General features: G+C 39.9%; 5 protein-coding genes and 1 long non-coding RNA gene across 6 annotated transcripts; 2 read left to right on the plus strand and 4 right to left on the minus strand.

Annotated features, from left to right (window-relative positions):
* Positions 1 to 2,901: 2,901 nt before the first annotated feature.
* On the plus strand, positions 2,902 to 18,898 carry LOC124253980 (protein arginine N-methyltransferase 2-like). The gene is given in 10 exon segments (XM_046687833.1): positions 2,902 to 3,026; positions 3,791 to 3,964; positions 4,318 to 4,407; positions 9,332 to 9,403; positions 10,303 to 10,467; positions 12,094 to 12,171; positions 12,173 to 12,270; positions 13,921 to 14,187; positions 15,017 to 15,179; positions 15,575 to 18,898. Coding segments are annotated over 10 exon segments (1,257 nt in total). The 5' UTR covers positions 2,902 to 2,915; the 3' UTR covers positions 15,614 to 18,898.
* Positions 18,899 to 19,631: 733 nt separating this feature from the next.
* LOC124253981 lies at positions 19,632 to 54,334 on the minus strand. Its single transcript, XM_046687835.1, has 6 exons — positions 54,161 to 54,334; positions 53,356 to 53,479; positions 50,250 to 50,491; positions 49,738 to 49,851; positions 21,572 to 21,644; positions 19,632 to 19,864 (listed from the first exon to the last, which is right to left on the minus strand). The coding sequence occupies exons 1-6, from the start codon at positions 54,326 to 54,328 to the stop codon at positions 19,632 to 19,634; spliced, it is 954 nt and encodes a 317-aa protein (XP_046543791.1). The 5' UTR covers positions 54,329 to 54,334.
* A 52,549-nt stretch (positions 54,335 to 106,883) lies between these two features.
* Positions 106,884 to 211,144, plus strand: LOC124253958 (probable G-protein coupled receptor 158). The gene is made up of 10 exons (XM_046687806.1): positions 106,884 to 108,598; positions 167,317 to 167,425; positions 171,381 to 171,668; positions 178,849 to 178,917; positions 183,534 to 183,643; positions 189,116 to 189,351; positions 190,425 to 190,563; positions 191,216 to 191,321; positions 205,556 to 205,735; positions 206,063 to 211,144. Exons 1-10 carry the CDS (start codon positions 107,700 to 107,702, stop codon positions 206,375 to 206,377), a joined length of 2,451 nt encoding a protein of 816 aa, XP_046543762.1. The 5' UTR covers positions 106,884 to 107,699; the 3' UTR covers positions 206,378 to 211,144.
* Positions 211,145 to 215,386: 4,242 nt separating this feature from the next.
* Positions 215,387 to 230,386, minus strand: LOC124253960 (sodium- and chloride-dependent glycine transporter 1-like). Its single transcript, XM_046687807.1, has 15 exons — positions 230,246 to 230,386; positions 229,011 to 229,131; positions 227,804 to 227,935; positions 226,561 to 226,761; positions 226,296 to 226,353; positions 225,881 to 226,013; positions 224,948 to 225,082; positions 222,597 to 222,700; positions 221,464 to 221,588; positions 220,541 to 220,653; positions 219,508 to 219,642; positions 218,908 to 219,007; positions 217,798 to 217,919; positions 216,927 to 217,082; positions 215,387 to 215,810 (listed from the first exon to the last, which is right to left on the minus strand). The coding sequence occupies exons 1-15, from the start codon at positions 230,258 to 230,260 to the stop codon at positions 215,625 to 215,627; spliced, it is 1,836 nt and encodes a 611-aa protein (XP_046543763.1). The 5' UTR covers positions 230,261 to 230,386; the 3' UTR covers positions 215,387 to 215,624.
* An 8,104-nt stretch (positions 230,387 to 238,490) lies between these two features.
* Positions 238,491 to 253,448, minus strand: LOC124253982. Its single transcript, XM_046687836.1, has 6 exons — positions 253,406 to 253,448; positions 251,864 to 251,979; positions 251,565 to 251,766; positions 250,795 to 251,204; positions 239,588 to 239,597; positions 238,491 to 239,026 (listed from the first exon to the last, which is right to left on the minus strand). Exons 1-6 carry the CDS (start codon positions 253,446 to 253,448, stop codon positions 238,491 to 238,493), a joined length of 1,317 nt encoding a protein of 438 aa, XP_046543792.1.
* Positions 253,449 to 267,427: 13,979 nt separating this feature from the next.
* On the minus strand, positions 267,428 to 273,502 carry LOC124253953. Its single transcript, XR_006892356.1, has 2 exons — positions 273,347 to 273,502; positions 267,428 to 267,701 (listed from the first exon to the last, which is right to left on the minus strand). It is a non-coding gene; the product is annotated as an uncharacterized LOC124253953 (long non-coding RNA).
* Between the last annotated feature and the right edge of the window lie 2,430 nt (positions 273,503 to 275,932).

Consider the following 275,932-nt stretch of genomic DNA (forward strand, 5'->3'; position numbering starts at 1 on the left):
CTCATTCACTATACATTGATACGGCTATAAACCATTTCAAAACAAGTTTATGCCAATGAAAGGTTTATTGCATTTCAAGAACAACAAATACAACGCGTTTGACAAAATGGTCTCCACTCTCAAAACGTATACTTTAATTAGATAAATTACATCTGATTTTGTATACTGTTAGCTTACATCCATAGAGCTACTAACTCCCTTTGCAAACATTGTGCCATTCTTGAACTTTGTTGTTCAAACCAGCTTGTGCAACTGTTCATGCCCATGTGACTGTACCTACTCTCTTCTTTGCTGGAATAAAAAAAAAAACATTATAAAAAAATAGCAACAAACAAACAAACAAAACCCTGCCTATTCATTCTGTTGTGATGACCACCCAGACATGTAATCGATGGTAATTATTGGTGTGTTCCTTTGAAGACCGGTTGGTTCAACAGGCATCAATAGCATATTTACGTTGAAGTGTCTCACCCGACCCTTAATTTCGTTTATCGTTTTTCTTACAAACACTCAACTGGTAAAACCCACTGTAGCCTGTGATATATCAGTGGTCGCGTTTTATTGTTCTCGTCTTATAACACTGAGGTAAATGTTAGTGCAGAGCTACTAAGCTTCGATAGGAACAGAGACAACTGAAGTTCTGCTCTATCCTATGAATTAATAAACTCAGACATCGCTTTGACAAAAAGGAACCCTGCTTGAATAAACGTTGTGCAGTGACCTCCACATTGGTTCCCAACAAGTCGTGCGGATGGTACATAGTTGACCAGTATTTACCAGAACAACGAATGTACTTGTTGACTGTATTTCATTGTGGACATATACACATTGTTCTGTAAATGTCTACTTTAACATTACAGAAAGGCTTCAAGACTCCTGGTACACACCAATCTCATCGCTTCGTCTGTTTTAACACTCACACGATAGTATACTTTGCAGCACAAGTTCGCTAATGTTATTTGATCATCAACACATACATATTTTCTTCAAGTGAGACTTGATTCGGCATATATAAAGTCCCCGTCAAGTGCCGCTCTATTTCTCGTCTTGGGTAAGTTTTATGACGTACTCCTTGTATGCTTATACCCTGACCACACAGAGACAATGTCTTCCAACATAAGACCACGACATCAAGACAAAGAAGGTAAGGACAGCGATGGAGTGTATACTTTATATACTCATGCCAATAATGGTTGTCATCCCCTCCCCACCCCAACCCCCACACACCCACCCCACAGCCCCAATCAAATAAAAGAAATTGAAGGGGGTGACAACCATTATTGGCATGAGTATATTTTCCGGTGATAAATCGATAAAGAAACCCATGCTGCAAAGTTCCGACCTTTCTTCCTGCCTGAAAAGTGAATGGGGGTGTCCATATGTAGTATATATGTATCGTGACATTGCGTATGTAGTTTTTAGGAATAGGGTTTTCGATTTGTTATTTCAAATTGTTTTTATGTTTTTGTGATTGCATTAGTTTATGTGCATTGGTTAGTCCAATTAGTTGCTCCAAGATATGGACAAGATGTCGGCACATTACTCACGTTAAATATTTACGTTATCTTTACCAACATATATAGAATTGTAACTTATCTATTAAATATGTTATAAATGATGTAAAGCATTGTAAACATTAATATTTTGTATAAAATAGCCATTATACCTTCTAATTATTCAGTATGACATCTCTAAATTTATGTATACGCGAGAGCATGATTTGGTTGGTAGTTTTGAATGTAAAGTGAGATAAGAAGTTTGCTTTTAACAATGTTATGGCCGCCATCATTCATAAGATATTATATTTACTATTTTTTGGTTAATATTTAATATTTTGTTTTATATGTTAAATTTCAAGAACTATGTTCTTTTCCTAGTAGTAAAAGTAAGTGAGTTTTAGTGAACTAGTGATGTGTAACTGTATACGTGCTGCATGTATAAATAAATGCATGTATATTGTATGTTTTATTACAGGGTGAGAGGCCGATGGGTTGACGGATTGACCGATTAATTGATTGACTTATCGATCGATTGAGTGAATACATATGGTACACACACACACACACACACACACACACACACACACACACACACACACACCGCACATTAACATACACTACTTAAATTAGAACAACATATAAGTTAATTAAAAATTGATAATCGATGTTTATTCATCTCACTTAAACTAAAGTGAAAAAGGCCTATATTCATGTGTACACACGTCAAACACTTGTCTCTGCTCACCTACGAGGCAATATGTATTCGTAAGGGTCTGCTCTTACTTATTAATGATACTTTACTATAACAATTATAAGACAAGACCACAATTATATAACTTAATTATTTGGAATCTGTAGTATTCTCCCGGATATTATTCAATCGGACCACCAGGCCTGCCTGAACTGTTCTGTCAGAAGACTGCAATCTGCATCAGTTCTTTACTTCCACATTGAGGCTGTAGGGTAGTCTTGTGGTTCAAGCGTCCGCTCGTCACGCCGAAGATCCGGGTTTCGATCCCCCACACGGGTGCAATGTGTTAAGCCCATTTCTGGTGTCCCCCGCCGTGATATTGTCGGGATATTGCTCAAAGAGGCGTAAAAACATACTCACTCACTCACTCACTTCCTCAGCACTGGACGAGGCCCGAGGCGGCGCTTAAAAAAAGAAAATCACATATATTCGGAAATATAAGTTAATGCTTCATGACTTTGTTTCGTTACATATATAGACTGATCCATTCCTTGTCGTTAAATGTCTTGTTGAGGAAATTTAGAATAATATGCTTCAGAAAATATAATTTCGGCAGTAATATGGACCCGCGAGGCGGAACTGATCTCAAACTGCTTGCGGCAAGCCGATGAACGTTCAACGTTAGAGTTACCCCCCTTAGAATCCGTTGCAACCCCTCAAGCCACATGGAAGGTGGTTCGCTGGCACACCAACAAGATGTAGAAAACGACACACAATGCCAGATTGCAGATCTTGTATATGCTTTGTCCAGTTTCAAAGGACTTGGCCGTGACCAGGTAACTAATTATTCTTTTGATCAAAGGGGTCAATAGACTAATATGATACTTGCCAACAAGGGGGTAACTGATTTTCAATGTTCAAGGCACTTGTTTGTATTTCGGTACATCTTGTAGTAGATATTCTGTTGTAATTTTTTTCCAATTTGTGTTAATATTCAGGTTGAAGCAGTGTCACTCACACAGAAACAAATTATTGAAACCCAAGCACCCAAACTCTAAACAGTTAAAAAAGGTGAACTTACGTACACTAGGCCATCGTTTAACCTTCGCTGTGATCAGTGGTTTGACAAGTGCTGTTGGTAGTTTCCCTGTTAGTACCTCATTCATGGTGTACCCCATCGGACTTCATCAGGGCTCTCAAGTATCACAAATCTCCAAAGTGTCTAATGTGATAAATTGTGTCTTTTTTAGACTTTGATTTAGAATATTTAGAATAGAGACATTGCCTGAAAGGGAAACACCTTTATGTGGAACTTTAAAAGAAATGGATCATGTTGTTAGTCATAATTCAGTAGTTGCAGGTGTTTTTGTCTTTTCTTCAATTCATATTTATAATAAAATATAAAATCCAAACAAATATTCTGGTCATTGTTTCACTGATGCATGTTTCATGTAGTTGGGGAGGGGAGTGGTTTAACATTAAAACCTGATTGTAGGTAATAGTGCATGAGATGTGTCAAAACTGTGTTACCGATATGTGTTTTCTAATTAGCTTGTGTTAATACCATTGGAACAAACCAACTATATCCTTTTATTTTCAGCTCTCTTTCACAACTGGCGATAAGATCTGTATTCTCACAAAAACTAATGATGACTGGTGGTGGGGGGAGAAAGATGGTTGCCAAGGTTATGTACCTGTCAATCATTTGACCTACACATCAACACAAGAAATATTCTGGCAAGATCAGGAATATTTTGGTAACTATGGTAACCTGGTAAGATTTCTCATTTTGTGGCATTGGTCTTCAGAGAGATCAGAGCATTTAAAGAGTATTATTAAATGTTTAAGATTGTCAATGTTAGAACATTCTTCAAATATATGATGACATCCATGGTAGTGGTGATGCAGAAATTTGCAAGAACAAAATGATTATTATTAAAAGTTGATTTAGTGATTGAAGTGAAAATATTTAATATTATTATTATTGCATCTGGTAATGCTTACAAAGATTTTCTTTGAAAAACAAAATGATATATCGACCATAATATATTAATCAGTGTTAAATGGACTTCAACAGAATCATTGACAGGTATTTGGAAGAACTATTTTCCCCATCTGTTGTTTCAGAAACTCCATCATGAAATGCTCAGTGACCGTCCTAGGAACTTGTGTTACCAAAAAGCCATCCAAAGGAATGCAGAGTACCTCAAAAATAAGGTCAGCAGAACATTTTCAAACTACTTGTATATCTAATGAATGACATATTTTATAAATGGAGCACATTTTGCAAATATGTATCTTAACAACTCTGTACCATGGGAATAGGTATAAAGAGGGTGGGGTGATCAGATAGTTTGTTGAGTATGTGTCACCATAGCACTTTCATACCCAGGTGGCAAGGAGCAGAGAGTTGGCTTAACCCAACAACCAGTCAGAAATGTAGAGGGAATCGCAATGCGTCAATGGGGTTATTTTTAGCCTGGGGTTTTGCAAAACTGCTATTTTTTATTTGACAACACCTCGGTGTCATTGTGAAAACGTAATCTCTTTTGAGGAGAAATAAAGTTGACAGAGATAATTAGGAAATTGATTTTAAAATTTGAGATTTAGAATCTCCCCATTTTGATATTAAAACAAGGGTGGGGAAGAAGTAGCCAAGCTGGGCCAGAAACTCCCCCTTTTGATATAAGAGCAAGAGCAATAGTTTCCTCTTTCATCTTCCTGGGCCAGAAACTCCCCCTTTTGATATACGAGCAAGAGCAATAGTTTCCTCTTTCATCTTCCTGGGCCAGAAACTCCCCCTTTTGATATATGAGCAAGAGCAATAGTTTCCTCTTTCATCTTCCTGGGCCAGAAACTCCCCCTTTTGATATACGAGCAAGAGCAATAGTTTCCTCTTTCATCTTCCTGGGCCAGATACTCCCCCTTTTGATATAGCAAGAGCAATAGCTCTTTCAGCCAGATACTCCCCCAATGATATAATGAGCAAGAGCAATAGTTTCCTCTTTCATCTTCCTGGGCCAGATACTCCCCCTTTTGATATACGAGCAAGAGCAATAGTTTCCTCTTTCATCTTCCTGGGCCAGATACTCCCCCTTTTGATATACGAGCAAGAGCAATAGTTTCCTCTTTCATCTTCCTGGGCCAGAAACTCCCCCTTTTGATGTAAGAGCAAGCAAAGAGCAATAGTTTCCTCTTTCATCTTTCTGGGCCAGAAACTCCCCCTTTGATATAATGAAAGCAAGAGCAATAGTTTCCTCTTTCATCTTCCTGGGCCAGAAACTCCCCCTTTTGATATACGAGCAAGAGCAATAGTTTCCTCTTTCATCTTCCTGGGCCAGAAACTCCCCCTTTTGATATACGAGCAAGAGCAATAGTTTCCTCTTTCATCTTCCTGGGCCAGAAACTCCCCCTTTTGATATACGAGCAAGAGCAATAGTTTCCTCTTTCATCTTCCTGGGCCAGATACTCCCCCTTTTGATATACGAGCAAGAGCAATAGTTTCCTCTTTCATCTTCCTGGGCCAGAAACTCCCCTTTGATATGCATGTGCAAAGAGCAATAGTTTTCATCTTCCTGGGCCAGAAACCCCCCTTTTGATATCTGAGCAAGAGCAATAGTTTCCTCTTTCATCTTCCTGGGCCAGATCATCTTCCTCTCCCCTTTTTGATATCTGAGCAAGAGCAATAGTTTCCTCTTTCATCTTCCTGGGCCAGGCCAGATAGCAATAGTTTCCTCTTTGATATACAAGCAAGAGCAATAGTTTCCTCTTTCATCTTCCTAGGCCAGATACTCCCCTTTGATATACTCTGAGCAAGAGCAATAGTTTCCTCTTTCATCTTCCTGGAAATTCCCAAAAAGTCAAACATATTCTCTTTGAATTCTCAATTTGAATTTGAAACTTATCTAACGCCCCTACCCTTTAACAAAGTTATCCCCTTACTCCATTTTCGTACTTCATGCCACCATTTACCAGTTGAAAAGGGAAGATGGAATAAGAAACCAATAGATGAAAGAAAATGTAAATTATGTTGTATGAATAATGTTGGTGATGACTTTCATTATATTCTTAAATGCACATATTTAGGAAAGAAAGATCAATGTATATACCAGCTTCCTTTATAAAAAGACCAAATGTGTTAAAATTTAAATTACCTTGACATGTAATAGGATATCCGCTATGAAAAATCTCAGTAAATTCTGTAAATATATCATGCAAATTGTAAAATCTTCCCGCTAACTACTATTACTACTTCTACTATAATATGATCATTTATTGTCATTTGTACCTCATATGCCGCATGATATCAGCCTGTGAGTAATTAAGTTCTGTTCTGTTATTCATTTTATGGGCCATTCCCATTTTAAGAGGTAACAGGCAGGGGATTAGCTGTGCACTCAGTGTTCATGAATAGTGTCTGACCCTCTGACAAACCGCAGATTCACCAATGGTCCAATGTAAGGTCATTGCCATTGTCCTTCCGTAGTCATGGGATAACAAAGTTTTACAATTATTGATCTCTTTGGATTTACCTCTTGTTGACATGCTGTGTATTTCACCAATGGATTTCATTTTCATAAAAAGAGAAGTTGTTTGATATTGATTATTCTAACTGGTATTCACAACTATGGATGGTACTGGCCGCTGTAACGGCAACAAACTATGAACGCTCCGCTGTTTAAGACCTCTTTATCAGTATCAACATATGCCCGCATCTATTTTCAATAGATCTCAGTGAAGTATCCTGGCCAAACTACACGATGTGGAAATTTACCTCTGAGATTGAACTTGGTCGTTTCTCATGGCCTAAAACCCTCTTGAACAATGACTATGTAAATATTGTAAGAATAGAGCAGTTGAAGACGAGGTCCATTTTTATCGAAATGTAATATATATTCCGGATATAAGGTCAGTTTTATGGCAAAAGGCACGCTTGTCTTAATCCTCTGTTTAGCTTGATAACTCCTGTCTAACCAGACTATTTTTATTATGGAATGTGATAACCTAGTATATTCCTTAGCTGCTTCAGTGTTACTTATGTTTAAAAGAAGAAAATTATTATAACATATGATATTTACACCATCCATTTTATCTCTAAGTTTAACTATGTGTGTATAGGGATATATTTTATCTATGCATTGTTTTATGGATTTTATGTGTCTCTTAGGCCTGTAAAGGCCGGGCAGATGTTTCATATGTGTTACAGAAGATTTTATATATTGTAAACATCTGCGTGACACAATAATAAAATAATTTCTCTCTCTCTCTCTGTAAGTCTACAACCCGCCAGCCCCAGTGTCTGACTATATTTCCCAGTGACTTTGACTGAAGTTGTTACATGTGACATGTGACACTTGTTTGCTGTTTATAAATCTTATGTTTGTTAATAATTTCAATGCCAGTTACAGGAAATATTAAATCTGAAATGTGTGTTAATTTTATTCTATGGGTACTGTGAATTTTCAATGGGTCAGACAGAGATCCGGAGACTTACTGTGGTTTTCCATCTTCGTGGGTTCTAGGTTAGGCATGCTCTGCTCTTGTGTCTTGTGAAGGTACTGCTTGCATTCTTCTGCCCACAGGTAGTTCTGGATGTTGGTTCCAGGTCAGACATTCTGTGCTATTTGTGTATCAAGTTGTAGGTACTAGGGCTTCCACGGGTACTCGAGGACGAGTCGGGTTTAGCTGGACTCGAGTCCATTTTGAAGGACTCGAGGACTCGAAAAGGGGAGATAACTCAAATTATTTGACGTTGACAGACTGTCTGCCATGTGCTAAGCATGAGCGGCCGTTAACGTCTAATATTAAGATAAGATATAACTTTATTATCCCGGAGGAAATTCTTCAACATCCAAACTGTCTCAAAATGAATATATACACAGTTCACAAAAATATACACAATAATTACATGCTCAAAACAAATGCTATTTACAAATAAAACTGACATGATATAATTTAATTAACCACATAGGTAAAGAGGCTGAATAATTCTAGTTCTAATCACATGATGGTGATTCAAAATATTTGTTGCATTCACGAATACTTGATGGTATGAAAGACTGTCAGTGCTCTGTTTTGAGGGAAGGTAATCGACAGCAGTGTCCAGAAGGAAGTAGTTCAAAATGGTGAGATCAAATATATCAACTATCAAATCTAATTTTAGCTGCCTTTTTGACAATCTGGCGCTCATAGATAAAGGGAATATACTCGAAAGACACTCCAGAAATTTGGCAAGCAGTATTAACAATTTTGAAAAGTTTGTTTTTGTTGCGATGAGACAGATCCCCATACCAACATAGAAAATTGTAGGTCAACACACTTTGAATAAAGGTTTGATAAAAACTGTCATTACGGTTTTGTCAATGCCTTGACGATAATACTGTTCAGAATCAGAAATTAGGCCAGTAACAGTGGCGTCATCTGCAAATTTCACTGTAAACAAGTCATATATTGACAAGTAACAGTCATTGGTATACAAAACTAAGAGTACGGATGAAAGAACACAGTCCTTTGGAGCTCCAGTAGAGGTTGAGAGGAAAGAAGATTGATAGCCACTGACACTGACATACTGAGTTCTATGTACCCTGAATTCTTTAACCCATCTGATAATGTTTTTATTAACACCTAGATTAAATAGTTTACTCCTCACATGGTGTGGCTGTATGGTATTAGTTGTCTGCAGATGAGAGTAAATATTATACATCGTTTGAGATTTCACTTCTTAAAATGATTAGGTAACTATCTTGACAATTGATAGACATGGAGAAAGATAAATCAAATGTATGGGCATATCTTGATCTGGATAGTGAAAAGAGCAAAATAACCAAATGCCGCCTGTGCGGTATATCAGTGCGTTTTGCAGGCAGTACAAGAAGTACGAAGAACATTTGTCAAGTAAGCATCCAAATACTGATTCTGACCAATAGGAAATGTTAGTCACATGACGATATGAAGTCGGAAAGAAGTAAGTGTTCACTTGTGTGATCGGAACACATGTCATGCCAGTTACGCTATGTTTTGCTTGAAAGGTATGAATTTCGAGGACTCGGGTCCGAGTGAGTCTCACCCCTCGAGTACTCGAGTCCAAAAAAATGGACTCGTTGAAGCCCAAATAGGTACCACTTACATTGTCTGCCCACAGGTAGTTCTGGATGTTGGCTGCGGGTCCGGTATTCTCAGCCTTATGTGTGCCAAGTACGGGAATCCAAAGAAGGTACAGATACTATTTACAATCGAGTAACTGTAAGATCAGAACCATCATTCCAGTAATGGTTTGAGGTCAATACCAGTAGGGTTTGAAGTCATAAATATATAGCCGTCATATTATCTGTTCTTTCTGCCTAAATATTCAGGAATTAAACATGCATACTAGCACATTGTTGAATGTAATGGAAATGTGACGCTTATCTTACCTGTATTGGTCCAGGCATTCTCTCCTCATGCCAGCGTGTGACATCCATGTAATATCTTCCTGACAGTGATATTATGGGAATATTGCTAACATCAGCTTAGTACCAAACTCACTCATTACACAGGGGCTGTGGGGTAGTCCAGTGTTCACGAATAGCATCGGACCCTCGGACAAATCCGGCAGATCCGATGGAACTCTACAACCCGTCAGTTGAAGTTGTTATATGTGTCACACTTGTTTGCTGTCTATAAATTTTCCATTTGTTAATAATTTCAATGCCAATTATGTATAAGAAATGTTAAATTTGAAATGTGTGTTTAATTTTTATTTTATGGTGAATTTTCAGTGGGTCAGACAGACATCTGAAACTTACAGGACCCAATGTCCTGTTACTTTCAAACACCATTCGTGAACACTGGTAGTCTAGTGGTTAAAGCATTCGCTCATCACGCTAAATACCCGGGTTTGATTCCCCATATGGTTACAATGTCTGAAGCCCATATCTGGTGTATGTTGTGGTGCATGTATGAAACAAAACACAAGATTACTGATACGCCATTATATTCAATTCAGTACTCTAAATGTACTCTTAAGTTTTTCCAAGTACTCCTATATTGAAAAAATAAGGACTACGTACTCCTGATGTTGAAAAATTATCTTGAGACCTGAGTTGGCATGGTGCAGTCCTCTGTGTTTAACAGGTGTATGCTGTAGAGGCCAGTGATATGGCGGAGAAAACTGAAGGTGTTGTGCGTGACAATGGATTTGAGGACATCATCTGTGTCAAGCACAGCTACATCGAGGATACTCAGCTGGATGATGAAGTGGATCTGATCATTTCAGAGTGGATGGGCACAATCCTTTTGGTACGTTGTTATTAACTCCCATCTGCTGTTCTGAACTTGTACACAAACTAAAGAACTAGGTGTTTAAACATGACCCATTCTCTTACACTGTGTCTTGTTGTACCATATGTGTGACAAGATGTTGATTTGTTCGAATAGTTTGGTATTTAGCACTGTGGTTTGTGAAACATATCAACTAGTTGTGACATAGCAGCAGACATGTTGTCTGCCATGTGCGATGTGGTTGACCCAGTTGAAGTACTGAAGAGGCCACAGGCCTACAGTACAAAGTCTGATAACAGTAATGGCATCACCATGTTTGCAGGCATTGTGTTCTATGTGCAAATGCATGATAGATATACATACCAAGTTTGCTAATATAAGCTGTATTATTGGAGTTCTTTAACAAACTAAATCTAACGGTGGTAGGATATGAATGGTAATATTGTGGTAGATATTTTGTCTTTAAATCAGTGTAGTAAGGACATACCAGCAAAAAGTGGAACTCATCTTCAATTACATTAAATGTACAAGATTTGCATGATCTTTTGTCTCTTGGAATATTATAATATCTGCCCTTCTCGATCATAAGATCATGTGAAGAGCAACTATCTCTGGAGAATGAAACGTGGAAGTTTCTGAGATTAATATCATGGAGGTATTGCTCGGTATTTAAAACAGATTTAAAAGTACTGTAAAAAGTGGATTTGTTTGATGAGCCACAAGTTGTATTGCAGAGTTACTTCCCTTGGACGAGCAAGCGACCGATGATCATGACGTGCTCTATTTACATGTTTCTGGCTTTGTTAGCGCCGTACATGTGTGATTAAGGTCCGGGATCTCCATCACTTCAAGCCTTCCTTCCACGTCAAGCCACCTCGCTGATATAACTGTACATGTCTTACAGGTCAAAGCAGCATTAAGCCCAAATGGCCATTTTGGGACGTGATCATACTAGTTACTTCTTGTTGATGTAACAGCTGCTTCATGTCTTGAATCAATAATGATTTTACCTGTTGGGGGGGTCTTGTCATTTAGTGTGAGGAAGTTCGCACTCATCTACTATTTAAAATGACAGGCTGTGATAGCATGAAATGTATTTACAACAGACATCTTGGCAAGCAGTTTAAAGGCCATATAAATCTGCCTGTCATTGTGTAAAAATGGAATCACAGATTATGAGATGTCATATCACTTACAGGAAGAGTGTACAGTGTGAACACTAGACGCTAGCACCAATCCCTCGGGGATGCTCAAGACGAGGTACATTTGTGCAGGTGTTTATTTGATGTTTATCATTAAAGAACAATCTGATCCAGTTGGGTGCCATTCTGGGTCCTGTTTCACTAAGCTCTGGTAGCGCTACGACTATCGTAAGTCAGCGTTATGGTATAGGAGGTAGGAATGCTACAAGGAAAGTTACGAGATCTTAGGCTTACGAGAGTTTTGTGAAACGGGGCCCTGGTTGTTCCAGTGGCTTCCTCCAAGACAGTAAGAATACTATGGTCACCAGCTTTGACAGCAGAAGAGAGTCAAGGAATATCAACATTGCTCCACCATCAGTGTCGACAGGTCTGGGCTGCACTCAGAGTTTGGGGGAGATTTGTCATGTAATGATGATTTATCATGCCACATTTGCTGTTTCAGTTTGAGATGATGATTGAGTCTGTGATCATTGCCCGAGACAAGTTCCTGAAGTCGGAGGGTGTGATGTGGCCGTCCCCGTGCCAGTCTGTACCTGGTGCCCTGCATGGCTCATGACAAACATAAAGAACTGGTACATTTCTGGGACAACCAGTACGGCTTTGACTTCTCATCACTCAAGTAAGACAAACTATTCATAAGCCAGGTTAAGCAGAAATGAAAATAATATACAGTCGAACCCTGTTTACACATACTCTGTATTTACAGAAATCCTGCCTTCCGCACGGGTTTTTAGTGAAACGAAACTTTTCTTCTTTAAATGTACTCACATACTCGGACTCCTTGCTTCCGGACCCGGACAATGATTTTTCAATTCATTTCCTATTACTCCATTGATAGTTGACCCCATTACCCAGAAGACTTACATACCGCCAGGAAGGTGCATGCATGTTAACATCTCTCGGCAGTTGTTTGATGTGTGTCTTTGTAATTTACTTGTCAACACATACCCAACACAGAGGGGGCAGTGAGAAAATGCAATTAAGAGTCTTGTTAGCAATGAATACATCTAACAGATATATAATGCATTGTCACGATTCTGTGGTCATGACTTGAGCATGGCTAGTCAACCTGCAACACCCAAACGTCACTGTGTGACTGCAGACTTCTTTACTTCATAAAGGCACATGTGCGTACATTGTAAATTTATCTACAGTATGGATTCTAGTGCTAAGTGCAGTTTCCATGTTTATGTGTACCAATCCTATTACTGATGGTTGTTGTTTATTATTATGCTAAATAATGTGTAATGTGTAAATCTGAAAGAATAAATTTTCATTGTGCATCTCCTGAACGTGTTTCTTGGTAAATTCAAATAGCTGGACAACTCACTATACATGCAATTTTCAAACGTAACCAAAACGTCCATGTAAACGGGGCTTGACTGTATGTATAAATTAAAGAGTTCTTGATTCTCCTTTGTGGCTAGATTTATCATTGATGGTGTGAAGTTACGCTGACAAAATAGTCCTGTTCCTTTCTTTACCCAGGATGCCATGGAAACATATATCACTCATTTTCAACCCTTTCTATTAAGTCAAATAAAACTTAATAAAGTTGGAGAACTGAATTTCAAAAATAGTAAGTCTGCAATGGTTATCTTGAGTAACTGCCAATAACCTTGGAATCATGGAGAATGTTTTGGAAGGTGTGCGAATAAGAACACTGAAGTAACTTTCGACCATATTGGAAAGTGTTAACAAAATAACCTATTTTTAAAACCTTATCTTGTACTCTCTCTCTCTCATGATCGAGAGCTGAGTGGAATAAAACTGTAGACAAAGTTTCCGGCCTCTCTTGTACTGTTCACCTAAACACTACCCACTTCTCCCATTCCTGCTTGTTACAACAGCTTGTTTATTCCAGACTAAAGCTGCTGTTTCTACACATTCCATTACATCCTCACAATCTGACCAGATATCCAAGCAACATGAATACCAAACGTTATATCACCTACCATTCCTTTACATTTATGTAGAAATATTAGAATTTACCCATACAGACAGCGTTTACATTCGTTATCACTTCTGGTGTCTGGAGTTACCTCCCTTTGACCATAAACGCTTGCCACTAGCACAGTAAATGACAAACACAAACAGTCGAGATAAGACACTGTGTGTCTAATGTTCCTTTTTACTGTAAGTTTTACCATCTACTCACAATGACCAATACAAGTAGTTTGGGGTTTGGGCAAATGTATTGCTACATTACCATCCTCCTCATGTTTCTGTCAGGTGCTGTAGATCATGGAGTTATTGCTTGTGTTTCCAGAGGTCCAGCCAGCAGTGAGTTCTTCGACAAGCCATACCACAACTATGTGTTACAGAGGGACCAGTGTCTGGCCACGGAGACCAAGCTCTTCTCTCTTGATCTCCACACTGTCGTCATTGGCGACCTGGAGAAGATCACGCAGCAGTTTGAATTCCACATCACCAAGGATGGCCAACTTCATGGCTTCTCCACATGGTTCCAGACAGACTTCAGGGGACTTGGGTCAGGGGTGAAAATGACCATCTTGAACACTGGACCCGATTATGAGTGAGTATAACATTGTAGCTGATTGTGTAGTATTGTATCTAACTGAACATGACACATAAACAGATGTGAGAATTAGTTAAGAACTTTATGGATGACAACTTTTTAAATTATATTATGATGCCATGTTTCGGTATAGATTGTCTTATACCATTGTCAAGCAATTCTACAAGTGGTGTTTTGAGAGCAGTTCCTTGTGTGAGTTATCTCCCTTATATGAGTCAACAATTGTTCACTATTAATGCCAAACTTTTATGCTGGTATGACTATACACACATCGGCTTACATTGGTATTGGTTAGAATTGGTCTTCAGCAACCCATGCTTGTCGTAAGAGGCAACTAACAGAATTGGGTGGTCAGGCTCGCTGACTTGGTTGAAGCATCATCATATCCCAGTTGCGTAGATCGATACACATGCTGTGATCACTGTATTGTCTGGTCCACACTCGATATTTATAGAATGCTGCCATATTGCTGGAATATTGCTGGAATATTGCTGAGTGCAGTGTTAAACAACTACCAAACCAAACATCAGTATTAAAATGGCTCGGCAGCCTAGAGGAACATCACATCATCATACATTCATTGTCTTACATTTATGATATGTTGAGTCTTAAGCCTGTCGATTACAACATGCATGGGACACACATTTCATCAAAGCAAAAAGGAAGAAAATAACTTCCTTGGAGTCCTCCTTCAGTGCAAGCAGTAGTATTTGTCCAGTGTCCAGCTCTATGTTACAACCAGTTTAGTTGTGGAACAGGCTGACACATACAAAGACAGATAGCTTGAAGCAATCTCTGTGACTTCCTTGTGTATTTGCCTTTCCAGCTTGACACACTGGAAGCAGAATTTGTTTTTGTTGGACAATCCTTTGGATGTTAAATCCAAAGACCGGCTGGAGGGAGTGGCGACGCTTACACGGCACCCAGAGTGGAGACGACATCTTAGGCTTCGGCTAAAGTTTGATCACATCACCAGTGAAACAAATCAGGTAAAGTACAAGTAGAGATTTGAAGGTCTGTTTCCTCTGTTAGTCTTCCAATCTTTAGTCTGGGAAATAAAGACCATCATGTATGTACCATCATGTCTGTTAGGCAGAGACCCGGGTTAGAATTGATCTTCAGTAACCCATGCTTGTCGTAAGTGGCGACTAATGGGATCAGGTGGTCAAGCTCGCTGACTTGGTTGACACATGTCATCGTATCCCAATTGCGTAGATCAATGCTCATGCTGTTGATCACTGGATTGTCTGGTCGAGACTTGATTATTTACAGACCCCTGCCATATAGCTAGAATATTGCTGAGAGCAGCCTTAAACTAAACTCACTCACTCACTCACTGTTAGGCACATATTTCATCCACTGAATAACTTGTTTCACATTTCAGACTGAATCCCATGAGAAGGAGTTCCTGGTATGGAGGTGACCAAGCAGCCATGAAGACATCCCTCCTGACATTGCTCAACATTTATCATGTTTAGTTACTTGTTGCACATGATGTTTTACTGGTATATTATTTGGGCTGACAATTGGCATTACTGATAGTCAGTGGGTGTTGTTTCTCCATCAGGTATTGTTGGTTACCACAAGTATTGTAGTGAGTGTACAACACTGCTTCATCTTCAGGTTTGCAGCGTTTTCTTTTTTTGTAGCAAACATAATTTAGCACCTTTTTACTTGCATGCCCCGATGTTACACTGTTCTACATGACTGACTGGTGCTACACTGTTTCATGTGGACCTGATATTAACACTGTTCTTCGTACAGCACCACGTATTGACACTTTTCTAATCTCAGGACCAGTGTTTACTCTGCACTTCAAGCATGGCCTGGTATTACTTTGTGTGTGACCTGATATTAACACTGTTCTACAAACATAACCTGACATTACACTGTTCTTAACACATGGCCTGATTTAATAATATCTGCAGAGGTACAGATCAGCTGCGTACCTGTGTAAATTACGCAAATATTTATGTGAAAACTGAGTTCCTATTAAGTCTATTGAAGTTTTGTAAATACTCAATAAAGTTGATATTACATGCTTACAAACATAAATAGATAAAATAACCGAGGTATATTGAGAGGTTCTTTTTCAGCACATGGAACTTGGCAACTTGCAGTCTTTCTTATCGTTTCTCATATAACAGATCTATGGTGTCCTATAATTGCCAGCGCATGGCGCGTAACAAAACAAACGATGTCACATAAAAAAAAGACGTCTTGCGCGACGTCACTTTGTAAAATATTTTTGTTATTTATGACTGCTTAACATAATGGGCGACGTCTCACTATAATTCATGGGGTCAGTGCCAGAACACCTGAAGTGAAAACTTGTAAGAAATTGTTAAATTGGAAAATCAGGGAATAACTTTTGTGATGCAGTTGTACTGCTAGTGATCTCTAATCATTGATTTCATGTTCAACATATATTACTACTTATTTAAGTAAACTAGTCGAGGGGTTAGTGCCAGAAAAAAAAAGAAGAAATTTCAAATTTAGTTAACAGTATTAATGCGCTCACATACTGATATGTTATTCATACAAAAAAGCACCTTGCAATCAGGAGCTTAATTAGGTGGTTATGCATAACAACTTATCAATTATCTCTCCTTTCAGTTTAGACCAGTTTATGTTTTGTTAATTTCCACTTTTCAGTATTGCTCAACTGCTCTAGCCACGCTTGATATTCTCATGCCATAAACCCGTAAGCGTGACAGACTTTCCATACTTAAGGTGTTCTGGCACTAACCCCTCGACCAGTTTACTGAAATAAGTAGTAATGTTGAACATGAAATCAGTGATTAGAGATCAATAGCAGTACAACTGCATCACAAAAGGTTATTCCCTCATTTTCCAATATAACAATTTCTAAACACGATGTCGCCCTCGACATCGCTTTTGTATTTTTGTCGTAGATCATTCCTGTGTATTTCTGCAGGACGTCGTCGTCGACTTCGTCTTTTTTAGCCGATGTCGTAGGCAACTTCATACACAACGTCGTTCATTTTTTATGCACCACGCGATGGCAATAATAGTACACCATACAGATCAGATATAAATAACAAACACGTAAACCAACATTTAAACTCTATTATATTTTTACAATTTATGGAAAATGGCAAAATACCCAGTTGAGTTTGAGTGAGCTGGGTACAATTTATTTAGTTACTCAAAGGAAAATTAGGATACCCAATTGAGATGAACACAAGCGAGTACATAATTCACTGTTTTACAGGCATGACCAGATATTAACACAGTTTTATAAGCATGACCTGATATTAACACTGTTTTACAAGAATGACCTAATATTAACACTGTTTTTCAACATGACCTGATATTGACACTGTTTTACAGGATTGATATGATATAAACACTGTGTTTTAACACTCCTTTTCCATGCATGACATGTTAACTGTTGGACATACATGAAGAGATTTTAACACTGTTATGTATACATACATAGCATTATGTTAACACTTTCTTACATCTAGGACACAATCTGACCTGATTTACATGCCTGACCTGACCGGATGTGCGTGACACAATATTGCACAATATAATTGTTGGACACCATGCATTACACACTTGCAACACTGAATGACACAGGGATAACACTGTTCCACATGCATGTTACAACAGATGCAACTGATGCAATGCATGCCCTTTCAACAACCTCCCATACTTTATGGATTGGGAAATGTTCTTCACAATCACTCTGTCTGTGTTAAATCAGTAACAGTTTAGTTGTATGGAGTGTGGATCAAGGCAGGTTCCACAGCTACTCAGGAAACACACCAACTGGATACAGCTTGACACCAGTGTATGAAATAAGGCCCGTCTGACCTCCCGAGATGGGTTAGATTTCTGACGGACAGTCTACATTTACAGCTTGCCAGCCCGATGGTCTGGTAAAATTTTAGATATCATGTTCCATACATCTGATTTAATTCACCATATCATTAATTTTTCATTGTAACTAAAAATTGAGTTATTCTCTTTGGATTGTCTGGTCTGGTTAAATCCATTTTGGGCTGGTAACATTTTGAAGTTACCCGCCCTGATGTCTGGCTGGGTTTTTGGCTTATTTCATACACTGTTGATACAGCTTGGTACAACCAGATACAACCAGGTACGAGCAGACACTTGATTGTGTTAGTTATCGATTGATATGTTTGATCTCACGGTTGGAGTTATGTCCATGAATTGCGTATGGATTGTTTGGGTCTAAAAATATTAGAGTTTTCTCCTTTCTTTAAGAAATGTATAATCTGGGGAGATTCTATTATAGAGTAATGAAATGTCCAAGCCCATGTTGCACATATCCTTCCACAGATATGATTCGCTGGATGCATGAATGCCAAGTTGGACTGTGGGCTATTGGTGTATTTCAGCAAGTTAAATGAGCAGGGAACGCAGTGTGCTTTTTTCTTCTGTAGGTTCTTGAAGACAATATAATGAGTCAGGATCTTTGATAGTTAGGTGGGAGTTAAAGCAATCTAATGATTAATTCATTCCTGCCATGTTTGTTTTAGTTGAAGTTTGCCTGCTTTCCTGTGGGTCATGAATCCTACTCCAGTGATTCAGCAGGCATTCAAAGGCTATCGGCAAGAAAACCAATGAGTGCTTCATTGTATTGTTCATGCAATAGTATTGTGAGGTCTGTACCTTATTCAGATTGGCTCATGTGCAATAAACTATTTTATCATAGTGTGTGAATTATCATTAGCTGATACAAAGGCAGGTGTCCGTTTCTGGGGCAACCAAGCTCAATACAGTGAGTGAGTGAGTTTAGTTTTATGCTGCACTCAGCAATATTCCAGCTGTATGGCGGCGGTCTGTAAATAATCAAGCCTGGACCAGACAATCCAGTGATCAACAACATGAGCATCGATCTGCGCAGTTGGGAACCAATGACATGTGTCAACCAAGTCAGCAAGCCTGACCCCGTTAGTCGTCTCTTACGACAAGCATGGGTTACTGAAGGCCAATATTCTAACCCGGGCCTTCACGGGTAAGGATGCATAGTTTTGGATATAAAGGAAGCGTTCTCGGTACATTTCAACATATAGAAGTGTAAGGTTGGTGGTTAAAGAACTCTCCTGTCTCCAGTCTGATCCTAGCAAGTGATTTTCTTCACATTATACATGGAATGTTTTCACATTTTTGGACATTGCAGCAGTGCTTCTAATGTTGTAAATAGCAACATTAATGTATGGTCACTTGTTTGTGTGTAGCCCCAACAACATAGTTTCGAAGTGGAAATGGCCCCGTCTTTTTAACATTGCCTATTCACGAGCAGTCACCGCTAACAACATCATTAGCGGCTTCAGAAAGTGTGGCATCTTTCCCATCGACATGAATTCCGTGCCATCAGAGGCATTCACCCCTTCACAGCCATTTGATTTGCCTCTAGTTTCGACACTGAAATCATGTGAAACCACTCATGTGTCCTCTGGTATGTCCCAAGGTGTTGAGGCTTTTCCACGGATAGAGCAGGCACCTTCTGTCAGTGCTGTTGGTGTTGTTGGAGCTCCTGCGGTTGTAGAATCATCTGACGACATCACTGCCACTCCAGTAATTGCTACAAGTGGTTCTACAACTGTTGGAACCCCTTCCACACCAGACGTGTCCTCACTGGTGGCTAAGTTGCCTGAAGGGGCAACTGTTCTATCGGCTGAAGATTTCATAATGTCAGTACTAACAGGAGATGTCCCATCCACATTTGATGACTCGGGCAATATGAACATATCACTAGAAACCCCACTACAACTGGTACCAGTCAGCGAACTAGAAGCTGTCAATGCCGAGATCAGTTTGCCCGAGCCTCATCAGCGCCCTGAAACGAAAAACAATTCTCGGAAATTCACATCGCACAGGATTTTGACCAGTGAGTCCATAATTCAAATGAAACGAGAAAGGGCGGAAGAAAAGGCGAAGGCCGAAGCAGAAAAGAAATGCCGCAAAGAAAAGCGGCAAAGAGTGAAATGTAAAAAAAATGAAACATAAATTTGATAAAGTATTCAGTGGCCATCATAATTAACGTTAAGGTAGTTTTGTGAATAAGGACCCAGGGCCTAGATTTTCGAAGCTCTCTTAGCGCTAAGATAGTCGTAAGTTAATGTTAATGTATGGCTCTTACGACTGTCTTAGCGCTAAGAGTGCTTCGAAAATCTAGTCCCAGATCTGTTATACACCCACCGTTGTCCAATGAATTGAGGTCTGCCTCCCTGTTACGAAATAAACCTTGATTATTTCTTCAGCAACTGACTCGTTCTTATATATCTTAAATACACCACGGAATAAGAAGTTTAAAAGAGTTTAATTTGAATTTTTTTTTTAGAAAAAAACCCGTCATTTATCATACATACCTATTGCCGCTTAAAGGGTTTGAAAATAAATTGTAATTGCAAAACTCAGACATGTGGACCCTTGGAAAGTCCCGTAAGCACCAGCACAGGAATGCCACGTGTTGAATGAATGCAACATGGTTCCCTGTTTATAAAGCCCTATACTCGTGCGTGCAAACAGTTACAGCACACATTAACAAATATGTATTTATGTGATAATATCTAGATAGTGAACAATTAATGTGAGTAGTAAAAATATTATATGCTGGAATTTACAATGATACCTGGTCATGAGGTGTACGGTGATAGAATGCCTGTACGGAATTACAAGGTTTGGTGTACGGTAATTACAAGTATACCGTGTGCATCACTAAGAGGAATGAAATGCGAAAACACGTGGTATTCAGACACTAGTTTATTAAACCGGTTAGAGGGATCGTGAAGATCATTGGATAAGCTTCATTTTGGTGTCTAACAACCTTAAACTGGTTTCAAAACTCCGTTGTGTGCGCAATGAAACCCCGGAAGCGTACCCACTTCGCCTACCGGACTCTACAGTGTACAGGTTTTTAAAGGTACATGGATACCAGCTCACCTCTGTATATGTCCACGATCCTTACAGGACTGTATGGTATGAGGGACTGCTGGACCTGGCACACCTAGGTCCACACACCTTGGTTTATGTATAAGGAGGATATTGGTGGATTCGTCCCAGCGTAATGAAGATGCCGTCAACACACACCCTGTAGCCTTGTGGTTTTCATTTCAGAAGAACCCCAAATTCCATGCTACTACAATTGTTCTGTTTAAAGTCTGTATTTGTATTATAGTATGACCCGCTACTTTCGGCACTAAGCTGGTTCCCGGCTTATTTTGCCCGACAACTTGCGATATGCGAGACGGGGCCCAGCTTACTTCCGGTACCAGATTTCCAGTGACAAGCTGACAACCATGAGACCACTCGAAAGGTATGAAACGTTGTTTGTCACTGGAAGTACTAATTAAGGTCTCGCGAAGTGCCGTGACCTACTTACGGAGCCAATAGCGTCTGTTGTGGAGTGAACCATCTGCGGTAAGAGCACGTGCACTGCTGCCGAGGTTCCACAACTGCACACAAATCACAAGTTAGTAAAGTACATGCATTGTTTGGGGGCACACTTTGTGAAACACGTTCATGAGCTTGGCATTCCGCAACTGTGCAAATATTGTGGTCGCTCTTTGTTACAATCTGGATTAAGGAAACCAGGAACACCACCCTGTATTTCTTTAACACAGTTACATATATATATATATATATCTTTGTTTTTCATATTTCACTGGCACTGAACTTCAATTTCTTAAACACCATCAATTTAACCTTAAACATGCAACTCATCACTCACTTACAACACAGGCATATGGCGTTGAATGCATCAGACTATGATCATGTACATTGACATATTAGACAGACACAATACCAACGCACGCACACACATACCAGATTTTTTTTCGAGGATGAGACCGCCTCCGTGGTGTAGTGGTTAGAGCGTCCGCTCGGAGAGCGGAAGGTCGCGGGTTCGATCCCCGGCCGCGTCATACCAAAAGATGTTAAAATATATGGTATACTTGTTGGGCCCTGCCTGGCGCTCGGCATTAATGGGTGGAACAAGGACTGGTCGGCTCGGAGTTAGTATAATGTGTCTAAGTAGGGTATTCATGCTTAACTGCGGCATGGTATCTCAGTGAGCTGGCACTCTAGAACCAGTCTGGGCTAGTACAAGCACCCACACATGCACACGCATGCACGTCGTCATATGAGCGAAATATTCTTAGGTGCGGCGTTAAACCCCACTTCACCTCACCTTCGAGGATGTTGATTTTCACGATATTTAGCAACAGTCTTACCGTACGCGGTGAGTGTACACATGTGATCAGTTGCACGTGTGTTTCTCAAGAACTGACGTCAATGCAGCTTGCGTTTATTAAGATATAAACACACAAACCGATGTGCCCACAATGTAAATCGATGCACGCAAAACGTGCGCTTTGCTTTCTTCGTTTTTACCTCCATGTACTAGATCATTATTGAAACCATCTCTTGACAATAACTTTCCCGACAGCTTAAACACTGATCTATTAACTACAGACAACAACCTAAATCAGCGGCCTCCGTCAGCTCAATACATCATAGAAAATAGCCAGCTTGTTGGCTTGGTCTAATGTTTATTTTTTTAAATTATGTTTTTTCATTTCTTGTTTATTCTTTTTCTATACAAAAACGCAAAAAGAATTCTTACATTACTCCAAAACGCTATGTAAACACTTACAAACTGTATATTTAATATAATTCTTTTTATGTTGATCCCGAGACCTACTACAAAGGGGATTGGGTGGTCAGGTTCGGTGGATTGTGTCACGTGGTGGACGAGGCGTAGATGATTGCTCATGCTTTTGAGATTGAAATCTGTCCGGGGACATAAATATAAACTTGCTGACTGAGGCATTAGGTAGCACACACACACACACACACTGATGTTAAAACAGCTCGATAGCTGTCCAGATCATCCCCATGGTGTTGCCTTACATGTGCCAATGATTCAAATCTATCTTCGTTAATATCAGTGAGTGAGTACGGTTTTACGCCGCCTTAGCAATATTCCTGCTACATCACGGCGGGGGACACTAGTAATGGGCTTCACACATTGAATCGAACCCTTGTCTTCAGCGTGATGAGCAGAACCATAAGGCTACTAACCTGCCCCAAAACCCAACAGAGTTGACAGGCGCTCCAGTAGCTCGGCACAACAACTTAGACGTAGGTCGATAGCCCGTACTAGTTGTGTTCCCATAACTGATAATTATATTTGGGCATGACTATTTCCTGCCACATCAAGATCGATGAGTGAGTGTTGTCAAACGCCGCAGTCAGCAATATTCCAGTATGTGAATAAATTTTTGAGCCGACACACCCGTGATAGAAAGGATGAACAATTACCTATGGCATCTGGTTACGGTGACACGCAGGTGAACAGAGCGCGAGGACCCAGTTCAATCTGTGGGTTCAAATCCCCTTCCCTCCTTCCATCTAGTATGTCTCACAGTCCCTGAACCATATTACTTTCCCAACAGCCTAGCCTATATTCAGGGACTAAGCGTTAGTCTACCTTCCAACCGTCCCCAAGTATATGTGTATAGTCGAGTCCTTGTGTCCCCGCCTTTACAAATGGGGCACATGGTCAACAGAGGTGTGAATCCAACCTCACAAAACACCTTGGAAATAGAGTGAACAACATCGAAACATCTGAAGGCGTTGGGCTACGAGAAAGGTGTCAAGGGATCCACTTCAGGCGAGGCATACTTGTGTCCACCGCCATTATAAACGTGTTATCATCTTCATCCAGACAAAATGCATTATTTATCAGTTTGACGTCGAGTCTCACGCCTGTCCAGACTGTGAGCACACTTGTATCCAACGTAGCTGTATGAAGCATGTGTCCAACAGTAATGTCGTGAAATGTCTTTCTTGCAGGTCCATCTGTTGACAATACACAGGCATGAGTGGATATTCCACAGTTCTGTCTAACAGTTCCTGACTTCCACATTACAGTTTCCGTACCTGACACCAGAGACATGAAAAAACGTAAATCTCGAGATGGTTAATTCGCAAATACCACCACAGAAGTACCGAGGGGGTTTCATGCTGCACAGAAATAACACTACATTTCGACTCCGTCTGTTGACCAATTTCATTCTAAGTTTGGACGTCCCAATCGTGTTTGATTGGACGGTCATAGGTCGCTCAAAGATTAGCTGACGCGACCTTCTACTAGGGTTGGTTATCTGTTATCTGCTATCTGTTGTTACCTGTTGTTACTGTTCAGAAATATATTAAATTATCTCTCTTGCCTATGTTTACAAAATACTATTTTTCAATTACTTATACACGTCTACGAAATCACCGTATACGAACCACTCTAGGCTACGAATCCACCACGTCTACGAACTGGTTCAGCCTACGAAAACAATATGGCTGTATAACGAATTATACTGAGCCTAAGTTTACTTAGACTGATCTTATAACCCTCTTCACTTGCAAGAAAAACGTGTGAACATTTACTGTTTCAGCGTTTGAAATACGAGAATGTAATGTTCATCAGCGGTTCATTACCAATTATGCAACGTGAGGTGAGTAGGATGCTTTTACTACTAACATGTATCTTGGTGGGTAGCTTATCAAATCTGACAAATACAACCCAGGGGTTGATAGCGTGATGATCGATTCACATATTCGGGAAACACTAAAACACTCCCATTCATCAGTTTAGTTAGTTCATACAACGCGCTGGTGCTGCTTTCACCCCCTCACATTCACGTGGGGACTCATTTTAGTTTTGTTCTCCCAGGCAGTCAGAGAAGCTTGAGGACCTCTTTTAACTCCACCCTTACCAGTTCCCGTAGGGAAATATTTCCTGGCGCCGAGTCCCCACGGGGCGCCATTGTCAGTTGATCAGTACTCAATAAACGATAATGTATAGTAAACACACGTAGGATCAAGTCTTACTCTTCAATAAAGAATACAGATCGTGCGAGTCAGTCTGTGCGTTACGCGTGTTATCAGGCGACATTATATATCACACAACCGCCGCTCCACGTCAACCAAAGAAACTATACACATGCGAGCCTTTGTGAGTGAGTGTGTTTAGTTTTACGCCGGTTTTAGCAAAACTCAAGCAATATCACGGCGTGGGACCCCAGAAATGGGCTTCACACACTGTACCCATGTGGGAATCGAAGCCGGATCTTTGGGTGTGACGCGCGAATGCTTTAACCACAAGGCTACACCACCGCCCCCGGGCCATTCTGAACAACAGTAGCAGCGAGGGGAATGTCACAGAAGACTTATTATAAAGCCGGGCTTCCAAACGGGGTTGCGGCGTCATATCCATGTTGGTCGCGAGTAATTGTGCTCAGGTAGTGATATCCCCGCTAGGGTGGGAGGTCCATCACGTCACACATCGATCACTAGACTCAACACCTGCATTCAGGTTAAGGTAGAGTACAACCAGAAATTATTGAGAATTTAAGATTGTAATTTTTTATATTTTTTTCACTCATTCAGATTCAAAGACAGGTGAACAGTTGGTATTTTGTCAAGTCACCATGGGCAGCAATGCAGGCTTCAATGCGGCGGGGCATACTACTGATCAAAGAAGTTAGAAATTCGTGGTCAATGCTGTTCCTATATCGGACCACACCTCTTCTTTCATTTCAGCAATAATTGTCAGATTTTTCTTATTGACACTTTCCTTCATAAGTCCTCAAACATTTTCTATCGGATTTAGGTCAGGGCTATAGCTTGGCCAATCTTTGTGAATGCTTTGAACGATGTTTTGGGTCGTTGTCCTGCTGGAAAATCCAAATATTTCCATAGTACACGTGAGCAGATGCAAGTAAATGTCCCTCGAGAATATCTGTGTACCACTCACTGTTCATATTCCCTTCAAATACACAGAGGGGCGTTGCCCCTAACACAGATATGCCACCCCACACGTTAAATTCGGACTGTACTTTGGGCGCTGATACAAGGGTTTTTCAGTTTGTTTGGTCCAGAATTTCAGTGTATTAGGAAACAGCCACACAGAACTTTCATCTGAGAAAATAACATTGTTCCAGTTAAATTTTTTATGCTGTAAGCACCAGTTCAACCTTCGCTCCTTTTGTTCAGGTTTCATGATCGGTGATGGAATTCCTCGACGTTTCTGCCAACCCATTGCATGCAGCTCAGTTCTAATTGTCTCCTTACAGCCACAGTTCCTCTATCAATCATATCCAGCCTTAAGTTTTTCTAAACTCCTTCGTTTGTTTTTAGAAACAAGAATACCAAGCCACCTCCTGTCACCGACAGTCAGTTTTCTGGGCCTACCTGCGCCTCCCTGGTGCTCAATGCCATATCCATTTGCAATATGTTTCAAAACACGATAAACAGTGGACAAAGGGATGCCAGTTCTACTTGAAATCACTTTAGCTGATCTGATGTCCTTGTTTTAATACTCTAATATCAACTTCCTCTTCCCTCGCGAGACTTACAGGCTTTATATCCGGTGTGTGATAAATGATGGGCGGCGCCTTTGATTTTCCATCTTAACATGATATAATATACAACAATGAGTGAAGGCAAACTATATGTGAGTTTTGTATGATTTTCAGAAGTCCATGTACTATGATGGAGAAACAAGAAACTAAATACAGTTACCATAATTTATCCCTTTATTGATTAAGCATGTATACCAGTAAATCATATATTCAGTTAGTTCATATCAATAACCTCGTATTCCAGCCAAGGCCTAAATCGACTTGGCGAGCACACCTCGGTATAGTGCAAAGTCGTCTAGTTATATTCAGTATGCATGCACTTATTGTTTTCAGTAACACGCCATCTTCAGGCCTGACATAGTAATGTCTTCGCGCATGACCGGGGGCGGTTGTGGGTCAGCTTTAATTTATATCACAATAGCAATTGGTCCATTGGGAGGTCTGGCGTGGTGGTAATAGTGGAGTAATAAGTGGAGTAGTTGCTGATGGTGACCTGTCAGTGATGGGGCCTGGGGTGTATTTACATGCGAAAGGAACTGTCTAATATTTGTCCACACACTAGAATCTGCTGTGAGAATCATTACATAGAGGTCCGGGGCGGTGCCGGGTAGCCGAATGGTTAAAGCGTTAAATCGTCACGCCGAAGACACGTGTTCGATTCCCCATATGAGTACAATGTGTGAAGCCCATTTCTGGTGTCCGCCGCCTAGAGTCATAGTTCATATTTATCATTTTTCGTAGCTTTGCACAAACAAGTTCTGTTCTCTCCGTAGAGCGGAGAGTAGTGCTGATATGGACTCCAGCATAAACTACAGACCATTTAATAGGGAAAATAGTTTCTCCAAGATACAGGTTAGCAGGTAGGGATGCATTGCTACGTCCAAAGGTTACAGCAGCGCTTTTACCAACATTGTATTTTAGCTGCCACTTATTTGCATATAGTTCAGTCACCTTCAACAGTCTTTGGGGATCTGTTGGATTATTGGTGAGCAACGTTGTGTCATCGGCTAGTAGTATTCCTGGGCATTTCCCCCAAGGGAGACACAGACCGCAGCCAGTATCATTTAGTTCATGTAGTAGATCATTTATATATAGAGAGAAAATAGCCAGGCAGACAAAACACGACCTTGGCCCACGCCTTGTCTAATGCGAAATAGATCGGACTTAAAACCAGCAAAACTTACACATGAATGCATTAACTTTAGGATAGGCGTAGTATCCGCTAGAGTTTTCCAGTAATTCCAAGATTGTAGAGTTTGTAGAATAGACCGTCAAGCCAAACACGGTCAAATGCTTTCTCGTTATCAAGTAAAGCACAGTAGACAGGTGAATCCGTTTCATTATGGTATGCAATACTTTCTACAAGTGTGAGAACTGCTGTCTCAGCACTGAAGTCTTTTCTAAAGCCAAATTGGAAGTTGTGGGGAAACATTATATTTTCAGCTGTCCACTTTTCAATTCTGTTAAGGAGCAATCTTTCAAACAGTTTACTGAGAATCGACGTTAATGTTATTCCTCTGTAGTTGGACAATATCATGAACGGATCTACCTGCATACTTGACATGTTCATTAGCGAGTCCATCGGGCCCTGGGGCTTTGTTATGTTTAACCTTTGGACGACGGCTATAATCTCGCTGAGAGTGAATAGCTCATTCAGCGGTGAATACATGTCTCCTTCACATATACTTTTACTTTTCTCAAGACATTCAATATTTGATATTGAGCGCTCAATTTCTCCAGCAAAGTGATTATCAAAGCTACTTTCCATGTTTGGTACAGATAGATCCTTGAAGTATTGACCAAAAGTGTTATAGATATTTTCTGCTTTATTGCCTGCATGATTTTTGTATACGATACCGGTTACTAGACCTGTAGCTCATTTATACCTTTTTGTAAGCTTAAAATATTCATGTACGGCTATTTCCGCTGCCTGATGGATTACTTTCAGTCTATCATCTATGAGACTTTGCTTACACTGACGGTGTCTTTTTCTAAAGATACGTTTAGCTTCTTTGTATTTAGCATATTACACATTATTTCTGTCATGTACTTTCCCATTCTCAACCCAGAGTTTTCGTCTACTGCGCATATCATCATGCAGTTTATTTAGATCTTCTTCTTTCCGATATGGTTTCAGAAATGGTTGAAACCTTGATGACGGGATACTTATAGACGCACATGCATGTAGAATATCCGTTATGTGCTGATTGTACATTTCAATATACTCGGCATGGGACGAGAAGTGAGGAATGTCGTGTCAAACCGAAACCTAAGTCTCATTAACCTAATCAGACAATGACCTACTTTCAGCCGATCCGAATTTTCTCGTGTGAAAGTGAAAATAGACATCACAAACAACTATGGTTACACTGAATTCCAATTCCTTGTTTCATAAGAAAATGTTTTTTTACAAATGTGTTTGATTTTTAATTTTAATAACATCGTATTTCTATATTTTATGGCGAGATGTAGGCAGCATGACCTTAACTAAGCCGTCACAGATTGCCCCTGTTTGATGAGGTTGTAAAATGATTCACAATGCATCTGGCTCACTGGTTACACCTGTTATGTATTTTTTGCGCTTATTCAGAGTAGTTCTGTAACGCACAATGTGATTGATATAATATCAAGTTCGTACCAGACCGCCAAACGTTTCTAGTTAATTTCCAGATTTCCGTTTGTCAGAGCACGCTGTACGACAGAGCACGCTGCACGACGTGTTTGCAACGACTAGAAGGAGCGTAGTGTTGAAATATACAAGTGATTAGATGTATCAAATAATACTGATTAGTATCTATATATCCAATTAAACGAGTTGGTCTAAAAATTCTGCTGGACTGGTTATTGTACTAAGTTGCGCAATAGGACGGAAACCATTCAGCAGGAAACGAGACTGATGTGTAATCAATGTTTTGACTTGTATCGTAACGAAAGTAGTTTTCAGTTTCGTAACGATGAATCACACGGTCGACATCAGATGCCTTTCTCCAACTGAGCCTAGACCCACCATAAGACACGTATGGATAATCAATTTTAACACATACATGAATGGGTAGGTGATCAGACACATTGTATGATATGTTAGTATCGATGGTGTAGCCTATAACATAGTCATTGTTTCTAAATACATAGTCTATCATTGTTCTCGTACTAGCACTTTTGGCTGAGAACGTATATATGGATGGTGCTGTCATCACCACAGTCCAGTTGGCAGTCCAACTTTCCCGAGCAGTCACCAACTACATTTGATACACCGAAGGTCCAACCGATCATTTATGTCAGCATGTGACTCTTGAGCTGGCATTTCTGTTTCAGTTTCCACACCAAGGGTTTATGATAACGATATTTGACGTCTTGCAGGTTTCCATTGTCAAGAAGAAAGAGTACATCAACAGAAACCCAAGAACTTTACTTGAACCCCAGTCCGCCAGCAATAGCATCACATCCCTGTGCCAATATCAGTGCAGCAGAAAACCCACCGGTCGTTACGAGTAAACTGGAAGTTTTTGTGAGCTCCACACGAACGCGGTGTTATGTGGCCACATCTCAAGCAGCCGGAATACGGGTGGATGAAATATTGTGATGCTTTTGAGCCTGCGTGTTGCGGGGGACGTTAGCCCGAGAGAGTTGTCTGTAAGACGTATGAACTGTCTGTGGGTTTCATAACCCGTGAAGGGAATATTTCATCATTTAAAGCTCAAAATAAAAAAACTTGTTAAATTAAATCTCACAGTGAAAGTAGTGTGTGGATTGGTATGGAAATAGGTGATGACGATGAGAGGTGGATTGCGGCATTATGTTAGCGAGAAAATAGCGCAAGACGTCCCATGGCCTGCACGCGTAGTTCGCACGGGTAAAACTGTTGGAACAAATATGACTTCCACGGGCTTCCGTGACGACAACATCTCCTCATTAACAGAAAAGCCTGTTGTGGCATGGCACATAGTGACAGTTACCATATATGGACGTCCACACAAAGGTACCAGACTTGCACCTTTAAATTAGCATGCACTGTAGTCGTCTACACTGTCGACCCGTGAAGGTCCGGGTTACAATATTGATCTTCAGTAACCCATGCTTGTCGTAAGAGGCGACTAACGGGATAGGGTGGTAAAGCTCGCTGACTTGGTTGACACATGTCATCGATCCCCATTTGCGCAGATCGACGCTCATGCTGTTGATCACTGAATTGTCTGGTCCATACTCGATTATTTACAGACCGCCGCTATATAGCTGGAATATTTTTTGCTGAGTGCGGCGTAGGATCAGGTCACTCTAGAAGGTATCAGTTCTAAGATCAAGTCACTCCAGCAGGTATCAGTTCAAGGATCAGGTCGCCCTAGAGGGTATCAGTTCTAGGATCGGGTCACCCTAGAGGGTATCAGTTCTAGGCAAGGATCAGATAACTCTAGAGGGTATGAGTTCTAGGATCAGGTCACCCTAGAGGGTATCAGTTCTAGGATGAGGTCACCCTAGAGGGTATCAGTTCTAGGGTCCGGTCACCCTAGAGGGTATCAGGTCTAGGATCAGACCACTCTAGAGGGTATGAGTTCCAGGATCAGGTCACCAAAGGGGGTATCAGTTCTAGGATCAGATCACCCTAGAGGGTATCAGTTCTAGGATCAGGTCACCCTAGGGGGTATCAGTTCTAGGATCAGATCACCCTAGAGGGTATCAGTTCTGGGAGCTGGTCACTCTAGAGGGTATGAGTTCTAGGATCAGATCACCCTAAGGGGTATGAGATCTAGGATCAGGTCACCCTAGAGGGTATCCGTTCTAGGATCAGGTCACCCTAGAGGGTATGAGTTCTAGGATCAGGTCACCCTAGGGGGTATTAGTTCTAGGATCAGGTCACCCTAGGGGGTATGAGTTCTAGGATCAGATCACTCTAGAGGGTATGAGTTCTAGGATCAGGTCACCCTAGGGGGTATCAGTTCTAGGATCAGGTCACCCTAGAGGGTATCAGTTCTAGGATCAGATCACTCTAGAGGGTATCCGTTCTAGGATCAAATCACCCTAGGGGGTATCAGTTCTAGGATCAGATCACTCTAGATGGTATGAGGTCTAGGATCAGATCACTCTAGAGGGTATGAGTTCTAGGATCAGGTCACTCTAGAGAGTATGAGTTCTAGGATCAGGTCACCCTAGGGGGTATGAGTTCTAGGATCAGGTCACTCTAGAGGTATGAGTTCTAGGATCAGGTCACCCTAGGGGGTATGAGTTCTAGGATCAGGTCACCCTAGAGGGTATCAGTTCTAGGATCAGGTCACCCAAGGGGGTATCAGTTCTAGGATCAGGTCACCCTAGAGGGTATCAGTTCTAGGATCAGGTCGTCATAGAGGGTATCAGTTCTAGGATCAGGTCATTCATGAGTGATACTATACCTGGACAGGATCACTCCAGAGTGATATTTACGCGGAGTGATTCTATCCTGCCATCCCAGCAACTGCGAGAGGTAATAGCTCATTAGCGCCTTGAATACAAAATTTGTGTACGTTTTTGTTTTCTTTTAGTTGTTGCTGGTATTGTATACACGTTGCTAAATATAGCCTCTTGTAGTCACCTGACTGCCAACCTTCACTCGGAGTGAAACTACGTGATCAAAACCCGATGACGTTTATTGCTAGCAACATGGGTATTTCAAGAAACTCGCATTTTGCGTTCCTTTTCATTATCGTAATTAATATCTAATAGCCTAAAAGTCGCTAATATATTAGCATATGATACATGCACTTATCTCCGTCAATAACTAATCGTGGTATTTAGTGATTCTATTACTAGTGGCGAGGACTACAGTATCAGCTGTTATTAGAATTCTTACTTACAATACTGACATTTTATGAGTCAAAGTGAATATTCATGACGTTACGTTTAGATTTGCCCTATATCCCTCTGTACATTCAGCGTTGTTTGTTCGATTGACTGTACCGGAGTCATAATTTGCTTTTGTGGTCAAGTCACACGTTCTGGCATTACCGAGTGACGCGGGAAAATATTCCCAGCACACCAGAGTGTGTTCTTCCTCCACCACCACACCGTCTCAAAACAAACCTAACACTCAGCGTTTTCGATCGATGGGAGGAAGATCATTACACTGCTGCAGAAGGATACACGCTCCATACGTTAGATTCTGTGTCGTCTGCCGCGCAGGCGCAGACGTAGCCACCAGTTCCACGCCCAAGGCAAGCGTGAGTAACAGTTGGTTGTAACACAGTGAAAAAGGCGAGTGTGAGAATTTGCTACACCAGCAAGTTGAAGGAAGGTTGGCCAGCAAGCGACGAGCAGCAACATGTCGAGTCAATGGCAGCACGGACTATGCGGATGTTTTGACAACTGTGGATTATGCATTATTTCCTATTTTGCACCATGTTACAGGTTTGGGAAGAACGCTGAAGCGGTTGGAGATAGCTGTGTCTTGTGTGGCCTTCTGTTCTTAGTTCCCGGAGTTGATCTGGTTTTAGGAGCTGTGATTAGAGGAAAAATTCGAGAGTCTAAAGGAATCGAAGGAAGTTTTGTGTCAGATTTGTTGATGTGGTGCTGCTGTCCATTCTGTGCTCTTGTCCAAGAGGCTCAAGAAGTGGATGGAATGGTCCCTCAAGCTATAGCGAGGGAGTAACTCACCATCGTCTGCATGCCTTAAGAACTCCCGCCAAAATGCAAGTAGTATTCAGTCCTTGCATGCACCTTCCATGAAGCTTGGATAGTGTTAACGTGAGGTTCTTCTGCAAGACGAGATGAGTACCGTTTCGGTGTAAGCTGTCAGCCCTGTTTTAAGCTGGTGCTAGGCTGTCGTAGCAAGCTACCATACCCTATCATATATCCAGTCAGACATTATGTTCGCTGTATGCTAAATGATACACTGATGGCACTGATGCCACCTCGGAACAAGAACAGACTATATGTTAAACGGATCATTTGTATGTCTCTGCTGATATTTTTGTAAACTCGTTTACAGGCCTGTCTTCGATTCAGAATGCAGACAATGACGTATGGTACTGGCCATACAAAGTGACATTTATGCTTCCATTTCTTTTTCTAATGTTCCAACATTTATGAAATCATGCACATTTCATCTATTTTGCCATGTTTTTAACAGCAGAAACTATGTTAACACAGTCAAAACAAGCCATCCTCAGTACTTTATGTGTGTATATAAATGCCAAATGACCCCGGTTCAAGTCAGGATATTTTACTTCCAGTGGATTTATTTTCTGAAGCAATTTTTCAAACCGATGTCGTAACCTAGCATTGAGTGATCATTCTGTAACAGCAAGCATCATTTACGGCACATACTGATATTCAGTCGACAGTCTAATCTATGTATTGATGTTACGTTCGCCTTAGTATATCCGAAGCTGCTGTGTACTATAAAGTACTGTTTTGAGCATTCTGTGTCGATCACAGAATATATTGTTATCGTACACGATCATGTCAACCTTTTGTATTAAAGGGAGATAACTGCTGTTTCTATTTTCGTATATTTCGGTAGCAGCCATATATATATACATATGATATACCCATTTTTATCCTCATATTTCGTTCTTGAAAGATGTATGTTATTTCAACGTCATTCTTATCAATGATGATTTCTTTATGCTATATAAATAAATGCTAAAACTATAATCGTTGTGTCGTGGTTTTATCCACATCAGATGAGATTCACGTGGCTGTTTATTGTGTGGATACATGCTGTTAGTGTTGGTGTGGTTTCACGGGTGCATGTATAATGTATTCACAGTAGAACAGTAGAACTGATATTATAGGGACAGTTACTGATAAGCATTTATGAACCTTGCATGTTATGCAGCTTAGTTGTGAAAGTATCCAATCTGTCTGGCTCATAAGCGCATATTTCAAGGTTTAGTCAGCAATGTTGTAGCTCACCTGTGCGGAATGAGACACTCTTACACAGCTAGCCGGGGTAGAATTGGTCTTCGGCAATCCGTGCTTGTAAGAGGCGAGTAACGGGATCGGATGGTCAGGCACGCTGATTTGGTTGACACATGTCATCTTATCTCAGTTGTGTAGATCTATGCTCATACTGTTGACCACTGGATTGCAGACCGCCGCTTTATAGCTGGAACATAGCTGAGTGTGGCGTTACTCAACAAACGAACAAACAAGAGGATTAGCACAGCTTAGGATGATTGTGAATCCGTTAAATGGCACGCTCGTTATGCTGAAGAACTGTGTTTGGTTCTCGCCATGAGCACAATGTGTATCAGCGTGGCATTTCATCATATAGTTGGTGAGTGAGTGAGTGAACTGGATAGAACAAACACTGATGTCTCTCGCACATGGTGCCTGGTATTGACAGGTAGTTATGACAGTGCGCGAAAAGTGTTTGTGCATAAGTGATTTGTATTAGTTTGTCTTGGTCCAGAAGCATTGGACTTGTGTCGGTTGTTGAGACAGTGGCGACATGATGTCCCTTGTATACAGTTTACAATCCCTATATACGGGTGGTTTGACGGTGCTGGTGTGACGTGCATAGTTCGCTTTCTTCATCGTACACCCCAAGACCCTGAAAATGTCAGGGGATAAGTGATACCAAATATTCAATGTTTGTGATAAATGCCGACATTCTTTAGATGTCTCTTTGTCACCTAGATGGCATGGTTCCATGCTCGTGTATTCAGTGACAGTTGGGCGAAGTCAGCTGTTCAGGTTCACCGTGATACCACCGGAATAATGCTGACTCCGGCGTTAATCAACTTTCATTAATTCAGCGTTCGTGACGGAGACCTGCTTGTCGACTTTGTTATCTACTTGTACTAGGAATAAGTAGCATGATGTCAATCATTGGATTGTTTGGTTCAGACTCGATTATTTACAAGCTGCCGTCAAATAGCAGTAATATTGCTGAGTGGGGCGTTAAACGGCAAACAAACACATGAGCAGGAAGGGCAATTATGTGTTCGGCAGTTCCGGCGTCACTATAGCTAGTGGTCGCCCTAAAGTAAACGGATGCAGGAATGTTATGATCACTCATGATATACGTCATTATGTGTGAAGTACAAGCTGTGTGCTTTTCTTGTCTGCCACATTAATCGTGTCTGTGGTGAGGGACATTTAAGTCGCATCCTTGGAATGTTAAATAGGCGACCAGTTAACCTGTGAACGGTATTGCAATGGATAATTGATAGAGCAATCAAATATAACATTTGAATGGTACTGCACCATAATGGTTCAGTGAGGCTGAAAGTTAACCTTCTGCAAGACGATTTCTATTAATACGTCATGCCTACCGTATATATTATAATAAGTATCGACTAACTGTACGTCGCTTCTTAATCATCGTCCGTCATCTTCAGTACAAAAGTATAATAAATTAATTACTTAAAAACGATCACAGAGAAGTAATTCTTCTCTAACCAGTGATATCATATCGTGTTTATTAAACGGATAATTAATGCATATTTTCGAACCAGTTATACATTTTGTTTCCTTAATGGAACGTTTATGGCTCAGAAAATGTTATGTGGGTTCAAATGAGGTGAGATCATTACGCTTCAAGCTGATTTCCGTTTGCTGACCGCGTTTCGTTAACCCTGTGACTTCTGTATTGTCACTACAAAAACAAATGGCGATAGTGAGCCCCGATCGTGTTGTTTAGCACGTGTTTGTTGATGAGCTTTTGGAGGGAATGTAAACTATTTTGACGGCTTTGGTACTATATACAGAGCATTCTCGAGCCAACGCCGGAACATAACAGTTTGGTGAGAAATAAATAAGTTGTGGTCTTGCGCCAATCAAAGTCACGTGACTTGCCACCCTCATCACGGGTTCAATATTATATTTAGCTCACCTGACGTGTGCTGGAGGCTAACTGCCTTAGTGTTCACAATCTTCAGACAACAGAAAACGTCTACTTGGAGAAGCCTGGGTTATATCGAAATGTGTCACTGTTTTAGTGCATGCTGTAGTTTAACCTGTGATTAATATAGAAACGAAAGTTTTGTCTTGTGAGTGAGCTTAGTTTTACGCCGCTTTTAGCAATATTCCAGTAATATCACGGTGTGTAACACCAGAAATAGGCTTCACACATTGTACCCATGTTTGTCTTGTGTAGTTCGTTAAAATGCTTTTTCTCCAGTTCACGGTCCCAAATAGAGATGTATGATTGTCGCAACGAGTGTGCAACCTAGTGCTGAACGTTTAACCAACGTGCAGTATATTTGAACATACGAGATATGTGACGCAATGGCAAACCTATGGACATACGAGATATGTGACGTAATGGTAAACCTATGGACATACGAGATATGTGACGTAATGGCAAACCTATGGTCATACGAGATATGTGACGTAATGGCAAACCTATGGACATACGGGATATGTGACGTAATGGCAAACCTTTGGACATATGAGATATGTGACGTTATAGCAAACCTATGGACATACGAGATATGTGACGTAATAGCAAACCTATGGACATACGAGATATGTGATGTAATGGCAAACCTATGGACATATGAGATATGTGACGTAATGGCAAACCTATGGTCATACAAGATATGTGACGTAATGGCAAACCTATGGACATATGAGATATGTGACGTAATGGCAAACCTATGGACATACGAGATATGTGACGTAATGGCAAACCTATGGTCATATGAGATATGTAACGTAATAGCAAACCTATGAACATACGACATATGTGACGTCATGGCAAACCTATGGACATACGAGATATGTGATGTAATGGCAAACCTATGGACATACGAGATATGTGACGTAATGGCAAACCTATGGACATACGAGATATGTGACGTAATGGTAAACCTATGGACATATGAGATATGTGACGTAATGGCAAACCTATGGTCATACAAGATATGTGACGTAATAGCAAACCTATGGACATACGAGATATGTGACGCAATGGTAAACCTATGGTCATACGAGATATGTGACGTAATGGCAAACCTATGGACATACGAGATATGTGATGTAATGGCAAACCTATGGACATATGAGATATGTGATGTAATGGCAAACCTATGGACATACGAGATATGTGATGTAATAGCAAACATATGGACATACGAGATATGTGACGTAATGGTAAACCTATGGTCATACGAGATATGTGACGTAATGGCAAACCTATGGACATACGAGATATGTGATGAATTGGCAAACCTATGGACATACGAGATATGTGATGTAATAGCAAACCTATGGACATACGAGATATGTGATGTAATGGCAAACCTATGGTCATACAAGATATGTGACGTAATGGCAAACCTATGGTCATACAAGATATGTGACGTAATGGCAAACCTATGGTCATACGAGATATGTGATGTAATGGCAAACCTATGGACATACGAGATATGTGATGTAATAGCAAACCTATGGACATACGAGATATGTGACGTAATGGCAAACCTATGGTCATACGAGATATGTGATGTAATGGCAAACCTATGGACATACGAGATATGTGATGTAATAGCAAACCTATGGACATACGAGATATGTGACGTAATGGCAAACCTATGGTCATACAAGATATGTGATGTAATGGCAAACCTATGGACATACGAGATATGTGACGTAATGGCAAACCTATGGACATACGAGATATGTGACGTAATGGTAAACCTATGGTCATACGAGATATGTAACGTAATGGCAAACCTATGGATATACGAGATATGTGACGTTATGGCAAACCTATGGTCATACGAGATATGTGACGTAATGGCAAACCTATGACATACGAGATATGTGACGTAATGGCAAACCTATGACATACGAGATATGTGACGTAATGTAGAACACGTGAACATATGTGACATAACGTAGACGATATGGGTATGTGTGACATGTGCTGTGATGTTTAACCTATTGACATAAAGTGACACGTGACGTGATGATAAATGCATTGTGTATATAGTGGTGTACTTTGACTCCGATTAACTATTGCATTCTAAATGTTCAGTACAATGTGAGAAACCTACGATCTCCCCAGTCTTGATATTGCTGGAATAGTACTAAAACCAAACTCACTCAATGTTGAGGCATGCTTCAAATATTAAACAGTTCCATAAGCAAACTTCTACTGAAATTAGATTCCGCCGGAAGATTTACACTTTCTCATAAGCATTGTTTATGAATCATATTATGTTTGTCAAGTCAAGTCACACATGCCACAAGGAGGGTCAACAGAGATTTTCACTGATCTATTTATATAGGTCTTCAGCACAGGTCACAATTTTTTCCCTTAAATCTTTAATCCTCGCAAAGACACGAGGGCCTGTGGTTTTCAGTGGTCTTTTCATATAGGTTTTCATTGATCTTTTTATATAGGCCTTTCACTCCCAGTGGAATATATTTCGTTAGCCATTCAAGACTGAATATTCTATGAAGTTGACGTTTTGTATTTAATTACTAAGTGAGGTGGGTGTATCAAGGTGGAAATCATGTTTTACCAAGTGATGTAGTTATCTAAATTAGTATGTTTTACTGTCTGGCGAAGGCTTACCTAGTCTCATATGTATCCTTCCACACATATATTATGTAGATATCCTCACACAATTATTTACAGACTTACATCATATAGCTGGAACACAGCACAGTAAGTGTGTGAGTGAGTGAGTGATCTGGGGTTGAGCAACTTCTCTTTACTCTTTGATATTTAAGAACACAATCTGCCCCAGTGTATAGTCTAACCATTACGTCACCGGACATATCAGCCATATATTACCTATTACCGTCACGGAGGACAGGAACCATGCAAGGGAAGATAGGAATAAAGCACTTTAAACGGTGAACATTTCCTTATTAAGTCACACGCTGGCTTCACCCACAGTGTTATTGACTGGTGTGACGTTATGCTAACGTTTTAGAAATTACACTCAGTGAGTGAGTTTAGTTTCACGCCGCTTTTAGCAATATTCTAGCAATATCACGGCGGCGGACACCAGAAATGGCCTTCACACATTGTACCCATGTGGGGAATCGAACTCGGGTCTTCGGCGTGACGAGCGAACGCTTTACGACTAGGCTACCCCACCGCCTCTAAATTACCCTCAGACCAGATTGGTAATTAAACGCCATATACCACCGTAAGTATCACCGCCGGGCCTGGGATATAATCGTCCCGCGTCATGTAAATGTAATGTTAATCATACGACGTAACCGCCGTCCGGGCAGCAGCGGATACTGACCGAGGATGTTTGATGATCGATAGCTCCAGCCAGTCTCCATATCTTTCTCCTTTCATTTGGCATCCCTCCATGTACGAGATAAAACAACAGAGATACTGACGTGTATAAACCGACTACTGACATACCTTGCATCGACAATTGGGACTGACCCGATTACCAGGAAGCACACGAGCCCTCAAGTGTCAGTAACCTCTCTATAATTCTTTCGAATACAGCATTCGGGGCACCCAGTTCACAATGATATGAAGCACCCACCAGCCATCAATGTTGGCAGATTTTCCCCAACAGCTGTAAAACCCCATTTATTCCGGTATTGATAAACCAGAAGCCATAATTTCCAACATCGCTACTTCATCGTGATAAAGACATACATGCCGTCGGAATCGTAAATTGACTTGGAATGTAGATGATTTTGGTACTTTGGTAAAGGAACAAACGATTTTAACGTATTAGGAAGTCCATTGGAATTCTTTGGCTGGTTGAAGTGATTGTTAATGCATCAAATGTGGTTCAGTGCCTGATTTAGTACCAGTAGTCTTTAACTAGGGGCATTCATGGAAATGGCGGACCCAAGACAACGCTGGACTTGTGGCGATTACAATGCTGACCCCTGTCACAACTGAGGAGTCCGGTCTATGATAACCTGGAAAAGCATATTTTGGTGTCCCGGTGTGAGGGGTCGATAAACTGCTAGTATTGACCACTACTATCTGGCTACAGACAATGAGTATGGTTTATCGGCCGTGGTCATATGGCCGTAACTTTGATAATTATATGTCGTAAAATGCCCATTCAATCACGGTATGAACGATGTTTCTAACACTGCATGTAATGAAATCTTCACCTGCTCGATGTTGCTTCCATCTTTATCCACAATTTATTGATAGCAACTTGATCTCGGCTTCACCTAATGTTATCTAATAAGTTCCTTACGGGGGCACTTTAAAGTGATTATGTTGTGGGAGAAGTCGATAAAAAGAAATACAAGCATTATTTAGAAGATAAACATCCTGTGTTAAAAAATAAGAGGTATATAACAAAATTATAATAGCCCTAAATTTGATTTAATACCGAACGCGTAGCGTGAGGTTTTAAATAAAAATAATTAGAGCTATTATAATTTCGTTATATACCTCTGATTTTCCAACACAGTACGTTTATCTCCATTCTACCATAACCGCGTTATTAAGATTTTGCAAAAATACATACTGTGTTGGAAAATCAGATGTATATAACGTGATTATATACCTCTGAATGACTTTGATTAACCAATCACAATCCAGTATTTACTGAAGTCATGGTAGAATTGAAAATATTATCACAGATGTCTGCTTGAAATATAAATGTATTTTGGTATGGTGAAGAATTTGAAAATCCAAAATCTGTAAATGTTTTGTCACTGTGAAGTACATTTGGCGACATTATTCACTCGATGATGGAACGTTTCAATTAGATTCAATGAGAGAGGGGGAAAGAGAAAGAGAGGGAAAGAGAGGGGGAGAGAAGAGGTGATCAAGGGGGAGGAGGGAGAGAGACGGGGGTAGAAAGAAAGACAGTGTGTGAGTGATTTAGTTTAGTTTTACGCCGTTTAGTTTTAGTTTAGTTTAGTTTTAAATTATTTTTTTAGCAATATTCCAGCAATATCACGGCGGGGGACACCAGTGATGGACTTCACACACTGTACCCATGTGGGGAATCGAACCCTGGTCTTCAGCGCGACGAGTGAACGCTTTAACCACTAGGCTACCCCACCGCCCCGTAGAGAGAGAGAGAGGGGGGGGAGAGAGAGAGAGAGAGAGGGGGTGATATGTAGTGGGAGGGTTAGAGAGAGCGAGAAAGAGAGAGGGGGAGGGTAGGGTGAAATATAGAGGAAGACGTGGAGAGACAGAGGGAGAGAGAGAAAGAGATAGAAATAGAGAGAGAAGAAAGAAAGAGAGGGAGAGAGTAGGGTGATATGTAGAGCGAAAGGTAGTGAGAATGAGATAGAGAACGTTTAATGGAACAATAGACAGGGCATGAGACAAACAGATACAATGATTAAACAGTGAAGACACTCTGTATAATAAGTTACTAGTATGTAGACAGAATAGAATTATAGGTAACTAGGACGGCGACGTCACGCTGGCCTGCAGCTTCCGGGCTCATATCACAGCTACACAGCCTTGGTCCTCCAGCTCATCCACGGCTGGACAGGATAGTCAGCAAAGTAAATATGCTGGTTAATGTCAGAGCGCCGATTTCGAGACAAAAGCGTCGATATCGAGATATTGATGTCATTATTTGTACATCCTGCTGATGCAATCACGGCATTTGGAAATCCATATGATGTATCTTTGTTGTAAATCACCCATTGCCATGACAATATGTCATATGGGACGGGGGTCCTGTCAGTGGCCGCATGTGCCCGTGTGCAATCATCTCCAAACACAAAGTGCATCTCCAGTCGTATTCTCCATATTACGCATATTTTCATGTAATTTGCGTTCTCCAGCGTTAGGTCCTCGCTGAGGGAGACCCTCTTAGGTTTTACAAGCGCTCATCGTGGTTGCTATAGGAACCGATTTTCACCCATTTACAGCGAGGAATACAGGCTAGTCGTTCCACGACCACCACTTCGCAGAACGTGAAGTCGTTGCTGTGCTGATGATGACAGCTGGAAGCTGGTAATTCGAACCTGCCATCTGAAGTCATCATACATGTTGATACCCCATCCGCTGTGCTTAACACCTGTGAGTGTCTTAATTAGGAGAGAGCGTGGATGTCATTGGCCCAGGGTCTTGAATATAGACTCGCTGATATCCACCTGCATAATATTCAACCGTCGAAGCAGCTTTGCTATACGAATACCTAGATATGCTTTGGAGCACCTTGTACCCACTGCTATATATGAACTTGGGGAGATACTAGTGCAAAATAGAAAGTATCACTGCCACCATCCATCATGTCGTGTACTGTGACCAGCTGATCCTCTGTAATCGGTTGTTAACTGAAATCAGTAGTGGTCAGCAGCAGCAGCAGTAGCAGTAGTAGTAGCTATTGTAGTAGTAGTAGTAGTAGTAGTAGTAAATCACCTAATAGTAGTAGTAGCAACAGTAGTAACAATAGTAGTAGTAGTATCAGTAATAGTAGTAGTAGCAATTGTAGTAGTAGTAGTAGCAGCAGCAGTAGTAGCAATAGTAGTAGTAGTTATAGTAGTAGTAGCAATTGTAGTAGTAGTAGCAGCAGCAGTAGTAGCAATAGTAGTAGCAGTTATAGTAGTAGTAGCAGCAGCAGTAGCAGCAATAGTAGGAGCAGTAATGGTAGTAGTAGCAATTGTAGTAGTAATAGCAGCAGCAGTAGTAGCAATAGTAGTAGTAGCAGTTATAGTAGTAGTAGCAATTGTAGTAGTAGTAGCAGCAGTAGTAGCAGCAATAGTAGGAGCAGTAATGGTAGTAGTAGCAATTGTAGTAGTAATAGCAGCAGCAGTAGTAGCAGTAATGGTAGTAGTAGCAATTGTAGTAGTAATAACAGCATAAGTAGTAGCAGTAATGGTAGTAGTAGCAATTGTAGTAGTAATAACAGCAGCAGTAGTAGCAATAATGGTAGTAGTAGCAATTGTAGTAGTAATAGCAGCAGCAGTAGTAGCAGTAATGGTAGTAGTAGCAATTGTAGTAGTAATAGCAGCAGCAGTAGTAACAGTAATGGTAGTAGTAGCAATTGTAGAAGTAATAGCTTGGCAGCAGCAGCAGTAGTAGCAGTAATGGTAGTAGTAGCTATTGTAGTAGCAGCAGCAGTAGTAGCAGTAATAGTAGTAGTAGCTATTGTAGTAGTAGTAGCAGCAGCAGTAGTAGCAATAGTAGTAGTAGTATCAGTAATAGTAGTAGTAGCAATTGTAGTAGTAGAAGCTGCAGCAGTAGTAGCAATAGTAGTAGTAGTTATAGTAGTAGTAGCAATTGTAGTAGTAGTAGCAGCAGCAGTGAAGTAGCAATAGTAGTAGCAGTTATAGTAGTAGTAGCAGCAGCAGTAGCAGCAATAGTAGGAGCAGTAATGGTAGTAGTAGCAATTGTAGTAGTAATAGCAGCAGCAGTAGTAGCAGTAATGGTAGTAGTAGCAATTGTAGTAGTAATAGCAGCAGCAGTAGTAGCAATAGTAGTAGTAGTAGCAGCAGCAGTAGTAGCAGTTATAGTAGTAGTAGCAAGTTGTAGTAGTGTAGCAGTAGTAGCAGCAGTAGTAGTAGGTAGCAGTAGTGTAAGTAATTGGCAGTGTAGTCAGTGCAATAGTAGTAGCAGTGTGGCAGTAATGGTAGTAGTAGCAATGTGTAGTAGTAGCAGTTAAGTAGTAGCAGCAATGGTGAGTAGTAGTAATTATTAAGTAGTAAGCAACAGTAAGTAGTAATAATGGTAGTAGTAGTGAGCAGTGGTGCTTGCAAGTAGTAGTAGCAGTAGTGTAGTAGTAGCAGTATGAGTAATGGTGGCAGCAGTAGCATGGTGGTAGTAGTAGTAGTAGTAATAGCAGCAGCAGTAGTAGCAGTAATGGTAGTAGCAGTGTAGTAGTAAGCAGTAGTAGTAGCAGTAATAGTAGTAGTAGCAGTTGTAGTAGTAATAGCAGTGCAGTATGTAGCAGTATGGTAGTAGTAGTCAGTAATTGTAGTGTAGAGTAGTAGTAGAAGCAGCAGTAGTAGCAATGGTAGTGAGTAGTATAGTAGTAGTAGCAAGTGTAGTAATAGCAGCAGCAGTAGTAGCAATGGTAGCAGTGGTGGCAGTAGTAGCAGCAGTAGTAGCAGCAAGCAGTAGAGACAGTAATGGTAGTGTAGCAGTATAGTGGCAGCAGTAGTGCAGTGTAAGTAGTGGCAGCAGTGGTAGGCAGTAGTAGCAGTAATGGTGGTAGTAGCAGTTGTAGTAGTGGCAGCAGCAGTGAGTGGCAGTAATGGTAGTAGTAGCAACAGTAGTGGCAGTAATAGTGCAGCATTGTAGTGAGCAAGAACAGCAGTAAGTGGTGAGTAGTAGTGTGTAGTAGTAGTAGCAGCAGTAGTGTGGCAGTAATGGTAGTAGTAGCACAGTGATGGTAGCAGTGTAGTAGTGGCAAGTAGTGGTGCAGCAGTTGTGAGTGCAGTAATGGTAGTAGTAGCAGTAGTAGCAGTAATGCAGTAGTAGCAGTAATGGTGGTAAGTAGCAATTGTAGTAGTAAGCAGTTAGCAGTGTAGTAGTAGCAGTAATGGTAGCAGTAAGCAGTTGTAGTAGCAGTAATAGTATAGTAGCAATGGTAGTAGTAGCAGTAGTAGCAGCAGTAGTAGTAATAGTAGTAGTAGTAGCAATTGTAGTAGTAATAGCAGCAGCAGTAGTAGCAATTGTAGTAGTAATAGTAGTAACAGCAGTAGCAGCAGCAGTAGTAGCAGTAATGGTAGTGAGTAGTAGCAAGTGTAGAAGTAGCAGTGGAAGTAGCAACTGTAGTAAAATAGTAATGGTAAAAGTAGCAGCAGTAGTAGCAATAGTAGCACTAGTAGTAGTGGTGGTGGTTAAACCACCCCCACCCTGGCATCACGGTCCCCATACCGGTGATGGAGAAGAAGTGTTGTTGTAAGTCGCCAAACAACGTCTTCTGCCTTCGCGAATCGGAGGTAAAACGTTGAATAGTCAGTAAACATAGTGTAACGGGCACACAGACTGTCTAGTGTCTTACCTTGTTCATCCCAGTTTAAAGCCTTATTAGTATTAAGCAGTTAAGGTAACACCCTTCACAGGACGCCTTGCTCTCAGGCGGGCTGCATATAGCTGTTTTTTAAACGGATATATATCGCCTGATGTTGTACAGGTTTTTCTATTGACAACGGGAACAGGTTTGATGCAAAAAAGGCCGTGCACTTTTATAACGGAACGAGAACATCATGTACTCATTTTTAGACCTCACTCGTCCAGGTCTCACTGAAACCCATTCGGTAATTGTCCCACAATCGAGGAATTACACTTTTTGACATGCCAAATATTTAGGCAACTTGGAATATTGGCGTCTCCCATCCGCCCACCCCGTCCATCGTATCCACCATTCTTCGCTCGAAGGAGTTCTCCAGTGTATTACGAGCCGATCTGCATCAGTGTATGTAACCTTGCCAGCACACCCCATTTGCATCTGTGTGTACCAACATCACGTGCTCTTCATGCATGAAGTGACTAAATTATGTTCAGATGAAATGCCACTGTATTGTAAAGGTACACCAAAATGAATGCTACGTTCTAAATATACTCATGCCAATAATGGTTGTCACCCACTTCAATTTTTTAATTGGCGAGGGGGTGTGGGGTGGGGGTGTGAGGTGTGTGAGGTGTGTGTGGGGTTGGGGTGGGGAGGAGGGTGACAACCATTATTGGCATGAGTATATTAGTTTCCATATTTCGTGTCGTCAGTATACTATACTCCTTCTTGTCGAGTTGTATTGTATATAATAAGTGATATATTTAAACTGTGAGGCACAGCTAAACTAAAGCATACTGGTACTGTAAATACTCACACAACCCCCATAATGTAACCCCGAGGATCTCACAAGTGTCACTAGGTTTAATCACATCCAATATCTTCCTAATCCGAGCTTGCTACAAATATCAATATTCTACTGACAGTTCACGGAAACGGTTTACTGCAAGGTCCAATAGCCTCGGATTTGCTTTACAGGAGGCTAACAATTGCACGCGAAACACCTGTAGTTTGAATGTTGCTTAATACTCAGCTAGTGCAAGTGTTTATTCTGTCTTTGATTTTGACCACCAGCTTGCACTCGGTAAATATGATGTGCACGAAATAAACTCTTCAATCAATAGGTTCGTATGAAAACACAAGGCCTGTGTGGGGTAAATGACGAGGATGTATCTGTAGAGATATGTCAATGTGGTGTCTTGGTCTGACAGTCTACTGAGTGAGTGAGTTTAGTTTTACGCCGCACTCAGCAATAGTCCAGCTATATGGCGGCGGTCTGTAAATAACCGAATCTGGACCACACAATCCAGTGATCAACAGCATGAGCATCGATCTGCGCAATTGTGAACCGATGACATGTGTCAACAAGGTCAGCGAGCCTGACCACCCGATCCCGTTAGTCGCCTCTTACGACAAGCATGGGTTACTGAAGATCAATATTGTAACCCGGACCTTCACGGGTCGACAGTGTAGACGACTACAGTGCATTCTAATTTAAAGGTGCAAGTCTGGCACCTTTGTGTGGACGTCCCTATATGGTAACTGTCACTATGTGGTATTTAGTTGAGATAACTGTATCGACGTCTCGACTGCCTTCCTAACTTTGAAATTCTCCTACATTCAAACTGCCGCGTAGACGTCTACAGTTTCTTCCTCACATGTTCTCGTGACTCCTTCATGAGGTGTTAGGTTGGCATCGATGAACCTGGAATGAAATATCTTCATTCCATGAAGCCGTGCCTGTTTAGCACTGTTTTAGGGACGTATAGCGTTAGTGTTCTATCTCTGACGAGGTCTGGTAAATTGCCTATTGACTGAAGCATTTGATTTCCCACCTGGGCAAATTGTGGAGTCGTCATCCTCCGCGCTGCAAAGAACTTCAAGGAAATGTTTAAGACTCACTTATGAATTTTGTTCAATTACTTTTGCTACATGATGATGGTTGGAGCACATACTAGGTTTCTCAGCTTCATTACACCAAGCCATAAAGATATACTAAGTACATAAGGGCTATATATAGCTGGTGATTTGGGTTCTCCTTAGTTCGTTCTAAGTATAGCTGCTGCACTCATCTTGGTTTCACTAGCTTCATACATGGTGAGTAGAAACGTATACGACTGTTGAAACTACATTGTATCTCTAACCAAGCTCATACAAAGTCGACCAGTTTGGTTTCACTAGCTACATATATTGTAAGTAGAAACGGTCACGACTGTTGAAACTATCTCTAACCAAGCTCATACAAAGTCGACCAGTTTGGTTTCATTAGCTGCATATATTGTAAGTAGAAACGGTCACGACTGTTGAAACTATCTCTAACCAAGCTTATACAAAGTCGACCAGTTTGGTTTCATTAGCTACATATATTGTAAGTAGAAACGGTCACGACTGTTGAAACTATCTCTAACCAAGCTCATACAAAGTCGTCCAGTTTGGTTTCACTAGCTACATATATTGTAAGTAGAAACGTATACGACTGTTGAAACTATCTCTAACCAAGCTCATACAAAGTCGTCCAGTTTGGTTTCACTAGCTACATATATTGTAAGTAGAAACGTATACGACTGTTGAAACTATCTCTAACCAAGCTCATACAAAGTCGACCAGTTTGGTTTCATTAGCTGCATATATTGTAAGTAGAAACGGTCACGACTGTTGAAACTATCTCTAACCAAGCTCATACAAAGTCGACCAGTAAGTCAACTCACTTAATAACTTCTCAAAAACAGATTTAGAAGTAAGCATTGGTGTTCACTCCACACATTTGACAGGACGTTTAACTGATTACTTTGAGAGGTCAAGGTCACAAATAAATCACAGTGAGGGAGACCTACCAGTGAAACCATAGTGTATGACCTGTGATATAGTGTATGACCTGGAATATAGTGTATGACCTGGGATATAGTGTATGACCTGGGATATAGTGAATGACTCACGCAGGTACCAACTGAACATATCTGTGTACCTTATTAGGAATGTTAAAACACGAAGACGTCATTCCTGGGCCATCGTAACTTGCTGCTGAGTTTACAAGAGACAATCTGGATTACCAGACACAGTGATGTTTGACCGACCGTGTTCCATTTGTTTTGATTCTCTCAGGGGGCTGGTGCCTCTTGACGAAAGATCATTCTGAAGCTCTCGAAGCTCAAGGCACACGAAGTAAAATATAAATTTCACACTTAGCTTCAAAATGAAACTAATATACATTTTAATTGGTGGAGCAAAACGCAAAAAGACTGATTAATCTCAACAAAATAAAACATGTCACTCACTACGTGCCCAATGTTTAAGGGAACGGCTAGTGTGGTGATTAGCACATTAGGATCTATGTCTGAATAGCTTGAGATAGATGCCATATTGTGTTTAATGTTATAATAACGGCTGGTGTCATGTATCTAGCCGTACACAACAAGTTTTCCTGATTAAGTGGAAATGGAATATTTCAGGAATTACGCATATATATGGGAGGGAATTGGACAAGCTACCAAACTTAATTCCCCGATCGTTCCCATGAACATATCTCAGCTGGGACGTACTTGCTGTAAACAGAACGGCATCCAAGTTCCTGCTCCCTATCTCAATAATACCTGCCCCCGTATCTGTGCCAAACACCTCCCTCAGTCTCTCCATACACACTCCCAAATATCTCTGCCTAACACCACCCTCCATCTTTCCTTAAACATCCCTCCATATCCCCCTTATTGAGGGAGAGAGGTGTAATAACACCTCTCTCCACCCCCCACCCCCCAATAATATCTCTCATATGAGACATATTTTTTTATAGTTGAGTGTGACCATAATACACTGGCCCAAAAAAAAGAAACGCAAAACCAAAATATCAGTTTACCTTTACGTGTTTTATAAAATCGGATTACACAATAAATAAAGAATGTACAACAACCAAATATTACACAGGGTTAGGCACATGTTTCCTCCACTACATGCAGTCATTACTGCTGTTGGGGACATCTGTGTCTGTGACGGCACCGTGACAAAGTCAGTACCTGGTGTGACCACCACGAGCATCGATCACTGCTCTACACCGACTGGGCATGGACTGAATGAGTCGTCGAATCTGGCGTTGTAGATCCTTCTCCACTCATGGAGCCTGCAATGCATGGCTCAGCTGTTGTAGCGTCTGTGGTTGAGGCTGTCGGCATCGTATGATATGGTCGCATTGGTCGTATCCCATGCTGTCGTAGGCGATTTCTGATGGTTTGTGCTGATACTCTACGAAGTCCAGGAACATTGTTGGCTGTGTATGCTGCACTTACTGGCCGGTTGCGAAGATGCAACACCCGGATGATGCGGTCCTGCGCTGGAGTTGTGACCCTTGGTCTATCAGTTCTCGGTCGATCTCTTGAAGAGTTGTGGAGTCTGTAGCGCTGCTACAGACGGGGAATGGTACTCTGCCTCACGTTGAAGTGCATGGCTACTGGTGACTGACTTTCTCCAGCTTCCAGACGTCCAAAGGCTCTGTTTCTACAGTCTTCAGTCTTGGCATCTTGAGGGTCGCATATGCGGAACAGCTTAGAGGGATTTGCAACGGGACTGCCAGATTTTTATTATACCCGCCGGTATGAAGCTTGAGTACCCGTATTTGCACGTGCAACATACAGCTTTTTCTCCATGCGATTTTTCTCCCAGTTTTAATTCAAGGTGCTGTATTTTGGCGACAATTCACCAAATGTTGTGTTCGTGTGCAATACACTTTGGAAAGTACTATATTCACAGTTAGCGATGACATTTAAGTTGACTTCAAGCCTTCATCTTTAAAACATTCTACTTTGGAAAAAGCTTTTAGCTTGCATCCCTTACACGGTCCATCAAATGTCCAACCACCAGGCCATGCGTCGCCATGACCTGATACAGCCTTCAGGGCGTCCACCCCGTAACAACACTGGTAAGTGACATTGGGACGAGTGCTGCTGTTGCACAGTATGAACGTCTTTCTCCACGTGCCGTGGCAGGAGGGAATATTCTCGTACTCGTCAAAGTTTATATCTGGGAGGTTGCTGCCTCTGTATCCTGATGGAATAAAACAACTGTTGGTCATATCCCCTTTCTATTCGAAATGGTTCATGCAACTATATTGCGATGCCAGTATGACGTACATGGAATGTTGATTATCAAGACAAATACAGTCAAACACCGTCAAATTTACGGCCGTCTCGAACCAAATATGATCCATGCGTATTCCGTTTTTATCCATCAATTTGCGATTTTATCGACACAACAGTGTTTGACTGTACGTTCTTATTTATCCATTGTCACAAATATTTAAAAAAAAAGCTGTGACGTGTTTCGAGCAAGCATAAGTGACTCGCTGTGCCATGACGTAATTTACACCAGTTATCAGTACACACCGCTCTTTTAAAACTGTAGTTACTATCGGATACACTCTGTTCTATTTGAATAATCCCCATATGTACACTGTTCTGAACAGTGTTACTTATCACCAGATACACTCTGTTCTATTTGAATAATCCCCATATGTACACTGTTCTGAACAGCGTACTTATCACCAGATACACTCTGTTCTATTTGAATAATCCCCATATGTACACTGTTCTGAACAGCGTACTTATCACCAGATACACTCTGTTCTATTTGAATAATCCCATATGTACACTGTTCTGAACAGCGTACTTATCACCAGATACACTCTGTTCTATTTGAATAATCCCCATATGTACACTGTTCTGAACAGCGTACTTATCACCAGATACACTCTGTTCTATTTGAATAGTCCCCATGTGTACACTGTTCTGAACAGTGTTACTTATCACCAGATACACACTGTTCTATTTGAATAATCCCCATATGTACAGTGTTCTGAACAGTGTTACTTATCACCAGATACACACTGTTCTATTTGAATAATCCCCATATGTTCATATGTACAGTGTTCTGAACAGTGTTACTTATCACCAGATACACACTGTTCCATAGTCTGTCTCACAGTCCCTGAACCTCATGATTTCCCATCTGCCTGGCCATCTGAATTTCCCTCCTTTTCAATTTAAATGGGTTAATCAATTTGTTACTATCAAAATTATACATATTCAGAGACTAAGCGTTAGTCTAACTGTTCCACACAGTGATGCTTAACGGCAGATACACACGGGAAGTTGATACACACCTTCTGAGGCAGGTATTGGTTCCATTAGTAAAATGAAGTTGATGTGATGGCGATGTCTTGTCATTCTAAAATTGGTCCCGGTCTAGGCTTACGGTCTCGTATGCGGGATCGAGGTTAAACTTTACCCATAAATCATTCTTCATTATGTTGAAGTGCTACAAAAGCAACAACGAAAAGTGATCTCCTGAAACAATTTCTATTAGGGTGACTTTAATAACGAGCGAGTTTAGATGCACGCCGTTTTCAGCAATATTCCAGCAATATCACGGCGGGGGACACCATATATGGGCTTCACACATTGCACCCATGTGGGTATGACCTTGACACAAAGTACTGCGACCTGTACAACCTGACAGAAACATTGGGCACCCAAGCAGTGCTGGGTACCATATCTTGCTCTAACATACAGGATCTTTTAGGGTCAATACGGCTCCATCCGCCTTGATTTCCAGGACCATCTACCAAATAAAAGAAAAAGACTAATGTTTGACCTCTTTGCGCTATCCTAAATGCATCTTCTGTTCTATCTCCAGCTCAGATATATCCCTCTGTTTGGTGGCTGGGACAACATGCAGAAAGGTCTATCTTGTCTATCTTGTTCACAAGACTGTCAACACCGCTTTCAGTACCCGAGAATTGATGAGCAACTTTCCTGTTGTCCCCACTGCTTCACGGATCGAATCTGGTTGCACATCGTGATCAATCACATTCGACACATTCGTGTGAATGAATTTGCAGTGTAGCTACGATTGAATAATTGCTCAAATCGAAGCCCTCAGTGACTCAAGCAAGGTCACCAGGAGACCTGTTTTTGTCACTTTATGTATTAGTGCATCATGTTATCTCTGAAGGAAGTTGGCCATTTTGTGCTGTGGTTAAGTTTAAGTAAGGCACTGAAAATATATCTTGACCCCAAGGCAGCTGATATTCTGGCAGGGCATCAGTACCAATTTCTAGATATGATTCTTCAGAAGGTGCAAGAGACTATCTCTACAACACACATTTATCTCTGGGTTGCAAGCACACAGTCATATCATCCAGATAGATGATGATTCGAATCCCTACAAGGTTTTAACAATTTGGTAATCACACGTTGTGTGGATGAAATGCAGAATAGAAGCTAGAGAAACTGAAATAGTTTTTCCTTTCCATGGAGAAGATCGATTTTCTTTGTTGACTCGCCATCGGGTCACGGAAGTATGCATCCTCCAGGTCTTGCTTGCTCATGTTCTCATGTATGATGATGTGTTTCAGGAGCAGAGATTCTCATGTTGAAGCGATCGTTAGGAATAAACCTATTCAGTCTCTGTAGATTGATTATTGATCTTTCTCCTTCGTCTTTTTGGGTAACTACAAACATAAGCTTCAAAACCTACGATGGGAAACCAAATGGATTTGGATACTGAGATACCTCCTCTTTCGCCTCTGTCTGGAACAGTTTCTTTATATCGTTCGAAAACCTTATCATCTGAAGAATATGATGAAGCATTTGTAAGGTTGTACAGGGGATCGCAATTAATCAGGTTACAAATTTGAGCGAAGTCGTGTTGCTAACACGAATCCATGTTAAAGAGGGTTTATGGGTAATTCAACTTCGTTCTCTTTTACGATACCGTAACCTGTGAAAGTGACTTTTTAGGCATGAACAGATAAATAAACTTTACTACTTTCACGTGTGCGTGCTTTATATTGTGAAATTCACACACGACATTGAAGCTAGATAAGTACAGAACTGAACGGTTATACGTACTGGTCCAGAACACCATGAAGAGAACGAGAGTCAGGATGATGAGAAGCAGCGCCGTCAACCACCATAACACACAACAGCAACATCGCCTACGGTGAAGCCGTTTCTCTTCGGGGGAGTCTTTGTCCTTTAGGCAAAAATATAATCGGTTTGTAAAATCTTCGTAATACCATTATACGCATAGCCTATCTTTTAACACGCCACTGTAACATCTAGCAATGTGTCCCAATACATCACCTGTACTGTCATGTTTACGCTGTGGTGATTGCAAAGCTAATCGGGCATTTAAAAGGAGGCTCGGCGCGAGCCCCTACAACACAACATAGGATACTGCATTCCCATATGTGCCCTCATCTTTGGAATAAGGTTTGGAATTGTTTGATTTTGCGCACCATCACAGTTGTAAATTTATATATTGACATGTACAGTTATGCCAAATGTTTGGAATATATTCTTATAAAGTGAACGGCTCTTCCAGTCAGATGTATATGAGTCATAGAATTGGTTTTAAGTATATACTGCCCTTAGGTGCATTTTTAATATTTTGTCGGTCTTTTTTGTTTCATAAGAAAGCCTTCAAAGCATACTGAAACAGTTTACAAACTCATACATAAATTACATATGTGTATACATGTAATATTTGATAAATGGTCCCAAAGTTCATTTTTATTTGCGTGTACATTTAGACATGGGATAATCAAACACAACTTTGTCTTGCTGGTACTGTTTACAAAAGTCTAAATATATGTGTTACAAACATAATGTTGTAGATCAGATACATAAATACATGGGATAGCCAAACCTATACCTTCTTCTTCTTCCGATTGTTTCGCATCTTCTTCCATGTCCAGTTACGGTAGGCATGATGACGTGACCAGGGGTCAAGGTTGTCGTATCCGGTGACGACGTTTTCCACGGCTGTCGGTTTGGAATAATAACTAACCGGCCAGTCGAGCGCGCCGCTGGATATGGGCATTTTCGGTCCCCGCTGAAACAGATAAATAATAGCAATAGCAATATCAGGGCAATGCATTGTTTTCAGAGTAATTGATTTGCAAAGGCGATGCAACATTGAATCAATAATTACTCGCGTCTGGCAATCTGTTAAGGGATATGGAAATAGCGAGATGTGAGAGTGTGATTATTGATTCAAACTACAATCAATAAAGCGACTGGACAGTCTTTAAATTATCGAGATTATTACACGGAAACCAGTGACTGATAACATGAACAACAATGTACACGGTCGAGAAACGATGGCGTCGAAAACCGAACCCCGTCTACATCGCTTCCCACGACGAGACATTTACAATGCAGCCCCGTTCAGATCTGAAACGTCTGTGTGGGTCGAGAAGAACGAATAAACCTTTCTCCAATAAGCTAATAATCATGAAAAGCATTTTTCTAATAGAAATCCATTAAGCCTGCTCAGCCTTAGATGTTTACGTGATGTGATTTAGTTTCACTTCATTTGTTCAATTGCGAAAACTCCTTTGACAAACAAGAAACCCTACCTGGCAATGTTCAATATTCAGTAGTCCTTTTGATGTGTTCAGCCTACAGAATGGATACTTGAAAGACTAAGGATAAGTAGATATGTACCACAGTCCCAGGGACCGCCAGACCCTTTACTCATACACATACATGTACCTTAATCTATACACGCCGATACAGGCCTTATCTGATGTACTTATCCAATTTAACTCTATTTCTGACGACAGAAATGGAAATGAATTGATCTATTAATCTTTTGAAAGATAAGAAATGAATTGTGTTCTGTTTATACCTTTCCCTCCAGATGACGGTGTAATTAATCAGTTTAATTCTTTTCAGTCCAGTGGCCATGATTACATTGTTGGCACAGGGTGGAAAGTCCGGGTTGCGTTCAACCTCTGTTGTGGAGTACCAGCAGGACTTCTTAGGCACACCTGTATTCGTGGTGTATTGTAGAAAAAAGAGGCAATTTTAAACATGCTATTTATTCTCTTTATTTATAGGAGATTAAAGGCTATTGCCAAGCATCTGTCTGCACATTCATATGTGTCGACCATGTAACATGGTGTCAATACGTGCCGTCGCTATATACTTTGGTCACATGACAAAGTGTCAATTCGCAATGTTACTAAATACGTAGGTCATGTGACATGGTGTCACTACATGTGTCGATCATGTGACATGATGTCGCTACATGTGTCGATCATGTGACATGATGTCGCTACATGTGTCGATCATGTGACATGATGTCACTTCATGTGTCGATCATGTGACATGGTGTCGATACATGCATCGATCATGTGACATGGTCTCACTACATGCATCGTTCATGTGACATGATGTCGCTATATGCATAGATCATGTGACATGTTGTCACTACGTACATTCGACGATCTTGTGACATCGGGTTGGTACATGGGTCATGTGACTATATGTGTGTTACTATATGCGCTGATCATGTGACATGATCTTGTGACATGGGGTTGGTACATGGGTCATGTGACTATATGTGTGTTACTATATGCGCTGATCATGTGACATGATCTTGTGACATGGGGTTGGTACATGGGTCATGTGACTATATGTGTGTTACTATATGCGCTGATCATGTGACATGATCTTGTGACATGGGGTTGGTACATGGGTCATGTGACTATATGTGTGTTACTATATGCGCTGATCATGTGACATGATCTTGTGACATGGGGTTGGTACATGGGTCATGTGACTATATGTGTGTTACCATATGCGCTGATCATGTGACATGATCTTGTGACATGGGGTTGGTACATGGGTCATGTGACTATATGTGTGTTACCATATGTGCTGATCATGTGACATGATCTTGTGACATGGGGTTGGTACATGGGTCATGTGACTATATGTGTGTTACTATATGCGCTGATCATGTGACATGATCTTGTGACATGGGGTTGGTACATGGGTCATGTGACTATATGTGTGTTACTATATGCGCTGATCATGTGACATGATCTTGTGACATGGGGTTGGTACATGGGTCATGTGACTATATGTGTGTTACTATATGCGCTGATCATGTGACATGATCTTGTGACATGGGGTTGGTACATGGGTCATGTGACTATATGTGTGTTACTATATGCGCTGATCATGTGACATGATCTTGTGACATGGGGTTGGTACATGGGTCATGTGACTATATGTGTGTTACTATATGCGCTGATCATGTGACATGATCTTGTGACATGGGGTTGGTACATGGGTCATGACTATATGTGACTATATGCTGTGTTATCTTGTGATATGCGCTGATCATATGCGCTGATCATGTGACATGATCTTGTGACATGGGGTTGGTACATGGGTCATGTGACTATATGTGTGTTACCATATGCGCTGATCATGTGACATGATCTTGTGACATGGGGTTGGTACATGGGTCATGTGACTATATGTGTGTTACCATATGCGCTGATCATGTGACATGATCTTGTGACATGGGGTTGGTACATGGGTCATGTGACTATATGTGTGTTACCATATGCGCTGATCATGTGACATGATCTTGTGACATGGGGTTGGTACATGGGTCATGTGACTATATGTGTGTTACCATATGCGCTGATCATGTGACATGATCTTGTGACATGGGGTTGGTACATGGGTCATGTGACTATATGTGTGTTACCATATGCGCTGATCATGTGACATGATCTTGTGACATGGGGTTGGTACATGGGTCATGTGACTATATGTGTGTTACCATATGCGCTGATCATGTGACATGATCTTGTGACATGGGGTTGGTACATGGGTCATGTGACTATATGTGTGTTACTATATGCGCTGATCATGTGACATGATCTTGTGACATGGGGTTGGTACATGGGTCATGTGACTATATGTGTGTTACCACATGCGCTGATCATGTGACATGATCTTGTGACATGGGGTTGGTACATGGGTCATGTGACTATATGTGTGTTACCACATGCGCTGATCATGTGACATGATCTTGTGACATGGGGTTGGTACATGGGTCATGTGACTATATGTGTGTTACCACATGCGCTGATCATGTGACATGATCTTGTGACATGGGGTTGGTACATGGGTCATGTGACTATATGTGTGTTACCATATGCGCTGATCATGTGACATGATCTTGTGACATGGGGTTGGTACATGGGTCATGTGACTATATGTGTGTTACTATATGCGCTGATCATGTGACATGATCTTGTGACATGGGGTTGGTACATGGGTCATGTGACTATATGTGTGTTACCATATGCGCTGATCATGTGACATGATCTTGTGACATATACATGGGTCATGTGACTATATGTGTGTTACCATATGCGCTGATCATGTGACATGATCTTGTGACATGGGGTTGGTACATGGGTCATGTGACTATATGTGTGTTACTATATGCGCTGATCATGTGACATGATCTTGTGACATGGGGTTGGTACATGGGTCATGTGACTATATGTGTGTTACTATATGCGCTGATCATGTGACATGATCTTGTGACATGGGGTTGGTACATGGGTCATGTGACTATATGTGTGTTACTATATGCGCTGATCATGTGACATGATCTTGTGACATGGGGTTGGTACATGGGTCATGTGACTATATGTGTGTTACTATATGCGCTGATCATGTGACATGATCTTGTGACATGGGGTTGGTACATGGGTCATGTGACTATATGTGTGTTACTATATGCGCTGATCATGTGACATGATCTTGTGACATGGGGTTGGTACATGGGTCATGTGACTATATGTGTGTTACCATATGCGCTGATCATGTGACATGATCTTGTGACATGGGGTTGGTACATGGGTCATGTGACTATATGTGTGTTACTATATGCGCTGATCATGTGACATGATCTTGTGACATGGGGTTGGTACATGGGTCATGTGACTATATGTGTGTTACTATATGCGCTGATCATGTGACATGATCTTGTGACATGGGGTTGGTACATGGGTCATGTGACTATATGTGTGTTACCACATGCGCTGATCATGTGACATGATCTTGTGACATGGGGTTGGTACATGGGTCATGTGACTATATGTGTGTTACTATATGCGCTGATCATGTGACATGATCTTGTGACATGGGGTTGGTACATGGGTCATGTGACTATATGTGTGTTACTATATGCGCTGATCATGTGACATGATCTTGTGACATGGGGTTGGTACATGGGTCATGTGACTATATGTGTGTTACTATATGCGCTGATCATGTGACATGATCTTGTGACATGGGGTTGGTACATGGGTCATGTGACTATATGTGTGTTACTATATGCGCTGATCATGTGACATGATCTTGTGACATGGGGTTGGTACATGGGTCATGTGACTATATGTGTGTTACCATATGCGCTGATCATGTGACATGATCTTGTGACATGGGGTTGGTACATGGGTCATGTGACTATATGTGTGTTACTATATGCGCTGATCATGTGACATGATCTTGTGACATGGGGTTGGTACATGGGTCATGTGACTATATGTGTGTTACTATATGCGCTGATCATGTGACATGATCTTGTGACATGGGGTTGGTACATGGGTCATGTGACTATATGTGTGTTACTATATGCGCTGATCATGTGACATGATCTTGTGACATGGGGTTGGTACATGGGTCATGTGACTATATGTGTGTTACCATATGCGCTGATCATGTGACATGATCTTGTGACATGGGGTTGGTACATGGGTCATGTGACTATATGTGTGTTACTATATGCGCTGATCATGTGACATGATCTTGTGACATGGGGTTGGTACATGGGTCATGTGACTATATGTGTGTTACTATATGCGCTGATCATGTGACATGATCTTGTGACATGGGGTTGGTACATGGGTCATGTGACTATATGTGTGTTACTATATGCGCTGATCATGTGACATGATCTTGTGACATGGGGTTGGTACATGGGTCATGTGACTATATGTGTGTTACTATATGCGCTGATCATGTGACATGATCTTGTGACATGGGGTTGGTACATGGGTCATGTGACTATATGTGTGTTACTATATGCGCTGATCATGTGACATGATCTTGTGACATGGGGTTGGTACATGGGTCATGTGACTATATGTGTGTTACTATATGCGCTGATCATGTGACATGATCTTGTGACATGGGGTTGGTACATGGGTCATGTGACTATATGTGTGTTACTATATGCGCTGATCATGTGACATGATCTTGTGACATGGGGTTGGTACATGGGTCATGTGACTATATGTCATGTGTTACTATATGCGCTGATCATGTGACATGATCTTGTGACATGGGGTTGGTACATGGGTCATGTGACTATATGTGTGTTACTATATGCGCTGATCATGTGACATGATCTTGTGACATGGGGTTGGTACATGGGTCATGTGACTATATGTGTGTTACTATATGCGCTGATCATGTGACATGATCTTGTGACATGGGGTTGGTACATGGGTCATGTGACTATATGTGTGTTACTATATGCGCTGATCATGTGACATGATCTTGTGACATGGGGTTGGTACATGGGTCATGTGACTATATGTGTGTTACCACATGCGCTGATCATGTGACATGATCTTGTGACATGGGGTTGGTACATGGGTCATGTGACTATATGTGTGTTACCACATGCGCTGATCATGTGACATGATCTTGTGACATGGGGTTGGTACATGGGTCATGTGACTATATGTGTGTTACTATATGCGCTGATCATGTGACATGATCTTGTGACATGGGGTTGGTACATGGGTCATGTGACTATATGTGTGTTACTATATGCGCTGATCATGTGACATGATCTTGTGACATGGGGTTGGTACATGGGTCATGTGACTATATGTGTGTTACTATATGCGCTGATCATGTGACATGATCTTGTGACATGGGGTTGGTACATGGGTCATGTGACTATATGTGTGTTACTATATGCGCTGATCATGTGACATGATCTTGTGACATGGGGTTGGTACATGGGTCATGTGACTATATGTGTGTTACTATATGCGCTGATCATGTGACATGATCTTGTGACATGGGGTTGGTACATGGGTCATGTGACTATATGTGTGTTACTATATGCGCTGATCATGTGACATGATCTTGTGACATGGGGTTGGTACATGGGTCATGTGACTATATGTGTGTTACTATATGCGCTGATCATGTGACATGATCTTGTGACATGGGGTTGGTACATGGGTCATGTGACTATATGTGTGTTACTATATGCGCTGATCATGTGACATGATCTTGTGACATGGGGTTGGTACATGGGTCATGTGACTATATGTGTGTTACTATATGCGCTGATCATGTGACATGATCTTGTGACATGGGGTTGGTACATGGGTCATGTGACTATATGTGTGTTACCATATGCGCTGATCATGTGACATGATCTTGTGACATGGGGTTGGTACATGGGTCATGTGACTATATGTGTGTTACTATATGCGCTGATCATGTGACATGATCTTGTGACATGGGGTTGGTACATGGGTCATGTGACTATATGTGTGTTACCATATGCGCTGATCATGTGACATGATCTTGTGACATGGGGTTGGTACATGGGTCATGTGACTATATGTGTGTTACTATATGCGCTGATCATGTGACATGATCTTGTGACATGGGGTTGGTACATGGGTCATGTGACTATATGTGTGTTACTATATGCGCTGATCATGTGACATGATCTTGTGACATGGGGTTGGTACATGGGTCATGTGACTATATGTGTGTTACTATATGCGCTGATCATGTGACATGATCTTGTGACATGGGGTTGGTACATGGGTCATGTGACTATATGTGTGTTACTATATGCGCTGATCATGTGACATGATCTTGTGACATGGGGTTGGTACATGGGTCATGTGACTATATGTGTGTTACTATATGCGCTGATCATGTGACATGATCTTGTGACATGGGGTTGGTACATGGGTCATGTGACTATATGTGTGTTACTATATGCGCTGATCATGTGACATGATCTTGTGACATGGGGTTGGTACATGGGTCATGTGACTATATGTGTGTTACTATATGCGCTGATCATGTGACATGATCTTGTGACATGGGGTTGGTACATGGGTCATGTGACTATATGTGTGTTACTATATGCGCTGATCATGTGACATGATCTTGTGACATGGGGTTGGTACATGGGTCATGTGACTATATGTGTGTTACTATATGCGCTGATCATGTGACATGATCTTGTGACATGGGGTTGGTACATGGGTCATGTGACTATATGTGTGTTACTATATGCGCTGATCATGTGACATGATCTTGTGACATGGGGTTGGTACATGGGTCATGTGACTATATGTGTGTTACTATATGCGCTGATCATGTGACATGATCTTGTGACATGGGGTTGGTACATGGGTCATGTGACTATATGTGTGTTACCATATGCGCTGATCATGTGACATGATCTTGTGACATGGGGTTGGTACATGGGTCATGTGACTATATGTGTGTTACTATATGCGCTGATCATGTGACATGATCTTGTGACATGGGGTTGGTACATGGGTCATGTGACTATATGTGTGTTACTATATGCGCTGATCATGTGACATGATCTTGTGACATGGGGTTGGTACATGGGTCATGTGACTATATGTGTGTTACTATATGCGCTGATCATGTGACATGATCTTGTGACATGGGGTTGGTACATGGGTCATGTGACTATATGTGTGTTACTATATGCGCTGATCATGTGACATGATCTTGTGACATGGGGTTGGTACATGGGTCATGTGACTATATGTGTGTTACTATATGCGCTGATCATGTGACATGATCTTGTGACATGGGGTTGGTACATGGGTCATGTGACTATATGTGTGTTACTATACGCGCTGATCATGTGACATGATCTTGTGACATGGGGTTGGTACATGGGTCATGTGACTATATGTGTGTTACTATATGCGCTGATCATGTGACATGATCTTGTGACATGGGGTTGGTACATGGGTCATGTGACTATATGTGTGTTACTATATGCGCTGATCATGTGACATGATCTTGTGACATGGGGTTGGTACATGGGTCATGTGACTACTATATATGCGCTGATCATGTTACTGATATGCGCTGATCATGTGACATGATCTTGTGACATGGGGTTGGTACATGGGTCATGTGACTATATGTGTGTTACTATATGCGCTGATCATGTGACATGATCTTGTGACATGGGGTTGGTACATGGGTCATGTGACTATATGTGTGTTACTATATGCGCTGATCATGTGACATGATCTTGTGACATGGGGTTGGTACATGGGTCATGTGACTATATGTGTTACTATATGCGCTGATCATGTGACATGATCTTGTGACATGGGGTTGGTACATGGGTCATGTGACTATATGTGTGTTACTATATGCGCTGATCATGTGACATGATCTTGTGACATGGGGTTGGTACATGGGTCATGTGACTATATGTGTGTTACTATATGCGCTGATCATGTGACATGATCTTGTGACATGGGGTTGGTACATGGGTCATGTGACTATATGTGTGTTACTATATGCGCTGATCATGTGACATGATCTTGTGACATGGGGTTGGTACATGGGTCATGTGACTATATGTGTGTTACTATATGCGCTGATCATGTGACATGATCTTGTGACATGGGGTTGGTACATGGGTCATGTGACTATATGTGTGTTACCATATGCGCTGATCATGTGACATGATCTTGTGACATGGGGTTGGTACATGGGTCATGTGACTATATGTGTGTTACTATATGCGCTGATCATGTGACATGATCTTGTGACATGGGGTTGGTACATGGGTCATGTGACTATATGTGTGTTACTATATGCGCTGATCATGTGACATGATCTTGTGACATGGGGTTGGTACATGGGTCATGTGACTATATGTGTGTTACTATATGCGCTGATCATGTGACATGATCTTGTGACATGGGGTTGGTACATGGGTCATGTGACTATATGTGTGTTACTATATGCGCTGATCATGTGACATGATCTTGTGACATGGGGTTGGTACATGGGTCATGTGACTATATGTGTGTTACTATATGCGCTGATCATGTGACATGATCTTGTGACATGGGGTTGGTACATGGGTCATGTGACTATATGTGTGTTACTATATGCGCTGATCATGTGACATGATCTTGTGACATGGGGTTGGTACATGGGTCATGTGACTATATGTGTGTTACTATATGCGCTGATCATGTGACATGATCTTGTGACATGGGGTTGGTACATGGGTCATGTGACTATATGTGTGTTACTATATGCGCTGATCATGTGACATGATCTTGTGACATGGGGTTGGTACATGGGTCATGTGACTATATGTGTGTTACTATATGCGCTGATCATGTGACATGATCTTGTGACATGGGGTTGGTACATGGGTCATGTGACTATATGTGTGTTACTATATGCGCTGATCATGTGACATGATCTTGTGACATGGGGTTGGTACATGGGTCATGTGACTATATGTGTGTTACTATATGCGCTGATCATGTGACATGATCTTGTGACATGGGGTTGGTACATGGGTCATGTGACTATATGTGTGTTACTATATGCGCTGATCATGTGACATGATCTTGTGACATGGGGTTGGTACATGGGTCATGTGACTATATGTGTGTGTTACTATATGCGCTGATCATGTGACATGATCTTGTGACATGGGGTTGGTACATGGGTCATGTGACTATATGTGTGTTACTATATGCGCTGATCATGTGACATGATCTTGTGACATGGGGTTGGTACATGGGTCATGTGACTATATGTGTGTTACTATATGCGCTGATCATGTGACATGATCTTGTGACATGGGGTTGGTACATGGGTCATGTGACTATATGTGTGTTACCATATGCGCTGATCATGTGACATGATCTTGTGACATGGGGTTGGTACATGGGTCATGTGACTATATGTGTGTTACCATATGCGCTGATCATGTGACATGATCTTGTGACATGGGGTTGGTACATGGGTCATGTGACTATATGTGTGTTACTATATGCGCTGATCATGTGACATGATCTTGTGACATGGGGTTGGTACATGGGTCATGTGACTATATGTGTGTTACTATATGCGCTGATCATGTGACATGATCTTGTGACATGGGGTTGGTACATGGGTCATGTGACTATATGTGTGTTACTATATGCGCTGATCATGTGACATGATCTTGTGACATGGGGTTGGTACATGGGTCATGTGACTATATGTGTGTTACTATATGCGCTGATCATGTGACATGATCTTGTGACATGGGGTTGGTACATGGGTCATGTGACTATATGTGTGTTACTATATGCGCTGATCATGTGACATGATCTTGTGACATGGGGTTGGTACATGGGTCATGTGACTATATGTGTGTTACTATATGCGCTGATCATGTGACATGATCTTGTGACATATGTGGGTTTATATGCGCTGACATGGGTCATGTGACTATGGGTTGGTGTGTCATTGACTATATGCGCTGATCATGCTGACATGACATGATCTTGTGACATGGGGTTGGTACATGGGTCATGTGACTATATGTGTGTTACTATATGCGCTGATCATGTGACATGATCTTGTGACATGGGGTTGGTACATGGGTCATGTGACTATATGTGTGTTACTATATGCGCTGATCATGTGACATGATCTTGTGACATGGGGTTGGTACATGGGTCATGTGACATGACTATACATGGGTTGGTACATACGGGTTGACTATATGCGCTGATCATGCGCTGATCATGTGACATGATCTTGTGACATGGGGGTTGGTACATGGGTCATGTGACTATATGTGTGTTACCACATGCGCTGATCATGTGACATGATCTTGTGACATGGGGTTGGTACATGGGTCATGTGACTATATGTGTGTTACCATATGCGCTGATCATGTGACATGATCTTGTGACATAGGGTTGGTACATGGGTCATGTGACTATATGTGTGTTACTATATGCGCTGATCATGTGACATGATCTTGTGACATGGGGTTGGTACATGGGTCATGTGACTATATGTGTGTTATCTTGTGACATATGCGCTGATCATGTGACATGATCTTGTGACATGGGGTTGGTACATGGGTCATGTGACTATATGTGTGTTACTATATGCGCTGATCATGTGACATGATCTTGTGACATGGGGTTGGTACATGGGTCATGTGACTATATGTGTGTTACTATATGCGCTGATCATGTGACATGATCTTGTGACATAGGGGTTGGTACATGGGTCATGTGACTATATGTGTGTTACTATATGCGCTGATCATGTGACATGATCTTGTGACATGGGGTTGGTACATGGGTCATGTGACTATATGTGTGTTACTATATGCGCTGATCATGTGACATGATCTTGTGACATGGGGTTGGTACATGGGTCATGTGACTATATGTGTGTTACTATATGCGCTGATCATGTGACATGATCTTGTGACATGGGGTTGGTACATGGGTCATGTGACTATATGTGTGTTACTATATGCGCTGATCATGTGACATGATCTTGTGACATGGGGTTGGTACATGGGTCATGTGACTATATGTGTGTTACTATATGCGCTGATCATGTGACATGATCTTGTGACATGGGGTTGGTACATGGGTCATGTGACTATATGTGTGTTACTATATGCGCTGATCATGTGACATGATCTTGTGACATGGGGTTGGTACATGGGTCATGTGACTATATGTGTGTTACTATATGCGCTGTTCATGTGACGTGATCTTGTGACATGGGGTTGGTACATGGGTCATGTGACTATATGTGTGTTACTATATGCGCTGTTCATGTGACGTGGTGTCACTGCATTCGTCGATTACGTGACGGTGTCGATACATAACGTACATGCATTCGTCGATCATGTGTCGGTGTCGATACATAATGTGCATAATGTGATATTCTTCGATCATGTGTATCACTCTGCGATCGATGCGCGATGTGAGTGCATTATATCTCTATCTCTATGGATAAAACCGAAAACAAGAAATACTACGATGGTGTAAAGCACGACTTGCAACTGCTTTGAAATGCCTCGATCTGACTAGTACTGTTGTTGGGTGGAAGCGGTTTGGCGAAACGGTTGCTCCGAGTCAGTCAGTTCCCCCAAACTAAATAAATACATGCAGTGTTTTAATAGTTCAGGAAGACTGAAATAGCGTTGTTTCCGACAGTATACATTAAGTGTGTGCGATAATTACTCAGTGACGCGTAAGGCGCAAATTGACGAGATGTGGCAGGTTAGGGAACATTCCTCATCAGCTGCCGACGCTGATTGTCCATGAGTGAGTGGGTAACGCCAGAATTCCAGTTACATCACGGTGTGTGACTGTTAAGAAGGACGTCAAGTCCTATAAATGCAAGTCTTACATGTTGACCCTTACAACTTTTTTGTGACCCGTGAAGATCCGGGTTAGAATTGATCTTTAGTAAACCATGCTTGTCGTAAGAGGCGACTAACCGGATTGGGTGGTCAGGCTTGCTGACTGGGTTGACACATGTCATGCGTAGATCGATGGTCATGATGTTGATCACTGGATTGTCTGGTCCAGACTCAATTATTTACAGACTGCCGCCATATAGCTGGGATATTGCTGAGTGCTGCGTAAAACTAAACTCGCTCACTCACTACAACTTTTGTTAAGCCAGGAACAGGGGTAGTGTGCTTTCACACAATGCATGAGAAGAATAGGACACACGCAGAACGCGGACGCGGTGAAATGTCCACAACTTTACTTCATATGACATTTCTTTCTATAAATGTACATGCGTTACTTTATGAATATTACTGTTTGTGTGTGTGTGTGTGTGTGTGTGTGTGTGTGTGTGTGTGTGTGTGTGTGTGTGTGTGTGTGTGTGTGTGTGTGTGTGTGTGTGTGTGTGTGTGTCTGTGTGTGTGTGTGTCTATATATAGATAGATTAGATAGATAGATTGAGACAGGCAGACAGACAGATCTATGTAGATATATGTCTGGCTATGATAGACAGCTAGCGGCAACGATGAGTGTGTGTGTGTGTGTGTGTGTGTGTGTGTGTGTGTGTGTGTGTGTGTGTGTGTCTGTCTGTCTGTCTGTCTGTCTGTCTGTCTGTGTGTGTCTGTCTGTCTTTGTGTGTGAAGTGTGACCGGGTCACCCTCTCTCTTATTCTCTGTGATTGTCTCGTTTGTTAATTTAATGCATATAGGCACTACGCTGGCTATGAATGATCTTTATTAGCTGTGTCATGTCGATATAAAACGAGCACATAAAGGGGTAGGGATTATTGGGCCGCTTCAAACCATTGTATATGTTAAGAAACGTACATGTTTCTCACATCAATATCAGATCTTACAAATTTGACGCGAATGGTAGTGCTTTCAGGCATACTTTCGTGCATACAGAATGAACAGCGCTGTCATTCAAAATGTATGATCATTAACTTAAAGACTATAAAAATGCAAGAGATTCAGGTACGTTTCGTTAATTTGACAGCATTGATTTCTGCATATCCAAGGGAGATAACTCCTGAAGCTTTACAATCATATACATGGGCGCAAATAGGCCTCTTATTGGCCCACGTCGCCCTAAAACTATAAAACCAACCAATCATATACACTACATGGACAATAGCTTTCCATCCTATTGTCGAGATATAACGTCAATATATATACAGATATATAAATATATATATATATATATATATATATTACATAGATAAATAAAAACAGAATGCCTTTTTCTCCAACATGTTTCGTCTTTACTCTTCAGGGAGATTAAACTGTTGTGACAGTTTGTGAATTGTTGTTATTTATCTATGTAATATTTATGACTGAACACCTGTACTATTTTGGACATTTTGTGCGTATATATATATATATATATATATATATATATATATATATATATATACATATGCAAATCTGAAAATAACATGTTGATGCATTTATCTCCATGGAAACAGATGTCAATAGCGTATATATATTCACATCCTAAAACGATTCGATTTTTCGTTTTACTGTGCTGCAACTGGTGGAGTTTGGACAGCAAAGGTCAAGGTTCAAACTCGGAAGTTAATACAAATTGTTTGATCGGCATTTCAGAATGTGGTGCGTCAATAATAATACATACGACTTTATAAATAACAACTTCTTGTTCATTGCATATAGCGACGTTTTGGTGTAGATTCTTTCACCGTTTTCAAGCTAAAAAGTTTTGTAGTGGCTAGAGCGTCCGCCCGGAGAACGGAAGGCCGCGGGTTCGATTCCCGGCCGCGTCAAACCAACAGACGTTAAAATATGGTACTTGTTGGTCCCTGCCTGGCGCTCGGCATTAATGGGTACAACAAGGACTGGGCTCGGAGTCAGTATAATCTGTCAGAGCGGGGTATTCATGCTTAACTGCGGCATTGTATCTCAGTATTCCAGATGACACTGAATATTGCCCTGTTGCCAGCAATCCAAGGTACTGATAATCAAAGTATTGTTGTAACTGTTCCAGCAGATCGAGGGTACTGGAGAGTTACAACATACTTTTCATCTCTATAACTGAACAGCCGATCGGGGAATACTGTAATTGCCACAGCAGATCAAGTTTCCAGGATAGCAGATGGAGAGTTACAACATACCAATCATGACAGTGTCTGTTACCACAGGACTAATATAAAGGTTTCACTGTATGACGTAGCAGATGGAGAGTTACAACATACCAATCATGACAGTATCTGTTACCACAGGACTAATATAAAGGTTTCACTGTATGACGTAGCAGATGGAGAGTTACAACATACCAATCATGACAGTGTCTGTTACCACAGGACTAATATAAAGGTTTCACTGTATGACGTAGCAGATGGAGAGTTACAACATACCAATCATGACAGTATCTGTTACCACAGGACAAATATCGAGGTTCCACGGTAGAGTTACAACATACCGATCATGAGATTATCTGTTACCACAGAACTAATATCAAGGTTCCACCGTATGACGTAGCAGATGGAGAGTTACAACATACCGATCATGAGAGTATCTGTTACCACAGGACTAATGTCAAGGTTCCATGTTAGCAGATGGAGAGTTACAACATACCAATCATGAGAGTATCTGTTACCACAGGTCTAATATCAAGGTTTCACGGTAGCAGATGGATAGTTACAACATACCGATCATGAGAGTATCTGTTACCACAGGTCTAATATCAAGGTTTCACGGTATGACGTAGCAGATTGAGAGTTACAACATATCGATCATGACAGTATGTGTTACCATAGGTCTAACAGGTAGGTTCCACGGTATGACGTAGTAGATGGAGAGTTACAACATACCGATCATGAGAGTATCTGTTACCACAGGTCTAATATCAAGGTTAAAAGGTATGACGTAGCAGATTGAGAGTTACAACAAACCGATCATGACAGTGTCTAACAGCAGAGGTTCGACGGTAGCAGATGGATAGTTACAACATACCAATCATGAGAGTATGTGTTACCACAGGACTAATATCAAGGTTCGACAGTAGCAGATGGATAGTTACAACATACCGATCATGAGAGTATCTGTTACCACAGGACTAATGTCAAGGTTCCATGTTAGCAGATGGAGAGTTACAACATACCAATCATGACAGTACCTGTTACCACAGGTCTAATATCAAGGTTTCACGGTAGCAGATGGATAGTTACAACATACCGATCATGAGAGTATCTGTTACCACAGGTCTAATATCAAGGTTCCACGGTATGACGTAGCAGATGGAGAGTTACAAAATACCGACCTTGAGAGTATCTGTTCCCACAGGTCTAATATCAAGGTTCCACAGTAGAAGATGGATAGTTACAGCATACCGATCATGACACTGTCTAATAGCAGAGGTTCCACGTTAGCAGATGGATAGTTACAACATACCAATCATGAGAGTATCTGTTACCACAAGTCTAATATCAAGGTTCCACGGTATGACGTAGCAGATTGAGAGTTACAACATATCAGTGACGACAGTACCTGTTACGACAGGACTAATAACAAGGTTCCACGTTGGCAGATGGATAGTTACAACATACCAATCATGAGAGCATCTGTTACCACAGAACTAATATCAAGGTTCCACGGTAGCAGATGGAGAGCTACAACATACCATTCATGAGAGTATCTGTTACCACAGGTCTAACAGGTGGGTTTCACGGTATGACGTAGCAGATTGAGAGTTACAACATATCGATCATGAGAGTATCTGTTACCACAGGACTAATATCAAGGTTCCATGGTAGCAGATGGATAGTTACAACATACCAATCATGAGAGTATCTGTTACCACAGGTCTAATATCAAGGTTTCACGGTATGACGTAGCAGATGGAGAGTTACAACATACCGATCATGAGAGTATCTGTTACCACAAGTCTAATATCAAGGTTCCACGGTAGCAGATGGATAGTTACAACATACCGATCATGACTGTATCTGTTACCACAAGACTAATATCAAGGTTCCACGGTATGACGTAGCAGATGGAGAGTTACAACATACCGATCATGAGAGTATCTGTTACCACAGGACTAATATCAATGTTCCACGGTAGCAGATGGAGAGTTACAACATACCAATCATGACAGTATGTGTTACCACAGGTCTAACAGGTAGGTTCCACGGTATGACGTAGGAGATGGAGAGTTACAACATACCGATCATGAGAGTATCTGTTACCACAGGACAAATATCAAGGTTAAAAGGTATGACGTAGGAGATGGAGAGTTACAACATACCAATCATGACAGTATCTGTTACCGTAGGACTAATATGAATGTTCCACGGTAGCAGATGGAGAGTTACAACATACCGATCATGAGAGTATCTGTTACCACAGGTCTAATATCAAGGTTCCACCGTATGACGAAGTAGATGGAGTGTTACAACATACCGATCATGAGAGTATGTTACCACAGGTTTAATATCAAGGTTCAACGGTATGACGTAGCAGATGGAGAGTTACAACATACCGATCATGACACAGCTCTAATATATGTTACCTCAGCTCTAATATCAATGTTCCACGGTAGCAGATGGAGACTTACAACATACCGATCATGAGAGTATGTGTTACCATAGGTCTAACAGGTAGGTTCCACGGTATGACGTAGTAGATGGAGAGTTACAACATACCGATCATGAGAGTATCTGTTACCACAGGTCTAATATCAAGGTTAAAAGGTATGACGTAGCAGATTGAGAGTTACAACAAACCGATCATGACAGTGTCTAACAGCAGAGGTTCGACGGTAGCAGATGGATAGTTACAACATACCAATCATGAGAGTATGTGTTACCACAGGACTAATATCAAGGTTCGACAGTAGCAGATGGATAGTTACAACATACCGATCATGAGAGTATCTGTTACCACAGGACTAATGTCAAGGTTCCATGTTAGCAGATGGAGAGTTACAACATACCAATCATGACAGTACCTGTTACCACAGGTCTAATATCAAGGTTTCACGGTAGCAGATGGATAGTTACAACATACCGATCATGAGAGTATCTGTTACCACAGGTCTAATATCAAGGTTCCACGGTATGACGTAGCAGATGGAGAGTTACAACATACCGACCTTGAGAGTATCTGTTCCCACAGGTCTAATATCAAGGTTCCACAGTAGAAGATGGATAGTTACAGCATACCGATCATGACAGTGTCTAACAGCAGAGGTTCCACGTTAGCAGATGGATAGTTACAACATACCGATCATGACTGTATCTGTTACCACAAGACTAATATCAAGGTTCCACGGTATGACGTAGCAGATGGAGAGTTACAACATACCGATCATGAGAGTATCTGTTACCACAGGACTAATATCAATGTTCCACCGTAGCAGATGGAGTTACAACATACCAATCATGACAGTATGTGTTACCACAGGTCTAACAGGTAGGTTCCACGGTATGACGTAGGAGATGGAGAGTTACAACATACCGATCATGAGAGTATCTGTTACCACAGGACAAATATCAAGGTTAAAAGGTATGACGTAGGAGATGGAGAGTTACAACATACCAATCATGACAGTATCTGTTACCGTAGGACTAATATGAATGTTCCACGGTAGCAGATGGAGAGTTACAACATACCGATCATGAGAGTATCTGTTACCACAGGTCTAATATCAAGGTTCCACCGTATGACGAAGTAGATGGAGTGTTACAACATACCGATCATGAGAGTATGTTACCACAGGTTTAATATCAAGGTTCAACGGTATGACGTAGCAGATGGAGAGTTACAACATACCGATCATGACAGTATATGTTACCTCAGCTCTAATATCAATGTTCCACGGTAGCAGATGGAGACTTACAACATACCGATCATGACAGTATGTGTTACCATAGGTCTAACAGGTAGGTTCCACGGTATGACGTAGTAGATGGAGAGTTACAACATACCGATCATGAGAGTATCTGTTACCACAGGTCTAATATCAAGGTTAAAAGGTATGACGTAGCAGATTGAGAGTTACAACAAACCGATCATGACAGTGTCTAACAGCAGAGGTTCGACGGTAGCAGATGGATAGTTACAACATACCAATCATGAGAGTATGTGTTACCACAGGACTAATATCAAGGTTCGACAGTAGCAGATGGATAGTTACAACATACCGATCATGAGAGTATCTGTTACCACAGGACTAATGTCAAGGTTCCATGTTAGCAGATGGAGAGTTACAACATACCAATCATGACAGTACCTGTTACCACAGGTCTAATATCAAGGTTTCACGGTAGCAGATGGATAGTTACAACATACCGATCATGAGAGTATCTGTTACCACAGGTCTAATATCAAGGTTCCACGGTATGACGTAGCAGATGGAGAGTTACAACATACCGACCTTGAGAGTATCTGTTCCCACAGGTCTAATATCAAGGTTCCACAGTAGAAGATGGATAGTTACAGCATACCGATCATGACAGTGTCTAACAGCAGAGGTTCCACGTTAGCAGATGGATAGTTACAACATACCGATCATGACTGTATCTGTTACCACAAGACTAATATCAAGGTTCCACGGTATGACGTAGCAGATGGAGAGTTACAACATACCGATCATGAGAGTATCTGTTACCACAGGACTAATATCAATGTTCCACCGTAGCAGATGGAGAGTTACAACATACCAATCATGACAGTATGTGTTACCACAGGTCTAACAGGTAGGTTCCACGGTATGACGTAGGAGATGGAGAGTTACAACATACCGATCATGAGAGTATCTGTTACCACAGGACAAATATCAAGGTTAAAAGGTATGACGTAGGAGATGGAGAGTTACAACATACCAATCATGACAGTATCTGTTACCGTAGGACTAATATGAATGTTCCACGGTAGCAGATGGAGAGTTACAACATACCGATCATGAGAGTATCTGTTACCACAGGTCTAATATCAAGGTTCCACCGTATGACGAAGTAGATGGAGTGTTACAACATACCGATCATGAGAGTATGTTACCACAGGTTTAATATCAAGGTTCAACGGTATGACGTAGCAGATGGAGAGTTACAACATACCGATCATGACAGTATATGTTACCTCAGCTCTAATATCAATGTTCCACGGTAGCAGATGGAGACTTACAACATACCGATCATGAGAGTATGTGTTACCACAGGTCTAACATCAAGGTTCCACGGTATGACGTAGCAGATGGAGAGTTACAACATACCGATCATGAGAGTATCTGTTACCACAGGTCTAATATCAAGTTAAAAAGGTATGACGTAGCAGATTGAGAGTTACAACAAACCGATCATGAGCGCAGTATCTACAGCAGAGGTTCACGGTAGCAGATGGATAGTTACAACATACCAATCATGACGGTATCTGTTACCACAGGTCTATAGCAGATGGAGAGTTACAACATACCGATCATGACAGTATCTGTTACCACAGGTCTAATATCAAGGTTCCACGGTAGCAGATGGAGACTTACAACATACCGATCATGAGAGTATGTGTTACCATAGGTCTAACAGGTAGGTTCCACGGTATGACGTAGTAGATGGAGAGTTACAACATACCGATCATGAGAGTATCTGTTACCACAGGTCTAATATCAAGGTTAAAAGGTATGACGTAGCAGATTGAGAGTTACAACAAACCGATCATGACAGTGTCTAACAGCAGAGGTTCGACGGTAGCAGATGGATAGTTACAACATACCAATCATGAGAGTATGTGTTACCACAGGACTAATATCAAGGTTCGACAGTAGCAGATGGATAGTTACAACATACCGATCATGAGAGTATCTGTTACCACAGGACTAATGTCAAGGTTCCATGTTAGCAGATGGAGAGTTACAACATACCAATCATGACAGTACCTGTTACCACAGGTCTAATATCAAGGTTTCACGGTAGCAGATGGATAGTTACAACATACCGATCATGAGAGTATCTGTTACCACAGGTCTAATATCAAGGTTCCACGGTATGACGTAGCAGATGGAGAGTTACAACATACCGACCTTGAGAGTATCTGTTCCCACAGGTCTAATATCAAAGGTTCCACAGTAGAAGATGGATAGTTACAGCATACCGATCATGACAGTGTCTAACAGCAGAGGTTCCACGTTAGCAGATGGATAGTTACAACATACCGATCATGACTGTATCTGTTACCACAAGACTAATATCAAGGTTCCACGGTATGACGTAGCAGATGGAGAGTTACAACATACCGATCATGAGAGTATCTGTTACCACAGGACTAATATCAATGTTCCACCGTAGCAGATGGAGAGTTACAACATACCAATCATGACAGTATGTGTTACCACAGGTCTAACAGGTAGGTTCCACGGTATGACGTAGGAGATGGAGAGTTACAACATACCGATCATGAGAGTATCTGTTACCACAGGACAAATATCAAGGTTAAAAGGTATGACGTAGGAGATGGAGAGTTACAACATACCAATCATGACAGTATCTGTTACCGTAGGACTAATATGAATGTTCCACGGTAGCAGATGGAGAGTTACAACATACCGATCATGAGAGTATCTGTTACCACAGGTCTAATATCAAGGTTCCACCGTATGACGAAGTAGATGGAGTGTTACAACATACCGATCATGAGAGTATGTTACCACAGGTTTAATATCAAGGTTCAACGGTATGACGTAGCAGATGGAGAGTTACAACATACCGATCATGACAGTATATGTTACCTCAGCTCTAATATCAATGTTCCACGGTAGCAGATGGAGACTTACAACATACCGATCATGAGAGTATGTGTTACCATAGGTCTAACAGGTAGGTTCCACGGTATGACGTAGTAGATGGAGAGTTACAACATACCGATCATGAGAGTATCTGTTACCACAGGTCTAATATCAAGGTTAAAAGGTATGACGTAGCAGATTGAGAGTTACAACAAACCGATCATGACAGTGTCTAACAGCAGAGGTTCGACGGTAGCAGATGGAGAGTTACAACATACCAATCATCATGAGAGTATGTGTTACCACAGGACTAATATCAAGGTTCGACAGTAGCAGATGGATAGTTACAACATACCGATCATGAGAGTATCTGTTACCAGAGGACTAATGTCAAGGTTCCATGTTAGCAGATGGAGAGTTACAACATACCAATCATGACAGTACCTGTTACCACAGGTCTAATATCAAGGTTTCACGGTAGCAGATGGATAGTTACAACATACCGATCATGAGAGTATCTGTTACCACAGGTCTAATATCAAGGTTCCACGGTATGACGTAGCAGATGGAGAGTTACAACATACCGACCTTGAGAGTATCTGTTCCCACAGGTCTAATATCAAGGTTCCACAGTAGAAGATGGATAGTTACAGCATACCAATCATGACAGTGTCTAACAGCAGAGGTTCCACGTTAGCAGATGGATAGTTACAACATACCGATCATGACTGTATCTGTTACCACAAGACTAATATCAAGGTTCCACGGTATGACGTAGCAGATGGAGAGTTACAACATACCGATCATGAGAGTATATGTTACCACAGGACTAATATCAATGTTCCACCGTAGCAGATGGAGAGTTACAACATACCAATCATGACAGTATGTGTTACCACAGGTCTAACAGGTAGGTTCCACGGTATGACGTAGGAGATGGAGAGTTACAACATACCGATCATGAGAGTATCTGTTACCACAGGACAAATATCAAGGTTAAAAGGTATGACGTAGGAGATGGAGAGTTACAACATACCAATGATGACAGTATCTGTTACCGTAGGGCTAATATGAATGTTCCACGGTAGCAGATGGAGAGTTACAACATACCGATCATGAGAGTATGTTACCACAGGTTTAATATCAAGGTTCAACGGTATGACGTAGCAGATGGAGAGTTACAACATACCGATCATGACAGTATATGTTACCTCAGCTCTAATATCAATGTTCCACGGTAGCAGATGGAGACTTACAACATACCGATCATGAGAGTATGTGTTACCATAGGTCTAACAGGTAGGTTCCACGGTATGACGTAGTAGATGGAGAGTTACAACATACCGATCATGAGAGTATCTGTTACCACAGGTCTAATATCAAGGTTAAAAGGTATGACGTAGCAGATTGAGAGTTACAACAAACCGATCATGACAGTGTCTAACAGCAGAGGTTCGACGGTAGCAGATGGAGAGTTACAACATACCAATCATGACGGTACCTGTTACCACAGGTCTAATATCAAGGTTTCACGGTAGCAGATGGATAGTTACAACATACCGATCATGAGAGTATCTGTTACCACAGGTCTAATATCAAGGTTCCACGGTATGACGTAGCAGATGGAGAGTTACAACATACCGACCTTGAGAGTATCTGTTCCCACAGGTCTAATATCAAGGTTCCACAGTAGAAGATGGATAGTTACAGCATACCGATCATGACAGTGTCTAACAGCAGAGGTTCCACGTTAGCAGATGGATAGTTACAACATACCAATCATGAGAGCATCTGTTACCACAGGTCTAATATCAAGGTTCCACGGTATGACGTAGCAGATTGAGAGTTACAACATACCGATCATGAGAGTATCTGTTACCACAAGTCTAATATCAAGGTTCCACGGTATGACGTAGCAGATTGAGAGTTACAACATATCAGTGACGACAGTACCTGTTACGACAGGACTAATAACAAGGTTCCACGTTGGCAGATGGATAGTTACAACATACCAATCATGAGAGCATCTGTTACAACAGAACTAATATCAAGGTTCCACGGTAGCAGATGGAGAGCTACAACATACCATTCATGAGAGTATCTGTTACCACAGGTCTAACAGGTGGGTTTCACGGTATGACGTAGCAGATTGAGAGTTACAACATATCGATCATCAGAGTATCTGTTACCACAGGACTAATATCAAGGTTTCATGGTAGCAGATGGATAGTTACAACATACCAATCATGAGAGTATCTGTTACCACAGGTCTAATATCAAGGTTTCACGGTATGACGTAGCAGATGGAGAGTTACAACATACCGATCATGAGAGTATCTGTTACCACAAGTCTAATATCAAGGTTCCACGGTATGACGTAGCAGATGGAGAGTTACAACACACCGATCATGAGAGTATCTGTTACCACAGGTCTAATATCAAGGTTCCACCGTATGACGAAGTAGATGGAGTGTTACAACATACCGATCATGAGAGTATGTTACCACAGGTTTAATATCAAGGTTCCACGGTATGACGTAGCAGATGGAGAGTTACAACATACCGATCATGACAGTATATGTTACCTCAGCTCTAATATCAATGTTACACGGTAGCAGATGGAGACTTACAACATACCGATCATGACAGTATGTGTTACCATAGGTCTAACAGGTAGGTTCCACGGTATGACGTAGTAGATGGAGAGTTACAACATACCGATCATGAGAGTATCTGTTACCACAGGTCTAATATCAAGGTTAAAAGGTATGACGTAGCAGATTGAGAGTTACAACAAACCGATCATGACAGTGTCTAACAGCAGAGGTTCGACGGTAGCAGATGGATAGTTACAACATACCAATCATGAGAGTATGTGTTACCACAGGACTAATATCAGCGTTCCACGCTATGACGTAGCAGATGGAGAGTTACAAGATACCAACCATGACAGTATGTGTTACCACAGGTCTAACAGGTAGGTTCCACGGTATGACGTAGGTGATGGAGAGTTACAACATACCGATCATGAGAGTATCTGTTACCACAAGTCTAATATCAAAGTTCCACTGTATGACGTAGCAGACGGAGAGTTACAACATACCGATCATGAGAGTATCTATTACAACAGGTCTAATATCAAGGTTCCACGGTAGCTGATGGATAGTTACAACATACCAATCATGACTGTATCTGTTACCACAGGACTAATATCAAGGTTAAAAGGTATGACGTAGCAGATTGAGAGTTACAAAATACCAATCATGAGAGTATCTGTTACCACTGGACTAATATCAAGGTTTCACGGTAGCAGATGGATAGTTACAACATACCGATCATGAGAGTATCTGTTACTACAAGTCTAAAATCAAGGTTCCACGGTATGACGTAGCAGATTGAGAGTTACAACATACCAATCATGAGAGTATCTGTTACAAAAGGTCTAATATGAAGGTTCCACGGTATGACGTAGCAGATGGAGAGTTACAACATACCGATCATGAGAGTATCTGTTACAACAGGTCTAATATCAATGTTCCACGGTAGCAGATGGATAGTTACAACATACCATTCATGACTGTATCTGTTACCACAGGACTAATTTCAAGGTTCCACGGTATGACCTAGCAGATGGAGAGTTACAACATACCGATCATGAGAGTATCTGTTACCACAGGACTAATATCAATGTTACACGGTAGCAGATGGAGAGTTACAACATACCAATTATGACAGTATGTGTTACCACAGGTCTTACAGGTAGGTTCCACGGTATGACGTAGCAGATGGAGAGTTATAACATACCGATCATGAGATTATCTGTTACCACAGGTCTAATATCAAGGTTAAAAGGTATGACGTAGCGGATTGAGAGTTACAAGATGCCGATCATGAGAGTATCTGTTACCACAGGACTAATATCAAGGTTCCATGGCAGTAGAAGGATAGTTACAACATACCAATCATGAGCGTATCTGTTACCACAGGTCTAATATCAAGGTTCCACGGTATGACGTAGCAGATTGAGAGTTACAAAATATCGATCATGAGAGTATCTGTTACCACAGGATTAATATCAATGTTTCACGGTAGCAGATGGATAGTTACAACATACCAATCATGAGAGTATCTGTTACCACAGGTCTAAAATCAAGGTTTCACGGTGTGACGTAGTGGATGGAGAGTTACAACATACCGATCATGAGAGTATCTGTTACTACAAGTCTAATATCAAGGTTCCACGGTATGACGTAGCAGACGGAGAGTTACAACATACCGATCATGAGAGTATCTGTTACCACAGGTCTAATATCAATGTTCCACGGTAGCAGATGGATAGTTACAACATACCGATCATGACTTTATCTGTTACCACAGGACTAATATCAAGGTTCCACAGTATGACGTAGCAGATGGAGAGTTACAACATACCGATCATCAGAGTAACTGTTTCCACAGGACAAATATCAAGGTTAAAAGGTATGACGTAGGAGATGGAGAGTTACAACATACCAATCATGACAGTATGTGTTGCATCAGGTCTGACAGGTAGGTTCCACGGTATGACGTAGCAGATGGAGAGTTACAACATACCGATCATGAGAGTAACTGTTACCACAGGACAAATATCAAGGTTAAAAGGTATGACGTAGGAGATGGAGAGTTACAACATACCAATCATGACAGTGTCTGTTACCGTAGGACTAATATGAGTGTTCCAAGGTAGCAGATGGAGAGTAACAACATACCGATCATGAGAGTATCTGTTACCACAGGTCTAAAATCAAGGTTCCACGGTATGACGTAGCAGATGGAGTGTTACAACATACCGATCATGAGAGCATATGTTACCACAGGTCTAATATCAAGGTTCCACGGTATGACGTAGCAGATTGAGAGTTACAACATACCGATCATGACAGTATGTGTTACCATAGGTCTAACAGGTAGGTTCCACGGTATGACGTAGCAGATCGAGAGTTACAACATACCGATCATGAGAGTATCTGTTACCACAGGTCAAATATCAAGGTTCCACGGTATGACGTAGCAGATTGAGAGTTACAACAAACCGATCATGACAGTGTCTAACAGCAGAGGTTCGACGGTAGCAGATGGATAGTTACAACATACCAATCATGAGAGTATGTGTTACCACAGGACTAATATCAAGGTTCGACAGTAGCAGATGGATAGTTACAACATACCGATCATGAGAGTATCTGTTACCACAGGACTAATATCAAAGTTCCACGGTATGACGTAGCAGAAGGAGAGTTACAACATGCCGATCATGAGATTATCTGTTACCACTGGACTAATATCAAGGTTTTACGGTAGCAGATGGATAGTTACAACATACCAATCATGAGAGTATCTGTTACCACAGGTCTAAAATCAAGGTTCCACGGTATGACGTAGCAGATTGAGAGTTACAACATACTGATCATGAGAGTATCTGTTACCAGAAGTCTAATATCAAGGTTCCACGGTAGCAGATGGATAGTTACAACATACCGATCATGACTGTATCTGTTACCACAAGACTAATATCAAGGTTCCACGGTATGACGTAGCAGATTGAGAGTTACAACATGCCGATCATGAGCGTATCTGTTACCACAGGTCTAATATCAAGGTTCCACGGTATGACGTAGCAGATTGAGAGTTACAACATACCGATCATGACAGTATGTGTTACCATAGGTCTAACAGGTAGGTTCCACGGTATGACGTAGCAGATCGAGAGTTACAACATACCAATCATGAGAGTATCTGTTACCACAGGTCAAATATCAAGGTTCCACGGTATGACGTAGCAGATTGAGAGTTACAACAAACCGATGATGACAGTGTCTAACAGCAGAGGTTCGACGGTAGCAGATGGATAGTTACAACATACCAATCATGAGAGTATGTGTTACCACAGGACTAATATCAAGGTTCGACAGTAGCAGATGGATAGTTACAACATACCGATCATGAGAGTATCTGTTACCACAGGACTAATATCAAAGTTCCACGGTATGACGTAGCAGAAGGAGAGTTACAACATGCCGATCATGAGATTATCTGTTACCACTGGACTAATATCAAGGTTTTACGGTAGCAGATGGATAGTTACAACATACCAATCATGAGAGTATCTGTTACCACAGGTCTAAAATCAAGGTTCCACGGTATGACGTAGCAGATTGAGAGTTACAACATACTGATCATGAGAGTATCTGTTACCAGAAGTCTAATATCAAGGTTCCACGGTGTGACGTAGCAGATGGAGAGTTACAACATATCAGTGACGACAGTACCTGTTACGACAGGACTAATAACATGGTTCCACGGTAGCAGATGGAGAGTTACAACATACCAATCATGAGAGTATCTGTTACCACAGGACTAATATCAAGGTTCCACGGTATGACGTAGTAGATTGAGAGTTACAACATACCAATCATGAGAGTATCTGTTCCCTCAGGTCTAATATCCAAGTTCCACGGTATGACGTAGCAGATGGAGAGTTACAACATACCGATCATGAGCGTATCTGTTACCACAAGTCTAATATCAAGATTCCACCGTATGACGTAGCAGACGGAGAGTTACAACATACCGATCATGAGAGTATCTGTTACAACAGGTCTAATATCAAGGTTCCACGGTAGCAGATGGATAGTTACAACATACCAATCATGACTGTATCTGTTACCACTGGACTAATATCAAGGTTTTACGGTAGCAGATGGATAGTTACAACATACCAATCATGAGAGTATCTGTTACCACAGGTCTAAATATCAAGGTTCCACGGTATGACGTAGCAGATGGAGAGTTACAACATACCGATCATGAGAGTATCTGTTACCACAGGTCTAATATCAAGGTTCCACGGTAGCAGATGGAGAGTTACAACATACCGATCATGACAGTATCTGTTACCACAGGTCTAATATCAAGGTTCCACGGTATGACGTAGCAGATGGAGAGTTACAACATACCGATCATGAGAGTATCTGTTACCACAGGTCTAATATCAAGGTTCCACGGTATGACGTAGCAGATGGAGAGTTACAACATACCGATCATGAGAGTATCTGTTACCACAGGTCTAATATCAAGGTTCCACGGTATGACGTAGCAGATGGAGAGTTACAACATACCGATCATGAGAGTATCTGTTACCACAGGTCTAATATCAAGGTTCCACGGTATGACGTAGCAGATGGAGAGTTACAACATACCGATCATGAGAGTATCTGTTACCACAGGTCTAAGGTTCAAGGTTCCACGGTATGACGTAGCAGATGGAGAGTTACAACATACCAATCATGAGAGTATCTGTTACTGTTACCACAGGACTAATATCAAGGTTCCACGGTATGACGTAGCAGATGGAGAGTTACAACATACCGATCATGAGAGTATCTGTTACCACAGGACTAATATCAAGGTTCCACGGTATAGCAGATGGAGAGTTACAACATACCGATCATGAGAGTATCTGTTACCACAGGACTAATATCAAGGTTCCACGGTATGACGTAGCAGATGGAGAGTTACAACATACCGATCATGAGAGTATCTGTTACCACAGGTCTAATATCAAGGTTCCACGGTATGACGTAGCAGATTGAGAGTTACAACATACCGATCATGAGAGTATCTGTTACCACAAGTCTAATATCAAGGTTCCACAAGGTATGACGTAGCAGATGGAGAGTTACAACATACCGTAGCAGATGTTACCACAGAGTTACAACATACCGATCATGAGTATATGTTACCACAGGACTAATATCAAGGTTCCACGGTAGCAGATGGAGAGTTACAACATACCGATCATGAGAGTATCTGTTACCACAGGACTAATATCAAGGTTCCACGGTATGACGTAGCAGATGGAGAGTTACAACATACCGATCATGAGAGTATCTGTTACCACAGGTCTAATATCAAGGTTCCACGGTATGACGTAGCAGATGGAGAGTTACAACATACCGATCATGAGAGTATCTGTTACCACAGGACTAATATCAAGGTTCCACGGTATGACGTAGCAGATGGAGAGTTACAACATACCGATCATGAGAGTATCTGTTACCACAGGACTAAATCAATCAAGGTTCCACGGTATGACGTAGCAGATGGAGAGTTACAACATACCAATCATGACAGTATCTGTTACCACAGGTCTAATATCAAGGTTCCACGGTATGACGTAGCAGATGGAGAGTTACAACATACCGATCATGAGAGTATCTGTTACCACAGGACTAATATCAAGGTTCCACGGTATGACGTAGCAGATGGAGAGTTACAACATACCGATCATGAGAGTATCTGTTACCACAGGACTAATATCAATGTTCCACGGTATGACGTAGCAGATGGAGAGTTACAACATACCGATCATACCGATCATGAGAGTATGTGTTACCACAGGTCTAACATCAAGGTTCCACGGTATGACGTAGCAGATGGAGAGTTACAACATACCGATCATGAGAGTATCTGTTACCACAGGTCTAATATCAAGGTTCCACGGTATGACGTAGCAGATCGAGAGTTACAACATACCGATCATGAGAGTATCTGTTACCACAGGACTAATATCACGGTTCGACAGTAGCAGATGGATAGTTACAACATACCGATAATGAGAGTATCTGTTACCACAGGACTAATATCAGTGTTCCACGGTAGCAGATGGAGAGTTACAACATACCGATCATGAGAGTATCTGTTACCACAGGACTAATATCAAGGTTCCACGGTATGACGTAGCAGATGGAGAGTTACAACATACCGATCATAAGAGTATCTGTTACCACAGGACTAATATCAAGGATCCACCGTATGACGTAGCAGATGGAGAGTTACAACATACCGATCATGAGATTATCTGATACCACTGAACCAATATCAAAGTTTCACGGTAGCAGATGGATAGTTACAACATATCAATCATGAGAGAATCTGTTACCAGAGGTCTAAAATCAAGGTTCCACCGTACGACGTAGCAGATGGAGAGTTACAACATACCAATCACGAGAGTATCTGTTAACACAGGTCTAATATCAAGGTTCCACGGTATGACGTAGCAGATGGAGAGTTACAACATACCGATCATGAGAGTATCTGTTACCACAGGTCTAATATCAAGGTTCCAAGGTAGAAGATGCATAGTTACAACATACCGATGATAACAGTGTCTAACAGCAGAGGTTCCACGTTAGCAGATGCATAGTTACAGCATACCAATCATGTGAGTATCTGTTACCACAAGACTAATATCAAGGTTCCCCTGTAGCATATGGATAGTTACAACATACCGATCATGAGAGTATCTGTTACCACAGATCTAATATCAAGGTTCCACGGTGTGACGTAGCAGATGGAGAGTTACAACATACCGATCATGAGATTATCTGTTACCACAGATCTAATATCAAGGTTCCACGGTATGACGTAGCAGATGGAGAGTTACAACATACCGATCATGGGAATATCTGTTTCTTCAGATCTAATATCAAGGTTCCACGGTATGACGTTGCAGATGGAGAGTTACTGCATATCAGTCACGACAGTACCTGTTACGACAGGTCTAATATCTAGGTTCCATGGTAGCAGATGGAGAGTTACAACATACCAATCATGAGAGTATCTGTTACCACAAGACTAATATCAAGGTTCCACGGTAGCAGATGGATAGTTACAACATACCTATTATGACAGTATCTGTTACCACAGGACTAATATCAAGGATCCACGGTATGACGTAGCAGATGGAGAGTTACAACATACCGATCATGAGAGTATCTGTTACCACAGGACTAATATCAATGTTCCACGGTATGACGTAGCAGATGGAGAGTTACAACATACCGATCATGAGAGTATCTGTTACCACAGGACTAATATCAATGTTCCACTGTAGCAGATGGAGAGTTACAACATACCGATCATGAGAGTATCTGTTACCACAGGACTAACATCAAGTTCTACAGTATGACGTAGCAGATGGAGAGTTACAACATACCGATCATGAGAGTATCTGTTACTTCAGATCTAATATCAAGGTTTCACTGTATGACGTAGCAGATGAAGAGTTACAACATACCAATCATGTGAGTATCTGTTACAACAGGTCTAATATCAAGGTTCCACGGTAGCAGATGGAGAGTTACAAGATACCAATCATGACAGTATCTGTTACCACAGGAATAATATCAAGGTTCCACGGTAGCAGATGGAGAGTTACAACATACCGATCATGACAGTATCTGTTACCACGGACTAATATCAAGGATCCACGATATGACGTAGCAGATGGAGAGTTACAACATACCGATCATGAGAGTATCTGTTACCACAGGACTAATATCAAGGTTCCACGTTTTGACGAAGCAGATGGAGAGTTACAACATATCGATCATGACAGAATCTGTTACCACAGGACTAATATCAAGGATCCACGGTATGACGTAGCAGATGCAGAGTTACAACATACCGATCATGACAGTATATGTTACCACAGGACTATTATCAAGGTTCCACGGTAGCAGATGGATAGTTACAACATACCAATCATGACAGTGTCTGTTACCACAAGACTAATATCAAGGTTCCACCGTAGCAGATGGATAGTTACAACATACCAATCATGACAGTGTCTGTTACGACAGGACTAATATCAAGGTTCCACATGAAGGTGATACGCCCTGATGAAACTAATGCACCCTTAAATCGACCCGCTCTTTCACTGTTATGGCTACTTATTTGCGCCTGTATATTTAGTTATTGTTTTCCGACAGTGGGTTACAACATACCAGATACACTGTCCTTGCACATAGATATATAATGATATTTCCGAGACCTTGGGGCACGTATGGTAGAGCTGTTGGTACAACATTGATGTGTAAATTGGAATTCAGTTGATAAGCTTTCAGTATTCCCTTGTTGGATTGGTATGTCTGAGTAAGGATACTATGAACAATGATTCACAAGTCTTTGTAATGATAGAAACATGGTTACTACTATATACTCATGGAAACGAATATAGGAACACATGAAACTACAAGTGTTCCTTTATTAATTTCCAGAAGTTCACTCACATTGTAATACATGCCTTGTGAAGAAACCTGGAAAAGAATATAGGAACACTTGCACTTGTTCCCTTATTAGTTTCCATGAGTGTATTATGAGAATTTCGAAGCTTGTACCATATGCTGATTTTGGACGGTTAATCAAATGCTTTTATACCCCCAGATAATAGTTCCCTGACTCTCTTGTCATATAGCTATAGGTGCCTCGACATCAGTTACCAACAGTAAACACATGCCGAGAAAATGGAACGTCTGCATGTCGGCCATGACAGCTGCGCCATTAATCGGGTACATGTGAATTCAGAAATAATTCTTCTTTGGGAAGCATCCTTAGCTATCAAGAAGAAGGAAACTATCACTCGTGAAACTTAACATGTGTCAAGAAGATACCCTGTTGTGCCAGTTATAAGGTTGCGATATGGTCGCGATATGGGTTGGTCCAGGAATATTATTGTTCGGTGATCTGTAAAGAAAATAATGCGCATTTCCGAATTGGATTTGAATCTGTTTGCCCACATCTGATTTCGCTGGCTAAGACAGTAAAATATATGTTTGTTGATTGTTGACGTTCCCAGCAATATTACATTTATACTACGGCGAACCAGACAATCCTGTGACACACACCATGAGCACTGATCTACGCAGTTGGGATGCGATGACTTGATCAACTCTGACCACACTCTACTGGAAGTAGCCTAAGAGGACAAAACAGGATTTGAAGAAGACCAATTCTAATCCGGATGTTTTACGACGATGATTCAAGGTATATAGTATAATAATTATGCAAAGGGTAATATCGGAAAAGAAGCAATGATTTACCATAACCAACACTGGAAAAAAAGTCCATGTTTACAAGACATTTCCAATTTTGGAAAGATGATGTTTCCAAAGATTTACAATTTTGGAAATGTCCACAAGGGGAGATAACTGGTGGGTGATGGTAAATCATTGTTATTTGCACGCCCCGGGACCTAATCCCTTGTTGATTGATGAGTGAGTCACGGCAGTTAATAGTCACCAATTAACAATGCCTACTGCCTTGTTAATTAACAAGTTGTTATGCCTCTTAAAGAAGCCTCTGGAAGTAAGTTAAATCTTTGATGGGCATTAAGAAGTGGAATGCATTACTGTGACCTGATTTTCACCTGATGAAGGAGCAAGCATATGCTCCGAAACTTCGTGTTATTCACAATAAAGAAGTTGACATCCATAAATCTTGCTTTTCTTATTAAAAAGGTAAGTTATTAAAATCTGCTGAGCTGTAGGCTTGTTAATCATGTCACGGTGTGATTATCGCTCTAACACACCTGAGAGATTCGTCAACAGTGGTATGCACAGGCGGTGAAACTTGTATTGTATTACATTGGGTTGGTTGCATATTGTGTCAGTTTGTATGTATGTGTGAATGAGGAACCTCACATATTATGACATTGAAAACAGACTAAACTTAACATTTATTCCATGGTCAATATCGCAATGTTAGTGATATGGTAGTATACGCAAGTTTGTTTCACAGTTTTGATAATACCTTCTTTTATGCAGGTAAAATTATCAAAAAATGAACGAATAATGCCATGCTTCTCTCAGAGTAAGGGAAGATAATTCATATACTGATTCTGATCAAATAAGATATTTCTTTATCGTCCGAACAGAATTCACAAATTACGGATGTTTTGTGTGGGTGTGGGTGTGTGTGCATGCACGCGTGTATAACATCTAACTTGATAGGTATTAAAATCAGGTCGTTTGTAACCATAATGACTATATTGGTTGGAAGACTTGAGGAACAAAAATACTTTCACTCTTCAAAGGAACTGGAACAGTAACATTTTTCATGTTTTCATATGAGCTTCAAAACATTGAATGAAATAAATGCTGTATGATGAAATGGATCAGAGAACATTATCATGGCATAAATGGCGTGTGAATGACACATGTAATGGTCAAAAATATATAATCACTATGTTAGTTAACTCATGACCAGACACGTCAAACTGGTACCGATAGATTTATATCTAATACGTAAAAATTCAGTATTTCTTAGTACTTGAAATAGAAAACACGAATTTAGAATGAGATGTTTTAATCTGAGATCAATCTGTTAGGTAGCAGTTTACTAAAGTAGAGCTTAAATCAACTTCAAAAGATTGGTCATTCGCAAAGTGAAGCAGATCTCACTTATACTGCAGTAAACAGTATGGGGATACACAACGAAACATACCACTTACGTGATAACAACTCCCTGTTTATTGCATAGAGCGGCATTTCGATGTACAACGTTCAGGATAAACAAGCTGATTGAATGTTGATTGATTCCATCACTTGGAGAATGGAGTGGATTTCGACTTGTTGATCTTACTCTCCTGTTGGCCCCAACGACGTGCTACTTGCTGAATTACCTGTTGTTAATTTGCTGCTTGTCACTATGCATATATACCTCTATTCACCTGGTTGTAGTAACTTTTATCTTGATAACGGCGTGAGAATATACATGGAAACTCCCCTCTATCGACCTTTGATCCAAACGGATGAGTTAACAGAAATGTTGATGCCAACTTACTTCCAGTGGCTTCTTTAAAGGTCACATGCAACGTAAAACACAACTTTGCAGATTCTGATACCTTTCGGTATGGACTTACCGAAACAAATCATCAAAAATGCAAATTCAAGTTATAAAGTTGAAAAATAACGCGATGAAAAAAAACGCGCGAAATCGGAGTTCAAACGATTCACTAATTTTCCCCCCGAAAATTTCGGGGGAAAACGGGTTTTTTAACAGCTGGGCTGCGCTCATAGCATGTGCGCAGTGAAATAGGTTCGCGCAACTTAGAAGCGGGCTGTCTGGTGGATACTCGGTGAAGGCTTTGGTGTGAGCTATTTTCATAATGTTTTGTTGATATCTCACAGGCGCGAGCTTTTTATATGTTATGACAGTAAATAAACTGTTTATATAATTTCATTTGTCTATTTCCCCACACGTTCTTCTTACCGAGTCACTTTCTTAGTTCGATACTTAAAAGCAATGTCATTATTTAGCGTTGACAGAATTTCTAACTGTGATGTACTATGTAGATATGTCGTTGTCACAGACAAAACTCAATGTCTTGTTTTATTGACACCTATGTGTCTGTCTGCCTGTCTGCTAATGACAATATTCAATACACAACTGCGATCACTGACCACATGCAATTTGAACTTAACACCAATCAGGCTATACACCATAAACAAAACGCATTGATTTATGGCCCGCGTTCGGTCTCTGTCACATTATGTAATTACACAGACAGGCAGGTGTGATACTTGAACACATGACATGTTATGATGTCTGTTGATTGCAAAATGTTATACACAAAAAATGAGCATGTATTTACAAAACCCAACATCTCTATATATACACACACAATGAGCCGTGAGAGCATCTGCAAATGAATCAGCCGTTACACCAGCCCTGACTGGGTTCGGTATCCCGGCTGCTTCGTTTCGAGGGAGGTAAACCCAAGTACAAAATATTGCACTTTTGATTTGCGATTATACGCTTATTATTTTGTTTATTTGTTTTTTCATAATCAGCAATGCATATTAAATGTCATAAAGAAGTGATAATTGTTTTTTTAATTATGTTTTCGATTTTGTGGTTGCATGTGACCTTTAAGAGGCATAAGAACTTGTTAATTAACATGGCAGTAGGCATTGTTAATTGGTGACTATTAACTGCCGTGACTCACTCATCAATCAACAAGGGATTAGGTCCCGGGGCGTGCAAATAACAATGATTTACCATCACCCACCAGTTATCTCCCCTTGTGGACATTTCCAAAATTGTAAATCTTTGGAAACATCATTTTTCCAAAATTGGAAATGTCTTGTAAATATGGACTTTTTTTCCAGTGCAATGGTATTCATTATCATATACAAATATTCACAAGGAAAACAAACATTTGCCGTTCGTCATTGACTTATTGCCAAAACATATTTATCAATGTAGATCATATTCTCATACTTATAACTAAACAAACACTTGTTTTGTCATTCTCTTTATATGTGAATCATTAATTTCTTTTATCAGTGTAGGTTGTGTCTCGTAGAAAGGTGGGTACACACAGCTTGGTCACTTTAAAGGATGTTTTCCCTGCTTAACATGCGATTATTTTGATGAATGTTCTTTTTCCCTTAAAGGGCCATAACTCCGATAACACTAGTCACCCAAGACAAACGTTAACCGTTACGATCGCAATGGTGATTATGGTTACATACACATGCACAAACACGCTGACTCATAAACCCACACACGCGCACAGACACACACACAAACAATACACATCCAACCGCACACCACATCCTATCATTTATTACACACCCACTCACACACACAATTACAATCAAACACACAGACATACTCACACTTTCATAACACACACACTCTAGAGAGACAAAAACACACACACAGATAGACAGACAAACACACGCATTTCATTACACAGTCCACATTTTCAACCGGGTGGCATAAAGAACACATCCATGTCTAAACTGGAAACAAACAGGAAAGTGTTTTGGAGGATGACATTTTGATCCTAGCTATCACAGGCTATATCACATGCGTCATGTCATAAGTATCTCACAACAAGTCGATAGTCTAAAATAGTATCAGAACATTTGTAATTTGAGGGTCAACTGCACCTTTCAAGAGCATTCTTTCTTAAGCCCATCAGTTTTGTTTTTGCAAGTACATTACAAGCATTAAATCACCCGGGATACATTTGTGATTGTGGTAAATGCAAACTGCCTCGCAGATATGTTTAAGTTCACTGGAATGCTTTTGCATGAACAGAATCACATTATCATTTTTGCAATTGTAGTTTTGAGTTAAACAGATTACATTGCACACATGCGTAAGTGTTACTTCTTCCATCAACATTGTGACTTTGAGTCTTTGAGTTAAGTTGCTCGTTGAGAGTGAACCTGTATACCCAGCTAAGGATTTGATTTCAGACAAAGTTTGACATACAATTATTTTTCATTGATTACATGAACAGTGTCATAGTTTCATGTTTTCAGTTAGTTAATGCGTTAACTTCTAAATAACTGACCATTGCGACTGCAAATAAATAATAAAAAGAACAACCTCAGATACATTTTCGTACTTCGTTTCATTCGGTAGACCAATATGAAGTAGTGTATCTTCCCGTGGCGTGTGGATAGCAATACATTATTCAAATACACACATACCACAATCCCCATTCGGTATGTTCCCATTAAACAGCAAAGCTACAAACAAATCCATTGATATTCTTTCGCACAAAGATTCGGCATTTCATGGAATCGAACATGCACCACTCGAGCGAGACGATGGAGACTGCTACTCCGACTCCTGCCAGGTCAACTAATGAGCCAGCATGCTCGCAGGAGGGGGAGCTTCAACTATAATCCGGGTGAAGTGTAACGTCCAACAGTGCCACAGACAATCAATAGAGAGCTTTGGCTTCTTGTATTGGGGGAACGCCAGTTGGGCCTGTCGTGTCAATAGCCTGCTGCGAGCGGCGCGGCGTTAAAGCTGGCGGAATTTCTTAGTAATGAATTAAGTCCGTACGTTGTAATACGATCAGTTTTCATATGACCATAGCAAGAATACTAACATAGCCAAGCCATGGCAAAAATGCTTGCATTATTAGAAGGTCACGTGATCAGATTGAGGCCAGTCGATTGGTCGAAGATATTGAGGAAAAGAGAAAGCCAAAGCAATGTGCGGTGCCTACACCAGTAAGAAATGCCTCTCGCATGGAATGAAATCGATAATGTACGGTGCTCTGTTGGGGACATTTCGCCCCTATGCACTCATCGGTTTTCTCCTATGAAATTCCGATCGATTATGGAACGCGATGACTCTCATGTTAATTAAACTGTGTCTTATGCTGCCGCGTACATGTGTATATGTTAATCACTGTCGCTGTTGTGTGGATAATATTCCGATGGCAACGTCATGGTTTTAATCATATCCATTGTTACACAGTAATTGATTATTGGTGTGCAATGGTCTGGTGAAAACGTCACATGTTTTTCTTTATCTGTGAATCCAAATGAGGTCGCCGATTTCATACTCATTGACAGCAGCGACTTTGATTTGTTAATGATCTCACATGTAATTGGAAGCTGGCTGTATCCCGAAAACAGGTCTGTTGTATAAATGTGGCGGACTAAAATATGCCATGCATTACGTCAAGCATATTGTCGTGTTTTTAGGGCATTTTAGATCAATGAAAAAGTATCGACCTCTTTTTAGCGAAATACTTGCATGAGTCAGAGAAAAAGCATATCCATACATATACACTTCAGTGTTACGTACTAACATAGAAAGGCGTAATAATATATGCGTGATCATTAAACAGACCTTGTAATCAGTTGTTTTGCTTTACATTGTAATGTGGACGGTGGGGTAGCCTTGCGTTCGCGCGTCATGCCAAAGACCCGGGTTCGATTCCCCACATGGGTACAATGTGTGAAGCCCATTTCTGGTGTCCCCCGCCGTGATGTTGCTGAAATATTGCTAAAAGCGGTGTAAAACTAAACTCACTGACTCACATTATAATGTTACCATATCATTTCTACACATTCTACAACTATATGATAGTGAATGAGAGAGTTTAGTTTTATGCCGCACTCAGCAATATTCCATCTATATGGCGGCGGTCTGTAAATAATCGAGTCTGGACCAGACAATCCAGTGATCAACAGCATGAACATCGATCTGCGCAACTGGGAACCTATGACATGCGTCATCAAAGCCAGCGAGCCTGACCACCCGATCCCGTTAGTCGCCTCTTTCGACAAGCATGGGTTACTCAAGGTTCATTCTAACCCGGACCTTGACGGGTCCACCTATATGATAAGAGCGATTTCAAAATACAATGTATTGTCATCCCGTTTGTTCTTGAAATTTGGACATATGTTTCCTTCTCTAGATATTCTTGGAATACAGTATAACCCTGAAAACCACCACATTCAAAGCATTGAGCTGTCCATCACTCTCAGTACGTATTTAGCTGTTATATCTCCATAACCACGGATTTCATGACACTGTTTCATCAGCTGAATGACGGTCAAGTACAGGGATGACCAATTGGGAGCCCTGATCCTAGGAAGGACAGGTAAACTGGTTCGGTGATTTACTATTACGATATTGGCCAAAAATAAATCTTAGACGGTTCTTTGCTGGATTGAGAAAAGATCCTTTTCTTTTTGTCAATTTAAACGAAGAAGTGACTTAAAATTTATAGTCACATCGGCAGTATTTCAGTCACACCGCAACTAGAAAGGTTTTGCATGTATAATAAATACCTGTTGTTATAAAATCCAGTCATCAAAGGGCTGTAAAATAACTAGACTATCACAGATGGTGTTCAAAACTAGCATGTATAAACCTGAAGCCATTTCATTGTTGTAGACAATACAAATATATAAACAGGCTATAGGTCGTCACACTGGAGGCCATGTGGAATTTTGCTACCCGTATGGAAATTAAATGGATTCACATCTTCCCTTCAGATGTTGGCGATTATGACAAATTTAGCCAAAGAAAACACGAACACATATCCTACGAATATAAATGTAGTGGAAAGAGATTCACGTGGCCTTATATATCCTCTTAGGAATGAAATAATTTTACCCTACTTTAACCCCCTCGAAGATACAGACACTAAACATCTTATTTGCTATATTATACTACAACTTATTTAATACCATTTATCTATTTATAAAACATTTTACTTAAAATTTTGAAAACGATTTTTATAAAATAAAGTATATGATAATTAACAAGTTTAAAAAGACCCTTTGGTGTTTTTACACTGAAATATTGATCCCTTGTGATGGAAAATTCACATCATTTTAAGGGTTATGCTCAACTTGGTATTGTACTTGTTAAAATAGGTACCGACGACAATGTATATTGGGTGGTCACATCTGTTTGGTAGGTTTATTTACTTCTCACAAGGAACGAGTACAATTTGTACATTGCGCCAAGATTACATAACGGGGATACATATAATCACTCGCATGCACAAGTAAAGGTAAATGTTCAGCTGAAAGTACATATACATATACTATGGAATTATATATGATTCACGATTGGTGGTTTTCCTGGTATTTAAAGTATTAATTAATTATGGCATGTTGTGTCCGGAAAAGAGGTATTTCATGGCTAATGTTAAATATGTACATTGTATTATTTTACATTATTTATGTACGCTATTTGTTTTCATCTATTCACTAGATTCTACGCTTATATTGCACCACGTCACCTCATGGTGATCACACTGATGGAGCAGCACGACCATCTCGGTCATAGTTATTTTATACTGCATTATCTAAAACAGTTCCCATACTATATACTACACTGGTTCCTTCCAAACTGCATTATCTACACTGGTTCCTTCCACACTGCATTATCAACACTGGTTCCTTCCACACTGCATTATCTACACTGGTTCCTTCCACACTGCATTATCTACACTAGTTCCTTCCACACTGCATTATCTACACTAGTTCCTTCCAAACTGCATTATCTACACTAGTTCCTTCCATACACCGCATTATCTACACTAGTTCCTTCCACACTGCATTATCTACACTAGTTCCTTCCACACTGCATTATCTACACTGGTTCCTTCCAAACTGCATTATCTACACTGGTTCCTTCCAAACTGCATTATCTACACTAGTTCCTTCCACACTGCATTATCTACACCAGTTCCTTCCACACTGCATTATCTACACTAGTTCCTTCCACACTGCATTATCTACACTATTTCATTCCACACTGCATTATCTACACTAGTTCCTTCCACACTGCATTATCTACACTAGTTCCTTCCACACTGCATTATCTACCCTTGTTCCTTCCAAACTGCATTATCTGCACTAGTTCCTTCCACACTGCATTATCTACACTAGTTCCTTCCACACTGCATTATCTACACTAGTTCCTTCCACACTGCATTATCTACACTAGTTCCTCCCACACTGCATTATCTACCCTTGTTCCTTCCACACTGCATTATCTACACTAGTTTCTTCCACACTGCATTATCTACACTAGTTCCTTCCACACTGCATTATCTATACTAGTTCCTTCCACACTGCATTATCAACACTAGTTCCTTCCACACTGCATTATCTATACTAGTTCCTTCCAAACTGCATTATCTACACTGGTTCCTTCCACACTGCATTATCTACACTAGTTCCTTCCACACTGCATTATCTACACTAGTTCCTTCCACACTGCATTATCTACACTAGTTCCTTCCACACTGTATTATCTACACTAGTTCCTTCCACACTGCATTATCTACACTAGTTCCTTCCAAACTGCATTATCTACACTAGTTCCTTCCACACTGCATTATCTACACTAGTTTCTTCCACACTGCATTATCTACACTAGTTCCTTCCACACTGCATTATCTATACTAGTTCCTTCCACACTGCATTATCAACACTAGTTCCTTCCACACTGCATTATCTATACTAGTTCCTTCCAAACTGCATTATCTACACTGGTTCCTTCCACACTGCATTATCTACACTAGTTCCTTCCACACTGCATTATCTACACTAGTTCCTTCACACTGCATTGTATTATCTACACTAGTTCCTTCCACACTGTATTATCTACACTAGTTCCTTCCACACTGCATTATCTACACTAGTTCCTTCCAAACTGCATTATCTACACTAGTTCCTTCCACACTGCATTATCTACACTAGTTCCTTCCACACTGCATTATCTACACTAGTTCCTTCCACACTGCATTATCTACACTAGTTCCTTCCACACTGCATTATCTACACTAGTTCCTTCCAAACTGCATTATCTACACTAGTTCCTTCCACACTGCATTATCTACCCTTGTTCCTTCCACACTGCATTATCTACACTAGTTCCTTCCAAGCTGCATTATCTACACTAGTTCCTTCCACACTGCATTATCTACACTAGTTCCTTCCAAACTGCATTATCTACACTAGTTCCTTCCACACTGCATTATCTATACTAGTTCCTTCCACACTGCATTATCTACACTAGTTCCTTCCACACTGCATTATCTACACTGGTTCCTTCCACACTGCATAATCTACACTAGTTCCTTCCACACTGCATTATCTACACTAGTTCCTTCCACACTGCATTATCTACACTAGTTCCTTCCACACTGCATTATCTACACTAGTTCCTTCCACACTGCATTATCTACACTAGTTCCTTCCACACTGCATAATCTACACTAGTTCCATCCACACTGCATTATCTACACTGGTTCCTTTCAGACTGCATTATCAACACCTTTTCTTTTCATACTGCATCATACAGACTTATTTTCTCTCTCCATTGCATCAACAGCATAACGCTGATTCATCTATCCTAATTCTTTATACTCTATTATGAGAACTAACTACACATTTTCCATAATGCATTATCTACACATTTTCATTTCATAATGCATTATCTATACTTTTTTGTCATACTGAGTTCTGCCACACTGCAACCTCTACACTGGATCTTTCCATAATGCATTATCTACACTTTTTCGTTCCATAATGCATTATCGACACTTTTTCCTTCATGATGCATTATCTACACGTTTTCTTTTCATACTGGATCTTTCCATACTCCAACATCTACACTTTGTCTTTCCATACTGCATTATCTACACTGGATCTATCCATACTGCATCATCAACATAGTTTCTCTTCATACTGCATCATCTACATAGTGTCTCTTCATACTGCATCATCTACATACTTAGTTTCTCTTCTCAATAATGCTTCATCTACATAGTTTCTCTTCATACTGCATCATCTACATAGTTTCTCTTCATACTGCATCATCTACATACTTAGTTTCTCTTCTCAATTCAATTCAATTCTTTATTGTATGAAAGGCCATAGAACCATATACAAAAGAGATACATCTTGACAATGGCATATATAATCAATTTTCTAACTAATTAATTCTTTTCTTAACGAAAATGCATGGAAGATAAATAGAGCAACTTTGTGTTGTTTTGGAGGTTCTTTGCAGCAAAGTAAGGAAGGCAATAGATTAAAGTTGATTTGAGATAAAGACAGTTGCGGTAGATACTTATTTCTTAGATTTTCATATACAGAACAAATAAACATAAAATGGAATTCGTCTTCAATAATGAAACAGAATGGACATAATCTTTGTTTTTTTCCCATAGAAACATATCTCTCAAGGTTAATTAATGAATCAATAATGCGTCATCTACACTGTTTCTCTTCATACTGCATCATCTACATAGTTTCTCTTCATGCTGAATCATCTACATAGTTTCTCTTCATACATGCAGGCGTCATCTACATAGTTTCTCTTCATACTGCGTCATCTACATAGTTTCTCTTCATGCTGCATGATCTTTCTCTTCATACTGCATCATCTACATAGTTTCTCTTCAGCTGCATCATCTGCACATAGATTCTCTTCATGCTGCGTCATACTGCGTGATCTACACAGTTTCTCTTCATATTGCATCATCTATATAGAATCATACTCTTCATACTGTGTCATCTACATAGTTTCTCTTCATACTGCGTGATCTACACAGTTTCTCTTCATACTGCATCATCTACATACAGTTTCTCTTCATACTGCATCATCTACATAGTTACTCTTCATACTGCATCATCTACATAGTTTCTCTTCATGCTGCGTCTACATCTAGTTTCTCTTCATAGTGCATCTTCATACTGCATCATCTACATACTTAGTTTCTCTTCTCAATAATGCGTCTACATAGTTTCTCTTCATACAGCATCATCTACATAGTTTCTCTTCATACTGCATCATCTACATAGTTACTCTTCATGCTGCGTCATCTACATAGCTTCTCTTCATGCTGCATTATCTACATAGTTTCACTCCATACTGCATCATCTACATAGTTTCTCTTCAGGCTGCATCATCTGCATAGTTTCAATTCATACTGCATCATCTTTATAGTTTCTCTTCCTACTGAATCATCTACATAGTTACTCTTCATGCCACATCATCTACATAGTTTCTCTTCATACTGCATCATCCACATAGTTACTCTTTATACTGCATAATCTACATAGTTTCACTCCATACTGCATCATCTACATAGTTACTCTTCATACTGCGTCATCTACATAGTTTCACTCCATACTGCATCATCCATATAGTTTCTCTTCATACTGCATCATCAGTTTCTCTTCATACTCATCTACACAGTTGCTCTTCATCATCTGCACATAGTTACTCTTTAAACTGCATGATCTACATAGTTTCACTCCATACTGCATTATCTACATAGTTTCTCTTCATACTGCATCATCTACATAGTTACTCTTCATGCTGCATCATCTGCATAGTTACTCTTCATACTGTATCATCTCCATAGTTTCTCTTCATACTGCGTGATCTACGCAGTTTCTCTTCATACTGCATCATCTACATAGTTACTCTTCATGCCACATCATCTACATAGTTTCTCTTCATACTGCATCATCCACATAGTTACTCTTTATACTGCATAATCTACATAGTTTCACTCCATACTGCATCATCTACATGGTTACTCTTTATACTGCGTCATCTACATAGTTTCACTCCATACTGCATCATCCATATAGTTTCTCTTCATACTGCATCATCTACATAGTTACTCTTTAAACTGCATGATCTACATAGTTTCACTCCATACTGCATTATCTACATAGTTTCTCTTCATACTGCATTATCTACATAGTTACTCTTCATGCTGCATCATCTGCATAGTTACTCTTCATACTGTATCATCTCCATGGTTTCTCTTCATACTGCGTGATCTACACAGTTTCTCTTCATACTGCATCATCTACATAGTTACTCTTCATACTGCATCATCTACATATTTAGTTTCTCTTGTCAATAATGCTTCATCTACATAGTTTCTCTTCATGCTGCATCATCTACATAGTTTCTCTTCATACTGCATCATTTACATAGTTACTTTTCATACTGCATCATCTACATACTTAGTTTCTCTTCTCAATTCAATTCAATTCTTTATTGTATGAAAGGCCATAGGACCATATACAAAAGAGATACATCTTGACAATGGCATATATAATCAATTTTCTAACTAATTAATTCTTTTCTTAACGAAAATGCATGGAAGATAAATAGAGCAACTTTGTTTTGTTTTGGAGGTTCTTTGCAGCAAAGTAAGGAAGGCAATAGATTAAAGTTGATTTGAGATAAAGACAGTTGCGGTAGATACTTATTTCTTAGATTTTCATATACAGAACAAATAAACATAAAATGGAATTCGTCTTCAATAATGAAACAGAATGGACATAATCTTTGGTTTTTTTCCATAGAAACATATCTCCCAAGGTTAATTAATGAATCAATAATGCGTCATCTACACTGTTTCTCTTCATACTGCATCATGTACATAGTTTCTCTTCATGCTGCATTATCTACATAGTTTCACTTCATACTGCGTCATCTACATAGCTTCTCTTCATGCTGCATCATCTACATAGTTTCTCTTCATGCTGCATCATCTACATAGTGTCTCTTCATACTGCATCATCTACATAGTTACTCTTCATGCTGCAATATCTATATAGTTACTCTTCATACTGCGTCATCTACATAGTTTCTATTCATGCTGCATTATCTACATAGTTACTCTTCGTACTGCGTCATCTACATAGTTTCTCTTCATGCTGCATCATCTACATAGTTTCTCTTCATGCGGCATTATCTACATAGTGTCCCTTCATACTGCATCATCTACATAGTTACTCTTCATGCTGCATTATCTATATAGTTACTCTTCATACTGCGTCATCTACATAGTTTCTATTCATGCTGCATTATCTACATAGTTACTCTTCGTACTGCGTCATCTACATAGTTTCTCTTCATGCTGCATTATCTACATAGCTTCTCTTCATACGGCATTATCTACATAGATTCTCTTATACTGTGTCGTTTACAGGGCTGCGCAATATAACCGCTTTACCGGTATTTACCGTTTTTAACACGAAATCGATACGCATTGCGATACGCCGATCGAAAACCGGTATTTCGACATGCATTCGGGAAACTTCGTAACACTCGCAATCTTCGGATATTTACGTTTTTCACACCGGAAGCCAAGTTAAATTCGGTTTGAAGTTGTGTTCTCAATTTGTTTTCGCAATGTTTTGGATGTGAATGTTTTACATATTTACACATTAATGACCATGGTTTCTCTTCATACTGCATCATCTACATAGTTTCTCTTCATACTGCATCATCTACATAATTTCTTTTCATACTGCATCATCCACATAGTTTCTCTTCATACTGCATCATCTACATAGTTACTCTTCATGCTGCGTCATCTACATAGCTTCTCTTCATGCTGCATTATCTACATAGTTTCACTCCATACTGCATCATCTACATAGTTTCTCTTCATACTGCATCATCCACATAGTTACACTTTATACTGCATAATCTACATAGTTTCACTCCATACTGCATCATCTACATAGTTACTCTTTAAACTGCGTCATCTACATAGTTTCACTCCATACTGCATCATCCATATAGTTTCTCTTCATACTGCATCATCTACATAGTTACTCTTTAAACTGCATGATCTACATAGTTTCACTCCATACTGCATTATCTACATAGTTTCTCTTCATACTGCATCATCTACATAGTTACTCTTCATGCTGCATCATCTGCATAGTTACTCTTCATACTGTATCATCTCCATAGTTTCTCTTCATACTGCGTGATCTACACAGTTTCTCTTCATACTGCATCATCTACATAGTTTCTCTTCATACTGCATCATCTACATAGTTACTTTTCATACTGCATCATCTACATACTTAGTTTCTCTTCTCAATTCAATTCAATTCTTTATTGTATGAAAGGCCATAGGACCATATACAAAAGAGATACATCTTGACAATGGCATATATAATCAATTTTCTAACTAATTAATTCTTTTCTTAACGAAAATGCATGGAAGATAAATAGAGCAACTTTGTGTTGTTTTGGAGGTTCTTTGCAGCAAAGTAAGGAAGGCAATAGATTAAAGTTGATTTGAGATAAAGACAGTTGCGGTAGATACTTATTTCTTAGATTTTCATATACAGAACAAATAAACATAAAATGGAATTCGTCTTCAATAATGAAACAGAATGGACATAATCTTTGGTTTTTTTCCATAGAAACATATCTCCCAAGGTTAATTAATGAATCAATAATGCGTCATCTACACTGTTTCTCTTCATACTGCATCATCTACATAGTTTCTCTTCATGCTGAATCATCTACATAGTTTCTCTTCATACTTCGTCATCTACACTGTTTCTCTTCATACTGCGTCATCTACACTGTTTCTCTTCATACTGCATCATCTACATAGTTTCTCTTCAAGCTGCATCATCTACATAGTTTCTCTTCATACTGCGTGATCTACACAGTTTCTCTTCATATTGCATCATCTACATAGTTTCTCTTCAAGCTGCATCATCTACATAGTTTCTCTTCATACTGAATGATCTACACAGTTTCTTTTCATATTGCATCATCTACATAGTTTCTCTTCATACTGCATCATCTACATAGTTTCTCTTCATGCTGCATCATCTACATAGTTTCTCTTCATGCTGCGTCATCTACATAGTTTCTCTTCATGCTGTCATCTACATAGTTTCTCTTCATACTGCATCATCTACATAGTTTCTCTTCATGCTGCATCATCTACATAGTTTCACTCCATACTGCATCATCCACATAGTTTCTCTTCATACTGCATCATTTACATAGTTTCACTCCATACTGCATCATCTTTATAGTTTCTCTTCCTACTGCATCATCTACATAGTTACTCTTCATGCTGCATCATGTGCATAGATTCTCTTCATACTGCGTCATCTACATGGATTCTCTTCATACTTCATCATCTACATAGTTACTCTTTAAACTGCATGATCTACATAGTTTCACTCCTTACTGCATTATCTACATAGTTTCTCTTCATACTGCATCATCTACATAGTTACACTTCATGCTGCATCATCTACATAGTTACTTTTCATACTGCATCATCTACATAGTTTCACTTCATACTGCGTCATCTACATAGATTCTCTTCATGCTGCATGATCTACATAGTTTCTCTTCATACTGCATCATCTACACAGTTTCTCTTCATGCTGCATCATCTACACAGTTTCTCTTCATGCTGCATCATCTACATAGTTACTCTTCATGCTGCATTATCTACATAGTTTCACTTCATACTGCGTCATCTACATAGTTTCTCTTCATACTGCATCATCTACATAGTTTCACTTCATACTGCGTCATCTACATAGATTCTCTTCATGCTGCATCATCTACATAGTTTCTCTTCATGCTGCATCATCTACATAGTGTCTCTTCATACTGCGTGATCTACATAGTTTCTATTCATGCTGCATTATCTACATAGTTACTCTTCGTACTGCGTCATCTACATAGTTTCTCTTCATGCTGCATCATCTACATAGTTTCTCTTCATGCGGCATTATCTACATAGTGTCTCTTCATACTGCATCATCTACATAGTTACTCTTCATGCTGCAATATCTATATAGTTACTCTTCATACTGCGTCATCTACATAGTTTCTATTCATGCTGCATTATCTATATAGTTACTCTTCGTACTGCGTCATCTACATAGTTTCTCTTCATGCTGCATTATCTACATAGCTTCTCTTCATACGGCGTTATCTACATAGATTCTCTTATACTGTGTCGTTTACAGGGCTGCGCAATATAACCGCTTTACCGGTATTTACCGTTTTTAACACGAAATCGATACGTATTGCGATACGCCGATCGAAAACCGGTATTTCGACATGCATTCGGGAAACTTCGTAACACTCGCAATCTTCGGATATTTCCGTTTTTCACACCGGAAGCCAAGTTAAATTCGGTTTGAAGTTGTGTTCTCAATTTGTTTTCGCAATGTTTTGGATGTGAATGTTTTACATATTTACCCATTAATGACCATGGTTTCTCTTCATGCTGCATCATCTACATAGTTTCTCTTCATACTGCATCATCTACATAATTTCTTTTCATACTGCATCATCTACATAGTTTCTCTTCATACTGCATCATCTACATAGTTTCAATCCATACTGCATCATCTACATAGTTTCTCTTCATACTGCATCATCTACACTGTTTCTCTTCATACTGCATCATCTACATAGTTTCTCTTCATACTGCGTCATCTACATAGTTTCTCTTCATGCTGCATCATCTACATAATTTCTCTTCATACTGCATCATCTACACTGTTTCTCTTCATACTGCATCATTTACATAGTTTTTCTTCATACTGCATCATCCCCATCGTTTCTCTTCCTACTGCGTCATCTACATAGTTTCTCTTTATACTGAAATTCTACCCCGTTTCTTTTCATACTGAAATTCTACCATGTTTCTCTTCATGCTGAAATTCTACACAGTTTTTCTTACTGGACAGTCTACACTGTTTCTCTCCATACTGCACAATTAACACTGTTTCCCTTCATGCTGCAGTCTTCACTGTTTCTCTGCATACTGAAATTCTACACTGTTTTTCTTCTTACTGCACAATCAACACTGTTTCTCTTCGTGCCGCAGTCTACACTGTTTCTCTTCATACTGAAATTCTACCCCGTTTCTCTTCATGCTGAAATTCTACACTGTTTTTCTTCTTACTGGACAGTCTACACTGTTTCTCTCCATACTGAAATTCTACACTGTTTTTCTTCTTACTGCACAATCAACACTGTTTCTCTTCATACTGAAATTCTACCCCGTTTCTCTTCAAACTGAAATTCTACACTGTTTTTCTTCTTACTGCACAATCAACACTGTTTCTCTTCATGCTGAAATTCTACACTGTTTTTCTTCTTACTGAAATTCTACCCCGTTTCTCTTCCAACTGAAATTCTACACTGTTTTTCTTCTTACTGCACAATCAACACTGTTTCTCTTCATGCTGCAGTCTACACTGTTTCTCTTTATACTGAAATTCTACCCCGTTTCTCTTCCAACTGAAATTCTACACTGTTTTTCTTCTTACTGGACAGTCTACACTGTTTCTCTTCCAACTGAAATTCTACACTATTTTTCTTCTTACTGGACAGTCTACACTGTTTCTCTTCATGCTGAAATTCTACACTGTTTTTCTTCTTACTGGACAATCAACACTGTTTCTCTTCATGCTGAAATTCTACACTGTTTTTCTTCTTACTGGACAGTCTACACTGTTTCTCTTCCAACTGAAATTCTACACTGTTTTTCTTCTTACTGCACAATCAACACTGTTTCTCTTCATACTGAAATTCTACACTGTTTTTCTTCTTACTGGACAGTCTACACTGTTTCTCTCCATACTGAAATTCTACACTGTTTTTCTTCTTACTGGACAGTCTACACTGTTTCTCTTCATACTGAAATTCTACACTGTTTTTCTTCTTACTGGACAGTCAACACTGTTTCTCTCCATACTGAAATTCTACACTGTTTTTCTTCTTACTGGACAGTCTACACTGTTTCTCTTCATACTGAAATTCTACACTGTTTTTCTTCTTACTGGACAGTCAACACTGTTTCTCTTCATACTGAAATTCTCCCCCGTTTCTCTTCCAACTGAAATTCTACACTGTTTTTCTTCTTACTGCACAATTAACACTGTTTCTCTTCATGCTGCAGTCTACACGGTTTCTCTGCATACTGAAATTCTACATTGTTTTTCTTCTTCATATTGAATAATCTACACTGGCTATGGTCTTACTGCACGCACACTAGTTATCTATTAATCAACCATCTACACCGATCACCACCTTACTTCATCATCAACGCTGGTTGTCCCCACACTGCTTTAACTACTCTGTTCGTTCACCGTACTCTATCATCCACAGTGATGATCTCCATACAACATCATCTACATTTCCCCTTCTACAAATACTTCAGCTATTCGTTTGATGTTTTGGTATTTTAGTCTTTTATAAGAAAGAACTTTTATAAGAAAGACCAATGAAAATGGGAAAGGGGAAAAGGAAGTGAAAATTAAGTTTGAGTCATTTAATATCATGATATAATTAAAGATAGGTCGTTGTGCTTCATGTAATACACCTCTATGTAATACTTGTAAGTGTCACAGACACATCCCCCTTGTGTAAGTCGCCTGCAGTGGGGATAAATTACATGGTACTATCCTAGATGCTAGTATGTCGTTGCACTTTGCTTATTTACTGGGGACGCTTTATGACTTGAATATTGCTGACTTCGGTATATAATTACTTGCGCATATTCGCCTGATTTACTTGTGTGTCTGTCCATGAACAAACAACAAGATTGTACAATCATGATGAGCATAAAACTACATATTTAACACATCACATACACATATCAACCCCAACACCACCTATATTATACATACCGAAACAAAAATACTTCAAATAATCCTTGTGGATCATGTTTATATACAAAGACCTCTGACTTGTCCGGACACCCTCTTATCCGGGAATGTCGCATTATGGACGAAATTCACATGGACGCTGGATAAAAGTGATATTTCTATGCAACCTTTTAATCTAGAAAATTTTGTTAATCCGTTCAATTCAGTTAACGCTAACGTTAGTTCAGATGGTTTCACTCTACACAAGACAAAGGGTTCTTAGTTTAACTTACTTGCGCTTTTCTTTTGCGGACATCCTGATGAATGTCGGCTGTGTTTAGCACAGCAAAATAAGTACATAGCATTTATACTGACGTAACACCGACAAACGCTGTGATCAACACCAGGTGGTTGCATTCGAAGGACACACCTTTTCGATCATGAACGTGAAACTGTAAAAAACATTGAAATATCCTAACCCACATAACGGAGGCTGCATTAAACAGAAACATGCAAAATGGAATCCTGATTCCGGAATTGACCTACGACTAGGGTAGGAAATTAGTATTTTACTGATAAAATTATGAATATTAAAGCTGTGATTGGAAGTCAGGAGTGAGAACAGCATCAAACGACAGTGCCGCGGGAACCCATTCCAACTGTATAGGAGCGGAGGGATATGTTCAGTCGAATGTTGCCGGAGCCGACGCTGAACTAGCCGATCGATATGCCTCACAGACGATAACTCAATAGCGGTGGATAGGTGGGAGAGTCTATGTGTAGCTGATACATCGGACATCCCCTTGTACAGCCACTGACCGATCGTCAATTCCATGAATATCTACATAGCCAAAGCGCTGGCATCATCCCCGCGCTGATCCGACGGTATTGGAGAAAATACAGAGCGAGCGGCGTTCAGCATTATCACGCTACCTGCCACCCCTCTAGCCTCAGTAAGAGTGATCGATGCCTGTGCCACTTGCATTCTCTCCGTGTGTCTGCCGGGTTTCTAAGAACGGTTAACATTTCATTGTACAGTAAAGCTGTTTCTGCTATTTCTAACAACAGCGATGGCGTGATGGTATAATGGACAGCAAGCCATCTGGTAACGACCTTGCTGGGATGGCAGAGGGATTTTAGAAGTGATCGTCTGCTGTGAAGAAATGGCGGCAAGCTTGTACAGGAGGAAAGACGAAGGTGAGGCTGGACGAACCATTCCATGTCGCTTCCTCCGAGTCGCTACATCAGCGCTGCCGGTACTGAGTTCACATTCTATGCCGCGAATGTGATGAAGTTGCCACTGATGTATCTATCAAGATAATAAGCTCAATCCTACTGTAACGGCCATTTTCTCGGAGGCGCGTGGGAAAAGAAGCGAGTGGAATGATATGTCCCAATTTCCATGGCGTGAGGCTGTGTTGGGAGGGATATAGATTCCACCACGATGGTTGTCGACGTTGTTCACATTGCTGTCTGGGCTGTATACGCGTGTGTGCAATTTCTTCTTCTTACTTCCGCCCGTGTAGCGCCTGATCTACCAAAAATTGGATCCTCGTCCTATCGGCAGGTGCCCCACTATGAAAACTACCGATTCCCGGAAGATTTTAAGCGTTCCCTACGCTCTCAAGGGGAGATAACCTACTCCACCCTCCCTAGTGCTACCCCAGGGGATCACCATTCTGTCCCCACAGCTACTGAAGTCCTTGAGTACATTGACGATGTTCAACGAGTTAACGAATGGTGTGCAAATAAAAAGGAAAAGTACAATCCAGTGGAGAAGTATGTATTCCCTGCCAAGTCTTTCTCCAAACCCTTCCGGGAACAGATGAAAAAGGCCGTCGCCTTATCCAACACGCTCAATGCTTATTTCATGTACCCTGATGTTAAAAACAGCCAACTGAATGAAGATATATATTTTGCCTTAACGCAATCAGTAGTTGAGAACGACAACAAACTAATCGGCTGTGGCATAGCCTTCGACAAGGGACAGAATCCATCTAACTCCACACAGTTCTTTCCTTATACCTACAAACCTGGGAAACAAACAAACAAAGTGGTAGCATCAGATCTAGGTAAAAATTACCTATACTCGACAACGTCTTGGTTCGGAACGCTTAAACGCAAGAAAACTCAGTCAAAACGTACGACGGATTTTATTTTTGCGGAAAAAAGTGATGTTGGGAAGTACAAGATTTACGACTACCGCCGGAACTTCACTGTCAAAGTGTCGGAGAATGACGGGTTTCTGGGCAAACCGTACTTCGACTGTAAACTTCAAAGATGGGTCATACAGTATTCTGTACCATTCTATCAAACGTTTGATAACGATTCACCAACATTCAAGTAAGTACTGTGATTGTGTTTTGTACCCATGTATTGTACCATGACGGCAAAGCATTTTGAATCAGTCTGTATTTCCGTGGCAACATGGCGGAATCATTTCGTAAACAGTTCCAATTGATAAGCAAGTTTTTATGTACACTATAAATTATGCCGAGAATGCAGTAGAGCGTAGTGAACAGCTGGCCACATGTAGTCGGATATTGTTCAATGCAGATATATGATTATTCACCAACAATAGAGCTGAGCCAGATATTTAGACACAAGTCGCTACGTAATGTATGAATATATAACGTATCTAATTACGTTCCGTTGTATCATTCTAATCATGCAGTTTGCGATGATATATGAAGCGACATCTGAAACCCTTTTGGCGGCTGTCACGTCTACTTTGCCCTCACATGACCTTGAACTACATTTGCCTTGGAGCTTTGTTTCCTCCTGAGTTACTTGCTGCCATCTTAAGTCTGCAGGATTATCAAACCGTACAGGGCATGAACGATAATTTATGTCACCTGTTTCAGAACAAAGTGTTTACATCGCATGATACCTGTGTACAGATAGGCATTTGGCGTGTAAAACAGAATACACTTATTGAACAAGCAAATGAACATCGTTTTACCGACAATCTGATGCCTTCAGGCCTAAAACAATCAAGCCACGATACATAAGACAACTGACGAATTGCATGACATCTCATTGCATTATTGACGAGAATGCATTAGATTACGCCTCACTGTAACCTATGCAATTCACGATAACGTTGCTTGTAATGGTATGAAAATAACTAGGCCTGATTGCCATTATCAAATATATAACAAATTCCCTATTAAGAAAGCCATATGCCATAGCGACCCCCTCGAGTACACTACATAACATCGGTCCACAATGCCAGAGCAGCCTTTGCCCTCGATGCATTAATTATATATTGTCCCTACAGTTACTGTCACCTGTGTAGTTGTCATGTTTATGTGTCACTTTGCACCATCCGCCTTTCAAGAAGAGTGAATACTAGCGATGAACACGTCCACAGAACACGCTGATATCATAGCCAACAGTCGTAATACAATCTTGTTCACAGACTTTAGTAATAGCGACTTAAAAACCTTACAGTACAGCAGATACAAGCATACTATGCAATGGTTAAAATATTTCTACATGTTGACGTTACTACCATCAGTGTGGACTCATTGAAGTGTAGGTATCGATACACTAATCCTCTGTTGCTCTTGACACATTTTCATTTTAAACAAATATGGCGACCCCCATGATGCTTTGGGAGCGCGTGAATAGATAAAGAGGAAGCTATGTCAATACGAGTACTCAACAAAATTATGTCACAGAATAATATTTGACAAGTTTAGCAGATATTATCAAGTATTGTAACTGCTATCTGAAGACCATTTGACCAGTGGTTAACAGAAGAAGATGTTTGAAGTTGTCTCAATATAAAATCCAATATGGCGGAAGAATAGATCGTCTTAGATTCTCCATGTGTGTTAATGGGGAGCATCGCGGCGGTGATGTAGAATGGTTTGACAGAAGTGGGAATGCCAGCTGATGAATTATACATTTTCGTGACACTTTGTAATAATGTGACCATAGCAATACCAAGCGGTTAAGCTAGTTTGTGGTATTCAGTGTAGGAATGATTGAGCCTTATTGAGTTTGTGACGGGAGAAAATATGCTTAATACGACTGCTTGTTATTAGTAAGGACATGTATAAATCATCAAATAATAGCTTTGGCATAAAGGTTTCAACCATTTCAACCATGCAAAATAAAAGGTGGAATATTAAGTAAAATAGTTTCTTTCTCATACGACGTTTTAATGCTTCGACCTTGAAGAATATTCATGACTATGTTCCAAATACCAAATACATCCACTGAATCGACCCCCTTGGCTTCATATTCAGAACGAGAAATGTTTATTGGTCTCAAACGAATATGGTATGCACAGATACAAGACGTTTAACATTAAATAAGAAAACCCCCAGACCAAACTAAACCAAAACAAACCTCATTCTGGTGCACACCATATAAAAACGGATACATACTTAGACACACATATATACACAATAGGTATGTATATAGTTACATACCTTCATACCAAGCAGGCATACACATCAGTGACACACTTTCCTTCTTGGAAGATGGCCACATGGCATACATACCATTTACAGGTCTTCATGCTCAGTAGATACAAGTAGCATTCCATGCCAATTACATGTCTTTACACTTGGTTGGTACAAGGAGACATACATACTAGTTATAGGTTGTCATACTCTGTATGCATATATATCAGTTACATGTCCTCACAGTAGGTAAGTACAACTAAGCTTGCGTCTAGTTCAAGCTCGTTTTATTCGATGTGATACAAGTAGGCATACCCTTTTTGGGTAGATAACAGGCGGCATGGATACTAGTTTCACAACGTCATATCCGGTAGATACGCCAAGATGTGTTCACATTCGGTAAACATAAGCATGTTCTATATAGTTACACGCGTTCACAGGTACATTACAAGAATGTATCCATTGTAGGCACAAGAATATATACGTTGCAGGTACAGGAACAACTATGTATCCATTGCAGGTACAAGCATCGATACACTGCAGCGACAAACATCCATACATTGCAAATACAGGTATATGTACATGACATGCACAAGTATGTATGCACTTACACATTGCAGGTTTAAGTATATATGCATTGCATGTACAATTATAATACATTGCCGACACAAGAATATATACATTGAAGAAGACACAAGTGTATAGAAATTGTAGATACATGTATCCGTACATTGCAGTCACAAGTATCCACTCATTGGAGATATAAGTGTTTATACATTGCAGGTGCAAGTATATAAACATTGACGTATTTATACATTGAGGTTCTTGAGAGGCAAATAGAAGTTGGTATTCAAGTATAAGACAAAATATTATGGCTGTCAACTTCTTCTCTATTGTATACACAACGTTTCTGGGCTTTTCCTTGGCCCTTTTCACCTGTCGTTGACATGCGTATTAATTTGTCGTATACTATATATATATAATGCAGGTACAAGTATGTATACATTAAAAGTACAGGTACAAGTACAAATACATTGCAGACAGAAGTTTCCACCCATTGCAGGTACAAGTGTTTATACATTGCAGGTAAAATTATCCACGTTGTAGGAACAAGTATATATACATTGCAGATACACATATCCATACATTGCTTATACACGTGTATATACATTGCATGTACAGGTACAAATATATATGCAACGTAGGCACCAGTATATATACATTGCAGACACAAGTAGAAGTGTATATACATTGCCGGTACAAACATTCACACATTGCAGGTACAGGTACAAGTATATACACATTGCAGGTACAGGTATCCACACATTTCAGGTACAGGTATCCATACATTGCAAGTACAAGCATATACTCATTGCAGGTACAGGTACACGTATATACTCATTGCAGGTACAGGTATCCACACATTGCAGGTACAAGCATATACTCATTGCAGATACAGGTACACGTATATACACATTGAAGGTACAAGTATCCCACACATTGCAGGTACAAGTATCCACACATTGCAGGTACAAGCATATACTCATTGCAGATACAGGTACACGTATATACACATTGAAGGTACACGTATCCACACATTGCAGGTACAGGTACAAGCATATACTCATTGCAGATACAGGTACACGTATATACACATTGAAGGTACACGTATCCACACATTGTAGGTACAGGTACACGTATATACTCATTGCAGGTACAGGTATCCATACATTGCAGGTACAAGTATCCCACACATTGCAGGTACAAGTATCCACACATTGCAGGTACAAGCATATACTCATTGCAGGTACAGGTACACGTATATACACATTACAGGTACAAGTATCCACACATTGCAGGTAAGGATACAAGAATATACAAAAATATACACATTCGAGGTACAGGTACACGTATATACTCATTGCAGGTACAGGTATCCACACATTGCAGGTACAAGTATCCATACATGGCAGGTACAGGTATCCATACATTGCAGGTACAGATATCCATACATGGCAGGTACAAGTATCCATACATGGCAGGTACAAGTATCCATACATGGCAGGTACAAGTATCCACACATTGCAGGTACAGGTACACGCATATGCACATTGGAGGTACAGGTATCCATACATTGCAGGTACAATTATCCACACATTGCAGGTACAGGTACACGTATATACTCATTGCATGTACAGGTATCCATACATTGCAGGTACAAGTATCCACACATTGCAGGTACAAGTATCCACACATTGCAGGTACAAGTATCCATACATGGCAGGTACAAGTATCCATACATTGCAGGTACAAGCATATACTCATTGCAGCTACAGGTACACGTTTATACTGATTGCAGGTACAAGTATCCATACATTGCAGGTACAGGTATCCATACATTGCAGGTACAAGTATGCACACATTGCAGGTACAAGCATCCAGATATTGCAACTACAGGTACAAGTATCCACACATTGCAGGTACATGTATCCTCACATTGCAGATACAGGTACAAATATATGTACCTTGCAGGTACAAGTGTAAACACATTGCAGGTACAAGTATATATAACTTGCAGGTACAGTTATCCACACAGTACTGGTACAAGTATATAAACCTTGCACGGACAGGTATCCACACATTTCAGGTACAAGTATATGTACCTTGCAGGTACAAGTATATGTACCTTGCAGGTACATGTATCCACACGTTGTAGGTACAGGTATATATACCTTTCAGGTACAGGTATCCACACATTGTAGGTACAAGGATATATATCTTGCTGGTACAGGTATCCACACAGTACTGGTACAAGTATATGTACCTTGTCGGTATAAGTACAAGTATCCACACATTGTAGGTACAGGTATATATACCTTGCAGGTACAGGTATCCACACATTGCAGGTACAAGTATATATATCTTGCAGATACAGGTATCCACACATTGCAGGCTCAAGTATATATACCTTGCAGGTACAAGTATATATACCTTGCAGGTACAGGTATCCACACGTTGTAGGTACAAGTCTATATACCTTTCAGGTACAGGTATCAACACGTTGCAGGTACAAGTATATATACCTTGCAGGTACAGGTATCCACACATTGCAGGCTCAAGTATATATACCTTGCAGGTACAAGTATATATACCTTGCAGGTACAGGTATCCACACATTGCAGGTACAAGTGTATATACCTTGCAGGTACAAGTATCGACACATTGCAGGTACAAGTATATAAACCTTGCAGATACAAGTATCCACACATGCCAAGTATAAGTATCCACATATTGCAGGTACAAGTATATATACCTTGCAGTTACACGTATATATATACCTTGCAGGGACAAGTATTCACACATTGCAGGTACAAGTATATACTTATTGCAAGCACAATTATCCACACATTGCAGGTACAAGTATGTATACCTTGCAGGTACAAGTATCCACACATTGCAGGTGCAGTTATCCACACATTGCAGGTACAAGTACATATACCTTGCAGGTGCAGGTACAAGTATATATATATATATATATACACCTTGCAGGTACAGGTAGAAGCATATATACATTGCAGGTACAAGGATATTTACACACACACACGCATATATATATATATATATATATATACCTTGCAGGTACAAGTGTGTATATATATATATATATATATATACATATATGCACACACAGACACCAAGTTTTGTATTCACACACAAACACGCACACAAGTGCCAAATAGTGCTCTGTCGATGCCGAGTGTCAGTTGAGTTTAACGTTGTTTCAAATCCTAGTTCATGTCATATAGATGTGTCATTATCGAGAAAAGAAAAAGCGATGCAAATACGATGGAGAAGTTGAATATGGGATTCGAACACAGAATAGATCTGGCACACAGCTCTGTGCAGTGATTTTGTTCATACTTAGACACGGTTACACGCGGGCTTCTGGAAATTCTAAAACATTAAGTACGTGCATACAGATATGCACACAAGACACTCGTTGAAACATATACTATATATGTTTGAATAATTGGCGTACGTAATTTGATTTATAGGCACATTGCAAGTATTATATATTAGAAGACCCATATACACGTCCACGTACGTACAAGTGGATATGAATTCTGTAAGCACTCACACAGAGATAGACAGACAGACAAACTGACAGAGTGACAGACTGACAGACACTGTATATATGTAACTAAGATGTAACAGATTCCTAACGGAGACACTAATACAGTTACAACCTGACACAAACATATTTTGCTTACGACGATAATGCTGTTAATTTTTGTTACCCTGGAAATGATATTCCTACCGGTTGTAGTTTGCCCCAACGTTATCTACTAACTGCATCGTGGAACTAGCTACATGATTGCTGTATCGGAAGGTCCATTGATGTTTTCAAGCTGTTCCACATGCAAGCCAGTACAGGGATACGATGAAGCATTGCATCCCTGAATCATGTACAGGCAAATATGTCAGTCAGCATCGAGGATTTTCAGTTATCATCCAAAACTGTGTTCCACAGGAGATATCGCTTGTGTGAGATCAAACGATATCTCCTAGGAGATATCGTTTTGACAGTAGATTTTGTACAATGCCCTGACAATGCTATGACGTCATGTACTTGATGACGTCACAATGCTATGACATCGCTGCACTGCAAGTCTAATGGCAGTAAAAAAGTTCAGAGATGTACATTTTTCATTGAAAATTAATGAAGAGTGATTTTGGATGATAAATAGAATCTCACCATCGTGTCTTCTGATATCAAATATATCAACACTCGTTGATAAAGTAAAAATATCCTCGGCAAGCCTCGGATATTTGTAACTTTATCAACTCGTGATGATACAATTGATATCAGAAGACACTTGGGTGAGGATTCTCTATGTAGTTCCTTGGCACAGTTATCCTTACCATCCTTACCTTAAAACGTCACTGGGTAGTTATACACGCAGCATGTGAAAACGTACCGTATTCTTTGCATTGACAATGCACTGCGTTTGACGTGGTAGTTGTATCGGGCATGAAGGATCTGTTGAAGTGCATTTCATGATTTTACAGAATTCAGTATTTCCCAGGATCAGATTTGGAGGCTTGCAACATGAATGCATATGCTGACCCAAAATGATGGAAGGTTTTAATACATTTGACAACCATTAAGTCTGCAAAACATGATGTGTATTGCCTGTAAACTGCAATGAGATAAAAGAAGGTTGTGAGTAATGACTGTACACCTGATTGTACACCAGGATTGTACACCTTGCATACCATTTGATAGTAAATCCGTCTTTGACAGATGCCATTTTGGTATTTGACAAACACACGGTGAAGATCACCTGCAGTTGGATTAAAAAAGCCAATGTGATCACGCGACAACAACAAAATTGTCTGGATTGACTCAATAGCAATATAGCTTGATATAGATGTACCATATGATCCGATGTTGATATATTTTAAAATCAACTGATTAGATTGAGGGTGCCATATATATTTAGTACAGATGCTTGGTAGTCCTCCTCCGTGTACACTAGCCAACACAGGTGTAAATATCGACATAAACGAAAATTCACACATTTGACTCTGCCATATCAAGAGGCACAACAAATCAATGTACTGTCAACCCACACTGGGGCTTGTAAGGCCATCAGGCGTTCGGTGAGGGCGTTTGTCCTACAGTATGATCTCGCTACTACTACGGGAAGGTAATTCTCACACCAATAGTATCTATAGGTACTGTCAAGTAGTTTCTGCAATCTCTATCATTCATAAAAAATCCATTGATCGCCCATAATGGATTTCACGTGGCAATTATCACTGTCGAAAAACCTGTTCCATTCAATCAGTTTCCATATGGAATATCACATCCACACCTTTGTTCCAGACATCGATTTATATGGTGATAAAGGCATAATTCCTTCATTCGGTCTACACGGACTTGAACTCACTGTACTCCCTGACTTGGACATCTTGCAGTTCACAATGTTCTATTTTTTCGCTGTTTCCATGGGTCTTTTCCATCTTGTATATCCTATTAGTATGAAACACTCTTCAACATTTCATTTGTTCAAAGTATTTGTTCCCTAGAGGAGAATCCGAGTCGAGGTGCGTATAATGCATTTGGTAGTTGGGCTCTGTTACTCTGTCACGTGGTTTATTGGGTGGCATACCATGTGGACCACTTCTCTGGAGAGTAATCATTGGCTTTGTTGGTTCAGACCTGACGGTATGCAGGCCTTTGTCACATCACAGGACTTAACACTTCACCAAGACACACTACTGGACACTGTGTTATGAATTCACACCATACACTGGTAATACATATTCTGTAAAAATGATTATCTCATTTAATTACATTCTGTTTTGGGGGTGTTAATATAGCGTCGTTCCTGAATCCTTTCACGACATTGTGGTCATCAGTTTTGATCAAATATTTCAAATTGGAATTAAGGTTCACAAAATATCTCAAGTTTATTAAATCATGTTTTGGTTCGACTTTTACGTTCATTGTAATATTTTACATGTCAGTACCAGAAAGCATGGACTATTATTATTTGACATTGGGTAACACGAACAGTGCTGTCCTAACGAAACCAGGCCCCAGCTGTTCTGGGTGTGTCAATGTCCCTCGAAAGTCGGCGTTTACATCTGGACTTTTTCCTGCTTTCATTGTATATCCAAGCAGTTGTATGCGCCGATGTATAGCATTCACCTTATACGCGTTTCCCAAATGTATTCCAATTATGCACATATCAAATATAGGACTAGCCACCACGCATGGCATACTTACCCAAGGATGCTTCTAGCTGTAAACTTGCCTTCCTTCAAATATATATGTAATGCTTAGTCAGGTAGTTCATTTCTGTCCGGATGCATACAACAGCTGAAAGGATATATCCTGCTTATGCAAGAGATCTGTATAATATGGTCTCTGTACGTGCCTGTTTAGTTTAACTGACACCTTTGAAAACCTCGACTTACATCAAAAACACTGTAAGTGTTCTCTCCTGGTTTAAGTTAATTATGTCAACTAAAAATAAATATTTCACAGCGGTTCAACCTGGCAGTCGTGCACCGTTTGGCTGTCCGTGATGACAGCAATAACATCTAACTGTCGTGTAACCTGCTGGTTTTTGCACTTACAAGTAAAGCCATTTGCAATCATTATCTGATCTGAGGTAATTCCACGTGTGATTAATTAATATTGATTAGGCATTCCCGAAGACGCTCTGAACACTACAGATAACACTGCCGATGCCATTACACCACAGAGCCCGAGACTCGATGCCATCATTGGTTTAGGTACTCCGTCAACCTGAAAAAAAGTATTCGAAATATACAAGCATAACGTTCACGATAAAGTCTTAATGTGAAAATAAAAAATAAACGCGAAAATATCAGGTGATGTATTGCAGTTACTGAATTAAACATTCAAAGAAAATCGTTTTTAATTTCTATTCCCTTGTTTCTCTGACTTTACCAAGAACATTATCATTTTAATTTTTGTTTTCTAGTGGCTGAATGGCTGTTGTCGAAGTATCATTTGGCGATTGATTTGAATTATTATGAACAAAATGCATCATTTTAAAACGAGGACCATGTTTGTTCACATTTAGAGTTATGTGTGCTTTTGTAAGAATAAGTTTTAAACACTGGAAACAGTAATCTACACATTTTTGGTTACGTACGCTTGAGATATGTCTGGGCATATTATGTCATATTTCACATGGCTACGTCACAATACGCTTTATAACTGTGAAAATACGTTTATGATGAATTTGCATTGTCCGCATTTTGCAAGACATGTTCCTCATCTTTGTAGGACCTTTAGCAAATTCGAAGTAGCCCACATATTTAACCCCGTTTTGTCAACTAGCTGCATCATGATGTTTCATCCGTAACTGTAATGACAATTCTACGTAGGTAGAACAGTTTAATAAGGAACGGATCATGATCAGTGCAAATATGTCATCAGCCCATAGAGTTTCTAGACACATGATTCCTGCCAAATAATACTTGGAGCATAACATTAAAAAGAACACGCAATAGAAATTTCTCACAAACGTTCACTCCTCCAAGGAAACTAAACACAATCGTAAAGATCAATAAACATCAACAATCACAAGCAGGCATGTCTTGACCAGAATACTCTCCACCTGATACTGGAGGAGCGCTCCCGAGGGCAAAGAAGTGCCCTTGACCCTTCTTGACCTTTCAACTACCTACTGTGCGCATGCGCCACCCCTCAACATTCCCTAGGACGAATCTTACAGCAATGCCCCAATTTATGTAACCGGTATGTTTCATTGAGCACTACACCAGTGTAGAGACGCGGCCAGATCAATAGATTTCTGTAGACACAGTCTTGTAGAAGCTGAAGCTAGCTCATTGGTGTGTTTCGATTATAGGTTGGGTTTATCGATTAGTAAGTCCTTCTGTGTTGTGGTGATCAGACGTCCCGTTGGACAAATTTACTTGATAGACTGAAGGGTTGCATTTCCTCTGTAAGGGTCATAGCACGGTTGATGTATTATTACAATACATCGGATAGTTATTGCAGAGATCGTTACTCCCAAGGGATCCCATATTGTAGTTCACATTGTCTCGTTCTTGTACTTGTAACTCTAATTGCATTGAGCATGTACAGTTTTTAATGAGAGAAAGTAAATGTCACCCTGACACAATGCTCATGTGCTAATATTGTTAGAAGCAATGACAAGTGGTATGTCATGTTGATAGTAATAGTAATTATATTGTAGAATTTACCCCAAGCTTTACCACAATTATGTAAATGAATGTGACAGGTGTATTGATGTTTTATATTCAGTCAACTTAACAAATGTGACATCCACCAGTTCATAACGTTGTCATCAAGTAGTTACCGTGACGGAACTATAATGAAATCCTTAAGCAGAAAGTTCGTGTAGTCCTTGATGCACCCAGTAACCCATGTGCTGTGTTGAAAGACTTAGCTTGGTGATCGTGTCACGAAAACAAACATGTTTATATTGCCAAGGAATGCAGCATACAGTCAACGTAATACAACGCTTATTTCCCTGCGTAGTCGATCTTACTTCCTTGTTCTATCGACCTTCTGTTTACGGATATAGTTCATGGCAAATTGATTAGGGATTATAGACGCGACAAATCGTATTGTCTGTCACCATATCACTTGCGTCTGCGTCCCGTGACATATGCACTTTCTAAACTTTGTGGAAACTGTAAATAATTGCGAGAAAATAAAAGCAGGTGTGGTTAAGATCGGTATCGAAGAACGATGCATGCGATCTCGCCATCTTCTAACCAACCTGCTTCAATATTGATATTGTGATAAAAGCAGACTGCGTTATGTAATGTGGTGTAGCTATGTATTATTCATAGCTAGGATATTGTTGTGTCTGCTAGGCATCGGCATGTTCAGTCACTTGCAACACATTATATCTACTTGCATGGCCAAATGGATATATAGATCATTTAATTATGACTCTAAATAAATTCGTATTTATTGATATATTTCGAAGCTGGAAATTACGATATTGTTGCGTTAGTGTGTTTTGGTAATGCAGTTCCCATATCAGATCCTGTTCCCAAAATGTGTTGGAACATCGGTACGCGAGATTCATTAATCATGAAGCACCCATCTGCTGAATGTGTCAATGATGCACCAATGTATCACTCACTGAAGAGAAGCTGAGATCAACAACTATACAGCTGGTTGCTCTTCATTGAATTGCCAACCCACACACCATCACACCCCATCTTGGCAGTCGGGTTCATGGAGGCTCTCTCTGTCTTATGCTTGAAAGTGTGCGGCTAGATTGTCACCCACTGAAGGTTACTCTTTTACCCGCAAATGACCAAAGATAATGCTGGCCACTGCATTAAACCCGGTGCCAAAAGTAACCCCTGTTCTGGAAGTAACGTTCTTGCCCATTTTGTTCTTCAGTGGCAAAACGAGCAACAAGCAGAGGCTGGCGAAGTACACTTGCCTGGCTGCGGTGAAAGTATTATGGGGTTGCTCCTTTATGCCCCCTCTGGAAATGCGTTCAAAGGTGTTTATTATGCCTAACCAAAGACCACATCAGACCCAGTGTGTTCCTACTGCATATGACAGGGTGAGTTCAGTGTTGGTACACAGCACGGCGCCTTCATTGTAGACCAACTTGTCACAACACATTTCGAAATGTTTACGCACTGACGTTGTTGCAGGCTGCTGCTTCTCGGGAAACATGATAAAACAGATTTGTAACATACATGACTATGTCTGTTGGCAAATATGGGTCGTCCAGATCAATATCTTACATTTCCAAGGATTACATAAAACAGAGACCTCATATTACACACATCGCTGTGTGACAAAACTTCCTGGTTCCTGCTCAGCCTCTAACCAGGTCGCTTTACTATTGTTGCCTCCAATCCAATTGTTCTTCCAGGTAGAATGTCTCATACGTGGGCAGGTATAGAATCTTTGATCGTCTATCATGGACAGCCTCTGTTGCTGAAACAATTGGGAGGTTAGCAATAAACTACTATCAGGGTAGATTTGTACGTTGACGTCAGTGACTGTTCATTAAGGATACCTTCATCCGTGCACAATTTGCACAATTTGATCAAGACACAATCTGTTTCCGATTCTGAGCATAATGGCATACACGGAAGTGTATATATTTTCAAGAGTATTTCAAGCAGAATGCATCATTTTAGCTAATATAATACAGGAACACCTCTGATAATTATGTTTTGATTCACAATCCATATATGTATATATGCGTATAACATTAAAGAAATCTTGTTTTCAAATGGAACGTGTGTAAAATTATATTTTACAAAATAAATCTGTCATTGTTTTTCTTGTTATTTATGGTAACATTTGCCAAATAGTGCGTAAATATACATGGCCAGCTTATATGGTGAAAGTAGCTCCAAATTATAACAACGCATGCAGCGTTTGCGCTTTGCTCGTTGACATTACAAAGGCAGCGGTCAATTAACCCTTACTTCTGTTACATCTTTGTGGCATTGACTTGGGATGATTACAATCATGTTTGTTAATCCTAATGAAATGAAATCCGTTGGGTGTAATTTATTAACGAGCTGACATCTTGTTACGTTTATCGACTAGTTTCTTAAATATGCGTTGCTTTGTGTCCTCTGTTCTGGTGAATCTTACTCGAGAACTTGAGAAAATTGACGATGAACTATATATTTTACATACAAACTATCCTAAAGGGCATTTGCTTTTATTTGAGCTTCTTAAAATGTGCCTTTTCGAAATGTGTAATAGACTTCAGCAGGTTGCCTCTGTACTGAACTACTTTCCACGTGTCAGTTATAGCCTTCAGCAAGTTGACCTTAAACTGAACTACTTTTCGTGTGTACGGCGTCTCCTTGAGTGTGCACTAGCTTCCGGGCTTCCCTGGGTTTACTGAACTAGTTTTCCGCTGCCAGTAACCCCCTTTAGGTATGTGGTATCTAGAAAATGCTTGGTTCAATTTCCATCACAGACTTCTAACCACTGCCTGCACACACGCTCCACTATAATGTGGCCCCACCTCACATGGCTTTCCAGGTAAATGTCTCAACCTGCATTGTTTTCTCAGATGTTGAAAACTCATCATATCAGCAATATCCAAACGTTCCTTCAGTTAATAAATCTGTCACGTGCAAAATGTCACGAGCTGTATATCCCTGTGTGACTGAGGTGTCAGTATATGTCACAATCCGTAACGAGATATGTATTTCTGTGCCTGATATGTCAATATATGTCACAATCTGTCACTTGCTGTATATCCCCTGGTGACTGAGATGTCAGTGCATGCGACAATCAGTGACGAGATAGATGTATGTGTGATTGATGAGTCAGTGTGTGTCTCAATCCGTAGGAGTTATATATGTCTGTATGACAATCTGTATGATTGATGTGTCAGTGTGTGTCTCAATCCATGTCTATGACAATCTGTCCAGCTGTATATCCTGTATGACTGAAGTGTCAGTGTATGTCACAATCTGTCACCAGCTGTATATCCCTGTATGACTGAAGTGTCAGTGTATGTCACAATCACCAGCTGTATATCCCTGTCAACCAGCTGTTTATCCCAGTATGACTGAAGTGTGGTGTGTATGTCAGTGCATGCCACAATCAGTGACACCAGCTGTATATCCCTGTATGACTGAAGTGTCAGTGTCATGTCACAATCTGTCACCAGCTGTATATCCCTGTAACATCTGAGCTGTCAGTGTATGTCACAATCTGTCACCAGCTGTATATCCCTGTATGACTGAAGTGTCAGTGCATGTCAATCTGTCACCAGCTGTATATCCCTGTAACACTGAAGTGTCAGTGTATGTCAATCTGTCAATCTGTATACCAGCTGTATCACAATCTGTCACCAGCCCTGTATGACTGAAGTGTCAGTGTATGTCATCTGTCACCAGCAATCTGTCACCAGCTGTATATCCCTGTGTGACTGAAGTGTCAGTGTATGTCACAATCTGTCACCAGCTGTATATCCCTGTGTGACTGAAGTGTCAGTGTATGTCACAATCTGTCACCAGCTGTATATCCCTGTGTGACTGAGGTGTCAGTGTATGTCACAATCTGTCACCAGCTGTATATCCCTGTGTGACTGAAGTGTCAGTGTATATCACAATCTGTCACCAGCTGTATATCCCTGTATGACTGAAGTGTCAGTGTATGTCACAATCTATCACCAGCTGTATATCCCTGTATGACTGAAGTGTCAGTGTATGTCACAATCTGTCACCAGCTGTATATCCCTGTGTGACTGAAGTGTCAGTGTATGTCACAATCCGTAACGAGATATGTATTTCTGTGCCTGATATGTCAATATATGTCACAATCTGTCACTTGCTGTATATCCCCTGGTGACTGAGATGTCAGTGCATGCCACAATCAGTGACGAGATAGATGTATGTGTGATTGATGAGTCAGTGTGTGTCTCAATCCGTAGGAGTTATATATGTCTGTATGACAATCTGTCACGAGCTGTATATCCCTGTATGACTGAGGTGTCAGTGTATATCACAATCTGTCACCAGCTGTATATCCCTGTATGACTGAGGTGTCAGTGTATGTCACTATCTGTCACCAGCTGTATATCCTGTATCAGTGAAGTGTCAGTGTATGTCACAATCTGTCACCAGCTGTATATCCCTGTATGACTGAGGTGTCAGTGTATATCACTATCTGTCACCAGTTGTATATCCCTGTATGACTGAAGTGTCAGTGTATGTCACAATCTGTCACCAGCTGTATATCCCTGTGTGACTGAAATGTCAGTGTATGTCACAATCCGTAACGAGATATGTATTTCTGTGCCTGATATGTCAATATATGTCACAATCTGTCACTTGCTGTATATCCCCTGGTGACTGAGATGTCAGTGCATGCCACAATCAGTGACGAGATAGATGTATGTGTGATTGATGAGTAAGTGTGTGTCTCAATCCGTAGGAGTTATATATGTCTGTATGACAATCTGTCACCAGCTGTATATCCCTGTATGACTGAAGTGTCAGTGTATATCACAATCTGTCACCAGCTGTATATCCCTGTGTGACTGAGGTGTCATGTGTATCTGTGTCAGCTGTATATCCCTGTGACTGAAGTCAGTGTATGTCACAATCTGTCACCAGCTGAGGGTGTCACAATCTGTCACCAGCTGTATATCCCTGTGTGACTGAAGTGTCAGTGTATGTCACAATCTGTCACCAGCTGTATATCCCTCCGTGACTAAAGTGTCAGTGTATATCAAAATCTGTCACCAGAATTATATCCCTGTATGACTGAGGTGTCAGTGTATGTCACTATCTGTCACGAGCTGTATATCCTGTATCAGTGAAGTGTCAGTGTATGTCACAATCTGTCACCAGCTGTATATCCCTGTATGACTGAGGTGTCAGTGTATATCACTATCTGTCACCAGTTGTATATCCTGTATCAGTGAAGTGTCAGTGTATATCACAATCTGTCACCAGCTGTATATCCCTGTGTGACTGAGGTGTCAGTGTATGTCACAATCTGTCACCAGCTGTATATCCCTGTGTGACTGATGTGTCAGTGTATATCACTATCTGTCACCAGCTGTATATCCTGTATCAGTGAAGTGTCAGTGTACGTCACAATCTGTCACCAGCTGTATATCCCTGTGTGACTGAGGTGTCAGTGTATGTCACAATCTGTCACCAGCTGTATATCCTGTATCAGTGAAGTTTCAGTGTATGTCACAATCTGTCACCAGCTGTATATCCCTGTGTGACTGAGGTGTCAGTGTATGTCACAATCTATCACCAGCTGTATATCCCTGTATGACTGAGGTGTCAGTGTATGTCACAATCTGTCACCAGCTGTATATCCCTGTGTGACTGAGGTGTCAGTGTATATCACTGCCTGTCACCAGCTGTATATCCTGTATCAGTGAAGTGTCAGTGTACGTCACAATCTATCCCCAGCTGTATATCCCTGTGTGACTGAGGTGTCAGTGTATGTCACAATCTGTCACCAGCTGTATATCCTGTATCTGTGAAGTGTCAGTGTATATCACAATCTGTCACCAGCTGTATATCCCTGTGTGACTGAGGTGTCAGTGTATGTCACAATCTGTCACCAGCTGTATATCCTGTATCAGTGAAGTGTCAGTGTACGTCACAATCTATCACCAGCTGTATATCCCTGTGTGACTGAGGTGTCAGTGTGTGTCACAATCTGTCACCAGCTGTATATCCCTGTGTGACTGAAGTGTCAGTGTATGTCACAATCTATCACCAACTGTATATCCCTGTGTGACTGAGGTGTCAGTGTATGTCACAATCGGTCACCAGCTGTATATCCCTGTGTGACTGAAGTGTCAGTGTATGTCACAATCTATCACCAGCTGTATATCCCTGTGTGACTGAGGTGTCAGTGTATGTCACAATCTGTCACCAGCTGTATATCCTGTATCAGTGAAGTGTCAGTGTATGTCACAATCTGTCACCAGCTGTATATCCCTGTGTGACTGAAGTGTCAGTGTATATCACAATCTGTCACCAGCGTTATATCCCTGTATGACTGAGGTGTCAGTGTATGTCACAATCTGTCACCAACTGTATGTCCTGTATCAGTGAGGTGTCAGTGTACGTCACAATCTATCACCAGCTGTATATCCCTGTGTGACTGAGGTGTCAGTGTATATCACTATTTGTCACCAGCTGTATATCCCTGTGTGACTGAGGTGTCAGTGTATGTCACAATCTGTCACCAGCTGTATATCCCTGTATGACTGAGGTGTCAGTGTATGTCACAATCTGTCACCAGCTGTATATCCCTGTGTGACTGAAGTGTCAGTGTATGTCACAATCCGTAACGACACAGATTTGTATGTGTGATTGATGAGTCAGTACACGTAACAAGTCACTATTACCACTTCCATTATCAATCATCACATCCATCAGAAACCTGCAATCACGAAGGTATCAAATGCCATGGTATATTTGCTATCTCCATATGATGGAGAACAAATATAAACACTTAAGCTAAACGTTTGATATGAAGGTACAAGTAAACGTTTGACGTTTGACATGAAGGTTCAAGTGAACGTTTGACGTTTGACATGAATGTTCAAATAAACGTTTGACGTTTGAAATGAAGGTTCAAGTAAACGTTTGACTTTTGACATGAAGGTTCAGGTGAACGTTTGATATGAAGGTTCAAGTGAACGTTTGACGTTTGACATGAAGGTTCAAGTGAACGTTTGACGTTCAAATAGACGTTTGACGTTTGACATGAAGGTTCAAGTAAACTTTTGACGTTTGACATGAAGGTTCAAGTGAACGTTTGACATGAAGGTTCAAGTGAACGTTTGACGTTTGACATGAAGGTTCAGGTGAACGTTTGATATGAAGGTTCAAGTGAACGTTTGACGTTTGACATGAAGGTTCAAGTGAACGTTTGACGTTTGACATGAAGGTTCAGGTGAACGTTTGATATGAAGGTTCAAGTGAACGTTTGACATGAGGTTCAAGTGAACGTTTGACATGAAGGTTCAAATAAACGTTTGACGTTTGACATGAAGGTTCAAGTAAACTTTTGACGTTTGACATGAAGGTTCAAGTGAACGTTTGACGTTTCACATAAAGGTTCAAGTGAACGTTTGACGTTTATGAAGAAGTTCAAGTGAACGTTTGATGAATGTTGAAGTTCAACGAACGTTTGACATGAAGGTTGAAGTGAACGTTTGACATGAAGGTTCAAGCGAACGTTTGACATGAAGGTTCAAGTGAACGTTTGACGTTTCACATAAAGGTTCAGGTGAACGTTTGATATGAAGGTTCAAGTGAACGTTTGACGTTTGACATGAAGTTCAAGTAGAACGTTTGATATGAATGTTCAAGTGAACGTTTGACATGAATGTTCAAGTGAATGTTTGACATGAAGGTTCAAATAAACTTTTGACGTTTGACATGAAGGTTCAAGTGAACGTTTGACGTTTGACATGAAGGTTCAAGTAAACGTTTGACGTTTGACATGAAGGTTCAAGTGAACGTTTGACATGAAGGTTCAAGTGAACGTTTGACGTTTGACATGAAGGTTCAGGTGAACGTTTGATATGAAGGTTCAAGTGAACGTTTGACGTTTGACATGAAGTTCAAGTAGAACGTTTGACATGAAGGTTCAAGTGAACGTTTGACATGAATGTTCAAGTGAATGTTTGACATGAAGGTTCAAATAAACTTTTGACGTTTGACATGAAGGTTCAAGTGAACGTTTGACGTTTGACATGAAGGCTCAAGTGAACGTTTGATATGAAGGTTCAAGTGAACGTTTGACGTTTGACATGAAGGTTCAAGTGAATGTTTGATATGAAGGTTCAAGTGAACGTTTAACATGAATGTTCAAGTGAACGTTTGATATGAAGGTTCAAGTGAACATTTGATATGAAGGTTCAAGTGAACGTTTGACGTTTGACATGAAGGTTCAAGTGAACGTTTGACATGAAGGTTCAAGTGAACGTTTGATATGAAGATTCAAGTGTACGTTTGACGTTTCACATAAAGGTTCAAGTGAACGTTTGACATGAAGGTTCAAGTGTACGTTTGACGTTTGACATGAAGGTTCAAGTGTACGTTTGACCTTTGACATGAAGGTTCAAGTGGACGTTTGACGTTTGACATGAAGGTTCAAGTGAACGTTTGATATGAAGGTTCAAGTGAACGTTTAACATGAATGTTCAAGTGAACGTCTGATATGAAGGTTCAAGTGAACGTTTGACGTTTGACATGAAGGTTCAAATGAACGTTTGAGATGAAGGTTCAAGTGAACGTTTTATATGAAAGTTCAAGTGTACGTTTGACGTTTGACGTGAAGGTTCAAGTGAAGCTTTGACATGAAGGTTCAAGTGAACGTTTGACGTTTGACAAAACTGAGAAAACATTTGGCATACAAGTTACAGTAACCATATGGTAGGCAAGTATTATATAACATGTTACAGTTACTTTTAACTAAAGTACGCTTGACTTCTGACATATATCTTAGTACACGGAAACATTAAGCACACGTAAAAGTTAAGTGCATGTAAAAGTAAACTGCTGAATCTATCAAATGTATGCAACTGAGCCACTGTACCTCAAATTAGCGTTTCTGCAATGATGAATAAATCACTGTTCAGCTCCATGAACAAAACGGTGTAAGTGTAAACAGTTGCACGGGTCTACAGCACTGAACAAGTATTGAAATCTCGGTCACGGAAGGAGTGCCTGATCCATTGAGACCGGTCTCTGGTTAAGAACATCAGCTGGGTCAGAAATCAATATTTCCTCATCTAACCGAGCAACACTTCTCGACAACCAACCTTTGAAGCATCCATTGTCAAAATCGGCACGGCATATATATTACATTTCATTGCACTGTTTCGTGTCTACATTTGACAAATAACATTTGCAAACATTTCAGTCTCATAGTCTAACAGTGTTTACCGTTTAGTTGAAGATATACGACTTCTACTTACGCTGATATCAAGCCACTAAAACTGTTTATTGTTTATCACGTATCATAAGCATACTGATATTACTCAGTATGTGGGTGATTCTTTTATACGCTTAGTCTCAAGACTCAAATGGGCTGTGAGTTGCACGTATTAATGTATACGTACTTGCTCCGTTCAGTTTATGTGTCTTGTAAGTCAATTTTTTTCTAAACCATTTATATTTCTATTCAGCTTAACATAAATGTTATAGACGTGATGAGAGCATTTACCACAAACATCTACCTTTGATTGGTTTTATCTTCATAACATATTCATTTGCAAGCCATCTGAAATGATTGAATGTTGATCAACGAATCATTGACTGTCTATGTAATTACAGTTAGCATTATTGAGTCGCTAGAGACATATTATTTGTCCAAACCTTCTCAAAATTGTACATACGTGACGAGGGGCGATGGGGTAGTCCAGTGGTTAAAGCGTTCGCTCGTCACGCCGAAGACCCAGGTTCGATTCCCCACATGGGTACAATGTGTGAAGCTAATTTCTGGTGTCCCCCGCCGTGATATTGCTAGAGTATTGCTAAAAGCGGCCTGAAACCACACTCACTCACTCACCATACTGACTCGATATTAAACAAATAAGTATTATGTAACCATAAACATGATGAACATGATAGTAATAATCCTAGTCTGTCTCTTGAACATGTACGGCCAAACTTGTTTTAAAATGAAACTTATATTTTTGCAACTTCCAAATCAATGGTTGTATACTATCATTTCCCTTGAGACCGAATGCGCAAGGCTGATACCTGTAGAAAGTGACGAGAAATTCTGATTAATAGCCTGAAAAAGTATAAAAATTGACGCTTGGAAGCAGAGCTCTTAACAAGTAGTAATAAAGTGATCATGAGGCGTTATCGTGTGACAAACGAACTGTGTTACCCCATTGCACGCGTGCGATGTACCTCAACTTGAGCTTATCTCTTGTACAGCAACTTGAAGCCAGGAGATCACACGCCTGGTGCATGAATCTTACATCGGGTTATCCGGGAACTACATATGAGAGTAGGGGTAGGTGTCGAAAGACCCCAGTCACAGATAAGATATGACTTTTTCAAAATGGTAAATACATCGTGTTTTTAGGGATACTCCCACGTTTGTCTTTATTACAGAAAAACAAGTTGGTTCTCGTACAGAACGGTAGGGCCGACAGGATCTCTTCCTCTAACATGTGCAGGCATAATTTGAAAGAAATTACATTGTGGTAACTCACTGTAATATCTTAATATGACATCTGCATCCAAGTATAGCGTTGTTGCGTCTCCATACTTGAAACGCGAATATATTTGTGACTTTGTGTCATTGGTTTAAGACAGTTATGATTGTCAATCATGACATTTCCTATGGATGCTGGAGCATCCCCAAGTAACCTACAGTAATTCCTTATATCTGCTGAATTATCAAATTACAAAACTCACCAACCGGACATGATTCAATTCCAGTATCAAATTGTCACTGTAAACGACAGTTACTTTCATTATGTGAATAACTAACAGATACTTAAAGGTCAGGGCGTACCAGAGAAGTCATCTTGTTCACAGATAGATACGCTACCTGGGAATCGCGGGGGAAGTCGACTGTCGACTGTCGAAGTCGAGCTATAAGTCGCTGAACAAATTATACTAGCGTTGATGAATTACTATACTTTGACCAAAGTTATGTCCTCTTTCAGGTTCATAATAGGTAAATGTGGTACTATATGATATGCACGTATGCATGTGTTACCTACTGATGCATGATCAGCATTGACCAAACGTCTCAGAAACAAGGAACAATGACGCATTACTCATATAAGTATTTTTGACATTTTTGTTCTCAAGAAACTTTCATCTTGCACTTAGAGTGTTCCGAACCAATTTGCCATTTTTTCATTGAGTTCTTGAAAGTACTATCAATTCATCGTATTATCTTTATTCCTAACAAAATTACCCTCGCCTCAGCCTGTTCCCCTGGGGCGAGGTGCCTCATTAATTATTCGGAAGGGCCAATTGTTTGATGGCTGCAATTAGCTCTTCTCGACAAAACATCGGTAATCCAATAAATTCTATTGCAAGTAATGGCATGGAGATAACATCAGATGCTAGATTGGATGATGGACAACCTACATGTCGAGCTACGTGCGTTCGGATTAGATATAAATAAACAAGGAAAAACAAACAAGTCTGTTTCAGATGAGGCGAGTATGATGCAGCGTTAGTAGCTCAACACAGCAAAAAAAACAAAATAGTTCTAAGAAACACATATTGACCTCAGTAATGCGTTTGTGGAAAGAACAATTGTAAGTTTATGATATGCACGTCGTGTGCAGAACACACTCCATACAGTGCACATCAAGTGTACGATACGCTTTAAGTATAGAGTACAATGACAGGGTGTATCAGTTATAACCTGCATATCAAGTATACGATACACTTTAAGTATAGAGTACAATGACAGGGTGTATCAGTTATGACCTGCACATCAAGTATACGATACACTTTAAGTATAGAGTACAATGACAGGGTATATCAGTTATAACCTGCACATCAAGTATACGATACACTTTAAGTATAGAGTACAATGACAGGGTATATCAGTTATAACCTGCACATCAAGTATACGATACACTTTAAGTATAGAGTACAATGACTGGGTATACCTGTTATAACCTGCACATCAAGTATACGATACACTTTAAGTATAGAGTACAATGACTGGGTATACCTGTTATAACCTGCACATCAAGTATACGATACACTTTAAGTATAGAGTACAATGACTGGGTATACCAGTTATAACCTGCACATCAAGTATACGATACACTTTTTCCTTTTTTCCTTTTCTACGAACAACTATTCAGTGTGTATCAGTTATAACCTGCACATCAAGTATTCCGTGTGTATCAGTTATAACCTGCACATCAAGTATTCAGTGTGTATCAGTTATAACCCGCACATCAAGTATTCAGTGTGTATCAGTTATACCCTACATATTATGTATAAAGTACTCAGCAAGTATGCAAAGCATATTAATATACACATCACGTGTACAGCGCACATCAAGTGTATAGTAGGTAGCAAGTATACAGTGGACAGCAGGTACGCAGTACACGTCAAGTAGACAGTACACATCAAGTAGACAGTACACATCAAGTAGACAGTAAGTATACAGTACACATCAAGTAGACAGTAAGTATACAGTACACATCAAGTAGACAGCAAGTAGACAGTACACATCAAGTAGACAGCAAGTAGATAGTACACATCAAGTACCCATCACGTAGACAGTATACATCAAGTAGACAGCAGGTATACAGTACACAGCAAGTAGACAGTACACAGCAAGTAGACGGCAAGAAGACAGTACACATCAAGTACACATCACGTAGACAGCACGTATACAGTGACCATCAGGTACACAGTCCATCTTAAGTAGACAGAAGAATGATGACAATTTTTTTTGTCAAGCAATTTTTAAGTGTCAACGACATAAGATTCTATGTAGAAACGTCGCCCCTCACAGAAGAAAGAAGTTGTATATATATGTATAATTTTTAAGTGACAACGACATAAGATTATATGTAGAAACGTCGCCACTCACAGAAGAAAGAAGTTGTATATATATAAAATTGTTATCATTCTTCGTCAACTCAACTTCTAAAATGCCCAACAAGGAAGTTAAGTAAACAGTGAGTACACATCAAGCATACATCAAGCATACAGTACACATGAAGTATACATCAAGTATACATCAAGTATACAGTACACAACAAGTGTACAGTACACACAAGTATACAGTACAAACCAAGTATACAGTACACATCAAGTATACAGTACACATCAAGTATACAGTACACATCAAGTATACAGTACACATCAAGTATACAGTACACATCAAGTATACAGTACACACCATGTACACATCAAGTATACAGTACACACCAAGTATACAGTACACACCAAGTATACAGTACACACCAAGTATACAGTACACATCAAGTATACAGTACACATCAAGTATACAGTACACACCAAGTATACAGTACACATCAAGTATACAGTACACATCAAGTATACAGTACACATCAAGTATACAGTACACATCAAGTATACAGTACACATCAAGTATACAGTACACATCAAGTATACAGTACACATCAAGTATACAGTACACACCATCAAGTATACAGTACACACATCAAGTATACAGTACACACCAAGTATACAGTACACACCAAGTACACATCAAGTATACAGTACACATCAAGTATACAGTACACATCAAGTATACAGTACACATCAAGTATACAGTACACATCAAGTATACAGTACACATCATGTATACAGCACACACATCAAGTATACAGTACACATCAAGTATACAGTACACACCAAGTATACAGTACACATCAAGCATACAGTACACATCAAGTCCATGTGTCTCTCTCATGGTCCATCCGTGTCCATCTCTGTGTCCATCTGTGTTACAAGTGTCGTTATGGTGTCTCATGTGTCTGGTCCTGGTCTCTGGTCCTGGGGTCATGGTCCTGGTCTGTCAGGTCATCTGATTATAGGTGTGGTCCATCAGATTATGGTGTACATCAGGTCTTGGTGCATCAGGTGTCTGATTGCCTGGGTGTGGGTGCATCAGATTATCTGGATTGCATCAAATTATACAGTCCATCAAATTATGGGTCATCAAATTATACAGGTACAGTCAATTATACAGTGCACAAGGTGTGGTGCACATGGAATTAATACAATTTACACCATGGCACATCAGGTATACAGTGAAACCAAATTATACAGTTATAGGTGTGATTAGCACATCAAGGTGTCTGGTGATTACACATCAGGTACAAAGGGTGCATATACGGTACACATCAGAATTATACGAGTGAACACATCGTAGTATTCAAAGGTCATACACCTGGGGTCATACAGTGCACACCAATGCACCAAATTATGCAGTGCATCAAGTTGTACGAGTGCACACACATCAAGGTATACAGTACACATGTATTACAGTGCGCATCAATTATACAGTGCACATCAAATTATGCAGTACACATGCAGTATACAGTGTGACATCAAAGGTATACAGTACACATCAAATTATACGGGTACACATCAAATGTATGCACATCAGGTACAGTGCACCAAATTATGCAGGTACACATCAGAGTTTACAGGGGTTACTGCACCAGGTATGCAGTGCACATCAAAGTGTGGTACACATCATGTATACAGTACATCATACGTGTGCATCAGGGGTGTACAGTTACACACCAGGAGTATGCAGTACACATCAGGTGTGGGTGCATACGTGTACAGTACGCATCAAATTGTACCGGTACACACCAGAGTATGCAGTTACACATCAAATTATACGAGTGCACATCAAGTATGCAGTTGCACATCAGAGTATACAGTTGCACCATGTACGCATCAAAATTACACGTTACACTTCATATAGCAGTACACTCCATGTGTACTCCATCCATTCCCCTTCCATTATCCATTATCCATCCATGCCACCATTATTCCATTACCAGGTCAAGTACACTCCATTCCATATCCATTATACACCATGCCTCCAGTATCCATTATTTATGTCCCTCCATTATGTTCCATCGGTCCACTCCATTCATCCATCCATTATTATTCCTCTCCATGCCTTCTCCATCCATTTATTCCATTTCCATCCATCCATGTATCGGTCCATCCATTATATTACAATACCTATTATATTCCATTATAGTATCCAGTACATTCCATATTATATAGTACATTATCCAGTATACAGTCCACATCCATTCTCTATCCATTTTCCATCCATATATTATTTTCGTAATACAGTACACATCAAGTATACAGTACACATCAAGTATACAGTACACATCAAGTATACAGTACACATCAAGTATACAGTACACATCCAAGTATACAGTACACACATCAAGTGTATATAGGTTCAGTACACATCCAAGTATACAGGTACACACCAATTATACAGTACACATCCAAGCATACAGTGTACACATCAGGTATACAGTGCACATCACATGTGGTACACATCAAGTATACAGTACACATCAAGCATACAGTACACATCAAGTATACAGTCAGCACATCAAGCATACAGTACACATCAAGTATACAGTACACATCAAGTATACAGTACACACCAAGTATACAGTACACATCAAGTATACAGTACACATCAAGTATACAGTACACACCATGTACACACCAAGTATACAGTACACATCAAGTATACAGTACACATCAAGTATACAGTACACATCAAGTATACAGTACACATCAAGTATACAGTACACATCAAGTATACAGTACACATCAAGTATACAGTACACACCAAGTATACAGTGCACATCAAGTATACAGTACACATCAAGTATACAGTACACATCAAGTATACAGTACACATCAAGTATACAGTACACATCAAGTATACAGTACACATCAAGTATACAGTACACATCAAGTATACAGTACACACCATGTACACATCAAGTATACAGTACACATCAAGTATACAGTACACATCAAGTATACAGTACACATCAAGTATACAGTACACATCAAGTATACAGTACACACCAAGTATACAGTACACATCAAGTATACAGTACACATCAAGTATACAGTACACATCAAATACAGTATACAGTACACATCAAGTATACAGTACACATCAAGTATACAGTACACATCAAGTATACAGTACACATCAAGTATACAGTACACATACCAAGTATACAGTACACATCAAGTATACAGTACACATCAAGTATACAGTACACACATACAAGTATACAGTACACACCAGTATACATACAGTATACACATCAAGTATACAGTACACATCAAGTATACAGTACACACTGGCATACAGTACAGTACACCAAGCATACAGTACACACAAGTATAAGCATATGCAGTACATCCAAGTATACAGTACACATCATCAGTATGCAGTACAGTACACATCAAGTATACAGTACACATCAAGTATACAGTACACATCAAGTATACAGTACACATCAAGTATACAGTACACAACACATCAAGTATACAGTACACATCAAGTATACAGTACACATCAAGTATACAGTACACATCAAGTATACAGTATACATCAAGTATACAGTACACATCAAGTATACAGTACACATCAAGTATACAGTACACATCAAGTATACAGTACACATCAAGTATACAGTACACACCATGTACACATCAAGTATACAGTACACACCAAGTATACAGTACACACCAAGTATACAGTACACACCAAGTATACAGTACACATCAAGTATACAGTACACATCAAGTATACAGTACACACCATGTACACATCAAGTATACAGTACACACCAAGTATACAGTACACATCAAGTATACAGTACACATCAAGTATACAGTACACATCAAGTATACAGTACACATCAAGTATACAGTACACACCAAGTATACAGTACACATCAAGTATACAGTACACACCATGTACACACCAAGTATACAGTACACATCAAGTATACATCACATCAAGTATACAGTACACAAGCATACAGTACACACAAGCATACAGTGCACACATACAGTACACACATCAAGTATACAGCAGTACATCAAGTATACAGTACACAGTATACAGTACACACCATGCATACAGTATACTGGCAATACTGTATAATCAAGCATACAGTACACATCAAGTGCACACATACAGTACACACAAGTATCAAGCATACAGCAACACACAAGCATACAGTATACAGTACACAGCAATATATACAGTACACACATCAGTATACAGCACACAGCAAGTACACATCAAGTATACTACATACAGTACACACACCAAGTATACAGTACACACCAAGCATACAGTACACACCATGTATACAGTACACACACACCAAGCATACAGTACACACCATGTACACAGTACACACCAAGTCTACAGTACACACCATGTACACAGTACACACCAAGTACATCGTATCAAATATACTCAGGATATCAAATGTACAATGGATAAAGTATACGGAACACATCAGTTATACATTGCACATCAACAATGTTCTTCTGGAAAACTCTGTATTTACATATTCTAACCCTTTTTACTGATACACATTACTTTAATACACATGCATTCATATATGTTGTTACCCGTGAAGATCCGGGTCAGAATTGATCTTCAGTAACACATGCTTGTCGTAGGTGACTATCGGGATAGGATTGTCAGACTTGGTTGACACACGTCATCGTATCCCAATTGCGTAGATGGATGCTGATGCTGTTGATCACTGGATTATATGGCCCAGACTTGATTATTTACAGAGCGCTGCCATACGGCTGGAATATTGTTTAATGCGAGGTACAACTAAACTCAGTCACTCATATCTGCTGTAGTTATACACTTAACGACAAACACACTTATATTCAAAGGTTTTATTGTAAAACGTTATAATAATACACCAGTATTCGCAACTTACGTAGAGATAAAAGTGATATCTTTTGTTTCGATCAACATTATAATTAAACATATGCATCCATATATTTTGTTGTGAAACACATTATAACATGCTGCAAATTCCTTACTTTCCTTATTAATCTGATCAAGTTAGAGGCTGCCACCACCACTTCTCCCCCACAACATTAAACATCTATCCCTTACCCCTTACCTCCCTCAGCCACCTCTCCCTCACCCCTTCAAACATCTCTCCTCCCCCAACGACCACCTGTCTCTTACCTTGATACCTTTCAGCCACCTCTCCATCACCCCTTCAAACATCTCTCTCCCCCAACGACCACCTGTCCCTTACCGTGATCCCCATTCAGACTTCTCCCTCACCCACTTCAAACATCTCTCCCTCCCCAACGACCACCTGTCCCTTACATTGATCCCCCTTCAGCCACCTCTCCTGCACCCCTTCAAACATCTCTCCTCCCCCAACGACCACCTGTCCCTTACCTTTGATACCCCTTCAGCCAACTCTCCCTCACCCCTTCAAACATCTCTCCCTCCCCAACGACTACCTGTCCCTTACCGTGATCCCCTTCAGCCACCTCTCCATCACCCCTTCAAACATCTCTCCCTCCCCCAACGACCACCTGTCCCTACCGTGATCCCCATTCAGACTTCTCTCCTCACCCCTTCAAACATCTCTCCCCTCCCCAACGACCACCTGTCCCTTTACCTTGATACCCCCCTTCAGCCACCTGTCCTCACCCCTTCAAACATCTCTCTTCCCCAACGACCACCTGTCCCTTACCTTGATACCCCTTCAGCCACCTCTCCCTCACCCCTTCAAACATCTCTCTCTCCCCAACGACCACCTGTCCCTTACCTTGATACCCCCAGCCACCTCTCCCTCACCCCTTCAAACATCCCTTCAACGACCATCTGTCCACCTTCAACTCCCTCACCCCTGTACTCCCTCCCCCAATGACCACCCTGTCAGCCACCTTCTACCCCTTCAGCCCCTCTCCCTCACCCCTTCAAACATCTCTCTCCCTCCCCCAACGACCACCTGTCCCTTTACCGTGATCCCCATTCAGCCACCTCTCCCTCACCCCCCTTCAAACATCTCCCTCCCCCAACGACCACCTGTCCCTTACCGTGATCCCCATTCAGACTTCTCCCTCACCCCTTCAAACATCTCTCCCTCCCCCAACGACCACCTGTCCCCCACCTTGATACCCCTTCAGCCACCTCTCCCTCACCCCTTCAAACATCTCTCCCTCCCCAACGACCACCTGTCCCTTTACCTTTGATACCCATTCAGCCACCTCTCCCTCACCCCTTCAAACATCTCTCCCTCCCCAAATGACCACCTGTCCCTTACCTTGATCCCTCTTCAGCCACCTCTCCCCTCCCCTTCAAACATCTCTCTCTCCCCAACGACCACCTGTTCCTTACCTTGATCCCTCTTCAGCCACCTCTCCCTCACCCCCTTCAAACATCTCTATCTCTCCCCAACGACCACCCGTCCCTTACCTTGATCCCCTTCAGCTACCTCTCCCTCACCCCTTTCCGACATCTCCTCTCTCCCAACGTCCACCTGTCCGTTACCTTGATACCCTTTGAGCCACCTCTCATTCACCCCTTCAAACATCTCTCCCCTCCCCCAACGTCCACCTGTCCCTTACCTTGATACCCCTTCAGCCACCTCTCCCTCACCCCCTTCAAACATCTCTCCCTCCCCCAACGACCACCTGTCCCTTACCTTGATACCCCTTCAGCCACCTCTCCCTCACCCCTTCAAACATCTCTCCCTCCCCAACGACCACCTGTCCCTTACCTTGATACCCCTTCAGCCACCTCTCCCTCACCCCTTCAAACATCTCTCTCTCCCCCAACGACCACCTGTCCCTTACCGTGATCCCCATTCAGCCACCTCTCCCTCACCCCCTTCAAACATCTCTCTCTCCCCAAACGACCACCTGTCCCTTACCTTGATCCCCCTTCAGCCACCTCTCCCTCACCCCTTCAAACATCTCTCCCTCCCCAACGACCACCTGTCCCTTACCTTGATACCCCTTCAGCCACCTCTCCCTCACCCCCTTCAAACATCTCTCCCTCCCCAAATGACCACCTGTCCCTTACCTTGATCCCCCTTCAGCCACCTCTCCCTCACCCCCTTCAAACATCTCTCTCTCCCCCAACGACCACCTGTCCCTTACCTTGATCCCTCTTCAGCCATCTCTCCCTCACCCCCTTCAAACATCTCTATCTCTCCCCAACGACCACCCGTCCCTTACCTTGATCCCCTTCAGCTACCTCTCCCTCACCCCTTCCGACATCTCTCTCTCTCCCCAACGTCCACCTGTCCGTTACCTTGATACCCCTTCAGCCACCTCTCCCTCACCCCTTCAAACATCTCTCTCTCCCCAACGTCCACCTGTCCCTTACCTTGATACCCTTTGAGCCACCTCTCCTTCACCCCCTTCAAACATCTCTCCCTCCCCCGACGACCACCTGTCCCTTACCTTGATACCCCTTCAGCCATCTCTCCCTCACCCCCTTCCAGCATCTCTCTCTCCCCCGACGACCACCTGGCCCCCGTTCCACGAAACTGTCGTAGCGCTAAGATGATCGTAACTCCCATGCTTTAACATAGACTGTCGTAGTGCAACGGCCGCTTTGTGGAACGAGGCCCTGTCCCTTACCTTAATACCCATTCAGCCACCCAGCTACATTTTACCCATACCTGCCAGCCTCTGTCTCAATGACTATATTTTGTTTCGTCCTCTACCTTCTTGTCATAAACAAGAACGCACCCTCTCCCAGTGGTGGAGTCGTGATAAGGCTAACACGCCGAGAGTAATTACTCCGCGTATCGATCTAGTCCTTCGTCTCCCAGTGCCAGCGTTCCTAGCATTAGTTGAGGCACTCTGTTTTCATTTGAGGATGTGCACACAGTGAGTAGGCGAGAGATACGCAGACATGGACATTTTATCACTGGAGAAATCTCGATGTTTTCACCAGCAGCGCATGAATACTAAGTCGTGCTTGGGCTAAGGTCACGTTTTCAGGTCAGATTCATGCTACTTCCGCTGTGCGTCTCAGCGGCTCGCGTTGCGCTTTGGTAAAACCAACCGTATGTAAAGGTTGTTATGTGTTGTGTTTGAAATATACACCAGCTCTATCGAATGGATATCAACGCTATCAATATGACTGGAATGGAGAATAAGAGCAATATACATAGTCCTTACACCTACTGACATTGAACGTTTATTTCAAACCGCAAGAAACTGACATCGATTGATTTTGACAGATATGTTGATATGAACACTGGAAATCAACCCATTGCTTATGTTCTAAATAATGCGACGCATCCTTGACTTTTATGTTTAAAAACATAGACCTGATACCAGTCATGCCGCAGTGAATACATAGTCGTTCATATTGTTTGATAGTATCTGACGCAACATTTAGCTGATAGGAACTTCAAGTGTTACACGGTTGAGCAACGGCTGTTATGTATTGTTGAATGACATGATGTAAGGACTGTCTGCATTCCTTGTAAGGTGGGTAATCGGTCGAAAGAGCAGTAATTTTGTAGTGGATAAACAAAGCCATCCGAAAAAGAATAACTTGATTGGTCGTTTAGTGAATAGTGGTGAATGACGGTGGTTTTCAATAGAAACAGATGAAGACTTACTATGGAAATATGACACTGCTTTATTAAAAGTATTCTTTCAAACGTAGTCAGCAAGTGTGCCATCCAAGTCACATATAACGGTCCTAACTACGCAGATTCCAGCGGAAGCTATATTGTGTGTCCCTGCTATCACGTTATCGTTCATACACTTGAATATCTGCAACAGATGTTTCTGTCACAAAGGGACAATTCAGATTATGTGAATAATGGCATAAATCAGGTATCCTATCACAATATACATGTTTCCACCTGTGTATATGCTGGAGATCCACACAGACATGGTAACTCTTCCCCAGGGGATCTACAGGTATGTGTCAGGTCAACTCCTGACCAGAGAACTACGAGTATGTGATTGGCCTGATTCTAATCGGAGCTCTGTTTGTACGGTCTCATCTACACCAGGTAGGGCGGCTACATTTTATGCGTAGAGTTCACATTCACGTTCACATCAGTTTGAAGGTCTACACGTGTGTTTGTATGTGTCAAGTCTACTCCAGGTTCAATGTCTACAGGTGTGTCTGTATGTGTCACGTTTACACCAGGTTCAATGTCTACAGGTGTGTTTGTATGTGTCACATGTACACCAGGTTCAATGTCTACAGGTATGTCTGTATGTGTCACGTCTACTCCAGGTTGAAGGTCTACAGGTGTGTTTGTATGTGTCAAGTCTACTCCAGGTTCAATGTCTACAGGTGTGTTTGTATGGGTCACGTGTACACCAGGTTCAATGTCTACAGGTGTGTCTGTATGGGTCACGTCTACTCCAGGTTCAATGTCTACAGGTGTGTTTGTATGGGTCACGTCTACACCAGGTTCAATGTCTGCGGGCTTGTTTGTATGTGTCAAGTCTACTCCAGGTTCAATGTCTACAGGTGTGTTTGTATGGGTCACGTGTGCACCAGGTTCAATGTCTGCGGGTTTGTTTGTATGTGTCAAGTCTGCTCCAGGTTCAATGTCTACAGGTGTGTTTGTATGGGTCACGTCTACACCAGGTTCAATGTCTGCGGGTTTGTTTGTATGTGTCATGTCTACAACAGGTTGAAGGTCTACAGGTGTGTTTGTATGTGTCACGTTTGCACCAGGTTCAATGTCTGCAGGTGTGTTTGTATGGGTCACGTGTACACCAGGTTCAATGTTTACAGGTGTGTCTGTATGTGTCACGTGCACACCAGGTTAAAGGACTGCAGGTGTGTTTGTATGTGTCACGTTTACAGCAGGTTAAAGTTCTACATGTGTGTCACATCTACACAAGACCCTCCAAGTATGAGGGTCGACAGAATTGTCGGATGCCTGTACTTATGGTAACGCCCACAACGGACCTTGGTGAACAGAAAATGTGTATACATTAGGTGATGTGTCAATTATATCAGGGTGTCAACAGGTATGGTCATGGATCACGTCTAAACAGAACCCAATATTTGTGATAAACGACACGTTTTTCACATCTACTTAGAGTTGAGTATCTCTAGGTGAGTGTCACGTCATAAATCAGAGGGTCTGCAGATCGCCACATACTCTCTAACGAGGACAATGTTCTAGAAAGATGATAATCCGAGGATGAGGTATGATTCCAGTTGTTGGAATACAACTAGTATTATCGCATTGTGTATTCCACCTCAACAGTTAATCCTAATGACACAGATTTAATGTCCCAACAACATCTTAGACAGAACAGGAGAAACACGCCATGGCACATGGCCAAGCAATTAGACCGAAATATTTAGACAACCATCACACCATTGAATCCTTGCCGCTGTGTGTCGCAGCCATGTGTATTATATAAGTGATACATACTCCAGCATGTTTCAAAGCTGAACCTATCAATGGCTAATTATGAACCGCCCATACGAAATGATTACTGCTTGCACATTTAAAGAGGTGTAAATATCTAATCTCGAGCACACATGTTATTATGTATGGGGATTTTTGAAGCATGAAATCCAGCAATGTTTATCGCATGGATCACCCGTACTTAGTGTATGTGATGATTACTCTCGCGAGTGCTTACAAGCACAATTAGTTACAGCATCCGCATGAAATACTCGTGTAATTATCAAACCGTGCAAGAAGGAAAGGAGTCGTGTATGTCCACAAAGCCATATTCATAACAAATCGATAGCACAGAACTAGTCATCTTTATCGAGAACCTGGTGTCTTCATACTCACGTGATGTAACGATCTGCTCATAAAAATCCCAAACCAGTAATTTGCATTTTTCCTAGACTCGACTCTTGTCTGGGAATATTGACGTAATATAAATCGTCCCATGCTGTGCCGAGAAGCATATATCGACCCAGCAAAAACGATACATGTTACGAATCATCTATTAAAATCGAAATAGTTATGTAAGTATAATGTAAATTTCAAAATACATGTGATTAATCAATGGTTTGCATGCTATATACATTGTTTCAATATGACGACAAACGTAAACTATGATTTCCTGATTTCCTGACTATTTCCTGCGACTTTGAGCTGTTTATTTGGTATATTTAGATATTGTAACTCACTGGGCTAACTGAACTACATTGGAAAGGGTTTTTCCAAGAAAATTTGTAGATTTAATTTATGATTCAAAAGGATGAATACACAGTTTCATTGTGGTCTATATGCCCCATGGTTTCATAATGTGAGGAACGAGACACACTAGTAATTCATTAACTCTTCGGAACTCAACGACTATCCCACCATGCTGTGACGTACTACATCCGTACACTTGGAGTACGTACCTGCTGACCGTATGAATGTCTCTGTGTATCTATAGATGTACATCGACTATCCAGGTAAAGGCAATATGAAACACTATTGAAGCAAGATATGACATGGAATGAACAGCAATACCATGTACGTGTGTTTTTGCCAGGATAGGTTTCGGATTAAACCATGCAGTCGTTTATTTATAGTATATTAATAGACCCCATGTGATCGTACACTCCATACAACAGCATTACCTCCACGACATACCACACTCATCTGTTTAAGGGCCTTCCACCAGCCCAGTTGAGTAACTCGCTTTGCTTCTAAGCTGCTTTAAACATTCGCGTTTCAAAGTAATTCTCATACACGATTAGGGAAGACGAGCACCAAACAGATGCCCCTACTGTGGATAGGAGCATGCACTTCCGGTCTTACTGCAGGTATGCGGTATTCGTGTTGTGTGTAATTTACCACTAAGCCTACTGTTATGTAATTGGGATTGGACGCCAGCGTTTAGGAATTGAGCGACGAGATTTTACCGAAGACAGTTCCTAGCTCTTAATGAAAGGAATGTGTATTCCGACAATATTATGAGATATACGTCAAAGTCTGCTTCAGGCTAATTTGGATCTGGTATGCTTAATCATGGAGCTGCCATACTGAGTATCCCGATGGATGGTGTTTTAGAAGGAGCAGAAGCAGTATGGGATCGTCAATGCTTCACAGTGAAATGTACACTTGATGTCGTCAGTGCTCGGATACGTTTGTTCGTTCGTTCGTTCGCTCGAGTGTATCGCGAATGTACCTGAGAGTAAATGGGTATCTGATAGTATTCTAGCTAGTGCGTGACAACTGTTTGTTAATATAGCCTTTAGCTCAATCCCTGAACCATATTATTTTCCCTCCGGTCCAGCACTGCCTGCAAACGCTCTAAACGAAGCAAGTCTAGATTTTATCAGGAATTCACCATCTCACTGGGCCTAATTTTCAGTTTAAATGAAGACTAAGCGTTAGTTTGGTGGTGATGCAAAATCAATACAACATCTCCGGCCTAAAGAAACACATAAAGTCTAAGTAAGTCCAGTTTGTGGAAATATACCGCTCGGTGGCATTGTCACAAGACAATGCTCAGTACCACTGTCGCTATAGAGCAGTCTGAATAAATATACCGAATAGTATCACTGTAAAAATACCTGTCTGCAGAAATTTACCGCACGGTACTAGTGTAAAAATACCAGTTTGTAGAAATATATTATCACAGAGCCATTGTCACAGGAACAGTCTGCTGAAATATGTTACTACGATTCTCACAAGAACAGTCTGCAGAAATATATCACTCACTACGATTGTCGCAATACCTGTGTGTAGAACGAAATCACTCACTACGATTGTTGCAGAAAGAGTGTGCAGATATATGTCACTCACTACGATTGTCACAGGAATATATCACTCATTGCGATTGTCACAGGAATATATCACTCACTGCGATTGTCACAGGAATATATCACTCACTGCGATTGTTGCAGAAAGAGTGTGCAGATATATGTCACTCAATACGATTGTCACAGGAATATATCACTCACTGCGATTGTCACAGGAATATATCACTCACTACGATTGTTGCAGAAAGAGTGTGCAGATATATGTCACTCACTACGATTGTCACAAGAATATATCACTCACTGCGATTGTCACAGGAATATATCACTCACTGCGATTGTCACAGGAATATATCACACACTACGATTGTCACAGAAATATATCACTCACTACGCTTGTCCCAATACCTGTGTGTAGAACGCCGGAGAGCGGAAGGTCGCGGGTTCGATCCCCGACCGCGTCGTATCAAAAGACGTTAAAATATGGTACTTGTTGGTCCCTGCCTGGCGCTCGGCATTAATGGACTTGTCGGCTCGGAGTCAGTATAATGTGTCTGAGTGGGGTATTCATGCTTCACTGCGGCATGGTATCTCAGTTGGCCAGCACTATAAAACCAGCTTAAGTCTGGGCTAGTACAAGCAGCCGCACATACACATACACACGCATGCACGTCGTCATATGAGCGAAATATTCTCAAGCACGACGTTAAACCCAAATTCACCTCACCTCACCTGTGTGTAGAACGAAATCACTCACTACGATTGTTGCAGAAAGAGTGTGCAGATATATGTGACTCATTACGATTGTCACATGAATATATCACTCACTGCGATTGTCACATGAATATATCACTCACTGCGATTGTCACAGGAATATATCAGTCACTACGATTGTCACATGAATATATCACTCACTACGATTGTCACAGGAATATATCACTCACTATGAGCCAATAAAGACTTACAGGTCTTTACTTTTGCAACTCAGTATGAATGTAGTCGCCAGCACTGTGGAAACAAGACAAGTCTGTGGAAACACGACACGTCTGTGGAACTATACAAGTCTGTGGAACTATAGAAGTATATTGAACTATAGAAGTCTGTTGATACAAGACACGTCTGTGGAAACAAGACAAATCTGTGGAAACAAGACAAGTCTGTGGAGCTATACACGGCTGTGGAAACAAGACAAGTCTGTGGACACAAGACATGTCTGTGGAATTATTCTAGTCTTTGGAAACAAGGCATGTCTGTGGAACCATACAAGTCTATGGAACTGTACACATTGTTCTCACAGCCATTGCTTGGTAAATCCATATGTACACGTTAGCCTCCTTTGTTCCATGTCCAAGTATCGTGACCTTGGTGAGTTCACACCTGTTAACGTGACAGATTAACTCGACATACTCACAAGTATTATACGATCATGGGTCAATGACAGCAATTATTGTTTCTTCCATTTACATGATATGGCCCTGTAACAGAGGATACAAGCACTGTGTAGTTATCCACCCTTCTTTTATCTATATCGGTGTGCCAAATTCACCATTCCAAATCACCTTTGTATATGTAAGGAGTCAGTTCAATTCCCCGATTTACACATTAGTGAGGTTTAGATGTAGTCATAAAGCCTAGTTTGATAGTTTCGAAAACATGGACTCACTTCTCACAGTTTTATTAAAAAATCAGACCATCACAACTTTATAATCCTTATATAAAACTGTAGGACATATAACAACCCAATGATCAGCCATCTATTTAATTAATAAGGCAACATGAATATAGGCTAATGTTCGTGTAGGTGCAATGTGTAGTCGACATCCTTTGAAGACAAGGTGAATGCGGCAGAGGAATGTTCTTGTTGTTTTATTGATCGAATTAAGCGAATCTCCATCTGTGTGTTTAGTCTTGAACAGGGTCTGCCTATCATGTGGTCAGTGTACGGGTTTCTTAATTAGTTCAGCAGGCATGTTTCAATGGTGTATAGAGGTGTTATATTTCCATCACCTTTCCGCTGAACTTGTGACCTCGGGATTTTGGTGAATCTAGAAATAGACAATTTGTTGTAGATGATTAGCCTACCGCATGTAGTCTTCAGTCAACATCCAGTATCGCTTTTGTTTATTGTATCAACAGCACAGGATATGCCTGCCAATGTTTATGTCAGAAGGATTATACCAAACATTTGGTTCATATGTAATTCGGAATATCAATTACTTGGAATCTGTTATGTTACTCTTGACGTTTTGTTAGGATTATTCCTCATGACACCACTCACAGCCTAGCCTTCATTGACAATCCTCTCGTCCATGGTTAAGGGGGACGGTGGAGTAGCCTAGTGGTTAAAGCGTTCGCTCGTCACGCCGAAGTTCCGTGTTCGATTCCCTCAGGGTACAGTGTGTGAAGCCCATTTCTGGTGTCCCCCGCCGTGATATCGCTGGAATACTGCTAAAAGGGACGTAAAACAAAACTCACTCACTCACTCCATGGTTTAGATTCCACGAAATATGTGTCTGTCAATCAATTATCCTATTCATGATATCCCGATTTTGCATTGTCTGTTGAGACCTTACATGCAGATATAAAGCGTTCGGACAGTTGCCTGATTATTGTAGTGCCAGGAAGTATTAAATCTGTCCGCAGACATTCCCAATCGTGGACGATATAAATAGCAACGATTAATAACATGTTCGAACGTTTGGTCTAAGAGTAAGTAAGTGAGTGAGTGAGTGAGCGAGTGAATTTAGTTTTACGCCGTTTTTAAGCAATATTCCAGCAATATTAGGGTGGGGGACACCAGAAATGGGCATCACACATTGTACCCATGTGGGGAATCGAACCCGGGTCTTCGGCGTGACGAGCGAACGATTTAACCACTAGGCTACCCCACCGCCCCGTTTGGTCTAAGACAAGTTAAAGATAAACTATATTATCACTTCGTTTCTGACATTTTAAAAAGATTTCAACACACTGTCAAACATTTGAACGATGGTGACCACGACCTTCAGATATGGTATGTTCTTGTTTGTGTTTATAATTACTGGCCATCTGCTAACTCGTCTTAAATCTGGTTGTTCCTTAAATTGTAAACAAGTATGATGATGTAAATACACTTGAACTTATTTGCATGTTTGAATCATCCCATCAAAGCATTCGTACCAAACGTTATATGTCCCAGAATCAGCTAAAACTCTTCTTATTGCCGTGTTTATCTTCGATGACATTACTTATCTGTAGCTCTTCTCCCATCTGACACACGTGTCACGACACCTGTCAGCCAGTTATAAAATGAGCAGGTTATTTCAACACTTGTTCTAAAGTAGCTTCGGTATAAACAACGAGGCTGGTCTTGCCGAGAGACGGCGTTGCTAGGAGGCTGAACGTCGGAGAGACTGACTTCAGATTTCAAGGTTTGATACTTCCGCAAGCAACTTCACATGTTTGGTGATTCTTCTCCCACGATAACAAGGAAATATGCCAGCAATGTGACGAAAACGATTACACGGAGCTGCTGGCTCATTAACCATCTACACCGTTTTACCTGGAGTCGAAAAAAGTAAAGGTGTTCGTTGTTATCAAATCGGCTCCATTTCAAATACACAGGTGTGATACGATGTTTTTATCATTCGTGAAGATTGATGGACAGCGACAAACAGCTATAAATCGTTTATTCACAAATGACCATAGCTAACATTGTTTTAGGATATACCTGCATGTATTCACGTGGACAAGTCGCAGTTACTCGACATCGATCACCGTTTCCTCATACTTGACAGTTCTCATGTAATCATTCTTTATAAATATAACTGTATTGACATCAGTGAATGAGTTTTATACACATATCATCTCGACTTATATACTTACTAGTTAACAGATATTAACAGATATAAATGATAAACAATATTACAAATATTAACAGAAATATATGATGGAAACAATTCAAAACAGTCATATCAACAGATATATATATACATATATAATATACAAAATTACACCATAGGTACTACACACATACATATAAGCATAAACATATAGACATAGAGCTTCTAAGTTCTGATAAACAAGTGGATATATCAATGTAAAGTTCTTGCCGAATAGGGGCGGTGGGGTGGCTCAGTGGTTAAAGTATTCACTTTTTACGCCGAAGATCCGGGTTCGATTCCCAACATGGGTACAATGTGTGAAGCCCATTTCTGGTGTCCCCGCCGTGATATTGCTGGAATGTTGCTAAAAGCGGTGTAAAACTAAGCTCGCTCGCTCTTGCCGTACAGAAGAAAGCAACGTTCACCTTCTGAAGCGACCGTGGTGCCCAAATTTCAATTTAAATATGAATCAATTGACCTGCAACTACCTTGTTGAATGTGGGCGTGTAAAGATGTTAGATACAAGTTAATTATGACTGATATTTGTTTCTGTTGGCAATACGAGCATACATCTGCAGCATATCCGGCCTATCAAAACACTTGATTTTCATTTATCAGACATGAGAATATTTTGATAACACTTCCCCATCTGCACTTCAAACATTATCTGTATATCCCCAAGTACAGAGCAATTACTGCGGGGAATCTCCGACCAGTGATAAATAACTCTATAACGTATCTGTTCTGGGAATGGCTCGACTGTTAATTCGCTGAACACATACCAGTTATAATCCTACCCTACCGTGATTGTGAGTACCCGTGGGATATAGGAAGATCGTACCAAATCCTAGTTCCATGCCACTAGACCGTATATTATTGATGGTGCGGTTCTTCCGCTATTGGGTTTTAAAATGTTTACGTTTTTACAGGATAGTTATGTTGTCTGGAGGAGTCTACAGGACGATACTCCCCGCTCAGATAGATAAGAACCTACAGGAATGTAGAACATTCATGCCATGCGGCGTTTGTTTAGCACACCGCTTGTTTTCTGCTCTTGTTATATGTTTTTAATTGTTGTATCCTAAAAAGTGGCGCACTTATCATACTGGATGCTAAGGGACATTCCCCTTTTCCTGCAAACTATATGTTTCCTTGGTATTGAAGCAATGTAGACAATGTTAATCCCAATTCCAGGAATTAGGTCACGTGAAATCAGTGTAGAGGGGTACTGACGTCACATGTACGTGGCCTAATTACTGTGGTTCACGCATGGCCAACCCCATCAACCGTTCATCACACGAGATGTAGCATATACACCCCACATGTACATGTTTAATACTCGCTGTGCTGCTGACTAAACACTCCTGTGACCGCCGATGGATATCGTGTGATTTATCTTTACCAAATTCGTTTTGTCCTAATCTCTTCATTGTGGTGACTGAGCATACCAACTGTAGCATTCACTGACGGTGATATTAAGTGTTGTTCTAAATGGAAAGTATGTGTCTTCGTGGAATACATCATTCGGAAGGGTGATATTTCAACATAACATGTTTCAGCGGACAGGCATACGAACAGTGTTTATCACTGATCTCCGTTAATTATTGTAGTGTTAATTGAATGCCCAGGGTTTATCGATCTCTTTGGTATCACCTTATAGTGGGTAGCTTCTTCTTGGGGGAAAATTTCGGGATGAATACGAAAGAAGTTGAAATTGTACATGTTTAGTGAATCCGTGATGATGTATAGTGAATAGCTGATACTTAGTGAACAGCTGATGTCTACATTACTGTAACTCTGACTACACCATTAAATCTCAGATGCTTGGTCTGTATCACTGATTCTCTGATAACTCATGCTTCTATACTCTTAAAAACGTAGGGGAACCTGAACTTTCAGTTTGGATAGGAAGTATAAGCAAGAACTTTTCAAAGACAGACATCTTATGAACGCATCACCATTTCTCTTTATCAACGCCCCTAAACGCATGGAATGCACGTGCACAACGCAGTCGCCCCATAAACGTATGGTGTCATTCTTGGTTTTGACGGTTTTCAAGAAGGTCGATAAATCACTGTAAACCATTAATATCGACATTCATCTTGCATCACACAGTTGTTAGTGTTTGTTTCTAGCCGGTTTTTTTGTTTGAAAATAAAAATCGTACGCATGCAAATTTCGCGTCATACACCAATCCCCATTTCTGGTGTTTCCCGCCTTGGAATTGCTGGAATATTGCTAAAGACGGCGTAAAACCATACTCTCTCGCCCATACACAAATCATCTTTCAAGGGCGATTACTGTTCAAACAACAATTGTCACCAGGAAGAGCAAGTGGTGGTGCACTCTCAAAACATTCATTATTATCATATCAACATTGACTGACTCCGATATATCTCCCAGTCTTTTCAATCGTAAATTAACAATGAAGTTCCCCCACTTTAATTTGAGAGTATATTTACCGAATCGCTAGTGTAGATATTTCTGTGTATCATGTAACAACTAGGTTTGCAGGCAAGATAATGCCAATTGATAAAACGGTATCTTTTGTGGTCATAACTAAAAGATAAATATCAACATTTAACAGACAGGGTACGTACAGCATACAGTGTTTACAAACAAGGTATCACCTGTTTGTACTGTTAGTACCTGCATCAGGGATCTGGGTAAATTACTGGCACCATTGTTAATATCATAACATCTAGTATACGGATACCCGGTGTCTAAAATGTACATAGAGGGGGCATTGTAAAATGTTATACAACATTCAAGATATAAATTACGATACCATTTAGAGGACACCATCTAGACCTGTGCTTGCAGGCCTCTTCGTCTTGGGGTCTTTTCCCTAATTTGGAAGGTTTGTGCCGAAAATATGTCCCAGATGTTACCTTGTTTCACCCTTGTTTGATACCTGACTCCATTTTGTAAAGCTTTATGCACGCAGATTAAAAGTGTCATTGACGAGAGTAGCTTCCCTTAGATAAAGGACGTCTCCTCTAACGCGTGGACCGATGAACAGTACGGGAGGGCAATCTCTAATGTGCGTATATGTAGTTATACCACTGCTTGAAAATGATAACACATTTTGCTCAAATGATGAAGCACTGACCTACTGACGTCAAAGGTCTTTATTATGCATGAAGGCCAAATCAAAATATGTTGGAAACAAGATAAGACAATTAAAGGTTTAACAAAATCTGTCTCTTTTTATGAGCAGTATATAACGTATTTGCATACATTTAATAATGATTCATTTGAAGCGGAAGTTAACAGGCTTTTGAATATAAATATATTTGAAATTCGGTTATAAACATGTGGAAAATGACGTAATCATTCTTCAGAATAATATTTTCATGCGAAAAGAAAATGGAATTCATCCTCTATGCCGAATTTACAAATAGGACATGGGCGTAGAGATACATCAATATTTAACCATCTCACTTCATTTATTTTTAATAGCAATAAGCCTGTTCGGAATTTTATAAGAATATTTCGATATTTAATTTCATGTATAACACTTGAATATTTTTCAGGTTCTAGCACACTCTTACACTCTCTATACAAACTGTAGCGTGAACAGTTGCCAAGAGTACATTGCCAATATTGTAAAAACATATTTACACATATATCTCTAAAACATCTAAGAAAATCAAACTTATTACCAACACTTTTTGTCAATCGTACAAAGCCAAATCCATGTGAAAAAAGTATATTACGAACATGAGAACCGTAATTATTTTGCCCAATGTTATCTTAAAATATAATGACACGTCATATGATTTTTTTTTGTATTCTACCAGAGTGCATTTCTGTTAGTTTTAACCAATATTTAATAACTCGACATAAGGCATTTGTGCACGAAGTGTATCGTCCACATTCATCATATATTATAACATTAGGCGTTTGTAATCCTACATGTAAAAATCTCTTACATGGAAGCAAATGAACATTTTTATATTCTCATAGCGACTAATCCCCCATACCTCCGCACCATAAAGTAAAATTGGTTGAATTTGTGTATCAAATGTTATAAAGAATACCTTAGGATCAACCACATAAATCTTTCTTAAGAAATAGTAATAATGTTCTTTTCCTTCTCAGTGCTAGATCGTGTATACATTTATTCATTATAACGTTGATGAAATATTACACCACGATATCTATACTAGCCACATAAAGAAACTGTGCATTGTCAAAATATTATCCCAGTTGATAAGTACGATAACAATGTCAAAGGTACTTATAAACTTTAATGGAGAGATCATGAGACCATAACAAGTCGGGAGAATTTCAATTGAAAAGTCAATCACAATGACGTCACGAGTCCACAAGCGGGACTGGGGTCAAACGACCATGTCACAAGCTCAATAACGGGTATGTCCACCATCGGCATTGAGAACAGCAGTGCATCGACGACGCATAGAGCCTATCAAACGTGCAAGGGAGGCTTGTGGGATGTCACGCCAGATTCTCTCAAGTTCAAGTGCTGTTATTTCACCCCAAATCATCACGGAACCACCCCCAAAGCGATTCCTCTCCAAGACACAGGCCTGTGCATAACGTTCTCCCACGCTTCTATAGGCACGTTGACGTCCATCACTATGGGAAATGTTAAACCTGGACTCATCTGTAAAAACAACATTTCTCCACCAAACCAAGGGTCTGCGGACATGATTTCGGCACCACAGTCAGCGAGCTTGTCGATGACGTTGTGTCAGGACAGGCCGTATGGCGGGACGTTGTGGTCTGATCCCGTGATAACGTAAACGTTGTCGAACTGTGTTGGGGTGGATACGGCGAAGTCCTGGGATGGTTCGGGCAGTCATCACTGCAGTCTGAAACCTGTGGCGAAAATGGGTCACCCTTATCCATCTGTCCTGTCTTGGCGTTGTTACACGTGGACGTCCAGAACGTGGCCGATCGATGACGTCATTTGTGTTCTGGTAGTGTCTCACCAGTGCAGAAATGGTGTTCCGGTGGCAGTGTAAATGTGCAGCCACTTGTCGTTGAGACATTCCCCCACGGACCATCCCAATGGCTTCATGACGTTGTGCAGACGTGAGCCTTGGCATGCTATGCGTTTCAATAGCCGTTTAATTTTTTGAACGATCGCAAGGGCAGGGGTTGAGCTGTGTGTGGCATTCATTTGCTCTGTTTCTCTTTCCCGGAATGCACGTGCAACAACGTATTGCACGTCTCAAGGACGAACCCACTGACGTCACGGAACGTGGCACGTGCATTCATGTTGGATACATGTCACTAATCTCTAAGTTTAAATCCTTATGTGTCTGCACAGGTTTGATAAATTTAGATTTTACATTTTTGTATGCACAATTTCTTTATGTGCCTAGTATATATGAATTGACAACATCAATACCAGTGTCTTTATAATACCATTAAACTTCTAAAAGCGACAATAATGGTTTTATGGAGGTTGACAGCATGACAACCATTTATCAGAATATGATTCTAAAATATTCAATTGTTTTGTAGTCCTGAAGCAACGTTAGATATGAGAATGACATCAAAAGTAATAGCAATATATCTAAGGAATCTGGATACAGCTGTACACCAAAAACCTACCAGTTTCTACAATAGCAGTACAATTCACCCATGAAAACGGAAAAAATAAGTGGACTTAAAATACACCCTTGTCTTAGACCCACTGGGCAATCAAAATATTATGTGTGAACATTACCGTTGCATTTTACACATGCTTTAACAGATACATATATACTTTTTAATGCAGCTAACATTTTGCCATTAAATCCAGAGTTTTGAAGACAATACCAAAGTTTATGTCGTGAGACGGAATCAAAAGCCTTTTTTAAAATATAATATAATTTCTTCTTTTTTCTTGATAAACATTTCTGAATTATTGCATTTAAGGTGAAAACGTGATCAGCTGTAGAATACTCTTTTCTAAAGCCGGTTTGAAATTTAGGTATTTATCTCTTATCGTAGCCGAATTTGTAAGTCTGGTATGAAGAATGCTCACATTCTCTGAAAAATCTTGCATTTTTTAGGTAAGGCCCGTAAGAAAAGTATTTTTCCACAGCATAATTACTTATTTGTTGTAAATATAATATTCTACATAAATAATAAGCACTTCGTATTCATTCCGAATCCAGAAATATTGATAGCTTCAATATGACTGTGTATATTCCACACTCATCACCCGAATAAACGATCTCTACCTACACCCCAACACGCTCATCACCCGAATAAACGATCTCTACCTACACCCCTACACACTCATCACCCGGATTAACGATCTCTTCCTACACCCCTACACACTCATCACCCGAATTAACGATCTCTTCCTACACCCCTACACACTCATCACCCGGATTCTATCTACACCCCTACTCGCTCATCACGTGGATTAACAATATCTACCTACACCCGTCAAGCTCATCACCCGGATTAACGTTATCTAACTACACCCCTACACACTCATCACCCGGATTAACAATATCTACCAACACCCCTACACACTCATCAACCGGATTAACAATATCTACCAACACCCGTACACACTCATCACCCGGATTAACGATATCTACCTACACCCCTACACGATCATCACCCGGATTAACGATATCTACCTACACCCCTAAACACTCATCACCCGGATTAACGATCTCTACCTACACCCCTACACACTCACCACCCGGATTAATGATATGTACCCACTCCCCTACATGCTCCTAACTCGGATTAATGATCCCTAAAACACCCCTTCACTCTCATCAGCCGGATTAACGCTGTCTATCTACCCCTCTACTCCCAAACCGTACACATCCCCTGGATTAACACTTTACCCATACCCTGCATACCCATCGTCCGGGTAACAACCCCTCCCACTTTACCCCAGCAGACACACTAGACTTTGGTAAGAGCATTCTGTTCATGGCGTTTAAATAAACATCCGCTCATCTTCTCAGATGTACTCAACACCATACAGACCCTGACAAAAATATATCGAAGAAAGCCCAAGCAAGTCTAGAATATGCGGCAAGTCTAGATTACCACAGTTTAAAGAAGAATGTCTTTGGGCTCCTTTTCGCTATATTTTATGATTTTTGTTGAGGAACTGTTGTTTTTTCTGTAAAAAATGTTCACGTCAGAGACTAGATGTTAGTCTAAGTGGCCTGTTGGCGTGTATAGTAGAATGCACCCCAATCTTGGTGAAAACATGTCACACCCATCATATCACAAACTGAATTGATCGTATGTGCTGAGACGATGTGCCATGGTGCCAAAGGAACGTTGACGAGAGTATAGTTTTATTGTAAGATATCTGCTCCTGAAAGCAATGCACACTTCTTACCTCGGTTCAAAGGATTTAATCAAGGTTATGATAGAGGTTTTAAACAAACCCCATTTGGCTAGGTTGTCGATTCCGTTTCTTCTATTCGGCATTCCCACTTTTCAAGCGTCCCGCTTATTGTTTTAAGGGTCGTCAACCACCGTTGAAGCCTAGAAGCCAAGTCGCGCGAGACTTTGACGCGAGTTTGGCAGACATCTTTGTTCTGTTGAGAAGGGGTTGAAGAAATTGAGCAAATTAATTGAATATATCGCTCTGCGTTTCAAGGATCCCCCGCCATTGTGACCAGGCTGTTCACCGCGACAATCAATACCAGTGCCTTCTCTCTTCGATTCACTCACTCTGCCCGACAGTCAGAGAATCACCGTTCAGCCTCGCACAAAAACGCCCCATTCTCCCGCTGGGTGAACCACTGTCTGAGATAAATCATATCCTCGTGCCTATGTACATAATTGCGGATAGGTTCGTGTAAATTTATGCATACTGTTTCAGCGTCGTGGCCTCGCTACATAGACCAAGCATGGCGCTCAACCAACCATCTTCGTCTGTATTAAGTACAGAACGACCGTACTGCGTTGTCATACACGGACTTGTTTCTATATCGATGCACACCATACGTACTTAGTCGTCGCCTTGTGGTATACGCGCCTGCTACACATCTGAGACTAATTCCAGGTCCCCTTCATTCATCGTTCTGACCTCAGATATTTCCAAGGTCATTTTGTCTGCAGCGTCATAGCAATTATAGGTTCCAAAGTGCAAATACTCTAGCCATAACTTTACCTTAGCAACAACATAGCAACGTCAAAACAGCTTTTCGAAATTTTCTTTACTAGAGCACAGCTTGGTTGAATAAGTGGAATATTGTTTTCATTGACAATGGTTTAGCATCATGGTTTGTATAAATTGATTTTCCCTTTCTTTGGCGTTGAGATGAGTGAGACGCTATGCGCGTTGTTATGATGGTGTAACTTGATTCCACTCAAGTCGATGATTTTGAACACGATTAAGAGTTGCAGCATGCTGTACTCGCTAGTGGGGATCACCCAGCACACTACAATGTTTTCAGTAATTAACCTTTTTCATTAAGTCATGGTCTTTTGGGTACAATTGCTTTTCGATGTTACATCGTAAGCTGTAATCGTTTCAGCTCTTTCCGGGCGAAGGATTGGACACAAAATATATAAATATGGACAGCAGATACGTCGAGTGTCTGTCTGGGCGGGTTAGTGCGCTTTGTGTAAAAAATGTAACGTTGTTGAGCTTTGGAATGTTGTTTGGTTTATCAACGTAGTAATATTGCCGTGTGGCAACATGATTGGTTTGGGGAGTTCTGCACCAATACAAATGAAATACACGTTAGGAAGGATGGTTCTTTGCTAAATTACCACGTTAAATTATTCCGATATTTTTTCATTTTGTATCAAAGAACATCTTCGCGTATAAAATGCTGTTATGCCTGTGTTTTGATACTGTTTATCAAGTGACATTTTAATCAAATATAACTTTTATGACAACATACGTCTGCAAGCAATCATAATAGCCTATGCTCGCTGGCGTGACACATTGAACATCGTAATGAAGGATTCGAACCCGGGTCTCCGGCATACGACCAAATACTTTCGGTTACAGATCTGAGACAAAATGATCTCTATGTTAACTAAAACGACTTTCGGTGTCTTATTTCCTTATTACGATCATTTAGACCATTTGTCCTTTTCTTGAACGAGTAAATGTTCACTGTGATACACCAGGCAATCAGAGGTACCGGACACAATGATCACTATGATACCAGACACAATTATCACTATGATACCAGACACAATGATCACTATGTTGGTGGACACATTAATCACTATGGTACCGGACACAATTATCACTAGGATACCAGACACAAAGATCACTATGATACCAGACACAATATTCACTATGATACCAGACACAATGATCACTATGATACCAGACAGAATTATCACTATGGTAGTGGACACATTAATCACTATGGTACCGGACACAATTATCACTAGGATACCAGACACAATGGTCACTATGATACCAGACACAATTATCACTAGGATACCGGACACAATTATCACTATGATACCAGACACAATGATCACTATGATACCGGACACAATGATCACTATGATACCGGACACAATGATCACTATGATACCGGACACAATGATCACTAGGATACCAGACACAATGATCACTATGTTAGTGGAGACAAAGATCACTATGATACCAGACACAATGATCACTATGATACCGGACACAATGATCACTATGTTAGTGGAGACAATGATCACTATGATACCAGACACAATGATCACTATGTTAGTGGAGACAATGACCACTATGATGCCAGACACAATGATCACTATGATACCAGACACAATGATCACTATGTTAATGGAGTCAATGACCACTATGATACCAGACACAATGATCACTATGATATCGGACACAATGATCACTATGTTAGTGGAGAGAATGATCACTATGATACCAGACACAATGATCACTATGATACCAGACACAATGATCACTATGATACCGGACACAATGATCACTATATTAGTGGAGACAATGACCACTATGATGCCAGACACAATGATCACTATGATACCAGACACAATGATCACTATGTTAGTGGAGACAATGATCACTATGTTAGTGGAGACAATGACCACTATGATGCCAGACACAATGATCGCTATGACGCTCGAATCAATGTCCACTCAGATGATGAACTTTATAACTTTATGCTACCAGAAACGTTTTGAAACTATGATCCAGGACCCAAGGTTCCTCATATTACCCAAAGCTCTCTCTGATGCACGATACACTGATCCATTTACGATACAAGTGTCACTGATCTGTGCATTACCAGGACAATATTCACTTTACTTGGATACAAGTGTCACGGATCTGTGCATTACCAGGACAATGTTCAATATACTAGGATACAAGTGTCACTGATCTGTGCATTACCTGGACAATATCCACTATACTTGGATACAAGTGTCACTGATCTGTGCATTGCCAGGACAATATTCTCTATACTAGGATACAAGTGTCACTGATCTGTGCATTACAAGGACAATATTCACTATACTAGGATACAAGTGTCACTGATCTGTGCATTGCCAGGACAATATTCACTATACTAGGATACAAGTGTCACGGATCTGTGCATTACCAGGACAATATTCACTATACTAGGATACAAGTGTCACGGATCTGTGCATTACCAGGACAATATTCACTATACTTGGATACAAGTGTCACTGATCTGTGCATTGCCAGGACAATATTCACTATACTAGGATACAAGTGTCACTGATCTGTGCATTACCAGGACAATATTCACTATACTAGGATACAAGTGTCACTGATCTGTGCATTACCAGGACAATATTCACTATACTAGTATACAAGAGGAAATGGTAATTTTATTACCCGAAATATTGCCCACGACTACATTCTCTCTGATACACGATACAATGGTCCATGTACACACGAAATAATAATTTGCATATTGCCGAGACAATGTGTACAATGATACACGAAACAATAATCTGCATATTACCCAGACAATGTGTGCAATGATACACGAAACAATAATCTACATATTACCGAGACAATGTGTACACTGATACACGAAACAATAATCTGCATATTACCGAGACAATGTGTGCAATGATACACGAAACAATAATCTGCATATTACCCAGACAATGTGTGCAATGATACACGAAACAATAATCTACATATTACCGAGACAATGTGTACACTGATACACGAAACAATAATCTACATATTACCCAGACAATGTGTTCAATGATACACGAAACAATAATCTACATATTACCGAGACAAGGTGTGCAATGATACACGAAACAATAATCTACATATTACCGAGACAATGTGTACAATGATACACGCAACAATAATCTGCATATTACCGAGACAATGTGTGCAATGATACACGAAACAATAATCTGCATATTACGGAGACAATGTGTACACTGATAAACGAAGGAATGTCTCCTGTATTACCGAAACACTAATGTTTGATATACACGAGTTAATATATCTTTGTATAATCCGATGTTCACTTGATACATGAGGCGATGCGATGATACCTGATACCTGAAACTCATAGTACGGAATATACTCTAAAACAAATGTGTTGTGTGCTACCTGAGACACCGAGAACATTTCAGATAGCATATTTGCTGAATTTACCCCGTCAGTCAGTCTTCCCCGTCTACTCGAGTACTGGAGTATGTTATAAATAACAGAATGCTTTGCACCAAGTACTTGAAGTACTCATGATAACTATTTGTTTTCCCGTCGTCACAAGCACAAATAAGTCAAGTGATTCGATAAATAACAATGGATCCCTGCCATGATGATGGCTAATCTTAGTGGACATCTGAGTTCCCTGTCCTTCGGTGCAACCTTCACACATCTCAGCTATGGCTATACTGCAACATGTATGAAAGTGGTTAGCCTCAACATACATCACGCAGCTCCTTTAATCAGTTTCCTCCAGAGTAATGGGCCTACCTAGCATCGTAGACTTCTCTACATAAACAGGTACATCTGGTGGGCTCCTCACACACACAGAGGAAGTACTTTCAAAGACTAGCTTCATTTACCCAGTGTTAAACACCTTCGATCCACTCTGTATTCCGAAACTAGGGCAGTTGCTTACTAACTGAACAGGCCAGTGTTTGGATAGAAACTTAAATCTCACCCTACCGACGAGGGAATGAAATAATAATCATTACAGCTCGCATCAACACTGTCATTATTACATGCCTTATAACCAACCATATCATTGCGATGAATTCAAGTCATCACGGCATTTTTTAGGTGCGTTTTGATTATATACTTTTAATGATATAATTTGATATATAAATAGATACTGCAACTAACTGTTTGGAATATCTATATCAGGAAATGGATATTGCTAGAAACTGTTTAAAACGTGTATATAAGTTAGGGCTGCGCAATATAACCGGTTTACCGGTATTTACCGGTTCAGACATGAAAACGATACGTATTGCGATACGCTGATCGAAAACCGGTATTTTGACTTGCATTCGGAAAACGTCGTAACACTCGGAAATCTTCGGATACTTCCTTGTTTCATTTGTGCCAAATATTATTCACATTTTTATTTTATCATGATTAAATTTTTTTATTAAAGCTTAATCAAGCATAGTGATTTCGTTGTGTTTTTGCTCTATAAATCAAGCATTAACTCGATTATAAGCAGTGTTTTGTTTAAGAATATTTCATGCAATATATTGCAATACATATCGCAATACATGCTTTCGCATCGCAATATATCGCAATATGAATATTTCCTGCAATACCCAACCCTAATATAAGTACAGGGCTCTGGTTACGAACGAACTGAGAGTATCTATCAGTAAAGGCACATGGATCTTTTAACGTCCATATGAGAAAGGGGTATTATTTTTACTGTTTTGCGTCTGTAGTGTAAAATAAGTAAAGGGGTATTGCTATAGGTTTCCAGGGCGTTCATATAAGAAAAATGGTATTTCCAGAGTGTCCATATGAGTAAAGAGGTATTGCTATAGGTTTCCAGAGAGTCCATATAAGTAAAGAGGTATTGCTATAGGTTTCCAGAGTGTCCATATGAGTAAAGAGGTATTGCTATAGGTTTCCAGAGAGTCCATATGAGTAAAGAGGTATTGCTATAGGTTTCCAGAGAGTCCATATAAGTAAAGAGGTATTGCTATAGGTTTCCAGAGTGTCCATATGAGTAAAGAGGTATTGCTATAGGTTTCCAGAGTGTCCATATGAGTAAAGAGGTATTGCTATAGGTTTCCAGAGTGTCCATATGAGTAAAGAGGTATTGCTATAGGTTTCCAGAGTGTCCATATGAGTAAAGAGGTATTGCTATAGGTTTCCAGAGCGTCCATATGAGTAAAGAGGTATTGCTATAGGTTTCCAGAGAGTCCATATAAGTAAAGAGGTATTGCTATAGGTTTCCATAGCGTCTATATAAGTAAAGAGGTATTGCTATAGGTTTCCAGAGCGTCCATATAAGTAAAGAGGTATTGCTATAGGTTTCCAGAGCGTCCATATAAGTAAAGAGGTATTGCTATAGGTTTCCAGAGCGTCCATATGAGTAAAGAGGTATTGCTATAGGTTTCCAGAGCGTCCATATGAGTAAAGAGGTATTGCTATAGGTTTCCAGAGAGTCCGTATAAGTAAAGAGGTATTGCTATAGGTTTCCAGAGCGTCCATATGAGTAAAGAGGTATTGCTATAGGTTTCCAGAGAGTCCGTATAAGTAAAGAGGTATTGCTATAGGTTTCCAGAGCGTCTATATAAGAAAAGAGGTATTGCTATAGGTTTCCAAAGCGTCCATATAAGTAAAGGGGTATTGCTATAGGTTTCCACAGCGTCTATATAAGTAAAGAGGTATTGCTATAGGTTTCCAGAGAGTCCATATAAGTAAAGAGGTATTGCTATAGGTTTCCATAGCGTCTATATAAGTAAAGAGGTATTGCTATAGGTTTCCAGAGCGTCCATATAAGTAAAGAGGTATTGCTATAGGTTTCCAGAGCGTCCATATAAGTAAAGAGGTATTGCTATAGGTTTCCAGAGCGTCCATATGAGTAAAGAGGTATTGCTATAGGTTTCCAGAGCGTCCATATGAGTAAAGAGGTATTGCTATAGGTTTCCAGAGAGTCCGTATAAGTAAAGAGGTATTGCTATAGGTTTCCAGAGCGTCCATATGAGTAAAGAGGTATTGCTATAGGTTTCCAGAGAGTCCGTATAAGTAAAGAGGTATTGCTATAGGTTTCCAGAGCGTCTATATAAGTAAAGAGGTATTGCTATAGGTTTCCAGAGCGTCCATATAAGTAAAGGGGTATTGCTATAGGTTTCCAGAGCGTCTATATAAGTAAAGAGGTATTGCTATAGGTTTCCAGAGCGTCCATATAAGTAAAGGGGTATTGCTATAGGTTTCCAGAGCGTCTATATAAGTAAAGAGGTATTGCTATAGGTTTCCAGAGCGTCTATATAAGTAAAGAGGTATTGCTATAGGTTTCCAGAGCGTCCATATAAGTAAAGGGGTATTGCTATAGGTTTCCAGAGCGTTCATATAAGAAAAATGGTATTTCCAGAGCGTCCATATGAGTAAAGAGGTATTGCTATAGGTTTCCAGAGAGTCCATATAAGTAAAGAGGTATTGCTATAGGTTTCCAGAGCGTCTATATAAGTAAAGAGGTATTGCTATAGGTTTCCAGAGCGTCCATATAAGTAAAGGGCTATTGCTATAGGTTTCCAGAGCGTCTATATAAGTAAAGAGGTATTGCTATAGGTTTCCAGAGAGTCCATATAAGTAAAGAGGTATTGCTATAGGTTTCCAGAGCGTCCATATCAGTAAAGAGGTATTGCTATAGGTTTCCAGAGAGTCCATATAAGTAAAGAGGTATTGCTATAGGTTTCCAGAGCGTCTATATAAGTAAAGAGGTATTGCTGTAGGTTTCCAGAGCGTCTATATAAGTAAAGAGGTATTGCTATAGGTTTCCAGAGAGTCCATATAAGTAAAGAGGTATTGCTATAGGTTTCCAGAGCGTCTATATAAGTAAAGAGGTATTGCTGTAGGTTTCCAGAGCGTCTATATAAGTAAAGAGGTATTGCTATAGGTTTCCAGAGCGTCCATATAAGTAAATAGGTATTGCTATAGGTTTCCAGAGCGTCTATATAAGTAAAGAGGTATTGCTATAGGTTTCCAGAGCGTCCACATGAGTAAAGAGGTATTGCTATAGGTTTCCAGAGCGTCCATATAAGTAAAGAGGTATTGCTATAGGTTTCCAGAGGGTCCATATCAGTAAAGAGGTATTGCTATAGGTTTCCAGAGCGTCCATATAAGTCAAGGGGTATTACTATTTGGTATTTAGATACATAAAAGTAGGGGTATTGCTATTTGGTTTCTTGATATTACCACCGCAGTATTTTTTATTCCTAGGCGACCAAGGTTATTTGATGTATTGCGTATTTTGGTCCAACAGGCGGGAGCACAGTGCATATCTACAATGATAATAAAGAGCAGGAGGGCTACATCATGTGCCATACTTTAATAATAGGTTTCTGTCTCTATCTCACTACTAATATGAATTACTCTGGCGTAACGCAAATGAAATAACTATCTCTTGTTGTGTGTAGATGTCCATCACTCATTTCTACCAACATGAGGTTTATTCATTTTGGAATCAATTCAGTCGCACTCAAGGCCATGAGAGTTCTACGGTTATCAATATTTGATTACTTCCGCTTGCCTCGTTCTCATAACTTTATACTAGCCATTAGGCGGAAGTAGTATTTTCTGATACGTGAGTGTTGCCAGTTCATTCCATCGTGCATAACATCATTTGATCAGCCTTTCACCAAACCACATTTATTCAGAACATTACAGGACATTATGTAATGAGCACGTCCAACATCTGTTTGCGGTAGGGATTGATAAATATTACAAAGATTATGAATGTGCATTATGATAACGTGAACAATTACATTGTTTATATGCACAAGTCAGCTTGAATATGGTGCAGTGGCAGATCCAGAGGGATGGGGGGGGGGGGTGGGGGGTTCCAGGGGTTCGAACCACCACCCTTTTGAAAATGACTAAAGACCAGATCGAAGTTAATGTATTGCAATGGCGGAGCCAAGGTGGGGTTCAGGGGTTTGACAACCCAAACCCCACCCCCACCCACCCCCTGAAACTTTCTGGATCCGCCTATGTGGTGCACATGTACGAGGCATATGATGTAGACAGAATATAGGCGCTATTACAAGTGTGTTGTGTCGACGGAAGAATGATGTGTTACTGCAATATAATATAGACTTGTAGATATTAAAATAATACAATTATGTTATGTGAATAGAATACACGGTGGACATAAAATGGGTATGTGATCTGAATATGAATACGACAGATCATTTCGACTGAATATGGGCTTGTTGGATGCATTGAACATAAGCGTTTTAGATAGACAGAATGCAGGAGTGCTGTAATACCTGTGTTATGTGAACATGGAAAAAGTGTGCTAGATGACTAGAACGAAGGTGTGGTCTATGTACTGAATAGATGTGTATTAAATGAACACACAGCAGTTGTGTTACGCGCATAGACTACAGATGTATGAGGTGTATAGGCTTATGTTATTTCTTGTGAAGGAATGTTTTTTGCGTGGACAGAATACAGCTGTGTTTTGTTCATGGTCAGAATACACGTGTGTTGGACAGGATACACATGTGTCTGATGGACAGGATATATATGCGTATTGGAAGGACAGAATTCAGATGTTTTAATTTTGTTGATTTGTTTTATTTATTTATTCTTTTGTAATTAATATTTTATTTCTGAGTCCCTGTTACATGTAGAACCAGATAAGCAGGGTAGTGCTGGGCTGGATCATGTAAGGAAAGAAATCATCTTGGATCATCTTTAAAAGAAACAAGCAAGATTATACCAGAGTTGAAAAGGCAATTGTTATACATATTGGTTTTGTTACTGAGGTTTAAATTAAGGTCATGGACTCAAATATTAAAAAAAAAATTAACTCTGACAAAGACACTCATTTACACTCAGATTCACTTACACTCTTCACTAAACCACAAAAAGGTTTAACATAGGCACCTAGAAAGATAAATTTCAGTTGTCAAGAATGGTTGTACTCATTAAATCAAGATCACTGAGTTTCAGAAATCGACATATCTACATAAGCTAGTCCATAGTAAAACACCCACTTTGTATAGAGCTTAGCATATTGGCTTTGGCTATAAGCAATATTTATTTTAATGATCTACCTGCTGTGAATGTAATGTTTAAAGTGATTAACAATTAGGGTTGTTTTCAAAACTGTACATTTATAGATGTAGAATTTAGCTAAAAGCAACAGTAGGTCAAACACATCATCAGTATATATATTTTCCTTTCCAGACCAAACAGAATAAGTTGAAGGTCAAATTTCAAATTATGGATATGTGGGCACTTTTCATAAAGTAGGCTTAATAGTGATTGCCAAAACCATTGAACTTGTTTACACTACCAAAATAAGAGGGTTATTGTTTCAAATTCAAATTCACAAAAAGAACATAAATTACCATCAGTTAATTTAATTTTAAATAAAAATGAGTTAGTTGATAAACTTCTGTGAATAATTCTGAACTGAATCCATCTGAACTTGGTATCTAAAGTAGTCTAAAGTGACTTGTCAAATATAGGTTCCCAGTCTAATTGAACAAGAACCAACTCCTCCCACTTATATTTAAATTTAAGGTGGTCATGTGTTTTATGCCGACCGAATACTAATGTGGGAGTGAAGTGTGGACAGAACACAGGTACAGTGTAATATAATGATCGGAAAGAATGTTGATGTGTTCAAATGCATTTGGTGGAATAATAATAAGTTGATATTGTTTAGGGCGGACAGGATACATTCGTGTTCTGTGGACACAATACATGTGTTTTCGTGGATAGAATGATGGATGCATTAGGTGGACACGAGACGCGTCTTGGGTGCCTTAGGAACTATACGTGTCTAACCACTGAGTTTTGCGTGCACGGTATACAAATGTTGTATGTACTACAAGCTTATAATAGCAATACATCGCACTTGTTACCGTTAATGATTTACTATGCATGTTCATACGATCATCGATGATCGATTGGCTGTGTGTGGTCCTGTGCATGGAGCTCAGGTCACAGTCAGGTGAAGTTAAGCAGCGTTGGACGCGGAGAGTTCTTAAATGGGTGGCAGCTTGACTCCTGAGAGTTTCTAGGATTTCAGTCCTGCCCCGCAACGAAGCACTTGTGATACATGTGGTCTCAAATGAGTTTGTTCAAAATTGCCTCTGTTCACCCAGCAGAAAACCCGGTGGGATAAGTCATGTGACTATAACCTATCAGGCAGCCTGGGTTATCCGGGGTCATAAATGTGCTGTGCTATTCATTGCTAGCGTCATGAGCATGCGTGGTTAGCGCTATATAAATGAACATATTATTCGCTATATAAATGAACATATTATTCGCGATATGAATGAACACATTATTATTGTTTACTGACCATGATGTTTTGTTTATTGTTTCAGAGGGGCTGTCCTGTTCGATATTGACCTCTTAAGCTTAGAGATCAACCAGTGTGCTAACGACGACTCACTATTTGCAAACACACACACTTGTCGCCCTCCCACTGCTAAAGTAAGTACCTTCAGTATCACTATGTCATTTGCTAATGAACACGAGAGATCCTGAAAAGGGGCAACTACAGGTGTTTCTCCTTTGTGTAAGGGACACATTAGTCATTAACGCCCACGTTCAATAAGCTGTTCTGGTTAACACATAACCAGTAGTCGATTAATGATAACACACACTCCGACGTTGTAATTACCCGGTTATCAACTTGTTCGGTGGTCAGAAACAGCTGATGGTCACCTTATCAACTCGTGAATGAGTGAGTGAGTAACACCAGAGTCACCGATATCTCACCAGACCTGTAAAGATACGGGTCTGCAAACAGGCAATCCGGTGACTGAAATACTGAACAAGGATCTATACTTTCAGGGCACAGTAATAGGAAGTTCACCATTTGAGTGAGTGAGTGAGTATGGTTTTACGCCCCCTTTTATCAATATTCCGGCAATATCACCGAGGGGGTCACCAGAAATGGGCTTCCTTTCACCATTAGAAATTAGTGACTTATATTTACCTGTTATATAATGGGATTATCTTTTGTGAATAGGATTATTTTTTGTAAATTTTAGCGACAATATCAATTCCATAATCATAAGAAATCCATTGTCCGAGTAAGACTATATCACGAGCTTGTGTCATACGACTCGCCATCAAATAATGATATGCCAGGTGTTCGCAAAGAGGTGAGCCTACTATGCCCCACCGGAGGCACTCATCGCAAACACATGCAAGGCAAGTCAATTATCCACCTAAAAATACACGAACACGTAGTAAAAGTCAAAATAGGGAATTGCATAGGAAATAATTTCTTCAAATTTGAAATGTCTTCAAAATGCTCGATTGTGATCCAAACGTTGGGAAATGTAGACACATGTGACCGAAGCTGCGGGAATATTGCTCAACATAAATAGCAAACGTTTACTGTTGGGTTTACTGATTTTCTCTATTTCTAGTTCAGTTGGGTAAATCAGTGGACAGGAATTGGCTATTTGATTATTATTGAACGGTATCAAATTATCGATATGCCTGAAGCACGATATACCTTCTGTAAAAAAATCAGTTGACATAGAAGGATGTCAAATCTCCCGTCAATCCATATAGCCCACCCACCGTTCGTCCACCCTGTGGTACCAATTCAGTTGATATGTCCTGCCAGGCTTTGTTTCAAGCAGCGCCCTTCTCAAAATACATTTCGAGCATTTTGTGCTTACCTTGCACGTGTAGTGACTATCATATGTAACCTCACTGATAGTGTCAGTGCTCGTTCTATCTACCGTTGGAATGTCTGGCCCAGATTTTTTACAGCTGTATAATAAATCTGTTACTCAGTATATACCTGAAAATATAGGTTCTGTGTTTATGAAATTTCATAATATTGACAAAACGGTGTTAATATCTTGACGAACATGTTTTGGTTCAGTTATTACTTAAAACTCTCTGTTCGTGTCAAGGCTTCGAACGAAATTCTGTTTCACCAAGATTAAACAACAAGCCATCCATATAGATATATCCATTGTGTCCAAAACAAAGTTTTATTTGACCTGTAAGCAAAATAATAAAGCTATTAAACAACATTATTGTTTAATTTCCCAAATACATTGTCTATACAGTCGTAGGCTTGTGAAGATATGTAGATCATTGTACGATAGTGTACATACCTGTGATAGAAATATGGTATTAATTCCTTTTCATAGGTATCGCTTCGTGGGTTCTGCCTCATGGGTACCCGCCGCCATATGCCTTTCTTAAATTGAAGTGTTGCCAAATTTAAGTGTACCAACTTCAGCGCAGGTAGATGTGCATCCTCTTTAACTGACTCCCAAACTCCAAGACACCTGCAGAATGGCAGTCTTGTGTTAGTGTAAACTCAATGTCAAGATCAAGCAGAGATGAACCTTCACTGGTCGACCGCTACTTATGTCTTAGTATCCATGTTGGATTGAATCCTTTTCCACAAACTCATTAACGTGATCCAACATTCTGTTTATAAAGCCAGACACGAGTTATCGGTCTTTCCTGACCATGGTTCTTGGTCCCAGTAGAACTATTTGTTTTCTATTTGCTGTAAATGTTCTGTTTCATATATCCCATCATAGTATCAAAGCTTTAAACATGCGAGAGAATGCATACAGTTGGTGGGCTGGCTAGTTGGTGTTTAACGCCGCACTCAGCATTATTCCAGCTATATGGCAGCGGTCAGTAAATGATCGAATCTGGACCAGACATTCCAGTGATCAGCACCATGAGCATCGATCTACGCAATATACGATGATATGTGTCACCAAAATCAGCAAGCCTGACCAGCCGATTCTGTTTGTTTCCTCTTACGACAAGCATGGGCTGATGAACCAATTCTAACGCGGATCCTCAGGGGTAGAAAGCATATAGAGCGTGACATACACATGTGGTGATGTCTCTTACACGCATGATATTTCACTTGGTGCTTCTACAGATCACCTTCATAGGACCGTTCTTACAGTGCATGCATATGCAGTGACGTGAACCTTCAACACCCATTTGCATTTTAGAGAGTTTATCCATGCACGTGCTTGTTTCCTTCGTTTCATCGATATACATACCTCAGTATATAGAATAACCACATTTTAATGTGGGAAGTAACATGTTTACTGAACACGTGATGAGTGATGATAAATTACAAGCTTGGACACGCTAGAAACATGAGGACAAAGGATAATGACAAGGAGTGATTGGCAGGATCCGGGACTGTTCATTGTGGTACCCGAATAATGCTGTTACACTCACTGTCTGCCGTACACAATTATCATATTAAAATATGACATTGTTTGCTTCATAATGGGAATGTGTAACAGAGGATCCATTTTCCCTTGTAAATTCCCCCGTTGGAAGAATATACGTGCCAAAACTTCCTTCCCGAAAATGTAACGAAGCTGATATATTCCACACCTGCAGGCCTATCGTACACCTAGTATATATTTATTCCAACTCCCAAACATTTAAGGGGGAATGAATTATCCTATATAAATGGATGTAGGATTTCCTCTCAAAAGCATTGGGCTGTGCGAGATATTGCCACCCATACTAGTACGCCTTCGTACCTGAGCGAGAACATTTTCATAGTGACGTGGTTACATTATGTCTTCCATTGGTGGGTAGGCCACTTAACAGTTGACTAACCCCGACGTTATTCTGTTGTGAATCAGCCTGCCCTACTTTGACATCACAGTGGAAAGTTTCTGGCACAACGTTTTACAGGCAACCGAAAACACACTTACCCAAACCCTATAACAACAACCCCCAGACCCGGCAGCCATATATACATATGCACACACATTTCTATAGGACTCCAACATGACTCAAATGGCTTTGACTTGTGTCATATTCCTTTTCAGCCATGGTATTAATTTGGTACTGCTGTCATATATCGTTCCTTATGTATGTACATCAATATCACCAATTACCTTAATCTTGTGGGCGGTGGGGTAGCCTAGTGGTTAAAACATTGCCTTTTCACGCCGAAGACCCGGGTTCGATTCCCGACATTGATACAATGTGTGAAGCCCATTTCTGATGTCCCCCGCCGTGGAATATTGCTGGAATATTCCAAAAAGCGGCATTACACTAAACTCACTAGCTCACTCAATCTTATCGTTCCCTGAAAGAATAATATTTATGTTTTTTCAATCTATTGTATTTTATAACACAATTACTCCACACCATTACTCCACAGATGGGGGAGGTGGGGTAGTCTAGTGGTTAGAGCGTTCGCTCGTCACGCCGAAAAACCGGGTTCGATTCCCCACATGGGTACAATGTGTGAAGCCCATTCTGGTGCCCCCCCTGCTGGAATATTCCAAAAAAGCGGTGTAACACTAAACTCACTAGCTCACTCCACAGATGTCATGCCATTCTACGTTAATGCGTGTGTACGGTGGGTTATTTGCCATGTTGTTGTTAACGATTCCTTCCTGTGATGTTTCAGTGTGTTCATATTCCTGGAAACGGACTAAGATGGGCCAGCTACCGTTGTGAGTGCAGTCAGGAGGCCTGTGACCAAATAGACGAGAACGATAAAAACTTAGACGGAAAGCTTATGGAGAAAACATATCTGTTCAGGAATGTGTCAGACAACCACACACAGGATCAATGTCTTCCTTGCATAGCTGTGTACAATATTCTACTTCGCGGAATACCGCTTGGAATACAGAGTTTTTGCATGACAATAGCATTGGTCATTGGCATCGTTATAGTGAGGTTAAGAAAAACCAAGGTAAGTTGCGTGTATTTGCCTTTATATGTAAAGAATAACTGTGTTTTGAGTCGATCATCTGAACCCATAAATGAACAATGAAAACATTATATTCACGAAAGCATGTGCAGACAGATGTTTACCAAACTAAGAACTCCCAGTACAAAGGTATCAATTTCTTAAACATAAAAGGATCAGTTCCGATTTTGAAAATATCCACTTTTTATGAATGTCAATGTTCATGAAGTTGCATATGCAAACAATGGATTCATGGAAGTTCTTGCAACCCTTTCTGCTGGAAGTCATTTTCCATTTGGCTCCCGTGTGTTAGTCTACGTTCGTAGAGATGTAGAAGGCCTGCTGTCAAGACGATACACCTTATTTACAACACCATACGTGTCACATTACACCTTCAATATACCGTTTACAATACACCTTTCTTGTGACATCATACATGCCACAATAAACGTGCATTCCAGTATCATAAATATCACGCCTCCCGGCCTATGATATATGTACTTGTCACAAGACACCCAACAATACCGTCATGTCCGTGTTACAATACAGTACGTGTCCCGATTCACCTTTCGTGCGTCATGATGTCACGATAAACGTTTCCTAAACGTGTTACATTCTACCCAACCATACAATGCGTGTAGGTGTCACAATACACCTCCCTGACGATACCATTATGTACGTATCACGACAAAATACGTATCATGATACACCTTTGCGGAATACCGTACGCGTTATGATACGTCCATAGTTATATAAGCAAGCAATATGTACTACATACTGAGTTATATCATCACACCTGCTATTGTTACGATGCATTACAAAGAGACATGATACTCTTCACAGTTTTAATTCGTTAAACAAGTGAGTGAGTAAGGTATCGTTATGAGTCGCAGACAGCAGTATCAAAGTATCATCTAGTCTACATCGCGAAACAAGGAGGTACAGCGGTACATGTTTATCTCGTCTGGTTTCTCCCGCAGTGCTCTCTTCAGTTGACCAATTTGACCTCATACCTTTCTCCCTGTCTGTGTTTCTCAGTGCTATACTGCCAGACTTGCAGAAATGTTGGAAGACAGTAATACCGGAATAGCTCTAATGAGCGTCGCTAACAGATTATGACAGGTGATGTGCATTCATTTTCACATTCCTTGATCAACATTAGAAAGGAAAGTATCGGGCAACGTAGAATCTGTACCATGCTTCACCATCATCGACTTGAGGTACACCAGCTGGGATGGTAGTTATGCATGTTCTAACTATCCATTTAAAGGTATATTAGGTAGTTTTTTCGAAGTATATCGAACGCTTAGCATAAATACCGTACACTTGTCATACGTTATTGCAAGCACATTCCAATAGCCAGATACAGTTATCAAGAGACTGGGTATTGAGTCGCTGTGAGCAATTTCTCTTGGTGATAACAATGAATACGGTATAGTACTGCCACACCATGACTCACGACCAGAACGAACGTTGGATTACGACCCACAAACATAGGATCTTGACATACCAAAGGGGCGCAACTCTGGACTACGTTTGGCACCTACCAAACGAATCGTGCACTAAATTAACAAGTGAATGGAACTCTGGTAGATTTAGATGAACGGATGTACTGATTGTTCATATGAAAACTCAGTCGCAGATAGCAATATTCAAAACATGTTGACATCGCCATATCGTGGGTGAAGTCACAACTCCAAACATTGCCTTGCGCATCACGTTGTGGGCGGAGTTAACCAATACACCTGCGATCTATATTCCTTATCAACACATGCTGATTCAGCCAAGTCACGTTCAGCAGATTCTCTAACTTTACAGTTAAAAATGTCTTTCCTGTTTTGATGGAGGTGGAAGGACGTGTTCTGTCCAGATTTCCGCTGCCCCCGTATTCTCTCTCCCTCTCACCATTTCACCACTCTTCATGTTTAGGTATATGATAAAGAATCGTTCTGAAATTGTACTTGTGACTCTAAATCCCAAGGAAAGAAAGCCCAGGAAAAGTAAGACCGAGGGGAAAACCCCTCATCAATATGCCAAATATCGAGTAAAGACAAATAATGGGTTTTGTCTCCCGTATAAAGTTCTTGAAATTCGATTGCACATTTCAGCCTATAATCAGTTGATAAGTAAGAACAGCCAGATACATTCTCGCTCACACTTCAAGTAATATCTGTTAATAAGTTGACTTCAAAATGTTCCATCATCTGTACTCAGAATAAATAGTACACACATCATTATTGACATACTGCAGTGTACAGACATCATTGTTGGACATAGTACCGACATCATTTTTGCCATAGTACAGACATCTTTGATGACATAGAACAGTCGTCATTGTTGACATAGTACAGACATCTTTGATGACATAGTACACTCATCATTGTTGACATAGTACATACACTATTGTTGACATTGTACATATATTATTGGTGACACAGTACAGACATTATTGTTCACATATAAAAAGGCATTATTGTTCGCATAGTACAGACATCTTTGATGACATAGTACAGTCATCATTGTTGACATAGTACATACACTATTGTTGACATTGTACAGGCATTTTTGTTGACATAGTAAGTACATTATTGTTGACAGAGTACAGATATTATTGGTGACACAGTACAGACATTATTGTTCACATATTAAAAGGCATTATTGTTCGCATAGTACAGACATCTTTGATGACATAGTACAGTCGTCATTGTTGACATAGTGACATCTTTGATGACATAGTACAGTCATCATTGTTGACATAGTACATACACTATTGTTGACATTGTACATATATTATTGGTGACACAGTACAGACATTATTGTTCACATATTAAAAGGCATTATTGTTCGCATAGTACAGACATCTTTGATGACATAGTACAGTCATCATTGTTGACATAGTACATACACTATTGTTGACATTGTACAGGCATTTTTGTTGACATAGTAAGTACATTATTGTTGACAGAGTACAGATATTATTGTTGACACAGTACAGACATTATTGTTCACATAGTAAAGGCATTATTGTTGACATAGTACAGACATCATTGTTGACATAGTACATACACTATTGTTGACATTGTACATATATTATTGTTGACACAGTACAGACATTATTGTTCACATATTAAAAGGCATTATTGTTCGCATAGTACAGACATCTTTGATGATATAGTACAGTCATCATTGTTGACATAGTACATACACTATTGTTGACATTGAACAGGCATTTTTGTTGACATAGTAAGTACATTATTGTTGACATAGTACAGATATTATTGCTGACACAGTACAGACATTATTGTTGACATAGTAAAGACATTATTGTTGACACAGTACGGCCATTATTGTTGACATAGTACAAATATTATTGTTGGCATATTACAGTCATCATCGTTGACATATTACAGTCATCATCGTTCACATATTACAGGCATCATTATTGACATATCACAAGTATCATTATTGACATATTGCAGGCATCATTATTGACATATTACAAGTATCATTGACATATTACAGGCATCTTTATTGACATATTATCGTTATTGACATATTACAGGCATCATTGTTGACATCTTGCAGGCATTATTACTGACATATTACAAGTACCATTATTGACATATTACAGGCATCATTATTGACATATTATCGTTATTGACAAGTATCGTTATTGACATATTACAGACATCATTATTGACATATTACAGGCATCATTGTTGACATCTTGCAGACATTATTATTGACATATTACAAGTACCATTATTGACATATTACAGACATCATTATTAACATATTACAGGCATCATTATTGATAACCTACAGGTATGATTATTGGCATATTACAAGTATCATTGACAAATTACAGGCATCATTGTTTACATCTTGCAGGCATTATTACTGACATATTACAAGTACCATTATTGACATATTACAGACATCATTATTGACATATTACAGACATCATTATTAACATATTACAGGCATCATTATTGATAACCTACAGGTATCATTATTGGCATATTACAAGTATCATTGACAAATTACAGGCATCATTGTTTACATCTTGCAGTCATTATTACTGACATATTTCAAGTACCATTATTGACATATTACAGACATCATTATTGACATATTACAGGCATCATTGTTGACATCTTGCAGGCATTATTACTGACATATTACAAGTACCATTATTGACATATTACAGACATCATTATTGACATATTACAGACATCATTATTAACATATTACAGGCATCATTATTGATTAGTTACAGGCATCATTATTGACATATTACAGACATCATTATTGATAACTTACAAGTACCATTATTGACATATTACAGACATCATTATTAACATATTACAGGCATCATTGTTGACATCTTGCAGGCATTATTACTGACATGTGACAAGTACCATTATTGACATATTACAGGCATCATTATTAACATATTACAGGCATCATTATTGACAACCTACAGGTATCATTATTGGCATATTACAAGTATCATTATTGACATATTACAGGCATCATTGTTGACATCTTACAGGCATTATTATTGACATATTACAAGTACCATTATTGACATATTACAGGCATCATTATTGACATATTACAGGCATCATTGTTGACATCTTGCAGTCATTATTACTGACATATTACAAGTACCATTATTGACATATTACAGGCATCATTATTGACATATTGCAAGTACCATTATTGATAACTTACAGGTATCATTATTGGCATATTACAGGCATCATTATTAACATATTACAGGCATCATTATTGATAACTTATAGGTATGATTATTGGCATATTACAAGTATCATTGTCAAATTACAGGCATCATTGTTTACATCTTGCGGGCATTATTACTGACATATTACAAGTACCATTATTGACATAGTACAGGCATCATTATTGACATATTACAGGCATCATTATTGGTAACTTACAGGTATGATTATTGACATATTACAAGTATCATTGACAAAATACAGGCATCATTGTTTACATCTTGAGGCATTATTACTGAATATTACAGGCATAATTGACATATTACAGACATCATTATTGCAGACATCATTATTAACATATTACAGGCATCATTATTACATTATTGGACAAGTATCATTACAAATTACCATATTGTTTACACAGTCATTATTGACAGACATCATTATTGACATATTACATTGTTTACATCATTATTAACATATTACATATTACAGCATCATTACAGACATCATTATTAACATATTACAGGCATCATTATTGACAACCTACAGGTATCATTATTGGCATATTACAAGTATCATTGACAAATTACAGGCATCATTGTTTACATCTTGCAGGCATTATTACTGACATATTACATTGTTGAATCTTACCATTATTGACATAGGTACAGGCATAATATATTGACAAATTGTTTACATCTTGCAGGCATCATTGTTGACATCTTGCAGGCATTATTACTGACATATTACAAGACAAATTAGGCCATTATTGCAGGCATTATTACTGACATATTACAAGTACCATTATTGACATATTACAGACATCATTATTGACATATTACAGGCATCATTATTGAAATCTTGCATGCATCATTACTGATATATTACAAGTACCATTATTGGTATATTACAAGTATTATTATTGACATATGACAGGCATCATTGTTGATATATTACAGACATCATTAGTGACATCTTACAGGCAACAGTGTTGACATATTGCAGTATCATTATTGACATATTACCAAGGTCACTATTGACATATTACCGACATCATTATTGACATAATGTTATATTGGCAATATTATTAGCATGGCATAGACATCACTATTGACACAGTGTGTAAATCGTTATGGATATAGTATTATATATATATATATATATATATATATAGTATACTGAAACAAAACACAGGCATCATTGTTAACGTATTCACTTTATGACAGGGTATGACAGGGTATGACATTGTACGTCACAAGAAGACATTGTCGGTATCACTTTTGTCTGGTTCCTCTTTTTGCCCTTGTTCAGGAGAGACAGAATTCGGTCACTGTTTTCCTGTAACGATATGAGGTACAATGAGGTTCACATGCTGCTGAGATATTCTCGATGCATATGTGTGGGCATATAAATATTCATAAAGCAATGTCTGTTAACAAACAAAGGCTAAGCATATACAGAAGTAGGAGGTTAATGCCTGTATTTAGTACAATACTTTTCATGCTTTCGTAGTTGCTTTTCAAATAAAGAACCACCATGCATCTTTTACAAGCATTTATGCGACTATGTATTCTCTGTTCATTCAGAAATACTGTACTGGAAAGTAAATCTGGTGATATGATTTTGGATATTTGGCAGATTTTAATATAATGCGATCTAGCTTAATGGTCAGACGCAAATCAGCTGTGACAAGTTTATACTATTTGAGGCATGAACTGCTGGTATTGACGTCATAATGCATTGTTTTTAAAGATATTTACCTGACATTAAAGGTCAAATGGATTAGCCAAACGTTGTCCAACTTAGGACGTTACGTGAGAGTAGTTCCAGGATATATCCCAGGCTACACACGGCTGGTGATATTAACCTCCTAAGTTTAGATTTAATGTTGACAATTAACGGGAAAAGAATAGCTGGGGATGTTAACCGAGATCTAGCTCCCTCTAAGTGCCTGCTTACACCTCCCACGCTTGTCAACTAGGATGGCCCACGTCGAAAAGCCATCGGGACGAAAACACAGCTATTGTTGCGGGTCAAGACGTCATTGATTGCGGAAATAACTCAAGGTTATTTCTTTGTTTTGCTATCGACCTTATGTAACGTTGATGCATATTAGGAGTTTTTATTGTTTGGAAAGTAGGTAAAGTTTATTGTGACAAGATCAATTGTCCTACGAATTGCTTATGATTAAACATATAAAAAATCATCGTATTGACATACCAACAGTTGAAAAAACATGGGTACAAGCATGTACATATTTCCTGCATCCCGCCTTCGTTGCTCGTGGTTTTCACGTGGGTTTCAGCAAAATGGTACGAGCTGCGTCACATCGGGTTTTCCTGAATATTTGCTACAAAGGCAAATATTTGCTGTCAGTAATTATTTCATGGCAATGTCATGTATATCTAAAATTTCATTATTCTTTCTATTTCCAGGTGATGCGCTCCAGTATGTGGATTTTACTAGAGATGATATTAGTGGGAGCCCTTCTCTTATACGCAACAGTGAGTATATAGTCACGATTCTTTCAAGATACTCAACAATATCTCCCTTGCTAACTCCAACTAACAGAAAGTGGGTACGGTTGTGTGTTTGGTCGTTTTTTCAAAAGCTGAAATGTAGCACGTGATTCGCTAAACCTCTGCTGTAGATCGTTCGGGGAAGAGGGGTAGAATAGTGGTAAGATCGTTCGCTCATCACGCCAAAACCCGGGTTCAATTCCCCACGTGGATACAATGGATGTAGCCCATTTCTAAAAAAAACCGCCACGATATTGTTGGAATATTGCTAAACACGGCGTAAAACCATACTCACTCATTGTAGTTCATGTAGCTCATTCGGAATATATAGGAATACTTGCCTATGTATACTACAGAGTGAAACACATAATGTTGTTGAAGTCTAATGATTATTCAATAAACGCGAAGTCATGCATTACTTAGGGTGCCGCTGCCTTGCATGTAACTTGTCCTCTTTTCGGAATGATTCATACGGTTTGTGCCCGATTGTTCAGTGCTTAATTGCTACCCTGAAGACATGGTGATGAGTACATAAGTGATAGCTCTGTCCGGCCTTAACCTCGGAACTACCATGACATTTGTCTGTTTGCCGTAGGCTGTCACTGGTATCCGTTTGTACAACTAGTGGAGCCGATCTCTTGCATGTTCCTACCACCCTTGCGTGTGCATGTGGGAACGACTCGATTAAAGTGTGCACTGTTAAACAAACTTAATTAGTACCTTTGGTTGGTGTAATTTACTATAATCACCACGGAGGTTGTAATAGGGAGTCACACCATGTGTCGTGAGCGCAAATACCTCTCTTTCTTATGTGTGCACTATCCACGTAAATGCCTTTTGTTCAAAACGTATGATAAAACGTTGAAGTAAAATGTAATTCTTAAACATCTGAAGGGGTCCAGTTCTGGTTTGAGTGAGTGAGTATGTTTTTACGCCTCTTTAAGCAATATAAAACCCCATGTTCAGCCATGAAACAATTTGACATTGTATTACCAAAACAGCAGCATCGGAGACCAAATTATATGGTCACTACTAAATATACCATGGCATTACACCAACATGCCCATTATAACAGAAAGCCTTGTTGGTGTACTTCAAGCGAAAGAGCCACAGTAAATACTATTCTTCTCACTGAATAATCACTAATAACAATCACGATGTATATGTACATTATGTTTATTCTATGAGGTGATATAGCCTATGGGTTAAAGTGTTTGCTCGTCACAGTTTCGAACACCAACATGACTTCTATGAGTGTGGTCCATTTCTTGTGTCTCCCTTCGTGATATTGTAGGAATAAGCACACATAAACACACACACACACGCACGCACGCACGTGCGCGCTCGCAAACCAACATACTCACTACAGTTTTTATGCTATTTATTTACTAACATATCCACTTCCGAATTTGTCCGCTTTCATTCGTACTTAATCTAATACAGTGTATTTACGTCCAAGACTGCTTACTACCTTCAGCCTGAGACAAATGTACCTCAAAATAACACATTCAAACACACCCAAACATACAGACGTTTGACTCGCATCTATTATCTTCAAGTCCAAATATAAATAACAAAGTTATGTTCTTGCATTTTACAAATATACGGAGATCTAGTAGCAATGGCTTATACAAACAACAATTACAAATGATTAACAGTGTGCAAATCACGCCACGTCCATCTGGTGTTTGACATGCATGCACACACTCTCATTTGTATATTACCATGTGTGTGTACAGACAGGCCTGTGACCTACACGTACTGAAATAAAGGATGACGAAAATCACTAACCCACAAGGAATGAAATTACGATAACAGGAAAACATAATACCTAAAGATTTTTCGTCATTTACACCACAAATGTAAATGAAGTGGGAACAACTTTTCAGTTAGTTTCACTGAACGTATGTCCACGGTTTCCACAGTAGTAGTCACATGGTAAGTCATTGATACCACAGTAGTAGTCACATGTTAAGTCATTGATACCACAGTAGTAGTCACATGTTAAGTCATTGATACCACAGTAGTAGTCACATGTAAAGTCATTGATACCACAGTAGTAGTCACATGTAAAGTCATTGATACCACAGTAGTAGTCACATGTAAAGTCATTGATACCACAGTAGTAGTCACATGTTAAGTCATTGATACCACAGTAGTAGTCACATGCTAAGTCATTGATACCACAGTAGTAGTCACATGTAAAGTCATTGATACCACAGTAGTACTCACATGTAAAGTCATTGATACCACAGTAGTACTCACATGTAAAGTCATTGATACCACAGTAGTAGTCACATGTAAAGTCATTGATACCACAGTAGTACTCACATGTAAAGTCATTGATACCACAGTAGTAGTCACATGTCAAGTCATTGATACCACAGTAGTAGTCACATGTAAAGTCATTGATACCAATGTACCATTTACATGTTAAGTCATTGATACCACAGTAGTAGTCACATGTTAAGTCATTGATACCACAGTAGTAGTCACATGTTAAGTCATTGATACCACAGTAGTAGTCACATGTAAAGTCATTGATACCACAGTAGTAGTCACATGTAAAGTCATTGATACCACAGTAGTAGTCACATGTTAAGTCATTGATACCACAGTAGTAGTCACATGTTAAGTCATTGATACCACAGTAGTAGTCACATGTAAAGTCATTGATACCACAGTAGTAGTCACATGTCAAGTCATTGATACCACAGTAGTAGTCACATGTAAAGTCATTGATACCACAGTAGTAGTCACATGTTAAGTCATTGATACCACAGTAGTAGTCACATGCTAAGTCATTGATACCACAGTAGTAGTCACATGTAAAGTCATTGATACCACAGTAGTAGTCACATGTAAAGCCATTGATACCACAGTAGTACTCACATGTAAAGTCATTGATACCACAGTAGTAGTCACATGTAAAGTCATTGATACCACAGTAGTACTCACATGTAAAGTCATTGATACCACAGTAGTAGTCACATGTCAAGTCATTGATACCACAGTAGTAGTCACATGTAAAGTCATTGATACCAATGTACCATTTACATGTTAAGTCATTGATACCACAGTAGTAGTCACATGTAAAGTCATTGATACCACAGTAGTAGTCACATGTTAAGTCATTGATACAACAGTAGTAGTCACATGTAAAGTCATTGATACCACAGTAGTAGTCACATGTAAAGTCATTGATACCACAGTAGTAGTCACATGTTAAGTCATTGATACAACAGTAGTAGTCACATGTTAATTCATTGATACCACAGTAGTAGTCACATGTTAAGTCATTGATACCACAGTAGTAGTCACATGTAAAGTCATTGATACCACAGTAGTAGTCACATGTAAAGTCATTGATACCACAGTAGTAGTCACATGTTAAGTCATTGATACAACAGTAGTAGTCACATGTAAAGTCATTGATACCACAGTAGTAGTCACATGTTAAGTCATTGATACCACAGTAGTAGTCACATGTGAAGTCATTGATACCACAGTAGTAGTCACATGTTAAGTCATTGATACCACAGTAGTAGTCACATGTAAAGTCATTGATACCACAGTAGTAGTCACATGTTAAGTCATTGATACCACAGTAGTAGTCACATGTTAAGGCATTGATACCACAGTAGTATTCACATGCTACGTCATTGATGCCACAGTATTATTCATCCGAAAATCATCTCACGCATCGGGTCTCTTTGTTTCTGAGAGTTGCATGTCATGTGAGCATTATCCAACATCAGCTTCCAGCCCAGAGAGCACAGCTGCTTTCTAATCATAAACCATCCCAGCACGAACCATGTACGTACAGTACCTGTATACTGGTGTCGTGTTTACATTGGACAACCAGCTTGCTTGTTTACGAGGACACACTGTGTTTTTCGCCATGGATAATGGATCTTGAATTTAAAACAAATAAAAGAAAGACTTACAACGTGTAATCAGTAGCATAAACGATATATTTGATGACGACTGATCGCCTCTATTATGACTGTGTTTTAGTTAAACATCAAATAGACTATTATCGTTTTAATCCATATCATTATGACATTGTGCTTAGCAGAGCTACTGTAGTCATGCTTTTCGTTGATATTAGTCTACAGTCGGTTAATAGTCATCTTTGATAGTACTGAGTTAAAGTTATAACGGTGCAGAACTATGTAAAACACTTGATCTGTTTATTCTGTAAACCAATCCTCTGTGATCTGTTATGTGTGTGGTATAAGTATCCTTGAAGAATGTTCGCACATAATAAAAATGGTCTCATTTTGGCTGAAATACTGCCAATTGATGTGAGGTATTCACTCATTGATCGTATTCATCATCATCATCATCATCATCATTGTCATTATTATTATCATTGTTTTGCAACATAGAATGTCATTGATGTTTATATGAGAGGTGTTGTTATCACGAAGGAAAGGAAATGTGCGGCACCAAAGGGTTATTGTAACCAAAGGGTTATTTATGCATTTTCAGCATTATTTTACTCACATCCCCTTTGTATCTACTCAATCAATGACATATACAGTGAGACATATTTTTATAAATAAGCTGTAATAATGATGTTGTTGTCTCTCTTTCAGGTGGTAATACAGTACTTCGAACCTACGACGCTAACATGTATAATGGTCCCTTGGTTTAGAGAGTGTGGATTTGCTATAGTGTATGGGGCCCTAGTATTAAAAGTATACAGGTAGGAGAATTGTTGTGTGTCCGTATTGGTGTGTGTCAGTAGTCTATGTATGTCTATAGCAGACCAGGGTGTAATCCATTTATTAATATGGGTCTGGTTTCCACAAACTTGTGGCATATGAATCCCTTGTAGACTGTCAGCAATATAACTGCAATAATGTTCAGAGGTATATTTGCCCTTAACAGAGATGTATAAGAGGTCTTATCTGGCCTTTGATATTGTCTCTACTTCTTTGAGTGGCATGTTTAGAAGTTGGAGAGTCAAGATAAGGACAAACGTTTTGGATGAACAACTTCTTTATTTAGGTGATGCGACGTTTTGATACAGATACCTGCTTGACAACTATACAAGTATCTGTATCCCAACCTGAATACAGAAGTTGTCCTTCCATAAAGTCTGTCCTTAATTGTCTCCACTTACTCACACACCCATGTGTATCCAAATGTGCAAAATAATCAGCATTATAAATGAAGTACAGTTCAGAAGATATTTCACCCAAATCATCTAGTTACTCCATGTTATAGTACTATCAAACTGTCTGCCATGACCTCGTAGCATTGTAGTCCGTTGTGGACCATATGGTTCATTGTACGCACACACACACACACACACACACACACACACACACACACACACACACACACACACACACACACACACACACACACACACACACACACACACACACACACACACACACACACACACACACACACACACACACACACACACACACACACACACACACACACACACTCTGGTTATGGGACATCCGGGATGTAGTGAAAGATCTGACAGATATTGTAGACTCCCCCATGTTCTGACGATTGGCTTTACATTAACCCAATCAAATACTATTAATGCCAGTTTATGCAACTTAAGATTAAACAGTGGATTAAAATAACTTGTTATTAAAATCTTGTATCAGGCGTTATATATTTGATGTGAAATGGAAATTAAAAGTTATTTAAGCGAACAATGTGATTCGTATTTGATATGTATTTGATTCACAGGGTTATTGAATACAATATGACATGAAATAATAGTGTGTTCGATCATGCCTTAAGTGTACAGTCGCTTCAGTCCTTTGTGAAGAAAGTGTTTTTTTGGAGTCCCAGAAATCTATGATCGTGGGTTCGACAGGAACAGTCACCTTCTAAATTCCACAGAATTGGCGAATGTGTCTCACAATGAGCGGACACATAATGATAATGTTCTAGGAGGGGTAAAACCAAAGGGACTCTCAGATTGCGGGACAGAGGTGTGATACACACAGATTTTACCATCAATACGATTGTATCAACTGCAACAAACTTCAATAGGTGTGATATAGGATCCATGGTTGTAGGTTCCACTCTCAGACTGGCCACGATGAGGAGGCTCGATCTGTCCTCATAACGGACATTACCACGTTATGATACAAACATTTTACAATCCACTCAGTCGCTATTAATATTTCCCTGTGGTATCTACAAACTATAAAATAAAATGGGCAAAGCACCTTAAATCCCCGCAATGCAAATTAAGAGCAGGTGAAACTCTAACCCACTTAGTCGTTGTCGCCTTTTCTATGATGACAACAAAATGGGAAATACATCACATGCTGAGCTACAAGCAGTGAGAAAAGGACCTTACCTGGGTCAATGAGCAAATGAACTTCATATTGCGCCTTAGAATTGTTCATGTCCAAACTTTAATGAAACAAATATCTTTCCTTAAGGCGACCTTCTTCAATGATTTTTTCTCGCTTTACTCTGACGTAAATGAACTAAATTTAGTTTCTCAGGACTATTTTGGGATCTGTCTATAAGTCTCCGACGGTCGGCCATTGATAAACGTAGCTGAACGGAGAGTGAGGCGAAACCAGTCGATAAATAGCTGTCAACAGACCACAAAAACGTGTGTGGATATTTATAGAAATGGCTTAAGCACAGTTTGTCTTCAGAAAACAGGTATATTATAGCTGTAAAATATTTACCAAAGCATGTTTATAAGAAACAGGCGTTTCAATAGGCACTGGGTGCGATCAATATAAACTCTGTCAAAAAAAGAAACGCAACCCCTGTATTTTAGAGATTTTGATCTGAAGTTTTAAGACGACACAGCATTTTTATTATTTAAGACAGAAGTCTGAAATTTGGCAGAATAATAACCAAGATGGGCATGTTTAAAATTGTCATTTCAAAAGTCATCTCACAGACACCAGTTTGTCACCAGGGGGGCGTCTTCTCAGTATCTCGTATGAGCACCACGAGCTACAATCACTGCACGGCATCTCCTTGGACAAGAACGGATAAGACGCCGGATTCTTTCCTGGGGAATGGCTCTCCACTCCTCCTGCAGTGCAACGCCGAGCTGTTGCAGCGTCTGTGGCGGCGGCTGACGTTGACGTACGCGTCGACCCAGAGTATCCACAGGTGTTCAATAGGGTTGAGGTCTGGTGATTTAGAGGGCTATGGCAAGACATTGACGTTGGAATTCTGCAGAAAGTTCATTGTTGCACGTGCAGTATGAGGCCGGGCGTTGTCTGGTTGAAAATCTGTGTCTGTTGGTCAAAAATCGGGAGAAGGTGAGGCTGTAATACGTGGTTGATGTAACGTTGGGCTGTCAGGTTCCTTCAACGATCACCAAGTCTGATTTCTGGTTGTATGAGATGGATCCCCAAACCATAACGCTTTCTCCGCCAAATCTGTCCCCTGTCGGACGCAGATGGGCGCAAAACGTTCATGACGTCTCCTATACACACGTTTTCTTCCGTCGTGATGTTGCAAAGAAAACGGGATTCATCAGAAAACCAGATGCGCCTCCAGTTTTGTAAAGTCCATATCCTTACGTTGTTGCACCACCTGAGTCGTCGGCGGAGATGTAGGGGCGTAGTACAGGTCCAACAACTGGTCTACAGGCACGTAAACCCGCTTCTTTCAGACGGTTCCTAATCGTTTGAGCTGACACTCTCCTCAAACCTGGTATTTGTGTGGCAGTCACGGTTGGTAGGGCATGCCGATTACGCAGGTGATGGACCCGGATGTACCGATCTTGAAGGGGGGTCGTGATTCTTGGCCTTCCACTTCTCGGGCGATCGTTGGTCAAATTGAAGTTGTTGTAGCGGCTCCAAAGTCGGGATATCGTTGTTTTGTGAACATTTAGGTGCCGTGCAACAGTTCCAAAACTTTCTCCGGCTTGAACACGACCAATGGCGATATTTCGGTCGGCAGCACTCAATCGTGGCATTTTTAACACAGCTTTTCGGCGACAAATGAATGAATATAATACGAAAGCACATGGGCTTTTATACACCCCTACATTAACTGCCATTTTCATGATTTGCATGTGTTTTTTTTTGTGCGAAGTCACCATGAGGGTCATTTCATGCGTTGTGACGGAATAAGCAATAAAATACACTTATGCGTACAAATGCAGTTGTTTGGATGGTAATATTCATTAATTACGTGTATAATTTCAATACATTCGAATAAAATTTAGTTTGGAAGCAATAACTTCATTCAAACGAATTTTTCATATCTGAGGACAGGGGTTGCGTTTCTTTTTTGACAGAGTTTAGATAGGACTTGCAAGATGTGCATGGCTGAATAACCCCCCACAAGAAATCATTTATTGCACAGCGGCTCAGTTTTGTCAGTTTCGAATCACTTATGTAATGCATTTATAGTTTTCTTTAGTTTTAATGTTTAGTGCAGAAACCCTTGATCACGTGATATGTAATAATATGGAACTCACAAACTGTGACAAGAGCAAATAGGACACGCTTATAGTGCACTTGCTCATACTGTCTTATGCAGGCTGAATGTATTTAAAACATATTCGCCGTTCCACAGTTTTACTATTGCAAGTTGAAAATGTATATACGCACTGCGTTTACTCGTTTGTTGTATGAACTATGTTCACAACGTCGGAATTGTTTATAACTCAGTTCATGTACTCCGGTAGCGGTAATCTGAAATTATATGATTGGTGTTAACCTAATTTCTTGACGTAGGTGTGCTCGACTTGTCCGTAGTGTGTAAGTAAGCAGCACGGCAGTGGTAATTATAACGGTTTTGGGTTTCCAGTTTGGAGTTAGATTCAAGTTCAGCGATTCACGAGCTTATATGATGAATCTCATCGGAGTGTGTGTTTTTTTTTAACAAGTATAAACATTGTAATACATCAGAAAATGAGAGAGCTGGGTTTTGCAGACAATTTTCATATTGCGATGCGAAAACATATATTGCGATATGTATTGCAATATATTGCAAGAAGTTCTTTTTTAACAAAAAACTACTAATAATCGAGTTAATGTTTGATTTATAAAGCTAAAATACAACAAAATCACCATGCTTGATTAAGCTTTAATAAAAACTTCTCATCATGACAAAATAAAAGTGTAAATAATATTTGGCACAAATAAAAAGGAAAGGAACAATTTATAAAACGGAAATATCCGAAGATTTCCGAGTGTTACGAAGTTTTCCGAATGCATGTCAAAATACCGGTTTTCAATCAGCGTATCGCAATACGTATCGTGTTCATGTCTGAACCGGTAAATACCGGTACACCGGTTACATTGCGCAGCCCTAGAAAATGGACACTTTTCCAGCGACCATGGATATATTTGATGTCAATAGACACAAAGGTGATTTGCTATTTATCATCCAAAACTGTGTTCCACAGGAGATATTGCTTGTGTGAGATCATACGACATTTCCTAGGAGAAATCATTTTGAAAGTAGATTTTGTACAATGTCCTGATAATGCTATGGCGTCATGAACGTGATGACGTCACAATGCTATGACATCGCTGCACGGCAAGTCTAATGGCAGTACCGTGTTCAGAGATGTACATTTTTCATTGAAAACTAAAGAAGAGGGAGTTTCGATGATAAATAGAATCTCACCCTCGTGTCTTCTGATATCAAATATATCAACACTCGTTGATAAAAGTAATTCTATCAACTCTTGGTGTTGTACTTGATATCAAAAGACACTCGGGTGAGATTCTCTATTTGTCATCCAAGATCTTTATTCTAACTGTCCACGTTTGTAAAACGTTAAACGCAGTGTCTTGAGAACACAAAAGTGCAGCTAAAATGTTCACTGGCAGAACGATTAAGGATGTAATATGTTGTGATGTAACTAACAAAATCACAATGGCCAACGTAGTATTGTGATGCTGTTTATTACATCTCACACAAAAGATGTCTGCAAAGAGATATATATATATTACAGCAAAATCTCATAAGGGATATCCTTTTATCTCACTCGTGAGATGTCCTGCAGATGCAAGTTATTTAGTTTGAGGTAGTCACTTGACGTGACAACCGGCCACCAAAGCACAGGCATATTTATGTTGGTTTATGTTTTCTCAAGTTCATTATGCTAGTATGTGTATAGTTTATTGATTTCTCATTCTCTATGAAAGCATTTTTACCTTGCTAATTACATTTATTGATATGACATGCACTGTCTTTACAGAATATTAGCCGAATTCCAGTCCCGAAAAGCCCATCGAGTGCACGTGAGGGACAAAGACTTGTTGAAGTATCTGACCGTCATCATCATTGTGGTGATAGGCTACATGGCAGCATGGACGGCCGTCAACGTGGACCACTTGTCCGAGAACGCCACACTCCTGGCCGTGGGCAAGACAGAGGACCAACTCACATACACCATGTGCAAGTCACATTGGTGGGATTACGTCATAGAGCTTTGTAAGTCACCAAGGACTATGTGACGTCACCTTTGCAGTGCGTGTATCCGATACGAGAGAGAAAGTTTGCTATGAGGATCGTGAGAGACGACTGAGCGTTATCGGGTGGTCAAACTCACTTGGCTTATTTCGTGTCTTCGCATCCGGATGTCAAGCATCGTTTTTCTATACTCCAGTCATTTGTGTTTCTGCCGGAATATTGTTAACAGTGGCGTAAAATACCATTCATTTAGTCAAACCTACTCACTGCATCAAATACGATAATACAATAGGTTTGATTAGAATAAGTCTAGCAGCAGCAGTAATATTAATATTACGAAAAATAAGATTAAATTTAATATGAAAAGAAATTCGACCACATTGTTTGACCACAAGGATAAGTCAATTTCCGTAATCATATATACGTATATATGTATCATTTATACCATTGTTAACATAAAGGCATTAAGTATACATTACAATAATGTCATGTACCTTTAAGTTATAGCGAGTATCATGATAACTATAGCGTGCACTAATCCACACACTATTACCCTCACAACAATCCTACCTCATTATCGGACGTGACACGCTCTGGAGTAATGTAGTAATGACTTACGTTATAGCACATAGTGTATTAGTACTACGTGGGCGTAATATCTTCAAAGCACCTCAGGTTTTTCATGACAATAAATCTTATTCTGTTACCTTTCATCGCGTGTGAACAAGAAACTGTTATGTCTTTTCTGAATTGAAACACGTTAAGTCATCTTTCAGCGAGGGCTTGCAGTAGTTTTACATTAAACGCCTTAAGTGTTACCGTGCGAATGGCGGGGCAGGGTCCGATCCATAAAGCGTTTGTAACGTTACGACCTATCGTAACACTATACTTTATCATAGGCTTACGATTGGCATCGTGCTGTGAAGGTTTTGTTGATCGGGTCCCAGGTCCCTGACATGGTCTTGGACAAACAGGAGCAAATCTTATAAGCGTCATGATGACGTTAATTCATCGGCGATTATGGGGTTCCGAATGAACAGTGTCACACAATAACGTTCTGTGATTTCCAACAATGTAGGTGTTCTGTGTTTCAGCTGAGTTTCTGTTCCTGTGTTTTGGTGTCTACCTCTGTTACTGCGTGCGATCTGCCCCCTCGGACTACTCTGAGAGAAGGTGTATCTCGGTAGCCATCTGCTATGAAGCTTTCTTCTCTACTATATTTTATATACTTAAGTAAGTATTGAATGTTTTATTTTTCTATTCAAATATTCTTGCCAGGAACCACTTAATTGAGTTGGCAGCACATACTCGCACCCGATATCGGCCTCCGTGCTTCTCCTTCATGTACGATTGACGACACTAAGTGTTAAAGTCAAACCGTTCCAAAATAGAGTAATTGTGTTACACTTTTGATAGAAACTGGACATACGTTAGCTATGGGGCACCGTCATCATGCGAAATGTAAACCTTATGACGAACCCATTACCTTCCTGAAATATAAGGGGACATCAGTTGCTAATACATTGCCGAGAAGAGTTGCTCCCGAGGTGAATCCGATGATCGTGGGTAGGGATTTGACCTGGTAACAATTGTTAGTTCGCCCAAACCCTACCTCTACTTGAGATTTGAGCAAAGGGACATCCATCGAGAACCCTACTAATCTTAAGCCCCATTCCTCAAAGCGAACGAAGAGCTACACTGTCGTCTATGTTAAAGTATGGGAGTTACTACCACCTTAGGGTTACGGTCGTTTTGAGGAACGGGGCCATGGTTTTCAAGCAAGGTATCAGACCCCGATAAAACTAAGGCGCTGTTGACAAGCGGCGTTTACCCACACTAACTGAGTCACTGTGAACTGTAGACTGACCATGTTGTTCTGTTGCAGGCATCTGTGGTGGTATACCCTTCACCCCGACTATATGTTCCTCATGTCCTTTCTGCGCTGTCAGCTTACAGTCACCGTTGTTTTACTGCTTATATTAGGGCCAAAGGTGAGTAGCATTTTAATTATTCATTATTCAGTTCACATAAACAGTTCGTGTTAAAATGACTGAACTACACTTACAATAATCGGCGAGCGAGGGGAAGTTTGTTTTGCCCAGTAGTGTTGGTTATCCTAAAAGGTAGGGTGCTTATAACGTTCATCCGTCTTGCTCGACCGTGGTGCCATTCCACCCAGTGTTCAACTGAGACTATTCTTAATGTCCCTATTGCAATATTACTGATTCATTACAGGTTCAACAATATCCTTCGCTACCTGTCTATTGACAATTGAATGTATATAGGCATCTATCACACTTTGCTATTTGTACAAAACTGGGTTGCAAAATATGAATATAGAGTGGCAAAAATACTTTTATGTATTTGATTTTTGCGACAATTAGTGATCCTAGACACCTGCCTATGCTATCATCGGAATCATACAATAAACTCCCCTTTTAGTAGAGGTTTCTTGTGAAAATGGCAATGTGTTTGCCGCTTCTTTTTACAGTAAGTTATGTCTAAAGTATACATTTGTTGTAAACATTTCATACACAATTTGTAGAAACTGCCTATTACTGTATTCAACTGATATATATCTGGACTAAAGCACTGCTATATTTTGGAAATTTCAGACATGAATCAGGTTCCTCAGTACCCCATGTTTGTCGCTAGAGCCCGGCTCGTGGTTACCATAGGTTACTTGACTGACAGCGTATGATCGTCATACCCATATGCAATAGGTCACCGATGGCTCAGGTGCACCTACCTGAAATGCTGCTGACGATGGCATAAAACAATATTACAGCCCTGTCCGAGATCTATGCATATATACACCGTCCGTCCGTTTATAATTCAACATCAATACATGGATGTCGGCGACACATTGTGTTGAACATGTACAATAATGCGTCTCTACTGGTTATTGGAACAGTTGTTTGTGTCACACTGGCATTACACATGGGGTCAATGTAAACAGTGTAGTTCGTTGAATATGTAAGAGTGAAAGTTCAGATGTCGGTTAGACAAAGTTGTCGTAGCGCAATCGTAACACCCATACTTTAACATCAACTTACGACTTACGCATTTCGATCTTTCTTTCTCCTACGTCATTGTAACAGCAATCAGTAATTATTTCTGAATGACCACACACGACCACACAATGTACTCCGTGTGGACGGGACGGAGTAATCCTATAGAGTTATATCACTGTCTAGTTATGTAGTTCTCTCACAAACAAAGTTCCTCATGTACGCAACAGACACAAGTGTTTCTGATCACATTTTTCACTTTGCTGACACATGACAGCGGTTGTTCAGTTCAGTGCCTAAACAGTCAACTTGTACTCAGAGCTGTGTATATAGGTTGTAATATGGCTTGGAGCAGACATTGTGAAGCCAGCTGTAAGTAAAGGCCGATTTGTGTTTGTACACAAGCACTATATAAACACTGAAGAAAACGATGATAATCCGCTAATCTGACGAGAAATGATGCTAGTATGAGATACTGTACATAGAGTAAGCGATAAATACCTTATGATAACATACAGCGAATTTTAAGAATTCTAGTTTTCCGCAGTACAAAGAGCTGTTTTACTATTATCTTACAATAACAGTTCAAACTTTTCATTTATATTTTTGTAACAACCGACTAATTGTCAAATACATCTCCGAATTCATTCGTTTATATCGATATAGACTGATCATTGATACTTGAAAACGAACATTTCACAAGTTGTCACCATGTATTGTTGTCAAAATAATCATTAACTAATGTCTGATTCAGGTCTGTTTTAGCTGTGATTGTACACTGACTGGTGTATATTGTAACTGCTATTTGAGCAATATCATGACCAGAGTATCAGCTCAGTGGTACATATGTCTGTGTCATCATTATGTCCAGAATATCAACTGATTGATATGCATACCGTGTCTGTTTCAGTTATTGATATTATGCATACCGTGTCTGTATTTGCCCAGATTAACAACTAAACAATGTACATATAATCTCTGTTTCACCTGACGGTTCAGATTAACAACTAAACGATGTACACATGAGATCGTATAATCTCTTTTTCAGCTATTTGTCCAGATTAACAACTAAACGATGTGCATGCGAGCTCGTATAATCCGTGTTTCAGCTATTGTTTCAGCTATTGTACTAAATAATGTACATATAATCTCTATTTCAGCTATTTAGTTATATGTTCAGAATGTACACTAACTGGTGGACATGTCTGTTTTAGTTGTATGTTCAGAATGTACACTAACTGGTGGACATGACTGTTTTAGTTATATGTTCAGAATGCACACTAACTGGTGGACATGTCTGTTTTAGTTGTATGTTCAGAATGTACACTAACTGGTGGACATGACTGTTTTAGTTATATGTTCAGAATGCACACTAACTGGTGGACATGACTGTTTTAGTTGTATGTTCAGAATGTACACTAACTGGTGGACATGACTGTTTTAGTTGTATATTCAGAATGTACACTAACTGGCGGACAAGTCTGTTTTAGTTGTATGTTCAGAATGTACACTAACTTGTGGACATGTCTGTTTTAGTTGTATGTTCAGAATGTACATTAACTGGTGGACATGCCTGTTTTAGTTGTATGTTCAGAATGTACACTAACTGGTGGACATGCCTGTTTTAGTTGTATGTTCAGAATGTACACTAACTGGTTGACATGTATATTTTAGTTGTATGTTCCGAATGTACACTAACTGGTGGACATGACTGTTTTAGTTGTATATTCAGAATGTACACTAACTGGTGGACATGTCTGTTTTAGTTATATGTTCAGAATGTACACTAACTGGTGGACATGTATGTTTTAGTTGTATATTGAGAATGTACACTAACTGGTGGACATGTCTGTTTTAGTTGTATGTTCAGAATGTACACTAACTGGTGGACATGCTTGTTTTAGTTGTATGTTCAGAATGTACACTAACTGGTGGACATGCCTGTTTTAGTTGTATGTTCAGAATGTACACTACCTCGTGGACATGACTGTTTTAGTTGTATGTTCAGAATGTACACTAACTGGTGGACATGTCTGTTTTAGTTGTATGTTCAGAATGTACACTAACTGGTGGACATGCTTGTTTTAGTTGTATGTTCAGAATGTACACTAACTGGTGGACATGACTGTTTTAGTTGTATGTTCAGAATGTACACTAACTGGTGGACATGTCTGTTTTAGTTGTATGTTCAGAATGTACACTAACTGGTGGACATGCCTGTTTTAGTTGTATGTTGAGAATGTCCACTAACTGGTGGATATATCTGTTTTAGTTGTATATTCAGAATGTACACTAACTGGTGGACATGCCTGTTTTAGTTGTATGTTCAGAATGTACACTAACTGGATGACATGTATATTTTAGTTGTATGTTCAGAATGTACACTAACTGGTGGACATGTATGTTTTAGTTGTATGTTCAGAATGTACACTAACTGGTGGACATGTCTGTTTTAGTTGTATGTTCAGAATGTACACTAACTGGTGGACATGTATGTTTTAGTTGTATATTCAGAATGTGCACTAACTGGTGGACATTCCTGTTTTAGTTGTATATTGAGAATGTACACTAACTGGTGGACATGTCTGTTTTAGTTGTATGTTCAGAATGTACACTAACTGGTGGACATGCTTGTTTTAGTTGTATGTTCAGAATGTACACTAACTGGTGGACATGCCTGTTTTAGTTGTATGTTCAGAATGTACACTAACTGGTGGACATGACTGTTTTAGTTGTATGTTCAGAATGTACACTAACTGGTGGACATGTCTGTTTTAGTTGTATGTTCAGAATGTACACTAACTGGTGGACATGTCTGTTTTAGTTGTATGTTCAGAATGTACACTAACTGGTGGACATGACTGTTTTAGTTGTATGTTCAGAATGTACACTAACTGGTGGACATGTCTGTTTTAGTTGTATGTTCAGAATGTACACTAACTGGTGGACATGCCTGTTTTAGTTGTATGTTCAGAATGTACACTAACTGGTAGACATATCTGTTTTAGTTGTATATTCAGAATGTACACTAACTGGTGGACATGACTGTTTGAGTTGTATGTTCAGAATGTACATTAACTGGTGGACATGTCTGTTTAGTTGTATTTCCAGAATGTACACTAACTGGTGGACATGTCTGTTTTAGTTGTATGTTCAGAATGTACATTAACTGGTGGACATGTCTGTTTTAGTTGTATATTCAGAATGTACATTAACTGGTGGACATGTCTGTTTTAGTTGTATGTTCAGAATGTACACTAACTGGTGGACATGTCTGTTTTAGTTTTATATTCAGAATGTACACTAACTGGTGGACATGACTGTTTTAGTTGTATGTTCAGAATGTACATTAACTGGAGGACATGTCTGTTTTAGTTGTATGTTCAGAATGTACACTAACTGGTGGACATGTCTGTTTTAGTTGTATGTTCAGAATGTACACTAACTGGTGGACATGACTGTTTTAGTTGTATGTTCAGAATGTACACTAACTGGTGGACATGCCTGTTTTAGTTGTATATTCAGAATGTACACTAACTGGTGGAGATATCTGTTTTAGTTGTATGTTCAGAATGTACACTAACTGGTGGACATGCCTGTTTTAGTCGTATGTTCACAATGTACATTAACTGGTGGACATGTCTGTTTTAGTTGTATGTTCAGAATGTACACTAACTGGAGGACATGCCTGTTTTAGTTGTATGTTCAGAATGTACACTAACTGGTGGACATGTCTGTTTTAGTTGTATGTTCAGAATGTACACTAACTGGTGGACATTCCTGTTTTAGTTGTATGTTCAGAATGTACACTAACTGGTGGACATGTCTGTTTTAGTTGTATGTTCAGAATGTACACTAACTGGTGGACATGTCTGTTTTAGTTGTATGTTCAGAATGTACACTAACTGGTGGACATGTCTGTTTTAGTTGTATGTTCAGAATGTACACTAACTGGTGGACATGACTGTTTTAGTTGTATGTTCAGAATGTACACTAACTGGTGGACATGTCTGTTTTAGTTGTATGTTCAGAATGTACACTAACTGGTGGACATGACTGTTTTAGTTGTATGTTCAGAATGTACACTAACTGGTGGACATGTCTGTTTTAGTTGTATGTTCAGAATGTACACTAACTGGTGGACATGTCTGTTTTTTAGTTGTATGTTCAGAATGTACACTAACTGGTGGACATGTCTGTTTTAGTTGTATGTTCAGAATGTACACTAACTGGTGGACATGTCTGTTTTAGTTGTATGTTCAGAATGTACACTAACTGGTGGACATGTATGTTTTAGTTGTATGTTCAGAATGTACACTAACTGGTTGACATATATGTTTTAGTTGTATGTTCAGAATGTACACTAACTGGTGGACATGTCTGTTTTAGTTGTATGTTCAGAATGTACACTAACTGGTGGACATGTCTGTTTTAGTTGTATGTTCAGAATGTACACTAACTGGTGGACATGTCTGTTTTAGTTGTATGTTCAGAATGTACACTAACTGGTGGACATGACTGTTTTAGTTGTATGTTCAGAATGTACACTAACTGGTGGACATGCCTGTTTTAGTTGTATGTTCAGAATGTACACTAACTGGTGGACATTCCTGTTTTAGTTGTATGTTCAGAATGTACACTAACTGGTGGACATGCCTGTTTTAGTTGTATGTTCAGAATGTACACTAACTGGTGGACATGTATATTTTAGTTGTATGTTCAGAATGTACACTAACTGGTGGACATGTCTGTTTTAGTTGTATGTTCAGAATGTACACTAACTGGTGGACATGTCTGTTTTAGTTGTATGTTCAGAATGTACACTAACTGGTGGACATGTATGTTTTAGTTGTATATTCAGAATGTGCACTAACTGGTGGACATTCCTGTTTTAGTTGTATATTGAGAATGTACACTAACTGGTGGACATGTCTGTTGTAGTTGTATGTTCAGAATGTACACTAACTGGTGGACATGCTTGTTTTTGTTGTATGTTCAGAATGTACACTAACTGGTGGACATGACTGTTTTCGTTGCATGTTCAGAATGTACACTACCTCGTGGACATGCCTGTTTTAGTTGTATGTTCAGAATGTACACTAACTGGTGGACATGTCTGTTTTAGTTGTATGTTCAGAATGTACACTAACTGGTGGACATGTCTGTTTTAGTTGTATGTTCAGAATGTACACTAACTGGTGGACATGACTGTTTTAGTTGTATGTTCAGAATGTACACTAACTGGTGGACATGTCTGTTTTAGTAGTATGTTCAGAATGTACACTAACTGGTGGACATGTATGTTTTAGTTGTATATTCAGAATGTGCACTAACTGGTGGACATGTCTGTTTTAGTTGTATATTGAGAATGTACACTAACTGGTGGACATGACTGTTTTAGTTGTATGTTCAGAATGTACACTAACTGGTGGACATGCCTGTTTTAGTTGTATGTTCAGAATGTACACTAACTGGTGGACATGTATATTTTAGTTGTATGTTCAGAATGTACACTAACTGGTGGACATGTATGTTTTAGTTGTATGTTCAGAATGTACACTAACTGGTGGACATGTCTGTTTTAGTTGTATGTTCAGAATGTACACTAACTGGTGGACATGTATGTTTTAGTTGTATATTCAGAATGTGCACTAACTGGTGGACATTCCTGTTTCAGTTGTATATTAAGAATGTACACTAACTGGTGGACATGCTTGTTTTTGTTGTATATTCAGAATGTACACTAACTGGTGGACATGCCTGTTTTAGTTGTATGTTCAGAATGTACACTAACTGGTGGACATGCCTGTTTTAGTTGTATGTTCAGAATGTACACTAACTGGTGGACATGTCTGTTTTAGTTGTATGTTCAGAATGTACACTAACTGGTTGACATGTCTGTTTTAGTTGTATGTTCAGAATGTACACTAACTGGTGGACATGTATGTTTTAGTTGTATACTCAGAATGTGCACTAACTGGTGGACATGTCTGTTTTAGTTGTATATTGAGAATGTACACTAACTGGTGGACATGTCTGTTTTAGTTGTATGTTCAGAATGTACACTAACTGGTGGACATGCTTGTTTTAGTTGTATGTTCAGAATGTACACTAACTGGTGGACATTCCTGTTTTAGTTGTATGTTCAGAATGTACACTAACTGGTGGACATGCCTGTTTTAGTTGTATGTTCAGAATGTAAACACTAACTGGTGGACATGACTGTTTTAGTTGTATGTTCAGAATGTACACTAACTGGTGGACATGTATGTTTTAGTTGTATGTTCAGAATGTACACTAACTGGTTGACATGTATATTTTAGTTGTATGTTCAGAATGTACACTAACTGGTGGACATGTATGTTTTAGTTGTATGTTCAGAATGTACACTAACTGGTGGACATGTCTGTTTTAGTTGTATATTCAGAATGTACACTAACTGGTGGACATGTATGTTTTAGTTGTATATTCAGAATGTGCACTAACTGGTGGACATTCCTGTTTTAGTTGTATATTGAGAATGTACACTAACTGGTGGACATGTCTGTTGTAGTTGTATGTTCAGAATGTACACTAACTGGTGGACATGCTTGTTTTAGTTGTATGTTCAGAATGTACACTAACTGGTGGACATGCCTGTTTTAGTTGTATGTTCAGAATGTACACTAACTGGTGGACATGACTGTTTTAGTTGTATGTTCAGAATGTACACTAACTGGTGGACATGCCTGTTTTAGTTGTATGTTCAGAATGTACACTAACTGGTGGACATGACTGTTTTAGTTGTATGTTCAGAATGTACACTAACTGGTGGACATGCCTGTTTTAGTTGTATGTTCAGAATGTACACTAACTGGTGGACATGTATATTTTAGTTATATGTTCAGAATGTACACTAACTGGTTGACATGCCTGTTTGAGTTGTATGTTCAGAATGTACACTAACTGGTGGACATGACTGTTTTAGTTGTATGTTCAGAATGTACACTAACTGGTGGACATGTATGTTTTAGTTGTATATTCAGAATGTGCACTAACTGGTGGACATTCCTGTTTTAGTTGTATATTCAGAATGTACATTAACTGGTGAACATGTCTGTTTTAGTTGTATGTTCAGAATGTACACTAACTGGTGGACATGCTTGTTTTAGTTGTATGTTCAGAATGTACACTAACTGGTGGACATGCCTGTTTTAGTTGTATGTTCAGAATGTACACTAACTGGTGGACATGACTGTTTTAGTTGTATGTTCAGAATGTACACTAACTGGTGGACATGCCTGTTTTAGTTGTATGTTCAGAATGTACACTAACTGGTGGACATTCCTGTTTTAGTTGTATGTTCAGAATGTACACTAACTGGTGGACATGTCTGTTTTAGTTGTATGTTCAGAATGTACACTAACTTGTGGACATGTCTGTTTTAGTTGTATATTCAGAATGTACACTAACTGGTGGACATGACTGTTTTAGTTGTATGTTCAGAATGTACACTAACTGGTGGACATGCCTGTTTTAGTTGTATGTTCAGAATGTACACTAACTGGTGGACATGACTGTTTTAGTTGTATGTTCAGAATGTACACTAACTGGTGGACATGCCTGTTTTAGTTGTATGTTCAGAATGTACACTAACTGGTTGACATGTATATTTTAGTTGTATGTTCAGAATGTACACTAACTGGTGGACATGTATGTTTTAGTTGTATGTTCAGAATGTACACTAACTGGTGGACATGTCTGTTTTAGTTGTATGTTCAGAATGTACACTACCTGGTTGACATGTATATTTTAGTTGTATGTTCAGAATGTACACTAACTGGTGGACATGTATGTTTTAGTTGTATGTTCAGAATGTACACTAACTGGTGGACATGCCTGTTTTAGTTGCATGTTCAGAATGTACACTACCTCGTCGACATGACTGTTTTAGTTGTATGTTCAGAATGTACACTAACTGGTGGACATATCTGTTTTAGTTGTATGTTCAGAATGTACACTAACTGGTGGACATGTCTGTTTTAGTTGTATGTTCAGAATGTACACTAACTGGTGGACATGTCTGTTTTAGTTGTATGTTCAGAATGTACACTAACTGGTGGATATGTCTGTTTTAGTTGTATGTTCAGAATGTACATTAACTGGTGAACATGTCTGTTTAGTTGTATATCCAGAATGTACACTAACTGGTGGACATGTCTGTTTTAGTTGTATGTTCAGAATGTACACTAACTGGTGGACATGTCTGTTTTAGTTGTATATTCAGAATGTACACTAACTGGTGGACATGTATGTTTTAGTTGTATATTCAGAATGTGCACTAACTGGTGGACATTCCTGTTTTAGTTGTATATTGAGAATGTACACTAACTGGTGGACATGTCTGTTGTAGTTGTATGTTCAGAATGTACACTAACTGGTGGACATGCTTGTTTTAGTTGTATGTTCAGAATGTACACTAACTGGTGGACATGCCTGTTTTAGTTGTATGTTCAGAATGTACACTAACTGGTGGACATGACTGTTTTAGTTGTATGTTCAGAATGTACACTAACTGGTGGACATGCCTGTTTTAGTTGTATGTTCAGAATGTACACTAACTGGTGGACATGACTGTTTTAGTTGTATGTTCAGAATGTACACTAACTGGTGGACATGCCTGTTTTAGTTGTATGTTCAGAATGTACACTAACTGGTGGACATGTATATTTTAGTTATATGTTCAGAATGTACACTAACTGGTTGACATGCCTGTTTTAGTTGTATGTTCAGAATGTACACTAACTGGTGGACATGACTGTTTTAGTTGTATGTTCAGAATGTACACTAACTGGTGGACATGTATGTTTTAGTTGTATAGTCAGAATGTGCACTAACTGGTGGACATTCCTGTTTTAGTTGTATATTCAGAATGTACATTAACTGGTGAACATGTCTGTTTTAGTTGTATGTTCAGAATGTACACTAACTTGTGGACATGCTTGTTTTAGTTGTATGTTCAGAATGTACACTAACTGGTGGACATGCCTGTTTTAGTTGTATGTTCAGAATGTACACTAACTGGTGGACATGACTGTTTTAGTTGTATGTTCAGAATGTACAATAACTGGTGGACATGCCTGTTTTCGTTGTATATTCAGAATGTCCACTAACTGGTGGACATTCCTGTTTTAGTTGTATATTGAGAATGTACACTAACTGGTGGACATGTCTGTTTTAGTTGTATGTTCAGAATGTACACTAACTTGTGGACATGTCTGTTTTAGTTGTATATTCAGAATGTACACTAACTGGTGGACATGACTGTTTTAGTTGTATGTTCAGAATGTACACTAACTGGTGGACATGCCTGTTTTAGTTGTATGTTCAGAATGTACACTAACTGGTGGACATGACTGTTTTAGTTGTATGTTCAGAATGTACACTAACTGGTGGACATGCCTGTTTTAGTTGTATGTTCAGAATGTACACTAACTGGTTGACATGTATATTTTAGTTGTATGTTCAGAATGTACACTAACTGGTGGACATGTATGTTTTAGTTGTATGTTCAGAATGTACACTAACTGGTGGACATGTCTGTTGTAGTTGTATGTTCAGAATGTACACTACCTGGTTGACATGTATATTTTAGTTGTATGTTCAGAATGTACACTAACTGGTAGACATGTATGTTTTAGTTGTATGTTCAGAATGTACACTAACTGGTGGACATGCCTGTTTTAGTTGCATGTTCAGAATGTACACTACCTCGTCGACATGACTGTTTTAGTTGTATGTTCAGAATGTACACTAACTGGTGGACATATCTGTTTTAGTTGTATGTTCAGAATGTACACTAACTGGTGGACATGTCTGTTTTAGTTGTATGTTCAGAATGTACACTAACTGGTGGACATGTCTGTTTTAGTTGTATGTTCAGAATGTACACTAACTGGTGGATATGTCTGTTTTAGTTGTATGTTCAGAATGTACATTAACTGGTGAACATGTCTGTTTAGTTGTATATCCAGAATGTACACTAACTGGTGGACATGTCTGTTTTAGTTGTATGTTCAGAATGTACACTAACTGGTGGACATGTCTGTTTTAGTTAATATGTTATTACACTAACTGGTGGACATGTCTGTTTTAGTTGTATATTCAGAATGTACACTAACTGGTGGACATGCCTGTTTTAGTTGTATGTTCAGAATGTACACTAACTGGTGGACATGACTGTTTTAGTTGTATGTTCAGAATGTACACTAACTGGTGGACATGACTGTTTTAGTTGTATGTTCAGAATGTACACTAACTGTTGGACATGTCTGTTTTAGTTTTATATTCAGAATGTACACTAACTGGTGGACATGACTGTTTTAGTTGTATGTTCAGAATGTACATTAACTGGTGGACATGTCTGTTTTTGTTGTATGTTCAGAATGTACACTAACTGGTGGACATGTCTGTTTTAGTTGTATATTCAGAATGTGCACTAACTGGTGGACATGACTGTTTTAGTTGTATGTTCAGAATGTACACTAACTGGTGGACATGTATGTTTTAGTTGTATGTTCAGAATGTACACTAACTGGTGGACATGTCTGTTTTAGTTTTATTTTCAGAATGTACACTAACTGGTGGACATGTCTGTTTTAGTTGTATGTTCAGAATGTACACTAACTGGTGGACATGTCTGTTTTAGTTGTATGTTCAGAATGTACACTAACTGGTGGACATGTCTGTTTTAGTTGTATATTCAGAATGTACACTAACTGGTGGACATGCCTGTTTTAGTTGTATGTTCAGAATGTACACTACCTCGTTGACATGACTGTTTTAGTTGTATGTTCAGAATGTACCCTAACTGTTGGACATGTCTGTTTTAGTTGTATGTTCAGAATGTACACTAACTGGTGGACATGTCTGTTTTAGTTGTATGTTCAGAATGTACACTAACTGGTGGACATGACTGTTTTAGTTGTATGTTCAGAATGTACACTAACTGTTGGACATGTCTGTTTTAGTTGTATGTTCAGAATGTACACTAACTGGTGGACATGCCTGTTTTAGTTGTATGTTCAGAATGTACATTAACTGGTGGACATGTCTGTTTTAGATGTATGTTCAGAATGTACACTAACTGGTGGACATGTCTGTTTTAGTTGTATATTCAGAATGTACACTAACTGGTGGACATGACTGTTTTAGTTGTATGTTCAGAATGTACACTAACTGGTGGACATGCCTGTTTTAGTTGTATGTTCAGAATGTACACTAACTGGTGGACATGTCTGTTTTAGTTGTATGTTCAGAATGTACACTAACTGGTGGACATGCGTGTTTTAGTTGTATGTTCAGAATGTACACTACCTCGTCGACATGACTGTTTTAGTTGTATGTTCAGAATGTACACTAACTGGTGGACATGTCTGTTTTAGTTGTATGTTCAGAATGTACACTAACTGGTGGACATGTCTGTTTTAGTTGTATGTTCAGAATGTACACTAACTGGTGGACATGTCTGTTTTAGTTGTATGTTCAGAATGTACACTAACTGTTGGACATGTCTGTTTTAGTTGTATGTTCAGAATGTACACTAACTGGTGGACATGACTGTTTTAGTTGTATGTTCAGAATGTACATTAACTGGTGGACATGTCTGTTTTAGTTGTATGTTCAGAATGTACACTAACTGGTGGACATGTCTGTTTTAGTTGTATGTTCAGAATGTACACTAACTGGTGGACATGTCTGTTTTAGTTGTATGTTCAGAATGTACACTAACTGGTGGACATGTCTGTTTTAGTTGTATGTTCAGAATGTACACTAACTGGTGGACATGTCTGTTTTAGTTGTATGTTCAGAATGTACACTAACTGGTGGACATGACTGTTTTAGTTGTATGTTCAGAATGTACACTAACTGGTGGACATGTCTGTTTTAGTTGTATGTTCAGAATGTACACTAACTGGTGGACATGTCTGTTTTAGTTGTATGTTCAGAATGTACACTAACTGGTGGACATGTCTGTTTTAGTTGTATGTTCAGAATGTACACTAACTGGTGGACATGTCTGTTTTAGTTGTATGTTCAGAATGTACACTAACTGGTGGACATGTCTGTTTTAGTTGTATGTTCAGAATGTACACTAACTGGTGGACATGTATGTTTTAGTTGTATGTTCAGAATGTACATTAACTGGTGGACATGTCTGTTTTAGTTGTATGTTCAGAATGTACACTAACTGGTAGACATGTCTGTTTTGGTTGTATATTCAGAATGTACACTAACTGGTGGACATGACTGTTTTAGTTGTATGTTCAGAATATACACTAACTGGTTGACATGGCTGTTTTAGTTGTATGTTCAGAATGTACACTAACTGGTGGACATGTCTGTTTTAGTTGTATGTTCAGAATGTACACTAACTGGTGGACATGTCTGTTTTAGTTGTATGTTCAGAATGTACACTAACTGGTGGACATGTCTGTTTTAGTTGTATGTTCAGAATGTACACTAACTGGTGGACATGTCTGTTTTAGTTGTATGTTCAGAATGTACACTAACTGGTGGATATGTCTGTTTTAGTTGTATGTTCAGAATGTACATTAACTGGTGAACATGTCTGTTTAGTTGTATATCCAGAATGTACACTAACTGGTGGACATGTCTGTTTTAGTTGTATGTTCAGAATGTACACTAACTGGTGGACATGTCTGTTTTAGTTGTATGTTCAGAATGTACACTAACTGGTGGACATGTCTGTTTTAGTTGTATATTCAGAATGTACACTAACTGGTGGAAATGCCTGTTTTAGTTGTAGGTTCAGAATGCACACTAACTGGTGGACATGACTGTTTTAGTTGTATGTTCAGAATGTACACTAACTGGTGGACATGTCTGTTTTATTTGTATGTTCAGACTGCACACTAACTGGTGGACTTGCCTGTTTTAGTTGTATGTTGAGAATGTACACTAACTGGTGGACATGCCTGTTTTAGTTTTATGTTCAGAATGTACACTACCTCGTGGACATGCCTGTTTTAGTTGTATGTTCAGAATGTACACTAACTTGTGGACATGTCTGTTTTAGTTGTATATCCAGAATGTACACTAACTGGTGGACATGCCTGTTTCAGTTGTATGTTCAGAATGCACACTAACTGGTGGACATGACTGTTTTAGTTATATGTTCAGAATGTGCACTAACTGGAGGACTTGTGTTTCAGTTGTGGTATGCACATCGACCGTTAGACGATGATCATATGCGGAATCGAGCGTACTCACAGTCAGACGTGCAGGACAGCATTGCCCCGGAGACCATGAAGCTCAACGTGGGCATATCCTCCAACGGAGACGTTGATGTAGGGGAGATAAGTCTTGCTGAGATGGACCCAGAAGACATCCGGGTTGGTACTATGGATAAAAGACTAAATGGCGTACTGCGAGTAACATAACTATGTTTTAGATTAGTTCAAGTGAAAGTTTGGTCAGAATACAAATTATGTTTTCAAAATATTACTCAGGATTTTGTCAGATCTGAACACATACGTGATGCAAGATACTTGGTGCGGGACGATTTCTCAACATCCAGTGCTGGAAAATGTATAGGAACCAATCTTCACGGGCTAAAATAGCTTCTCAAGCAATCAGAATATCCAATAACATGGTAAAATAGCTATTGATAACCTGATAGCAGTGATTGCATTATATTGAATATGGCTTTCTATTTTTAGGCGGAACTCAAACGGTTATATACACAACTTCAAATATACAAAACTAAAGCCATGCGGAAGGACAACCCACACATTTCTAAGAGAAGAGGGGGAAGGAAACAGACGCATCGTCGTTTTTCTCTTCAAGCGTTTCATCACAAGCATCGCCATCATCACGATCATTCGGAGCACGAGCATGAGATGTCGAAAACTCCCGAAGAGTCTACGAACAGTGCCGAGGCTATGGCATTGACGATGGAGGAAAGAAGTCGCGGTGAAGACAGTCATGAAGGAAGATCGGGCCCTTCCGTATCTTTTAAACCTGGACATAAGTAAGCATGAATACTCGGATCTGTGCATCGGAACTTGCCGGAATACTCGGGAAATTTCGTCTTGCCGAATATTTCCTTGTTGGGAATGTTGACGTGATTTTAAAACTGCCAACAATCGGAAGAACACGGGAATTCCGTATCATATGAATTTCCCATTATTGAAGATTTCTGGAGATATGGGATTGGGTATTACATTACTTGTAATTCCACTGTTGTCATGTGGAATATATTTGTCGTTCTTTTTCGTTTAGATGATGATACTTAACTGTACTGTATACTTCTGGATGATGGCCTCGTGACGAGAGGGCAGTCTCGCAGACACATGGGCGTATGCCCCATAAGATTTTTAAAAATCAGGCCTCATCACGTAAATATTGTTGAGAAGACACGAGAGTGAAATTGCCCCAGGGTTTCATCTAAACCGAAATTTGTTGACTGAAAACGAAGCCTTCTCTTAACCATTCGCCATTTCATGCCATTTCAACTTTGTTGCATCAAAATGGCGATGTTTGCTGTTTGGAACTGTACTTGTTATTGTAATGTTTATACATAAAGAAGCATATTGGAGGTGTTCATTTACCTTGTTGTATTGTTAGATTGCTATGTTTCATATGTAGCGCAGTGAAATGTAAAACATGATTGTCACAATATGTTACGGTGTGTGGGTATTTTACTATATTCTGAAAATGACCATTATACTTCCTTCATTGCATATTTCATCCCAAATGACCTTGTCAGAAAATGAGGTCTAGTACCAAAACTTCATTACATCGCTTTGATAGTTTCATATACTCATGTATAATGATTTAATGCTATCCATATTACTGCTGGTCTTGGCCGAGCTGGTGGGTTATACCCACTCACGATAAGGGATGTGTTGTTTTGCTTACTAGCCCCAAACATGTACACGTAACTGGAATTGTCCGTCATGCCGTGTAAGTTCGTAGTGGTTCCTAAACGTGCTAAATGTGCCAAAATTTAGTTGGTCTAGTTTGTCCTCCAATGTGTTTGTTTATGTCCATACCATCAACGTTGAATTATGAAAAGAGGAACATTTTGTGCGGTAAATAAATATACCCTTTCTTATGGGAAAAGGGCGTATTTACTTACGTATCCATGATTGTTACGTAACCATTTCCATTCAAACTGATATATCTAGTATCGTTCTTCTTTTTATATTTCGTTTCTCATATTTTCTTGTCCAACAGTCGTATGATGACAAACTTGGATCGTGAATCACCCATGACAAGTTGTTATATATAGACATATGTGTGCTTTTGTGCTCAATCGACAGGTACGAATATGTCAGAGGCCGATGAACTGAAACATCTCCTTCAGGGTTATGCTGTCTCATCCTAAACCCTGAAGCATTTTGATGTTTTATAGGTTTTGATACGAGTAGGGGCTATAACAGATTTCAGGATACATGTTCTTGTTCTGGGCTTTGCTGTCTCACTTACATGCCCAGAGTGAGACCATGTATCAGGAACTTTTGTAAAGAAAGAATTTGCGAAAAAAATTCTCTTTCAGGGCTATGCTGTCTCGTTTACTAGCCCTGGATGGGCATTATGTATCGTGAACTTCGTACATGATTGACAAGCATTTTGGTGACAGGTTCTTTCGTATGGGGCCATGCTGTCTCACTTACCAGCCCTGAACGAAATTACGTGTCATTAATATATGCCAGAAATTGTAATTTGTAGACACATCATTACCTTCAGGGCCATGCTGTCTCACTTACCAGCCCTGGAGGTGTATTTTGTATCTTCATTTACCATTTCTGTTGTTTTTAGAATGAGCTATGGTCCCTACTCCTAAGCAAATCGAAACGTGTTTTGACTTGACGACATGTAGTGTCTGAGGTATTGAATATGATAACACGACTCTTTGGTGACGGGAAACTGTTCCGTTGTCCCGATCGTGTTGAGATGTTGGTATCCATGGTAGGGGCCACGCTGTATCCCAAATAAGCCCCATCTCATGACAAGCTGGAAACTTTGTCACATTTTAGTTCTATTTCTGTGACTGGAAATACATATGTGGTTAACACAGGAGATGATACTTTGGGTAGCCTACATTCCATTAAAGACAATGGAATTCGGATGAAAATGACAATCCTTGTGCGATCCTTAATGCTTTCAACATGTTAATTATCAAAGGGAACAACCTCGGATACACGTTGGACCCGAGAGGGAACGACAACCTCCATGTGGGTGAGGTTGTCATGTCACGTTACTGGTGGACCCATGTTCAGGGCAAAGTCGCCTTTATAATCAGCCCAGATCGTGCACCTTTAGCATGGTCAAATTCTGCTCATGAGCAAGAAAACGATCTTGGTTTGATTCTTCTGACTTGGAACATGGCTGTGGTGTGATACTATAGATTTATAGTGTTAGACATGGTTGGGGCAGTGCTGTCGCGCTAGTCAGCGCAGATCGAAACAGAGCGTACGCATGCATCTGGTGCAGGTACGTCTACAGACTCCAAATAACACGAATATACACTAAAATGTGACCCAGTTACAAATTGTCATTAGCCCCAAACAGGTATATTAATTGTGACCCACGCGTGGAATTTTGGGGAAGGATAACATTGTTTAGTCTGGTCATGGGTAATAATTTTGGTTACGCGACACTGTCGACTGGTAACTCCTGTTTCTACCCGCAGCGAGCCTTGTGCTAAACCTTTGTAGACAGGAGACCAGTTTGAACCTTATGTCAAGAGAGTCATTCTGCCGTCGAGGAAGGTTAAGCCTGAATTCAACATAGTATATCCAGGTTCCGGGCTGAGCTGTCTCGAATACCAGCCGCGAAATGTGTATATATTGTCTTGACTTCTGATAATGTATTGACATCTGTTGACTCCTGTTTGTTTATGGTCTCGGTGTTGTTTTTATCCTCATCTTGTTGTCATGGTGATTTTATAAAGTTCCCATCATACGAAAGTACTCCTCGGACATCCTTTTAATGACCATGTAAATTCTAAGAGAAATATTATTACCTATGTACATACTACTGAAACCATAATTTGAAACTGAATTATCTAGCCTTTCTAGCTAACGTATCTAGTGAGTGTATATCAATGCCTTTATTTTCCTGTAAATAGCTGTAGTTTTCGCAGGGTCCAAAAAGAAAGGTTTAATGCAATTCTTATCGTACGTGTGATTTTAACAACGGACCCTACTGACTGTCGTTTTCATTTCATAGAAAACCATAAACAAGTCTATTATATTGAGATTGTGTATACCATGTTCATCTGTGTTAACGTTGCAAGCAAGGATAACATTTCACTGCATAGAATACAAGCATTATTACTGTGGTGAGTACATCATTGAATGTCGCGCTTTTGTGGTGTTTATTTCGAGTTCCATAGGTTCTGCGATAAGTTTTCAAAAAGGAAATAATGCATTTACATCGCGTCGCCAATCATTCTAAACTCCAGCTCTATAATCAGTGTATCTGGAAAAATGAAAAGATACATATTTCATATTCAACTATCTCTAGTATATGCGTTGATCTTCAGACATAAGTATTCGCTGGTTCAGCGTTGAATGATGATTTAATTCCACATCTCCTTCACTGGTTTACGTCTTGCCAGAGATGGAGCCGCGCTGGTGTCCCGTTTACAAAATGACAGACCCATACGACGTTTTAAATAGCTGTTGTTTGCGAAATAAAATTTGGATCCCGAAATCTCTGAGGGTTTACATACGGCAGATGTTGTACATAATCATTTCTAAGGTCTTTCACAGTTATTCTAGACTATTTGTCCAAAGCTGATCTATATGCTCAGCCACGTGAATATGATTTTATTTTATTTATATTCGTATGTATTTAGTTGAATTTGAAATAGTTTATTGAACTTATTCATGAATCTATTTATTGGATAATGTTATCTGTTTTGTTTTTCTTTTAAGACTTTACTATGGTTCCTAATTCCTAGGAAGATATTGATGTAATACAAGTCCAAGGAGGGCTCCAGTTGGTGGACAATTAGGACGGGACGACACGGGCGATAACTCCGAAAGTTTACTTTTGAAACTATAACATACGGCGTATATATTCTGAATGATATGGCACAAAATTAGAAATATTTCATACCAGCACACTCATAACATCGTGATATATTCATATTTTCGTCTTATTTTAGATAAATAATGCCAAAATATAAAAAAGATGAGCAAAAATATTTTTGAAAACAGAAAACTCATCGTCAGATGCCAAAAGTTGTCAATTTCATACAGATAACCTAGTTTCAGTGTAAACGCCACACATGGTATTGCAATCAATCAAATTAGATACGCGGGTAATAACCGGACTTTGATGATTTTTCTGATGGGGGCTGTGCTGTCTCGCTTACCTGCCCTTATCCAGTATATCTCATGAAGTTCTGGTCGTGCTTATCACGTGATTTATCATCGAGAGGTTGTATGCTTCTTCAATCTGTGTAAATAACATGTTCCTTTCTTGAGTGTCATTAGATTTCATTCTTTCAAGGTGTCAGCGACATGGCATAGCTTGTGCATTTTCAGCCATAAATTATTTTGTCCAGGACATTTTGTCAGCCGGGGTTGAAATTTCCTACACACCGGTACATTACAACGATGACGAATCACGTGACCTGCCAAAATGGTCACGAGCCAATTAGAATCGCCAGCTAGATCTGTTAACGTTTCATTTTCATGCCATTGCAAAACTGTTCTAACTATTGCACAGTATGTAGCCATGCAAGGAGAATATGTAACGATTTGTAATAAAATTGTAAATTGTCACCCTTGTTCAGTATTTAGTCACGATCACGTTTTCATGATCCACTGACTCGAGATGTTGGCTTACCTTTCTGTGATCATACATTTCACATAAAGAGTGACAGCTGTATAAATGAGTAAGTGAAGTGAGTGAGTTAGTGTGGTTTTACACCGCAACATTCCAGCAATATCGATCATGGCGCCGGACATCAGAAATGGGCTTCACACATTGTACCCATGTGGTGAATCGAACACGGATCTTCGGCGTGACGAGCAAACGCTGTAACCACTAGACTACCCACAGCTCCCGGTAGCTGTATAATAAGTTGGTGCACCTCGGAGAGCCGGTAGATCGACATCGTGCTGCAGACAGTGTGAGCTTAGTGCCAATACATTACCAGACAATACAACAATCGATCATAGACAGACTGACATGCCATTCCTATGTGTAGGGATGACATTACAAATCCACTATAACGCTTGGGTTTTACAAGTAGAATGGAACATGGCATTATTAGCGTTCAATAATGAGTCTCTCGTATGTCAGTACAGGACCGCGAACAGATGAACTTTTCTTTCTGCACCTGGCGTCGCTACCAGGCGTGAACTCACGAACAACACTTTAAGTTGGCTACTGTTGGTTAACATGACATTCAGTTGGCTTCTTTTGGTTAAGAAGACGTACTGACTGACTGAGTTTAGTTTTACGCCGCTTTTAGCAATATTCCAGCAATATCACGGCGGGGGACACCAGGAATGGGCTTCACACATTGTACCCATGTGGGGATTCGAACCCGGGTCTTCGGCGTGACTAGTCAACGCTTCAACCACTGGGCAACCCCACCGCCCTAACAAGACGTACAGTTGGCTACTTTAGGTTAACAACCCTTTCATTGGGTTACTTAGGTTAACATCCCTTTTTAGTGGGTTACTTCGGTTAACAGCCCTTTCAGTGACCTTCAGAAAATATTTTAACATTTTTGTCTAAACATTTTCAGCAGTTTCACAGTATTTGTTCGCCAAATCCTGACCCATAGAGGGGCTGTAGGGTAGCCCCGTATTTAAGGAGTTTGCACATCACGCTGAAGACCCGGGTTCGATTCTCCACATGGGTACAATGTGTGAAGCCCATTTCTGGTGTGCCCCGCCATGTTAGTGCTGGAATATTGTTAAAAGTGGCGTAAAACCATACTCACTCACTCTGACCCATAGCACAGCAAATGTGTAACTCTTCAATAAAATAATCCCGAGATCAGCGCCGTTAATATTAACTACTCTCTTTTGATATCTGTATATTACCACCAGGTCTATATGTGCTGTTAATGCAAGGCAGGCTTGTGCTTTAGTCCTTTCTGAGTGTAAATACTAAACATATCTACATAGTGACACAACCTCAAGCTTCTGGTCCTAGAAATACCACTTACCGCAGTGTCGCGGTGTAACGGAACAACATAACCTTCGTCTTCTCCACATTTACTTTCATACCAGCTGATTTATAGAAACATTCCAACAGAATGCAACTGTACTCTAGTATCAGCAACTGCTGAAACATCAGCAAACATGATAGCAAATATATTATTTACACCAGGAGATGCATATATATCTTGTCTACCACAGTCTTCCATCATGTTAAGTTGATTGATAAAGACAATAAACAGATAAAGGTAATAAACAGACTCAACATGCAGCCTTGACGAGTAATTAGACAATCCATTTCTTACACATCACACAGCCTCCTTTCTCTTAACAAGTTAACAAGCGTATTTCTGTATCATTGCATGGAGCGACCAGCGGTGGAATAATTGGATCTACTTCCTGCTTGTGTCTCATGAATAATGGCGTAACCGGAAGAGTACAACTTTCAACAACATGCCATTGTAAGTTTGGCCCCACTTCGGGGTTAAGTTTTAAAATCAGACTTGAAGGTGTTACATATAATACTTAGGCAACATTATCACCTAATTGTAGCTAGTATATACTGCTGGGTGTCACGCCTATTATTTCAGCCATAGGAAACTGACGATACATACCAAGAATGTGCCGCTGCCTGTCCTAACCCTGAGAAACGGTAGCACACTGGCTAGTTTCAAAACGACCGTCGATGAAAGGGCGACAACTCCATCTAACACACCTGGGATTTTATTTGTGCGGTTTGTTTTATGTGTACTGTCAATTATAGGGAAGGGAGACAACTGGGGTTTAATAAAGTGTTGGAGATACCGATAGATGTGGCAAATGTTATTTAGTTACAGCATGAACAATATGCTAGATATGAAGTTGGTATATAAACCTTACGTGCAGTTAGTTCAACGGAAACATCGTGTATTGAAATATTCGTCATCTGTAAAAAACGTCTAACACGACGAGGAGCATTGTTCAATAGGTTTATTCAAGTTTCCAGGAGCTGTTTCAATATGGAATCACTTTGGTTTTACTATGACAAATATATGATTAACGACGTGGAGTAATGAAGGACTAACGTCAAAATTACTCCCATATGTTTTTTCTTTGAGCAATCTAACAAGCGTTTTTACATGTGAAAACATCTACAAATATATATAAATATTTCACGAAATGGACAATTTACCGTCAAACACTTTAGTGTCGAAGTTGAAAGGACCTACGAAGATACTTCGAGTTATCTAAGATGCGACACAAACAGAACACGTTTTTTTCTTTGAGCAATCTAACAAGCGTTTTTACATGTGAAAACATCTACAAATATATATAAATATTTCACGAAATGGACAATTTGAAAACATCTACGAAGATAAATAAGATATATAAATATTTCACGAAATGGACAATTTACCGTCAAACACTTTAGTGTCGAAGTTGAAAGGACCTACGAAGATACTTCGAGTTATCTAAGATGCGACACAAACAGAACACAAACTAACAAGAACATGTGAAAACATTTTTCTTTGAGCACAATCGTAACAAGCGACCTACGAAGATTTTACATGATGCGACACAAACAGAAAAGCATCTAACAAATGAAAACATATATAAATATTTCACGAAGTGGACAATTTACCGTCAAACACTTTAGTGTCGAAGTTGAAAGGACCTACGAAGATACTTCGAGTTATCTAAGATGCGACACAAACAGAAGATGATGACAAAATACAGAGTGAGTGAGTGAGTTTAGTTTTACGCAACACTCAGCAATATTCCAGCTGTATGGCGGACAAAATACCGACTATGCAGGGACCCAACATCGACACAACCGTAATTCGACACAGCGGGGTTTGACTGTATAACAGTTTGAATGTAATTGCCGCCCCCGTGCAGGTCCGGGTAATGATATAGGTCCCCAGCAGTCTGTCCTCGTCTTGAGTGTAGGCTAACTTGATGGCAGCCAGGGCTGCGGTTCACAAAGCAATCGTAGCGCTACGACTCCCGTAACCCCTATACTTTAACGTAGCGCTACGACTCTCGTGACCCCTATACTTTAACGTAGCGCTACGACTCTCGTAACCCCTATACTTTAACGTAGCGCTACGACTCTCGTGACCCCTATATTTTAACGTAGCGCTACGACTCTCGTAACCCCTATACTTTAACGTAGCGCTACGACTCTCGTGACCCCTATACTTTAACGTAGCGCTACGACTCTCGTAACCCCTATACTTTAACGTAGCGCTACGACTCTCGTGACCCTATACTTTAACGTAGCGCTACGACTCTCGTGACCCCTATACTTTAACGTAGCGCTACGACTCTCGTAACCCCTATACTTTAACGTAGCGCTACGACTCTCGTAACCCCTATACTTTAACGTAGCGCTACGACTCTCGTGACCCCTATACTTTAACGTAGCGCTACGACTCTCGTAACCCCTATACTTTAACGTAGCGCTACGACTCTCGTAACCCCTATACTTTAACGTAGCGCTACGACTCTTGTAACCCCTATACTTTAACGTAGCGCTACGACTCTCGTGACCCCTATACTTTAACGTACAGTGACGACCGTCATATCACTGAGATCGCTTTATGAAACGGGACCCAGGCTTGGTGACTGGTTTGATTGCATGTCATCGTATCCGAATCGGGTGGATATGTGCTCAAAGATGAACCACGGGATTGTCCAGATCTGATCCAGAATCAACTATTTACATACCGCTGGGATATACAACGGACAAAAGCAAGTTATATTCAGGTTAGTGTCGTTGGGATCGGAAAATTCGATACAACGCCAGTAGCACCAAGTGTGAAGACAAGTGCATGGCTCGTTATAATTTGAAGAAAAAACACACATGCATTGAGACCAAGGATGTTTATAAATCTGGTGTAACTTATGTAAGCAACTTACTGAAGGGCCTGGTTTTTCATCATGTAGATCAATGGCTTTGGGGTTATCTTGCAGTCAATGAAATGCTGTAGACAACAATTTTTTATCTCTGAATGACGTTTTAGACGTACAGTGGATGAACAGATGATGACCATGTACACGACGGCCTTGTGTGTGTCATGTACATCATGTCCTTGTGTCGATGTTTCTAAAATTTGCTTTTCGCTTCTTCATAGCCACCATTGATGAAGCCACCGCCCTTTTCGCCTGAACCCACACATGCATTCTCCAGTGTTGGTAGAGGCATTCCTAACTGGGAGGAATAGCGCCCATGTTTGTTTTCATCCCGCTTGGGGCCCCAATTCTCAAGTGGCCTATTGAGATTCCACCATACCTACAATAAATATTTAAAGTTATGCGGACCGTAGTGACAGTACGACAGATGCAGATTTCTGACAATCATTGGTTTAGGATAGGTATCAAATCGTCCAATACTATTCCTCGAAAGATTACCCTTCCATAGTACCATGACTTTTGTAAAATAACCTTTGTGACATTCTAGGGTGAAGATACAACGGGAATTATGTACCATAAATAGTCCTGCCTAATCAAAACACGTTCGCTGAAAATTATGATGATGTTCGTGCAAATACACACATTTTGCACGTTTATATATTGGTGAGTTTCAGCGCCATAGTTTGCCATGTCTATGGACAACTAGAACATATCACAATCAACAGAATTCACTTGATCGAACTTTGTTTTAGGATGGAGAGAGTCCCCAATGCTGCTATTATTTTCGCACGGGGAGATTGTTAAGACCGTTGAGCGTACGGATATTCTCCCATACATGAGTGAAATCAACTGAAAATATGTACATGTCTATTGAATGAGCATTCAATGACATACAAAAACACAACTAGAAGACGACCCCTAGTTTCCTTTACAGTTCTGAAAAGTAATGCATTTTGCGTCATAGTGATTCTGGACAAAAATGATGTATTCCCCTATCCACCTACAATGTGTCCTATGGTGGGAACCATGCTGACTGGAGAGTTTCAAAAATGCTTTCTCTTGAGGACTATCTCTATCCCAGGCCACATGTCACTGAGACAACAAGTTTTAGTGAGATTCGACCTCGCGAGCTATGAGATTGTTTATTCCTTTTTTACAGGTAGTTTTAGGATCTAGACGACGTCAACAACGACACGCTACCGTGACGTTACCCTTACCCATGATGTACAGAGCTATACAGAATTCTGTTCACCACACTGTTCTGTCAATGCTCATTCTGTATTTTTAATTATCGTGGTACGGCTGGCAGTAGTCTGTGCAGATATGTGTCCCTTAGGTGAAACCAAAACACAGATTCGCCCTACATCTGATGCTGTGTACGGTGACGTGGGTATCACCAAAAATTTGAAAACTTGTAAAACCAGACATGCCGTTATAAAACTGCCACAGTGTTCACAGCGGCCTTACATTAATCAAACTCTTAAATCTGACGTACCTCGAACCCTCCCTTGTAGCAGAAATAGCCACAGTACCACGCCGGTATGGAGATGAGGATAGCCGCCACTATCAGCCACCCCAGGGCTTCAGACCACTCGGGATACCCGGGGCCAGTAATGGGGGTGTACTGCATGCTCTTGAAGACTATGACAACCTGAAAATATGCATACATATACTGTGAAAATATACAGCCAGTGAATCTGGTTTGTGGCGCAGCTGTTGTATTGGTTACTTTCACACTGTGGATGTAGAGACAATCAAACTATGTGTACACTATTATGAACTACAAAACAGACGGTTTGGGGTTGTATTCTACGGATCAGTTTGGCATGACTTGTCCGTGCTTGTGAAAGTGTCCCCTTTGTTTCTAAGGACCACAGGTCGTGGATCTAATTCTCTAGACCTGTACGTTAAGTTAGCATTATACGGTGTCTAACACCTCCGTCTGACTGGTCTCTGATCTAATATTTATCTGTCCGGATAAAACAAACATTTTCACTGATGCATACTGTTCATCGGTCAGTCTCTCAGTGTCCTTTGCTTCCATTACATGATATTATCATATACAATTGTAATATTTTAACAAATACTAGTACTATGATGACTGAGAATTAATCGACAAAAATGTTTCTTCTGAATAACAGATGCTTTTGATCATCATTATCCGATCGAACAGGTTCACGTCACTGAAGAAGTGACTAACTTGGATCGGGCAGTCATGCTCTATGACGGCGTGCCATTGTGTCACACGTTTGTAGATTTCCCCGAGATTACAGTCACTGGTTTTCCAGTTTACAGGCTACCGTGATGTAGTTTGATTATTGCTGACGCAGCGATACCCAAACGCATCCCGTCACATGCCCGCTCACCACCAGCAGCACAGGGGAGATAATTCCCCAGCACAACAGGAAGTAGTAGTACACGATGGTTCCCACAATGTTCATACGGGACCCAGTCATCATCCGAACATCGTCTTTGAATCGGCGAATACCTGAATAGATTCAGAAGAAAATGAGATGAAGTCTTACCCTAAAACAACTACAGGAAGTTATTTATATACATGTACTTAAAATGTTTTCAAGCCTACCCTTTAACCAGTTTATGCCTCATTGTCAGGTAAAGACATATAGACAATGATTATTGGACCACACTATACAGTGGGATTAGCATATTAGAGGCCGTCCAATGCTATTTGTTTGTTCCCTGAGACCGAAAGCAAACATAACTAACATAAAGGATATATCTAGCCATGTCAGTCAAAGGAGCGGTTAATAATGAAATTATCTTACAGTTCGGCACCCAGATAGCAGACGTCAGAAATCAAACATAGAGCTAGCCCCTTTAAATATATTTCGTTCGGTAAGTATCAAACAACATCAAGAAAATGATGTCTTGCATCATCAATTTCGAGACACAAATGTAATGTAACAGCTCGGCAATTCGTGCGGGGAACAGAAGAAAAATGCATTTCGTGTTAGCAGAGTATGTTGAAAATAATTGGATGTCAGCAAGTCTTAATTTGACTCTCATGTGTAACATAAGATTCATTTTGAGTACGTCTGTATATCTCATATAAGCATATACTGCACATATTGTTCATTGTAAGATGACTTTAAGCTGAGAGTTTGAGTTTAATGTTCCGACTGACGTAAGTCGATTACCGTTACTTGAAAACATTAGTTAATTTGACACTCGAAGAAAGCGCCAACGTTTTAGACAGTAACAATAAACACAGGGTCTCGTGAAGTTAACATTTATCGGTAACACTCATTCCAGCTGACTATGTCCCAGGTTTGCCCTAAAAAACCCGTTGAAACTGAAATAGTAGGTTTCATTGAAATGACAAACGACTTCGCCTGCAGCGTGGTTCGTCGTGACCGAAACACTGTTCACATGAGCGTTAATCCAAACTCATATTTATATCACAAAACTGTTTAGATTACATTCATTGTGTAGAAGACCCGTTATCTACAACCTACCATATACAAAAATGACGGCCACAATTTCTGTGAGACCAATGATGAGGAGTGGAAATCCGCCTACAAACGTATCCATCAGGTTCAGGATATAGCTCCCCCCCTGTCAGACAAGAAAAGTGGGTGGGTTCACTAGCATATGGACGAGCACTGTCCAGCAACAATATGCAGCTGAAATTGACACTGGTACCTTCGTTCTACATACATGTATGATGTAAATCAGATCTATATAAGGACATACGGATACTCCGAAGCCAGATAAAGTGCAAAATGTGTAAATGTGTGTGAGTCTTGGTTGGTATTCCATTATCATTTTCTTTATTCAAATAAAACAATCATAAACAGTTACAAACATAAACCATAGTATCGGATTACATTAAGAACATAACAGTGTCGTCAGATGCACGTCCATGGACGCTTGTCTGTGTTAACATTATGACAATATCTTTCAGCTGATTGGTAAGCATCACATTTGACATTAGATAATTGTTGCTATTGACCATGGTCATACCTGTGTTAGGTATATAGACATACCTGTGTTAGGTATATAGACATACCTGTGTTAGGTATATAGACATACCTGTGTTAGGTATATAGACATACCTGTGTGACTTGAGGAAGACCGAGAAGGAAGCCTAGCAAACACGCACCTATTCGCAACAGATAGTTATTTCTGCCCTTCGCCAGTTGAGGGAATACATCAATGATGGATGTAAGGACGGACTCTACTCCAGATATCTGTCAAGGAGAACACACGTGGTTGCCTTCCTTGAAGGATGTTGGTAAATACACAAATTGACACATCTGCATCACGTCAATAAGTACCGATGTTATTGCAGTTGTTTTGCTTACAAGTAGCAATACGCTTGAATTTTCAGTACTCAGTCCAATTCTTTCACAGAAACGCTAACTGCTGTTCCTGTTGTGTTCTATCACAACGGAAGTAGCATTTTATTAATACGTGTACAGAAACTTGGTTAAAATTCACATGCTTGGATTTATTCATGAGCAACCAGATGTTGACCAATTTAGCAGTTAAAAGAGAAAAGCTGTCGTTCATTTACATTTAAATACGGACTGAATGTGGAAATACGATACAGCATTTACTCGTTTTCGAAGCCTGGTCAGACATTGAAAACCCCCACGTTTGCTAGAAATGCTACCCGAAGAGAACCAGTGTACCAGCCCGAGTATTCGCTATCTATACTACCCATCAAAAGTTTAGACTCACTTAAAGCACTCACTATATGTTATGTATATGTATGTGGTTACATCGAAGATGAATTTCTCCACCAACTTGGGGGAACCAACTGAAAACCTTATGCAGATGAATTGCACAAGGATGATGCTTCAAATTGCGAAAGGCATGAGCAAATGTCGTGCATGTGAACAGATGCGTTTTGGTGTAAAGTTTTGTTAAGAATTCGCCAATTTTCACAGATTTTAATCATTTACTGAACTCATGACAATAATCTTTTCAATGTTACGAATATGTTTTACAATACACCAGTTCATAACTAAGCAGTACCTTTAAACAGTATGGAATATTTTGCAAAAAGCTAGTTTAGAACAGTGGACAAGTAAGTGGCTACATTTACACTAGTGAGTCTAAACTTTTGATGGGTAGTATATATACCATAGAGCTCCATCCGAGTGTGATCAACATGATGAAGAAGAGGATGGACCACAGAGGTGGAATCGGCATCCTGGACAGAGCTTCGGGATACACAATGAACACCAGGCCGGGTCCTGAAACACGTCATTCTGTCAATGTCTTCTCCAAGGATGGTTATCTTCATATCCCAGGGATAGAACTATGATCATTAACGTAAGACGTTGATTAGCGATTTTCGCTCAGCATATGTGAAACAATATTTCCCTAGCTCTTTGTAGCTGTAAAAGTTTCTGTTTTAGTTATATGACGTCATGTCTAATATCGCAAACCTTGTAGCTGTAATAGTTTCTGTTTTAGTTATATGACGTCATGTCTAATATCGCAAACCTTGTAGCTGTAATAGTTTCTGTTTTAGTTATATGACGTCACGAGTAATATCGCAAACCTTGTAGCTGTAATAGTTTCTGTTTTAGTTATATGACGTCACGAATAATATCGCAAACCTTGTAGCTGTAATAGTATCTGTTTTAGTTATATGACGTCACGAGTAGTATCGCAAACCTTGTAGCTGTAATAGTTTCTGCTTTAGTTATATGACGTCAGGAATAATATCGCAAACCTTGTAGCTATAATAGTTTCTGTTTTAGTTATATGACGTCATGTCTAATATCGCAAACCTTGTAGCTGTAATAGTATCTGTTTTAGTTATATGACGTCATGTCTAATATCGCAAACCTTGTAGCTGTAATAGTTTCTGTTTTAGTTATATGACGTCATGTCTAATATCGCAAACCTTGTAGCTGTAATAGTTTCTGTTTTAGTTATATGACGTCATGTCTAATATCGCAAACCTTGTAGCTGTAATAGTTTCTGTTTTAGTTATATGACGTCACGAGTAATAGTTTCTGTTTTAGTTATATGACGTCACGAGTAATATCGCAAACCTTGTGCTGTCACGTCCGCAACGTCCACGTTTTTTGTGTACGCCATGAAACCGAGCACAGAGAATATTGCGAATCCAGCAAAGAAACTTGTAAGGCAGTTAATTAGGGGTATCAACATCGCATCCCTGAAACATCAAACATTTATGAAAATATTCCAAGTGATGGATAAACAATGAGAATCTGATTCGGAAGTAGAATCATTTTGAACCTTTATAGCACAGGCCGTCATGTCTTTGCGAGGATTAAAGATTTAAAAAATATTTTTCAGATGACCCCCGTCTCGAAATGCTTCACAGTACATTTCAGTCTAAGTAAACTTCGGCTCAGTGTTATTCGTTTCACTGCCATATCGATTCTAACAAACCCTAGTAGCGTCAGCTAACCTTTTGATTTGACCAATCAGAACACAGCTTACGAAATCGCGAAGCATTCGCACATACCGTTTGAACTTTTACCTCGAAAACGTTTGTTCTCGAACGATATCGATTGCTATTTTCCGCACGAGTGATAGACATAGGGAAAAAAGTTGCTGACAATAGCGTTTTTGCCAACATTCCAGAATGTCATATTGCGGAAATATGAACTGATAGTAACCGTGTCATCAGAAACCCCTAAGCGTATATACTGCAGGTCAAATATCTGTGTTTTGTGCGGATTTTCGTTTGTTGAGAGATCAGTGTCAGCGGAGAAGAGAAAATCCATTTTGTAAGTCCCGCCGCACCCTAAATAGTAGCTGTTGTCTGATTGGTTAAATCCTTTCGGCCGTCTCGCGTTTGATTGGACGGTCATAGGTCGCTCAAAGGTTAGCTGACGCGACCTTCTACTAGGGTTTGTTAGACCAGGGAGAATAGAAGACTGCTGCAGATTATCCTTGTTTAGGCTCGGTATAGCAGTATAACGAATAATACAGAGCTTAAGTTTACTTAGACTGCAGTACATTTTTTTAAAATCTATAATCCTCGCAAAGACACGAGGGTCTGTGCTTCAGAGTTCGTTGAATGATGTAAACTATTTTCTGGTTGATAATATTGTTATTACATATTTTCTGTATAATTTTGCATAATGATCTATTAAGCTGTTTTACCTTTTTAAGAATGCAAGTTCAGATAGTGTATTTACTGAAATGCACTTGCCTGAGGGTGTTGTTATTGAACTTGTTGTAACTAGCCATCGCTATGAGGGATCCGGAGCAGGTACTCGTCGAGAAGAAGATCTGTACTGCTGCATCTCCCCACACCTTCAGTAGAGGATGGAGAGAGATGATAGGACGCAATGACGGTATAGTGAGCGGACAGCATGACTGTCAGTACCTACAGACAGCACCAGTTGTCCTGGACGCTTTTGTTACAAGAGTGACTCGTGCTACAGGTCTGTGCTATAACGGTTTTGTACAAGGCTTTATCTTACCTTAGATATTTGATTGGCATTTTAGAAGATGCAATCAGACAACAGAACAAAGAGACTTTTTCTGGGTTTCATCTTCTTTTTATTGTTTGGTACAACGTTACAGGGCTTGTTCTGGCCCCATCATCAGGTAGAACTAAAGAACAGTTCTACCGGATGATGGGGCCAGAACACTGCTCTTTAGTTCTACCTGATGATGGGGACAGAACAAGCCCTGAAACGTTGTACCAAACAATAAAAAGAAGATGAAACCCAGAAAAAATCTCTATGTTTATATTACCTTCATGTAAAATACTTTATTTCATTGGCCAATGACGCTTTAGCAAGTTTCCGTGTCACCCCTTGAAAAAACATTACCCGCTGCCAGGGTCACCGAAAAACTCTCCACCGAGAAGCTGAATCGCTAACAATCGTATGACGTCATAATATGACGCATGGAGTGCACGGAGTTCGAAAACCGTTCGATTAGCTGGTTTTTTTAGTTCACTTGTGTACACATTTATTTACCGACTTTCACTGTTTTATTTAAACTATTCTATACATTGCATCGTTTGCATCAACTTAAACATAATTAACCGTTTTTATAGCAGTTTTAAGCTTGTCAGAATATGTTTCACTGATATTAAAAATCGTGCCGAGAGGCAGACGCCATTTTGTTTACGTGTTATATAGTTGGTAACGAGCTTATCGATCCTCAAAATAAAATAAAAAGATCTTGTGTATATTTAACATGGCGGTAGGATAAATACGTTCTAAACTTCCCCCTCGGGTAATACTGTCTGATGTACGCCTCTTTGTAGCAGTATTACCCTCGAGAGAAGCATACAACTTATAATATTCAATTGATCTTTATACTTGATTGTTGTGCATGCCAAGTTGTGTATGAAACTCCAACAGCGTAAACAGGAATGGACATCCCAGGTTACAATAGGTCCCAGGTTTTTTTCTAAACAGGATAGTCAGGATGTGTTTCCCGCCGGCATCGGGCGTTTCTAACTTAGGCAGGGGCGGTGGGGTAGCCTAATGATTACAACATCCGCTCGTCACGCTGAAGACTAGTCTTCGATTCCCCACATGGATACAATCTATAAAGCCCATTTCTGGTGTCCCCCGCCGTGCTATTGCTGGAATATTGCTAAAAGCGGCGTAAAACCATACTCACTTACTCTAACAAAGGCCAGACCGCGATATAGCGGGGGCATTGCTGACTGCTGCATGAAACAACAGTGACTCAAATAAGTTAAACAAACATTAGAATGGTTTGATTGAGGGGACAAATAAGTTAAACAAACATTAGAATGGTTTGATTGAGGGGACAAATAAGTTAAACAAACATTAGAATGGTTTGATTGAGGGAAAGTTACGATGGGGAGGATGTGGTGGGTGGGGCTTTACCAGTAGGATATCTGTCAACAATCATTTACAGTTTATGTTTCAGTGCAAGATATGGTTGAGTCGGTATCGGAAGGACCTGCTGTAATTCAGATATTAAAGTCCCTTGACCACATCATACACTACAAAAAGCTAGGTCTGATCCCTCTATTTAGCACTGTGCCGCGGGTTTCATCAATGTGGCAAATGCCAGTAGCCATCGTTGTCTTCTCACCGAATATTACAATATAAATTTTCCACTGGTCACGAGGGGGACATGGGTTGATGTACCCTCCATGTTTGTTTATGTTCCCTGGGCCCGAAGCGGAAAGGGAACATAACCAAACATAGAGGGTACATCAACCCATGGGCCCCGAGGGACCAGTGAACAACGTATTTATCTTACTAACCTAACACCTCAATGTTAATTTTAAACTGTTTGAAGCACGGGTTTTGGATCATAATAAGGAGTACCGGAATTATAGTCCAACCACTACTAACAAGAAGTACCAAACGAATTGCACAGTTCGTCATTTCCAGCGGGTGACATAGAAAATGTTACTTGCTTGTAAGCGGGGTACATTGACTGGCTCATTTATGTGTCATATAAGATAACTATTTAAAATAGTATAACCCACTATGCATGTTAATTACTAACTTATTCCAAGTTCTTCAAGAAACTGTCATTGGCCTGCGTCATAATACTTACAGATGCAGATGACAGTTTTTCTGGTTGTGGGGTGATGTAGTACTTGACGCCCTCCAGGTACCCATCCAAAGTCAGGCCCCGAACAAGCATTACAGTCAGTAGAATGTAGGGCAGGACAGTGAAGACGTAGATGACCTGTAGTGAAACAATGTACATGTTGCATAGATTTTTATAGAACAGCGGGCCATCTTCATAATTCATACCCAGTAGTCACTTCCGTGGGAAATAGTCGAAGAACCTTTGTAGTGTTAATTAATATTTTAGAAATAAATCTATTATTCATGTTATATAATATACAATATATGAATGATGTTAATGTATAAATGTAATGGTAGAATATGATTATGAGTGGCTGTACGATTGATTGGGGTTGATACATTGTAAAATTATTGTCCCCCTGATCGTGTGGCGAAACATAGCATGGTCCTTAGTAGGGTGACATTACCAACGCTGCTGGCGATACCTAGCCTAATTTCTCGTATTACTACATAACTTGATCAAGTCACAGTATGGTTAAAATACTGACGGATTGACTTAATCAAACTCACTCACTGAACCAATGGTGTTTTGATTAATGTCGTGCATTCCTCTTAAGGCTTATGTCTGTGTGCGGAGCTCAAGTGATGTACTGACAAGAAAACTTTGTCAGTTCTTGTGACAATTATGTGACTGTCTTCTGAGTTTACCCTACACTGATGTTTAAACAACTTCAGTTTCCAGTGTAAAATATCACGAGGTATAAATTTTACTTTGACGTGATTTGTACCTCCTGTACTGACATTAATGTTGACGCTATGTTACCTTCCCCAGTGACTTGATTCCCTTGATGATGAGGATGATGATGATGATGATGATGATGATGATGAAGACGCAGCAGACAGCCAAGGACAAGGGGTTCCTCCTGTACAGACATTAATGTTGACGCTATGTTACCTTCCCCAGTGACTTGATTCCCTTGATGATGAGGATGCAGCAGACAGCCCAGGACAGGAGGTTACACAGAGTTAACTCCCACTTCATCTTTCCCACGGAGCCGATACCGTCCGACACCTCCAGAACATGGAAACTGCGAACATGGGTACAAGTGATGACGTTTGTATACATCATGCAGACACCCTGGGACTTGGGATAACGTTGCAGACTTCAGCAGAATTTCGGATTAAATATGGGTCTGAAGTAAATCTAAATCTAGCTGTTTTCTGGAATTAGTAGGCTTGGTCGAAGTATCCTTAATAAAAAGTAAGATTCGCTTTATATTTGCAGTATTAAGGACAACAAATCATGTAGGTGTTAGAACTTTGCTAGAAAACGTTTGATAGAAATGCCAAGGTTTTTAGCCATCACTCACTTGTAATACTCTTCACTGGGTGAACGAGTTGCATTTGGGAAAACAAAACCCTGATCACCTGAAGTATAAATACAGGCATTTCACAAACATGAAAGTATATTCTGATGGTGACAATACCCAATACGTCTACCTCCATTGGAGATGGGAAAGGGCACACTTAACCGTTTACTGGGTTAATGCTTTCGATACCCCTGCTTTTGAAAACGTTAACGTACTAGCAGTTGCCCTAATTGTCTAGTATCGGTTTCACTACATGCATACTCACTGCAGTTGATGTTGGTGTTGTTCAAGTACGACGTATCGTTGGCATCGATGCGACAGGAACAGGTATTCCACTCATGAAGACATGTGCTCCACGGGAGCTCTGACGCCATCGACGCACACAGGAAGTAGATGAACTGCGCGATGACAACACTGTAGTAGATCATGATGAATGATGTCACAGTTACCATGGCAATACCAAGACCTGTTAATGGAAGAAATGGTTTTATGGACAGGGCAATAAGTAACGCTTGTCGTAGATACGTGATACTTTTCCTGAAGCACGGGTGTGGTGTTAACTAAGCAAGGTACATAACCAGGATCTGCCTTCGAGCTGATGATAATCGGATACGGACACGTCTAAGGGATGTAACACAGTAAGATGTGGCACTGAAGTAAACTGACCTGATCTTCAAGTGAAAGATAAAACAAAATCTGTATTTCAATACCCGATGCGGTGTCCAGTCCATTGTTATGTAAATTGCCGACTGCTTATATTTAATTAACTAAAATTTACTTGAATGTCATACATGAAAGGAAAAGATGTAAGTTATCAAAGACCTTTCCTTAAACTACCGCTACTACTACTTCTACTACTACTACTACTACTACTATCACTACTACTACTACTACTACTACTACTACTACTACTACTACTACTACTACTACTACTACTATTATCACTACTACTACTACTACTACTACTGCTGCTACTACTACCGCTGCTACAACAACTACTAATACTACTGCTGCTACTACTACTACTACTATAACTACTACTGCTACTACTACTACTACTACTACTACTACTACTACTACTGCTACTACTACTACTACTACTACTACTGCTACTGCTACTACTACTTCTACTATAACTACTACTGCTGATACTACTACTACTGCTACTATTACTGCTGCTACTACTATTGCTGCTGCTACTACTACTGCTGCTACTACTAATACTACTACTACTGCTACTACTACTGATGCTGCTACTACTACTACTGCTCCTACTACTGCTGCTGCTACTACTAATACTACTACTGCTACTACTACTGATGCTGCTACTACTACTACTACTACTGATGCTGCTGCTACTACTACTGATGCTGCTGCTGCTGCTGCTACTACTACTACTACTACTACTACTACCACCACCACTACTACTGCTGTCGCTGCTACTGCACACAAATTACGCCTTTTGGATAAAACATTTGTGGCATCATCCGTGCAAAAATCAGACCAACCTCTGAAAATAGGACTCAAGCGCCATATTTTGAGTGGTCCGACACTGGCGAACTGTCCGAGGTTGATATCAAGTGCAAACAGCGGAATTCCCAGCAGAAACAGGCTCAAGAAGTACGGCAGTAGAAAAGCACCTGAAAATGTCCATATACATTTAGTAAAGCATGTATATAATGTATAATGTGCACAGATCAGGCCCAGTCTGTTATTCTTTCCGTAGTGTAGGCTGCAGCAACAATCTACAAAACTATGCAGAATTGTAAACCAAAAGTCACTGTGTTCTATAATCTGATTGGTTGAAAAACATGATCGAATGGTATTCGATTCCCTAAATCGGCTGGCCGTTGACATTTCACTGCTGTACCCGTACTCGATGCCAATGAGTGCAGACAGAAAAATGCGTGTGGACCTTTTGATTTACTTCTGTGTTTACAATGTCGATAAACATCATATGTTGGCCAATTTCGGGGTGTTATTGAGTATTTGAAGCACGGGAATTAATTTGGAAACGACGGCGTTAGCTAATGAATTCCCGTGCTTCAAATACTCAATAACACCCGGAAATTGCCCAACACATGATGTTTAATGCATTGTAAAGAGAACATTCACGATATATATCTTACATAGAAAGGGTGTAATCTCATTGTTTTGTAAGTATAGACAGCTACCTTTTGAGTAATGAATACAGTATTCGATGAATAACATAATAAACATACGTAATGTCAGGAAGATGGTATTTTTGTGGAATACATTTACTTCTTAATTGTAGGTAGAACTAATTATATTCGTCCTCAACAATAAGGCAGTCTGTCTCAATTTAAAATCCATCATCCACCATGTAATTTCAGCATAATTATAAGTACAAAGTTTTCTTTTATCACTACATTGCTTCCATGAACCTTTACACTCATTTTCATACACATATGTAACGACAAGATTCACACAACAAAAATGAATTACAGTTGCATACGGTATCAGCACACATCTATAAAACACATTATATATTATAATGGGAGTAGATGAGGGCTTGTGGGGTTTTAGAAAAAAGTTTTTCAAAATTTGAAATTGTCAGAACATACAAATCTTGAGCTCCATAAAGACGTCCTAGGACATATACTTCATGTAAAGCAAAACCGTCATACAAGAATGGTTAATCTGTAAGTCTGAGCACAAAGCACAATCAGTGACGTATTAACATCAATACAATACCTCCTCCATCCTTATATGCTAGATACGGAAACCTCCACACATTGCCAAGTCCAACAGCGCATCCTACGCATGTTAGTATGAACTCCACTTGCGATCCCCAAGTGGCCCTGTCGGGAGCTTCCTATAATGGAAATAGAGTCCTCAAGTGTTGTCGGAACGTTCAAGTGCCAGTTCTCATAGGTATCAAGGTCCTGACTAAGACTACAACATAGGTACAATACCTGAAGTGTATTTCTGGCGTTCCCTGCAGTGGAGCGGTGGGGTAGCCTAGTGGCTATTGCTAAAAGCGGCGTAAAACAATACTCACTCACTGACATGATATTGCTAACGGCGTAACAACACTCACTCATCTTACCCACTCACCCACCCATGGGTTTTACCTAAACATATCTTGAAATGATGATGACTTTGTACTTGTTCCAGATATACAGTTTTTAAGATCCATGACTCTCCCTCTCAAGTCAGCCAAACTGTACGCCTAGTGTTCTAACTACGTCCCCACCTTATCACATTGTCGCGTAGCCTGGGTGTCAGGAATCACTTTACAAACACCGAAGGCAAAATACGAAGTGTAGCTTCTGATTTCGTTTATTTTGATATCCATTAAACTAAACATGTAAACATTCCTAATCAATGAATGTAACATTGAAATCACAATATTAACACCCTGATTAACATGCATCGGTGCATGCTAGAGTACACACATACTTGATGAACATGAGTTTGAATGGAGTTGTGTCCAAGTCTGTTTGAATGGTATTTCATTCGGCGTGTGGGGCGGTTGGGTAACCTAGTCGTTAAAGCGTCCGCTCGTTGTTGTTTTGTTATTATCCTACAATGTGTACGACGACAGGACGGCTGTGGGTTTGCATAATGTGTGAACCCAATGGCATGCTAAACTGCAACATAGTATCTCCGCGGGCTAGCGCTGTGAAACCAACATTAATCTGGTCTAATAAAAACATACATCAATACACCCATATGCATATATGCATCCATATGTAAGGATACATATAACTATAAAAGAAAAATCTTGAACGACCTTAAACCAGATTCCATCTAAGCTCACCCCAACTCATCTTAATAGACAACAAACCATGACAAGCGAATACCTCTGTTCATACGTAGCCGTTCAGAGGTATGGGTTATTAAAATCAACGATGGTTGTTTTTAGCTTCATAAACCGGTTTCATGTCATGGATAGTTACAGCAATCATAGACAAATGTAATATTACCTTGATATCGGACATAACTGCGTCTTGATGACACAACGTCCAGACACGGTATACACAGATATATGGCGCTGATATATTGGACAGGTTAGATCCTATCAGTCCAGTTTAAATACGTCATGCTGTTGTAGTGACTGTACTTGTTTCTGGCTGCTCGTGTTATCAAGGTTGTATAATCTGTCGTCCCGGCAGGTCGTGTACGTGTAGGTATCTGACAGTCTGTCAACAGTGGTTCAACCGTTTTATCAGGGGAGGTGGGGCAGCCAATTGGTTGAAACGTTCGCTCGTCACGATGAAGACCCGGGTTCGATTCCCCACAGGGTACAATGTGTGACGCCCATTTCTGGCGTCCCCCGTCGTGATGTTGCTAGAATATTGTTAAAAGAGCAAGCACTCATTCAAACGTTATTTATTTAACGAATTCTAAGCCAAATGGCGGCGATTCGTAAATAATCGAATCCAATTCAAACTAGGAAGCAGACTGACATCGTGAGCATCGGTCTATCGGATACCTGGATATGCATCAGACAAGTCAGGGAGCCGTTCTCGATAGTGGCCTCTTACTTGCTGAGGACGAATTCTAAAACAGGATTTTCATTGATCTTCAAACATGTGCAATCACAATGGTGATAATTACATTTTATAATATTGTTCTGTACCAATAGTCAGTGAGGGTGTGTTTTAATGCTTATCAATCAATCTTTACTTCATACTGAAAGACCACAGACCTGTAGAACAATACAATTATTCATGTGTGGGTAGTAGTACATTCTTTCTGAGAATATAAGCTTGTGGATATATATGGACAAACTTTCTAAATGTGTTTTACTGGAATTATTCATAAACGATAAAAACCTATGAGTGTTAGGATGTACATAATAATATTTCTTCATATATACTTTTGTTAACGATAAGTATGCTGGGCCAAAAAAAAAATGAAATTCTTTCTTAATTCGTTAATAGTGACACAACAACTAGTCATAACAAGCTGGTCCGATAATGCAGCTATTAGTGTCTCTCGTTGTGGAATAAACATTGCATTATCATAAAGCCGTGACACCATCATCAGCCTCTCACTCCAATAGACGTGTGAAGGATGCAAGTGATGCTCGAGATGGGTAGAGGAGGGAAGGATGTCTTTAAGTGTGTTATTAGTTTGACTTTCATTCCATACCATCCAGGGGCACGAAAGCAACCACTTCATCCTTTCAAAGGTTCTCTAAAGAAGTATGCGTTTGGAATCAGACATCCGTTTGTTAACGACACACTGGTCTCAGAGCTTCAAAGCTACGGGTTTGCAGCTGTTTGTTAAAAAACCTTCAGAGACATACAAAAGAAACCTTCAGTCTGACTTTACACTTGATCACCAGAGTGAGAGAGTGAGCCAGTGAGGGAGTATGGTTTTACGCCGCGTTTAGCAATATTACAGCAATATCGCGGCTGGGGACACCAGAAATGGGCTTCGCATATTGTGGGGAATGGAACCCGAGCGTTCGGCATGACGAGCGAACGCTTCAACCCCTAGGCTACCCCACCGCCCCTGATCACCAGAAGTGATGGAACATGCCAAAACTCTCCTTCACATCACTTTAGTATGAAATATTGAATTTCTATGACTGATTCTGATTTAAAAGGATATTTTCACTATACACTTATCATTGTGTTTAGGCTCTTAGCAATACCCCACGATGTAGGATCTCCAGGCAGTGGGATGTCATGGAAGATACGTATCTGCAACCCCATTGAATTTGGTAACTACTCCACTCTGACTGGTCAATGAAAAGGTTTAAATAACAATGCTCTATAACTTGCCAAGACGTGGTCTATTTCACAACCATGTATATTGTATTGAACTTCCAGAAGAGGATATACTATAATACTGTTGCTTTGTTGTCTCCGTTAAGAAATGACGGTGTCGTGTCGTTGTGTATTCTACCATTACACACTTCAGGTCGATTAACAGTGTCTTCGTTGTCTCCCTTTGATTCTAAAGTAACTACCTCAGTTTGAAACCGCCACCCATCACAGGGGAAGCTCGATTTAAATGCCTCTTTTCCGTTGACTTTCGGTAGGTACTAGTATTTTATTATATTTTGAAATAATGTATAGTTATAACGTCCAAAACGCAATGCAGTTTGATACGAAACACGATCAATATAATTTCATTTCAAGTCTTAATATTTCATTATTATGTCCATGGAAAACATTATATATAAAGCTGTCCCTTAGCCGCAAGTTCGTCATTTCTTGTGCGTTATAATGACAGGTGTGATGATACAATTGAGAACTAAACTTGAACAGCATGCTTCATATTCTGTAGGGATTCTGCACTTTTGTCCCCAAATCCAGATTAACCCGGTACGATGAACAGACAACCAAGTTCTATCTGATGTTCAGACATTCCAACCGTTGGTATGAAACCCGAAACTCTCTGCCTCTTGAACTGTGAAACGTTTTTATTAAGCTTTGTTTCAAATAAAAAAGGCTACTAAACCTTTTTCCTACACTCAAGCAATTTGGGCTGAACTAATAGTTTACAGTACTTTTCTGACTTGTTCATATAAGCATTTGATTAGGAATCACGACAAAGTACTGATGATACAGATGATGAGGAATTCCATGAGGCATAATGGTTTGGATTTTTTGCATTTGCCATTGAATGTTGTAACCCGAAGCCAGATAAAAAAACAAACAGCATATGACGCTCCTTAAAAAGAGCATGCTGAATCTCAAAAGTTAAAAATATTGACGCAGAGACTTGACCTGCGATAGTTTTGACTGTTGTTAAGTTGAAGTCATTTGACTGATATTTTGCAAATATTTTATGCCCGTTTCGTTTACTTCTATCGTATGCGAAATGTTAGCACAACGTGTTGATATTTTAAACCCATATTAATAGATACGTAATATGTACCAAACATGTCTACTTGTTTCGGCACATACGGAGACATTTGCGAGATGAAACTGAGAGGAGATCAAGAAATAATAATTTGATAACTATATTGTCTTGTCCGAATCTTGTATTAAAGCAACAAAGCCGAACGCATTTGCATGTACTTTAGAATATCAAAACGGATTGAAAACAAAAATACATTTCGCGGCCACAAGGTGTAACTCATGATATGTTTCTGTCCACTCTACAATGACATAACAACACTAACTCCTTCATGGTAGCCGAAGTTATTGATCACAGAATATGTCAGTGCGATCAACCTCAGTTGTTGTACTCAAACCATAATATCCAAATATTTATAAACTCGTGTAACAAATCATCGCAAACGAAAATAGTCGGTAACAACCACGTAAAGGTGGCACCCTGAATTCATCTTGCGACATTAGACCATTGTATCTTGTTAATGTTAAACATTGCCTACAGTGCAAGACTGACCTTACCCTAAATGCTGAATTGAGACATTAACTTATTCAGTCGGATTTCTGTATAAAATACGTACTGTCACACGTTGGATTTATGCTTAACTCTTACTTTACTACACTCTGTCCATTGCATGTGTATTTTTAATGTTTTTATATCTATTAAAAATTCTTTGTTTCAAATATGCAAACACATTAGGGTTTATTGATAATATACATTTGCTAACAAACAAATATATATACATATACATAACCTATAATCTATACGGGATATTACGAAAGTTTATTGAGCATAATGTCGAATTCGTGAGAGATGTTTCAAAGAAAAGTACACATTATCCCTAACGCGATCCTCGACAAACGCATGGTTTATAACACACTGACAAGAGGGTTGGAGTCTCAAATGTAATGATAGATAAGATTTTAGAGCAATTAATTCGATGCATCTCTCAAATACCCTTAATGGTTAGGTCAGTACGAGGAAATAACATCAAAATATTCAAATTCTGGTTTGGGGCCCTGCTTGAAAAATACTCTCGCGGGATGATCATTTTCAGCCATGTAGATGAAATCATTCCTGTAAATCCTCCTGACTTGGTCCACGTCATTGAATGTCAGTTGGTGAAACGCTAATGTGAATGCATCTATTTTGTTATATGATGTAATGTTCCTTGATTCGTCATAGGCTCTTAACACCTTATTCAGCATTACCGGATATTCAATCTTCTTGCTCTGTCTTGCACTGTATGGATATTTCATTCCTATTGAAATATATCCCCATATTTGCAGCTGTCTCCACATTCTTCTTAAAATAGAATGATCACTTAAACAGACAATCTCATTCTTCCTCGCAAATGCCCTCCTTACAATGCTTTCAATTTCATATCGGTCGTAGCGAGATTGAATGTCACTTAAATGTGGTACTGGCCTATCAGGTCTGATCATGCTATACAAATTAGCCATATCTTGTAGAAAGGATTCTTCTTTCCCTACAATGTCATAGCGGACAGAACACAGATCACACTTTGGAATTATGCCTGCCCACTTCCTGTTGTATGGTGTTGATTTGACGAAGCGAGCGAACTCTTGAAAAGTAACGTTATGTCCACATTGTTTGTTCTTTAAGGAAGGGGATTCTTTAAACTTTGAAATAATTTCTTTACCAATTTCGAGGTACTGTTTACTAGGACTGAGGAAGTTATTCACGTAAAACCTGAATAGCTGCCAGTAAGGATTTTCTGAAAAGAAAACCTTTAAGGATGTCTTCAGGGCGTTCTGAAGTTCCATTTCTGTATGCCAGAGATATTTTCCGTGAACACCCTCTATCATTTTGGAATTGGTATTAGAACGTGAGCGACGGTAATTTTCATCCTGCAGCCATATGTCAAGGTTATGGGTCCATGATGGCACATCATCCTCATTCAGAGGACAGTAGATGATATCCAGAGAAGGGATATGCCAGAGTTGGGATGCTAAAACGGCCGTTGTGTCAACCGGTTTCTTCGTAGTTTTTTTCTCAATATTGTCGCATACATATCTGATGTGGTCGCGACGTTTTGTGTAGTTCAGGTCAGCGTCATTCTGAAGATAAATATTGTTTAGATAAAATGACACATAGGACAACATGTTTCTGATGCCATTGCATGTTCTTGCAATAGCGACATGGCATGTGGTAGAGAAAAGTTTGCTTGAGAATCTGTTCATTCTCAGGTGACAAGTGTTGTAAGGGATGACTTCAGAAGATAGGAAGACCATGTCAAGGAACAGTTATGTATTTTGGGACGATTTTACTCTTGTATTTGATTGGTTGTAAGTTACAATTTTGTGTCCGAGAGCTCAATATTGCCTTCATAAAATCAACAATTACTCTTACTTGTATTGTATTATTTATGTTTACTGATCAACATTTTTTCTGAAATTCAGGAATTTGGAGAACCTTCAACACGGGACATACAAGTAAGGGTTCTTCCGTTGTACTCAGCAGTGCATTGAACATTGTCTCTGGCTGTGCTGTTCTCTGGGTCATTGCCTTTGCCTGGAAGTGATGACGGGTTGCTAGAACAGATTCACCTGACTAAAGTATTTTGTCAAAATCAACAAATACCATGTTCAAAGCGGCAGTGACCTCAATTCAGTCACACACTCATACGGGTATCAAAGAGATGTACAATGAAGATATGTGGCACACACTTTAGGTGATATACTCATAGAAACGAATAAGAGAATTCATGTTAGTACAGGTGTTCCTATATGTATTTCCAGAATTTCACTCACAGTGCAATACATACCTTGTGAAGAAACCTGGAAAAGAATAAAGGAACAGTAGTACTTTCATGTGTTCCCGTATTCGTTTCCACGAGTATATATTGTCATTACATGGGGGTACTGTTAACAGTACCACAGCACTATAGTTTGGAGAGGAGATTTATTTGACAAATACGCGGAGGTATCACACATACGGCCATGTAGTTATACTGAAGTACACAGGGAATACAACGATCTTTATATTAGTTCATAACACACAAAATTGGTTATTCCGGGAATCCTTTTCCACTAAAATGGACGAAATATCCTTGGCTATAATCACGATATACCCACTAATATTCAATAAGTCACAACTGTATTGTTCGTGAAGGTGTTGAACCCTATCAAGATTATCTATCGTGATGATTGTATGGATATTCTGTCTTCCAGTGGTACACTCCATTGTGACCCTGCCAACATGTCTTAGTGTATACACATGCCAGACAACTACATGCCTCTGTACAAGAAACAAAACTACAATCATTATTTTACAATGTCTTTACAACCGAAACTGTAAACACTAAACATGACATTAAGACACGCAGTACTCACCCAATGTCGAGGCAGGCTTTGTTTCAAGATAATTATTCATAAATGCATGTAGCACCAGACCAACACATACAATTCCAAGAAGTACATAAAGTTTCAGCAGACACCTTTGTATGAGCGCCATGATTCCTGAAATTCAGTCATACATATATAGTCATTGAAATGCACACTAAGGATATGCATGTCATATTGTTAAGGTGAAGCATTGGTGAGTGAACTTGTCCAGATTTTTATCTATGTGTTTTTCGTCGTATGTAGGAATACATTGACTTTTATACTCGTACGCGATGAATTCATAATGTACTCACCTCTACAACCTGAAGTATGTTTTCTAATATCCTACCTTAGTGTTTAGCATGAACAGATTCTAGATTATGCTTATTTAACTCTCAACGCGACAAGACTAAGGACTCAGGACATTGAGTTCATTGGGTGATACATAACGGGGCGATATTGTGAACAGTAATAAACTGTATACCTTAATGAAAAGGAAACCTTCAAACTACATTAGTAATTTTAAAGCCGTGTTTAGAATAACCTTTACTGTGGATTATGCCAGTTTAAAGGGTTAAAGCGTGATAGAACGGTTGAACGAATAACGGTTAACATCAGGTCTACATGTTGTGCCACGTGTCCTTATTTGTGGACTTGCCCTTGCCTTATGGTTCATAAGCTGATTAGGTATTCCTCTTGCTGTAGTCACTTACTGACTTGGGGATCATCTGCTGACACAACCTGTGATAAGTTTGTCCCTAAGACATATCGATGTCATTCTACAACTCTTTATCGAAGATGAAATGGAGATAAAATCTGGGCGTGCTATCACTTTCAAACGTCAAACCTGATTGCGTGACCACCGTCAATATTCAATATATATAGTTAAGGTATGTGTATAAGACATTTACTCCCCCGTGGAGATCCAGTCCATGGGCCGTGATACCCTTGGCAAAACTGTCCAGAGGCATTTTCTGAAATATTTTCTCATATGTCATAACCTTCCTTTAGAAAACCACTTAACTCGGAACGAATCCTCGCGTATATATGAGCAACTGTGAATATATATGCAGTACCTTAATCTGATTTCTTAGCCATGTATGTTGCATATTGCCTGTGCATGACATTTTCATTGTTGAATGAATTCCCATGCATGTCTATCACCACATGTGCATTACAAGTTCACTGTTGAATGGTTGTCCATGTGTGTTCATCATTGAATGTGTATAGCAAGTTCATTGTAGGGTTGTAAGTTGTTGTCCAACATTACATGGATATAACATGTTCCTTTTTGAATGATTTACCAAGCATGTTTATCACTGAATGTGCTTAACAGGTTCACTGTTGGTTGTCCATGTCTGTTCATCATTGAATTAATAGTTAATTGTTTTAACGTTGTATATTTCCATTGTTGAATTGTTCAATGATTGTTCATAAGCGTTTATCATTGACAGTACTAATCAAATTAAGTTTTGTACGATTGTCCATGAATGTTCAGCACTAAATGTGCATGGAAAGTTCATTGTTGGCGGAGTTCCCAGGTATGTTACAAATGATGTCTGTTGTTATGTGGCAGTCAGTTTTATTGTCAAGAAATGTTACAATATATACATGTATATTACACTATTTCTCAACAATAATCAGTTGTCAACACTGTATTGTTTTCTAATGTGAGCAGGGTATGGAAATTTCGATATTTTGATATTTTAGAAGACTTAGGAATAAAATGTAATCTGGAATGTTTAAAGACTATGTTTAAAGACTATATAAAGAGCAAGGTTATGTCTCCATTATCTCACACATCTTACTATATACCAAGACCAAGACCAGAGGTGCGTGAAGCCATTTGTTCATGTGAGTGTGCGTGCGTGCGTGCGTGCGTGTGCGTGCGTGTACGTACGTCTATGTGTGTACGTACGTGTGTGGTACAAGTACGGGCGCTTAAACAGCGCACTGACATTGTGTACCAACAAAAACAACACGGTCTTGAGGTAAACAATTTGTCTTCAGAGAAAAACTGATGACATAGCTACTCCTGTTTTACAATTACATCAAAGTAAGAAAACCCTGACTGGGGCGCTTGCTTGAAATAGACGAGCCCTGGCCGATCATTGTAGTCGAACAGATAGAAGTCATCCGCATAAAGTGCCCTTAGAACATTTAACTCGGACAAACTTAAGACGTGGTACGCCTGTGCAATGGCATCAAATCTATTTGACCTTGACATGGGAACGGATTTTTGATATGCCGTCAAAGCGGCGTCCAGTAACTGGGAGTACTCCAATGAAAGACTTTCTGCCTTGGTGTATGGGAATGTTATATTGTTACTGATGTAGCCCCAGATCTGTAGCTGGCGCCACAGTCTCAAGTACATCGAGTAGGTGCTGATACAGGTGATGTTATTCTTCCGAGTGAAGGCTGTTTCAACGTAACCTTCAATAATGCTGAAGTCGTATTCCAGCTGGAAGTCCTCGAAGTCGGAAGCCATGTCAGGAGACTTTAACTTGTTGTACACATACAGAGTATCTTGTTCGAAGGTATCCTCTTTTCCAATAACGTCAAAATCTATTCCACAAACATCACAATGGTTTACTGTTCCAGCAAAAGAAGTATTTCGCTTCGACGAAATTACGAACTGTGTGAATTCTACAAAAGAAACATTTTGGCCACACATCAGTTCGTCTTTTGTCAGAGATTCTTTGTGTTTCAATGTAATCTGTTTGCCAAGTTGTAATGATTCGTTACTTGGCACAACAAAATTGTTCACATAATATTCAAACAACTGCCAGTAAGGATCACGACTGTATATTACTTTCAGGGATGAGTTGAACATGTCCATAAATGTTTCTGTTTGTTTTCCTTCTCCCGTCACTGTCTTTTCCTTGGAGCTTTTAAAATGCATCCAGTCCAGGTTATAGCTGGACCTCGTACTGGACTGACTTCGCATCCAGATTTCAAACGTCTTCTTCCATGTAACCGTATCGTGATTCTCCAGGGGACAGTAGAGTATGTTCAGTGGTTTGAAGTGCAAAAGCTGATCCGCTGATTTCTCTCTCGCTTGGTTTCTCAGTTCTGCAGCATTACATACATATTCAATGTGTTTTCGCCTTCTCAGGTACAATTTACCTAAGTCCGCCTGGAACATACCAATATGATAGTAGGTATAGTCAAAGTACTAGTGCTATATACTTTCACTGATAAATGATAGGTATGGTCAAAGTACTGGTAATAAATGATAAGTCAAAGTACTGGTGTTATATGTATTCACTGATAAATGAAATGTCAAAGCACTGGTGTTATAGGTAAATGGTCAAAGTACTGGTGTTATATGTATTCACTGATAAATGATAGGTATGGTCAAAGTACTGGTGTTATATGTATTCACTGATAAATGATAGGTATGGTCAAAGTACTGGTGTTATATGTATTCACTGATAAATGATAGGTATGGTCAAAGTACTGGTGTTATATGTATTCACTGATAAATGATAGGTATGGTCAAAGTACTGGTGTTATATGTATTCACTGATAGGTAAATGATAGGTATGGTCAAAGTACTGGTGTTATATGTATTCACTGATAAATGATAGGTATGGTCAAAGTACTGGTGTTATATGTATTCACTGATAAATGATAGGTATGGTCAAAGTACTGGTGTTATATGTATTCACTGATAAATGATAGGTATGGTCAAAGTACTGGTGTTATATGTATTCACTGATAAATGATAGGTATGGTCAAAGTACTGGTGTTATATGTATTCACTGATAAATGATAGGTATGGTCAAAGTACTGGTGTTATATGTATTCACTGATAAATGATAGGTATGGTCAAAGTACTGGTGTTATATGTATTCACTGATAAATGATAGGTATGGTCAAAGTACTGGTGTTATATGTATTCACTGATAAATGATAAATGATAGGTATGGTCAAAGTATTCACTGATAAATGATAGGTATGGTCAAAGTACTGGTGTTATATGTATTCACTGATGAAATGATAGGTATGGTGATAAATGATGGGTGTCAAATATGTATTCACTGATAAATGATAGGTATGGTCAAAGTACTGGTGTTATATGTATTCACTGATAAATGATAGGTATGGTCAAAGTACTGGTGTTATATGTATTCACTGATAAATGATAGGTATGGTCAAAGTACTGGTGTTATATGTATTCACTGATAAAGTATGATGTATTCAGGTATAGGTATGGTCAAAGTACTGGGTGTTATATGTATTCACTGATAAATGATAGGTATGGTCAAAGTACTGGTGTTATATGTATTCACTGATAAATGATAGGTATGGTCAAAGTACTGGTGTTATATGTATTCACTGATAAATGATAGGTATGGTCAAAGTACTGGTGTTATATGTATTCACTGATAAATGATAGGTATGGTCAAAGTACTGGTGTTATATATGTATTCACTGATAAATGATAGGTATGGTCAAAGTATTGGTGTTATATGTATTCACTGATAAATGATAGGTATGGTCAAAGTACTGGTGTTGTTATGTATTCACTGATAAATGATAGGTATGGTCTGGTGTTATACTGGTGTTATATGTATTCACTGATAAATGATAGGTATGGTCAAAGTACTGGTGTTATATGTATTCACTGATAAATGATAGGTATGGTCAAAGTACTGGTGTTATATGTATTCACTGATAAATGATAGGTATGGTCAAAGTACTGGTGTTATATGTATTCACTGATAAATGATAGGTATGGTCAAAGTACTGGTGTTATATGTATTCACTGATAAAATGATAGGTATGGTCAAAGATAAATGATAGGTATGGTCAAAGTACTGGTGTTATATGTATTCACTGATAAATGATAGGTATGGTCAAAGTACTGGTGTTATATGTATTCACTGATAAATGATAGGTATGGTCAAAGTACTGGTGTTATATGTATTCACTGATAAATGATAGGTATGGTCAAAGTACTGGTGTTATATGTATTCACTGATAAATGATAGGTATGGTCAAAGTACTGGTGTTATATGTATTCACTGATAAATGATAGGTATGGTCAAAGTACTGGTGTTATATGTATTCACTGATAAATGATAGGTATGGTCAAAGTACTGGTGTTATATGTATTCACTGATAAATGATAGGTATGGTCAAAGTACTGGTGTTATATGTATTCACTGATAAATGATAGGTATGGTCAAAGTACTGGTGTTATATGTATTCACTGATAAATGATAGGTATGGTCAAAGTACTGGTGTTATATGTATTCACTGATAAATGATAGGTATGGTCAAAGTACTGGTGTTATATGTATTCACTGATAAATGATAGGTATGGTCAAAGTACTGGTGTTATATGTATTCACTGATAAATGATAGGTATGGTCAAAGTACTGGTGTTATATGTATTCACTGATAAATGAAACCTTATGACCATATGGACCATATGAAGTGTGCTGTAACAAAACCTGGGTGATAAATGAGAAAGTGATAAGTGCTTCTATTTGTCCTTATATTAAAGATGTGGTAAAACACAGCCATTTGATATCGACTGAGAAAGAGAGAAGATGAATATCAATCGTTAAAGTAAACAGCGACGTTCTGAACATGTATCTGTGTTACAAGTTTCTATCATGAACACATCAATACTCTCCATAAATGTTTGTTCAAAAAGAGAGAGCGAGAGAGTTTGGGGTCCAGCAAATGCATCAACGAGTCGCTGCCTTAAGATTAGCCACAATCCGGAATACAATCAAGGAATTTCTGGAAATGGAAAATCAAATTCGCGGAATTGGGTCAAGTTGAAATTTATAGACGTTTTACTTATTACTCGTTCAGTGAACAGCCAATTATCTGGCACTGGTTTACCCAACTGTTTCAAAATACAGAGACCAGTGAAACCGTCTACATGCTTCAGAGCCTAGAAACTTTAAACTAGAATTGAAGGAGCCCGGAGTGTTAGGTTTCATGTTTACATCTATGCATGAAGATCCAACATAGTGATCCGTAATTATGCGTTTGATCAATTAGAATGGCACAATGACCACCGTTTATAGCAGCAATTTTTGGAATATTGGAAAGCTTTAACCTTTTTTTTGGATTACATCAATTTTACATTCTCGTATTCCCGTACTTGACTTTGCGCACTCACGTCTCTTCATACATTCCACATTCCACAACACAGATGTAAACATGTATGGCATTATTGAGTGTTTCAATATATTTGTGTGTGAATTGCGCACCTTATATTGTATGCTGTGAACTGGTTCATCCGAAAACTGATCAGCTGAAGGCAGCGTTTGAATTCTTGAAGTCGTAGTTCCAAGTAACTGTGGCAAACCCACGTGGTCCACCACGTTGGGACTGTAACGATCTTTAACAGAAAGTTTAACACATCAGCAAATCTGATCTATTCTAGTGGGTCTATATGTAAAGGATAGTAGGCTTGGTCACTATGTAGAATTTCTTAGTAGATGAAAAGCAACTGGCTGGGATTTGGCACAGATTGTGACGTTAATATGTTTGCATCTAAAGTGCAATATCACAATATTGGAGGACTCTTTGAAAGAAGGTATAGCTCGTTTACCTTGGATGTTCTATTCTACGTTATCTTTTACCTGTAGATATGTTCATTAGACTTTCATTCTGAGTTTAGATGTTTCAATATATTTACCCGATACATGGTACATTATAAAGGCATTTCTGTTATCGATGAAAGAAGGGAGGTAAGACTACGTTAAATGTATAGGGACATCTACATGGGTATGCCATGGTTGAATTATACCTCGATATCTCCATAAAACACACGACACATGGTCGTAGTAATATGACCCCGCACTTGTTCACCTTGAACCCGACGGACTTACACATTCATAGCTAAGTCGTTCTTCAAAGGATACATGTTTGTCTGAATGAAAACAACTCACAATCTACCATGTAAGTCGCCAGAAGGACAGCCACGCCCATCAGCAGGAGGACAACTGACTTCGGACAATGACAGATCAATGAAATGCATCTTCTGCTGCTTCCAACCAAGCGTATCATCATTTGCACCAGAAACCTTTCCAAATGTACATACACTGATATCAAAATATAAAAATAAGTTTAGTGTCACTAGAATTGTTTCATTAATCTGCGTATTAGTACAAAATGAAAAACAATATTCGATACTACACTGATTAGTTAAAATACAAGTATTCGTATTCAGACTATTTAACATGGTGTCACTATGAATTTGAAATATTAAACATCTGTAAATCATGAGGTTAAATTGAAATCAGATTTCAAAGTCTTATGAATTTTCTAGGCTGTCGGTAATATCTATTTATTTTTCATTTTCTATTTTTTCTAGGCGCTATCTTGCTGGTTGAGGGTGGAGATTTGGAACACATATAGCACTCTGGAGATTTTACTTTACCTTTATTTTGTACGTCTTGTCTTGTCACTCGCTCTATTGCCTCAGTCTTGAAATTCGTAGTTTCGGAGATTCATATACATGTAAACTCAACCTCAGTTGCGATTCAACTGCTACAAAGACACATAAAAATAATTTGTGTTAAGATTAAATATTAGACTTGCAAAGAGCAGCATTCTTAGAATGAGTATATAAAAAGCAGCGAAAATATATGTATACTGAATCAGTAGCAGCAAACTGGCTTGTGTTCAAAGTAAAGTACGAAAGTAAACTAATATAAGGAAACGAATGGAAAGGTACATATATTGTACACTCTTCAAACAAGAAACTCGTCTGTTGATTGGATTGCCCTGGTCAGTTACAGATTTCATTTCGATTGGGTGATACTAGGATAAAACTCAGCATGGTGATAGGCATATGTTCTGTGGACATAATAGCAGTACTGTACGTCCAGGACGGATGTTCCGATCACTTCCTGGTGTGACCACTGTGTGTTCGCATAACTGCTGCTGACTGCATAAATCTACGGGGTGTGTCCTGAGGAATTGTCCTCCATTCTTCCTGATAAGCAGGATATGTTGTCTTGGATGTGAACGTCTTAATACAAATACCTAACTTCTCTTCTGAGTTCCTATCTGACGCACGCCATATAGCTGGAATATTGCTGAGTGCGGCGTAAAACTAAACTCACCCCTATCTGACGTAGACGATTCCTGATTGTTTGGCCCAATACCCCAATCAAAGCAACTCCTATCCAACAGTCTCGGTAGCAGTGGAATGGGGATTACGCTCATGACGGATCCACATGCAGCGATCTTGTGTAGGTGTGGTGACCTTGGTTCAAATTCAGGTGGGTATACTGCAGTCATGAACGAGTACACGGGGGTGCTCTGACTGGAAGTGTTCATTAAGACTTTCTATTGCGATTGGCCGCATTTAGAGTCGGCATTTCCCCACTTCAAATAAGTCAACAAACGTCCGACAAAATGTTGACTGACATTTGACGTTTCATTGTCACAGCACAGTGTTGTCACAACTTGCACATGCATACACTTCTAGTTTCATTGACACAGCACAGTGTTGTCACAACTTGCACATGCATACCACTTCTAGTTTCATTGACACAGCACAGTGTTGTCACAACTTGCACATGCATGCCACTTCTAGTTTCATTGACACAGCACAGTGTTGTCACAACTTGCACATGCATACCACTTCTAGTTTCATTGACACAGCACAGTGTTGTCACAACTTGCACATGCATGCCACTTCTAGTTTCATTGACACAGCACAGTGTTGTCACATTTCCATACCACTTCTAGTTTCATTTCCATGACATTTTCGTGCAAGTACTGCGTGAAGCTACAAAAGTTGCAAATGGTTGCGCTCTACACCATTCAACGAACATTTGACTAATATTGTTCAATATGGAATATTGCATTTGTATTGAAAGTTTCCCGAATACACAAAATCAACATTCTCATGATGCATTTCTGTATTCTTTTTGAAAGTATATATAACAACCACTATGAAATGATGTCTGTATATATATCTGCAACAGGGAAGTTATTAAATTTGAAATTTATAAGTAGACAGTTATTGAAAAAGTAACGATTGTTCACACATCTTAATCCCCTTCAGTCGAAAGTTCTACCTTTGATTACCTTGGCACTGTGTCCTTGTGTTGAGATTTTATCAACAAGTATGTCTAGCTAGCCACAATATTAGGCACACTTTTACTTTTGACACATTCACCCTAATACTGAATCGACAAACACCTTCTTAAACATTAACTTTTGAGTTGTTAGGATTTATGATGAAATCGCAAAGACAAACCTATAATAAACCTACTTACAATAATTAAGTTACATAAATCCAAATTACATTACATATACCTACCTTCTGGACCCGTCGCCTTGCAAGTGTTTTGAGATTACGCTTAAGCTTGTAACATGTGTCCAGCTGGGAAGTTTATACTAGAGAGTGGTCGATCATTTCACTGTCAATATGATGTATGTTATTGTTCTAAACAATGCTAGTACTCAGTACGGTATTTCCCTCAAGAAAGGATTACATTGTATGCACCAATCAATATATTGGGCGCTATGGGAGGCCACATATGGCGGTACATGCAGCTCTTCAAATCAATAAAAGATAAATAATTTGCCCGTTTAAAGTTAGTTGCTGAACTTAATCACATCTGTTAAGTTTATTTTATGAAGATTATTTGCTAATATAGTACATTTTTCCATCAATTATACTTCTTCTTCTTCCTCCTCTTCTTCTTCTATATACACTGTCTTCATGTTATGCCATTAACAATATTTTAATTTACACAAAAACAAAGATGCAAAAATGTAACAATGTTCAGTGATTTCATGAACAGAAAGGTTAGGAAAGAGATATATTAAAATCAGAAGTGTGTGGTGATCCAGTATAGTTTCGTAATTCTTTAGGCAGTCGTGGGAACGCTTATCGCGTGAGGATGACAGAAATATTCACAGGTAACTTTGAAATGCCTCAAGAAATTAAAAGGATAACATGTCATTTTTATGCAAGATACATAAAATGTACTACTTTCACAGCGACTCACAGTTCATACATCAAAACCGCCTTATCCACAGTTTAGCCAATGTAGCAGATGTTTCGAACAGCATGATGCTCGAGGGATCTTCAAGTGGGATACCAACGTAAAATGCTTAGGCGGAAAAATCGTTAATTATGCCACCAGTGTTTTAGTACATAGCGGGGCATATTATAATGTGTGGTTTACAGTTGGTGTATTGACACACAGGTCACGCGTGGAAGGTATGGATTGTGCTTACACGGAGTCTTCAGGTTGTAGTGAACAAAAGTATCAAACGAGGACGAGTTGAATAATTCATTAATGGGAAACATAAATGTATATTATCGAAACACAAGAAAGAAATACAAAGAATATTTAAAGGCAAAATATACATCTGTGCATTAATTAAGCACCACCCTATTTTGAAAATAAGATGTGATGCTTCAGAAAAGTTAGAGTATTGCCATCAATTTAATCAACCTGTAGTTAAAGAAGCTTTATCCACTGACAGTTTTACAAATACCATAACCTATTCTATTCTTTATGAAAGAATATGTTGATGAAAATGTGATGGGACTGAATTTTTACTCAAAATAACTATTCCTCTCCTGCTCAAACTACACAATTAAATTAAGTTTTGACTAAAAATAACAATTCTGTTATATACCAAGATGACATTTACACATCAAGTAAGCTTTAATTATGCATAATCAGGAACAACCGGAATGTCAAAGATTCAGACCTTTTCCCAACAATTCAGATTGCTAATTGACAAAAACCGAAAAAGGCCACATTAATTGTTTGTAAAGCAACTTTTACTGCATTTTACAATTTTCCTTTTTTTTAGTTTGACTGTAACTTTTCCTAAATCTTAGTTTACAAACTTTCACCCATTCACAATAAATAACGAATCTATAGACCACACAACAATCAATTATTACTTTCACTTTTCAAAATAAGGTAACTTGTTTTAGGACAGAAAAACACCTGTTTCACATATAGGCAATTATCCTAATTAAAATACATGTTAATTTCAATGATGTTTTCGTTTTTGAAATTATAAAGGTTATTTTTGGGAAAGAGTTGAGAATTTCATTTCAGACAAAATTAATTGGTAAAAATATAGGGTGGTGCTTAATTTATGCACATATGTATATAACATCGTTTAGCAAACTCGACACCGGGTATTTCTGTTATATTGGATGCGAGACTTTGTGGTTGTCATCAGTTTTTTCTGTAACAGGTTTGGTTGGAATAACCCATATAGCAGCATATAGAATCAAGGTCTCACAACAAAGATTACGTCATGACTGTCTCCTTTGTCCAATGGGGTGGTTGTGAATGGCTGCTGGTGCAGTACGTTAAAGGTCGAATGTTGTTGTAATGATTCGAGATAATGTTCTATTTGTTTGTGTAGTTCTGTCACCTGTAATGTCCCCATGCATGCACTACTGCAGTTCAGTGGCGGTAGTACGTGTATCCTTTCTATGTTGCAAACTTTAGTTCGCGAACCCTGTTTTATTACCTACGAGGGCGAACATATCGTGGTTCATATTTTTCATACGATGCACTAGGCATGATAACGTGACGTCATGAACAAGGCCATGACGTCACGTTTCTTCTGTGACGTTGCGTTCTATATGCGGCGACGGCGGGTAGCCAGCCGGTGTTCGAAATCAGATTTGGGTTTATTTTCCTCAATTGGACGACTTCGGTAATAAATAGAATATTATATTCGTGCCCATATCATACTTTGTTTACGACACTCGTGCCTAAATATCGGTATATCCCTCGCTCTCGCTCGGGAAATACCAACATTTAGGCACTCGTGTCGTAAACATGGTATGACATGGGCACTCCTATAATATCCTCTATGTAGTCCAAGGGTAACTACAAATAGTCACAATGACATTTAAGTAGGCTTTACGTATGCAATCACACAGCGAGTGTTACTCATGTATACCCATCTGTGCTGTTTCGTATTGCGTCTATCGGGAGTAGATAAACAGTCTCAGAATGACTACAGCTTCGACAGCGCTTCCGACACCCTCGTTCGACTGACCAGCTGACGCTGCGTGTAACACTGCTGTGAGTGTATTGAATAGTGGTATGTAACTCCGACAGCTGAGTGTGTTTATGGATGTATAGCACTAGAATCCAGTTTACGTGAAACTGCTCAAGCTATAAAATATGAGATATAGGACCCCAGAACCATACATATGGACATCTTGAAGACCTAATTAAAATACTGACATTTATCTGAACGTAACAGTACAAAGATGCAGTGTCGAACACACACCAAGTTGAGTATTCCTCTTCCCTAGGACGGGTCATGGAGCTTGAAATGACCCATCACCGGGTTCAAACTGTTTTGTATCTTCTATTGGTCTTGAAATTAAAATGAATTAGTTCTTTCTTTGTTCATACACCTCAGTGTCAATTTCTAAATACTGGTACGGAATACATATATGTTCACTTCTTGGTGTAATTGTGTCACAGATACACTGAATAGATAAGTGAGAAGGCGTTGACAAATGACTTGTTATTACGGAATCCCAACTCTTACATATAACAGTTCGAGACACCACGTAAATGTGTTCTGCACACAACTTTACATAAGTATGTATATTCTCAACATTGCTCAAACTGTATCAATGTATCAGTTTACTTACAACTTATCAACGACGCTTGAAATATAAACGGCGTTCGAACAGAGATACTGGAAATATACCGTTCCCCATCGACAATAATCAGATGATGAACACAATGACTCACAAACAACAGGGTGAGGGCAGGTACTGGAAATAGACGCCGTTACCCTTTAACACAAATAATAATCAGATGGAGAACACCATGACTCACAAACAACAGGGTGAGGGCAGGTACTGGAAATAGACGCCGTTACCCTTTAACACAAATAATAATCAGATGGAGAACACCATGACTCACAAACAACAGGGTGAGGGCAGGTACTGGAAATAGACGCCGTTACCCTTTAACACAAATAATAATCAGATGGAGAACACCATGACTCACAAACAACAGGGTGAGGGCAGGTACTGGAAATAGACGCCGTTACCCTTTAACACAAATAATAATCAGATGGAGAACACAATGACTCACAAACAACAGGGTGAGGGCAGGTACTGGAAATAGACGCCGTTACCCTTTAACACAAATAATAATCAGATGATGAACACAATGACTCACAAACAACAGGGTGAGGGCAGGTACTGGAAATAGACGCCTTTAACACAAATAATAATCAGATGGAGAACCTTTAACACAAATAATAATAACACAGATCAGATGATGAACACAATGACTCACAAACAACAGGGTGAGGGCAGGTACTGGAAATAGACGCCGTTACCCTTTAACACAAATAATAATCAGATGATGAACACAATGACTCACAAACAACAGGGTCGGGGCAGGTACTGGAAATAGACGCCGTTACCCTTTAACACAAATAACAATCAGATGAAGAACACAATGACTCACAAACAACAGGGTGAGGGCCGGTATATGATATAGACACTGTTCCTCTTTAACACAAACAATAAGCAGATAATCAACCCAATGATTCACACAGCATGTCAACTTATGACTTGGATCTTTACGAGCTGCACATAACTCCCCGTTATCCTCTTAAAGTGTACAAATATCGGTCTCTCTCGGCACAGCTGTTTTCAGTGGCGTGTGACACTTCGCGGTCACAGTCTGCCTTCATTGGGTGATATGTGGCCATCGATTATGTTCACAGTGTCTATCGTGCTAAACAAACACCATACTTGTTATCAACAGGACTGACACAAAACACAGTTAACCCCGGGGATTGTATAACGAACTGTACTGACTGTCACAAGGTCCGTACCACCAAAGCTGTTAATCTCATGAACATGGGTGATCATACAGTAACCGACTATTGGCAATATCCCTCTATCCGTCATTTCAGTTCAGCTTGTAACCAAAATATTTTACGGTACCTAGTAGTGACAATTCCAGCCATAGTGATTCCTTCACGGACACGATGTCTTTCAATAATGAGTTAGTATTTTATTGCAGAAAGGTTAAGGATGATGTACAAATCCAAACCAAAAGATACGGGCAAAAACGCTATTATATGATATGAATACACACTTGTACTGTAGCGCAGGTGGTAGCACACTACAGGGACGATGGGACTCAAGGGAACCACTGTTGTCTTTCGCGCTATCAGCGCACCTTGAGCTATCCACGATGCTCTACGATGTCCAGGTACGAGAAGTTTGAATGTGGGCTTTGTTTGAAGTATATTACAGCGGGTCGGTCGGGGTAACTGAAAAGATGGAAATCAAGAACATAGGGACTTCTTACAGCACCTAAATCGCCCAGGTTGAGGTCAAAATATGCCTGACCTATTGCATCAAATCTGTTTGACCTTGACATGGGAACTGATTTTTGATATGCCGTCAAAGTGGCGTCCAGTAACTGGGAGTACTCCAATGAAAGACTTTCTGCCTTGGTGTATGGGAATGTTATATTGTTACTGATGTAGCCCCAGATCTGTAGCTGGCGCCACAGTCTCAAGTACATCGAGTAGGTGCTGATACAGGTGATGTTATTCTTCCGAGTGAAGGCTGTTTCAACGTAACCTTCAATAATGCTGAAGTCGTATTCCAGCTGGAAGTCCTCGAAGTCGGAAGCCATGTCAGGGGACTTTAACTTGTTGTACACATACAGAGTATCTTGTTCGAAGGTATCCTCTTTTCCAATAACGTCAAAATCTATTCCACAAACATCACAATGGTTTACTGTTCCAGCAAAGAAAGAATATTGATTAGTTGACTTGAGGAACATTGTATATTCCTTAAATGTAACACTATGGCCACACATCAGCTCCTCTTTTGTCCGAGATTCTTTGTGTTTCAATATAATCTGTTTGCCAAGTTGTAATGATTCGTTACTTGGCACAACAAAATTGTTCACATAATATTCAAATAACTGCCAGTGAGGATCGCGAGTGTATATTACTTTCAGGGATTTCATTAATGTTTCGTTTCGTAGTTCAGTCTTCTGGAATGTTGGAAACCTGCTTTTAGAGCTTTTAAAATGCCTCCAGTCCAGGTTATAGCTGGACCTCGTACTGGACTGACTCCGCATCCAGATTTCAAACGTCTTCTTCCATGTAACTGTATCATGATTCTCCAGGGGACAGTAGAGTATGTTCAGTGGTTTGAAGTGCCAAAGCTGATCCGCCCAGTTTTCTCTAGTTTGGCTTTTTATATTTTCAACATTGCAGACATATTTGAGATGTTCGCGTCTCTTCCGATAGATATCTTCGGCGTCCTGAAATTAGATGAGCATTCAGTTAAACATTATAAAATGTCCCGAGATAATGTTTATAATGTTTCGACTCAGGAGTGGCTAATGTGGAAAGGCTTACCCTTTTTGAAGCGGAAAATGGAACGTGCAATTCCTTCACATCGGATGGGAGAGGAGCAATGTTTGAATGACTTAATTCCTTTGCAAATCGTGCAGCTGGCCTTCCTTTGTAGTCATCTGATTAAAAGAGTGAAGATAAGTCACAATATAATCATACAAAGTACTGATGTTACCTATGTATATGATACAGTGTTTCAGGTGAGATTTCTTATGGGTGTGGAAAGGGTTTTGTCGTTTCTATTTGGCGTCACTGTTTATTTCAGTGATATCAGCCATGTTAACCCAATATTTGATGAACAACGGGATTGTTGCTAGGAGAAGACATAATTCACGTCGATAGACATGGTTCCATAGATTGTGTACTCACGTAGTATCGTCTCAGTAAATGAATACATTGTCCATCCCACCACTGTCCCCAGTACAGCAAGCACAAGCACCGAGGTCACCGGACGAAAGCGTAGTGTTGACATTAATAGTCTCCGGCTTGACCACAAGGTTTGAACACCCATCCCTTCAACCTGAAGCCAAATTATCTTTATTCAGAGGCATAAATGCTCACTATTAACAACTTGGTTTGATAGAAACAGGAAGTCTTTAACGAGAGGAATTAACATGGACGATTGTCCAAAACGTTGTTAGACTAAAGACTTCCCTTTATAGGAACACATAGCACATAATGATAGGAATATACACACCTTCATGGAGGAATGTCTATGATTATCCTGAACTAGATCGATACATCTTAAAGCAATATTATGAACATACTGTGATATCGGCCACACACCCTTATGGACCCACCCGATGGGTCTCCTACACGATTCCTTCGGTCTTTGAAATCAAGAGTCACGATTCGTCAGAACACATGACATTTTCCCAAGGTCGGTTATTCCCGTGCAGTTATTCCCTGTATAACTAATGCCTCTGATTCAAATAGCGTGCAATAAGCTGTGGACTTTCTTCGGATTTCTTCTTGCCACATAACAAACGTACTTTTACTTCACGAAATTAGTTGACCTTCCAGTAGTTTCACCTCAAAATCTCCTAACTTTTTGCAAAGTACGTTTCCTTCTGCCAGGAGAGCATTGAACCTTTTCGTGATGTACAGACGACTTCTGGTCTATCTGGAGTATATCAATGGATCCATTTATACTCAATAAAAAGTGTATCTATAAAAGACACACCAATGATTTCAACCCCCACATAGCTATATATATTCATATCAAAATCATGTTCGTTTGTATGATTCTTTTGATCATAACTGATGGCAGAGTTTGTGTTTGTCGGAATATATTGAAGCAAGTAACGTTTGACGAGGGTGCATTGTTGCTACCTTTCAGATGACTGTAAATTTGACCTCGCGACATTAGACAAAATCTATATGGACAACGGTACATCACTGACATCCCAGACAGGGTTGTTGTACCACATTTCGATGGCCATCCTGTGCACACAAGACCAGTCTTCGTGTACGACAATACAAGCCACATCATGTACGTGCTGTTGGGGATTTCTTAGAAGAAGTATCAATTCCACCTTGGCCCACCATGAGTCCAGATCTCGCATCCAATAGAGCATCTTTTGGACATTATGGGTCGTAGAACACACAAGAGAGATCCTCCAGTACAAAGTCTCATGTAACAAGCCCTCGATAAAAAATGTAACGCAATACCTCAACGTCAAATTCAACGTCTGACACAGTCAATGAGACACAGGGTCGAGGCTGTATGTTGTTGCAGCTGGTGGAGGTTTCGCCAGTGATTGACACTGTGCTCGGTTATTGATGTTTATGTGATGTCTTAAGGATTCTTGTTAACGTCATACGACCATATTATCTGTCACTACAAAATAAGTCAACTTTTTTGCCATGCTTACTTCTGTGAATAAACTGCAGTGTTTCGTTCTGTTTGTGTTTAGATTTGCCATTTAATCGTTTGGGGTCAGTTTATCCAGAGGTATGTATAAGTTCATTTGATATGGTCAGTGGTAACATACTAATACTATGGCATATTTCTGTGTTGTGATACTTTTTTTCCATGTGCATATAACATTCGAGCTCTCGTTTTATACCACAGATTCTATATATGTGCCTTGGAACGTAAAACATGAGTAATTGACAAGATGGAATGTTAGCTCGCTCACTTTCGGAATGAAAGTGTATGTATGGTCAAATGACAAAATGACTGAAGATATGGACAGTTTTGGTCATATGCCAGTTTGCATTATAGTATGGTGAAAGTAATCATTCATGAGTGAGGTATTCATACACACACGTGACTTCCTCCTAACACATTCAGCTTTGTGTTTTAATATTCAGTTGAACAGCGGAACCATGTTTCAGCGTTACTTATCACACACATATAGCGTACAGACACACGAAATTACTCGACCGACTGATCTCAAGACGTTCGGGCACAATGAAATACAATTCAGAAATAACGAATAGAGGAAATGTTAGGGACGAGAGGACAACTTACCTGAACTTTTGTTGCGTCACCTAATGTTCCTTTGTTGTAAATCTACTGCTGATGTGTAACATCTACTGTTCACTTATACTGTTTACTGTTCCCTGGCTGTACTATCCGTCAGTCACTTGCTTCAACATCTACTGCTGATGTGACTGTATGAAACCGATGCTGGTTTGTGCGATCGATTTTAGTGGAGTTTCGAAGCAGCTGGCTAGGCACTTCAGTCTAGTTACACAAATAAGTCTCAAATTTAATGAATACAAGAATCAATCCTCTGCACTGCTCCTATAATCAGGCGGTTTACGGTCAAGTACTACACCTATTATTGCGAATTGAGTTTCTTTGATTGAACATACGATACCCTTTGACTTGACAAATGTGCGTGTGGTTGTTTGAACGTCTTACGAGACAGTTTTCATTATCAAGTAATCTTTGTACATAATATTGTGCATATTATTTACAAAATGGCAAAGCAGGTTAACAATATCATCAACAAGTTTTAAATAACTATCAGCTGATATATCTAGATCTAAGCCTTCAATACTATCTGGCGATAGCTTTACAAATTTCGTGTAGTGAAATTGTATTACAATATACCTGTGGGTTCAAGCCATGCATTAGAACTAGAAGCGTGAATGCTGCCTAACTCCGCTGGGGACACCCACTTGGCGTGTGTATCGGGGGTTACGATAAGTATGTATTGCTGTCGTTCTGTAGAACCTCCAGTCACTTGGTGCAGTCCATCAAACTGCCATAAGGAGGATATCTCGGATGTATCAACTCATTAAAGGATGATTCCAAATTGTTTATGGAAAATATAGCTCTGTATATGAGGACATGCATAGTCACAGGTATGTTTGATAAACGTACATGGAACGGGCTACCATTAACATACTATGGTTATACATAGTTGCAGAACATAAATAATTGTACAGCTTTATCCTTCATTTCCTTGAATATATTTGATTCATCACCTTTACGCTACACACACACACACACACACACACACACACACACACACACACACACACACACACACACACACACACACACACACACACACACACACACACACACACACACACACACACACACACACACACACTGCCATAGCTTTAGCTTCACAACGTCAATGTCCCCTACCAATCGGAACACAACAAACATGGTTTATCTGCGCATGTGCCTTAGTAATGACGAATGACTGCAATTTCTGAAACAAACTGTTTCACTTGCATGGAAGAACGGAACACGGGGGAGTTGAGCGTTTGGGCATTTATAATAATAATAATAATAGTTCATTTATAAAGCGCATATTTCCATGCACAATGCATGCTCAAAGCGCTGATGTCAGGACGAAAAGGCTTTTTGGAAAAGGTGGGTCTTTAGCGATGTTCGAAAGGTTGAAAGTTCTGTCATTTCTCTCAAATGTTGTGGGAGATGATTCCATTCTGAGGCTGCAGCATAAGAGAAAGTTCTTTGACCAAATTTAACTGTTGTGACTTTAGGAATACACAGAAGATTATGTTTCTCGGAGCGGAGGGATCTTGTTGGTTTGTATGGAGAAAGGAGGTCGGACAGATATTGAGGTGCACTTCCAGAGAGACATCTGAAGGCCAGGATGCAGAGTTTAAAAGTGATGCGCTGTGGAATGGGCAACCAGTGGAGCTCCTTCAACACAGGGGTGATGTGAGCTGACTTGGGTGAGAGAGTGACTATTCTTGCTGCTGTGTTCTGGACCCGTTGCAGTCTACCAATCTGGGATTTTGTTGCACCAGCAAAGAGGCTGTTGCAATAATCTAGTCTTGTCATCACCAATGAGAGGACAAGGATTATAGCTGCCTCCTTTGTGAGAAGCTTGCGAATGTTTCCAATGTTTCTGAGGAGTAAGAAGCATGTCCTGCACAAGATGGTAAAATGCTGGTCCAATGACAGCTCTGGATCAACAGTCACGCCAAGGTACTTAACACTGTTAGATAGTGGAACAGTTGTTTCGCCAAAGTGAAACGACTTGATGTTGGTCTGTTCTCGGCGAGGTGTTGTTCTCTACCAGAAGACACTCCGTCTTGTCCTCATTTAGCTTCAGCTTGTTGGTGAACATCCATGACTTGATCTGGTCACAACACTCTGTCATGTGGTCTGTTGCAATATGCACGTCAGTTGGATTTGGTTTGAAGCTGTTGTGAAGCTGGGTGTCATCTGCATACAACTGTCGCGAGACTTGAAACTGGTCAATGAGAGTCCCGAGATCCATTGTGTATAGTGTGAAAAGGACCGGTCCCAATACAGATCCCTGAGGAACACCACATTGGAGATGAACGTTGTCAGAAGAGCAACTATCAATGAATACAGCCTGATGACGATTTGTCAAGTAAGATGTGAACCAATCCAGCACTATCCCATCAATACCAAAGTTATTCCTGAGACGAGACAGAAGCCTGCTATGATCAATGGTGTCAAATGCGGCGCTGAGGTCGAGGAGGACCAATAAAGATGTCATGTTATTGTCAACACTGAGTCTCAAGTCATTAAACACACGTACAAGAGCTGTCTCAGTACTGTGGTCCTTACGGTAAGCCGACTGATATGGCTCGTAGAGGTCATGATGCATCAGATGCTGAGATAACCTGTCTCCCACTGCTCTCTCTATGACCTTGGACATGAAGGTAAGGTTGGATGTAGGACGATAATTCTTGAGTTCATCTGGATCCAGATTTGATTCAGAAGAGGTTTCACTATCGCTGCTTTAAATTGAGTGGGCATGATGCCAAGTCTGAGGCTAGTGTTTATCATGTTTGTGAAGACAGACACAAGAATATCAATGTTTTCTAATAGGAGTGGCGTAGGAATTGGGCCCAGAACACAAGATGTTGGCTTAGAATTCCTGATGAGTTTCACTATTTCGTCTTCGCTGAACTCTGTAAAGGAGTCGAACAACACCAATGCTTGTTGATCACACGAAGATATACTGTCTTGATCATCTGTAGAATTTTCAACCATAGGTTTACGGATTCGCTCAATCTTATCGAAGAAAAATGATTGAAATGACTGAGTTATCTGAGTCTCCAAGATTTGGAAGTGGATTATGTGTCTCTTTACCAAGTATGCTGAACATAAGTTGGTACAGTGAGTTTGGGTCATCCATACTGTCCCGGATCTTAGAGTTCATACAACGCTGTTTAGAAGGCTTGATCTCATCTGTAACCCTGTTCCTTGCCTCACAGTAGATCTGTCTGTGAATCTCGAGATGAGATTTGCGCCATGTACTTTCAGATACTCTCCTGTGTGTCTTGGCCGAAATGATTTCAGGGGTCATAATCCAAGTTGTTTCTGGTCGGTATGGTATCAATTTCACCTTCTCGGGAGCATGATGATCAAGCAACTCAAGGAGTACTTTGTTGTAAAGTTCAGCGTATTGGTCTGGGTCAGATGGCAGAGCCTGTAAAAGTTCTGAGGACATGAGGTCTTGACGGAAAGCTTCTTTATCCATCTTCTTTATGTTTCTGCACCGTATGTGTTTCTTAGGATGGGGAGATCTTTCAGTATCGAGGTCAACTGTCAATAGGTAGTGATCAGACACTTGAATGTCCTCAACACTAGTTCTGGTTACACACCTCACTGTGTTCTTAGTGAGCACCCAATCCAAGATATGACTACCCTTATGTGTGGTACCGTTCACTAGTTGAATGCAGTCTAAGGAGTCAAGAAGTTTTGACATATGGATAGTTTCAGTATTAGAAGGATTGTCAAAATGAATATTAAAATCTCCCATCACGATTAGCCTTGATCTTTCAACAACTTTCATCTCCACGAATGAGGAAAAATCTTGTAAAAACTGTGAAAACGTGTGACCATTCTTTTTTTAAGGTGGGGGGCGATACAATGCAACAAGGTTTGTTGTTGTTTTTCCCCGTGATAGTATGAAATCCAAAGTTTCAAAAGTTTCTGAGAACACTTTTGGCTTTGTAAGCGGCTTTACATTAAGGTGTGACTTATAGATAATTGCTATTCCGCCACCACGACTTTGTCTTGGTTGATGCTGAAGCAGCTTCTGCACTTCACCTGAGCATGCTCCGAAATGAAGGGTGAGTGTATTTTGTAAATTACGCACCCTTAAAACGTATGTAATGCTAACAGATTAAAGGCACCCACTCACTGATAAACCTGGGTACTTATTCTGTAAAAATGGTTGATGATCCGCTTTAATTTTGATTATAAATAAATCCTACATGAAGTTTGTAAAGCCACATCTGATAATACCATACTGTGTGTTGGTTCGAGCAAAGAGACCCAAAGCAACTTCACGCTTGTGCGTCCACTGCTTTATCATAACAAACGCAACCATCACAATTATTCTGTAAAAATGACAACCTCTCACAAACAACCTGGAGCCCATAGTCTGTATACTCTTCCAATCAAATCCCATGACGTTGAGGGCACAATAGGTGATAAGTGTATGTTAAGCCAAGCGTTCGGTATGGTTTACTGTGAGGGAACTGACACGTTAAACTATATAATCTTTGTACCATTCCCGGACCACCTGTAGCATACTTAACAAAGGTTTCAGGATCGATAATTCGATATTGATCGATATTGACAACAGCTGTGTCGAGGCTTACGTTTCATAAATCACATATATCCAAGGGCAAATAATACCACGAACTACAAAAAGTCAGATAAAGGAATAACGTTCCATCCTGTTTTGAATTCTGTTATAAGATGAAATCAAAACAGTACTAGTCATACACTGACATTGTTTCAACTCCCTTGGCGACCAACCTCAAATGCCACCAACGAATGCGCTTCAGAACACACGTTAAAATCACGATAAAATCCCGGTCAGGATACACATACCATGAATGCAATATTAAAACAAAATGAAACTAAGTGAGGGCTTAGCGCATGTTTTGTCCAAAGTTTTAGCAACTAAACATTCATTTCAAAGACATGAAGAGAATATACCATTTACCAGTTTTGCCATTTAGAGTTATTTGCCCCTTATGACACTTGCCGGCGGTCACGTGGTTTTACAAAGAGACATCATTCTAAACGAACTTATTTCGCGAAACTGGAAAATGGCTTATTCAGGAGCACCATGACAAACGTTTGTGATTTGCGTGATTCTCTGGAGCTTTCCGTGTCACTGATTAAATAGACGTATGTGGTATTGACAGAGTGTAGGATTCCCTTAAAAGCGTTGTCAGCCAACCAAACAAAACCATGCCCCAAGATCGAATATATATGACCCACTGCAAAGGGAATTAATGTTATCATACATTAAATCATGCTTATGATATATAGATAGTTAAACCTAAAACGATATTATACTAAATGTATTAAATTTCGTCCAATCGATCGTGACACACGCAAATATTGGTTTAACTGTTGTAAAATGAGGCGAAACATCGCAACACGGTAACGGACATGTGTTGATAAAAGTAAAACAAACGCCTTGGTAGATGAATCGATATATCACATTTTAAGTAAATAGGGATAATGATTATGAGTTTTCACAAACCTCGTCATATGGCGTTTACATGTGGACAAAGACATCAGACACTGTAGGATCTTGGCTAAGTGTCTATTTTGTCGGCCTATCACGCCTACGTTTTATTGTACAAACACCAGTTGATGATACTTGTCCCTCGGTCGAGAAGCTATACTTTTTGAGTTCAAAACATTTTGTTGGCATATGTGTGCACGTGCAATACATGTTTTGCATGCCTGTTGTGAAAATTCATTTGGGTTAAACGTTAAAATCGTTGAGATGTACTCGTAGAACCTCAACGATAGCCAAACTGAAACAATGAATTCCCCCTTTTGTTAGTATATTTCTGTTATCTTCATAGCTTTCATCGATTCTGTATTGGCCTTTCATAACTCTGTAAAGACAGACGCGTTCAAATATGATGTCTACATTATTTAGGTCTCCATTTCCTCTTTATTATGGGAGAGTGTGTGTGTGTGTGTGTGTGTGTGTGTGTGTGTGTGTGTGTGTGTGTGTGTGTGTGTGTGTGTGTGTGTGTGTGTGTGTGTGTGTGTGTTAGCCTAGTAGTTAAAGCGGTCGCTAGTCACGCCGAAGATCCGAGTTCGATTCCCTACATGAGTACAATGTGTGAAGCCCATTTCTGGTGTCCCCCCACCGTGATATTGCTGGAATGTTGCTAAAAGAGGCGTAAAGCCAAACTCACTCACGCCTCTGTATTGCAAGGAGATGAGTCATATAATTTGTTTGTCTGTCTGTACGTATGCCTGTTTGTCTGCATGGTTGGGTCAATCATAAAGATATTGACTAAACAAATTCAAATTTATCGAAATTATCTAAAATTATATATATGTGAAGGCGAATACTGAATGTGACGACCAAACGCTGGACTTTTTCAGATGAATGAGTGTTTTTAATCTGAGTGAAGCGCTCCACAAATACGATCATAAAGAGGTCAATACGCCATCCAATTGAGAATTTAATGAATTTTTAATGGTCGTATGTCATTCGGACGGTTTCAACGCATTTCGGTATTTGCGCTTGGATCACGTGTTCCGTGTTTGATCAGATGAACAATGGACGTGGCGTTGTATGTGACAGCACAAAGAAATTAGTGTGTACAAGGCAAAACGTATTAAGTTTAATCCGAAAAAAGATCCATTTGTACTTTCAGGTATAGTTGATACTTAAACTAGTTTATAGGCTGAAGAGCTGAAGAAACTTTATGTTTCGTTTATTTTATCTTTGATTTTCTAGGGACAACAACTTAAGTTAGCAATGTCACGCCTAGTGCTGCCACTTTGTTGAATCTATTTTTCTTAACAGTTTTTCCCTTTGCTTCGAACATTATTTATCTTGTCATTTTGCCTGTTCGTAATCGTTATCATTGTTGTTGGTGATCTGTTATATTAATTTCTGTTCAAATAGGTACAAATCGAAAAGCCACATTGCAAACTGTATGAAAGCGGAGTTTGCACATCTTTATTTAGTTATTCCTTAATTAGAATTAAAACCTAAAACCAAAAGCTTTCGCAAAATACACACATGTTGATTGGTACCTTATCTTTAAATTATTTTCCTTTTTGCAAAGTTTCACCACTTATCAGGTGGTAAATAAGGTTTCAGATATATTTCTTTCCCCAATCTTCATTGAACCAAAGTATATTTTTCATAAACATATCCTTCGACAGATTACTTTTCACAACAAATCGAAGGAATGTGAAATTGTAAAACTGACATAACAACAGTTCTTTCAACTTTCAGTTAGATACATTTTTTTATACTTTTAACCGCAATATATATTAGCTAATTATGTATAGAATTAATTTGACATGTAAGAATACTAAATACAACGTATTCACCGTTATGCTCTGTGTAAATCAGCGAGGATATGTTACTTAATGTTAGGTTTAAATTTATATTTATATATGAACTTATGGTGATTTATGAAACATATTTTGTTGGAACACCAACAAACTAAACAGTATGTAGTGGTCGAGTCTTAAAAATTAAATACTATACACGGCGATATAAGTTATCGATAAATATGGTCAATACCAAAGTAGAAACTAATGTTTTAATCTATAAATATGGTGCAAAGCTCAAAGGTTATATTTTAGAAGCAGAATGGAGAGCTCCGTACACTAGTTATGTAAACGATACATATAAGGCCAGACATTTTGAGCATGTTTATATATTTACAAGATAGTTCAGACTAATATCCTCACTGTTGCAAACATAACCAATCTTTGAAATATATCACTTCCAAAGATACTTTACAGTGAATCTTTCGCGTCTCGAGTTTGTTTGCAAATTCAGTGAAGAAACTATAAAATCTTCGGCTGACCACCTGAAATGACGTCCTGCATTCCTTCCAGGCTAGTGTATGGGAGGCACTGGCACCGACAGACCAAGAATCATGCAATCAGGCTGAATATGGGATTCGAACCCACCAGGATGGAGTTGGTCCATTCGTACCCCCGACAGCTTGGTTGGTAAAACTAATAACATGAGAACCTAAAACAAGCTCATGGTCGGTAAGGCATTTCAAAATCTAAATGTTAGATCCGGTTCCTGAAGGAAAATGTCATTTTCAAAGGTATCAGTACTAATAACTGTAACTGATGCACATAATATATGGACATTCTCGATACAGATACATCTTAATACATGTATAAGTAAGTGATCTGATGGCCATAGGCTTCTGTCAAGAACATTTCTGGGCTCCTCATGAACCACACTAGATGTATAAGACTCCACGCAATAATGATGATGATTGCGACGACGATGAATAATGAGAATGATGATAATTTACGTGTGATTTATAAATTGACATTAAGGATCTTCATCTATATTATGAGTAAGTATATGCAAGGATATTTGATCAAATGTGAGTTGGGTTTGCTTTCCTCGCAATACTTTCAGTCAGGCAGCAGATGGAACGATGGATCTTGTGAGATTATCAACATTTCGAGTGTTTATCGTGGTGGTGATGGTGGTGATGATGTTGATAGCGGTAATGTTGGTGAGGATGAGGATGTTGGTAGTGGTGATGTTGGTGATGGTGTAGAGGTATTGGTGGCTGTGTTGGTAATCTTAGTCTCAGCGGCTGTGGTGATAATGATGGATGTGGTGGTGAAGATGATGGTGGTGCGGCGATGGTGGTGGTAGTGTCAGCGGCTGTGGTGATAATGATGGATGTGGTGGTGTTGGTGAAGATGATGGTGGTGGTAGTGTCAGCGGCTGTGGTGATAATGACGGATGTGGTGTTGGTGAAGATGATGGTGGTGCCGGCGATGGTGGTGGTAGTGTCAGCGGCTGTGGTGATAATGATGGATGTGGTGTTGGTGAAGATGATGGTGGTGCCGGCGATGGTGGTGGTAGTGTCAGCGGCTGTGGTGATAATGATGGATGTGGTGGTGAAGATGATGGTGGTGCCGGCGATGGTGGTGGTAGTGTCAGCGGCTGTGGTGATAATGATGGATGTGGTGGTGAAGATGATGGTGGTGCCGGCGATGGTGGTGGTAGTGTCAGCGGCTGTGGTGATAATGATGGATGTGGTGGTGAAGATGATGGTGGTGCCGGCGATGGTGGTGGTAGTGTCAGCGGCTGTGGTGATAATGATGGATGTGGTGGTGTTGGTAAAGATGATGGTGGTGCCGGCGATGGTGGTGCTAGTGTCAGCGGCTGTGGTGATAATGATGGATGTGGTGGTGATGTTGATAGCGGTAATGTTGGTGAGGATGAGGATGTTGGTAGTGGTGATGTTGGTGATGGTGTAGAGGTATTGGTGGCTGTGTTGGTAATCTTAGTCTCAGCGGCTGTGGTGATAATGATGGATGTGGGGGTGAAGATGATGGTGGTGCGGCGATGGTGGTGGTAGTGTCATCGGCTGTGGTGATAATGATGGATGTGTTGGTGAAGATGATGGTGGTGCCGGCGATGGTGGTGGTAGTGTCAGCGGCTGTGGTGATAATGATGGATGTGGTGGTGTTGGTGAAGATGATGGTGGTGCGGGCGATGGTGGTGGTAGCGTCAGCGGCTATGGTGATAATGATGGATGTGGTGGTGAAGATGATGGTGGTGGTAGCGTCAGCGGCTGTGGTGATAATGATGGATGCGGTGGTGAAGATGATGGTGGTGCGGACGATGGTGGTGGTAGTGTCAGCGGCTGTGGTGATAATGATGGATGTGTTGGTGAAGATGATGGTGGTGCCGGCGATGATGGTGGTAGTGTCAGCGGCTGTGGTGATAATGATGGATGTGGTGGTGAAGATGATGGTGGTGGTAGCGTCAGCGGCTGTGGTGATAATGATGGATGCGGTGGTGAAGATGATGGTGGTGCGGACGATGGTGGTGGTAGTGTCAGCGGCTGTGGTGATAATGATGGATGTGTTGGTGAAGATGATGGTGGTGCCGGCGATGGTGGTGGTAGTGTCAGCGGCTGTGGTGATAATGATGGATGTGGTGGTGTTGGTGAAGATGATGGTGGTGCCGGCGATGGTGGTGGTAGTGTCAGCGGCTGTGGTGATAATGATGGATGTGGTGGTGTTGGTGAAGATGAAGGTGGTGCGGACGATGGTGGTGGTAGCGTCAGCGGCTGTGGTGATAATGATGGATGTGTTGGTGTTGGTGAAGATGATGGTGGTGCCGGCGATGGTGGTGGTAGTGTCAGCGGCTGTGGTGATAATGCTAATGAGGTGTGCACGTGTTCATGTGCCCAAATGTGCAGTTGTGCCTAAAACATAAAGGTTAAACCATGTCATCATTTTACGATTTCTGATAACAATGCCACATTTGACAGATTTATACCTCTACCTTCTTTTACGTTACCCGGCAATCGACAGACTATTACGAATCATTTGAAGTGCACTGTTCCCGCCTAAAGGTTGTAATCTGATACAGTATTGTTGCTCAAAATGATTATGTCACACTGCCATAAAGTGCACCATGTCTAATATATCATATCGCACTTTCCATCTGTGTCACCTGCCCAGCTTGATTGGAATCAGTTAAAGTGCTGAGGGAGAGGGTGTGGAGAAACACACGATACTGGATACTTGGCCCCTTCACAGCGAATCACTTGTAAGAATTGAAAACAAGAATTATGGTTAATATTGATCGATAAGAAAACATTTTCCATCACATTGTTCGAGCAGAGAGTGATGAAACCGTCTCTCAGTGTGTCTCAGCTGTCTTTGATACCCATGAACGTCATCGTTTCTGTTTACTTGGCTCTGTTCCAATAGACACTGTCCCCAATGAAGCCGGACGTTCCTCCTTATCACACACGTGGGCTACTTTGAACTTTGTTGCTGCTGTAGGGGTTCTGAGAATATCTGCAACGTCTTGCGTCGAATTACTTAAACTTACAACTTCCCTTTATGTCGAGCAATATTCCAATATTCCAGATTGGCTTTGCTTTGTGTGTGTTTGTAATGGGTGCAGGATACCCTTAACTTTCAGCGAACACCTGTTATCAACGCTATCATATTGTGATTCATAAGCATGGCTAATCATATGTTTGGGGTCGCACAATGGAGTCCAAGAATTTCCAGGAACCTCGCTGATGACTTTGATACTTTCAATGCCTGCATCATCACAGTGTAGTGAACAGAAAGGATGTTTCAGTGATAGTGAACAGGTGACTGTCATATAAATGTTGAAGAGATGTTTATAACACATTCTTGACATTAAATATACCTACCATTTTAGTGGAGGTTGGCTAGTAACATATCCAGCCATAAGCGGACATCTGTTAATTATCATTTTCCAGGATGTGGGCAAAAATGAGTGACGTTATATCCCATAGGACTTCTATCCTCCAAGGGTATGAGAGAAATCGTCACAATTGTCAATGTCAAATCATTATATCGGTAGGGGAAAGAGTGTTTACTTGGAATCAATGTATCGGACAGTGGGATGATGTTTGATCAAAATACCCGGTAGTAAAAACATTCTAGTTCACCTTCCATGAAAAGATTTGTTTAATGTTATTAAAGAGCCACGTACGTGGAGAACTATGACATCAGTCAATCCAAGTGAAGCTCACAACCAAAATATGTAAAATAAGTAGGGAATCAATATTGAATATATTGACCCTGAAAAGATGTATGAGCCTATGCCTTTCTTCACTGAATATACAATGCCATTTAGAAAGTGGTCAAATGTTACATATGTTATATTTGGGATTACATTTTCTTGTAAAGTACAGATTCTAGTACTTTTTGTCGAGTACCATCAGGGATTCGAGCTCACACTCCACACCTAATCGCCGGCACACAAGGTCGGACGCCTAACCCGCTCAGCCAACGTGCCTTCCAGTGGCCTAAATTAAAACCTCCTGGGATACAAAGAACTGGCCTACATTAAAACCTCCAAGAACACAAAGAACTTACCTACATTAAAACATTCTTGGACACAAAGAACTGACCTACATTAAAACGTCCTAGGACACAAAGATCTTATATACAGTAAAACCTTTTAGGACACAAAGAACTGACCTACATTAAAACGTCCTTGCTCACTAAGAACTGACCTACACTAAAACCTCCCAGCTCACAGAGAATTGACCTTAACAAAACTCCTATGACACAAAGGATTGACTTACACTAAAACCTCCAAGCTCACAAAGAATTGACCTACAATAAAACCTTCTAGGACACAAAGAACTGGGGCTCCTTTCCATGCAACCTTTACTAAGGTTAACCTTAACTCCCATTCTTTAACTTTGCACTAAGGTTACCTTAGTGACTTAAGATCACCTTAGTGCTTTGTGAAAGGAGGCCCAGGTCTACAATAAAACCTTCTAGGACACAAAGAACTCACCTACATTAAAACCTTCTAGGACACAAAGAACTGGTCTACATTACTATGCTGTCGTTCTGACTCTGTGTGGGGCGGTGGGGTAGCCTAGTGGTTAAAGCGTTGGCTCGTCACGCCGAAGACCCGGTTTCGATTCCCCACATGGGCATAATGTGTGAAACCCATTTCTGGTGTCCCCCGCCGTGATTTTGCTGGAATATTGCTAAAAGCGGCGTAAAACTAAACTCAGTCAGTCAGTCTGACTCTGTGTCCTTAATGTGACCAGCCAGTTCATTCTTTTCTTTCCTCCACCAGCCATTAATATCAATGAACAATGATAAAACATTTTCAAACACAATTATCTCATTAAGATTGTGTCACTTTAGGATAATAGAGTTGTGGTCTGATGATGGATCGTCTCAAGTTACGGGCAAATGTCTTTTGTATTGACGTTAAACAACAATATATATGTATATTAACATTTGTGTTTTCAGAATACACTCTGCCGCCGTAATCGGAGATTCTTTTATAAAATCCATGTGTGTCAATATTTGTCATAGAAGAAATTGGTATACTGAATTGAGTACTGGGATATGTTTTGTCAATATTCCAATACGTGTCAAAGGAATATGACGGATATTGGAACGTTTTCTACAAGAAATTTAACTGTTAGATAATAGTTTGAGGTAACAAGAGACTGAGTGAACATTAAACTGATTCATTTAATCAAAATATTTGGATACGTTGAAATCCATTTTCCTTTGGCCAACAGCAACATGAGATTCTAGCACTGTATCTTGCCAAAAAACAGCCGTTACGTGAAATCACTTTATAGCGGTTATTCATCATGAATACACAATATCAGGTTTATCCGGACATTCTTCCCTTTTACCATATGTAAATTCCGAGTAATTGTCGAAACATTTTCATCCCAGGCTATTAATTGTGGATGACAGCTGAAATCGACGTGTCTTGCTCAGAACCACTCTGGTTGGGGTAGGTGTGGCTCGTTCGGGGGAATGGCGCTCCTGTTGACGTGTTTATCCGGTACGTCAATAAGGAGTGTTGTGGTTTACTCCAAGTGCATCCTGAAAGGGAAGGTTGTGTAGATGACTAGATGTAATAATAAATGCCCGATGTAGAATTGAGACATAACTTCGGATTAATTGTGATTTTGATTTGCTCTTAGATTTGTTACATTTGTTTACTTCATAATAAGGGTGTACAGGACAGTGTGAGGTTTAGAAAAACCAGAATCAAAGCTGCCAGAACTACTCGAGTCTAGGCCCCGGGGTGTGAGTGTCAATGTCACTATTTTGCAGAGGTTTCAGCAATATTCCAGCATATGTCCCAATAACAATCTGGAGGGTGGTCTTCAAGAAGAATTCACGTTGTTAAGGACTGTGTTTCATTTAGAAATTATGAACCCTTCAATAATTGGTTGTCGCATCGCTAGATACATCGAATCGTCGCTGAACGCAATAAACCAGAAGTTGTTAAACATAACTTTGTGTGTGTTGTCAGAGCAGGGGCGTTGTACCCATACAAGCAATGCCAGGATGTGACGTCCATGTGGGTGCTAGTGCGCATCACGTCTCAAACACAGAACGTGAAGGAAACCAAATAGCAGACAGGATTCATTGCAAGTACTAATGATTTCATTGAGCCTTTACACTGTGACAGACTGCCTCCAGTGACCTTCACCTAGCTATCTCTTATGATAACGATAGTGTTGTTTGCTCTTGTTAGTTTTCGGATAGATACGTGCTTGAATTTGTCCTAGCGCGTCGGGCATTTTATTTATTCTTGCTTGCGAAGGCCTGGCGTAAACATAACTGATAAAAGCTGAATCAATAGAGCTGAGAACACCTGGCTAGATTGCGAATATGCTACAGCCATTTAGCCTTGCCCATTTTATATATATTGAAAACCTTAATCAAGTCCATCGGTGACTAGCCAGTATCCATCAATCTCATTGATAAGGAAATGTGAACGGTTTTAAGCGTGGTACTTACTAAATTGTTCATAACTAACAAAATATTTGCTGATATCAAAGTGTAACATTTGCATAGTTTTGTAAATGTATTCCAAATGTTTCGATTCATTATAGTCGGCGGTGAAAACGTACCGTGGAATTTCACTTTAAACAAAAAAACACAAAAAAACTTGCAATGCAAACCAATAATATCGATTTGAAACAATGATCGCTTGTTAACCTACTTTTATCCTAAGTTGAATAATATTCTGAGTTTTGAATGTTCAATTGGCAAGGTGGCATTATGAGTATTCGCAATCTTAATTTCACTTTATTGGATTTACTTTTTTGTTTAAAGTAAAATTCATCGGTACGTTTTCACTGCAAACAGACTATAGATTTGTTGATGTTGAGCTGTGAATGAGTAATGTTTGAATGAGTAATATTGTATGTAGCAATGTCAGTCGGACCTGCATGTGTGCCCATTTGACGATGATGATGATGATGATGATGATGATGAGTGTTGTATCGTCCCTACATCAGGATCCTGTCGTGTCTGACCTATATCTCCGCGCTAATCTTGATTTCCTCCTATATCTCCTCTCTCTTAAGGGTCATGTAGGTCTGACTTATCTCCTCTCTCTTCAGGGTCATGCAGGTCTGACTTACCTCCTCTCTCTTCAGGGTCATGCAGGTCTGACTTATCTCCTCTCTCTTCAGGGTCATGCAGGTCTGCCATATCTCCTCTCTCTTCAGGGTCATGCAGGTTTGACTTATCTCCTCTCTCTTCAGGGTCATGCAGGTCCGACATATCTCCTCTCTCTTCAGGGTCATGCAGGTCTGACATATCTCCTCTCTCTTCAGGGTCATTTGACATATCTCCTCTCTCTTCAGGGTCATGCAGGTCTGACATATCTCCTCTCTCTTCAGGGTCATGCAGGTCTGACATATCTCCTCTCTCTTCAGGGTCATGCAGGTCTGACATATCTCCTCTCTCTTCAGGGTCATGCAGGTCTGACATATCTCTCTCTCTTCAGGGTCATGCAGGTCTGACTTATCTCCCTCTCTTCAGGGTCATGCAGGTCTGACATATCTCCTCTCTCTTCAGGGTCATGCAGGTCTGACATCTCTCAGGGTCATGCAGGTCTGACATATCTCTTCAGGGTCATGCAGGTCTGACATATCTCCTCTCTCTTCAGGGTCATGCAGGTCTGACTTATCTCCTCTCTCTTCAGGGTCATGCAGGTCTGACATATCTCCTCTCTCTTCAGGGTCATGCAGGTCTGACATATCTCCTCTCTCTTCAGGGTCATGCAGGTCTGACATATCTCCTCTCTCTTCAGGGTCATGCAGGTCTGACTTATCTCCTCTCTCTTCAGGGTCATGCAGGTCTGACATATCTCTCTCTTCAGGGTCTTGCAGGTCATCAGGGTCATGCAGGTCTGACATATCTCCTCTCTCTTCAGGGTCATGCAGGTCTGACATATCTCCTCCTCTCTCTTCAGGGTCATGTAGGTCTGCCTTATCTCCTCTCTCTTCAGGGTCATGCAGGTCTGACATATCTCCTCTCTCTTCAGGGTCATGCAGGTCTGACTTATCTCCTCTCTCTTCACGTATCTCTCTCTCTTCAGGGTCATGCAGGTCTGACATATCTCCTCTCTCTTCAGGGTCATGCAGGTCTGACATATCTCCTCTCTCTTCAGGGTCATGCAGGTCTGACATATCTCCTCTCTCTTCAGGGTCATGCAGGTCTGACATATCTCCTCTCTTCAGGGTCATGCAGGTCTGACATATCTCCTCTCTCTTCAGGGTCATGTAGGTCTGACATATCTCCTCTCTCTTCAGGGTCATGCAGGTCTGACATATCTCCTCTCTCTTCAGGGTCATGTAGGTCTGACTTATCTCCTCTCTCTTCAGGGTCATGTAGGTCTGACATATCTCCTCTCTCTTCAGGGTCATGTAGGTCTGACATATCTCCTCTCTCTTCAGGGTCATGCAGGTCTGACATATCTCCTCTCTCTTCAGGGTCATGCAGGTCTGACATATCTCTCTCTCTCTTCAGGGTCATGCAGGTCTGACATATCTCCTCTCTCTTCAGGGTCATGCAGGTCTGACATATCTCCTCTCTCTTCAGGGTCATGCAGGTCTGACATATCTCCTCTCTCTTCAGGGTCATGCAGGTCTGACATATCTCCTCTCTCTTCAGGGTCATGTAGGTCTGACATATCTCCTCTCTCTTCAGGGTCATGCAGGTCTGACATATCTCTCTCTTCTCTCTTCAGGGTCAGGGTCATGCAGGTCTGACATATCTCCTCTCTCTTCAGGGTCATGCAGGTCTGACATATCTCCTCTCTCTTCAGGGTCATGCAGGTCTGACTTATCTCCTCTCTCTTCAGGGTCATGCAGGTCTGACATATCTCCTCTCTCTTCAGGGTCATGCAGGTGTAGGTCTGACTTATCTCCTCTCTCTTCAGGGTCATGTAGGTCTGACTTATCTCCTCTCTCTTCAGGGTCATGCAGGTCTGACATATCTCCTCTCTCTTCAGGGTCATGTAGGTCTGACTTATCTCCTCTCTTTTCAGGGTCATGCAGGTCTGACATATCTCCTCTCTCTTCAGGGTCATGCAGGTCTGAGGGTATATCTCCTCTCTCTTCAGGGTCATGCAGGTCTGACATATCTCCTCTCTTCAGGGTCATGCAGGTCTGACATATCTCCTCTCTCTTCAGGGTCATGCAGGTCTGACATATCTCCTCTCTCTTCAGGGTCATGCAGGTCTGACATATCTCCTCTCTCTTCAGGGTCATGTAGGTCTGACGTATCTCCTCTCTCTTCAGGGTCATGTAGGTCTGACGTATCTCCTCTCTCTTCAGGGTCATGTAGGTCTGACATATCTCCTCTCTCTTCAGGGTCATGTAGGTCTGACTTATCTCCTCTCTCTTCAGGGTCATGCAGGTCTGACATATCTCCTCTCTCTTCAGGATCATGCAGGTCTGACATATCTCCTCTCTCTTCAGGGTCATGCAGGTCTGACTTATCTCCTCTCTCTTAAGGGTAATGGAGGTCTGACTTATCTCCTCTCTCTTCAGGGTCATGCAGGTCTGACATATCTCCTCTCTTTTCAGGGTCATGTAGGTCTGACATATCTCCTCTATCTTCAGGGTCATGCAGGTCTGACATATCTCCTCTCTCTTCAGGGTCATGCAGGTCTGACATATCTCCTCTCTCTTCAGGGTCATGTAGGTCTGTCATATCTCCTCTCTCTTCAGGGTCATGCAGGTCTGACATATCTCCTCTCTCTTCAGGGTCATGCAGGTCCGACATATCTCCTCTCTCTTCAGGGTCATGCAGGTCTGACATATCTCCTCTCTCTTTAGGGTCATGCAGGTCTGACATATCTCCTTTCTCTTCAGGGTCATGCAGGTCTGACATATCTCCTCTCTCTTCAGGGTCATGCAGGTCTGACATATCTCCTCTCTCTTAAGGGTCATGTAGGTCTGCCTTATCTCCTCTCTCTTCAGGGTCATGCAGGTCTGACTTATCTCCTCTCTCTTCAGGGCCATGTAGGTCTGACATATCTCCTCTCTCTTAAGAGTCATGTAGGTCTGACATATCTCCTCTCTCTTCAGGGTCATGCAGGTCTGACTTATCTCCTCTATCTTAAGGGCCATGTAGGTCTGCCTTATCTCCTCTCTCTTCAGGGGCATGCAGGTCTGACGTATTTATCTGATCTCATAATGACCATACCTGTCGGAAATTTAGCTCCACAAAACTTCTTTGAGGATGAGGTGGACATATATGAGAGAAGGAATTTTGTGAAGCGTGCCTTTTATGACATGTTAATAAGAAAGAGACGGATGTTCGTTCAACTAGCGTGTGAACATTGCATGAGTAGCACTGATTCCTTCACTGACTGCATTGTGCTGCCAGTAGAATTATATGCAATGTTTATGGAACGATATCTCACTCACCCAATATATCCGACATTACGAATAGTTATCGTGATAATAGTTATGAATTTATAGATAGCTGAGAACTAAATGTAATTATGTTTGTAAGGATTACATGATCTTAAATACCAATCGCCTCTTTATGTGTATATAACATAGAACACCATGTCGTTACTGACAAGAGCAGCATGGTCCCGTAAAAGGAGAAAGACACTGCACCAGAACTTCTAGTACCTGGCCATGTTGATTAAAGTAAAATCTTTCGTATATCCGTATTATATAATTAACTGTAGTATCCTTTGAACGATTACAATATAACAAATAAGGGCATAACACACTGAGAGGAATAGGCTGGGAAACAAAGCTTGCAAAAAATATCCCAGTCGGATTTAGAAACACGGCTTCTTTATGCAGGTGATAGATAAAGCCTAACTTGGACAGACACCTCCAGTAAACACTTCTTATACTTCTCCAGCAACTTGTAAATACTTCAGGACATTCAGATTGGGAACATTTTGCCAGAATCAGACGATTGTCTGACATCAAGGTAAACATCATGGCATTGTGTTCATATGTTCTCTCTCAACTGAGCTAACCATCTGCTGTCAGGTCAATATTCCGGTCACAATTACCATGAGTAATCGCACGCATCTTGTTGCAATTTATTTATTTATGACAGAGTCGTTAATCAAAAATTATTGCTAGGTAAAGAGCAAACACATACACCTGTAATCATTTATAGTTCAAGTCAAGGACGCTGTCAGTTGTTGTCCACTAGTAACTATTTAATAAGGTTCAGGGCGAACTGACCTAGCTGTTCTTGTCATGATGTCAACTTCAATCGTGGTATTGTATCACGCCAGGAAACACATCCCTCCTGCTTTCTTATTCCCGTAGTGGTGTCACATCGCTGAGACTCTGACATAAAAGTACAGAAATCCCGCATTAAAATATGTCTGCAGAGTTTGAGAGGCAGACGCATAGGGAGGCATTTAACGTGACCACCAAGTAAAGCGATCCTCTGTTATCAGTGATTAGATTGTGTGTAATATGAATGATTCGACAACCCTTTTTTTTCAGTACGTCTACACATGCAGTGTTTGTTGAGATCCCTGGTCGATAAAGTTTCGTTGCAGACATTTCTCAAATTAATCTAGTGAGTGGCTTGGTTTCAAAGCCGCTTTGAAACTCTGTTACGGAACCTTGCTAATAAACAGCTCTGTGTTGGCGGGAACACGGTTCAGAAGGGTAGGCGACAGGGTCAGTCGTTTCCCTCTCAAATAGAGAGAATTAGAATATTGTTTTGAAATTAAATCTAACTTTTTCAAGGATACGTATACAGAACTATCGACAGAAAGTATGAAGAATTATATTCTCATGGAAACGAATAAGGGGAAACATGAAAGTACAGATGTTAATTCCTTCATTGATTTCCGGATTTTCACCCACAGTGCAATATAAAGCATGACAGGAAATCCGGAAAAGAATATAGAAACACTTGTACTTCATGTGTTCCTTTATTCGTTTCCATGACTATATTTGTGCCAACACCAAGGCACGCAACTCATATCCAAAACCCATGCAATCAAAACGAACACAAGCTTATCAATATGTTCCTTGTCCAATACTTATGACTACAAAGTTTTATATACAAACATATCTTCATCAATGGTCCATCCAAAACATTGCACTAGCACAGAGTTTACCCTGTGTACTCGATTGCCCACAGGACCTACATGGAGACCCAACATCGCACTAACATAGAGTTTACCCTGTGTACTCGATTGCCCACAGGACCTACATGGAGACCCAACATCGCACTAACATAGAGTTTACCCTGTGTACACGATTGCCCACAGGACGTACATGGAGACCCAACATCGCACTAACATAGAGTTTACCCTGTGTACACGATTGCCCACAGAGACCTACATGGAGACCCAACATCGCACTAACACAGAGTTTACCCTGTGTACACATTTGCCCACAGGGACCTACATGGAGACCCAACATCGCACTAACATAGAGTTTACCCTGTGTACACGATTGCCCACAGGGACCTACATGGAGACCCAACATCGCACTAACACAGAGTTTACCCTGTGTACACATTTGCCCACAGGGACCTACATGGAGACCCAACATCGCACTAACATAGAGTTTACCCTGTGTCCACAGGGACCTACATGGAGACCCAACATCGCACTAACATAGAGTTTACCCTGTGTCCACATGGACCTACATGGAGACCCAACATCGCACTAACATAGAGTTTACCCTGTGTACACGATTGCCCACAGGGACCTACATGGAGACCCAACATCGCACTAACACAGAGTTTACCCTGTGTACACGATTGCCCACAGGGACCTACATGGAGACCCAACATCGCACTAACACGGAGTTTACCCTGTGTACACAATTGCCCACAGGGACCTACATGGAGACCCAACATCGCACTAACATAGAGTTTACCCTGTGTACACAATTGCCCACAGGGACCTACATGGAGACCCAACATCGCACTAACACAGAGTTTACCCTGTGTACAGTTTACCCTGTGTATTGCCCACAGGGACCTACATGGAGACCCAACATCGCACTAACACAGAGTTTACCCTGTGTGCCCACAGGGACCACATGGAGATTGCCTAACAGGGACCTACAGGGGAGACCCAACATCGCACTAACACAGAGTTTACCCTGTGTACACGATTGCCCACAGGGACCTACATGGAGACCCAACATCGCACTAACACAGAGTTTACCCCGTGTCCAAGTTTGTCCACAAGGACCTACATGGAGTCTTAACATGACACTAACATAGCGTTTACCCCGTGTCCACAGGGACCTACATGGAGTCCTAACATGGCACTAAAACAGAGTTTACCCCGCGTCCACAGTGACCTACATGGAGTCCTAACATGGCACTAACATAGGGTTTACACAGGGACCTACATGGAGTCCTAACATGGCACTGACATAGAGTTTACCCCGTGTCCACCGGTACCTACATGGAGTCCTAACATGGCACTGACATAGAGTTTACCCCGTGTCCACGTTTGTTCACAGGGACGTATATGGAGACCTAACACGGCACTAACACAGAGTTTACCCCGTGTCCACGTTTGTTCACAGGGACGTACATGGAGACCTCCCCGCTACCAATTTCACGTTGTCACAATGTATGCTTTCGTTGTTTCAACGCTCTTCTGTGGACCCTCATTTACGTTGTCACAACGTTGTGGCCTGACGTTGTGACACGTCATTTTTACGTCGCCACAAGGTTAAGTTGTTTGATGCTGACATATTTTACGTTGTCTTAACGTTTTATTTAACGTTGAGAGTTGAATAGTTTTCTCAGTAGTGAACAGTACAAAACAAAGTAGAAATTCA

This window comes from Haliotis rubra, unplaced genomic scaffold (assembly GCF_003918875.1).
Source record: "Haliotis rubra isolate DU_JTF1 unplaced genomic scaffold, ASM391887v1 Scf56, whole genome shotgun sequence".
In the NCBI taxonomy this organism is placed as follows: Eukaryota; Metazoa; Mollusca; class Gastropoda; order Lepetellida; family Haliotidae; genus Haliotis; species Haliotis rubra.

What these genes read in the sequence shown, in the direction of transcription:
- LOC124253981 (XM_046687835.1), bottom strand. Translation starts at nt 54,328, where the DNA reads ATGCCCATATCCAGCGGCGCGCTCGACTGGCCGGTTAGTTATTATTCC. An exon ending in ACAATCGGAAGAAGAAGAAG is followed by an intron (nt 53,480 to 54,160) that starts GTATAGGTTTGG and finishes TTTTGCCTAAAG; the next exon opens with GACAAAGACTCCCCCGAAGA. An exon ending in AGCTAAAAGCTTTTTCCAAA is followed by an intron (nt 49,852 to 50,249) that starts GTAGAATGTTTT and finishes CCCCGTCTGTAG; the next exon opens with CAGCGCTACAGACTCCACAA.
- LOC124253982 (XM_046687836.1), bottom strand. Translation starts at nt 253,448, where the DNA reads ATGTCCAAAAGATGCTCTATTGGATGCGAGATCTGGACTCATG. An exon ending in ATGCGAGATCTGGACTCATG is followed by an intron (nt 251,980 to 253,405) that starts GTGGGCCAAGGT and finishes TCTTTTAATCAG; the next exon opens with ATGACTACAAAGGAAGGCCA. An exon ending in CTGGATGCGGAGTCAGTCCA is followed by an intron (nt 251,205 to 251,564) that starts GTACGAGGTCCA and finishes TTTGTGGAATAG; the next exon opens with ATTTTGACGTTATTGGAAAA.
- LOC124253958 (XM_046687806.1), top strand. Translation starts at nt 107,700, where the DNA reads ATGGTTGTCGACGTTGTTCACATTGCTGTCTGGGCTGTATACGCGTGT. An exon ending in ACTATATTTTATATACTTAA is followed by an intron (nt 190,564 to 191,215) that starts GTAAGTATTGAA and finishes GTTCTGTTGCAG; the next exon opens with GCATCTGTGGTGGTATACCC. An exon ending in TGGACCCAGAAGACATCCGG is followed by an intron (nt 205,736 to 206,062) that starts GTTGGTACTATG and finishes TTCTATTTTTAG; the next exon opens with GCGGAACTCAAACGGTTATA.
- LOC124253960 (XM_046687807.1), bottom strand. An exon ending in TTCAATAACAACACCCTCAG is followed by an intron (nt 221,589 to 222,596) that starts GCAAGTGCATTT and finishes TTGATGTTTCAG; the next exon opens with GGATGCGATGTTGATACCCC. An exon ending in CACTCGGATGGAGCTCTATG is followed by an intron (nt 219,643 to 220,540) that starts GTATATATACTA and finishes TCTCCTTGACAG; the next exon opens with ATATCTGGAGTAGAGTCCGT.